The sequence below is a fragment of the Tamandua tetradactyla genome, chromosome 5 (assembly GCF_023851605.1).
Source record: "Tamandua tetradactyla isolate mTamTet1 chromosome 5, mTamTet1.pri, whole genome shotgun sequence".
In the NCBI taxonomy this organism is placed as follows: Eukaryota; Metazoa; Chordata; class Mammalia; order Pilosa; family Myrmecophagidae; genus Tamandua; species Tamandua tetradactyla.
The window spans coordinates 129,738,683-130,027,040 of record NC_135331.1 but is presented as its reverse complement, the minus strand read 5'-3'; the positions used below and the strand labels follow the sequence as shown (position 1 = coordinate 130,027,040).

Genomic DNA, 288,358 nt, shown 5'->3' with positions numbered 1-288,358 from the left:
AAATGATGCAAATATGGACATATTCGAAGGGAGAAGTTGATGGTTCTACATAAATAGTAGGAAACATTAACACAACACTCTCAAAAATGGACAGAACAGCTACTCAGCAGATCAATTAGTAAGTACAAGACTTGGATGATACCTAAACCATCTAGACCTAATAAATAAACATAGAAGACTGCACCCAATAAAAACAAATGCCCATGGATCTTCTCTAGGATCGATCATATCTTGGGTCAAAAAATATGGCTTAATAAATTCAGAAATATTGAAATCATACCATGTATATTCTTCAAGCACACTAAAATGAAGCTAGAAAACAATAACAGAGGGAGAAATGGGAAATTTGCAAATATGTGAAAATTAAACAACATTCTCAACCAATGGGTTAAAGAGGAAATCAGAGCAAAATTAGTAAATATCTTGAGGCAAGTGAAAAACAAAATACAACATAACAAAACTTATGGGATGCAGTGAAGGCAGTTCTGAGAGGAAATTTACAGTTCTGTATGCTTATATTGAAAAAGAAGAAACACTATATATTAGGGTTCTCTAGGAAAACAGAGCCAACAGCAGATAGCTGTAAATACGAGATTTTATAAAGGTGTCTACAAAATTGTGGGGATGCACAAATAAGGCAGCCCTCAAGCTGAGAACTCCAATGAAGGTCTTAATGAACTCCAATGAAGGTCAGAGAGGCTGACTGGCTGAAGCACAGATAGTGATCTTCTGGCTTCTCCATTAAAGCTTTCAGCTGATTAGATTAAACAAAACTAATTGCAGTAGGCACTCCCTCTGGCTGACTGCAGATGTAATCAGCCATGGATGCAATCGACATGCTGATGATTTAATAACCAGCCTTATGGTTTATTAATCAGCCATGAAATGTCCTTCCAATAATGGTTAGGCTAGTGCTCGCTTGACCAGACAACTAGGCACCATCACCTGGTCAAGTTGACATAGGAGTCCAAACCACAACACACTCCAAATCAGAGACATAACTTCAAAATTGGAAGAACTAGTAAAGAAGAGCAAACTTCAAAACTGGAAGAACTAGTAAAGAAGAACCAACTAAACCCAAAGCAAGAGCACAGAAAGAAATAACAAAGATTAGAATGGACACAAATGAAAGAGAGAGAGAGAGAATCAACAAAACCAAAAGTTGATTCTCTGAAAAGATCTACAAAATCAATAAACTGTTAGCTAGACTGACAAAGAAAAAAAGAGAGAAAGAGGATACAAATAATGAAAATCAGAAATGCAAATGGGGACATTACTACCGACATACTGAAATAAAAATAACTATAAGTGGATACTGTGTACAAGTGTATGCCAATAAATTAGACAACCTGGATAAAATGGACAAATTCTTAGAAACATATAACCACCTACATTGACTTGAGAAGAAATAGAGGGTCACAACAAACTAGTAACTAGTAAAGAGATTGAATCAGTAATCAAAAACGTCCCAACAAAGAAAGCCTAGGACCAAGTGGTTTAACAGGGTACTTCTACCAAACATTCCACAAAGACAACTCCAATTCTGCTCAAACTCTTCCAAAAAACTGAAGAGAAGGAAACATTCCCTAACTCATCCTACAAACCCAGCACCACCTTCATACAAAAGCCAGATAAAGATACTATAAGAAAACTATAGACTAATATCTTGTGTGAATACAAATGCTAAAATCCACAACAAAATACTAGCAAACTTACTCCGACAGAATATTAGAAGAATTTTACACCAGGTGGGCTATGGTGGCTCAGCAGGCATAGTTCTAGCCTGCTATGCCAGAGACTCAGGTTCAATTCCCGGTGCCTGTCCATGCAAAAAAAAAAAAAAAAAAATTATACATCATGATCAAGTGGGATTTATCTGAGGTATGTAAGTTTGGTTCAACTTAAGAAAATCAATTGATGAAATACAGCATATTTATAAAAATGAAGGGGAAAAACCACATGATCATCTTAATCAACTCAGAAAAGGCCTTTGAAAAAATGCAGCACCCTGTCATATAAAAACATTTAGAACACTAAAAATAGATGGAAATTTCCTCAACATGTTAAAAGGCATACATGAAAAGCCCACAATCAATATCCTACTTAGTGGTGAAAGACTGAACTCTTCCCCTCTATGGTCAGGAACAAGACAAGGATGTCCATTGTCACCAGCTTTTCAACATTATACTGGAAGTTCTTTCCAGAGCAATTAAACAAAAAATAATAAAAATAAAAGACATCCAAATTGGAAAAGAAGAAGTAAAATTGGCCCTATTTGCCAATGATACGATCCTATATAATGAAAATCCTGAAAAACCCACAATAAAGCTCCTAAAACTAATAAATGAATTCAACAAACTGGTGGGATACCAGATCAACATCCAAAAATAAATCATTTCTATACACAAGCAATGAATGATCAGAAGAAGAAATTAAGAAAAACAATTACATTCACAATAGTAACTAAAAGAATCAAATATCTAGGAATAAATGTAACCAAAGATGTAAAGAACTTGTACGCAGAAAACTAAAATATTGCTAAAAGAAATCAAAGAGGACCTAAATAAATAGAAGGATACTATGTTCATGGATTAGAAGACTAAATCTTGTTAAGGTACCAATCTACCCAAAGCGATTTATAGACTCAATGTAATCCCAATAAGAATCCCAACAACCTTCTTTACAGAAATGCAAAAAACAATCATCAAATTTATGGAAGGGGTCCCTGAATATCTAAAACCATCCTGAAAAAGAAGAAGTAAGTTAGAGGACTCACAGTTCCTGGTCTTAAAACACATTACAAAGCCATGGTAAATCAAAACACCATGATACTGACACCAGGACAGACATATAGACCAATAGAATTAATTAAATTGAAAGCTCAGAAATAACCCCCCCCCCCATATATGGTCAACTTATTTTTGACAAGGTGGCAAAACTACTCAATCAAGAAAGAACAGCTTCTTCAACAAACGATGCTACAAAAATTCTATTTGCAGAAAAAAAAGAAGGAGGGGGACCCCTCCCTCTCACCATATACAAAAATCATTGCAAAATGGATCAAAGACCTAAATACAAGAGCTAGAGTTACCAAATGCCTAGAAGAAAATATAGGAAAGCATCTTCAGGATCTTATCTTGGGCAATGCTTTCTTTGACTTTCTTACACCCAAAGCACAAGGAACAAAAAAAATATTTGATAGACTTCTGGGAAGATGACCGAATAGAGTAGCTCGAGATTAGCCCTGCACCATGGGAAAGTTAGAGAAGGGACAGGAGGGCAACTGAGGTGGGGGTTCGGTAGTGCAGCTGACCTTGGAGAGCCTTCTGTACGACATGGAGCAGCCCTGGTTACAGAGGCCAAGGAACTGAGGGGCAGAAAGCTGGAGCCTGGTGTGGAGATGTAAAGCCCACAGGAATGCGCAGACAGGAGCCAGGGACTGGGAAGAAAGCCAGGCCATGTTCCTTGGGTGTGCTACCCTCACCAGTGCAGCCCCTGACCGATGACTCACCCCACACCCCACACACCTGAACCCCATCACCCACTCCTATTCCCCATACTCCAGGTGCCCCCACCCCACCAGCCCTCAGTGCACGTACCTGCCCCACACCTGCACACCAAGTGCAGCCCAATCCATCTTTCCTGCACCCGTCCTGAGCACTACCTCCCTCTTCCTGAAGGCTGTTGTCAGCATATAAGGTCTGTAGGAACTAACCCCCATACCCAAACTACCCCTGCCCTCTGGCACATAGTGTCACACAGCGACACCCCACCTACCCTGAGCTCTGCACATCAGTTTATGGCACTCCTAGGCCCACACATGTGCATGGGCCCCCAATCACATCTTTAGCTCTGGGAACCACACTTTACAACAGTCCTAGAACCGTGCATGCACATGGCCCTCAACCACACTTCCCAGCTCTGAGAAAGTGCTGACCTGTGCAGCCAGGTCACATCTGCCCCTGCTCCACAAAGGCATAATGCTGACCTGCTGCCATAGCTCTACACATGCACACAAAGAGCCCCTTGTCTTAGAACAGTGCACACCAGGGTTATAACCCCCAGACCAGTGCACCCACACAGCTACATCCTCCCTGGCCACTGGGAGGCCACATTCACAAGCATCAGCATAACATCCTCAACATGTGCCTATACCTGCCTTGAAAAGAATCACTGCACTGAGTGCCCCACCCTGGACACTGCCCCCTGCTGTACAACCATCCCACAAACACAAGGCCTTAGACTACTGAAAGAAATCCACTCCCAAAGCAAATCAATCAAGATATTTACATGCCATGAAGACAGCAGAAGATCACTAAGCATATCACAATGCAGACAGATATAGCCTTGCCTAATGACCAAATTAAACCACCAGAGGAAATACAGACATTGGAAGAACTAATCAAAGATGTTCATACAACTCTACTTAATAAAATAAGTGGGATAGCAGATGACATAAAGGAGATCAAGAAGACAGTAAAAGAGCACAAAGAGGAATTTGAAAGAATAAATAGAAAAATAGTGGATATCACAGATATCGCTCTGTTGACCAAATAAAAAACATACTACAGGCACACAACACCAGATCTGAAGAGACAGAAGAAAGAATAAGTGATATAGATATTGAAATTATTCAAAGCACTTTCTCTGATCACAATGGAATGAAGCTGGATCTCAATAACCACCAAAGAACAAAAACATTCACAAATATATGGAGATTAAAATAACACATTCTTAAACATTTTATCAATGTTTGTTTTATCAGTGGGTCAAAGAAGAAATTACTAGAGAAATCAGTAGCTATCTGGAGATGAATTAAAATGAGAATAAAATTTATCAGAGCTTATGGGTGTGGCAAATAATGTGCTGAGAGGGAAATTTATTGCTCTAAATGCCTATATTAAAAAAAAACATGAAAGAGCAAAAATTAAGGACTTACCAGCACATCTGGAAGAACTTGAGAAAGAACAGCAAACTATCCCCAAAGCTAACAGAAGAAGAGAAATAACCAAGATTAAAGCAGAGTTAAATGAATCGGAGAACAAAAGAACAACAGAAAGAATAAATAAAACCAAAAGTTGGTTCTTTAAGAAAATCAGTAAAATTGATGTGCCACTAGCAAAACTGACAAAGCAATAAAGAGAGAGGATGCAAATAAACAAAATCAGAAATGAGAAAGGGTGCATTATCACAGACCCTGAAGAAATAAAAGAAATCATAAGAGGATACTATGAACAACTATATGCCAACAAACTAGACAACTTACATGAAATGGACAAATTCCTGGAGACACACAAACAAGCTATGCTGACTCAGGAAGAAATAGAAGATCTCAACAAAATAATCACAAGTAAAGAGTTTCAATCAGTCATCGAAAATCTTCCTACAAAGAAAAGCCCAGGGCCAGATGGCTTCACAGGGGAATTTTATCAAACATTCCAAAAAGAATTAGCACCAATCCTGCTCAAATGCTTCCAAAAATTTGAGGAAAAAGGAACTCTGCCTAACTCGCTTTATGAAGCTAATATCATTTTAATACCAAAACTGGGTAAAGATGCTGTAAGAAAGGAAAACTACAGGTCAATCTCTCTATTGAACATTGATGCAAAAATCCTCAATAAAATATTGGCAAATAGAATCCAACAACACTTTGAAAGAATTATACACCATGACCAAGTGGGATTTATACCAGGAATGCAAGAATGGTTCAACACAAGAAAATAAATTAATCTAATACAGCACATTAACAAATCAAAAGGGGAAAATTGTATGATCACCTCTATTGATGATGAAAAAGCATTTGACAAAATTCAGCATTCTTTTCTGATAAAAACACTCCAAAAGATAGGAATCAAAGGTAACTACCTCAATATGATAAATGAGGATATATGAAAAACCAACAGCCAGCATCACATTCAACATAGAGAGACTGCAAGCTTTCCCCCTAAGATAAGGAACAAGATAAGAATGCCCACTGTCACCACTATTATTCAACATTGTGCTAGAAGTTCTAGCTAGAGCAATCAGGCAGGACAAAGAAATAAAAGGCATCCAAATCAGAAAGGAAGAAGTAAAACTCTCATTATTTGCAGATGATATGATACTAATACTTGGAAGATCCGGAAAAATCTACAGCAAAGTTACTTGAGCTAATTAACAAATTCAGCAAGGAGATGGGATATAAAATTAATGTGCAAAAACCAGTAACATTTCTATACACAAGCAATGACCTAATGGAGGAGTCAGTTAAGGAAAAAACTCCATTCAAAATAGCAACTAAAAGAATCAAGTACTTAGGAATGAACTTAACTAGGAATGTAAAGGACTTGTACACAGAAAACTACACAAAATTGCTAAAGGAAATCAAAGAAGATATAAATAGGTGGAAAGACATTCCCTGCTTATGGATAGGAAGGCTAAATATACTTAAGATGTCAATTCTCCTCAAATTGATCTACAGATTCAACACAGTACCAATCAAAATTCCAACAACCTACTTTGAAGATTTGGAAAAGCTAATTACCAAATTCATCGGAAAGGGAAAGAGACTTTGAATAGCTAGAAGCTATCCTAAAAACAAAAAATGAAGTGGGAGGATTAATACTTCCTGAATTTAAAACCTATTATTAAGCCACAGTGGTCAAAACAGCATGGTACTGACACAACGATAGAAGAATTGACCAAAGGAATCGAATTGAGAGTCAGAAATAGACCACCAAATCTATGGTGAACTGATTTTTGACAAGGCCCCTAAATCCTCTGAACTGAGACAAGATAGTCTTTTCAATAATTGGGCATGGAAGAACTGGATGTCAATAGCGAGAAGAATGAAAGAGGACCCTATCTTCCACCCTATGCAAAAATTAACTCGAAGTGGATCAAACAACTAAATATAAGAACTAGCACCAAAAAATTTCTAGAAGAAAATGTAGGGAAACATCTTCAAGACCAAGTAATAGGAGGTAGCTTCCTAAATTTTACACCCAAAGCACAAGCAACAAAAGAAAAAAATAAATAAATGGTAACTCTTTAAAATCAAATGCTTCTTCACCTCAAAAGACTTTGTCAAAAACGTGAAGAGGCAGTCAACCCAACAAGAGAAAATAATTGGAAATCGCATATCAGACAAAGGTTTGATTTTCTTTATATACAAAGAAATCATACAACTCAACAACAAAAGAACAAACAACCCAATATAAAATGGGCTAAAGATATGAATAGGCATTTTTCTAAAGAGGAAATTCAAATGGCTCAAAAGCACATGAAGAGATGCTCATTTTCACTGGCTATAAGGGAAATGCAGGTCAAGACTACAATGAGATACCACCTCACATCTATAAGAATGGCTGCTATTAAACAAACAGGAAACTATAAATGTTGGAGAGGATGTGGAGAAACTGGGACACTTATGCACTGCTGGTGGGAATGTATAATGGTGCAGCCACTATGGAAGACAGTTTGGTGGTTCCTTAGGAAGCTAAATATCGAGTTGCCCTATAACCCAGCAATAGCACTACTTGGTATATACCCAGAAGAGCTGAAAGCAACAACACAAACAGACATTTGCACACTGGTGTTCACAGCAGCATTAATCACAATCACCAAAAGATGGAAACAAACCAAATGCCCACCAACAGATGAGCAGATCAACAAAATGTGGTATATACATACAATGGAATATTATGCAGCAGTATGACAAAATGATGTCCTGAAGCACATGACAAGATGGATGAGCCTTGAGGATATAATGCTGAGTGAAATTAGCCAGACACAAAAAGATGGATACTGTATGATTCCACTTTTATGACCAGCATAAACATATAATCAGAGGCTTATAACATAGAATATAGGGACTTATACATAGAGGCTGGAGATAGGTGAACCACTAGCTAATGAGGGTGAACTCCAATGTAAGGGAATAGATAGGAGTGAGGGTGGTTCTCTAGTGGTTCTATAAATAACATTACCATGTTGAAGATGAACAAGATGGAAAGGGGTTGTATAGACCTACGTGTCCCACTGATTAACAATAAAAATATGAATTAGTTCTCACAAGAATTACTTCAAATATATGATTCTTGTACAAACAGTATTTAAGTCCAGGGTACGGGGGGAGAACTGCTATTACGTTCTATGAGATATGCTCAAAAGGAAACCATCAGCACTACCACAGTAACTGCAGAGTTAAATAATCAGGGGGAGGGACAAGAGTTCAGAGGAGGTTTAGATTTCCTATCTGGCGAGGCTGTGTTTATTGGTTTTCTTTCTCTTGAGAACAATGAAATTATCTAAAATTGAGAATGTTGATGGACTGTGGACTTTGGGCCCTCTACATGATGCCCGATGAATGCAGGTGGCTGAAGGATGCACTGATGGAGAAGTAGATTGGCGAACAATGGTGTATACTTATGAACGAAGGTTGTGCTGCTACAAAAAAGAACAAAGTCACAAGGCAAGCAACGATATGAATGAACATGTGGGACATTTGGTGAGACAAAATAAGCCAGAAACAAAAAAACAACAATGGTATGGTCACCTTTAGAAAATGCTTTTGAGAAAACAGGGGCCTAGATTGTAAACTTTTAGAACAGACCCATTAAGTCCAGAGTGGTGATTAATATTTCTGGATTTTGAGAACCTGTTTTATATATATATATATAACCTGATATTTAGAGATAAGAATGAAGCCAAACAGATTGGGGTTAAAGTAATTCAGAACATAGGGGTAAGGAAGACAGTGTCTATATTTTAGAACCACACATATTCTTTGAGACCAATGGAAGAAAGGTTTCTTTGGTCTGGAACTGAAATTTCTGTAGTGCATACTCTAATTCAATCTATCTGCATAGTACATCTGAAACAGAGGGAGCACAGACTAAGAAAGAGGTCCTTTAATCCTGCATAGATTATTGTAATGCCTGGATGCATCCTAGAGTATATTAAGCAGATAATCAAAAAGTATTGGCAAAGTCCCCTGAGGGATGGGAGAAAGAACATGGAACTATTAAACCTTACTATCAGAGAACTCCCTGATACTGTGAAAACTTTAGGGACACCCAAATCAATAGGTCATGCCCTCAATCATGAAGCTTACTCTTGTGAAGCTTATGTAGGTAGCAGAGAAGCTTAGACTACCTATAGGCATGCCTAAGAGTTACTTCTGGAGGACCTCTTTTGTTGCTCAGATGTGGCCTCAGTCTCTCTAAGCCCAGCCCTGCAAGTGAAATCATTGACATCCCCCCTATGTGGGACATGACATCCAGGGGTGAAAGTCTCCCTGGTAATGTGGGAGAGGACTCCCAGGGATGAATCTAAATCTGGCACCGTTTGATCAATTCCATCTAGACCAAAAGGGGGAAAAGAACTGTAATAAAGTATCAGTGGCAGAGAGAGTTCAAATGGAGTTGAGAGGCTACTCTGGAGGTTGCTCTTAGGCAAGCTTCAAGTAGACCTTGCTACCTATCATAACCTGCCAACCCCCAACCAGGACCATTCCAGCCAATCCTAAAGAACACCTAGGGCAATATATAAGATTCTACAAGGGTTCCATGCACTAGAGTAACTTTCCAGAAACCTACAACCTCCAAATGGGTCCCTGGTCCAGATAAGTCCTGAAACCTAGCCCAGCCTCTCCAGAACATCAGATAGTTTCATCTCCCTATCCCATGTTAGTGACAGATCCTTCTAATATGAAAAATTTAGAATTGCCATAGCCCAAACACCCCTAAAGAGAGGGATGAAAAGATCATAGATGATGGTAGAGTTATAGAGAGAAGAAAGGATTTGACAAATAAATATGACTGCTGAATCATTAAATTGATATTTCTTTTAGTCTCCAGTATTTTAGAGCAGATAGAAGTAAAAACCTAAAATTGTGAAATTGTAACCCATGTCAAACTCTGAAATCTGTTCTACAACTAATTGTTGTGATGTGCTTTGAAATGTATTGCTCTTTGTATATATTTTATTTAAAGAGAAGGAGGAGTATAACAACAGGGAAGATAGGATTTAACAGATGAGTATGACAGCTGAATCATTGTATTGATATTTCTGTTGGTCTTCAAAGTCTTGGAGCCACTAGAAGAAAAAATGAGAAATCATGGAACTGTAACCCATACCAAACTTTAAAATCAGTTTTATAACTACCTGTTAAAATGTCTTGGAAATTTATTGCTTTTTTGTATATATGTTATATTTCACAATAAAATAAAACATTTAAAAAATGTACTGGGGGGCGGGCCGCAGTGGCTCAGTGACAGAGTTCTCACCTGCCATGCCCGAGACCCAGGTTCGATTCCTGGTGCCTGCCCATGCAAAAAAAAAAAAAAAAGTCCTGGATCCCCATTTGGAATGATTTTGGTAATGGAGGTTGGTAGCCCAACATTGTGAACATAACTAGCAGCACTGAAATATGTATCTGAATATGATTAAAAGGGGAAATGCTAGATTTTATGTATGGCAACAGAATAAAATTTTTAAAAACATGGAACTTCATACACATGCAGTGAACCCCAAGTTAAGCCATGAACTTTAATTAATAGTACAATTATAAGAAATGTTCTATCATCGATTGTTGCGAATATTCCACACCAATGCAAGATACTAGCGGTGGGGTGACGTTTGGAAAGCCAGCATCTTATGCATGATTAGACTGTAAACCCACAACTTCTCCAATAAAGGGAAAAAAGAGACTTTAAAGAATAGCAGGATTTATAAATGGGACTTAAAGACATAAGGAAAAACAAAGGTTTTAAATTCTCAACTTTAATAAAATTGAATATTAGTCAACAAGCAAGCTGTGTACCCTCTTTCATGCAAAAAAAAGGTTCTTCCATACATTTGGAATTCAGCTAGTAACATTATTTTTCACTCTTACCCCATTGTGCCTGACATTTATTCATGTATGTGTCTCACTTCCTTTGCTAAATTTTAATTTCCTTGAAGGTACAAATTATGTCTCGCTCATCATTTATCCCAACAGCATCTAACAAAATATTTCACACATGAAGTAATATGTTATATAAAGGCACACATGTACCATAATACACAAATAAATTTTTTTCATATTAAGCACTTCATAAATTTTTAATAATAACATATACTTAATCTTCAACAGTAAAAAGAGGTTCATCTTAATGTATTCACTTTCTCCTATAAGTCACAGCCCATTTTTTCAGAATCATTACTTAAACCACAAATGCTTTATGAAAACATCACTTAACTAGGAATGCATCTGATCAATCTAAAGTGGGCATCATTTCATTTCTATGAAATGCAGGAGTTTTGCAATAATTTTGCCAACTTTAGCACCCTATCAGAATTTACACTTTCTATTTTTGAACTAAGCCTAGTTCTTTGATGTTATAATTTAGAAACCCTTGACTACATTAAGATTTCAGAACCAAGCACAAAAATGGCCAGTTTTAAACAATCAAAGAAAAGCCCATTATTCTTGAATAAAAGATCTTGGAAAAAGTAAACTTTTAAAAGAGTTTAAATATAAATTAGACCTCTGCTAACTCTAAGACTCCATATATAAATGAAAAATATAGGGATTCCATTTCTCCTTTAGGGAGATGAGAATTTCACTTGAATTCTAGATTTTATCTCACCTTAGGCATTTGAATGTTGAACTGATCCTCTAAAATTTGGGCTCAGCATTTGGGCATGTGATATTTAGAAAGAGATGTCTTGTTTTGGAAACAAGACTGAAAGATTCCTTTTTATATTTAATAGAGATGGAAATATTTACTCTAAAAGTAGAAGATATTTTTAAATTTTTATTTATTTTATGATCAAGTTCCTCATAATTGAAATGTGTGTGGTCAACCATTCCTTACTTTTTCCATATTAAAAATAGTGAAACTTTACAAATTCGATGGGAATAAAATTAGAAGTAATGTCCTCCAGGCAAAAGTTTTATTTTCCTTGTATGAAGGACTAATTTTATTTCCAAATTCCCAATTATTTGGAATAATTCACAGTATTTCCCACTCAGATATCATTCATAAGCTCTGAGCACTAAAGAAGACAAATATAAATTTAACAAAGACACTTTCCTGGAACTTGAACAACATATATCAAATACATTAAAAAGAGATACAGCTGGAAAAGAATGAAGTCAATGCAAAAGATCTAGCATATGAGAGATATTTAGATAACTTTAAAAAGAATCTGATGACATTATTTTGTTTAAGCAGCATGTATAAAAATTACTCATAATAAATTTAAATAATTGAACAGAGAGTTTAGAATATACGGACTTGATTATGTTTGCCTTGAAAACAGACCATACATCTCTATTCTTTCCTTAATAGATCGGATCAGGAGGCACATTAATTCTTACTAGAAGTCACATCAAGGAACAATGTACCTTAACATGTCTAAAAGAGAGCATTAAAAAAGTATTCTGGGCAGTGCTCAGTGGCTCAGTGGCTCAGTGGCTCAGGGGCAGAATTCTTGCCTGCCATACCAGATACCTGGGTTCAATTCCCGGAGCCTGCCCATGCAAAAAAAAAAAAAAAAAAAAATTAAGCATTCTAATTCTATTGCTGGCACTTCTATTACCTAATCTTATTACCTCCTATGCTCTGTTGTCCTCGTAAGCAATCTACATGGCTGATGATAGGGTCATCTACTCACCCACCTCCTCAATTGTTGACTGCATCTCACAATTTTACACAAGATAAAATCAATACCTACTGCAGAGTTGACAGGGAAAAGGAAAGAGAAGGACAGAGTCGGGAAGAGAAAGGGGAAGAAGTCCCAACTGTTATTCTGGAGAAAGATTTATGGACTGATTTTGTAAACCCAAAAGAATCCACTGCCCCTGTGAATCTCTATCAAGCCACTCCACTTCTATATTACCCATCAATGCATGCTGTGGGACACTTTGTCCTAAGATAATATCCCTGTAGGTGTCAACTCCAAAGGAAACAAATCCTCATTTAAGCCTCTCAGCCACACCACCTCCTTATGATGCCCCCTTTCACTACTTGGCTAGCCACCACTAGTGTTCTCTGAACATTTCCAATGTCATATAGAATACATAACTCTTCCCATAACTCTTCCTGTTTCATACCTGATTTGAACATATCCTAATTTTTGTTCATATCCTGAGCATAGGTACAATCATAAATTTCTTTTCCCCTCTTCATAATTTCAGATACAGTCAGCTAAGTAGATACTTGTTGATTTGGTGATGGGGAGAGGGGAGAATAGACAATAGAGCCAATGGATTATGCAAGTCCAAATAAAGGACACAAGGAATAATATGAAAATCATTTGAGCCGGAATAGAGACAGACATTGCCAAATGACACTAGATTAAAAAGCAAAATCTTAGAATACACATAAGCCTAAAACAGAAACCTCCAAAGCACCCTAAAGAAGATTGTTTAGGGCAAAGGCAACTAATTTCTATCAGTTCTGCATTCCATGTGTTGTCATTCATGCAGATCATCTATGAGTTCTCCCAGACAGACAGGTGCCTTTACTTAGCTAGAATTTACCATAAAGAAATTGTTTAGCATTCTGATTTATCCATTCTCCTCACATTTCTTGCTTATTAAAGTCAACATTCTACGATTATTATTTCAACTAGCTAAGCCTCTTGCTTCCCAGACTGATTGTTGGGAATTATAAGGCTAGTCTCTTTTTCTTCATGAAATCACCAAAAAACAACTATGAGATTGAGAACCAAGAAGCCAAGTTCCATTTTCAATAATATTCAGAGACTTTCATAATGCCAAAACATAATAGATGAATATGTGCTGTCAGATGCATTGAAGGTCAAGCAGAGATATGGAAAGACAACTAGAGAGAAGCATTTAGCTAAAGATCTCAACCAAAGCTACCAGAACACAGGTCTCTAGGACTGGTAGAACAACCTGAGAGGGTGTGCAGGCTGGACCATATTTTAAGAAGTTGTGAGAAGGTAAGGAAGAATACAGTACGTCATGGAAGTGTTGCAGCTGCCTATCCCAGGTGACTGAGAAGAAATAAAGGCTAAAAGAATTTACACATACAACTTGCACAATAAGGAATTTTACTTGTAGCAGAAACTTTCTACAACTCTAGGAAATTCCCTAAGCCCTCTTTCATATAAATCTGTAAATATACTGTGTAGAAAGAACCCTACTCATTCAAAGATGAGGGAGGAAACAAGAAGGGATCCAAATAAACTTTACCAAAATAATATAAAGAGAGGGACAGAAAGATCAAAAAGAGACATGGAAAACAAATCACAAAAAAAAAATACAGGAAAAATATTTTCATTGAGCAAATAAAGGAAATTTTAAAGCTCAATGATTACTTCTATAAAACAGGAACTCACAGCAAAAATGCAAGAGTTCAAGCAAGACATAGAGAGAACACAGAAAAATATGAACTGTGAGCTGTCAGAACTCAAGGAAAACATGAAAAATTCAAACTAAAATCTTTTCAGAAATGAAATACCAGAACAATAGTGGACACAGAGTCCAGGATTTAGAAAAGTAGGCAAAATTAAATAGAAAACAACAGAACTTTGAAAATGAGATAAAAGATGATAGATACAGAAGAGAGATAAAATAGCATAATTAATGTCCCAGAGACAGAAAAATAAAATAAGAAAAAAAATATTTAAGGAGATAATTTAAGAACACTTACCAGAAATTTTTAAAAGACTTGAATTTAAAAGACATACTTGTGTCAAAAAAAGTGAATCTAGAAATATTCAAACACACATAATTTAGAAAAGTTGCTGTATTTAGAAAAATACATAAAGAATCCTTTGCGCAAACAGACAAAAGGATCAGGTTGCCCAGAAAAGAGGGGAAAAGCCTGTTTTAGACTTCAGTACTTACGTTCAGTATTATTCAATTACAGGAAACAACACAGCCTGCAAAGTTTGAGAAAAACTTAGTTATTTAAGCATAAAGCAACTAACAAACATATTGTAAAGGAAGAAACTCATGTTGGAGTACTAACTTCAGCTGATCAACATGTAATTGCAAAAACTACTACAACAAGTTAAGTACTGTGCATTGCATCAACTGATCTGTAAGAATAACACTACAACAACCGTGGTAATTGTGATTACAGAAGAGCATGTAAATGTTGCTAATTTTGACAACATACAAATTAAGTTGGCATCCAACACCCAGATCTTGATGTTTAAAAACATTCTTCAATAAAAGGAACCAGGACTCCTTGGAGAAAAGGCTGAATTTAGGACTGGAGGCAAGAAATAAACAAGATAAACCTGGAGCATCCTATAGTGCCAGAAAGTAAGGAAGTGCTCAAAAAATTAAAGAATGGAAGTATTTTAAAGGGACACAAGAATTAGCTGAAAGAGTTCCCAATGACCAAAGGTGGAATAATTTAAACAATTAAAAATAAAATAGAATTGGATCATAACCCAAAGTATAAAATAAATAACCATGAGTCTATGCTGATGTAATATACTGAATAAATAAATGGGAGAGAATAAATAAATGGGAGAGAATAAATAAATCTCCCGTACAGAAGAATTCCAAATAATCAGTGTAGATAACTTACCTTCAAGGAGATGCAGCATAACTCCCAATCTGTTAAGTGTGGGTTTCGCGTCTCATGGCTGCCTAGAGTATATTTGGGAATGAAAAGGTCATTTCCCATGAGAGAAACCTGCCAAACTGCCTGAATCAGGTGATCAAGTTTAATATCGTCAGTGATAAGTCATACAGAAAACATGTGTCCTTGATATGGTGTTTTGAGAACAGCACTTCAGCTCTGTCATCTTCCCTTCCAAAATCCATAACTCCACTCTAATCATAAGAAAAATATCAGACAAACCAAACATTGTGCAAAATGCTTAATCAGTATACCTCAAAATTTTCAAAGCCATCAAAAGCAAGAAAGATATGGGAAATTATCACAGCACAGAGAAGTCTAAGGAGACCTCAAAACTAAATGTAATACGATAACCTCGATGCGTTCCTAGAACAGAAAAGGGACATTAGGAAAGAACTGATGAAATCTGAATAGCGTATGGAGATTATTTAATAATAATGTTATCAATAATGGTTCATAAACTGACAAATGTACCACAGTAAGTAAGATGTTAATGATAGAGAAAACCAGGTATGGAATATAAAGGAACTTTCTATACTTTCTCTGAAACATTTTTGTGAAGCTAAAACTAAGAGCTTATTTAAATTGAAAAAAAAACTAATTTATAACAGAGAAGATTTTAGTTGTATAAAATATGGGAAAATAAATTTCTTTGAAACCAAATTTTTAAGTTGAGAAAGAAAAGGGGAGAAAAATAGGATGCAGAGTAAATACACAAATTTCATCATCTTTTTTACCCAAAGATCAAAACATGCAATTTAAAGCTAATAAATCAAGTGCTAGAAGTGTAAGTTTATTTACAGGTATAAAGTCAAACAGTAAATGTAATCAACTAAAATTAGGTAGTGAAAAGAAGTAAGGAGAGGAGAGAAGATATAAAGATGTATGAAATTCATCTTTATTAATAGTAAATATTTAATAGATATAAAGAATATATATTAATCAATGTTTTAAAAAGACTACATGATACCGTGTAGGAAAAAAAAAAAGACATATATATTCAGAAAGAAAGGCATACTTCAGGACAACCAGACTGGTCTTTTGATAAAAGAGAAAAAGTCAGCTGGGCTAGATTAAAAGGGATTTAAGGACATACCAAATCAAATGCAATTCACTGGATCTTGCTTTGAACAACTCAGATCTAAAGACAATTTGGGGACAACTGGAAAGTGCGAATATGATCCGAGTTTTAGATTAAGATGAAAATTTATTGACATGGAAACGTAAAGACTGTTAACTGAAGAAAAGCATGTTACAAAACAACATTGTTTCACCGTGGCAAAAGAAAATTCCCCTATGGGCATATATTGCATAGAAAAACAAAATCTATAAGGTGTTTTTATTTTTCCATTTTAATTTATCTGAACTTTCTAACCTTTTCCAAAGTCTATTTATTACTTTTATAATAATAAAAATTAAACTTAAAAAAAGTTTAACAACCCAACAAAATAATTAGAAAAGGACATTTCATATACAAAACAATATCCATCTGAAAAGATGCCCAATCTCATTCATAAAAAGACAAACACATCTTAAAACTACCTTAAAAACTATCAGACTGGTAAAGATCAAAAAAGTAAAATTTTCATCAGTGGGGTACAAGTTAAATAAACAGTAGAATGTTATGCAGCTAGTATATGTGCGTGTATATTCATGTCTATATATGCACATATGATTGCCATGAAACATGGGTAAGTGAAAATAGTTGCACTATGTTTCTGTTTAGATTTCCAGATGGGCGTCCCTTCCAGAGAGGTGTATAGATACACACCTCTGTAGGAATTGAATACCTCTGGTCATAATATGGCCCCCAAGGACGTGAACTGGGTTATCTGGGAGACAGGATATGAAGGAGACTTCTCATTTTGTGCTCCTTTTTTATCTTTTGAATTATTTACCATGTGCACATATTAACTTTCAAAACATCAATTAATATGTTAAGGTATAATACAACATATGGCCAAAAATGCAGGGGGTAACTATTGTCAAGCAATAGGATGCTAATTAAAGTGATTTATGGATGATGGGACCACTGAGCAGCTCAGGGACCTCAGGCAGGTCGCCATGGTTCTTAGCTTTCCCACTGGACTTTCTACCCTAAACTTTCATTTATTTATACTCTGTTGTATTCGAAATGAATTTTAGATGCCCTATAAGAATGTTAAAAAAAAATTGAAATAGTCAATAATAGATCAGAATAGAAAATTAAGATTAAAAAGTCAGGTAAAGTATATTAGAACCACAAAGTTGGCTTTAAATTTGGGGACAGCCAGAGAAATTGGGTGGCATGATATAATTCTAACTAGATAACAGGTGTGAAAATAAGCCTGGTCTCATATTTAGAAGAGGTTTAATAACTTTATCTCTCTTTAAAGAAAGATGTTATTGTCAGGAGGACATATTCTTTTTTGTAGCATAGAGATGGATTTTTATAGATCTGTTCATACTTAAATATTCTATACTCTGTTGTGGCTAATATTCTCTCCAACTTTTTGAAATCACAGGTGAACAACACACTACCTGAGCAGAAGGTGTAAAGACGGAACCAACCAAGAATAACTGACTGATCAAACCAATGAAACTTAACTCTCAGACATATTTAAAGATCATCAAAATTATTATATTAAAAATGAATAATTATAAAGGATAGGTTCAACAAATTACCCTAGTTTAAGCAAAAAGGGAGATATATTATAAGGCAGAGGAATCTGGCAGCCCGAAAGGCAGAGTTGAAAATGAACCTGGGGTACAGATGAGAAAATGCAGAGATGTGAACACTGTTAGAAAACCAAGAAATCCTATTTCTCATCTCTGCCACTACCTATGCATCAGTCGCATTCTCCTCTCTCGCTGTAGTCCTGGTCTTTATGTCTGAGAGAACAGCCAAACTGCCTAGAATGTCTCAGCCCGAGTGTTAAATTCAAAAAAACGTATTGGCCCACATTTGACCAAAGAGCCATGCAGCCAGGAGCATGTTGTGAGAACACGGCTGCTCCCGCTGTAATCACGAGAGTAGGGGGACAGGGTGAGAGATGGGCTTTACCAGAGAAGGGGAAATCACTGTGAGCTGGCAGGCAACCACAGGGAGGTCCTCATAAACTCACCTTTTAGCTTCTTTTTTATTTTATCATATTCCTCCTTTTATCCCTCCATTCCTGGTTTCAACTGCCACCCCACTTTCTTCAAGGTCGCAGGCCCTCCAAGCTCACTGGACCTCCTGTGCCTGCCTTGACTACAGTGTTACTGGGGATGGCTAACCTGTCCTGGAGCCGCTTCGTTGACAGTTCCTCCCCACCTCTTCAACTCAGAGCAACTCACTTTTGCCCTGCTCAGGTGATCCCATTTGCACTTTTATTAGACTTTCTGGATATCACATTTTATTTCTCTGTGCCTTTAATACCTAAATGTCTCAGGGCAGAAGTTTGTCTGCACCCCTTAAATCATTCCATGTGGGAAGAAGTGACTACAGCAAAAGAGTCTGGACTAGTTGTGGCATTTGTCCTTCGTGAGGAAAAGCACAGGGATGAGAATTCATAAATTTAAAATTATATCTACAATTATATGTAATTTCGGTGAAAATACCAGTCATACTATTATATAAATTTTATTACCTTAGTGAAAGAATAAGACTTCAAAGTAGTAAAGTATGTATTATTAAATTAACTACAAAAAGATGGCTTACATAGGAAAAGAAACTAAAACAATACAAATTGCATAGAGGAAAGAGTTTGAGCAAATCAAAGCCAGATGATAAAAATTGAATACAAAATTAAGAAAGAATGGTGCACAGATGGTTCAAGAAAGAACAGAACCTGCAAAGCAATGTTCAAGAACAGAGCCCATGTCTATACTGCTCCCAATTTTTCAGAAAAGCTATCTGCTTGGAAAGCTATCTGCTCTAGAATTCAGAACATCCAGACAGGGTACTGACATAACTCAGTGGTTAATAATGTGGACTCTGGAGTCATTGGGTTGGGTTTCAATCTCACCTCTACCTGTTAGCAACTATAAAATACTGGAGAAATTACTCAAAAACCCTAATTTCATCTGTATACTAGGGACAGTAATAGTATTTACCCCATGCGGTGGTTTGAAGCTATATGTACCCCCAAAAGACATTTTCTTAAATTTACCCCATTCCTGTGGGTGTGGACCCACTGTATGTAGGGCATTTTGATAGGGCTGTCAGTTAAGGTGTGACCCACCTCATTGAGGATGGGTCTCATTCCTCTTACCGGAGTCCTCTGTGATTGGAATGAATCAAGAGAGAGCAGGAACAAGCTATGGAAGCAAGAAGCTGAACAAAACCCGGAAGAGATGGGAGGGGCCAGCAGATGCTGCCTTGTGCCTTACCATGTGGCCGCAGAGCCAAGCATCCCAAAGCTTGTCTTTGGGAAGAAAGCATCACCTTGATGATGTCTTGATTTAGACACTTTCTCGGCCCCAAAACTGTATGCTAATAAATTTCCTTTGTTCAAAACTGAACCATGTCATGGTATCTGCTTTAAGCAGCCTAGGAAACTGAAGCACCCCATTGGGTCACCGGGTGGATTAAATGGTAATGCATGTGAAGTGCTTCCTTTACATTTAGCTAAGGTCTAAATAGTTTTTCAATAAATAATAGCTTTATAATTTATAAATAAATAGTAATGGGTCAGACAGAGAGAGTAACAACCCAAGTGACATTATTCCTTGGTCAGTACTGACCTGGTTTTAACAGTAAAGTATCTTGGCCTCTAGGAGTTGCTTGGAGGACGGCCATTTTTGAGAAGGACAGCACAGGCATTACGGAAGGTCCTCTGACAACCTACGCAACGATTTCTCCTTCCTCACAAGAGCACATGGGGTTAATATTCTGTGACTATAAGGCAATTGTCATCAACAGCTGGATATTCCTTTCCCAGGAAATAAACTGCACCGAGAGGGAAGAAATGGAATGCTCAGACTCTCCAGCTCAAAGCCCCTTTGTTAGGATGGAAATGGCTTGCTTCCTTCATTTTTAATTAAAAATAGAAGGGACTTTGCCCTTCCCTGTCCAGGATGAAGGAAGAGGGTAATGACGATTCAATGTCACTACAGCCCACTGTTTCCTTCCCAGAGAAGTAATAAAAGAAGTCACACGCACTCACACACTCATGCACATATACACACACACACCCTGCTCTGAAGGACACATCTAATCACGCCCTCAGGGCATAGGTGTAGAGTAGTGAAACCCTTCTATGTTCAAGTGCCCAGAGTGCTTGGAAGAATCCTTCTATCAACAAGGGGCTGGAGGCCTTGCTACTGATATCAGATATTGTTTAGCACTGTCTTGGGTACAGAATAAAGAACTAACAGAAACATTTTGTGACTGGTTCTTGTCTCTAGGTGTCCTGAAATTTTATCTAATTGCAGAGAAAGACCTGGCCAACAAAATGGAAACATTCCTATTTTGGAGAGTGTCAAAACAACTTGTACTCAGGAAATTAGGCCCTTCCTAGACTTTAACTCCGTGACCTTGGGAATGTCACTTAACCTCTCTGTCCTGTTTATGGTTGGGTGAGGCAGTCAACTCTCAGTTGATAATAACTGACCCAATCTTCTCATCCTAGTAACAAATAGAAATGAAAGAATTTGGTCAAGGGAGATGCATAGACAGCTGCTCCCTGCAGCATTTTGTGTGGGAAGAAATGGCCAAACCCTTCCCTCATTCCATGTCCTCTTAGACATTCCATGAGTGTCTAAGAGGACCTGGTCACCCTTCAAGGTGGCAATGAACAAAGGTTCTCACAGGGAGGGAAGGCTGGGCCTTGTGACCCTGACTTTGTGTGACTCTGACATTCAATCTCCTACTTTCAAAGTCTGATCTATTAAAACATCTTACAAGTTTCTTGCACCTTACAATTTTAGCTCTCCCTTCAATTCCCCTCAGTACAGCTGAAATAAGCCAAAACCTTTTGAAATCACTAACATCAAGGAGGTAATTGGAGAGTAAATGTACAACCAAATCATCTGGTTTACAAGGTATAATTCACTCATCTTCAGTCTTCTCCATGCCTCCTACCCTCTCTGTGTGGCAGAGGCCACCCTGCACCCCTCCTATCTGAGGGCATCCTCAAGCCATTTAAATACTCCGAAGTCCAGACCCAAGAGAGAAATTCCCAGAAAAAGGCTAGAGTTCCCTCTACCACTGCTTGAGACCCCAAAACTTCCCTAGTTTAAGACCCTCAGGAATGACTGCCCATTCAGGGGGCGACTATCCACATCCCCTGAGGGCCTTACCTCACCAGGACAATTGTATCACAGACAAAAGTCTCTCCAGGACAGGGAAAAAGAAAGCAAATAGGTGCATTCAGGGAGGTCTCTTTACTACAGTATTAAACACAATGCACATTCTTTTTTTTTTTTTTTTTTTTTTTTTTTTGCCTGGATCCAATTTTTTTTTTTTTATTAATTAAAAAAAGAATTAACAAAACAATTAGAAATCATTTCAATGTACATGTACAATCAGTAATTCTTAATAACATCACATAGTTGCATATTCATCATTTCTTAGTACATTTGCATCGATTTAGAAAAAGAAATAAAAAGACAACAGAATAAGAATTAAAACAATAATAGAAAGAAAAAAAAAACAAAAAAAACAAAAACAAAAAACCTATACCTCACATGCAGCTTCATTCAGTGTTTTAACATAATTGCATTACAATTGGGTAGTATTGTGCTGTCCATTTCTGAGTTTTTATATCCAGTCCCGTTGTACAGTCTGTATCCCTTCATCTCCAATTATCCCTTCTCTTTTTTTTTTTTTTAATTAACAGAAAAAAAGAAATTAACCCAACATTTAGAGATCATACCATTCTACACATGCAATCATTAATTCTTAACCTCATCACATAGCTGCATGATCATCATTTGTTAGTACATTTGCATTGGTTTAGAAGAACTAGCAACATAACCGAAAAAGATATAGAATGTTAATATAGAGAAAAAAATAAACGTAATAATAGTAAAATCAAAACAAAACAACACAAAACAAAACAAAAACCTATAGCTCAGATGCAGCTTCATTCAGTGTTTTAACATGATTACTTTACAATTAGGTATTATTGTGCTGTCCATTTTTGAGTTTTTGTATCTAGTCCTGTTGCACAGTCTGTATCCCTTCAGCTTCAACTACCCATTGTCTTACCCTGTTTCTAACTCCTGCTGAACTCTGTTACCAATGACATATTTCAAGTTTATTCTCGAATGTCCGTTCACATCAGTGGGACCATACAGTATTTGTCCTTTAGTTTTTGGCTGGATTCACTCAGCATAATATTCTCTAGATCCATCCATGTTATTACATGGTTCATAAGTTTATCTTGTCTTAAAGCTGCATAATATTCCATCGTATGTATATACCACAGTTTGTTTAGCCACTCTTCTGTTGATGGAGATTTTGGCTGTTTCCATCTCTTTGCAATTGTAAATAATGCTGCTATAAACATTGGTGTGCAAATGTCCGTTTGTGTCTTTGCCCTTAAGTCCTTTGAGTAGATACCTAGCAATGGTATTGCTGGGTCGTATGGCAATTCTATATTCAGCTTTTTGAGGAACCGCCAAACTGCCTTCCACAGTGGTTGCACCCTTTGACATTCCCACCAACAGTGGATAAGTGTGCCTCTTTCTCCGCATCCTCTCCAGCACTTGTCATTTTCTGTTTTGTTGATAATGGCCATTCTGGTGGGTGTGAGATGATATCTCATTGTGGTTTTGATTTGCATTTCTCTAATGGCCAGGGACATTGAGCATCTCTTCATGTGCCTCTTGGCCATCCGTATTTCCTCTTCTGAGAGGTGTCTGTTCAAGTCTTTTTCCCATTTTGTAATTGGGTTGGCTGTCTTTTTGTTGTTGAGATGAACAATCTCTTTATAAATTCTGGATACTAGACCTTTATCTGATATATCATTTCCAAATATTGTCTCCCATTGTGAAGGCTGTCTTTCTACTTTCTTGATGAAGTTCTTTGATGCACAAAAGTGTTTAATTTTGAGGAGTTCCCATTTATTTATTTCCTTCTTCAGTGCTCTTGCTTTAGGTTTAAGGTCCATAAAACCGCCTCCAGTTGTAAGATCCATAAGATATCTCCCTACATTTTCCTCTAACTGTTTTATGGTCTTAGACCTAATGTTTAGATCTTTGATCCATTTTGAGTTAACTTTTGTATAGGGTGTGAGAGATGGGTCTTCTTTCATTCTTTTGCATATGGATATCCAGTTCTCTAGGCACCATTTATTGAAGAGACTGTTCTGTCCCAGGTGAGTTGGCTTGACTGCCTTATCAAAGATCAAATGTCCATAGATGAGAGGGTCTATATCTGAGCACTCTATTCGATTCCATTGGTCGATATATCTATCTTTATGCCAATACCATGCTGTTTTGACCACTGTGGCTTCATAATATGCCTTAAAGTCAGGCAGCGCGAGACCTCCAGCTTCGTTTTTTTTCCTCAAGATGTTTTTAGCAATTCGGGGCACCCTGCCCTTCCAGATAAATTTGCTTATTGGTTTTTCTATTTCTGAAAAATAAGTTGTTGGGATTTTGATTGGTATTGCATTGAATCTGTAAATCAATTTAGGTAGGATTGACATCTTAACTATATTTAGTCTTCCAATCCATGAACACGGTATGCCCTTCCATCTATTTAGGTCTTCTGTGATTTCTTTTAGCAGTTTTTTGTAGTTTTCTTTATATAGGTTTTTTGTCTCTTTAGTTAAATTTATTCCTAGGTATTTTATTCTTTTAGTTGCAATTGTGAATGGGATTCGTTTCTTGATTTCCCCCTCAGCTTGTTCCTTACTAGTGTATAGAAATGCTACAGATTTTTGAATGTTGATCTTGTAACCTGCTACTTTGCTGTACTCATTTATTAGCTCTAGTAGTTTTGTTGTGGATATTTCCGGGTTTTCGACGTATAGTATCATATCGTCTGCAAACAGTGATAGTTTTACTTCTTCCTTTCCAATTTTGATGCCTTGTATTTCTTTTTCTTGTCTAATTGCTCTGGCTAGAACCTCCAACACAATGTTGAATAATAGTGGTGATAGTGGACATCCTTGTCTTGTTCCTGATCTTAGGGGGAAAGTTTTCAATTTTTCCCCATTGAGGATGATATTAGCTGTGGGTTTTTCATATATTCCCTCTATCATTTTAAGGAAGTTCCCTTGTATTCCTATCTTTTGAAGTGTTTTCAACAGGAAAGGATGTTGAATCTTGTCGAATGCCTTCTCTGCATCAATTGAGATGATCATGTGATTTTTCTGCTTTGATTTGTTGATATGGTGTATTACATTAATTGATTTTCTTATGTTGAACCATCCTTGCATACCTGGGATGAATCCTACTTGGTCATGATGTATAATTCTTTTAATGTGTTGTTGGATACGATTTGCTAGAATTTTATTGAGGATTTTTGCATCTGTATTCATTAGAGAGATTGGTCTGTAGTTTTCTTTTTTTGTAATATCTTTGCCTGGTTTTGGTATGAGGGTGATGTTGGCTTCATAGAATGAATTAGGTAGTTTTCCCTCCACTTCGATTTTTTTGAAGAGTTTGAAGAGAATTGGTACTAATTCTTTCTGGAACGTTTGGTAGAATTCACATGTGAAGCCATCTGGTCCTGGACTTTTCTTTTTAGGAAGCTTTTGAATGACTAATTCAATTTCTTTACTTGTGATTGGTTTGTTGAGGTCATCTATTTCTTCTTGAGTCAAAGTTGGTTGTTCATGTCTTTCCAGGAACCCGTCCATTTCCTCTAAATTGTTGTATTTATTAGCGTAAAGTTGTTCATAGTATCCTGTTATTACCTCCTTTATTTCTGTGAGGTCAGTAGTTATGTCTCCTCTTCCATTTCTGATCTTATTTATTTGCATCCTCTCTCTTCTTCTTTTTGTCAATCTTGCTAAGGGCCCATCAATCTTATTGATTTTCTCATAGAACCAACTTCTGGCCTTATTGATTTTCTCTATTGTTTTCATGTTTTCAATTTCATTTATTTGTGCTCTAATCTTTGTTATTTCTTTCCTTTTGCTTGCTTTGGGGGTAGCTTGCTGTTCTTTCTCCAGTTCTTCCAAATGGATAGTTAATTCCTGAATTTTTGCCTTTTCTTCTTTTCTGATATAGGCATTTAGAGCAATAAATTTCCCTCTTAGCACTGCCTTTGCTGCGTCCCATAAGTTTTGATATGTTGTGTTTTCATTTTCATTCGCCTCGAGGTATTTGCTAATTTCTCTTGCAATTTCTTCTTTGACCCAGTCGTTGTTTAGGAGTGTGTTGTTGAGCCTCCACGTATTTGTGAATTTTCTGGCACTCTGCCTATTATTGATTTCCAACATCATTCCTTTATGGTCCGAGAAAGTGTTGTGTAAGATTTCAATCTTTTTAAATTTGTTAAGACTTGCTTTGTGACCCAGCATATGGTCTATCTTTGAGAATGATCCATGAGCACTTGAGAAAAAGGTGTATCCTGCTGTTGTGGGATGTAATGTCCTATAAATGTCTATTAAGTCTAGTTCATTTATAGTAATATTCAGATTCTCTATTTCTTTGTTGATCCTCTGTCTAGATGTTCTGTCCCTTGATGAGAGTGGTGAGTTGAAGTCTCCAACTATTATGGTATATGAGTCTATTTCCCTTTTCAGTGTTTGCAGTATATTCCTCATGTATTTTGGGGCATTCTGATTCGGTGCGTAAATATTTATGATTGTTATGTCTTCTTGTTTAATTGTTCCTTTTATTAGTATATAGTGTCCTTCTTTGTCTCTTTTAACTGTTTTACATTTGAAGTCTAATTTGTTGGATATTAGTATAGCCACTCCTGCTCTTTTCTGGTTGTTATTTGCATGAAATATCTTTTCCCAGCCTTTCACTTTCAACCTATGTTTATCTTTGGGTCTAAGATGTGTTTCCTGTAGACAGCATATCGAAGGATCCTGTTTTTTAATCCATTCTGCCAATCTATGTCTTTTGATTGGGGAATTCAGTCCATTGACATTTAGTGTTATTACTGTTTGGATAATATTTTCCTCTAACATTTTGCCTTTTGTATTATATATATCATATCTGATTTTCCTTCTTTCTACACTCTTTTCCATATCTCTCTCTTCTGTCTTTTTGTATCTGACTCTAGTGCTCCCTTTAGTATTTCTTGCAGAGCTGGTCTCTTGGTCACAAATTCTTTCAGTGACTTTTTGTCTGAGAATGTTTTAATTTCTCCCTCATTTTTGAAGGATAATTTTGCTGGATATAGGAGTCTTGGTTGGCAGTTTTTCTCTTTTAGTATTTTAAATATATCATCCCACTGTCTTCTAGCTTCCATGGTTTCTGCTGAGAAATCTACACAAAGTCTTATTGGGTTTCCCTTGTATGTAATGGATTGTTTTTCTCTTGCTGCTTTCAAGATCTTCTCTTTCTCTTTGACCTCTGACATTCTAACTAGTAAGTGTCTTGGAGAACGCCTATTTGGGTCTAATCTCTTTGGGGTGCGCTGCACTTCTTGGATCTGTAATTTTAGGTCTTTCATAAGAGTTGGGAAATTTTCAGTGAAAATTTCTTCCATTAGTTTTTCTCCTCCTTTTCCCTTCTCTTCTCCTTCTGGGACACCCACAACACGTATATTTGTGCGGTTCATATTGTCCTTGAGTTCCCTGATACCCTGTTCAAATTTTTCCATTCTTTTCCCGATAGTTTCTGTTTCTTTTTGGGATTCAGATGTTCCATCCTCCAAATCACTAATTCTATCTTCTGTCTCTTTAAATCTATCATTGTAGCTATCCATTATTTTTTCTATGTTTGCTACTTTATCCTTCACTTCCATAAGTTCTGCGATTTGTTTTTTCAGTTTTTCTATTTCTTCTTTATGTTCAGCCCATGTCCTCTTCATGTCCTCCCTCAATTTATCGATTTCATTTTTGAAGAGGTTTTCCATTTCTGTTCGTATATTCAGGATTAGTTGTCTCAGCTCTTGTGTCTCATTTGAGCTATTGGTTTGTTCCTTTGACTGGGCCATATTCTCAATCTTTTGAGCGTGGACAGTTATCTTCTGCTGCTGGCGTCTGGGCATTTATTCAGATTTCTCTTGGTGTTGGACACAGCAAGGTTGTAATATTTTTCTGTGAAATCTCTGGGTTCTGTTTTTCTTATCCTGCCCAGTAGGTGGCGCTCGTGGCACACGTTTGTCTGCTGGTCCCACCAGTAAAAGGTGCTGTGGGACCTTAAACTTTGGAAAACTCTCGCCGTCCGGGGGGTTCGCTAGCCGAAACGGCTTGAGCCGGCCCGGGGTCCGAACGCAGGGAGGGTTGCTGGTCGCCGCAGCCAGGGAAAGAGCCCGTCCGAATTTCCTAGTCGGCCCTGGGCAACAAGCGTGGCGGGAGGGCGCCAGCGGCAGCGGCCCGCCCGAGAGAGTGCACGTTCCCCGGGAGTCACGGGTTTGGAAGGGGCCTCCCCCACCCGTCACCGTTCTCCGCGGCCTGGGGGTTTCCGATCCAATTCTCTCAGTTGGTCCGGGGGCTGCGCGTGGTGTGGGCGCCAGCCGTCTTTGTTTCAGGGGACCGCCTCTCCAATTCTCCCAGCCGGCCCGGGAAGGGGGAAGGGAGTAACTCCGGCCGCTTGCCACCCCGCCCGGTAAGGCCCGCGTGCCTCGGCGATCTCACCCGAGCTGCTTCTCTCAGCCAGCCAGCCGTTCCAGGATGGGGTACGCTGTCTTTTTTATCTCTGTTGTGGCTTTGGGCGCTTTCTGTATTGTTTCTACTCCCCTAGTAGGTGTCCTGGAGAAGAAACTAAGATCCGCGCGTCTTACTAAGCCGCCATCTTCCAGCACAATGCACATTCTTAATAGAAAATTTCTAGACAACGCTCCCGAATGATAGGGGTTTCCTGGATTCCCTTAAAGCACTTTTATACAGGTAAGCTAGTTCACAGTGAAAAAAAAAACTGAGAGTCAGTGCTGTTCAGTGGAGACGGGCTTTGAGAAGCACACTGTGCAACCACACCCCCCCTCGTGAGTACATTTTGCTACCTTTCAGTTTTATTTGTTCTTTTCCAGCTGTGATTAGGAAAGAAGCAGCCTTTTAAAATAAGAAAATACTTTTAAGCACAGAGCCAAAGTATGTGGAAAAAGATAGTAATAAATGCATGCTAGATGAATAATCAAGACTGATTCCTTTAAGAGATTAAAATTCCACAAATTCTAGGTCAAACTTTACCTGCCATAACTCATCCTCTAACCAAAACAGGCCAGAAGAATGACAGTAAAAGTTGACAATTGTGCCTTTTTCTAATCTGCCCAAAAGTTAATGATCTTCTGGGTTTTGAAAATCAGGATTTATTTTTAGAAAATCAGAAAGCAGTTCCCAAAGTGCCCATGCTTTCTATACACACAAATTGCGAGTTAAAGTTAAGAATGCATCATAAAATGAATATATATATTTACAGTAATAGGGGTAGGCAGAATATTTCAATAACTTTGTTATCTGTTTGCCCAGGAAGGAAAAAAAACACCTTTAGAGTGTTCATTTTTATTACTGATTTTTTTAATTGGGCAACAATTTGGGTGAAGTTCTTTCTTTCCCCTAGTCCTTTTCTGCCCCCTAGTGGCAACATAGTCTTATGTACCAAGAGTTACCTTTAAGGATATTCAGTTTTTATATTTCCACCACTGGAGAAACTCTGTCGTAGTTTGTGGCTATTACAAATCGTAAAATCAACTTAATAAGTACATTTTAATATGTGACAAAATTTCATAATCTTTTTTTTACTTACATAGTGTGTATTAAACGAGAGCTATTTTATCCATAATGTTTTTCCTCAAAAACTCCCAGCAAGAGCTATTCTATGGAAAAGGACATTCATATGGCGATCTAAAGGTTTAGAAAGCACTAAATATACCCTTCTCTCAGAATTTAAAATATGTTTTACCGAATTAAAGATACATCCTACAGTAATGACACTAGTCTGTGATTTCCTAAATGTTACCATGAACATTTGCTTTGTTAGGTCTGTTGGCATCCCATAAAATCCACTCTGAGATGTGGGTAGGTATTGCTCACAACTGCATGGCTTTCTCCTGAGAATTGCTAAGAATTTCCTTCTTTGTGATTCTTCTTCCTTTGTCACACCTTTATCCCTCCTACCAGTTTCAATAATTTCATTTGAACATTTCGTATCAGGTTGACAAGGCGATGTGCACTCCATCCCTAAGACTCCAGCACGGTGTCCAAGTCAAATCCTGGGCGGGCAGCGGTGGCTCAGTGGCAAAATTCTCCCCTGCCATCCGGACAGCCGGGCAGGCGGCAACTCGGCTGCATCTTAAGGGCATTATGCTGAGTGGAGGAGCAAAAAACTCAAAAAGCCACACGCTACATGATGCCATTTATATAATATTCTCAAAATGACAAAATTATAGAGACATAGAACAGATAATGGTTGCCAAGAATGAAGGAAGGGGAAGGTTTGTGGGACTATAAATGTGAAGCCCAAGGGAATTTCTTTGCGGTGATCAGATAAATCTGCATCTTGATTGTAATGATAATTATACAAATCTATACATTTGATAAAATGCCATAGAATTACACACAGACTTTTTTTAATACATGCAAAAAGATCGTGAATGCCAAGTGAGTAGTTCTACAGTCTAGCTAATTGTATTGTGCATTCAATAGTGCATCATAGTTACACAAAATGCCATTATCGGGGAAACTGGGTGGTAAAGGACTTCTATGTACAGTGTTTCACGACTTCTTGTTAATCTACAATTATTTTAAAAATCACATCCAAATCTAATACAATGATTTGATGATCTCTATGAGAAAACAGGACAGGCAAAGATCCCTATCCATCAACAAAGATAAGATTCTCCTCATAAAGTAGGTATTGGCTTTCTGCTATTTCATAAAAAAAGGGACAATCAAGATCTTAAAATTCAACAACATAGAACAAGGCTATGGTAATTGTAGCGTGGAGTTTTTTCCAGCAGAACTCAATGATTATCTGAATTCATTCATTTAAAAAACACTCAATATAGCACCGATTATGGGACATTTAACTTTAAGCCAATAATTCCTTGCCATACCTGCAAGAAAATAAACTGGGGAGGAAATGTATATTAAAGAGTTAATTTTTATATGGGGTTGTAAACTCTAAGCCAGTAAAATGTCAAAAGTTATCTACTAATAAGGATCTTGATGTTAGAATAGTTTATCTATAGGGCTAATCTTGGTGCAGCTAATTGATAACAAAGATAACTATCCATTAAGGCCATCTCTAATGTTATCTTTCCATTCACACATCACATAGCCTCCTCAAACTCAGTGTGATGGTTTGCAGCTATGTACCCCAGAAAAAAACATGTTCTTAAACTTAATTCCTGAGGGTGTTGACTGGTTATATTATAAATAGGGCCTACTGATGAGGGTGTAGTACAGCAAACTCAGGATGGGTCTTAATCCTACCACTGAAGGCCTTATAGGGAAGGTCGCAGAGGGAGAGAAAGAAAACCAGAGTGGGGACAAGAGGATACAGCCAAAGGCTGAAAGTCAGTGGAACCCAGAACAGAGGGGAGAAGCCAGGAGAACCTGCCATGTGCACTGCCATGTGACTGAAAAGCCAAAGACCAAGAATAGCTGGCAGACAGCCCCAGAACACAGTCTTCAGGGAGATTTTGGATTTCTCCTAGCCTCAAAACCATGAGCCAATAAATTCCCATTGCCTACACCAACCCATTGCATGGTATTTGCTTTAGCAGCCAGGAAACGAAAACACTCAGCATGCCCAAAAATGAACTCAGTATCTTTCCCACTGACGTTCATCCTCCTTGTTGTCTCTCTCCCAGTATGAATAATATTAGCATCCCTGGGCACTAGAGCGGGACAGAACCTCCCTGGAGGTCCTTTTACTCCTGACATGTCTCTAGAGTCGAATTCCTCCTTCCCATCCCCACAATCGTTTCTTGAGTTCAGGTTTCTAACGATTGGTCCCCTAGATTATCGCAAGGGTGTCCTAGCTGATTCCCAGCTGTTAGTCCATCCCCCACACTCCACGGGTGCAAGCAAAGCTATCTTCTCATTGAGATCTGAGTGTTTTGAGAACAATGGCATCTTTGATTATAGAATGAATGGATGAAACAGACCATGACTTGGGTCCTTTTAGTCTCCAAACACTTCAATAAACTATTGTTGACCAGTTGCTGCATGAGTAATTACTACTGAAAAATGGCAGATTTAGAGGCAAGCCATGACTACCTATCATTTAATGAATATTTTTCAGAACCTACTATGCATAAGTAAAATGCTTTAAGACAGTATTTTTCCAGTTTTGTGGGGAGTGAAACCATATCTTTTTTCAAATAAACATAAGGAACTCCAAACTATTGAACATATTGATAAAAGTAGATCTGAATAGATTTATTTTTGCTTTTTGCTTTTTTTCTTTTCTTTTCTTTTTTTTTTTTTGAGATCTGCTTAGATTTCATCATTCATTCAACAGTTGTGCCAGGCACCATAAACAAGTCACACGTTATTTCACATAAAAAATACTTATTTGTATTATGGAGGAAGGGAAAAGCATATGAAGAAAATATTTTTCTTAATTTTCTTTTTACACTGTATGATGGAAAAGGAGGGACAAACTGCAAGTAGAGGTTCAATATATTTACTCCAGTGGGAGGAGAACCATTAGACATTTTTCTTGCCTTCAAGAAGCTTACAGCATACCCCACTTAGACTCACTAAGTTGATTCTCTTCAACCACAGATGATATTGTTGTTCTGAGTTAAAATATTCTACCACTCTCTCCTTACCACAGTGGAAACTCCTTTACAGTCCAAAAAAGAAAGTGTCTTCAGACAGCATCAAGGTGAAGCCCCTTGGTCATAAAACCTGTAACAATCAAGAAAGGCTTTGGGTCTTACAAATAGGGTAAAAAAATCTCACATTCCACCTTCTCCTGTCTCTTCCCTATAATTTTTTCAAACCATCTCCGCCTATATTACTACCCAACACACACACACGCAAATTCCTTTCAAAATAGACCTTATCAAGCTTCTTTATCAATCACCTAACAAATGCTAAAATGGAGCTAGACTATTAATACTGCCCAGAAGCCTAATTAAAATGCAATAATGCCTTCTCTGTAATTTTAGCTCTATTCTAAAATTTTAGGACTAAAATAAGAAAGTGTGGTATCAAAGAAAAGTGCCCAAACAGTTTCAGAATATAAAAGAGTATCTAACATCCAGGGGTGAAAGTCTCTCTAGTGGCATAGGAGATGACTCCCAGGAATGAGCCTGGCTCTGGCACTATGGGATCAACAATTCCATCCTGACCAAAAGGGGGAAAAGAAGTGTAACTAATAAAGTATCAGTGGCTGAGAGAGTTCAAATAGAGTCAAGAGGCTACTCTGGAGGTCACTCTTACTTACACAAGCTTCAGTTAAACATTGCTACCTATCATAACTTGCCAAACCCCAACCAAAATGATTCCAGCCAATCATAAGGAAAACCTAGGTCGCTATATAAGATTCTACAAAGGTTCCATGCACTGGGGTAAATTTCCAGAAACCTACAAACTCCAGATGGGTCCCTGGGCCAGATAAGTCCTGAACCTAGAGGGCCAGCCTCTCTAGAACATCAGCTAGTTCCATCTACCTACCCTATGTTATTGGCAGCCCCTTCCAACATGAAAAAGTTAGAATGATCATAGCCCAAATACTCCTAAAGTATGGGATAGAAAGATCAAAGATAATGGTGAAGTTATACAGAGAAGGTAGGTTTAACAAATGAATATGATTACTGAATCATTAAATTGATATTTCTTTTAGTCTCCAGTATCTTAGAGCAAGGTAGACATAAAAACCTAAAATTGTGGAATTGTAACCCATACCAAACGCTGAAATCTGTTCTACAAATAATTGTGCTATGCTTTGAAATTTATTGCTTTTTTGTTTATATGTTATTTTTAACACAAAAAAAATTTAAGCCAATTGTGATGATAAAAGAAATATTTATTTCCTCTAGCGTTCTATGGTCTAGAGGAGCTAAAAGGAAAAATGAAAGATTATGATATGGTAGCCCATGACAAACTCTGGGATCTGTCCTGTAACTACTTGTTGAACAGTGTTTTGAAGATTATTGCTTTTTTCTTTCTTTGCTTTGTATATATATTATATTACACAATTTTAAAAAGTTAAAAAAAAAAAGAGTATCTAAGACTTACATATGGATTTTGGTCAAAATGGTCAAATATTAGAAATAGGCATTATTCCTGGACAAGTTGAAGCAGTGATTTTAAAGGATCTTAAATGTCAAAATAAGATTAATAAAATGGCAAAGAACCACCCCAAATATATATTCAATAATAAATCCATTTTTCATATTTTTCACAAAGCAATGCTAAACTGACCAAATTTATGATAACATTACTTTAATAGGTACCATTCCTGTCAAACCACTGAACCCATCCATGTTGTTTTAAGGGTGTGCTGGTTTGAAAGGATTACGTAGCCTAGAAAAGCAATGTTTTGATCCTGATCCAGCTTGTGGAAGCAGCCCTTTCTTTTAATCCCTATTCAGCACTATAGGTTGGAAGCTTGATTAAATTGTCTCCACAAAGATGTGGCACACCCGATTGTCAGTATTAGCCTTTGATTAGAGGGAGATGTGACTCCACCCATTGCAGGTTGGTCTTGATTAGTTTGCTGGAATTCTTTAAAAGAGGAAATATTTTGGAAAAAGCTTCAGAGCCACGAGAGCTCACACAGCCAGAGACCTTTGGAGAGGAAAAAGGAAAATGCCCTCGGAGACGCTTCATGAAAGAAGGGAAAGGAGAGGAAGCTAGAAGATGTCGCCATGTTCACCACATGCTTTTCCAACTGAGAGAGAAACCCTGAACATCATCGGCCTTCTTCAACCAAGGTATCTTTCCTTGGATGCCCTAGATTGGACATTTCTATAGCCTTGTTTTAATTTGGACATTTTCACAGCCTTAGAACATGTAAACTAGCAGTTTAATAAATTCCCCTTTTTAGAAGCCATTCCATTTCTGCTATATCACATTCTGGCAGCTTACAAACTAAAATAAAGGGTTTAAGAAATTTTAGGGAAAAAATCAAGGGATGTTAAGAGATTGGGGTTGTTGGATTGGAAAAACTGAATTATATTTATTGTTTCAGGAATATAGACTTCTAGACAATTCTAAAGAGAAGAGGATAGGAATTTTCTTTCCAATCATTGATCAAAGCCAATAATGTTCTAAATCCTATATTAAAAAATAAACTAAGCATTAGATGTGGCCCACACCAATGAATTCACCAAATGAATTCCTTTGGATAGTTCTAAATTCCTCACTAATTCCAAAATTCCTCTAAAATTACCAAAGATCAAAAACAGGTGTGAAGCATTATTTAGAAATAATTAGGTAATATGTGGTTATTCTCTGCATTAGCAGACCAGCTAAACCTCATAAGTCTCACCGGGAATGGAACAAAATGAAACAAGCTTGACCCAAATGGAATCCTGTCTAAACACACACACATTAAAAAAACCCACACACGTGCACATATTCTCTTCTTCATCTCAATAAATGCCTCTTCCCCCATCACCTATTTGGTGAGACCAGATTGCTTGATTTGTCTCTTCCTCACTTCCCACATCCAGTCTATTACCAAGTCCTACCTACAACACCTCCAAAATATCCCAACTCTGCATTTAAAGAATTTACAAAGGGAAGTAAGAGCTCGGAAAGCTAAGACAGTGCATCCAGACAAATGGGAGAAAACTCAAGAGTGTGTGGGGACATGAAAGAAAGACCAAGGAAGAAGATTCAGGAAGTAGAGTAGTCAAAAGCGTCGAAGTTACCAAGAAGTCAAGAAGAGAAAGAAAGAAACTGTCCATTAGATGCAGAGTAAAAGGAGAAAGTGTATCAATTTTTTAGAGTAGTTCTGTAAAACCAAGGTTTAGTGGTTTGAGGAATGTATGAGAAGTGAGGAAGTGTCCAAAATAAATAAATTGATCAAGAAGTTTGGTTATGAAGGGAGAAAAAAGTGAGCCATGGTTAGAAAGGGACACAGAATTTTTAATGTAGGAAAGCCTTGGAATTAAAAAAAAAAATCCTGCTAGTGGGGAGTCATAATCACTATTCTTTCATGATATTTCTTACTTTATTGTAATACTGCAAAAATATCTTTGGTAATTCACAACTACTGCATTCATTATTGAAGTTAGTAAAAACTAAAAGTCTATAAAATACTAGTGATCAATGAAAGAGAATGGTAAGGGGAATGGCATATATGAGTTTTTCCTTTTTTCTTTCTTTTGCTGAAGAGATGCAAATGTTCAAAAATTGGATCATGGTGATGAATACACAACTGTGATATATTGTGAGCCAATGATTGTAACGATTTAAAGAATGTTTGTATGTCAAGAATGTTGGTATGTCGGTTCGTTGTTCATAATAAAAATGTTTTTTTAAAAAAGAACAAAGGCTTCTGGAGAAGATGGTGGCTTAGTAAGGAGCGCGGGTCTTAGTTCCTCCTCCAGAACAACTACTAAAGAACTAGAAACAGTACAGAACAGCTCCTGGAGCCACGACAGAGACCAAACACACATTCTGGAATGGCTAGACCGGCTAAGAGACTCCGCTGCAGTGACGTCCCCGAGAGGCACGTGCTTCACCGGGCTGCAGCGGCTGGCGGCCGGAGCCCCTCCCTCCCTCCTTCCCGGGCCAGCTGGGAGTTTTGGATCAGGGGTTCCCCAAGCCGCGGTGGCCGGCGACCAGAGCCCCTTCCACACACGCGGCTGCCCGGGCTGGCTGGGAGCCTTGGATTAGCGGTCCCTCAAGCCGCAGCGGCCGGTGCCCCTCCCTGACAGACGACTTCCCGGAGGGAAAGGAAAGAGTCTCCAACAGTAGTAGAGACTGAGCCCAACCTAACACCAATAGTGGCATTAATGAACAACTTCTGACTACTAAAAATAGGCCCTCAGCTCAGGCGAAACTGATCAAGGCAGAAGTCGCCAATTGGGCTAACTGAAAAAGAGGAAAGGGGGCGAAACAGAGCCTTCTGTGGCTGTTTCTACAGAGGCTTCATTGCCTCTGGGCTCAGCGCTGGGATTACACAGGTTGCAACTGCCCTAAATGCAGAAACAGGCTGCTTTCAGGGCTCTCTACCACCTGAAACTTCCGTGTGGGAGGGGTGACACACAACTCAGGTGGAATCCCTCTCTCAAGGAATTCAGATCCCAGGACTTCACAATTTGAAACCATTAAAACCAACCTACAAACCTTCCTCTGTCTCCACCAAACACCCAGCAGCGAGCGTCTTCCAAAGTTAAAGGAGCCACAACATCTTTTGCTGGTGGGACCCGCAGACAGACAAGCACCACATACTGGGCAGGATAAGAAAAACAGAGCCCAGAGACTTCACAGGAAAGTCTTTCAACCTGCTGGGTCCCACACTCAGGGAAATCTGATTAAATGCCCAGATGCCAGCAAACAATAACAAATCACACCAGGAAAATTGAAGATGTGGCCCAGTCAAAGCAATAAACCAATAGCTCAAATGAGATACAGGAGCTGAGACAACTAATTCTGAATATATGAACAGAAATGGAAAACCTCTTCAAAAACCAAATCAATAAATTGAGGGAGGACATGAAGAAGGCATGGGATCAACAAAAAGAAGAAATGGAAAGTCTGAAAAAACAAATCACAGAACTTATGGGATTGAAAGACACAGTAGAAGAGATGAAAAAAACAATGGAAACATACAATGGTAGATTTAAAGAGACAGAGGCTAGAATTAGTGAACTGGAGAATGGAACATCTGAAATCCAAAAAGAAACAGAAACTATAGGGAAAAGAATGGAAAAATTTGAGCAGGGACTCAGGGAATTGAATGATAATATGAAGCGCACAAATATACGTGTTGTGGGTGTCCCAGAAGGAGAAGAGAAGGGAAAAGGAGGAGAAAAACTAATGGAAGAAATTATCACTGAAAATTTCCCAACTCTTATGAAAGACCTAAAATTATAGATCCAAGAAGTGCAGCGCACCCCAAAGAGATTAGACCCAAATAGGCATTCTCCAAGACACTTACTAGTTAGAATGTCAGAGGTCAAAGAGAAAGAGAGGACCTTGAAAGCAGCAAGAGAAAAACAATCCATCACATACAAGGGAAACCCAATAAGACTATGTGTAGATTTCTCAGCAGAAACCATGGAAGCTAGAAGACAGTGGGATGATATACTTAAATTACTAAAAGAGAAAAACTGCCAACCAAGACTTCTATATCCAGCAAAATTGTCCTTCAAAAATGAGGGAGAAATTAAAACATTCTCAGACAAAAAGTCACTGAAAGAATTTGTGCCCAAGAGACCAGCTCTGCAAGAAATACTAAAGGGAGCACTAGAGTCAGATACGAAAAGACAGAAGAGAGAGGTATGCAGAAGAGTGTAGAAAGCAGGAAAATCAGATATGATATATATAATACAAAAGGCAAAATGGTAGAGGAAAGTATTACCCAAACAGTAATGACACTAAATGTTAATGGACTGAATTCCCCAATGAAAAGACATAGACTGGCAGAATGGATTAAAAAATGGGATCCTTCTATATGCTGTCTACAGGAAACACATCTTAGACCCAAAGATAAACATAGGTTGAAAGTGAAAGGTTGGGAAAAGATATTTCATGCAAATAACAACCAGAAAAGAGCAGGAATAGCTATACTAATATTCAAAAAATTAGACTTCAAATGTAAAACAGTTAAAAGAGACAAAGAAGGATACTATCTACTAATAAAAGGAACAACTAAACAAGAAGACATAATGATCATAAATATTTATGCACCGAATCAGAATGCCCCAAAATACATGAGGAATACACTGCAATCACTGAAAAGGGAAATAGACACATCTACCATAATAGTTGGAGACTTCAATTCGCCACTCTCATCAATGGACAGAACATCTAGACAGAGGATCAATAAAGAAACAGAGAATTTGAATATTACAATAAATGAGCTAGACTTAACAGACATTTATAGGACATTACACCCCACAACAGCAGGATACACCTTTTTCTCAAGTGCTCATGGATCATTCTCAAAGATAGACCATATGCTGGGTCTCAAAGCAAGTCTCAACAAATTTAAAAAGATTGAAATCATACATAACACTTTCTCAGATCATAAAGGAATGAAGTTGGAAATCAATAATAGGCAGAGTGCCAGAAAATTCAGTGGAGGGAAAGCTACCTAATTCATTCTATGAAGCCAACATCACCCTCATACCAAAAACAGGCAAAGATATTACAAAAAAAGAAAACTACAGACCAATCTCTCTAATGAATATAGATGCAAAAATCCTCAACAAAATTCTAGCAAATTGAATCCAGCAACACATTAAAAGAATTATACATCATGACCAAGTAGGATTCATCCCAGGTATGCAAGGATGGTTCAACATAAGAAAATCAATTAATGTAACACACCATATCAACAAATCAAAGCAGAAAAATCACATGATCATCTCAATTGATGCAGAGAAGGCATTTGACAAGATTCAACATCCTTTCCTGTTGAAAACACTTCAAAGGATAGGAATACAAGGGAACTTCCTTAAAATGATAGAGGGAATATATGAAAAACCCACAGCTAATATCATCCTCAATGGGGAAAAATTGAAAACTTTCCCCCTAAGATCAGGAACAAGACAAGGATGTCCACTATCCACTATTATTCAACATTGTGTTGGAGGTTCTAGCCAGAGCAATTAGACAAGAAAAAGAAATACAAGGCATCAAAATTGGAAAGGAAGAAGTAAAACTATCACTGTTTGCAGACGATATGATACTATACATCGAAAACCCAGAAATATCCACAACAAAACTACTAGAGCTAATAAATGAGTACAGCAAAGTAGCAGATTACAAGATCAACATTCAAAAATCTGTAGCATTTCTATACACTAGCAATGAACAAGCTGAGGGGGAAATCAAGAAACGAATTCCATTTACAATTGCAACTAAAAGAATAAAGTACTTAGAAATAAATTTAACTAAAGAGACCGAAAAGACCTATACAAAGAAAACTACAAAAAACTGTTAAAAGAAATCACAGAAGACCTAAATAGATGGAAGGGCATACCATGTTCATGGATTGGAAGACTAAATATAGTTAAATGTCAATCCTACCTAAATTGATTTACAGATTCAATGCAATACCAATCAAACTCCCAACAACTTATTTTTCAGAAATACAAAAATCAATAAGCAAATTTATCTGGAAGGGCGGGGTGCCCCGAATTGCTAAAAACATCTTGAGGAAAAAAAACGAAGCTGCAGGTCTCGCGCTTTAAGGCCTGACTTTAAGGCATTTTATGAAGCCACAGTGGTCAAAACAGCATGGTATTGGCATAAAGATAGATATATCGACCAATGGAATCGAATAGAGTGCTCAGATATAGACCCTCTCATCTATGGACATTTGATCTTTGATAAGGCAGTCAAGCCAATTCACCTGGGACAAAACAGTCTCTTCAATAAATGGTGTCTAGAGAACTGGATATCCATATGCAAAAGAATGAAAGAGGACCCATATCTCACACCCTATGCAAAAGTTAACTCAAAATGGATCAAAGATCTAAACATTAGGTCTAAGACCATAAAACAGTTAGAGGAAAATGTAGGGAGATATCTTATGAAACTTACAATTGGAGGTGGTTTTATGGACCTTAAACCTAAAGCAAGAGCACTGAAGAAAGAAATAAATAAATGGGAGCTCCTCAAAATTAAACACTTTTGTGCATCAAAGAACTTCATCAAGAAAGTAGAAAGACAGCCTACATAATGGGAGACAATATTTGGAAACGACATATCAGATAAAGGTCTAGTATCCAGAATTTATAAAGAGATTGTTCAACTCAACAACAAAAAGACAGCCAACCCAATTACAAAATGGGAAAAAGACTTGAACAGACACCTCTCAGAAGAGGAAATACAAATGGCCAAAAGGCACATGAAGAGATGCTCAATGTCCCTGGCCATTAGAGAAATGCAAATCAAAACCACAATGAGATATCATCTCACACCCACCAGAATGGCCATTATCAACAAAACAGAAAATGACAAGTGCTGGAGAGGATGCGGTGAAAGAGGCACACTTATCCACTGTTGGTGGGAATGTCAAATGGTGCAACCAGTGTGGAAGGCAGTTTGGTGGTTCCTCAAAAAGCTGAATATAGAATTGCCATACGACCCAGCAATACCATTGCTGGGTATCTACTCAAAGGACTTAAGGGCAAAGACACAAACGGACATTTGCACACCAATGTTTATAGCAGCATTATTTACAATTGCAAAGAGATGGAAACAGCCAAAATGTCCATCAACAGACGAGTGGCTAAACGAACTGTGGTATATACATATGATGGAATATTATGCAGCTTTAAGGCAGGATAAACTTATGAAGCATGTAATAACATGGATGGACCTAGAGAACATTATGCTGGGTGAGACTAGCCAAAAACTAAAGGACAAATACTGTATGGTCCCACTGATGTGAACGGACATTAGAGAATAAACTTGGAATATGTCATTGGTAACAGAGTCCAGCAGGAGTTAGAAACAGGGTAAGATAATGGGTAATTGGAGCTGAAGGGATACAGACTATGCAACAGGACTAGATACAAAAACTCAAAAATGGACAGCACAATACTACCTAATTGTAATGTAATTATGTTAAAACACTGAATGAAGCTGCATCTGAGGCATAGATTTTTGTTTGTTTGTTTGTTTGTTTTATATATATTTTTTGTATTTTGTATTTTTATTTTTTTCTCTATATTATCATTTTATTTCTTTTTCTGTTGTCTTGCTATTTCTTTTTCTAAATCGATGCAAATGTACTAAGAAATGATGATCATACATCTATGTGATGATATTAAGAATTACTGATTACATATGTAGAATGGAATGATTTCTAAATGTTGTGTTAGTTAATTTTTTTTAATTAATTAAAAGAAAAAGAACAAAGTGCTTATGCGTGTACGAGTTACAAAATACGAATTATGTCATTTCAGTAATTCTGTATATAAGTTAAATGTTCTTGTATTTACATTTAAAGCTGGCATTGCTTACTATAAAGATGAATGATAAATTCATTTTAATAACATATTTTTTGTTCCTTAGTATGACATTAAATAGAAAAATTTTAAAGCACCATGACAATTTAGAGCAAGACTGTGGAAGAAAAGAGAAAATTTTATATTTTAGTACCTTTAATGGGAATTTTTCCTACTTTTTGAACAAGGGATCCCACACTTTCATTTTGTGGTCAGCCCCACAATTATGTAGCCAGCCTTGACTTTGTGGAGTCCCACATCATCCCTGAGCTATCTGCTTTACTGACTTTTGTGCTTAAGTAATTGTTATTTAGTTTTAGCCAAAAAATAATACTGATACACATGGTATATACTGCAGCCACAAAAATACTGTTAAAGAAAGATATTTGATTATTTGGAAAACTTACTTTTCTTAGGAAAAAAAGTGAGTTATGTACAGTATGTGACATTTTTATTTAAAAAATATACATACACATACAGAAAATAGTAATAATTGCACCAAAATGTGCATAGTATCTATCTATAAGTATTATTGTTGGTATTTATTTTGTATGTGTATGTGTGTGGTTTTTTGTATTTTTCAATTTTTCCAAAACGGATATTCATTACTTTTATAATAACATAAAATTTAGAAAATTTAAAAAAAAATCTCAACCATCTTATACCTGCAGATTCAGTCAAAGGCAACAAGAAATTAGACAATGCACCAAGAATACACAGAGCAGGATTTTGCTCTTAATTTTATAAATTAAGGTTAATTTTTTATTTAGCACTTAAAACATAGGTTTAAATATGTATAGTGTTTGGAAACTACTCTAATAATTAAAATTCAATCATCCATCTACTGGTCGGCATACAGCTATCCCACATCTCTCCTACATCTCCTGCATTTCGTTCTCCCCACCTTTTCTTCTCTATTTCTGTCCCTGTACCCTTCATTTATTCATGCGGGGAAATTGCTATTTGCTAGTAGCCCAGATTTTATTACTCACATATTTTGGAGCACCTACAGGATTAAGGTAGTACACAGGTACTGTGAGAGATACAGCGTGTGTGTGATATTATGTTGTTCCTTGTCAGTATCTAAATGGAGTAAGTGAGGTTCTTGAGGGTATTTGGCCTAAAAAAAAAAATAACATTCTATTTTTCATTCAAAAAAACAAAAATTTTAGTATCATATTGAGAATTGACTTAATGCCAAACACTTAATGTAGTTGCTGGAGATTAAAAAATAACTAAGGCATAAACTGCTCTCTAGAGATCTGCTCCTCATTGCTTCTGATATGTGCAGTAGAGAAAAGATAGAGAATGGAGAAGGTGCAAAATATTAGAGGTCAAAGTCAAGAGTCTCAGAAGCTATAAAAAAAAACGATGCAAATCTATTTGAATTTCCCAATAAAAGAGAAAAACCCCTTCCAAGACTACTTTTTTTGAAGTGAAAGAGAAAAATAAAGTTCTTCAAACTACAAGCTTTTATTTGTCAATTTTACCAAACTCTCTAATATTCCTAAATAACGTCCTGTTCTTCAATATCTGTCAGCTAATTTCTAAGAAAACAAAATGTATGGAAGCATGGAGAAAATAGTAGAACGAAAAATTAAAGCCTTTGAGAGAAAAAAAAAGGCATCTGTTTTCATTTATTTGGGATGCCAGGAACTTTAGTACGTAATTTTACTGTTCCCATTAGTATTATTTTTAATCATAAAGTCTACAGTTAAGAGTCTATAGAGTACACCAAGTATGTGTTTCTTTAATAAGCCAGAATACATATTTGTGCTGTAGAGTAGAAGATTTTGAAAATGTGAGGCTTAAATTTAACAAGTGAATCAAGACTAACACCAATGAAGCAATTAGTCTGCAGTGGAAGGCAATATACTTAAATGCTAATTTGTGTAGTAATAGAATCTAATCAGGAATGTCAATTTCCAGCTCAAGTGTCACCAACTTGCCAGGGCCATGCAGACTTCTGCAGTGGATTCCAGCTCTTGCCCCCATTGACTCCAGAAGTGGGCTCAAAATCCTCTGGCAAAGTTCCTCCAAGCAGCCATTTCCAAATTATTTCAGCTGGTATTCAAAGGTAAATCATGTTCTATCACACTGCTATAAGAGATTACAAAAACACAATGTGTCAGCCTAAAATAGATGACAATGCCAGCCCTCCCACCTACGAGTGAAGGCAGGGAGACGGGAATGTAGGCACAATGGGAGCTTAGCCATCAGCTGTGTATCCACGCGACAGGAAGCAGGAACTGGGAAAGTCATCAACATGCTTGAATTAAAACTCAAGGTGATACAGTGGGTTTAGTCACTCCACAAATATCTATTGAGTGCTTGCTATCTACCAAGCAGAAGCCCCAATTGTGCTTTTAAGAATGTTGGAGATGGAGAGAGACAAGCTGTGAAACTTGTACAGGGCACTAAACCTTCCTGGGTCTTAGTAAAATTGGGGAGCTAAACTGAAAAGTCTTTTGAACCCTACCATTTCTAGCACTCAGTGCAAAAAGTATACTGGATAAGATACTGCTTTTAAAATGCCAGCCACTGATGATCATAATCTTCTGCTAAACAGCTAAAGGGATTGTGTAATCAATACCTTCTGAGACCTACATTCTATTCAGTTCCTGCTAATATTAATCCAAAATCTACCCACTTATCATGATTCTGCAACTTGAGCTTGTACATGGCAGCTTTTCAGATATTTTGAAGACAACAATTAGAGTTTACATTGTCTCTCTCACCAGCTGAGCATCCTCCAGTCCTCTGATCTTTCATCTGATGCCGTCACGGCCGCTCTTTCCCATATGGACTCCAGGTGGCCACCCTTCTTAGCTTGTAACATTCGTAACTTAGCATAATACCTTGAAACATGTAGGCTCTATTAGCTCTAACAGTCTCCTTGTTTAGAAACTGGAGACATTTGCTCTTGTGACTGATTCATAATTTAACCAAGTTTTTTTTTCATATATGCTGCCGTTCAATATATATCTCTCATTCTGAATATATGCAGTTGTTTGATTTTTTTCGATATCAAGATAACATAAACAAGAATAAAAGCCTACTGCCATTCAGAGTGTAGAATTATCGGTTTCTTTTATCATTCCCCCACCCTAGAAACATAACCCAGCAGTAGAACAGGCAGAAGTCAGAAGGTTTTGACTCACAGCTCCTGTAAGACAAAGTGAAAACTTAGGAAAAGAGGGGAGACTTGGGACAGCTGATTTCTGACAGGAAGTAGCTGATAGGAAAAGTGGAAAAGGTGGGAACTTCATAAGGGAGAACAGATATAAAAGACAGGGTTGTGGTAGAGGCTGACCTAAAGAAAGCAGAAGCCATATACCCACAAGTTTCTCTGCTAGCAAATGAAATACACTCGTGGAGATGCTGAAAACGACTGTGAGGTGAGGCCTCATGTTCCTAAACATCCAGGGGGTACAACAAAACTAGATCAAGAGGCATAATACTGTCATATCTGAATCTCTATAATTTGGATTTATCACTGGTGGCTTAAATAAATTGTTTCTTGAACCTACTTTGAGGTCCCATTTGTGAATTCACATTGACAAAAAGAATGGTGAGGGAGGAGAGGAGGATCCATCCACCCCCAAAGAAGCAACACCTCTAGTCCATTGTGAGCATAAGAGACCCCATTAGTATGAGTTAGAGGGCATCAAAGGACCCAACCACAGATGGTTCCACTGGAGAATACTAGAATTCCCGCCATTCTCTCTAAAGAATAAACATAAACAGATAAAGCCTAAACCATATCCACTGGCATATGTAGACTCATAGATACAACCATAATTTATTAAGCGCTTAATATGTACAAAATATTGCAAAACTTGCCAAAGTTCACATTTATAGTAAGAGGTGTTGAGCTTTCTGAGAGGGTGCAATAAATAGCATCTCTCATGTCCAACTGACAAGCAAAAGTCAACTGATGAATGAACCAAAGTTCTCACTCTATTCCTGATAAAATCTAAGTTGGAGGACACAGCTTAGTGTGAGACGCAAATAAATGTGCCCACTAAACCCCATTCCTGGCCATGCTTCCTCATCCATCCCAGCCAGCACTGAGCCCAGGTAAGACCTGGGTCAGCATGAGGAAACTGAGGAGTATACCAGTGTGGAACCCAAGATAGAGATGAGCCAACCAATTGCCAGAAAATTCTTCCTAACATGGCCATTCAGGAAAGCACATTGTCTTCTTTCAGATGGAATGAGTTAAGGGAAAACAAACCAAGAGTATATAGGAAAAATTCCACCTCCATTCATCAGAAAAGAAAGCTCCTTCCCTCTAGCAAGACAGAGTCAAGATTTGAACCTAGGTATACCTGGTATTAATGTCCAAACTCTTGACTTCATGATACTTATATTTAAATGTGCCTAGTGAACCACTTGGGCAGAGTGGGGGGGGGGGGCTACCAAAAATCAATTTTTCCTGAAAATTCTGCTGGAGGGGGGAAGAGAGAGAGAGTGTGTGTGTTTGTGTGAAAAAGAAGGCAGATTTGAAGGACAGTATAGTGTCAGTACCCCATGGCATACAGCCCAGTCTCCTGGATTTGTGCCTGAGCCAGAGAGAGAGAGACTGGAAGCAGAAATGGAAAGAACAGTTACCATTAAAGCCTCTGTGAGCACAGATGCACAAGTAGCTCTACTCTGCACCACAGGGACAAAGTACAGCACAGCATCAGAGACAGAACAAGTTCCCACTTTAGTGTGGAACTCCGTGTAGCTTTGAAGTAACGAGGGCTCCAGAGAGCACAGTTCCTCTTAGGCACAGTGATAGAAATGATAGTGACAGTGGAAGGCACCAGAGCTAATGCTTAAAGGCTTCTAGGTCCCTTAACAATAGGAAAAATGACAACAACAGTTATACCTATTAGAAGTAAGTTAGCGGCATATAGTAGAAATATTATTTGAAAACTGCTATATTGCTTTTCTATTGCTGCATAACAACTTACAACAAACAGTGACTTAAAACAATGCATATTTATTACCTCGCAGTTTCAAGAGTCTGGGTACTCAGGTGGATCCTGTTTAAGGTCTCACAGTGCTTTAATTGAGGTTCTAGCTGGGACTGCAGTCCCATCTGAGGCACAACTGCGGAAGGATCTCCTTTTGTTAGCTGTGTCAATTTGAAACTATTATGTACCCCAGAAAAGCCGTGTTTCAATCCTGATCCAATCTTGTGAGGCCAGACCTTGTTTAGGTTGGGAAACTTTGATTGGATTGTTTCCGTGGAGATGTGACCCACCCAGTTGTGGGTGTGACCTTTTGGTTAGATTACTTCCATTGATATGTAACACACCAATTGTGGGTGTGGCCTTTTGATTAGATGGAGAGGCAACTCCACTCATTCAAGGTGGGTCTTGATTAGTTTACTGGAGTCCTTTAAAAGGGAAAAGATTTTGGAATAACCTCAGATGCACGCAATTGGAGAACAGTTGCTACAGAGTTGACAGAGACATAGATGTTTGGAGGTGCTTATAGTGCCAACAGAGAGAGCTGATGCCTGGGTATGGCCAGAGCCCAGCAGATGTTGCCATGTGCCTTCCCATGAGATGCTAGCAAGCCAGAACATGGAGAGAGCCAATGGAAACCAAAAGATGAAAAACAGTCCTGGAGAAACCAAGTGAGGAACCCTCACAGGAAACAGAGGCTGAAAGCAATGCAGCCCAGGAGCAAGGGACCACCAGATGCCAACCACATAGTGGCTGACAGAGATGTTCCAGACAGCATCAGCCTTTCTTTTCTTTTCTTTCTTTTTTTTTTAGGATTTTGGTACAAATGTTTATTTTCATTCATATTTTCTTTTATTTTTATTTTTATTGATATGTATTACACATTCATATACTATGTAATCATCCGAAGTGTACAATCAGTGTTTCACAATGTCATCAAATAGTGGTGCATTTATCATCACAATCAATTTTTTTTCTTTTTGTGAAAAATAGCATATATACAAAGGAGCAAATTTCAAAGCACATCACAACGATTACTTGAAAGACAAATCTCAGAGTTTGGTATGGGTTACATTTCCACAATTTTAGGTTTTTACTTGTAGCTGCTCTAAGATACTGGAAACCAAAAGAAATATCCATATAATGATTCAGCATCATACTCATTTGTTAAACCCTACCTTCTTTGTATAATTCCATCATTCCCTTTGATCTTTCTCCCACTGTTTAGGGGTATTTGGGCTATGCCCATTCTAACTTTTCCATGTTGGAAGGGGCTGTCAATAATATGGGACAGGGTGATAGAAAAAGTTGATGCTCTGGAGAGGCTGGACCCTCTGCATTTCAGGGCTTATCTTGTCCAGGGACCCATCTGGAGTTTGTAGGTTTCTGGAAAGTTACCCTAGTGTGTGGAACATTTGTAGAAACTTATATAATGCCCTAGGTGTTCTTTAGGATTGGCAGGAATGGTTTTGGTTGGGGTTTGGCATGCTGTAATAGGTAGCAATGTCTAACTGAAGCTTGTGTAAAGTGACCTCCAAGTAGCCTCTCAACTCTATTTGAACTCTCTCAGCCACTGAGACCTTATTTGTTACACTTCTTTTCCCCCTTTTGGTCAGGATGGTATTGCTGATCCCATGGTGCCAGGACCAGGCTCATCCTTGGAAGTTATCTCCCATGGAGCCAAGAAGACTTTCACCCCTGGAAGTCATGTCCCACGTAGTGAGGAGGGAAATTATTTCATTTGCAGAGTTGGGCTTAGAGAGAGTGGCCACATCCGAGCAACAAAAGAGGCATCAGCCTTTCTTGAGTGAAGGTAACCTTTTGTTGGTGCCTTAATGTAGACATTTTCACAACTTTAGAACTGTAAACTTTTAACATAATAAATTCCCTTTTTAAATGCTGTTCTACTTCTGGTAGCTTGCATACCAGCAGCTTTAACAAACAGATACATTAGCAGAACTGATTATCTTTCTGGCTGTCAGCTGCCCTCAGCTAGTAGAAGCTGCCCTCAGTTCCTGGCTACATGGGTCTCCTAACAGATAGCCCACAACATGGAGCTTGCTTCTTCAAAGTCAGCAAAGGAGGGAGAGAGCAGCAGAAGGGATGCTACAATATTATGTGCCTCCTGTCACCTTTCCATATTCTATTGGTTAGAAGCATAATATGGGTCATGCCCACAGAGGAGGGGATTATGCAAGGGCATCAATATCAACAGGCAGGGACTATGGGGCCATCTTAAAATCTGTCCAATACAAAGGTTTGAACAAGATAGAAGTCTTCTCTCTTGAAAAAAAAAATCCAAAGGTAGGCATTCCTGGGTATCTCCCTAATAATCAGGGACCTCAACTCCTCCAAGTACTCCAGCTTACAATCCTTAGGTTTTAAGTTCCTGATGGACCAAAAGGCTGATAGAGCTCTGTGATGGTTAGATTCTGGTGTCAACTTAGCCAAGTGATAATGCCCTGTTGTCCGGTCAGGCACTGGTCTGACCATTGCTACAAGGATATTTCATGGCTGGTTGATAAACCAGAAGGTTGGTGTATGAAATCATCAGCTAGTTGATTGCATCTGTGACAGATTACAACTGAGATCAACTAGGGGTGTCTCCCATCATTGAATTAATCCACTTAGCTGAAGACATTTTAAGAGATGAGAAAGATTTCTGGCTGCTTCTTCAGTCAGTAAGCTTCTCCTGTGGAGTTCATCCAGACCCTGCCAGCTTCACAGGCTGCCCTACAGATTTTGGACTGTTCCATTCCCACAATTGCATGAGACACTTTTATAAATCTCATACCTATAGGTATCTCCTGTTGGTTCTGTTTATCTACAGAACTCTAATACAGCTTGGTACTGGGAGTGGTTCTTGAGAAACAGAATCTTAAAAATGAGTTTTTACAATTGGTTTTCTACTTTGTTTCCAATAATCAAGATGGCACTGACAATCCATGGGGTGAGCTGGCAAGAGAGATACTCAAAATATCACCATTAGATCCTGCTAATTGTAGGTTTATATGAGGCAAGGCTCTGGGTGAGAGTGTTTTTGACACCTGTATGGAGTTTTGTGGAATTAAGAAATATAATGATGTTGGCTGGTTGTTGTTAGATATGTTGGATATAGTGATGAGGAAAAGGGATGAGCTGAAGGCTTCAAATTCAAATGTAAGCATTGTATACACGATGTAAAAATTTACTTGTTTGCTCTGAAAGAAAATCTTATTTCCAGTAGCTGCAGACTTGAGAACTCTGAGAACATAGACCCTCATTGTACAAGGAGCAGATTAATAACATAAACTAAAATCTCAACCTTGCAGTGTGTCTACTGTTAAAGTAAGGGCTTTGATTGGAAAAGAATAGTATCCTAAAATTTGGGGTGGGGGATATATGGCTTGATAATGATGGCAATGGGGAGATGGACTTCCTGGAATCTGCTGAACTTTTGCTAGATAGACCTGTAATGGAGTGCCCTGATGAAAGAGCTTCCCAACCTCCATTCTACCTTGAGGAAACAGTTTCCCAGCCTCCAATGTGCCCAGAAGAGTCTGCCATCTAACCTCCACCTAACCAGAGTAACCTTTCAGAGCATGCTAATCCTGTAACCACCTCTCCTGGGGAAACAACCCTCACTCCTCTGTCTGGAGCAAGTAATCCTATTTCACCAGATGAAACTGCAATGGAATGCCCTGAGGTAATTGGCTTGAAAGACACTTCTATTTATTCTCATGATCTGACTCATGGGCTGTTGCTAATGGTTTGGCAGGATGGTCAGGGATTTGGAAGGAGCAAGATTGAAAAATTGGTGACAAAGAGGTCTGGGGAAGAGTTATGTGGATAGACTTTTCTGATTGGGCAAAGAACATGAAGAAATTCATGTCTCATGTGAATGCTCACCAGAGGGTGAATTCAGCAGAGGAAGGTTTTAATAATCAAGTAGATAAGATGACCCATCCTGTGGATAGAAGTAATCCTCTTTCTTCAGCCATTCCTGTCATTGCCCAATTGGCGCATGAACAAAGTGGGCATAGTGGTAGGGATGGAGGGTATGCATGGGCTCAGCAACATGATCTTCCACTCACCAACCACTGTCTACAACCACTGCTGAGTGCCCAATCTGCCAGCAGCAGAGGCCAACACTCAGCCCCCAATATGGCACCATTCCCTGAGGTGATCAGCCTGCTACCTGGTGGCAGATTGATTACATTGGACCACTTCCATCATGGAAAGAGTAGTGATTTGTTCTATCTGAAATAGACACAAACTCCAGATAGGAGTTTGCCTTCCCTGCACACAATGCTTCTGCAAAAACTACCGTCCATGGACTTATGGAATGCCTTATCCACTGTCATGGTATTCCACAAAGCATTTCTTCTGATTAAGGAACCGACTTCACAGCAAATGAAGTGTGGGAACGGGCACACACTCATGGAATTCTCTGGTCTTACTATGTTCCTCATCATCCAGAGGTAGCTGGGTTGATGGTGGAATAGCCTTTTGAAGACCCAAATATGGTGCCAAATAGTGGCAATACCTTGCAGAGCTGGGGTAATGTTCTCCAGGAGACTGTGTATGCTCTGAATCAGTGTTTACTGTATGGTGCTGTTTCTCCCATAGCCAGGATTCAATGGGTGGAAATATAGGAGTGGCACCACTCACTATCACCCTAGTGACCCTTGCTTCCTGTCCCTGAAACTTTAAGCTCTACTGGTCTACAGGTCTTAGTTCCAAAAGGAAGAGTGCTCCTTCCAGGAGACACAATAATGATTCCATTGAACTGGAAAGTTAAGACTGCCACCTGGCCACTTTGGGCTTCTCATGCCACTGAATCAATAGTCATGAAAGGGGATTACTGTTCTGTCTGTGGTGACTGATCCTAACTATCAAGGGGAAATAGAATTACAACTGCACAATGGAGATAAAGGAGCGTTTTCCTGGAACACAGGAGATCCCTAGGGCATTCTCTTAATACTACCATGTCCAGTGATTAAAATCAATGGAAAACTGCAACAAGCTTATCCAGGCAGGACTACCAATGGCCCAGAAATTTCACAAATGAAAGTTGGGTTACTCCACCTGGCGAAGAACCATGGCCAGCTGAAGTGCTTGCTGAGGGTAAAGGAAACATGGTATGGGCATTAGAAGAAGATAGTGATAAACATGAATTATGACCATGTGACCAGGTATAGAAATGAAGCCTGTGATTGTATATTTCCTCCCTGTTTTGTTGAGTATGTTTGTATCTGTACATAAGCAAATATCTTGTTTTCCTCTTATACTATGACATAAGTTACATTGTTTATGTTATAGTATGACTAAGTCATAGGATATGAAGTTTAACAGTGAATGTTACCTAAGGACTTGCATCCTATTCTGGAGAGATGTAGTGCATTTCCGGTTGTACACAAGACAGTTGAGTATTGTTAGAGGAAACGTATGTCTGTTATTGTGTTCTACTTGGAAATTACGTGTGTTTTAAGGTGATGTGTATAGCTGCCAAGTTGACAAGATGTGGACTGTGATGGTTAGGTTCTGGTGTCAGCTTGGCCAAGTGATTATGCCCAATTGTCTGGCCAGGCAAGCACTGGCCTGACCATTGTTGCAAGGATATTTCCTGACTGGCTGATATACCAGAAGGCTGTGTATTAAATCATCAGTCAGTTGACTGCATCTGTGGCTGATTACATCTGTGATCAACTAAGGCATTTCTCCCACTAATGAAATAATCCAATCAATTGAAGCCTTTTTAAGGAAGGAGAGAGAATTTTGGCTGTTTCTTCAGCCAGTGAGCCTCTCCTGTAGAGTTCGTCCAGACCCTTCATCAGAGCTGCTAGCTTCACAGCCTGTCCTGTGTATTTTGGACTCTTCCATTCCTACAGTTGCATGACATACCTTTATAAATCTCATACTTACAGATATCTCCTGTTGGTTCTGTTTCTCTACAGAACTCTAATACAGGTTGATACTGGGAGTAGTTCTTGAGAAACAGAATCTTAAAAATGAGTTTTTATTATTGGTTTTCTACTCTGTTTCCAATAATCAAGATGGCACTGACAATCCATGGGGCGAGTCGGCAAGAGAGATACTCAAAATATCACCATTAGGTTGTGTGAGACACCTTTATAAATCTCATATCTATGGACATCTCCTGTTGGTTTTGTTTCTCTAGAGAACCTTGACTAACACAAGCTCCAACCAGACATCCACATTCAAGGCAGGAGAAAGAAAAAGATGTATTCCCTTTTAGGAATGCTTCATGAAAATATCAGCAATATTTTAGCCTACATCCCACTGGCCAGAATGTCATCCAGGAAATCACCTAGCTGCAAAGGAAGCTGAGAAAAATAGTTGTCACTTCAAATAAATTCAAGAAGGCTCTGGTGCAAAGGAGGAGGGGGAGAATGTGCTGAGCAGGAGGAAGCAAATGGCACTCTGCCACACTAGACATTATAGCCATTTTCAAAAAGCAATTACTACAGCTTTTCCCAGTTTCCAAACAAAGTTTCCTAGAGTTCAGATATAAACTTATTTGTTAATCTAAGTAATTTGTCCAGTGGTTCTAATTATTCTATGGAGTATAAGTATAATGTTAATCCTATTATATTAATTGACACCATTAAGTGATCTAGAAGTGCCTAAGCTTTCTTAGCTATAGAGTTTCTTAACCTCGGCCCTATTGCATTTTGGGCTAGATATTTTCTTATTGTAGGCAGCTGTCTTGAGCATTTTAGAACCTCTGGCAGCATCCCTTGTCTCTAAGCACTAGATGCCAGTAGCACAGTCCTCCTCCATGTTGTGACGACGAAAAATGTCTCCAAACCTTGCCAAATGTTCTGAGAGGTAGAATCACCCCAGTTGAGAACTACTGTTCTATTTTCAGCAGTTCACAGAAGTCCAGAAAATTCATGGCAAGAAAACTGTTACTAACACTGAGTGGGTATCAAGAAAACGTTACCTGAAGAACTATGCTGCAGATTCAGTACTTTGTGCTTCCGTTTCCCATGCATACACAAACCATGTATTCTCTATTTCTATATAATTTCCCCAACATTGAGTGAGTTCTCACCTGATATTATTTTTCTTATTTCTATCTCGCTGACCTCTCCACCAACCCCACCCCAGGACCTACAGCAAAGGATGAGGGAGGACATGAAGGGGACTGGTGGTCAAATTTCTCTCATCTCACTCTAGCAAGCCCATAAGTTTTAGTTTCCTTGGCAGCTCAAGCAAATGCCATGCAATGGGTCAGGTTAAATGAGAATTTATTAGCTCAAAGTTTTGAGGCTAAAAGAAAGTCTAATTCAAGACATTGTCAAGGCGATGCTTTCTTCCCGAAGACTGACATTCTGGGCTGGCTGCCAGCAATCCTTGGTCTTTGGCTCCCGTCAACATGGAAATGACATGTCTTGCCTCTCCTGGCCTCTCCCTTCTTTTCAAGGTTCTATTATATTTAGCTTCTGGCTGCCCCCTCTGTAGCTTTCTCCCTTTCTGTCTGAATTTCATTCTGCTTCTCAAGGACTCCAGTAATAGGTTTAAGATTCACCCTGACTGAGGTGGGCCATACCTTAACTGAAATAACCTCATCAGAAGGTCCTACTTAAATGGGTTCACACCCAGAGGAATGGATTAAGTTTAAGAACAGGGTTTTTTGAGAGTACATTCAGTTCCAAATGATCACACCATGTAACTCAGTAAAGCCCACTGGAACATGCCCTCAGACAGCCCATTGCTCAAAAATAAATAGGTTTAGATAAGGGAGATTGCTATATATATGTTTTAAGGTAAAAAGAACACAAAGATAATAAATAGATGGGAATTAATTTTTATTGATAAACCATGGTTTCCTATTGATACAGAATTTTGTACAATCAACAATGGCATAGCATCTGAACATTTAAATTTAAAACTTTCAGAATCATTTTCATCAACATATAAAGCTTTGGTTTCTGGAAAAGAGTGTTTTAATTCAAAAGTACTTTCTTCATATTCAAAACAGCTCCTCAAAACAGAGGATTTATGAATAAAATTTCATAAAGCTTCCTGTTCATAAAAGAAACTTACTCCACCATATCGAATCTACCCTACTAAAATTCCCAAAGATAAAGCCTGGAGGACCAGAACAGAGCTTCATCCTATTGCAGTTATCAAAAATAAGTCTAAAGCTCTATGAATGCGATGTGGAACTACCCTCTACCACCAATTTAATACACCTGGCTGTAGAATGGCAAATCTTGTCCTCATGAGAGCAAGATAGGAGAGTGATTCTTAAATATGCACCAACACATGTCACTACCATCCCTATCACAGAGACACACACATACCAGTTTACAAGTGTCCTCTGAAGCAAGAAACTCAGGAATCACCTAAGAAGTATCTATTTTCTAGTGTGTTACAATAATTAAAATAAAAATGACAACAAATTTTAGACATGATGTAATGTGTCACTGTTTTTTGATGAGTGCATGAAAAGAATTCATTGGCTAGAAATATATTTAAAGCAAGCCTATGCTCACTGATATACTTAATAGGAATTTTACATTTAACATTTAATTTCCTGAAGAAAGTAGAATAAAGGTCCTCTATTCAAAGTAGTGATTTTAAAAACTGCACTTCAAATGATTTCTAATGTAACTTAAGGTATTTAAGAATATTAATATAAATAGCATCTTGAATAGGTAAGAAAATTTTCAAGTTCTTAAATTGAAAACTCTTAAAAGTGTGCTATGGGGCGGTGCAACAGTGGCTCAATGACAGAATTCTCGCCTGCCATGCCAGAGACCCAGGTTCGATTCCTGGAGCCTGCCATGCCAAAAAAAAAAAATGTGTGCTTCGCTTTACTAAAATTTGAAAACAAAGAAAAATGAGAAATACACTCTTCTGTCTGTCACACAGAAGCTTCTCTGAGAATGCAAAAGATTCTGAAGCTGATTCAAGAGTGAATTCACCTACTGTAAGTGCCTTGAGTTTATAATCTGCAAGAAAATTATATATTGGTACCTTGACCCATGACAGCTTCTTGGTAGGCTCAAAATAAGTACTTTCCTCATTTCAAGAAATCTTGCCAATGAAGTATTTACACATATTTTTATAGAAATCAGTATTAAAGTTCAATAAAGCATATTAGAAAAGGTAGGGCTGTTGCAAAGAACACAGATTATACTACAACAAGCTGATAAAATGGTCCCTTAAAAAATGACGAAGAAAAATCAGAGATCCAAATTTTTCAAATGTCATGAGACACCCAGAAACGTTGAATGAATTAACTGAATTATGTCAAAATACAGATGTCATTATATTGCCAGACTATTTATCAGTATATTTGTCATAAATAGAAATTAGGGCTAAATATAATTTTAAAAATAATAACAACTATACTCAGCTTTGAAAGAATTGAGTGAAGTGTTATACTACCCCAAATGAGAAAATTCCCACATGTAGATTGTGTATCTCATATTTAAGTAACAAACTACTAGACAGATAAATATTTGTATTCATATAAGCACAATGCTCCTCAGTTTATAATCTTACTAAAAGACTACTTTTTGAACATCTGTAAAAACATTAAGAATACTAGAACGTTACAAATAAAAGGAACCATTTCATTGGGCATATTTTACAGGGTTTTCACTTCTTTTTTAGAATTATGACTGCAGGTGGTAAGATGATAAAATCAAATTTACAGTGCTGTTCTGTCCTAGAATTGTTTACCTACGAGTTGTTCCCAAGGTTCAGTTTCTGGAACCAATGGATGGACAAAAATGGAAGTGAGATATACGGATGTCTTAATAAGGTTCCCAAACAGTAGAAAAGAAAGGGAGACTTTAAATTAGTTTATATCAGTAAATGAAATTGGGAGCCTTCTAAATAGAAGAGTTTCAACATAACAAAACTAAAAGGTAAAATGAGCTTTTAAATATTTGTTACTCATGGCATGCAAAGAAAAAAAGTCTATCTATTAATTACTACTGCTGCCTGAATTCCTTTCCTCATGGCTGTGGTTTTACAGTCTCTTTAATCCAAACCCACTGCTTGTTTTAGCAGAGGAAATTCTATAAGAAAGATAAGGAGGAGGAAGTAGCTTAGGCATCTCCGTAGCACCACTGTACCACAATGTGTGCTAAATCTCTCTTTACCTTCTTCTTTTTAATAAATTTATAATAAAAAGTGATGAGGCTATAAGTTTATAATAAAAAGAGATGCCCATACCAAACTCTGAAAACTGTTCTACAATTAATTGTTGCACTGTGCTTTGACATTTTTTGCTTTTTTGGATATATATTATTTTTCACAAAAAAGAAAAAAAAAGCAATGATAAAAAATATATATTCCTTCTAGCTTCCAACATTCTGGAGCAGCTACAAGGAAAATATCTGAGATGATGGTATGGTGGCCCATGACAAACTCTGGGATCTGTTCTGTAACTACTTGTTGAAGAGTGCTTAGAAAATTATTGCTTTTTTTCTTTCTTTGCTTTGTATATATGTTATACCATGCAATAAAAAGGCTAAAAAAAAAAAAAAGAATGGAGAAAGAGATGAGTTTTTACCTGAAATTGAGTACTTCACAAAAAAGTATTTGAGTTCTAGTTTTTAAATGAGGAAACGTATTCTTTAAAAAGACACAACCTGTCTTCCAATGGCCTTTCCATTCTAGTGTTATCTAATTACTACACTGGAAGGTCAGTATTTTTTACTGAAGAATATGAGTACTGAGGTCAGTATGAGGTTCCATGGACAGGGCAGGGAAGGGGGCATCAATTGCCAATACACACCACCCCCCAACTCCAGTATGAAATTTAAAATATAAAGAAGTCCTAGAGAATAGAGGCCAAAAACACTACTGCAGGAATGTGCCCAACATAACAACAGTCCTTTTCAGATCAGACTGTTTCAAAGGTGTAACAGATCTAAAAACATTTCCCCACTTAAAAATAAATATAAGGAAATCATTTATTTGCTACTTAATCACTCTCTCCATAGACCAATCTCTGAAGATCTGTTTTCTGCATATAAGTTTTTTGGGTTGTGGGGGGGAAGGGTGAATGGTCCAGGAATCAAATCTGCATATAAGTTTTAGGCTCCAAAATGCTGAATTTGGGGAATTCTTACCCTTCTATTAGAATATTTACCCTCAGTATCTAAAAATATGCATAAATAATACATGAACATTTACTCCACTGTATATCTTTTAATGCACTAACATAATTCTTTTTAAAACTAACTTTAAAAGCTATACTTACATACTCTCTTTTCAATGAACATTATTTTTTAAATAGCTTCAAAAACTATAATGCAGGCTCTTTGGAGCCAATGGCAATTATTTTTGTTTTAACAAAACCAAGCCATTTCTTAGAATAGTAAAAGATCTTTAATTTTTTGTTATATCTAAAATATTTCAATATTTTTAAAAGGGTAGGGAAAATAGAAGAAAGAGAGAGAAGGAAAAAGAGAAGAAAGAAATAGAAGAAAAAAACAGAAAGGAAAGGTGGGAGGGAAAGAGGGGGAGAAGGAAGAAGGGAGGTAGGGAATGGGGAGGAAAGAGTTTTTTTTTTTTTAAGTTTCACCGAAATAAACAAACATTATCTTTCAGAATATGGCGTAACCAATGATCCATGTCTTCAAAATTCAGGAATCTTCTTAAAGACCCCCAGCCAGTGTCAAATGTCACTGACACTCAGACACCTAAGCAGGAAGGGGTTCTACAGGATCCTGGGCCAATGCCTTAAAATATTTTAGGTCAGCAGTCATGTCCAGACTTTCTGGTCCCCATCAAACCCCAACTTTATTCCCAGACCACGGGGAGGGCACTCTGCTGCTTTTCACACAGCATTCCGTCATGTTGATCATTCACCATCACTAACAAAAAGTATGTTTCCTGCTGAGGACCTTCTAGTCTAAGCCCTGTGAGGCACACACCATCGTGTTCCCCAACTCTCACCCCGAAAGAGAACCCATGTATGTGTGGGGCTGGGGGGGGGGGGTTAAGAGAGAGTACAGCAGACTAGAACCCCTTTAGGAAGTTTTCATTACACTCTTCAATCTATGAACCCACAATAAGCACTGAGCAAATTCCCTCTCATTCTTCTTTCCAAAAGAAAAAGAAAGGAAGGGTAAAGATTGGGGGACAAGATCAGATTTGAAGTGGAAAAATACCATTTCATTAAAAAAAAAAATTCACCACCCATATTCTAGAAAGAATGAAGCAATGTCCATATAAGAATAGATAATGAGGTCACTGGGTGTGGGATGGGGTGGAGGGTAAGGGTTAGGTCAGAGCTGGGAAGGGAATAGAATGAGTACCCCCTTCTGATTGTCTTCTCCCTTTTCCCAGGGAAATCCATCTTTAATACTAAATCAAACACTGATGTACCAGGATGCATAAGACCTAAGCTCGTTTCTTTAGGAAAATGGAAAGAATATTTAATCTAAAATAACAATTTTATTCTGGAGAAAACAAATATCTCAAAAATCCTAAGACATTTCAAGAAGGGAAATAAAGGTACACAACCACAGTAATTCTTATTCTTGTTCCACAAAAGGTCAGAAGAAGAAATTTATGCAGCTATGCATACTAGGACCTACTGTACACCACCTCTTCCTCTTGCCCTTAAGGGGAAAAAAAACGTTTTTCAAAACAGTCAGAAGCAGTATTCCATGATAAAAGCAATCACATGACTTCTAGAAATATTAGTATAACAAGGAGTCCTTAAAAAATAAATCACAGCCAATGTTGCAAAATGAACAGAAGCGTGGAACAGAAACCGAAAATGATTGAAGAGTGACAGAGCGACACTGAAGCTCCAACACAAGGGTGGCAGCCGACGACGTCTCTGCAAAGGTCACAAGAGGCCAGTTTCGCTTGGGAGTTGTAACTTCTCACTGCTTGTCTCCCTGTTTCAAAGAGGTGGACATCGGTTTACACATCTCTCATTTAGAAACATTTACTTTACCAAAACTCCAGAGTATTTCAAAACACTTTTCTGGGTTTTCCATTCTTCACCTAATTTTATTTTGCTTTACAAGAAATGACTGAAATGCTACATCAGTTGGAGGTATCCACCCTGCTAACCAAATCCGAGAGAGAGAGATGAAACTTTCAGTCCAGTCTATCCACCAGCAGCAGTCGGTCAACGTTAAAAGGCAGAAAACAGACTGCAGCTGCAAGCAGCCCTCACACGCACAACTTTCATCTCTAACTGGAACAAGCAAGATTTTAAATCGAAGACTGCTTAGCCTCCTTAAGAGTTTACATTAGGGCAACATTTTCCATACATTCAAATATAATTCTAATAGTTAGAACTAGTTTTACAATGAGCTTTATTAAAAATATACAGGGCGGGCCGCGGTGGCTCAGCGGGCAAAGTGCTTGCCTGCTATGCCGGAGGACCTTGGTTCGATTCCCGGCCCCAGCCCATGTAACAAAAACGGAGAAACAGAATACAATAAAACAAGAAAATGTTTAAAAATGTTTCCCTTTCTTCCTTCCTTCCTTCCTTCTATCCTTCCTTCCTTCTCTCTGTCTTTCCTTTAAAAAAAAAAAAAAAAAAAAAAAAAAAAAAAAATATACAAATCTGAAAAGAAGTCTGCCCATGCAATGCCTTGTGTGTACATGTTAAAACACTGAGCACATAAGATCTAAAAACTATTTATTCAACCTGGGTACAATTTATAACACAGCTTAATTTAAAAATTCTATATGAACCAGCTATAAAACCACAATAAACTCACTATAACATGTTAAATGATTTTTAATGTTAACAATTTCTTTTTTACAACATTCTACGTTCAGTTTTATTCAATATTTTCAGTTTTTTATATTACAAATGTTTTCTAATTTTAAGTATTTTAACAATAGGTTGTTAGGATTTTATTATCCATCTGATCTTTCCCATACTTTCATTTTAAAATGGCTCCCTTATAAATATCCTGTTTGCTACAGAAAATTTACATAGACTGAATCTTTTTTTCCTTAAATGTTTGAAATGTTCTCTGTGAACCTGCAAAACACAATTGGGGGATTTTGCAACTAGGTGTTTACAAAGTTGGATAACTAGACATTCTCACGAGGTCTCACAGTGAATCCTATCACTCTACCAGAAAAGTGTCACATCACTGTTTTCCCAAAATACCTGGAAGAGAACTTGAACATATGCTCTTCCCCAATCAGAATACTTCAAGAAGAGGTAAAAGACATAGGAGGGAAAACTAATGCTACACCTTCGTCTTAAAAGAACACTCTATCAAATACTACCAACAGTGTGAACAAGTTCATTTCATTTAAAGTCTAATTCTCTACAACTATTTAATGTGAAAATGTTCACACTTCCAATGCATTCTGCTGACTCTGAGACACGAACGTTTATTCAGGATTTGACTTATTATGATTAGAAACTTTAGCCCAGAAATCATACATTACAGAAAAATCACTCTGTGACTGAATGAAAATCGTTCTTCAATGCCATTATTTACTTCCACGATCTTCAGACCAGATTTCTACTTTCACATCCTAAATTTCTATCATGTCATAAAGAAATTACCAGTAAAATAAAAAAGCACACGTTATTTTCCAGGCTATTTTTTTCTTAATATACTAATTTAAAATTTTGCTGTTATTGTATGAATTTTAGCAAAGCAACAGACTGTCTCAATTAATGAATATCTAAACCCGGCTGATGTTATTGAACTCGAGATGCTGATCATGTTCTCTCCTGAGGAACCTCCCATTTTAAAACAGGAACCAGATTGAATGGGTGCTCGGAATAAAAGCAAAACCTTGGAAACCAAACATAACTCTATGTCAGTTTTTCTTTATAAATTTTGTAATTGTGTGTGAAAAACCTAAAATATTATGAGCAAAATCATCACTGCATATTGTTCATTAGCTAAATGATATCATACAACTTCCTGCAGACCCACTTCCCCTCCACCTTCCCAACCCATCCAGGAGGTAAAAAGGACATTTGGAAAAAACAAATTAGCAAATTTGCATGCCTGACTTAACTTCTAAGAAACAGTATTAGGGACTCCAAAATATACTTACTTGGTTCATAGTAATCCACTACGGACACGGAAGCATCTTGGGCATTTGAAACTTTAAAGTTTCTCACAGCAGGAATATCAACACAAAACTGAGTTTCATTTACCTTGAAAAACACAAAAGATTCTTGAAGGGTGGCAGACTATGTATTCCTGTGACTTGGATGCCTCACCCTTTGATGCCTCATTCCCTGTCCCAAGTAGTGTATCCAACCCCCTGCTACCAGCATTGGTTACTAATGGCTCACAGCAGCTCCCCTCTTCAGAGAATCATCTGGAAGTGCGGTAACCCCAGGGTAGGGAGTGCACCCCACAACCAGTGCTATAGGGTATAAAAGGCTGGCCCCCTTGGGTGGTGCAACGGTGGCTCAGTGGCACAATTCTCACCTGCCATGCTGGAGACCAGGGTTGGATTCCTGGAGTCTGCCCATGTCAAAAAAAAAGGGGGGGGGGGACTTGCCCCCTTGCCTCCAGGAGAGACAGTTTATGCTGATTTGGAACACAAAACTGGTTAAGGAATCTGAACTTAGTAAATTTCTTCAAAAATTCTATTACTTGCTAAAAGTAATAAACGAAATATCAAATTAATCAGTCAAAAAGTATAATGGATGTGCAAATTGAGAGAACCATTAACACACTCCAAAATCAATTATATTACTATACAAAAATCTTAATTTTTTTTCCAAGTTCCAAACCAGACTCATGGATTTCAAGCAGTTTTTAATATATAAAAACTCCTGAACAGCAAAAGATTTAGAGATTCTGAATTAGTTTTAACAGAATTTAAACCAGAGGGATTTTTGAAGTTCTAAAACAAATTAGAAAATTGAAGAACTAGCACTTTAAAAGCAGAAATATAACAATATATTTTTGATTCATACTTAGCAAAACTGGAATAAAAAACATACACAAATCCCCAACCCCATCCCCATGTAATATGAGATCCTAAGAACTCAACTTTAGTTCAACCTATGAGATTCATGTAGATGTTAGAAAAAAAGAATACACTTATAAGCCAGCGATTTTGTGACATATAACATGTAGAATGTAGAATTCACCATTTACTTTTCCATCATGTTATTTCATGTTCCTTATTCTTGGATCAGCAGTTTTCAGATAGCAATGTCAAGATATATGAAAGTTAAATAATAATTTTACATAAAGACCAAACCTCTAAGAATATTCTTCTGTGATTTAAAGAACCTAACTTTTCAATGCAGGAATATTAACTCCTTTGGCATATGTTAAGAACTTTATGAAGACATTTTAAAACATGTAACTAAAGCTTTCATTTGCAGTGAACAAGTACTTTTAGCAGTTCCCTAAGGTAGGGATTCTCAAAGTGAAGACTGGACTAAAGTTCTGAAATTATAATATGACAGCTTCTACATATTTTTACACCTGGCACAAAACAGGTTTATTTATCAAGACTTTCTTTGGGCTCATTTTTTACCATAAATCCTTTTAACCTAATTTTATTGAGATGTCTTTTTAGTAGAGAAAAATAAACATTGCCATGCTAAATTCATTCACGACACACAAAACTAAAGTAATGATGATTTAAAGAAAACATGTTTAAAGTAAGGTAAACTTTTGGATACAATAAATGGTAGCTTTGTCAATAGCTATCTGTTGAAACTTATGTTTTACTACTTACAGAATCTAAATACAGGTTGATTTTTCCATGATCATGTTCCACTCTCTTTATTATCTCACTCTGAGAAATTGTATCTGGAGGCACAGTAAAACCACTGAGCATGTTAACTTCCATGAGAACCATGCCACTCCTAGCTGGACCCAAAAACCTAAATCAAAGAGAAGATGGAAAGAAATCTTTTAGGAAAAACCTAAAACTAATGCTAACAAATGAGCTTCATACGGAAATTAAAACTGCCAATTGTTATTCCATTGATTTACTGTGTGAGTCCAAATACAAATCACTATAGAAAAAAATTACATCAGTTTGTCCTTTACTTTAACGTGTGACAGTCATATACCTTTCAACCACAGGAGGAATGATGCTATGATGACGTATTTGTATGACAGGTATGTATGAAATCAATGCCTGCATGTACCAACAAGTTGTAACAGATACCAGCTATGCCCTTTCAACGGACTACTATGTTTTCTAGTGCTGATTCCAACATGAATTGCATTTTTCATTTTATCAAAAGTTGACAGCCCTAAACATTTCCAGCTAAAAGCTAAGAACAGAGAGGAGGCATCACTTGATCACTTAGTGGGAGACCCTGGCCAAGTCTTTGGCAATCTTTTCTTCATCTGGTTTTGAAAAAAGAAGACCAGTGGGAAGATGCCTTCCCTTTGTTCTCCCACATATTTGGAGCACATTTTGTGTTTCCTTTGGCCACCCTGAGAGTATTATAAGCCTTGGAGAGTTTTATTGATCTCTCACCCTGTTGTACACAACGTGAGTGTCAAAAGATCTGGGCACCACATATTTCGTCTCTTTGAAAATAAGTATTTTTCTAAAATGAATAGGGGACAAGAGTTTTTTATTTGGAGCAAAAACAGCCCATTGTGGTTATGGAAAGGAATTTGTTTCCAACATGAAAGGATCATAGCATAGTTAAGTAAGTTCCTTTTGTCGTTTCAGCCAGCAAAAGGGGCTGTTGAATCTTGCACTTCAGAGCGAAGATATCATGCCTATCAAACATGACTGACTGAAAAGCTACCCAGTACAACTGCTGACTTCAGCCGGCTCAGCAATCCGAAGCAAGTGAAATCAAGTGCCAGAAACCAACTGCCAGGTGATGCAACCTAGCCAAAACAGATGCTACTGAAACTACTGGATTGAAACTAATGGCGTTTGTGTTTAAGTAGATATTCCAGATGAGATAACAGTCAATCTGTTAAAATACAATGACTTTCCCTATATCATCAAAACAGCCTTAGCGGTCTCTGGCCTTTCTACCAGCAAGGGGAAGAATTTGGTATGTTACCCTGACATACAGGAAACCTAGTCTGAGGTGCGTAATTAGACCACCTGAAATATCAAGCAACCTTTTCATACAGTGCCATTGAAAAAATGCATTTAAACATTATTTGTGTTTCATGCCAGATTTTTTTCAGAAAATTAGTGCCAATACCTGTGGTGGCCTGAAGTTATGTACCCCAGGAAAGCATGTTCTTAATCCTCCTCTGTTCCTGTGCGTGTGAACCCACTGTAAATAGGATCTTTTGATGAGGTTACTTCAGTTAAGGTGTAGCTCAATTGAATCAGTCTGGATCTTAATCTTACTGGAGGCTTTACAAAGAAGCCCACAAAAACAAAGCCACAGGAGGAAGAAGACAGAAAGCAGTGGAACACAGAAGAGAAAGGAGAAGATGCTGCCATGGGCCATGCCAGGGGACAGAAAATCCAAGGACCAAAGATCACTGGCAGCAGCCCTAGAACACCACAGACTCCAGGGAGAAAGCACTGCTTTGCTGACGCCTCAGCTTTGGTTTTCTTCTAGCCTCAAAACCATAACCCAATAAAATTCCCATTGTTTAAGTCAAACCATTGCATCGTATTTGTTTTAGCAGCGAGGAAACTAAAGCATCATCTAAATCCTTTTTATAAAACCTCTTCCTTCACATGAAAATATTTTCCTTCTTTATGTATTCCAAAACCACCTTATATATATCAACTTATAAACCAAAAGTCATTATCACCTGATTCCTGATGCTAGAATTAAGAACAAAGAACTAGAATCCTGCATCCTTATGGGAACAACCCCTATAAATGGTGAGGCCCCCTTCATGGTCTGAATCCTGGTTTCATCTCATTCTCTTCATGTGTTTCCCCGTCTGTTTCTTCACCTGACCTCACTGAAAGGTAAAAACCCTTCTCATTGTGCCATGAGACTATTTTTCTTTAGCTCTTGTCAAAACTTGAGGATTTTTTTACTGATCTCTGCCTCCCCCTTCCAAACAATAATTTCATGAAGGCAGAGCCTGTCTCTTTTGACTCATTATTATATTCCCATATCTGACACTGTGCCTGGAACATAGAAGAGATTCACTAGTAATTACCGAATGAATGAAATAAATGAATGTGTGAAAGAAAAACACAGATGATTATAATACCTGGGATACTGTATGGATTAAATGAGATGAATGTAAAAGTGCTTGATACAGTGTCTGGGATTTAAATTTGTGATAAATAACAATACAATTATTATTATAATACAATAATAAGAATTTTAATGTTGTGATTCTGAAATAAAGTCCAATTTCAACCTTAGTAAAGAATAATGAAGACCCTACTTTCTTCTCATCTGAAAAGGAAGCTACTGTAGAAATTCTGATAGCACTTGGCTACTGGTTCAAAATGTCAAGGCAGGTGAAGCAAGGGGTAAACATGTAGGATATTTTACATCAAAATCAAGAATAAGAAGGCCCAAAGAGAGTGCAGACAGTTAGCAGTAAAGGAAATGTGATGGGACAATGGCTAAGAAGTTTGACCACCTGGAGGAACACCTAGAGATGACCTTGAAAAGCAACTGGCAGCTCCGGACCACATCAGTGACTCCAGGCCCAACAACAAGCTAAGTTCAACCACAGTACAGTGGGATATTTAAATAGGGCAGACAGAATCTCCTCAATATCAGTACATTTTTATAGTAATTCCCAGCTCAATGCCAAATAATGCATAAGTGAGAGGCTGAATTGATACAAGGATGAAATTTTAAAGCCTCTTGATTCAAGAACTTTCAAAAGAATTTGTTCTTAGGCTTATATGTGCATTTGAATGAGCAGAAGAAGCTGAGAAATGCCAACTTCACAGACCCTACCTATGTGAAGTCAGTAAGTTGCATTTGGACCCTTTGTTCCTTACGAACCAACAAGTTCCTCAGATCCTTACACAGACCAAAGCTAAGAATCACCCTAATAAGAACTTCCAGAAGCTTCAGCTCAGTACCCAAATATCCAAGGTGAAAACTTTCTAAACAGGAATATATTAGTCCCTTCACTGAATTTGAATGCACACAATTAACATGTTTCAGTTTTAAAACATAACACTTAAGGTTAAATGTGAATGTGGAAAACTTATTTCAACAGAAAAATAGTTCATAAATTTTCTTAGTCCTGATATTTTATCAATTTAATATGTTTTCTATAATTTGTTATAAATACAGGTAAATTTGTAAATAACTTTTGAACAAGTTTTAAAGTGCTTAAAAATAGTGATAGTTCTAGTTTGAAATGTGAAGTGTAATGAATAATTGAATTCTTGTTGAATGTAACTCCTTACATTGATATAGTTACAGAAATATATATAATTAAATCTTCAAATCTATTTTTCTAAAAAAAGAGGAGGAAAAGAAGGGAAAGGGACTAAAATATATACCTACCTTGTGCACACATTCAAATTCAAGTGATCGACATCATCTGCATTATCTTTTACAGCAACATCTAAATCAAAGGCTTCTTGGTTTTGGAGAGATCTTCGTCTGCTAGAAGACCCTGAACTTTTCACATTATAAACAACATTGAGCTGCAATAAATAAAACAAATTAGCAACAACTTACTATCATTACCTATTTGAAATATTAGGTAATGATTCTCTTTGGGATAATATCAATTAAATTTGGAAATAATATCAAACCAGAAATAATAGTTTTAGCGGCTAACAAAGTTCCATTATTAAAAAACATTATTGTAAAACTTCATAAACAATGATTTTTTTTTGTATGCTATAAGGCAGGGTCACATTTCATTATTTTTCCATGTGAATATCCCGTTATTGCAGCACCATTTGTTGAATTTTTGTTTGGTTGGCTTTTGTTTGTTTGTTTTGATTGCTTGTTTGGGGGGAAGTACATGGACCACGAATTAAACCCGGGCCTCCCACAAGGCAGGTCAGAATTCTACCACTGAACTACCCTTGCACCCCCCAACAGTGATTTTTTTAATTTAGAAAATTGTTAGGTAATGTTGCGAAACAAGTATTAGAAACTACCACGAATGATATTCATGAAATATTGTTTTTTCAAAGAACACAAAATATTCCCTTGAAGGAAAAGTAAAGCTATTTTCAACTCTCTTGAGAGCATCCACTAATTTCTAAGTTCTGCTGGAGCCCAACTAGAGCCATTTTTCACAAACTGGAATTTTAGAAACTTTCAGTACATTAAATCAAAACAAAAATATCTAAGAGCCTTAGATGAACAGAAATGTGTCCTCTAAATCCAGTCCAGGATTCCTTTTGATCATACATGTTTTTCAAAGATGATATAATAAATAATGGATTTCAATTCAACAGTCTTTTTTAAGCATTTACTCTTTATCCACCAATGTGATAGGTACTGTGGGGACTCTGGGGGAGTATAAGGGCAAGTGTCTTTTTCAAGAGGACTGTAAAATTAGAAGCCTAGGAATGTACTCAAATTTCTTAGGTCAACCTCATTCCATCTCTTCTATTTTTTTGGATACCAAGGCATAGAAAGTTTACTATTTCTATGTCAAGCTGTCTTTTCTTTTACTTGTACTTAAAAAAAAATGCTCTTCAGAACTAAAACTCCAGTGTCCTTTGTGGATTTACACACCTTTAAAAATCCTCTAAGTCTTCATCTTTCAAACCTGAGAATTCCAATCTTTATATCTCAGACTCAAATAATCCTTCATGCCTTTAATCATTCCAGTTACCCCACTCTGGACATTCTCCAACTCTTTCTTAAACTACAGCAATTAAAATTATAGAGTATTTCTAGAACAGCTGAACAATGATTTCATATAATTGGAGGACTGATTTCTGTTATTTTCTCTATAACTCTTTCTGTTATTTTCATTATCCCAATGGTATACCATTGTCCTTTAGTAAGAATGTCATCAGATGACAAACTAGGACTACTAGATTTATCCCTTAGGACATAATTAACACCCAACTATAACTAAGTATTAGAGCTTTTATTTGGCCCACAGTAAAGTTCACTCAGAGAAATTCAACAGATCTTATAGATGATTCCCAACAGTTTAGCATTTTATTACTCAAAAGAGATTAAATTTTCTACAAACCTGAGACTTTTCTTTACCCTCCATCTTCCACAGCACTTATAAAAATATCAACTAAAAGAAATCTTAATACGCATTCCTGGGTGACCAATTTTTTTGCAATTTTTTTTCTCCATTGTGAGAAGCACCTATTGGTACCTACCTTTTTCTGCATTTTGATACACACAAAGGACTGGTGAATATTCTGACCATTTACCCTTGTGTCCTTCAAACCTCAAGTAAAAATCACTTGGTTACAGTAATTTATCTACATTTGGTTTATCAAGAATGAATTCCAACCAATCTGGTGATTTAAGTATATAAAACTTTTCAACTGCATCTAAATATCCTGTGCCTTTATTATTGGATTTACTGTTTGCATCAAAAGACAGCTTTGGAATGAGAATTTTCCTGTGGTCTGCGTTAGTACAGACCAACACAAATAATTCATTCTCTTTCTATCCTTTTCATTACCATTCCTTTTAACTGTGAGCATCTTTCCTTGATTTTTTTTTAAACATTTACTGTGTTTTGAGTATCATGCAAAGTAATTTCAGCATTATTTGGAAGTTTGTAAATTATACCTGACCACCTGCGCTACTTAGCAATTGTACCTGTACTGTTGACTAGAACAATCATTCCAATTTTTGAAAAAGTATCTTTTCATTATTCTGGTCATTTCTTTTACTTTCTCAATAACTTTTTCAGGATTAGTCTGGTTTGGTTTTTTTCTACCCAAACACATAACCAGTTTGGTTCTATAAAATAAAAATAAAATGATTTTAAAGGTATTACTTATTATACTAACTATTCCATTCAGCATTTTTCATACTACTTCCATTTTATTGTAGCTCCTACTGTATCATAAAAGGTTGATTTTTTGGGGTTTTCTTCCTGTATCAGATCATTTAACACAACTGCTATATTTACTACTATATAGAGACATATTTCCTATCTTCAAGTCAATAACTTATAATACCAAATTGACCTTTTATAATCTTAGATGAGTCTTCAGAAGTTGAAAGAAAACTGTGTATTTGTTTATCAAGTCATAATAGAAACAATTAAAGCATTAGAATTTCTGAGCTATATTTTCACACAAAAAAAGATGGGAATTCCCAACAATCCACATGAATCATACTGGAGAATTTTAACCCTCACTTCAAAAAGCAATTAATTACCAAGAAAATTTTTTCAAATAGATTATCAGTTTCCATAACTAATATCTACTCACTAGCTGGCTATACTTTTTATTAAAGAGAGTGACTTATTTTGCCTAAGTCATAGAATAAATCATTAAGAATTTTATACAAATTATTTAAGTTAAAGATTTACCAATGTCATAAGCTGAAGAATTATTATAACAATCACATTTAACCAAACAAAAATAAACATTATTACATACCTGACAAATAGCAAATCCAAAACCACTTGCAGAAATATTCACTTCAATCGGTTGTTCCACAGCAAGCTGAATAAAGGGGGGAAAAGTGAATGGAGCTAATTCTCCATATCTAAGTTCTTCCAAATAACACAGGAAGATCAGTGTTCTCCCACATTCAAAGCGTAAGCAATCTGCGGAAAGGGCTAAAAGCTTTACGCAGCCTCACGTCAAAAGCTATGGGTCAACCAGGTGAATGAGGACTGAAGGCAAAGGAAGTGCACACTCTCTGGGCACCCCTCACTTCATCCATTGGGAGGGCACACTCATGCTACTGATAGGTCTGTCTTCCTTTAGGAGTTGAGAAGCATGAAAGGCAAGAAACAGAAGTCATCTCTCTAACTTCCTTAGGACCTTAATCCTTCAGCCTTCCTGGAAACACAATGGCACATCATCACCTTCGCCTTTCTTCCTTCTTTTCCTTTCCCATCACCCCTCTTCTTCAGTTTCCAGCCTTGAAATCATATCATTCATCTATTACCCTCAACTTCCCACAAGGCTAATCAAGGGAATAAAGTTAAAGGACTAGCATATTTCTTTATTCCATTTTAAGGTAAAAATTCTGCTACTGGTTCTACTCAATTGTCCTAAGAGGAAGTGTGGTACGGCTGAAAAGAATATGGCCTTTGAAATCATGGGTTCAAATCCTAGTTCTCCTGTTTCTAGTAACACGATATTGAGCTGTCTAACCTCTCAGGGTCTCAGTTTCATATATGAATGAATGGGAATAAAAGTACCTACTTCATAGTGCTGTTTTATGAAGTAAATGAAGTAATATATGCAAAGCAATTTAATACAGCCTATAAAGAATAGAAACTCAATGAATATTAATAATATTCATTATTAGTTAATCTTATTAATCTATTAATCTTATTAATAATATTATCCCTTTCCAATCTGACAATGCCTATCTTTTATCCTTTTCCACCAATCTTTGCAAAATTCCCATCCCCTCTACCCTTCTCCCACTCAGCAAATTCAACCAAAGGATGGTACCCTTTCCTCTCTGTCTCTCTGAAGGGCTCTGGACACAAGTACTCGTTGAAGTAAATATAATGGGAATAAGGCAGCATTTCACCATAAAGAATCATTTACATAACATTTTAAATAATTACCCCTTGTCCAAAACCTGCATTTTATCTACCTCTACCATCTGAAGGAGAAAGCGGTTCCGCGTGTCAATCAGAAACTTTACAGGACTCAGTGAATTAGGCCCCACCGCTGTCACTTGGATATTTGTCCTTTCTGTGTTCGTTAGGGCTGCAAATTCAGAGAGAGCCTTCAAGGCCACAATCGTGTCCTGTTGAGGAAAGGAAAATGTTGAGGCATATAAGCATATATCAAGGCCTCCAAAAGGTAAATTTAGATATATTTAGGACACCTGTTATACATTCAACCATCTTCTTTGGGAGTGAAATTCTCCCTCACTCATCTTTGAATCTCCCTGGTCTACCAGACAGGAGAGGCTTAGGAAGTGTTTGCTCAATTGAACTGAGGATTCACTTGGATCTCAGTAACCACAACAAGTGAAAAATGACTAATATAGATGGTAAATTAATTAATTCCTTATAAATACTGCATATGAAGTTCATAGCAATAATGAGAAAAAAAATAGAATTAGTTAACTCAAATCTTTGACTTGTGTTACTAAACTTTTAAACTTCCAAGTAATTTTATGACGACATGAGAAGAAGCAACCACATATTTTCCAACCAAAAAAAGCATGTGTGTGTATATATAATCATATATATATATATATATATATATACACACACACACACATATATATGTATACATATATACAAGTTTCAAAAAAGAAAACTATCATCTCTCACCTGGGTAGATGCAAAACCTCCCAAGCTATTTCTTTGCCTGCTTAGCCACTTCATGATAGGGATTCCCTCAGAAACTCGCAATTGCAAGAAGTGTGAGAGGAGTGCATAGGCTGCAATTTCAATATCCAGTGAACTTGGCTGCCAGGATTCAGAAAGTTTGGATACTGATGACACCCAGAATTGCATACCTTCTGCAAGTGAAAAGAAATAACATTCTGAGCAATTGTAGAAAAATAACATATTCCTACACTGGGCTAAGTTCTATTTGACTAGCATTAAAATAGATAGAGAGATAAAGATATAGATACATATGAAGATATTTATTCTATATAAGTACATGTGTTTATATGTACCCATATAAATATATACACATGTCACTTTTCAAACTATTTCAGCTTATAAATTTTCATCCTTGTCTTCTATATTTGAGGATGTTTGGATAGAAATATTTTCCCAAGAGAAATTCCATAAATTTGGCTCAAGACTAAGCAGCTATAAGTAAAAGTAAGAAAAATACCTATTCCTGAAGATAATGTACATAACTTATCGGACCAGGCCATCCTACAGAGATGTGAGTACTGGAAAGCATACGTTGAAAGAACCCTGTTCTGGGGATCTGTCATTAACCAGCTCTAATGTTCTGGAAACCTCTCCTTTTCTCATTATCTGAAATCTGGGGTTAAATGTTCAAAATCCAAGTCCCTAAAGATGAAGTTGGACGAGGGACTCAGCCAACTCAATCACTTTCCTACAGATATTCCTGCTCTAGCCCCTGAAGACCATCCTACTTGGTACCCCTCCCCCTGCCAATATTACTATTCAGATGATGATTACATTAAAGTGGAATGCAAAATAAGTACCACTTATTTAGCCAAGCAGAGAAGAAGAAATGTTACGGACAATGTCAGCCTCTATGCAACAATCTTCTAGCTGCTAGCACTGGAATAGGTGATAAGAATTCCACCTAAGTTACTGCTAATAACGATATAATATTTTATGCAGCCCCTAAGCACTTTCTACAGTTATGTCCTCTTGAATTAAGAGAACTCTGAATCAGTGGACATCGCCTAAAATTATTTCTCCCTGTTCATTTTCATCTCTCTCATACATACATACACACACATACACACCCACAAATGGATATCTGATTTCAAAGAACCCATCTGAGTAGTAATGACAGCTATACTTTTTGTCCTGTGCAGCCCAAAAATCAGTCACCGCTCAAAAAAAGAAAGAAAATCACAAACAAACAAAATCATACACATAGCCCATTTATTAATAAGCACTTTTTCGGTATTTGGAGTTCTTTCCATTTCCTTCTTTAGGGACTTGGATTTTAAACATTTAACCCCAGATTTCAGATAATGAAAAAAGGAGAGGTTTCCAGAACATTAGAGCTGGTTAATGACAGATCCCCAGAACAGGGTTCTTTCAGTATTTTAGTTCATACTTTTTAGCACTTGCTGTGCGGCAGAAACTGTGCATTATTTCATTTAATCCTTGTAGCAACTCTAGAACAATTGCTATTCAAACCTTACAGCAGAGCAAACTGAGGCCCATCAAGGTTAAGTAAACAAAGCCAGAGTTTAAAATCAAAACTCTCCAAAACCTTCTAAGGTCTTGATCACTACTCAAGGCCTCCAAACCAGAAATGCTACCGAGGAACTAAGGAGGTATCTGTTCTGAGTCATAAAAATCTCTAGAAAACACTTGGGAAGAACAGAAGCAGGTGGCTATGCCAGGCCCATCATGATCTCCTTTCACATTTCATTTTTCATCTCATTCAGAGGATGAAACATAATCAACTTCATTCCAGGCTTACAAAATTTTCTCAAATAATTTATATATTTCATAACGCATAACCTCAAATGGGTCCCCACCACGCCACACGTTACCTTCTTGTTCTGATCTCCAAGTCAGCACATTTAAGGCTTCCTTCGCTTTAGAACTCCCCACTGATGACAGCGCATAAGTTATAAGAGCTAGAGTATAATTATCTGAAATTCCTTTATTGAATTCAGACTCCAAAAAGTTGATAGACTCTTGCACATCAACATTAGGCTTGAAAGAAAAATATTTTTATATTTTACTATTCAAAATAACCTATTAGCACATATTTAAACAGAAAGTACTTTGAAACATTTATTCAAAAATGATTTGTATCTATTAAGCACCTGGCCTTTCCTAGGTAATAGGAATCAACAATGACCATTGATTGATACTTACAGAATTGCTATGCATTTTGAAAATAATACTGCTTATCAGGTTTTAACAGTAAATAAGCCCCTTTCCTTGAAGGAAATAAGATGTGGAGCTTTCACCAATGTTTGTCCAACTGGGTATCATGAACTCAGATGATAGCAGAAAATACAGTTTTAGAAAGATATTTCTCATATTTGATATTGAGTGTTGAAGCTATAAATTAGGACAAGTTTATCTTCTGCATGCCTAACTGAACTAGGAAAACGGTAGTAGCTTAATAATGAGAACAACTGTTTTGAATCATGTGAAAAGCAGACAGCAGCAAGCAGTGAAGGTATCAGTCACTAAGACAGCTCTGGTGCAAAATTAATCTTATTAGCATAACTTTATACGCACACACATTCTTATCCAGGAATCCATGCTCATTAAAAGTGCTTTTCAGAGTGTGGGTGCACTTTGCCTTAAATTAATAGACACTGTAATTGTTCCATGCCATTTTAGAAATCATAAAAAATCTAACAAGCTAGACTTGTAAGAAAACATTTCCAAATTCTAAAATACGTCATTTGCCCTTCAAAATTAATCTTTCCAATGATAAAATATATGTTGACTTTTCTTACCAATAGAAAATATGATGACATTTATATTAGAAAACATTTTCAGTATTCTCTTAGTTATTCTGAAAGAGTAGGTTAATATTTCTATTCTCTGACTTTGGCTACAAAGGCAAAGTAAAAGGATGGCCAAATTCAGATTTGAATGTGAGGTGAAACCCTTACTCATAGTCATATATTTGACACATCTTCCTTGCTATTTTTCACCCATTGTTTATTAAATTAAAGATTAAATACCTGATACTTCTTATATCCCAAAAGAGAAGTCACAATATAGGCTGTCAGTGTTACCGGGCTTTTATTGCCACCTTGAAGCTCACTATGGAGCACTCTTCCTGGCTCCCAAAATTCACCATTAGATTTCTGACGTCCTTTGAGCCAAGTATATGTTCTGTGCAATACATTTTCATCAATATCTATGTAAGGATCAGCTTCAAGGAAACATCGCAAAACAAAAGCTGACAACCTGGGTGAAATGGGGAAAAATTTACGTGAATTAAACTTTATAAAGTCCTCCAATAACATTGTGCAGGCAAAATAACAACAACAACATTTTCTCCCTTTTAGAAGATTCACCAAAAAAGAGAATCATTGAAAAGAAACAATGGAAATAAACACAGCAAAGAGACCAGATAAGAGGCCACCTGGACCTAGCAAGCAGTCTGAGTTACATATTAAATGAGGCCATGAAATTCCAGCTGGACTCACAAAATATCAGACTTTCAAAGGAAATTAGAAACTATTTGATAATTAATTAATTAATTAATACTATTTATTATAATAATAATAATAATAATAAATATATCCTTATTTGATATTTCAAAGATTGAGAATTTTGTTTTGAGATAGTTAAATAAATTGTCCAGAGTTACTCATCTTTACTGTACTAGATTTTTTTTTAACTTTTTTTTTTTTTTTTTTTTTTTGCATGGGCAGGCACCAGGAATCAAACCCAGGTCTCCGGCTTGGCAGGCAAGAACTCTGCTGTTCTAGATTTTTATTAAAGAACACTGAATCACACACTTCTCTCTAATCCAGAGCCATGGATGATACACATATAGATCAGAATCAAACTGTAGTGCTTTTAAAGGTGAAGGTGGAGAATAGATATTTTCTGTACTATAGGATAAGAATCAGCAAACTTTGGCCTGCAGTCCAAATATGCCTGATCAAAACTTGGCGTTTGGGACAAATACAGACCAAGGCTTGTTTTTTGTGTAGCCCTGTCTCCATTACCTAAAAATATGTTCAAAGAGAGTAAGGAAGGGAGGGAGGGAGAGAGGGAAGGACAGATGGAGGGAAAAGGGTAGGGAGAAGGGGTGGGGCAGAAAGGGAGAGAAGAAAAGAACATGTAACGGAGATGCTGTCACCAGCCAAGCTTGAAATATTTATAACCTGGCCCTTAATAGAAAAGTATGCAAACCCCTGTACAGAACACTAAATACTGAAATACAAGAACATCAGTACTCTTGAGTCACACGGTGACTCAGTGGTAGCATTTTCGCCTGCCATGACAGAGACCTGGGTTTGATTCCTGGAGCCTGCCCATGCTAAAAACAAAAAACAAAACAAAAAAAAGAACATCACATAGAAAACTGGAGCTTACAGTAGACCTAAAAGGCAGGATACGACATGCCAAGGTGTCGTTCCCCCAAAGAATCTTTGAACAACTAGTAAAAAGCTGGCAGAGCCATCTTCCTCAAAACTATGATATTTTCTTGAAGGTTTCAGTACCTGGGAAAGTACAAATCAAGAAAACGCAGCTCTGTAAAGGGTAGGAGAAGCTACTGGTATCCTTGCTGATCCTTCGCCCACCATCTCCCCAGCATGGTATGAAGCCAGCCAGCATCTGCTTTGTGGGTCCCTGGACCTGTTCCAAAGGGACCAGAGCAACAACAGGCACACTAGGGTGCCTATATGTCAGTGTCAACCTATCAGGCAGCAGTCTGAAAGATTGAACCAGGACACTCATCTCTGGCTCACACTCCCAGAACTTGCCTTGCAGGCAGAAGCAGCTTATGGACAGCTAAAGCAATGTAAGAAGTCATTTAGTCAAACTAGACTAAGGCAAAGGATTTCTACTTGTAAGACACACAACCGAATATCTGAGGTAGGGGTGGGAGAGTCTAATACATAGGGAGTAGAAGGGACATTCATATTCCTAAAAATGGGGGAACTACTAAGGCCACAAGTGAGAACAAGCCCAAGACAAGACAAGCTCAGAGAAGATGAAAAGGACCCTGCACTTCACTTTAGCAACTGGATGAATTTCTTGATAGGACAGAAGGGCTAAACTCTACAGGAGAGCACCAACCAAAGCAGGCCAAATTGCAGACTATGAAAGGTATTTCTTGCATTGGTTTGTTGGTTTTTGTAACTAAATCACCTGCCACTCAAGGAAATCTCTGCCCTATCATTCACTGGATCCTTAAGGAACAGACAGCTCTAGGACCAAAACTCAGAATTAACACATTAAATTATTAAAATGTACAATATGAAACAAAACATTACAAGACAAACAGAGAAACATGATATGATGGCCCTTCCAATGGAGTAAGATAAAACTTCAGAAACTCATCAACTAAGAAACTCATCAAGTCTAAGAACAAGATAAACACTTTTTGCTGAAAAAGAAAAAGAAAAACATGGAGAAAGAACTAAAGGATATCACAACAAAATGAAAGAACAATATGACTATCTCAATAAAGAGCAGAGATTTTAAAAAGGAACCAAACAGAATTACAAGAATTGAAGACAACAACTGAAATGAAAAATTCCCTAGAGGGTTTCAACAGCAGGTTGGAACTCGTAGAAGACAAATCAGTGAACTAGAACACTGGACAACTGAAATTATTCAGGCTGAGGAGCAGAGAGGAAAAAAAAAGAGCCTATGAGACACTATCAAGAGTACTAACATAAGCATTATGGGAGTCCTAGAAGGAGAAGAAAAAGCAAAGGATGCAGAAAGAATATTCAAAGAAATAATGGCACAAATTCTCCCAAATTTAATGAAAGATAAAAATACACACATTCAAGAATATCAATGAAACCCAATAGGATAAACTCAAAGAGAACCACACACCCCCAGATACATAGTAGTCAAACTGTTGAAAGGGAAAAATAAAGAGAGACTTCTGAAGCTGCAAGAGAAAAGCAACATGTTATGTACGTGAGAATCCCAATTAGATCAAGTGCCAAATTCTTATGAGAAACCATGGAGGTAAGAAGGCAGTGGAACAAAACATTCAAAGTGCTAAAAAAAATTGACAACCAAGAAGTTTACCTCTGGCAAAAAAAAAAATAATAAGTAAAAAATGAGGGAGAGAGTAAGATATTACTGGAAAAACAAAAGCTGAGAGAGTTCAGCACCATGAGGCAATCCTATAGGCAATGCTAAATGAAGTACTTCAGAGTGAAAGAACAGTGCACTAAACTGTGGACTGAAGTAGCATAGAGGAATAGACTGATAGTAAAGGTAAGCATCAGGGTAATTATATATAATTTAATTAAAGTACAACAAAAAGGTAGGGGGGACAGAGCAGTATAGGACAATGTATGTGCATGCTACTGAAATTAAGTTGTTATCAACTCAAATGTGATTGTTACAGATTTAGGATGTTAAATTTAAGCCCCATGGTAACCCAAAGAAAATATATGGAAAAGATACACAGAAGGAAATGAGAAAGGACTCAAAATGATACACTACAAAAAAATTAACTAAATACAAAGTAGGTGACAGATAATATGAGGGACAAAAAAGGTATCAGACTTACAAAGACCAATAAAAAACAGCAGAAGAAAGTCCTGCATTATTAATAGTTACTTTAAATGTAAATGGATCAAATGTTCCAGTTAAAGGCAAAGATTGGCAGAATGGATAAAAGAAAACATGATTCAAATAAAATCTGCTTAAAAGAGATGTACCTTAAATTCAAAGATACAAGTAGGTTGAAATGAAAGGATGGAAAAAATGAACCATGAAAACAGTAACCAAAAGAGAACTGGGGTAGCTATATCAACATCAGATAAAATAGTCTTTAAGTCAAAAACTGCTACAAACGACAAAGAAGATCACTATATGATGATAAAGGGGTCAATTCAAAAGAGGACACAGCAATTATAAAAATATACGCCCTAATATATAAAGTAAATATTTTCAGATTAAATAAACAGTTCTACATTAATAGTAGAAGACTTCAATACACCACTTTCAATAATGAACAGGTAGGACATCTAGACAAAGATCAAAAAAAGAAAAACAATACTATAAACAAAACAGACCTAACAGACATATACAGAACACTTCATCCAGCAATAGCAAACTATACATTCTTCTCTATTGCACTTGGATCATTCTCCAGGATAGACCATATGTTAGATCACAAAAAAAGTTGCAATAAATTTTAAAAGACTGAAATCATACAATGTATCATTTCTGACCACAAAAGAATTAAGCCAGAAGTTATTAACAAAATGAGAACTGGAAAATTCTCAAGTATGTGGAAATTAAACAACACACTCTTAAATAACCTATCGGTCAAAGAAGAAATCACAAGGGAAATTTGGAAATACCATGAGGGAAATGAAGAGAAAAACATAACACAACAAAACTTATGGGAGGCTGCAAAGGCAGTACTGAGAGGGAAATTCATAGCTCTGAATTTGTACATTAAAAAAGAAACACTTCAATACAGAGTGTTAACCTCAAAACTGGACGAACTAGTAAAAGAGGAGGAAACGATACCAAAAGTGAGGAGAAGGAAGGAAATAACAAGATTGGAGCAGAAATAAAGAGAATCAGCAAAAGCAAAAGCTTGTTTGAAAAGATCAATAAAATCAACAAACCTTTAGCTAGACTGACAAAAATAAAAAGAAAGTGGACACAAAGAGCTTACAATCAGAAATGAAAGGACAGATATAACTACCAACCACACAGAAATAAAAATAATTATAAAGGATATTATGAACAACTGAATGCCAACAAATTGATGACATATAAGAAATGGACAAATTCCTAGAAACATAAACAAAAAGAAATAGAAGATTTCAACAGACCAATAACAAGTAAACAGTCTGAACTGGTCATTAAAAACCTCCCAAAAAGAACAGCTCAGGAAAATGGATTCACTGGTGAATTTTACCAAACATTCCAAGAAGAATTAACACCAATCCTATTCAAACTCTTTCAAAAAAGCTGAAGAGGAGGGAACACTTCCTAACTCATGCTATGAGGCCAGTCTCACCATAACATCAATGCTAAACAAAGATTCTGCAAGAAAATAAAATTACAGACCAATATTCATTATGAAGATAGATGAAAAAAATCCTAAACAAAATAAAGCAAACTAAATCTAAGAACACATTAAAAGAATTACACAACATGATCAAGTGGAATTTATCCCAGGTATGCAAGGGTGGTTCAACATAATAAAATCAATGTAATATACCGCATGAATAGAATAAATGGGAAAAAACCTACAAGATTGTCTCAATTGACATAGAAAAGGAATTTGGCAAAATACAGCATTCCTTCTTCATAAAAACCTTTAAAAATTAGGAATAGGTGGGAACTTCCTCAACATGACAAGGGGCATATATGAAAAACCCACAGCTAATATCATACTCAATGGTAAAAGACTGACAGCTTTCTATCCAAGATCAGGAATAAGACATGGATGCCCACTGTCACTACTACTAATCAACACTGTACTGGAAGTTCTTGCCGAAGCAATTAGCAAGGAAAAGAAATAAAAGACATACAAATTGGAAAGAAAGAAATTAAATGTTCCCTATTTGCAGAGGGTATGACCCTATATAAAAAAAATCTTGAAAGATTCACAAAAAAGCTACTAGAACTAACAAATAAATTGAGCATGATGTTGGGGGTACAAGATCAATAGCCCAAATCAGTAGTGTTTCTATACACTAATAATGAACAATCTGAAGAGGAAATCAAGGGGAAAAAATTCATTTATAATAGTAACTAAAAGAATCAAGTATCAAGGAATAAATTTAAACAGGCATGCACAGGACTTGGACACATAAAACTACAAAACATTGCTAAAAGAAATCAAAGAAGACCTAAATAAATGAAAGGACATTCTGTGTTTATTTATTGAAAGCCCAAATATTAAGATTCAATTCTACCCAAAGCAGTTTACAGATTCAGCACAATCCCAATCAAAATTCCAACAGCCTTCTTTGCATAAATGGAAAAGCCTAACAGCAAATTTATATGGAAGAGTAAGGAGTCCAAAATTGCCAAAACCATCTTGAAAAAGAAGAATGAAGTTGGAGGACTCCAGCTTCCCATCTTTAAAACTACTAGAAAGCTACAATAATCAACACACCATGGTACTGGCCCAAGGACAGACATGCAGACCAATAGAATCTGAGAGTTCAGAAATACAGCCTCACATCTCTTGCCAATTGGTTTTTGAAAAGAGTGCCAAATCCACTCAGTGATGAAAAAAAGTCTCTTCAACAAATGATGTTGGGAAAACTAGTTATCTGTATGCAAAAGAATGAAGACAACCCCTACATCACATCATATATAAAAATCAACTCAAAATGGATCAAAGACCTAGATATAAGAATCAAAACTATACAACTCATGGAAGAAAACATAGGGGACCATCTTCAGGACCTCGTGCTAGGGGAATGGTTTCTTAGACTTTACAACAAAACATGAGCAACAAAAGAAAAATGATTGAGACTTCATTAAAATTAAAAACTTCTGTGAATCAAAGGACTTCATCACGAAAGTGAAAAGACAGCCTACACAATGGGAGAAAATATTTGGAAATCATATATCCAATAAGGGTTTAATATGCAGAACATATAAAGAAATCTACAACTGAACAATCAAAAGAAAAATAACCCAATAAAAAAATTTGGCTAAAGACAAATTCAATAGACATTCCTCCAAAGAAGATAGATATACAAATAGCCAAAAAGCACAAGAAAAGATGCTCAACATCATTAGCCATTAAGGAAATGAAAATCAAAACCACAATGAGATATCATTCAAACCCAGTAGAATGGGTACTATTTTTTAAAAATGGAAAATTACACATTTTGGAGAGAAAGAAGAGAAATAGCAACACACATTCATTGTTGGTGGAAATTAAAATGATTGTTGCTACTGCACAAGACAGTCTGGCAGTTCCTAAGAAAGTTAAGTATGGAATTACCATATGACCTAGCAATCCCCATACTAGTTATATACCTAAAAAAACTGAAAGTAGGGACTCAAACATATATTTGCACACCAATGTTCATGGTGGCATTAGTCACAAATGCTCAAAGATGGAAGCAATCCAAGTATCCATCAATAGATGAATGGATAAACAAAATGTGATGCAAATATACAGTGTAATATTATCCAGACATAAAAAGGAAGTTCTGATATGTGTTGTAACATGCATAAACCTTGAAGACATCACACTGAATGAAATAAGCCAGACAGAAAAGGACAAGTATTGTATGATCTCACTGATATGAAATAATTAGAATGGGCAAATTTATAGAGTCAGAAACTAGCACACAGTTACAGGGACTGGACTGGAAGTAAGGAATGAGGAGGCAACAATTGATAACACAGTTTCTGTTTGGAGTATGGAACAGTTTTGGTAGTTGGTGGAGATGGTGATGCCATATTGTGAATATAACTGACATCAATGAATTGAGTATCTGACTGTGGCTGGAAGAGAAATTTGAGTTTCTGTATATGTCACTAAAATGGAAATTAAAAAAAAAAAGTCATAGGACTACAGAACACAAATAGGGAATTCTTTTGTAAGCTATGGAGTGCGATTAACAGTATAATTATGATGTTTGTTTTGTCAGTTTTACTGGGGGTGCCACAATGGTGCAAACTATTGGTTATGGGGAAGACTGTGGGGTGGGAGTGGAGAGGTTTATGGGAGCTCTGTATTTTCTGTATGAATTTTCTGTAAATCTGCAACTTACCTAATAAAAAAAATCAGCAATTAATTCAAAACTAAAATCTTTCTATTTACGGATACTTATCCTGATTCATGCCAAAAGAAAATCTGAAGCAGAGCTATTTCATCTTATAAAAGGTTTAGTGTGGAAAACATTACTAATATTCAATAATGTCCAGTTCTCTTTTGGTATGTGGATTGAGAAAGCGAGTAGAAATGTTAGTTCGGTAATGAAGCACCTAATTGTCAGTGCTGGATACTCTTTTCCAACTGTGGTAAGCCCTGGAGCCTCCCGTTATGGTGATGGCAGTGGAAGTAAACTACAGAGCCCCCTGGTAAGCCACAATGGAAATGCAACAAGAGTTAGAAATAAACCTTTGTTGTTACAAGGTCCTGAGATTTGGGGGTGAGGGGGTGGGGGGTGGAGGGGTGGTATTTGTTATCACAAACTAGGTACAACATGCCTAGTTTAAACCTTCTGATACAGTTAAGCACTCTTTTTTTGAGTGAAATATGAAATTGGAGATAGCGTAATGAGAGAAATTTATCATCCAAAATCAGACACACAGAGATTCCATTCTGAAGGGAACTCTGGGTGTTCATTACTTAATTCCATCAATGCTTGTCAATCATAAAAAAATAACCTTAAGGAAACTACATTAACTGCATTAACACAATACTTGCATTAATCATGTTCATATTAAGGAAAGAACTATGTCATAATCACTCAATATTTCTAATCAATTTTTCTTGTCAGCTGCACCACCATCATAAAATATTTTTATTGTTGATTTTCCCACAAAAAGAAAATTTGTGACTTATCTTTTTTAAACAAAAACATTTGGCTTACTTAAATATTTAAAAATAGAATCTCTTAAAGTCAGGCTATGGGTCAAATGAAAAGCAGCTTCCAAGCCTATACATAAAAGCATGTCTGTCAATTTTATGGCCATTTTGATCAAATGAAATACAATTTCCATGACTTGGATTGGTTCAGTTGGCAAAAACTCTTACCAAGTGCTCCCAGAGGGGTCGTCATTCCCAAAAGCACTGAAAGAGCCATCTTCCCTTTGATAGAGAAGTTCTCTCTGGTAACCTGAAGACATGAAAATAGATATTCAATGTAATCAACTTGAAGTGAATGAAAATTTCTAAGCATGACTATATACTGAGGAAACACGGGCAGAGAATAGGAAAGAAGGAGACAGTAAGTCAACAACTAATGCTGAGTATTTTCTACTTTAAGTAGTGTGGGGGATTTACAACACAAATTCAAGCAAGCAAAATTTATAAAATAGGAATGGTAACATCCACAAACTAAATACGAAAGAATACATAGGCTAGACAACACTTTAAGCTATTTCAAAGCAAGCAAATTAAGGGCAGAATTTTATTCCACCCAGTATTCACTACAGTGGTTTCAATGCTTAGGCACACAAAATTGTTTGCTACTTGAGAACATAAGAGGATCATTAAAAAAAAAAAGAAAAAGTTAAAAATACTTTCTGTTCTTAGGCCAGCAATTGAGGGGAATATGCTAAATAATCTAAGACAATGACTCATATTTTTTGGCTATGGCTAACTGAGGTAAACCAAAACCATACGACTTTCAAGTTTTCACCAAAAGAACTTTGAGGTGGTAATGAAGTATAGGTAAGAAAGTAAATTGGAAAAAAGTTAAAATTCATGTCTCTCTCAGAATTAGAGCTCTGAAGCTATAAAATATGAAAGTCAGCACTACTCCAATTAGGAACTATTCAGTATATACCCAGAAGAGTGGAGGGCAGTGACACGAACAGACATTTGCACACTGATGTTCACAATGGCACTAGTCACAATTGCCAAGAGACAGAAACAATTCAGGTGCCCGTCAACAGACGAGTGGATAAACAAAATGTAGTATATCCACACGATGGAATATTATGCAGTATTTAGACAAAATGATGTGCTGAAACATATGACAATGTGGATGAACCTTGAGGACATAATGTTGAGTGAATTAAGTCAGACACAAAAGGGCAGATACTCATGATTTCGTTACTATGACTGAAAAAGCTTCCAGTGTTTTGGAGCAGCTAGAAGGAAACATCTGAGATGAGGGTATGGTAGCACATGACGAACTCTGGGAACTGTTCTGTAGCTGCTTGTCAAAGTGTGCTGTGAAAATGACTGCTTTTTCTTTCTTTTCTTTGTGTGTGTGTGTGTGTATATATATATACACGTATGTTATATTTTACAACAAAAAAAATTGTTAAAAAAAAAACTATAGGCAACTATAGTAATATTAGATAAAATAAACTCCTGAAAACAAAAAGTTGAAAGTAGTAACACAGCTCACTACAACAGCCAAGTTAATATTTGTAATAACTTTTTACTTGATATTTTTGAGACTGCACACAGTTTTGATAGTTAATCAAATAGCATTTAAGATAGTGTTTAATATTTAGAATTTAAGAAACTCTGATATCTGTATCTACAGATTTTTTTCTTTCCTTCCTTTAATTTTAAATTGGTTTATGAAACATATTGTACAAACAGGCTTTACAATGGTTACTTACTTTTTTTTAATATGCCTATGGATAAGTTAACTAAGATATCCATTTCAGATGGTTAAGATTTCCATATGCTAACTGTAAAACTATTATATCTTCATATCTTCCTGAAATTAGGAAAATATTTAGTAACATAGGCCATTACTATGACAATGCAGATATTTTTGAGAACTTTCTACATGATATTTTGAGAACATTCACAGTTTGACAACTGATCAAATGGTATCTAAGTTAGTGTTTAATACTTAGAATTTAAGAAATTTGCTATCTGAATTGTAAATTTTTCCTTGTTGCCTTAATTTTAAATCGGCTTATAAAATTAACTGGGCAAACACAGGTTTTACAATGATTATATGGATACTGTATTTAAATATGCCTATGGCTAAGCTAACTAAGTTATCCATTTTTGGTAGTTCTAAAAAAAAAGACATGAAAATTAGAAAAGGGATCACATTTCGACTAGAGATATGAATGAAGCTGATCTGGACAGGACTGGGGTAGATCAGAGTATAGGGTAAAGGAAGATATTGTCTATATTTTAAAACTTCAACTTCTGTGTGAGACCAAAGGGAGAGATGTTTATTTGGTGAAAATTTATATTTTGGGTAGTGCATTACCTAATTTAATTTCTATGGTCAGTTCAGTTGAATATCATAAGCACATGGAATCTTGAAAAGGTCATAAGATCCTGTTGATTTGTCCAGGTTAGTGTGATGCCCCAATATATCCCAGAGTAATTTAGACAGTCAATAAAGAAGTATTTGCAAAGCCCTCTTGGGGGGCTGGGAAGAAAGGAGGAAATATTCAACTTCCCCATTTGGGGAATTCCTGTTATTCTCACAAGCCTATTGATTTGGACAACCAATAGCCCTCAATCTTGGGGTTCACCACTATGAAACTTATTCCTACAAAGGACAGGCTAAGCCTACTTATAATTATGCCTAAGAGTGAACCTCTTTTGTTGCTCAGATGTGGCCTCTTTTTCTAAGCCAACTTGGCAGATGAACTCATCCCCTCTTCGTGGGACATGATTCCCAGGGGCGTATATCTCCCTGGCAACATGGGAAAAAACTCCCAGAATGAACCAGGACCCAGCATAAAGGGATTGAGAAAGTCTTCTTGATAAAGGGGGAAGAGAGAAATGAGACGAAATAAAGTTTCAGTGGCTGAGAGATTTCAAACAGAGTCGAGAGGTTATTTTTATGCATTATACAGATAACCCTTTTTAGTTTATGTATACTGGAGTGGCAGGAAGGAAGTAACTGAAACTGTTGAGCTGTAGCCTTGAACTCTTGACAATTGTTTAATGATATAACTTTTACAATGTGACTGTGTGATTATGAAAACCTTGTGTCTGATGCTCCTTTTATCCAGGGTATGGACAGATGAGTAAAAAAATATGGATAAAAAATAAATAATAGTGAGCATAAGGAGTAAAATTAATTGAGTAGATTGAAATACTAATGGCCAGGGTGGGCCACGGTGGCTCAGCAGGCAGGAATGCTTGCCTGCTTTGCCAGAGGACCCAGATTCGATTCCTGGTGCCTGCCCATGTAGAAAAAAAACAAAAAAGAAATACTAATGGCCAGCGAGAGGAAGAGTTAAGCAGTACAGGATGTATGAGGTTTTTTTTAAATTTATTTTTCTGGACTGATGCAAATGTTCTAAAAATGATCATGGTGATGAATAAACAACTATGCGATGATACTGTGAACCACTGATTGTACGCCATGTATGGATTGTAAATGTGAGAACATTTGTCAATAAAAAATAAATTTTTAAAATATTCATGTCTCTGCTTTAGAAATAAAGGACATGTGCTTCATATTCGTAACTCAATGCACACAGATATCAAAATCCAGTGCTGAGAAATTATAGGCTAAACACTACAGAAATCACCAAATCACCCAACACAAACTAACTTGCTAAAAATGAAGTTAAAACAGCAACAATTTATCATTAAAAAGCAAGCATAAGCAGGAATCAAAAATGTTCCCAGCTCAAGACATTATCAACGATGCTTTAATAACCAAGAGTCCTCCCTGAAAATTATAGGATTCCTGCCATCAGCAGGTGAACTTTGCCGCATGGCCAAGCAGAATCTGGCAACCACACTCATTTGTAAAAAGTTGACTTTATTCCCCAGTAAACTCTAATAATAACATTTGCTTATGAATAACACATAATCATTCATATTTGACTAATAAAACATGAGCATTAATAGTATAAAATTATAATTAATCTTCTCCTTCCATGCCCCAAACCTTTCTCCTCAGGACTTTCAACAAGAGGCCCCAGATCTGACTATCTAATTTAAGTTAGGATAAATGAAGGCATGTGAAAAACAAGTTACTATACTTCATGGGGATCCTTCGGATCTACAGTAAAAGAAATATGAACAACATTTAAAGCGATAGCAGAATTTTGCTAAATTTGAGAAGAGAGCACTATGCTATAATCTTTATGATCATAACTGAAATACTGTACAGTAATTAAATAGCCAAGCTTTATCTAACACTGACCATGTGTAAGGAACTGTTCAAAGCACTTTGCAGGTATTAATTCAGTTAATCCGCACAAAAACTCCAGGATTTGGATGCTTTTATCATCTCCTTTTCAGAGATGATAAGACTGAGCACACATACAGAGCACAAATACCATGTTCAAGGTCACACAGCTGGTGAAGCTAGGAATTAGCCAAGGTCTATCTGGCTCCAAAGCCACTGTTTCCTGACTTACTGTGCCCTTTCAGTAATTAAACATGGTATTATATGAAAGGTCCTTAGCACAGTACCTTTTACATGACAAACTCTGAATAAACAATAGACATTACTCTACAACAACAGTGTAGGAAAAGGTTTTCTAACCATTCAGAAGCAGTAAAAGAAAAAAATTATAAATTAGACTAAAAAATGTTTTTAACTTTTATATGGCAAACACACTATAAGCAAAGTTAAAAGATACATGACAAATCGGAAGAAAATATTTGCAACATATAAGACAGATAAATAGCTAATATCCCTAAAAGAATTTTTTTTAATTGGGTATAAAAGATTTCTTTTTAATTCTATGAGAAAAATGAACAGAAGAATGGGCATTTCATAAGTAAAAGATATAAAAATGTTTACATTCATAGTAAGAAAAATGCAAATTAAAACTATACTGAGATATCATTTCTAATCAATCAGTTTGCAAAACTCAAAAGCTTGACCAGTCCTTCTATTGGGAAGGCTGTAAGGAAACTGGTATATATTCAATGTTAGAATGAATTCATAATGATACAACTTCTATAGAGGAGAATGTCTTTACCCTTTAACCCAATAATCCCACTTCTAGGAATCTACCCTGAAGATATGCCTCTAACAGTACAAATATATATATACATATACAGAAGATCACTAATGGCAGCATTATTGGTAATTGCAAAATACTGCAAACCACCTAAATGCATAAAAATGGGAGAATGGGTTGAATAAATGATAGTACATATATACAATGGAGTACTGTGCAGTAATGAAAAAAAAAGAAGACGTTCTCTATGAATTACTGTAATTCCAGGACACATAATTTCCAGGATATATTGGTAACTAAAACAGACAAAGTCAAAAAAGCAGCCTATAGGGCGGGCCGCGGTGGCTCAGCGGGCAAAGTGCTTGCCTGCTATGCCGGAGGACCTCGGTTCGATTCCCGGCCCCAGCCCATGTAACAAAAACGGAGAAACAGAATACAATAAAACAAGAAAATGTTTAAAAATGTTTCCCTTTCTTCCTTCCTTCCTTCCTTCTATCCTTCCTTCCTTCTCTCTGTCTTTCCTTTAAAAAAAAAAAAAAAAAAAAAAAAAAAAAAAAAAAAAAAAAAAAAAAAAAAGCAGCCTATATAGTATGCTACCTTGTGTGTGAAAAAAGGAAAAGAAAATATACACATATATACTTATTTTTGCCCCCCAAAAGAAAAACCCAGAAAATGATAAACTAGGAATTAATGAAGTTGACTACTAATAAGGGGTAGGGAGAAGGAATAGGAGAGGAAGAAAAACACTTCTGAATATAGAAGTTTTATTTTAGAATAAAGAATTTTTCTAAAATATTTTAGAATTTGACTTTTGGAAGCACGTTAATGTTCTACATATTCAAAATACAAAATAAAATCCACAAAAATGGAAAAATTAAATGATAGGCATTATTATTAACACTGCCCTAGTTCACTTTAACATGTTTTAATTTCATATAACCTAGAGAAAAATGCAACATGTGATCTCTTCCATTTTTGGAGGGGGTCAGGGAATCACAAAGAAGCAGAATAATTTTCTAATGTTCACAAAAGAAACTAGCAAAAGAGTCCAGGACATCCTCCCTCGATTTATAGGCTAGGACTAAATTCACCAGGTAGACAGAGTTTTACTATGAACTCAATCTGACAAAAAAGAAAGTAAAAAGGAAAGAAAAGAAAAGGTTCGGGGCCCTCATCCTTATAGAAGGTACTTGTATGAGAAGGCCCAAGCTCAAGGAGGAGACCACGTGCCTCCAAACCCCCAAGCATCACATCAACAACCGCAGTTCTAAGTATGAGATATTGTAAAACTGTTCAGAGAGATGAGATCATGGAGATGAGCTCAGTGCTTATGGAAACTACTCTCAGGTGGCTGACCTCCAACATTCCTCATTAATATCAACAACCAGCACTATTCTTCCACTAGGGTCAGCCAGCCCACAGGAGGGGGCTGCCCACATGCAATTTCCAGTTGTGGAGTGAATTTTTTGAGCAGTTTAGATAGAACAGAGAATCCAAACCTTCAGCTCTACCCCACTGCAAAATGAAGAAAATCAGAAACTGGAGAGACCTTATTGACCGTCCCCTGTGGGAGTCCCCCGCAGGAAGGTTTCTTGCTCCTTTTAACCAGCCATGCACTACAGGAGTACCCTTGACTAATTGTCCTCCATATCATTCCAGTGCATCAGGCCTGATTTCCACTCCATAAACAGAAAAAGACATTGTTTACTCCACTATTGTGCTCATTGTTAATACAATTCAACATTCCAGTGTAGTCACTGAAGTTGGAGATTTTTCATAGGAGTGAGAAAGGCAAAAACATAGTTTTCTCTAAAAATTTATGAGGAAATAGGAGTATCATCTTTAAGTTGATAGTTTTATGAATAACTCTTGAGTTAGAAAGCAATCAGAATCAGAAGATCCTTCCTGAAAAGAAATTGAGAGATGCTTAGAATAATGACTCCTGAACTGCTACAAATAAGGACCAGAAAAGATACATATTATACCGGATCATGCATTTTCCTTGAGATACCCACGAGTGAGCAAATTTACAGTTTATAATAGGAAAGGACAGTTCATGGAAATGCACAGAAAAGTAAAGTTCTGAACATAATCTTACCTGGTTTACTTCAAGTATCAAATTTACATGTAAATAAAATAAGTCAAAAATCAAAACTCATTTTAACTATGCAATTCACCGTCTCTGATTAAAAACTGATAAAAATAATCTCTGTCCTAACAGAAAAGTAATCGTTACCAACTTCCTCTCTTTTTCTGTGACACAAAATGGAAAGTAAGGACTTTACCAAGTTGTTTTTAAGATTCATCGTATTGCCTCTAATCATTCTTGTGATGACCGAATGCAACATGAAAACACTGAAACTCAGGGTTTTATACGGTTTTATTTCAATAGAGAAAATACAATGTGTTTTCAACTAGACTTGGTCTGCATCTCACTTGAAAAACTGAGTCACAGGCACTATGATTTAAGTATTTGAGGATAACAAGTGGTTTAAATCTTCAATTAACAGGGTCAAATTTGCTGTGCTTATCAAAAACAGTTTTCACTTTATGATTCTATTTTCCTTTTTGACAGTGAAAGACACTTCATTCAATGATGTAGCTGTTGTTTTGACCAAAAAAACAACGGGTTAGGTAACAGGGCTCCTGTGCCAAGCATGATTTAAGTAAAACAATGTGCTGTTCATAAATGCCACTTAAATAATATAAACATGACTCATGCCAAAAATCACCTAATTTCTTCAAAAAATTTTACCTACAGTATATTTAAAGGACTTTGGTGAATGTGATGGCAAAAGACAAATTCTCTGAAATGAGACACTGATTTCACAACAAAAATCATTACACCAAGAAGGTTCTGTCCACTACTTCTGAAATGTAATTTAGTTCAGCATGTGAGACAATGTATTTGGGGGAGCTATATTGGGCTGATTTTCATCACCAGTTCACCAGTTCAAAGGATGATATATACACTGAATGCACTGGTGACAATGCCTAGTTGATGAGAACATGCCAACACAGGGAAAGACTTTTAGTTTCTATAGATAGTACTAAGTGTTGATAGAAGCATATCAGAGAATTAGGTCAATCTCAACACTGAGATGATGAATTTAAGGGTCCAATGTGGTGGTATTTGATAATAAATTCATTCACCCATTCTGTATTTATTGAGGAGTCTAGTACGAGTAAGGCAAAGTAGAGGCAAGGGGTACAATGAGGAAGAAAACAAACATGACCTCTGCTATCATGGAGCTCACCTTCTAACGCAAGAGACATCAGATAATAGACAAGATTGTTTTAAATAATGTTACATGTGGTGAAGAAAATAAAATGAAGCAATGTGAGAGTTGCTGAGTGGTCAGGAAAGTCCACTCTGAGGAAAAGACATATCAGCAAAGACCCGAATGATAAGAAAGAGCTAGCCACAGAAAGATCTGGCAGAAGAGCATTCCAGCAAAAGGAAAAGCAAGCTTAAAGGCCATGAAGCACCATGGAAGTGGGACTGCTTCAGAGGCAGCCAGAAGAGGAAACAGAGAGAGTGGCATCTGATGAGATTAAAGATATAAACTGAGGCCATCAGGAAGGTCTTATAGGCCAAGGTCAGGAACCTACTGGAGGACTTTAAGCAAGGAAAGGGACATATCTTATTGTTTTGAAAGATCCCTTTTGTGAAATATAGAAATGGAATGAGCACAGAGGCAGAGAGAATACTCATTAGAAAGCTATTGAAATAGTCTAGATGAGCAATGATGGTGGTTTCAATGAAACAACCAAGGGCTGGAAAAAAGTAGAAGAATTTAGGATATGTTTTTGGAAGCAGACTGACAGGAGTTACTTGCTGACTTTATACCCTAACTCCCTAGTTAAATGTCTAACTCCTAGTTAAATGTCTAACGTTTACTATTCATTGAACATAGTACTAAAACATCTCCTTTAATCCTCAAAGCAACCCTGTGGAGTGGATCCTTTCATTAATCCCATTTTACAGTCAGGAAAACCAAGGCTTGAGGAGACTAAGGAAACTAGCCCAAAGAAAGAGCTGAGATTTAGAGATCAAGTCTGACTGCCTCCCAAGCCGGTGCTGTAACCACTGGACTCCAGTCTATCCCAAAGTGGGACTTGCCTACTTTACGACAGTAGTGCTCATCATGCCAGCAATTTGAAATAATATTTCGTATGCAGAGAACAATGCTTTTATGGATAGACACTAAGGATCGGGACTATTCATTTTTAGGACCTCTGCTGACCCAGAGCACGGCACCTAGGACACACACTCAAGTTACTTTTAAGGGATGAGTTATCATTCCTCAAATGGTTCAACTATAAAAATTATCCTGTCTTTTTAAAGAATTAATATTTGAATAGCCAAAGCTACAGTTCAGAAAGCACATACGAATATGGAATTCCTGGCATTTTCTGAAATATTTTACTTAATCCTTTTATTAAAAGATCCAAACTGATTCATACCAAAATGTAAGTACCAGTCTAATTCATATGTGCTTTCTACTTGAAACTGGCCAGACTGAATCTTTTCATTTTTTCTTCATTAGAGAAGTTGTAGTAAGTTTACAGAATAATCATGAATACAGGATTCCCATAAATCAGTTTATTACTAACACTCTACATTATGTGGAACATCTGTTATAATTGGTGATAGCAAATTGTTATACTTGCATTATTAACTACAGTCCATGATTTAACTTAGAATTCACTATTTGTATAGTGTAGATTCATGGATTTTTTTTTTAATTTTATTCTGTTACCATATATACTATCTAACATTTTCCCTCTTAATCACATTCACATATATATTTCAATGTTGTTAATTACATTCATGAAATTGTACTATCACCAACATCCACTACTAAAACACTGCCATCATCCCAAATGGGAACCCTGTACATTTTAAGTCTTAACTTCCCATTTCCTATACTCACCCTGTCCCCTGGAGACCTATATTCTAGATTCTGACTCTATGAATAATTTATTCAAATTATTTCAAATCAGTGAAATCACACAACATTTCTCCTTCAGCATTTGGCTTAATTCACTCAACATGATGTCTTCGAGGTTCATCCACGTTGTTGCATGTATCAGAACCTCATTTCTTTTTAAGGCTGAATAATGTTCTATTGTATGTATAAACAACATCTTATATATCCATTCATCAGTTGATGGACACTTGGTTACTTCTATCTTTTGGCAATTGTGTATGATGCTGCCATGAACACTGGTGTGCAAAAAATCTGTTCAAGTCCTGGCTTTCAATCCTTCTGGGTATATACCTAGTAGAAAGACTGCCAGGTTATATGGTAGTTCTATACTTAGCTTTCTCTAAGTTATACTTAGCTTTCTGAGGAACCACCAAACTGTCCTCCACAGTGGGTACATTGTTTTACATTGCCACCAGCAATGATTAAGTGTTCCTACTTCTCCTCATCCTCCCAACACTTATTATTTTTTGGGTTTTTTTTTTAACTGTAGCCATTCTAATGGGTGTGAAAAGGTAACTCATTGTGGTTTTGATTTGGATTTCCCTGATCACTAATGAAGTTAAGCATCTTATCATGTGCTTTCTGGCCACTGGTATATCTTCTTTACAGTAATGATAGTTCAAGTCTTTTCCCCATTTTTTAATTGGATTATCTTTTTGTTAAATTGAAGGATTTTAAAATATATATTCTGGACATTAAATCTTTATTGGATATATGGTTTTCAAATATTTTCTCCCACTGTGTAGGTTGTTGTTTTATTTTCATTTAAAAGTCCTTTAAGGTGCAAAAGTTTTTTATTTTGATTAGGTCTCATTTACCTATTTTTACTTTTGTTGCTTGTGCTTTGGATGTAAAGTCTAAGAAACCATTGCTTAGCCCAAATTCTTGAAGATTCTTATCTATATTTTCTACCACAAGTATATTAGTTCATGTTCTTATATTTAGGTCTTTGATCCATTTCGAGTTGATTTTTGTATAAGGTGTGAGGTAGGGGTCCTCCTAATTTCTTTTGCAAATGGAGATCCAGTTTTCCCAGCACCATCTGTTGAAGTAATTGTTCTTTCCCAGTGAGTGGTCTTTGCCATTGCCAAAATTCAGTTGGCCATAACTGGGAGGGCTGATTTCTGAGCAATCAATTCTACTCCATTGGTCTATATGTCTATACTTATGCCAGTACCATGCTCTTTTGCTATCTGTGGCTTTGTAATGAGTTTGAAGATCAGAAAGTGTGAGTCCTCCAACTTCATTCTTCTTTTTCAAGATGGCTTTTCAAGATTAGCTACTTGGGGCCCCTTACCCTTCCATATAAATGTGATGATTGACTTTTGCATTTCTTCAAAGAAGGCTTCTGCAAAGAATTTTGATTGGGATTGTGCTGAATCTGTAAATTGCTTTGGGTAGGACTGACTTTTTTTTTAACGATGACAAATTGCTTTTATTTTTAATTACTAATAGCAGGGCAACTTACTGATATTTATAAACAATGGCAAATGAATTGTACTAAATTAAAGCTTACATTTCATTTATGCAGCACCTCATATGCTCTATGCTTTAGTGGTTACATTTCCCACAATAAACATTACACACCAGAGCAAATCTTCCCAGCAGAATTCTCCCCACGAAATTCAAAGGAACAAAACAAACTTTCCTGTAACCACCATTTTTAAAATTACAAAAATTACACTTGTTTCTGGATTCCAAACCCAAGGGACTGCTACATACTAAACTGTAGTGTGTCAAAAAATACCTGGGTTTTGACACTGCTAGATTACAATTGCTGGCATTTTAAAATCCCATCCAAGTTTTTTATGATGCTGTCATTTCCAAGAGAAAAAAGAAAAAAAAATCAACAGGAAGCACAGATTCCTATGTTTAAAAGGAGGAGAAAAACTCACTGAAAAGGGGCATGCAAGTAACAAGTTAAGGAAATACAATTTCTATTCAGTGCTCAATTAAAAAAAAAAGTTAAGCAATATATCATGGAAATGAAATAATTACAGGAAGCTGGGGAATTTTGCTTGAATAAAATGATTTTTTGAAAGGAGCCAATATTTGCAAACCAAAATATTTAGTTAAATCTAATTGCTCTATATTTAATGTGTAGGTATGTATGTGTGTATGTCTATATGTATGTTTAGATGTGTGTGTGTATGTCTCATGTATTTTTTCCCCAGCATGACTTTAAATATGAGAGCCAGAGATGGTATTGCAGGGCAAACGGGTCTTCGAAGAAGTCAAATGAAAATGAGTCCCTTCCACCAAAAAATTCCCTGAAGACATGATCTGGATTATGGAACTTAAAGTCAAACCCAAATGGACTGTTAAAATGACTTCTACCTCCATCATGAGACACTTTTATAAATCTCATATTTACAGATATTTCCTCTTGGTTCTGTTTCTCTAGAGAACCCTGAATAATACAGCTTGGTATGGGGAGTGGTTCTTGAAGAACAAAATCCTAAAAATAGATTGGTTTTCTACTGTGATTAGACTTCAAAGCTCTAATGATTCTGCTTCCAAAAATCAAGATGATTTTGACATCCCTTGGGGGTGAACTGGCAAGAAAGATATGCAAAATATGACCATTTAATTATACTACTTGTACGCTTATATGAGGCAATGCTCTTGGTGACAGCGTTTTTGACACTGTAACAGAGTTCTGTGGAGTTAAAAGGTATAATGATGTTGGCTGGTTGTTCTTAGATATGCTGGATACAGTTATAAAATAAAGGAATGAGCTGAAGTCTTCAAATTTGCAGCCTAAACACCATATGAAAGATGCAAAAGTTTCTATGAGTGCCCTGAAGGAAAATCTTATTTCCTGTTGCTCCAGACTTGAGATTTCTGAAAATCAGACCCAGAGTGTCACTTGTTAGAGTAGGAAATTTACAATGTAAACTGAAATCTCACCTTGTAAAGTATCTGCTGTTAAAGTGAAGGCATTGATTGGAAAGGAGTGTAATCCTGAAAATTGGAATTGGGACATAGAGATTGATAATGACAGCTGTGGAGACATTGAATCCCTAGATTCTGGCTGAGTCTTTTCTACAGAAATCTGTAATAGTCTGCCCTGAGGACATAGCCACTCTACCTCCTACCTACCCTAAGGACAGAGCTACCCAGAGGTCCAGTCTGCCTTGAGGAAACGGCTTCCTGACCTCCAGTTCACCTTGAGGAGTCAGTCATCCAAGCTCCACCTGAAGAGATTAACCCTTAGGTGACTGTGAGACATGTAACTACCTCCCCTGGGGAAAAAGCCCTTGCTGCTCTGTCTGGAGAGATTAATCCTGTTTCACCAGATGAAACTGCAAAGGAATGCCCTGAGGTAACTGGCTTGAAAGATACTTCTGATTCTTTTCATGACCCACCCCCAAAACCCCTCTTTTCTTTCAGACTTATAACTCAAGTCCCAACAGGCCCCAAATGGTGAGTTGCAAATTGTCACCCATGAGGAAGTATGCTATATTCCAAAAGAACTGCATGAGTTTTCCAATTTATATAGATAGAAATCAGGGGAATATGTGTGGGATAATGGTTGAAGGAATCTAAAGCTGGGTCAGGCTGAATTTATTGATATGGGTCCACTCAGCAGAGAGTCTGCAGTTAGTGTTGTAGCTCGAGGGGTGAGGAAAGGCATTAACAGTTTGTTTGGGTGGTTGGCTGAAATATTTACAGATGGTGGCCAACAATGCCTGAGGTTGAAATGCCAAAACTGCCCTGGTATAATGTAGATGAGGGGATCCAAAGGCTTAGAGAGATTGGAATGCTAGAGTGGATTTATCATGGCAGGGCTGCACATACACACCCCAAAGAATGTTGAGAGGACACTCCTTTTACCAGAGCTCAAAGAATGTTGAGCGAACACACCTTTTACCAGAGCTCTGAGAAATAAAATTTGTGAGACCAGCTCCATAATCCCTGAAGAACTCTACAGTCACCCTTCTCTGTAGCTCAGATATTACTGTGGGCACTGCTGTCACTGAGCTGGAATCCTTAAACACAGTGGCGATGATGGGATCCCAAGTTGGCAGAAGCCAGGTGGCAGCACTTAATCGCCCAAGGCAAGGTATGTGTGACTATCATAACAGACAGCAGACTCAAAGCAGGAGTCAAAATACTCGCAGACACCTATGGTGTTAGCTGGTAGGTCCCATGGTACCCAGAAGTACAATAGATGAGTCTACAGAATTCTTGTATGAGCTTTAAAAGCAGAAGAGTTCTGGGTCAAGTGAACAGAAGTATAACTAGAACTACAAGAACAGAGAGTCATGGCTCCTTAATCAATTTCCAGACTTAAGACAGTTTACAGACCCAGAGAAGGGAAGGCCAGGTCCCTTTGGGGAAGAGCCCTGTTATACCGTCAAAAATTTATACTGTTAATCTTCTTCCCATCCTTTCTCAAGGAGACCTACGGTTCCTTGAGGTAACTATGCATTGCAGTAAAGGAAGTCATTTTGGAGATCGTTAGACACTGGTGCAGAAGTGACATTAATTCGAGGGGACCCAAAACATCACTCTGGTCTACCAGTCAGAGTGGGGACTTGTAGAGGTCAGGTGATGGATGGAATTTTAGCTCAGGTCCGTTTCACAGTGGGTCCAGTTTGGCTATTTCTCCAGTTCCCGAATGAGTAATTGGAATAGACATACTGAGTAACTGGCAGAATCCCCAAACTGGCTCTCTGACTCGTGGAGTGAGGGCTACTATGGTAGAAAAGGCCAAGTAGAAGCCACTAGAACTGCCACTACCTACCAAAATAGTAAATAAGAAGTAATACCATATTCCTAGAGGGATTAGAGAGCTTAGCACCACTTTCAAGAACTTGAAGGACGTAGAGGTGGTAATTCCCACCACATCCCTATTCAACTCTCCTATTTGCCTGTTCAGAAAACAGATAGCACTTGGAAGATGACAGTGAATTATTGTAACCCCTATCAGATGTGGACTCCAATTGAAGCTGCTGTTCCAGATGTGGTAACATTGCTTAAGAAAATCAACACATAGTGCCTGGTATGCAGCTATTAATCTAGCATATCTTTTTTCTCAATAGCTGTCAGTAAGGATTACCAGTTTACTTTCACTGGCAAAGCTAGCAATATATTTTCACTGTCCTTCCTCAGTGGTATACCAACTCTACACCCCTATGTCATAATCTTGTCTGCAGTGACCTTGATCATTTCTCCTTCTCACAAGACATCACATTAGTCTATTATATTGATATAACGTTGATTAGACAAAGTGAGCAAGAAGTAGCAACTACTCTAAACTTATTGGCAAGGCATTTGTGTATCAGAGGATGGGAGATAAATCCAACAAAAATACAGGGGACTTTCACCTCAGTGAAATTTCTAGGTACGCAGTGGTGTGGGGCATGTCGAGATATTCTTCTTAGGTGAAGGATAAGCGTTGCATTGGGACCCTTCTATGATCAAAAAGGGGCCAACGTCTAGTTGGTCTCTGGATTTGGGATACAGCATATTCCCCATTTGGGTGTGCCACAGCCCATTTACCAACTGACCAGAAAAGCAGCTAGTTTTGAGTGGGGACCAGAACAAGAGGAGTCTCTGCAACAGGTTCAGGCTACTATACAGGTGCTCTGTCACTTTGGCAATATGATCCAGAAGATCCCATAGTGCTGGAAATATCAGCGGCAAATAGAGATGCTGTCTGGAGACTCTGACAGGTCCATGTATGAGAGCCACAACGCAGGCCCTCAGGATTTTGGAGTAAGGCCTTACCATCCTTTACAAATAACTACTTTCTTTTGATAAACGGCTTTTAGCCTGCTATTGTGCTTTAGTAGATATTGAACCCTTAACCATGGGCCACCAATTTACTGTGAGATTCAAGTTGCCTATCATGAGCCAGGTGTTGTCCGACCCACCAAGTCATAAAGTTGGGCATGCACAGAAGCACTCCATCGCAAAATGGAAATGGTATATACAAGACAGGGCCAGAGCATGTCCTGAGGACACAAGTAGGTTACATGAGGACATGGCCCAAATGCCCATAGACCCCAGTCCTGCCATATTACCTTCTCTTTCCCAGACCAGAGCTATGGCCTCCTGTGAAGTTCCTTACAGTCAGTTGACTGAGGAAGAGAATACTCAGGCCTGGTTTACAGATGGTTCTGCACAATATGCAGGGACCACCTGGAAGTGGGCAGCTGTAGAACTATAACCCCTTTCTGGGTTGTCCTTAAAGGACAGTGGTGACGAGAAATCCTCCCAGTAGGCGGAACTTTGAGCAGTGCACCTGGTTGTTCATTTTGCTTGGAAGGAGAACTGGCAGGAGGTGCATTTGCATACTGACTTGTCAGCTATTGTTAACAGTTTGGCTGATTGGTCAGGGACTTGGAAGGGGCGTGTTTGGACAACTGGTGACAAAGAGGTCTGGGGAAGAGATATGTGGAGAGACCTTTCTGAGCGGGCAAAAAACATGAAGATATTTATGTCCCATGTGAATGCTCACCAGAGAGTGACTTCAGCAGAGGAAGGTTTTAATAACCAAGTTGGATAAAATGACCCGTTCTGTGGATACCAGTCAGCCTCTTTCCCCAGCAACTCCTGTCATTGCTCAATGGACTTATGAACAAAGTGATCATGGTGGTAGGGATGGAGGTTATGCATGGGCTCAGCAACATGGACTTCCACTCACTAAGACCGAGCTGGCTACCACCATTGCTGAGTGCTCAATCTGCCAGCACCAGAGAGCCATATCAGCCCCCAATATGGCACTATTCCATTGGACCATTTCTACCACGGATGGGGCAGTGACTTGTCTAACTGGCACAGATACATACTCTGGATATGGGTTTTCCTTCTCTGTATGCAATACTTCTGCCAAAAGTACCATCTGTGGATAAACTTATCCACCATCATGGTATCCCACACATCATTGCTTTTGATCAAGGAACCTACTTCACAGCAAATTAAGTACAAGAATGGGCACATGCTCATGAACTTCTCTAGTCTTACCATGTTCCCCATCATCCTGAAACAGCTGGATTGATAGAATGGGGTAATGGCCTTTTGAAGACCCAATTACAGTGCCAACTAGGTGGCAACACCTTGCAGGACTGGGGCAATGTTCTCCAGGAGGCTGCGCATGCTCTGAGTTAGTTCCAACCTATGGTGCTGTTTTTCCCACAACCAGGACTCATGGGTCCAGGAATCAAGGGGTAGAAATGGGAGCGGTACCTCTCACTATTACCCCTAGTGTTCCACTAGGAAAATTATTTCTTCCTGTCCCTTTAACCTTGAGCTCTGCTGGTCTACAGCTTTTGGTTGCAGAAAGAGGAGGGCTGCCACCAGGAGACACAACAATGATTCCACTAAACTGGAAACTAGGACTGCGACCTGTTGCCTGCATCAACAGGCAAAGAAGAGTATTACTGTACTGGCTGGGTTGATTAACCCTATCAAGAGAAAATAGGACTGCAGCTACACAGTAGAGGTAAAGACAAGTATTCCTGGAATATAGGAGTTCCCCTAGGGCATCTCTTAGTAATACCATGCCCTGTGATTAAAGTCAATGGAAAACTGCAACATCCAATCCAGGAAGGACTATCAATGGCTCAGAAATTAAGGTTTGGGTCATCCCACCAGGCAAAGAACCATGGCCAGCTCAGGTGCTTGCTGAAGGTAATAAGGGAAAATGGAATAAGTAGTGGAAGCAGGTAGCGATAAATATGAACTCTGACCACATGACCAGTTACAGAAATAAGGACTGTAATGGTACAAATATTACTTCCTTGCTTTATAATGAGTATCCATGTATTTATACTTACAGCAGATATTTTGTTTCCCTCCCTATTTTATCCCCTCTATCATAGGACATAAATTGAATTGTTCATGTTATAGTATTTAAGTTGTAGGATATCAAGTTTAAGAGTGAATATTACACACGGATTTGTACCCTATTCTGGAGAGATTCAGTGTGCTTCTGGTTGTACACAGAAAGTTGAGTATTGTTAGGTGAGAAAAAAGGTCTATCTGTTATAGTTTCCTATTCAGAGATTAAGTATGCGTATAGCTGCCAAGTTGACAAGGGGTCGACTATGATGGTCAGGTTCATTTGTCAACTTGGCCAGCTGATGGTGCCCAGCTAGCTGTCTGGTTAAGCAAGCACTGGCCTATCTGTTGCTGTGAGGACATTTCATGGACTTAAAGTATGAGTACACTGGTTGCATCCACTGCTGATTACATCTACAGTTGGCTAAGGGAAGTGTCTCCTACAATGAGTGACATTTAATTTAATCATCCAAAGGCAAGGAGAATTCAAAAGAGAGAATCTCTCTTTCCATTTTAGCCAGCTATCCTTTTTTGAGGAGTTTGCTGAAGAACTTTATTGGAGCTGCCAGCTTGTGGTCTGCCCTACAGATTAGATTTTGGACCAGTATGCCCCCATGGTTGCATGAGACACTTTTATAAATCTCATATTTACAGATATCTCCTGTTGGTCCTGTTCTCTAGAGAACCCTAACACAAATTTATTGCTCAATATTTGGTGCTTTTAGTTGCTATTATGAATGGAATTTTTTTCTTGATTTCTTCTTCTGATTATTCACTGGTTGTGTATAGAAACAGTGTTGATTTGAGGGTGTTCATCTTATATGTCAGTACTTTGCTAAATTCATTTAATAGCTCTAAGAGCTTTGTTGTGAACTTTTCAGGATTTTCTATATATAGGATTATGTCATCTATAAATAGGGAAAGTCTTTAAATTTCCGTCCCTTTATGAAGAGCCTCATATTGCTCATTCATTATTTTTCTGATATACTTCAGTTCTTTCTCTGTATTTTCCTTCATACCCTTTTGACATTGTTAAGATCATGATTTTAATGTCTCTGTTCAGTACATCCACTTTCTGGTCTTCTTTGTTGGTGTTTTCTGGATTTTTATCTTCTTCCTATAAATGGGCTATCATTCCCTGCTTCTCTGTCTTGTACTATTTTCTTGCACACTGTACTTTTTAATAGTTTAAAATGTTAACTCGGGACTTCCGGAGAAGATGGCGGCTTAGTAAGACGCACGGGTCTTAGTTCCTCCTCCAGAAAAGCAACTAAAGAAACAGAAACAATACGAAACAGCTCCCGGAGTCACGACAGAGACCAAAAAGACAGCGTACCCCATTCTGGAACAGCTGAACGGGCAGGGAGAATCTGCTGCGGTGAGATACCCGAGGGGCGCGCGTTTTCCCGGCCGGGGCGGCTGGCGACTGGGGTCCCCTCCACGCACGTGGCTCCCCGGTCTGACTGGGAACGTTGGATAGCGGGGCCCTCCCGTCACGCTTGGGGTTTCGGGCCAGCTGGGCAATTAGGACCAGCACTCTCCCAAGCCGCGGCGGCCAGCGACCCCCGCCTCCACGCGCGGTTTCCCGGGCCGACTGCCGTGCAGACAGACGAGCGCCACGAGCGCCACCTACTGAGCAGGAAAAGAAAAACAGAGCCCAGAGATTTCACAGAAAAACCTTTCAACCAGCTGGGTCCCACACCCAGGGAAATCTGATCAAATGCCCAGACACCAGCAGAAAATAATGGATGACGCTCGGAAAATTGAAGATATGGCCCAGTCAAAGGAACAAACCAATAGTTCAAATGAGATACAGGAGCTGAGACAACTAATGCTGAATATACGAACAGAAATGGAAAAACTCTTCAAAAACCAAATCAATAAATTGAGGGAGGACATGAAGAAGACATGGGCTGAACAAAAGAAGAAATAGAAAATCTGAAAAAACAAATCACAGAACTTACGGGAGTGAAGGACAAAGAAGAAAAAATGGAAAAAACAATGGATACCTACAATGGTAGATCTAAAGAGACAGAAGCTACAATTAGTGAACTGGAGGATGGAACATCTGAATTCCAAAAAGAAACAGAAACTATAGGGAAAAGAATGGAAAAACTTGAGCAGGGGATCAGGGAACTGAATGACAATATGAAGCGCACAAACATACGTGTTGTGGGTGTCCCAGAAGGAGAAGAGAAGGGAAAAGGAGGAGAAAAACTAATGGAAGAAATTATCACTGAAAATTTCCCAACTCTTATGAAAGACCTAAATTTGCAGATCCAAGAAGTGCAGCGCACCCCAAAGAGAATAGACCCAAATAGGCATTCTCCAAGACACTTACTAGTTAGAATGTCAGAGGTCAAAGAGAAAGAGAGGATCTTGAAAGCAGCAAGAGAAAAACAATCTGTCACATACAAGGGAAACCCAATAAGACTATGTGTAGATTTCTCAGCAGAAACCATGGAAGCTAGAAGACAGTGGACGATATACTTAAATTACTAAAAGAGAAAAACTGCCAACCAAGACTCCTATATCCAGCAAAATTGTCCTTCAAAAATGAAGGAGAAATTAAAACATTTATAGACAAAAAGTCACTGAGAGAATTTGTGACCAAGAGACCAGCTCTGCAAGAAATACTAAAGGGAGCACTAGAGTCAGATACGAAAAGACAGAAGAGAGAGGTATGGACTAAAGTGTAGAAAGAAGGAAAATCAGATATGATATATATAATACAAAAGCCAAAATGGTAGAGGAAAATATTATCCAAACAGTAATAATACTAAAAGTTAATGGACTGAATTTCCCAATCAAAAGACATAGAATGGCAGAATGGATTACGACCCAGCAATACCACTGCTAGGTATCTACTCAAGGGACTTAAGGGCAAAGACACGGACGGACTTTTGCACACCAGTGTTTATAGCAGCATTATCTACAATTGCAAAGAGATGGAAACAGCCAAAATGTCCATCAACAGACGAGTGGCTAAACAAACTGTGGCGTATACCTACGATGGAATATTATGCAGCTTTAAGACAGACTAAACTTATGAAGCATGTAATAACATGGATGGACCTAGAGAACATTATGCTGAGTGAGTCTAGCCCAAAACTAAAGGACAAATACTGTAAGGTCCCACTGATGTGAACCGACATTCGAGAATCAGCTTGGAATATATCATTGGTAACAGAGACCAGCAGGAGTTAGAAACAGGGTAAGATAATGGGTAATTGGAGCTGAAGGGATACAGACTGTGCAACAGGACTAGATACAAAAACTCAAAAATGGACAGCACAATAATACCTAAGTGTAATGTAACTAGGTTGGAACACTGAATGAAGCTGCACCTGAAATATGGTTTTTTGTTTGTTTGTGTGTGTGTTTGTATCTTTTGTTTTTGTTTTTTTTCTTTTTCCTTTATATATATATATATTATTAGTATTATTATTTTAATTCTCTTCTCTATATTAACATTCTATATCTTTTTCTGCTGTTTTGCTAGTTCTTTTCCTAAATCGATGCAAATGTACTAAGAAATGATGATCATACATCTATGTGATGATACTAAGAATTACTGAGTGCATTTGTAGAATGGAATGATTTCTAAATGTTGTGTTAATTTCTTTTCTTTTTTGATTAATAAAAAAATTTAAAAAAAAAAAAAAAAAAAAAGGATGCTGCAAAAAAACAGTTGTAACCAGCTGTGGGAAATTGAGAAGAAGCATACAAAATACCATGACAGAACTTAAGAAAAAATTCCTCCTTTGGAGGACCAGATTATGAGAAAAGCCCAAGTGGTCTGATTGATGTCAATGAGTTGATGCTGTGGAAGCTGCTCTGGACAGACAAGTTGAAAGGAAGCAGCAGTCACAGGGTGGAAAGGTCCAGGTGCCTGGCCTGCACCCTTGCCATCTGGAGAAGCTTTACCTCTCTACAGCCTCTTAGAGTTGTCTGAAGCTTTCTCCACATCTTCCAGGTAGTACCTCTGACAGTGCTCCCAAGAGGAAGAGGTGGTGCAGAACCACATGGCCTGCTCATTACAGGATGTAAGTGGAGATGCCAATCAAGAGTTGGTTGTGGAAGGAGAAATGAAGATCTACAGAAGAGATGTAAAAGAGAATGGGATTGTTCTGGACCCTTTGAGAGCTCCCCATGCAGTGAAAGGCTTTACAAGACATGAGGACTGCAGCCACTTCTGGAATGTTGATGTCCGCAAAGATGGGGAAACTATAGAAAACTTTCGTGTGGTGGGAACATTAGCTGACAATGCAATTGCCATTTCTCAAACACACAAGAGAATATAGCCTCTGTGTTAGTTAGATTCAGTTGTTAACTTGGCCAGGTGAGCATACCTAGTCTTGTTGCTGCGGACATAAGCCAACCGTATGTGAAGCTCATCTGTTGCCAATTACATCTGCAGTCAGCTAGGAGGCATGTCTGCTGCAATGAGTGATGTTTGACTTAATTGGCTGGTGCTTAAATGAGAGATTGCAACGTAGCACTGCTAGCAGCTCAGCATTCCTCATCTCGGCACTTGCAGCTCAGCCCAGGCCTTTGGAGATGCAGAAAGTCACCCCGGGGAAAGTTGTTGGAACCCAGGGGCCTGGAGTGAAGACCAGCAGAGACCATCCTGTGCTTTCCACGTAAGAAAGAACCTCAGTGGAAAGTTAGCTGCCTTTCCTCTGAAGAACCAACAAAATAAATCCCATTTTATTAAAAGCCAAAAAAAAAAAAAATGTTAACTCGGGATTTATTTCCTGAGATGTCTCTTTCTTGATTTTGTCACCAGTTGATGACAAAACTTTTTGAGTTTCAGCCCTCCTATCAGGAAGGTCTGCTCAAGGCGAATGCAGTATGCAAGGATTTCATTATTCTTCTGGGCTTCTGTCTTATCCTGGGCTTTTGCTTGTTGTTTCAGATTCCCCCTATTTACAGGAGTTTAGTTGTCCCCTCTGTTTCCCAGAAAACAGACCTCCCTCTCCGAGGTGTTTGCAGCCAGCTACCCTTTGCCCCATACTGTCCTGCCGCTGTAGTTTTTACACTCCTTTCCTTGTCTCATGCTGCTTTTGCCTGGAGGGAAAATTCTAGAAGGATTTGCGCACCAGAGAGCAGTTTCCCTAGCCAGAACAGGCACAGGGCCAGGGACCCTCTAAGGGGACAGAGACCTACTCCAAAGTGCCCTGGAGAGGGATCAGGAACTGCACCAAGAGCTCCCTCCTCAGTTTCCCCAAGCTGAGCTTTCTTAGCCTGCAAGAAAATGCAGCCCTTCAGCTAGCTATTCTCCACAGCCCTGAGGAAGCAAAGTATTAAGTCTTCTCTACCATATCCTTTGCGCAGTGAGGGTTGAAACAATGGCTGCCCTCATAGCCAGAACCCCAGAGATTCAAAGTCACTAACCAAAAGCTATGATCAGTGATCAGCGATACCCATTCCTCATCTTGAGGAAGAGGATTTTTACATCCCATTCTGCCACTTGTGAGCTAGCCAGGGTCTGGACCCATGACACCATGCTGGGAGAGTGGGAACAAGCATTAGTAGTGGCCGTACAGAAAGAGCCAAGTAAACTGTTCTTTACTTTAATTTATCAGTCTCTTCCTTCCATTCTTCCCTGGATGCTGTATAATATATTCTGACTTCCAGAGTTTCAAAATAGTTGCCTCAGATGGTTTCTGCCTATTTAATAACTGTTCTGGTGGAAGGATTGAGTCCTGGAACTCCCTACTCTACCATTTTCCCACAATCCCTCCCACACTGAATCTTGGCTACAAATTTGAATCTTGTTTTCAAAAGGCACCAGTTAAATTATGAGACTCCAAATGTTTTTTACTCATGTGATTAAATATAATTGTTATGCTAATATGAAAAATCTCATTTATTTTTAGCATGCCATGCACTATACCACCGAGCATTTCATTATAATTTGAAAAGGCAGCTACTGTAGTTATACACTATACATTTAAAATATGACTAGCTCACAAACATTAAATGAATAACTCTATAGGGAAAGTATCAGTTACTAGATTTTTGAACCTTAAGAATTGTATGTTGAATGAAACATCAGAAACAAAAAGACAAATATTATCATGACTAATTACAATATAAAACTTGGTGAACTGAAGTTGAGAGCATGGGTTATCAGGTTGGTCCCAGATTGTAAGCTTTTACAGCAGTCACATATATTCAGGAGCTGTAACTTATTTCTAAATTCTGAGATACTGAGCTGTTTGTACATAACCTGATCGTTACCAGAAATTTCAAGTATTTATGTGACACCTGAGACTCAGAGTTAGAGCTCTGAAGCTATGAAAGTCAGCATATAGGAATTGTTTAAAAAGTTGAAAACAGGATCAGACTTCGACTAGAGATATGAATGAAACTGATTTTGACAGGACTAAGGTATATCAGAATACAGGATAGAGGATGATATTGTCCATTTTTTTAAAACTTCAATTTCTGTGTGAGACCATAGGGAGAGATATTAATTGCTGCAAAATGTAAATTTTGGGTAGTAAATTTCTTAATTTAACTTCTATGGTCAGTTTAGTTGAACAACATAAGTAAATGGAATCTTGAAAAGGGTGTGAGATCTTGCTGGTTTGTCCAGGTTAGTGTGATGCCCTAATATAATCCAGAGTACTGGGCAATGAATAAAGAAGTATTTGCAAAGTCCCCTTGGGGGACTGGGGAGAAAGGAGGAAACATTAAACTTCCCCATTTGGAGAATTTCTGATATTCTCACAAGTAATGGGGGCAATCAAATCAATAGGCTGAGCCCTCAATCTTGGGGTTTGCCCCTATGAAATTTATTCCTGCAAAGGATAGGCTATACCTTCTTAAAATTATGTCTAAGCATCATCTCAGAGACCCTCTTTTGTTGCACAGATGTGGCCTCTCTCTCTAAGCCTCCTCGGCAGGTGAACTCAATGCCCTCCCCGCTACAGAGGACTAACTACCAGGGGTGTAAATCTCCCTAGCAACATGGAAAAAACTCCCTGGATGAGCCAAGACCTGGCATCATGGTATTGAGAAAGACTACTTGAACAAAAGGGGGAAGAAAGAAATGAGACAAATGAAAATAAAGTTTCAGTGGCTGGGAGATTTCAAACAGAGTCAAGAAGTTATCCTGGAGGTTATAATGATGCATTGCATAGATAGCCCCTTTTTTTAGCTTATGGTGTATTGGAGTGGCTAGAGGGAACTACCTGAAACTGTTGAGCTGTGTTCCAGTAGCCTTGATTCTTGAAGACGACTGTATAACGATATAACTTTTATAATGTGACTGTGTGATTGTGAAAATCTTGTGTCTGATGCTCCTTTTATCCAGGGTATGGACAGATGAGTAAAAAAAAAATGGATAATAAATAAATAAATAATAGGGGGGATAAGAGGTAAGATAAACTGGGTAGACTGAAATATAGTGGTCGATGAGAGGGAGGGATAAGGAGTGTGGGATGTATGAGTTTTTTCTTTTTTCTTTTTATTTCTTTTTCTGGAGTGAAACAAATGTTCTAAAAATGCTCATGGTGATGAATACACAGCTATGTGATGATATCACAAGCCACTGATTGTACACCACGTATGGACTGTATAAGTGTAAAGATTTGTCAGTAAAAATATTTGTTTTTAAAAAGTACTTCAGGACTTCCGGGTCAAGATGGCAGCTTAACAACGTGCGCATTTTAGTTTGGCCTTCAGAACAACTACTAAATAACCAGAAACAGTACAGAACAGCTCCTGGGGCCACGTCAGTGACCAGACACACAGCGTACCCCAGCCTGGACCAGCTGGACCGGCTGCGAGCACCCCCATGAACTGTGAGTTCCCAAAGCTGCGGTGGCCAGCGCCCCTCCCCCATAGGCCGCTTCCCAGAGGGGAAAGGAAAGGACTTTACCAGCAGCAGGGACTTGGCACAATCAAACGCCAATTGTGGAACTAATTAACAAATTCTGACTACTAAAAATAGGCCCCCAGCTTAGGTGAAACTGATCAAAGCGGAGGTTGCTCATTTTTGCCCCAGCGCCAAGGGGACAGGACTGACAGAAAAAGGGGGGAAAAAAAGAAGGAAACAGAGGTTTTTGTGGCTGTGTTTCTACAAAGGCTTGACTGCCTCTGGATACAGCAGCAGGACTTTTCAGGCTGCAATTGCCCCAGGCATAAGCAGAAGTGAGCACTTTTGGGGGCTTATCTGGAGCTTGTGCCTTCCCCAGGGGAGGGATGAAGCCCCACCCAGGTGGAATCCCTCCATCAAGGAATTCAGACACCAGGGCTTGGTAATTTGAAGCCATTAAAACCAGCCTACAACCTCTCCTCTGTCTCCACCACGCCCCCAGCAGGGAGAGTCTGCCAAAGTTAAAGGTACCACATCACCTTATGCTGGTGGGACCTGCAGTCAGACAAGAGCCACATACTGGGCAGGATAAGAAAAACAGAGTCCAGACACTTCACAGGAAAGTCTTTCAACCTGCTGGGTCTCACCCACAGAGAAAACCAATGCAGGTGACTCTTTCCTCCTGATAGGAGGCCAGTTTGGTCTGGGAAAATCTGGCTGGGGTCTAAAATACCTAAGTAGACCATCCTAAGTGTGGGGGGAAAGGCACCACACAAGCAGGGCAAGAAACAAGAAAACAAGAGCTGAAAAATTCTCCTCTGTTAAACAAAACTTAAGCTAAAGGTCCAGATAAAGATGAACGGAATGTCAAAGAACAGATGGACAACAAATTCATCCAGCAAGAAAACCCTAGATAAAAGAAGTGTAAGCAATCTACAGAATAAACTAAGGTAATTAAATGCCTAGACACCAGCAAAAAATAACAAATCACACTAGGAAAATTGAAGATATGGCCCAGTCAAAGGAACAAACCAACAATTCAAATGACATACAGGAGGTGAAACAATTAATTCAGAATGTACAAACAGACATGGAAAACCTCCTCAAAAACCAAATCAGTGAATTGAGGGAGGATATAAAGAAGGCAAGGAAAGAACAAAAAGAAGAAACTGAGAGTCTGAAAAAACAAATCACAGAACTTATGGGAATGAAAGACACAGTAGAAGAGATGAAAAAAACAATGGAAACCTACAATGGTAGATTTCAAGAGACAGAACATAGGATTTCTGAACTGGAGGATGGAACATCTGAAATCCGACAAGAAACAGAAACTATAGGAAAAAAAATGGAAAAATATGAGCAGGGACTCAGGGAATTGAAAGACAATATGAAGCGCATGAATATACGTGTTGTGGGTGTCCCAGAAGGAGAAGAGAAGGGAAAAGGAGAAGAAAAACTAATGGAGGAAATTATCACTGAAAATTTCCCAACTCTTATGAAAGACCTAAAATTACAGATCCAAGAAGTGCAGCATACCCCAAAGAGAATAGATCCAAATAGACATACTCCAAGATATTTACTAATCAGAATGCCAGAGGCCAAAGAGAAAGAGAGGATCTTGAAAGCAGCAAGAGAAAAGCAATCCATCACATACAAGGGAAGCCCAATAAGACTATGTGCAGATCTCTCAGCAGAAACCATGGAGGCGAGAAGACAGTGGGATAATATATTTAAATTATTAAAAGAGAAAAACTGCCAACCAAGAATTCTATATCCAGCAAAATTGTCCTTCAAAAATGAGGGAGAAATTAAAACATTTTTAGACAAAAAATCACTGAGAGAATTTGTGACCAAGAGACTGGCTCTGCAAGAAATACTAAAGGAAACACTAGAGACAGATACGAAGACAGAAGAGAGAGGTGTGGAGAAGAGTGTAGAAAGGAAGTCTATGAGTAAAGGTAAAAAGGAGGAAAATTAGATATGACATATAAAATCCAGGAGGCAAAATAGTAGAAGAAAGTACTACCCATGCAGTAATAACACTGAATGTTAATGGACTAAACTCTCCAGTCAAAAGACATAGTCTGGCAGAATGGATTAAAAAACAGGACCCCGGGCGGGCCGCGGTGGCTCAGCGGGCAAGAGTGCTTGCCTGCCGTGCCGGAGGACCCCGGTTCGATTCCCGGCCCCAGCCCATGTAAAAAACAAACAAACAAACAAAATATAATAAAAAACAAGAAAATGTTTAAAAATGTTTCCCTTCCATCCTTCCTTCCTTCTCTGTCTTTCCTTCCTTTCCTCCCTCTCAAAAAAAAAAAAAACAGGACCCATCTATATGCTGTCTCTACTCAAAGGACACAAGGCCAAGGACAAAAATGGACATTTACACACCAATGTTTATAGCAGCACTATTAACGATTACCAAGAGATGGAAACAGCCAAAATGTCCATCAACAGACAGTTGGCTAAACAAACTGTGACATTTACATAAGATGGAATATTATGCAGCTGTAAGACAGAATAAAGGTATGAAGTATGTAACAACATGAATGGACCTTAAGGACATTATGCTGAGTGTGATTAGCCAGAAACAAAAGGACAAATACTGTATGGTCTCACTGATATGAGCTGACGTTAGCGAATAAACTTGGAATATTTCCTTGGTAACAGAGGCCATCAGGAGATAGAAATAGGGTAAGATACTGGGTAATTGGAGCTGAAGGGATACAGATTATGCAACAGGACTGAATATAAAAACTCAGAAATGGACAGCACAATATTACCTAACCATAATACAATTATGTTAAAACACTGAATGAAGCTGCATATGAGAATGATAGAGGGAGGAGGGCTGGGGCATAAATGAAATCACAAAGAAAGATAGACGATAAAGACTGAGATGGTGTAATCTAGGAATGCCTAGAGTGTATAATGATAGTGACTAAATGTACAAATTTAAAAAATGTTTTTGCATGAGGAAGAACAAAAGAATGTCATTACTGCAGTGTGCTGAAAATAGATGGTACTTAATATTTTAAAATTTCAACTAATGTGTGAGACTAAAGCAAAAAATGTTTATTTGGTACAAATCTACACTTTGAGTAGTGCATCTCCTAATATATCTTATGTAGATAGTTGATTGAACACCTTAAGTACATGGAACTTTGTATAGGACATGAGATTTTGTTAGTTTGTCCAGGTGATGCCCTGATGAATCCCAGAGTGATTTGATCAGTGAGTGGAAAGTATTTGCAAAGTCCCCTTCAGGGAATGGTGAGAACGGGGGAAAACTCAACTTCCCCAAGTTGAATTCTTGATATTCTCACAAGCAGTGTGGACAACCAAAGCTATAGGCTCAGCCCCCAGTCTTGGGGTTTGTTCATATGAAACTTAACCCCACAGGGGATAGGTCAAGCCTACTTAAAATTAAGCCTAAGAGTCACCTCAAGAGAACCTCTTTTGTTGCTCAGATGTGGCCTCTCTCTCCAGCCAACACAGCAAGCAGACTCACCACCCTCCCCCTGTCTAAGTGGGACATGACTACCAGGGGTGTGTATCTTCCTGGCAGCGTGGGACAGAAATCTAGAATGAGCTGAGATTCAGCATCAAGGGATTGAGAAAAACTCTAGAATGAGCTGAGACCCAGCATCAAGGGATTGACAAAACCTTCTCAACCAAAAGGGGGAAGAGTGAAATGAGACAAAGTGGCAATGGCTGAGAGATTTCAAACAGAGTCGAGAGGTTATCCTGGAGGTAATTCTTATGCATTAAGTAGATATCACCTTGTTATCCAAGATGTAATGGAGAGGCTGGAGGGAACCGCCTGAAAATGTAGTGCTGTGTTCCAGTAGCCATGTTTCTTGATGATGATTGTATAATGATATAGCTTTCACAATGTGACTGTGTGATTGTGAAAACCTTGTGTCTGATGCTCCTTTTATCTACCTTGTCAACAGATGAGAGGAACATATGGAATAAAAATAAATAATAGGGGGAACAAATGTTAAAATAGATTTAGTTTGAAATGCTAGTGATCAATGAAAGGGATCAGTAAGGGGTATGGCCTGTAAAACTTTTTTTTTTCTGTTTGTTATATTTTTCTGTTGTCTTTTTATTTCTTTTTCTGAATTGATGCTAATGTTCTGGGAAATGATCATGATGATGAATATGCAACTATGTGATGATATTAAGAATTACTGATTGTATATGTAGAATGGAATGTTATCTTAATGTTTTGTTTGTTAATTTTTTTTAATTAATAAAAAAGTTTAAAAAAAAGTACTTCAGGAAATCAAATTTGCTTTGTTATCATTAAAAAATTCTCACAGCTTTTAATTTTCACATAAGTGTGGATGCTAAGTGCATGGACTCTGGAGTGAAATAACAAGGCCAAATTTTAATTCTACCAACATACTTGCTACGTGACCCTGGGAAAATCAGTTAAATTTCTGCCTCAGTGTCCTCATCTATAAAAACAGGAACAATAAAAATACTGATTGCAGGTGGTGCGACGGTGGCTCAGTGGCAGAATTTCTGCCTGCCATGCCAGAGACCCGGGTTCAATTCCAGGTGCCTGCCCATGCAAAAAATATATATATATATATTGCTTGTGAATATTAAACGAGTTATTAGATGTAACAGCCTGCTACATAGTAAGTGCTCATTTTATGCTACCTGCTGTTATTAGCAAGCTGCAGACACCAAGTATATGAGCATCTGTGAACGGTATCCATCCTTCTAGGAGTCAGGGTAGAGTCATCATCAGTATGGCATTTTCTGAGAGGCCCACAGGCCCACCATAACAAAACTTTCTCTCCTAACATCTATTTGACATTTTAAATGTATCAAAATGACTCCCACTACACAAATCACACAACACTGTATGTGCTTGTGCACAGCACTGTCTTCCCTATTGAACGATGAATCCCTTGAAAGGAAAGGCTCTGACTTCTGTTTCCTCAGCCCTAGAACTGATCCTGGCACAAAAGAGATACTCTATAAACACATAATGAATACATTTTGATGTTTAAAGAGTTTTAGGTATCAGGAGCTTTATTACAATATAATCCATTCCAGAAACTAACTCCTTAAGTCATTATTAGCATCTTAGCTGGAAGTGAGAATGGTTACAGCTATCCATTACTTATATTTCTAGTACATTTCAATACCAACTACCCCAACCATCTCATACCAAGAACAAAAAAACTGTCTATTTTGAAGTATGGTCTAGAGTGAATTCCACCTGGAAAAAAATTTTTTTAACTTTAACAAATAAAAATATGTTTCTAAAATGCTTACCTTGCCTCATAAATGAAAGGGCCTTTTCTTTTAAATTATCTGTCAGTTGTTTCTTTTTAGTCAGATAATCCAAAATATAAATATTTGGAGCAAAATTTATCATGTTCTGTTCACCACAGCCGTAAGGCATCTGAATTAATGAGGCTAAGCCATTGATAGAAGGACCAAGAATATCTCCTGAAAGCAAAAACATCCAATTTATTCAGTAAATACTCAATAACTGATGGCTGCAAAGACAGAGTACAGAAGGCATCTGTCACTGAAGAAATATGATTATTCCACTGCTTGGAACGGAATAGAAACATTTGATAATTTTAGGCAGACTGATCAAATAAATGACAAGGCACTGGCACTAAGCTTGGAGATTATCTGATAAACTAGGAGACTTTTAGTTCAGCTAAAGAAATGCATGCCCTAGACAAAATTAAGTCCTTAAAAAGCTCTTGCACAAACGTGTTTAAAATGGCACTAAAAGAATATCATCTTGTTGTTTTATTATTATAGAATAATTGTTTTATTATTAGTACTTTCCACAATAAACAGAACTTTATTCCAATTTCTTACTAATCCACTATAAATACTTGAGAAATGATTTTTTAATGTGCTATATTTAGCAACAACAAAGTAGAACTAACATGTATAAGTATTTCAAAGAGTCTCAAGATCAAAAAGAATAAGGAATGTTCCCCAAAGTTGGTAATCTAAAATTAAACAAAACACATGCTTTAAAGACTCCCCTATCCATATTCTAACCTCATAACTCAGAGAAATAAGTAAAAATACAAAAATATAGAGATTAAGTTCTAATTCTGGGCCCACTGTGGTTGAGCTGTGCAGAGGAGAAATGTTTCTATATAGTTTATTTTGGAAGCTTACACCATCCCAATGTCCAAATACCTAATGAAAATATGACCCTAAAAAAAAAAATGAATCCTAAAGTAGAGAGATGATTTCTCACAGAAATAGGCTGCAGTCATGCTAGTGTATGATGTCTTAGACTTTAGATATCTTATTTTTTAGATTTTAACATAGAGAATGAACAGAAGTTATATTACCAATGCAGTTTATATTTCTAGCATTCAAAGTGAACATAAATTTAGACTCTCAAAAATTTCTAAGAAGCAAAGTAATAGCCAGATATTTTAGGCTACAAAATAAGACTTTTAAAAACTAGATGTCAAGCAAAAACAAAACCTGAAAAATAATTCCTATTTATATAGCTTAAAAATTATACCTCAGAGTATTTTGGTGACCACAGACTGACTCATTCCAATGTTTTAGAGTGGTGGTATACATTTAAAAGTCTAACCTTCTTCTCTTCGGGTGTATGCATGTACACACGTGCATATGCATGTGTGTGTGTGTATTGCATCCCCAAGTGTACTGCATCTTCCAACATCCTTAGGCAGAATTTATTCCCTTTAATTGAGAACCTATTTAATTATTTTTAAGAATTATGTCCAAGGGTCCAAATGAAGTTCTCTGTGTAGGATTTGTTTGGCATTTTAATAAAAGAATCCCTTAAAGAGTATCTTAGATCTTGATACTTTGAAAGCCTAGAAGTTATTCAGATGTTTAAACATTTCCTTTAGTTATTTGTAAAGCACAACTAGATAAATAGTTTGTATGGAAGCTATGTTTAATAGCTAATTCAAAAGTTCTTTTAGGTTACTGGAAGGTGATAGGAAAGGGTAACCAATTCACCCTTTCTACTGTAAAGTTTATTTGGTTTCTGCACAGAGAACTGCTTTTGGCAGTAGTTTTTTAACCTTCGGAGGTTGTTAAGAATCACACATAGAACTTGTTCAAAATAGACATACCCTAGTCATACCCCAAGAGATTCTGATTTAGTAGGTTTATAGTAGAGCCAGATATTTCTTTTTACCAAGCTCCACAGAAGATTCTGATATTTACCAGTGGTCTAGAGTCTCAGAATCTGAAATCTCTGTTTTTAGAAATAACCCCTCCATCCAAACACATTATCATAAAGATCTACTCAAAATGTGATCTGCAGTGGTAATATAACCTCTGTATATTTGCTACTCAAAATGTGGTCCCCAAACCAGAAGCATCAGCATCATCTGGGCGCTAGTCAAATATGTGGAATCCCAGGCCCTTCTCCACACCTAATGAGCCAGAATCTGCTTTTTAATAAGATCCCCAAGTCTTTCACATGGACATTAAAGATTGAAAAGAACTCATCTAGGAAGCATATTTTGATAGTTCCCTATTACAATCAGGAGGTGGCATAAACTAAAATCTTTTTAAACCTCTTCTCATCGGGACTAAATAAGAAAACATTTCTATGAACAGATGAAAATATATACTGCCATATACAACTAAACCAATAGATGGCTATATATTCTATTCTTACCAATTGCAGTGATGTGAACTCTTTCACTACCATTCACTGTATCAGGAGGAAATGAAAAGCTCAAAGTTTTCAGGGTAGTTTGTTTCTTGTTGTCAGTCAAGTCTAAGAAGATGGATTGTGAATATGATTTTTCTATTCCTTCAGGCTGTCAAAAGAAAAAAAGGACAACATTAATGTGATCTCAACTAACCAATTTGCAGCGAACCGTATAAGTATGATTTAATAGGATCCCAACTTACAGTTTACAAATGTAATTGACCATAAACATTTATTTAATAGTCACAGTCCCTGATTAAATTTACAGGAAAAACTGACAATTACTTCTAAAATACATATATGTAAGATATTTTTACATAGAGGTGAGCAAACTATTATGCATTATAGAAGGCTGGAGGAGATGACTTATTAGGTCTTGCCACAAATTTAACCAAGAGAAAAACCACCTTTTATTTCTTTTCAATTATGTATTTTCCTTTACTTAAGACTTTAAACATTTACCTTTACTAAAATCTTCTGTGTGACAGCATCAGAAGCAGCGGGTGAAATAGCTGTGACTGTGATAGAAATTTCTCCCAGACGTGTTGGCTTTATAGGAAAAAGAACTGTTGCCCCATCCTCACTGGGAACCAGTATGGTCTGCTGATACCCTGTGGCATTTATTTCATTCGAAGACATCAGAATATCAAATTCATTACTTTTCCCAATGCTTATGTTAACCTGGAAAGAAAAAAATTATCACTTGGTTCGTATAATAAATGTTCTTTGTTAAATGTTGTTTTATCACCACTTGAAGTGCTGTGAAATTTTTGAGGCCCAAGACTAGAGAAAATGAGACAAAATTTCAGTCAAGGAGAACATCAAAGGGTATCAGGAAAAAGTTCATTTCTTTTATATGCTTTCTCCTTCTACCTCAATAAATCTTGGGAATGGTACTCTTCAGATTCATTTCTAGACGTCCCACTAATATTAAATCCCCTCATTATCCTAAGCCATTGACTGGTAAGAATGAGTACAGAAAGGCTATTTCATATATTTATATTGCTACCAGCCTGATTTAACTGTATCATACTGGGACACTGGTCTCAATAGAAAATTCTGAGATAACAGAACAAAATGTTATCACATTCTTTGAGAGTCTCTGCTAAAATTATTCCAAATGTGACTCAGACATTAGTCCTGAAGTGATTTTGGTTGTGAGCTTTTATAAATTATGCCAAATGCTAGCTCATCAAGAACAGCATTTCTCTAGGCCTTACATCGTATTGTGTTAATTGTTTTCCCACTTACTTTTTCATTTGCTTCTCAAAATATTTTTGTAGATATAATAATTAAGATGCCCATCTCACAGATTAGAAAATTATTTGCTAGTAAGTAGTAGAGCGTGACACTGAGCCTAGAGCTTTTGACTCTACTCCTTATATTATATCATGTTGACTAGATTAAAAAGCAAAATAAAAAAATAAAAAACAAATTAATTTATGTGGGGAATGGGGCATTAATGCTTAATTTGTACAAATTTTTTTGTTTAGAGTGATAGAAAAGTTTTGGTAATGGATGATGGTGATGGTAGCACAACATTGTGAATGTAATTAACACCACTGAATTGTTTATTTGAATATAATTAAAATGGAAAATTTTAGGTTGTATGTATGATCCCAGAATAAAAATGTTTAAACCTTAAGACATGTACAACAAACAGTAAGCCCTAATGTAAACTACCAATTACAGTTCATGGTACAATTATAATAATATTGTTTCATCAATTTTAACAAAATCACCACATTAATGCAAAGTATAGTAATAGGGAAAACTATCAGGGGCAGTATATGGGAACTCTGTACTTTCTGCATGATTTCTCTGTAAATATACAACTGTTCTAATAAAAAAAATCGCAAAAAAGAAAACCATCTACTTTATAGATAAAGTGCTTAAAAAGATTATAGCATTTCATGTAATAAAGTTAATTAAATATCCTTACTCTTTAATTAAGTAAGTAAGTTAATTACTTATTCTTGAGGGGGAAAAGTAATCATTTGGTTAACACTACTATGTTAGGAATACAACATAAAAACTAGCTAAGAAGACAAAAGGCTTGTGACCCAAACAACAAATCCTTGAAAATATAACACACTGTATAAACCTAGGGGCTACAAACATAACAGAAGGGGATAAGATTCCTCAGGAAAAGCATCTTAGTTTTGAGCCAGGTCTTGAAGGGAATAATTATTGCCAACTGCAGTGGGAATGGAACGACAACGTGAAACTGACAATATCGGAAGGAGAAGGAAAAACTGCAAGGAGACAAGAAAGATAAAGCTGGGCCCCAGAGACACAAGGCAGTAGCATGCCTAAAGTAGAGAACCTGTGCTGAAAAGCAAGTAGAGAATGCTTAGAAATGTTAATACCACCTTTAAGTATAATAAACAGAAGAAATTGCTGTCAAAGTGTTATTTTCAATCACTCAGAAATGTATAAAATGCCTCAATGTCCAGAAGGCCAGTCATTGCATACACCAATCCCTACACAGTAACGTTTCCTCCAGAAATGTAAATGATTAACAAAAGCTTGAATATATTACCTTAGTAGCAAGTTTCAAATAATTGAGTATGGTTACTTCCAAAGCAAATTCTTCACCTCTGATAACAAAGTAGGGAAGATTCAAAAAAATGAAAAATGGTTGGAAGGCTCGAAGCTGAAAAAAACACAATGAATATGTATCATTTTTATTCGGGTTAAAATGTTTCACATCTTACCCAATTAGAAGCAATCCTTCCAAAACCCATGAAGCTTATAACTTCACCCAGAAATGTCCACTTGTCTATCAAGAGAAAGCAAATAACATTGCATCCCCATGACGAAGCTGTTACGTTTCTAATTTATAGAAAAGAAAATTCAAGCTCAGAGATCTCTGTAACTAGTACAAGATCACTTTGTTGCTAAATGGAAGAACTAGAACGGGATCCCAGCACATGTGATGACAAAGCCAGTGTCCCTTCTACTATGCTATATCAACTCTGCCATTTCGCTTTTAGAAGCCACTAAATAAATGAAACAGCTCCTGATTCAGATTCAAGTGTAGGAAATTCAAAAGTGGCCAGCCCAAAAACTTCCTCCTTTGTGAATCAACTCCAATATTGTTGGTCAAGTCTTGCAAGGGAGGCTGAGCCCTTCCTTCTCCTCAAAGGTCAAACCTTGATTAGGTTAGGTGAATGATTCTCACCACCAGCAGTAAGTAATTTCCTCTACAGGCCCATTTGGACATTCGTGGAGGTGTTTTAGATTGTCACAATGATTGGAGGCTGCTGGTGGCACTGGGTAAAGGTCTGCAATGCTTGGGACAGTCCCAAACAATGAAGAATTGTCTCATGTTTCTCATGACTCTTAAATGCCCCTTCAGACATTCATGTGGATATAGCACCCGTTTATAATTACTTGAGCCTAAAACTTAATTTCAACTCATATATAAACCCACAGTATTTTTTGCACAACTTTAATACACACTGTTTTTTCATGAATTCAAGTTATTAAGTGAGAGAAGGTCATGCTAGTTTTGTTTGTAACTTCACCAAAAGTTGTTCTCCATTTCAGAACTAAGCATCACCACAGGCCACACCATTCACCACAAGGTTTCTTAATTGCTGAAACAATAAATGTATATCAAACTGCATTTGTAGCTATTAGATGCAGGTTGATTCTACACCTGGAGTTAAAAAAAAATCTTAAGTGTGTTACTAAGCCTTCTAGTGGAGCTGCTGTACCTGGTCACTTATACAATGAAATACATAATATTTTATTATATACCACTTTCTTTTTATTTCTTCTTAGTATCTTATTTAGGGCATCATATTTATTTTTTTAATTATGTAAGAAGGTAAGTTATATTACTCAGGAATTTTATTTTAGGATGGCAAAGGGTCAAACCAAAATATGTTACAAAAGGAGAGTTTTCAGCCATGGTAACTACAAAGAAAATACCGGAGAATAAGCAAGCTCACAGAGACAGAACTTGGTGTACAGTTTGTTTTAGGCACAGAAGGCAGTGGTAATGGGGAGTTAATGCATAGAGGATGTAGGATTTCTGTTTGAGGAGCTGGGAAAGTTTTAGTAATGGAACATGGTGAGGGCTCTGCAATACTATTAATGTGATTAATCCCACTGAATAGTATATTTGGTGTTTGCTGAGATGAGATAGCTTATATTACGCATATGTTGCCACAATTTGGAAAAGAAAGAGCAACTAAAGAGACAATGATGATTAAATGCAATAAATAATTCTGAATGCTTATTCAGGGTTTAACGACATTTAAATGCAATAAACAAATATTGAATAGACTTTTGCAAGGGAGGAGAAAAGGCTCAAAGGGAAATCGTTGGGGCATATGAAAATTGTGGACCGTACACAGACTTTAAGCTTTATGTTAATGGTAAATTGCTTGAATTAACTGCACTTAAAGTGGTTATAGGACCAGAATATCTTTGTTCTTCAGAAATGTGCATGGTGTTAAGTGTTCGAGGAGTATGACACATACAACCTATACTCAAGTGTTCAGAATGTAGGTAGGTAGAAAGGAAGAAAGGAAGGGCAGAAAGATGGACAAGCAGGAAAAAAGGGCAGGCAGAAAGACACAGCAAATGTGGCAAAAAGTTAAAATTGGTGGATCTGGCTCTCCGGGGTTGTATGGGTATGCTGGAGTTCTCAGTATGGGGTTTGCATTATTTTTGTAACTGTCCTATACGTTTGAATGTATTTCAAAATAAGAAGTTTAAAAAAGGCGGGGGAGAGGGGCATTCAAGTTCATCTGACAGGGGTGAGAACCACTGGTCTAAGGCCAATTACAGTTATTAAATCCCTGTTGCCAATGACTGGTTTAGGAAACAACATGTGATACAATTTGAACAAAGAAATGGGGAGGAATGCCTGCTAGGGGACATTTCAAGAAGTTCTGCTCATCCTTGAAGAAGGTCACGCAGAAAGCACTCTCTCTCTCTATTCTGGACTTTGGAAGTAATTGGATCAATAGTTTTTCTATTCAACTATTAATAATAATCTTTTATTTTTATACGGTAATAATAATCTTTTCTATTCAGATATTAATATGGACCTAGTTTAATACAGCTCACATTCTAAACTATAAAACAGATGAAAAACAGAAGAGCAAAGCCAATAAATAATAATTTATTAAAACTCCATTGAAGAACTGAAACTTCCTTAGATTTATGGTGCAACAACATTTATAAGCAGCCCTTTAAAATGCTACCTCTACTGGAGTAGTTGTTAGTCCAAGACCTAAGTCCTCGGAGATCACAAAAGCTGTAGCCACCCAAGAAGTGATAGAATCAGGTACAGTAACTTCAAAATCTTGGTAAATCCTGGAACTGAAGTTAAGATAAACATAAAAATCACAAAACTTAGAACTGGCTCTGACACATTTCAAAATAAGCTGACATAACCTAGACCATTTTTGAGAAGAATTTTTATTTCCCAAACCTCTCACATATGTAAATTTAAAACCATGAAAAATATATAAGCATAAAACAGTAAATCCCATATTCTCAACAACTAGGTCACAATAAGACACAATGATCCGTATCCCAACATAATCTTTCTACAATGTTTATTTCTTTAGAATGAACAATATTTGCATAAGTTTTTGAAAAAGAGTAAATACCTATTTCAAACAACTCCAATTTTTTTATCTCAATTTGCAGCAGTTTTTTTTCTCTATACTCCTATCAATGCTTTTTATTTCTTGAGGCTTGATTGTGTCTTACTTCAAGTTTTCCTAAATGGCTGACTATAAAGTACTGTGTAAACTTCACAATTCACCTATTCAATCACAAGGCCAAGAAGTGCAGTGTGTCACCTAAGTTGAATCCCTCCCACAGCCCACACCACCAGCCAGCCTTGTAGCTCATGGGGATGTTTTATGAGGAGTGAAGTCAGTTAGCAGCACTGAGACAAGGGAGTAGGAAGTAATCATAAGTGCTGCCCATTCCAAGGCAACAAATGTACTACCAGAGATTCTTCTCCATCCAGGACCATAAAAATTCAAGGTAAGTAAAAACCACCCTTCATTATGAAAAGGCCAGAGTCTATCTTCTCCTTGATAATTCTCTCACTCCACAATTTGCATGTGCCTTTATTAAATACTATATTAAAATCTGATCAACATTCTAAAACAAAAATCTCTTGGTCTACTTAGTTCTTAATCACACAATGTTTGTACTTTAAATATTAGAGAAAGGTCAAAGCTTATTTAAAACAAACTAAACAAAATATAAATGGGTAAAGAACTTCATAAATTTTTACCCCATGTTGGTGTCTAGCCAAATCCAAGTCTCTGGAAAATGTTTTCTGACACGTGGATTGCTAACCGAAGACAAGTCATGGAAATCTACCATGTATCCTTCATTTTCCTCTACAAACCTCTCAGCAAACTCTGCACTGTCATCTAAAAATAAGCATTGAGAAATGTTAGGGAAAAAATTAACTGGAGGGAATGAATTACAAATTTTTACTACAAAAGTTACATGTAATTCACAGAGTCATAGCCCTTCTCAACTGACCAGGACTTTAGAGTTTGTCTTGGGCAACCCTCTAATTTTACAAATGAAAAATCTGGAACCCAGAGAAGTCATGGGCAGGTGACAAGTTAGTAGCAGAGCCAAAACTAGACAAAATGGTCCTTATCTAATGCCGACATTTGAAAAACTATTTACAGTTCAGCTGCTTAAAAAAGCAAAATAATAATAACAATAAAGTTAAAAATTAAAATCACACTTTTAAAGCAAGCCACACTCCTCAATCTTTCCTCTTTCTCTCCCTAATGCCAATTACTATTGGCTATACCAGCCATAAGATGCTATAATCTCCCAGTCCACTGGCGTTTTTTGTATTAAAATAGGTATGTAGCCACACAAACTTCTGCTCATTCAACACTATTTTTTCAACATTTCTACAACCCTAAACAATTTCAAAATAAAGTGTTAAAAAAAAATACTGTAGTAGGTTCAAGGATACAAAGATGAATAAGACAAGCTCACAGTCCATGTGGAGGAAGAATATACACAGAAAACTGTAATGCACATGATAAGAGTTAAAACAGACATATGTAAATTGTACATTGCAGAGAATGACTGATTTTACACAGAATTAGAATGATGACTAAAAGTCTGGCTAGGAGAAAACAAGTGAAATAGACATTCCATATTGCACAGTCCTTCAAGTCTCCAGATAAAGAGCATCCCATACAGAAACAAAACAATAATCCAAGTAAAAAGGCATGTCCAGGACATGGCAATGAGTATTAAGTAAGAGTGAATGAAATGGGAAGAGAAAGAATGGTTGGGTCCAGATTTTAAGATGGCAAATATGCTGAAGGACTTAGACTTATACTCCTTAACTAATGGTGATCCACTGAAGGTTTTTAAATAAATTAAAAACATGACCTGATCCATGTTTTATGACGATAACTCTGGCATCAGTGTGAACAATGATTTAGAGCTGCGGGGAAATTGGAGTAGGAAAAACAGTTAGTTCAAGGCTATTGCAATAATCAAGGATACACTGATAAGGGCCTGAAGCTGGGCAGAGGAGAAGAGGGAACAAGACAAAGTGGGAAAGGGAGATAGAGAGAGAATGCCTGAATGAGGGCTTCCCCCAACACCAACCTGAGCACTTTTTTAACTGCATGCTGTCTGCCTCTCTAGACCAGGCTGGAATCCCCACCGCCTAGTGCACAACAGGCCTGTAATTAATATAATTGTTAACTGGTAAGTAATAAATCAATAAACTGGATATGAGGGATAAAATAAGAAATAATTGCAGGCTAAGTGCCAAACATGTGCTAAGCACTTCATGCGCTTATAACAATCATGTGAGACAGGTATTATTATTAGCAGGATTCTGCAGGGAAAAACTTGAGGTTTAGAGATGCTGATTAACTTGCCCAGGGTCATAAAAGCAGAATTTAAAGCCAGGAGTATCGATTCTTAACCATTTTGCCATTTCATCTCTGAGAGGCAAGAGAAAAATTAAGGATGTGTTCTGGGTTTCTGATTTGGATATGTGGGTAAAACAGATAATGGCTTCATTAACAGAGATACGGAACAGCAAGGTTGTGGAGGGAGAGAAGACCATGAACTTGGTTTGTGATATATCCAATTTGACATATATACAGAGCATTAAGATGGAGGAACAGAAGAGTAAGAATTGAAAGTTGAATTGTTCCAGAGCTAGGTTTAATATGGAAGATATGGCAGATGGACAAGAAACTTAGAAGAAATTCTACCAAATTGAGTAACCGACCATGTGGTTCAGGCCAGGTATGACAGGGAAGTGAGCCAGAAGGAACCAATAAAACAGATGAATCCCTGGAGAAGTCAGAAAATATCAATCAAACCAAAGAAGACATTTAATAAATGTATGGGAGTGAAGAAGTACATAAAATAGAAGCATAGGCGTTTGAAATGTTAGAAGTGGCATAGTATTCCAGCGATAATATGGCCTTGGGTGCCATAATAGTAACCATAGGATAGTGATGGTTCAACTACATGGACATTCAAATGCCTCAGGATGACAACAGAAGTAAGACCCAGAATCTTTTGCAAGAGGCATCAATGAATAGAGAGGGAAAGCAAGTGAAGTAAATGTTGATAGAAGGAGCCATAATTGAAAATTTTTAGCTTCAAATGATAAGGGGCTTTTGACTGAAGGTTGTTGAACAATGGTTTGGAAGCAGTTAAGAAAATACTGTACCTTACATATCTACTGCTTCTGCACCAGAAAAGTGACATAAAAATGAATGTTGACAATTTCAGGGGGGTTCTAGGGACACATGTGCTCCTGAGAGGAACAGATTTTTTCTGTTAACTATAACAGAGGTAAAAAAAAAATTCTTAGAAAAAGTAAAGGATATAATATCTATTATATATTAATAATAGTTTATGTTATTATATATAAACTATATAATAGGTAGAAAAACATTCTTGGAAAAAGTAAAGGATATAATAACTATTGATGCAATGGAATGAGATTAAAGTAGGCATGAGACAGGATCTGATAAGTAAAGATGAATAAAGATGTGTAAAAACTGAGACTGACAAAAGGATTAAACAATTGAAATGCTTGGGGGTGGGCCACGGTGGCTCAGTGGCAGAGTTCTTGCCTGCCATGCCGGAAACTCAGACTCGATTCCCAGTGCCTGCCCAAGCAAAAATAAATAAATGCTTAGAAGGTTGTCTAGGATAAAGAACTAGATGAAGAAAACAAAGGACCATATGTCTTTAATATAGAGAGATAATAATGAATTCATAAAATATTCAAGGTTATAAGATTATCTTTTAGAATATTTATTGTTAACACTGTGAACTTTGTCTAAAAAAAGAATCAAGAAGCCCTTTAAGCCATGTTAAAAAAAAAAGAAAAAGCTAAAGACTACTCTTGTACTCAGTAAATAAATGAATTGAGTAAATTCCCAACATCTCTAAAGACAGAGAAAAAAAGGAAAGAAAGAATCTTAAATCTTTGTAAAAAGAAAAGTAAAACTCAGGCTGAAATGACTGATGGCAAAACACAGAAATCAAAGGGAATTGCTCCTTCTACTTCTCTGTACAGCTAAATAGAGGAGACAGCAATCATCACCTCTTGTCACTCCATGTTACCAGAAGAAGAAGGCGTTTAAGTAAAGAACTCAGATGAGAAAAGCTATAATAAAATTGTTAAGGTATCACAGAAACAGCAGGACAGAAATTTCCATCAAGCCAAATACAGTTTATAGCATAAGAGCTAGGTCAGAAGAGAATCAGGCATCAACAGGCCAGAAGCCATAAAACCAAACTGGACATAAAAACTGGGGAAAGAGTAAGGGATGGAGGTCAAAATTCAAATACCCAAAACCAAACATCTTCAGAAGCTAAAATAGTAGAATGAAGAAGGGAAACAGGAATCTTCTGGTAAATGGAAGATTTCCAAACCGGAACAAATTCTAGCTTCAGGACAGAGGCTCAAATGTTCCATGGCAGTAAGAACAAGCCCCCAAAGTCAGAAAGCCCAGGGCTGAGCATGGAGCATCTTAGAACACCTGTCAAAAATAGGAAATTCAGGAAAAGAAACTCGGACAGTTATGGAAAATTTTCAGTATGGTATCAGTATAATTTCACCTGAAAGAAAAGTAAATGAGTTCTAGAATTAATAGCCTCATCTCTACATTTCTTTTAGTCAGAATATTTTATGACTGCTTCCTAAAATCACGTCTTGCTATTACAGGGTAACCAATTCTATTCAGCAGCTCAGGGACCCTAGTGTGTGCAAGCGTCACCCTGCCCAGGAAGAACTTAAATTTCTCTGGATTGACAAGATTTGTATATGTGTACATTAATAAATACACACACAAACGCCAGCATACTTTATATCATCTGGGCCATTTTCTAGATAAACATCAAAAAGCTAGCAAAAAATATATGTTCCTTTTATTTACCTGCAAAATAACAGCAGAGTGCAATACAAGTTGAAAGCATGGGAGCTTTCGACATGTTCAAAAAACACAACCACCTCAAAAAATTACAGCGAGCAAATGGAAAGCATTCATTTCAAAGATTTAGACAGGAGGCCAGTTGAACATTCCAGTTTCATGGCCCAGATGTACTACTAAGCATATTAAACTCTAAACATTTCAGGACAAGTGAACTGAAAATCTAAATATCCTTCAATCAGAAAATATCCATTGAGTAATGTTAAATATCTGAGATGAAAGACTTAAATACATTTATAATCCAATTGCCAGGGTCTACTTACAAACACCATCAATATAATCCTTTACAAGGTTTGCATCTGTCAATACCCAGAGGCCACATTCCTAGAAAGAATATTTTTAATTTTATTTTAAAATAAAATTTAAATGTTCTCTAAATTGTCTAGCAGTTTCCCACATTCCTGACTCACTCTTACTCATTTTTCCATACACATACATTCAATCTCTCTCTCTCACACACACACACATACATACATACAGAGCCACTTCAGAAAGCATAAGAAAGGAAAGAAAACATTTGTTTATAAAATTCCATTAATTTCTCTAATGGTGTAATTTTCTATTTCTCTCAAAACTGAGAGAATGACTCTCTTTCCATTTCAAATTATACTAATAAAACATTCTGAACTTCAGCGATACATTTAATAAAGGTAAACATTTCATAATGATTATTACAAAAATTTTTGCAATAGTAAAAGACAATAGCATCTTTTCAAATTACACAGAAAAGTAAACATACCTGAAATACTGCAAAAGAATTCATGAACATGCCTAAATAATATCCTGTGTTATAAAGCTCCAATTCATGGACCACCTAGAAATAAGGTAAAATATTCATAATGAATGGATTTGTATCAATCTGGTTCTACTAGCCACATTTTTATATGTAACTTAGATAAAATATAGCACATATGCTTATCAAATTTGAAAATGACATAAATTTAAGAATAATAAATATATGAAACCCCTTACTCACAATTTAATCGGTCAAATTATATTTCTTATTTAAGTTTATCATTACTCTGTTAGCAATCCAGAGTTCCAAAGAAGTGTAGGCTTGTGTTTTGCCCAGGAGGAACTTAAATGTCTCTGGGTCAATGAAACTAACATGTAGAAGTCAACATTAAAAATGACCCACATTTTTGGCACAGGTTAAATTTGATAGAGATTAATGTTAAGTACTGCAAAATGTCAAAAAAAACTAAAAAAAAAAAAAAAGGAAAAAGAAAACATGAACTAAACTAAAACTAAACTAAAAAAAAAGGAAAAAGAAAACATGAACAGGCAATTCACAAAAGAAGAAATGCAAATACTAATAAGTAGAAAAAATATTCAACCTCAGTGGTAATCAAAGCAACGCAAACTACATCAAAGAGATACAGTTTTCTCAACAATGATATATCTGCACATATCACATTAGCAATGCTATTTCTTTAAAAACATTAGTCATTGCTAGCAAAAGTGAGTAAAATGGGTATTTTCATACAATCCTTATGACAGTTTGAAACTATCTGTACTCCAGAAAAGTATGTCCTTATAGTTAATCCATTCTTGTAGGCATGGACTCATTGTAAATAGGATCTTTTCATGAGGAGGATCTTAAGATGTGAACCACCTCATTCATGTGTGTCTTAATCCTCTTACTGGAGTTCTTTATAAGAGAATTAAATTCAGACAGAGAGAGAAAATTATGGACGCAAAAAGCTGAAAGCAAAGAAACCTAGAAGAAAAGGGACCAGTAGACACTGCCATGTGATCTGCCATGTAGCAGAAGAGTCCAGGATCACTGGCAGCCAGTCATCAGGAAGAAGGTATCACCTTGTTGATGCCTTGATTTGAACATTTTCAGGGCCTCAGAACTGTAAGCTTTTAAGCTAATAAATTCCCATTACCAAATGCCAACCCAATTTTATGGTATCTGCTTTCAGCAGCTTAGCAAACTAGAACACTACTGCAAAAGTATAATGTAGTTATCACCTTTCTAGAAAATAATTTGGTATTAAAAATACAGAGCCTTAAAATGATTGTAACCTTTAACTCAGTAATTCAATTCCTAAAATAAGAAAATATGGATAGGTAAGGGAAGAGGAAACAACTGAAATGTCATAATTTAGGAGAATCATTCATGAATTACAGCACACCCATATGCTGTAGATTATGCAAACCTATGTTTGCTCACCTGTAAAATGTGTATAACATGTATAGCTAACTCAGAAAATTATAGAGATTAAATGAGATGAAACATAGAAAGTGCTTATCAACAGACATTTCTCCAAGAAGATAAATAAATTAGCCAATAAGCATGAGAAGATGTTCAACATCAGAATCCATCAGGAAAACGCAAATCAAAGTCACATGAGATGTACTTCACAGACACCCAAATAGCTACAAACAAAAAGACAGGTAATAATAAAGTGTTGGGAAAAATGTGGAGAGATTGGAGCCCTTATACATTGCTGGTGGGAATGTAAAATGGTGCATTTTGGAAAACAATTTAGCAGTTCCTCAAAAGGCTAAACATAAATATAGTTATTATATGACCCAATAATTGATACACACTCAAGAGAACTAAAAATATATGTCCACACAAAAACTTGTACACAAATGTTCAAAACAGCATTATTAAGAATAGTCAAAAAGGGGAAACGATTCAAATGCTCATCAGCTGATGCTGAAATGGAATATTATTCAGCCATAAAAAAGAATAAATTACTAATATGTGCAACAAAATAGATGAACCTTGAAAATATTAAGTGAAGAAAGTCAGTCACTAAGGACCACTGACTGTATGATCCATTTATGTGAAATGCCCAGAATAGGGAAACCTATAGAGATAAAAATAGACTGGTGATATCCAGGAGCTGGGGAGAAATGGGAAATGAGATGGTGATAGCTAAAGGGTGCAAGGTTTCTTTTGAAAATGGGTGAACATTTATTGTAGTGATAGATACACAAGTTTGTGAATATATTAAAACCACTTAATTGTACACTTTGAAGAGGTAAACTGCATGTTATGTGAATTGTCTCAATAAAGCTGTCAAAAAAGTGTACTTAGCATAGTACTATAAATGCTCTACCCTTCTTAGACAATGTTATATTTTTATTTTTAATGATGTTTACAAAATCATTAAAATAGAGGAAATGCCTGTGATGGGTTGAATAAAAAGTGTGTGTGTTGCCATATATAGATTTCAACTATATAAAGGAAAAAAGTATGGAAAACTACCATTAGCTTTTCTGATTTAGGGCTTGATAATCAGAAAAGAAAAATTTAAAAATAAACTATTCAAACAGAAGTAACGATGCCTGAAAAGGATCTCAGATTTTTGAGAAAATGGAAATCAGGATTAAAAGGTTCCTTGGAGATAAAAGTATCCAAATACTTCAAGCAACATTTTGTCAACAATGACCAAGGAAAGAAATATTCTCTGTGGGTTGACAGACCTACAAAATATAACACAATCTTTGCTAACATTGACAGTCAATGTGCACAGAACAAAGTTTTATATAAATAGTTTAGGTAAAACTGCCCAGAATAGAACACATCTACAGCCTAATGTTTAATTTTTAGCATTTTTTAAAAATTTGCTAAACTGAACACATTCAGAAAAATGGGAATCAAGATGGAGAAGTCTAGATGGGTGGCTGAAGGACTGGAGATGCTTAAAATAGAGAAAAGAGAGAAGCGCCGCTGGGTGGACGAGCAGCCAGAAGCAAACCACACAGTTCTAGAGAACAGTCCTAGGATATGGGTTTCCACACAGCAAAAGGAAGGACACTCGAACACTCAAAGCTATCTATCAACTGAATGAAATACATCATAAAATGGGGGACTCTAACTCTGAAAATGTTCAATCACAGACTAGAAGCCCTAAAACAAGAAGGAATTTCTTTGTCCTTCCAGCTCACCAAAGATCCTGGCACACAAAGAACCTCAGTAAATATGTGAATGTTAGAAAGAAGCAGGTACTGGATCATCACCTGTTAACAGGGAGAATTCATCTTTGGGTACAGGGTTGAACCATCTAATAGGAAGGTTCCTTCCAAATCTATGATTGTGTAAAATCTTGAATGGTTATCAATTTTATATTTGGAGACAAATATCTCTACGGAAATATTCATATTGTGATACAGAATAAAAGGGAAAGAAGCAATCTGATTCCCACAAAAAAATTTAAAGCTCTGAGGGAGGACAAAATATTGTGATGAAAAAAATAAAAGTAAATAGCATCCATTAACTATATCTGGCTACTACTAAGTATTTGTTTACTGAAAGATATTTTAATACATTAAGGTATTACAGCCTTTTTTAAGTTAACTATTTTGATACTTCTCCCTTATTTACATTAGCATGAACAAGATAAGTTAAAATGAAGTCAGGATTAAATACCATGTAAGATTTTAAGTCAAGTTGAAAACACATTTTACTATACAATTAAGCACCTACAACCTCTGTTACAGCTATGCTAGCAACAACTACTGCTACATCCATGTTAAAAAAAAAAAAAAGAAGCTAGAATAGGCACAAATTTCATAATATTTTCAATAAGCTGGCAAATATAGTTAGCCCAACTATAGACAATGCAGCCAGAGCTGGACAAAACAGAGAGAAAAGATTTTAGTTCCATGACTCAAACGCTCATAAAACACAAATACATACAAGATCTACTTCTGTTCTTACTCAAGCACAAATGGAAGGAAATATTCAGGAAGAAGTATCTATTTCATAAAGAAATCCTCCTTTCCTTACTGAATCAATAAAAAGGCACTGCCAAAGCTGTCAAACACAGGCTAATGAGGGGAAGGCTAGTGTCTGAAAATTGTTCCTGGAAGATGAAGCACACCTAAATTATTCCAAGGAGTTCAAGAGTCTCTTGGCAGCACATATAAATTTAATAAGAAAGCTCCTGACTCCCTCTAGAACTAACTGGAGAAACAACAAAAGCAAGCGGGATATATAGAATGAGAAAATCCTGGGAGAATTAAGACTATGTTGGAAGGAAGTGGGTGGCTTCAGCCTGGGGCAAAAAGCATTATAGGCAGCAATCAGATGACAAGTTGGAGGGAAAGGTTTATCAGTTCTGCTTTTGCTTCTCTCTAGTGGGTAGCCTTGGGACAATCATTCCTTACAATTTCGCTGCCAAAATCAGCAGCCACAGCAGCCCAGAATGCCTGTGCAGCTGTCTCAAGGTAACACCAGGTCAGCACCTATGCCCTTCTGATGTGAGAAAGTAAGGAAAACACGTGGACAGATGCATGGCCCTCAAGCACTTTCTCTTCCTCCTCTATTCCTCTAAACCCCCAGGACTGGCGGATCATATCTATCCGCAACTATCTCTTCCTCATGCTGCTTTCCTTAAGAGTTTGGAAGTGAAACGCTGAACAAGGGCAACAGATAGGGAGGATCAAGAGTATTTCTCTGATTCCTGAGGCTCAATGCCTCTACTCTCTTTAAACTCACAGGTCTGACAGAATAGAGCCTGGTGTCCAGCTTTCCCCAAGAGATATCATCAAAGCAGCTGCCAAATCAAGTAGATGTAAAAATATATATATATAACTACTATAAAGAAAGACATCATATAGTTTAGAAGTATCAAATTAGATAATATATATATACCATGTGAAGCAGAATTATTCAGCTTAAGAATTTAAAACAAGCATAATAAATATACACAAGGAGATAAGGGAAAAAGCCATTAAAAACAAGAACAAAAAATAAGAACCAAAGAAAATAACAGATATTAAAATATAATAGTTGGCATAAAGAATCCAATCTAAGGGATCAAAGCAGAATAGAATCAGCTGACAGATGACCAGTGATTCAGAAAAGCCACTTAAGGAGTGCTCTCAGAGATATATACAGAAAAGAAAAAGATAGAAAACATAAGGACGAAAAAGTAAGAGAGATGGAGAATGGAAGTAGAAGTGCTATTGTCTGAATATTAGGAACTATATTAGAAAGGAAGGAGAAACTGTACTAAAAATCATCAGAAAGCATAATACTTAATGGTAACATTTTTGACTGAGAACAAAACAAGTGTTCACAATCACGGCTACTGTTTAATAAAATTCTGAGGGTCCCGGCAAGTGCTATAAAGAGAAAAGAATCAAGGTATAAGGACTGAAATGGAAGAGAAGAGATACTATCATCTACAGGTTACGTGAATACAGATAGAAATCAATCAACTACTAGAACTAATAGAATTCAACAAGGTTGCTCACTATATCAATCTAAAAAAAACTAGTATTTCTCTACACAAGCAATTACTAGAAAATATAAGTTTAAAAAAGACAAATCTCATATAAAGAACTCCTTCGACATAACAAAAAGACAAACAACCCGATTTAAAAATGGGCAAAAAGCTGCAGCAGGAGCTGCCGTTCCCTGGCAGCGTCCAGGGAGCCGCGCAGTGAGCGCAGGGACAGGACGACGCCCGGAGTCCCACCTCCCAGCTCCTCGGCAGCAGCGCCCCCGCATCTAGAAAGTGCTGAGCCAGACAGGTGGTACCACCCCAGAGGCCGTCCAGTAGGCGTAGGCCCTTCCTGTAGAAGCGGGGTCTATCTGGAGGAAAGGTGCCTGCCTGGAGGAGCCGGGCCTCCTTTGAAGCCTTCCTGGAGGAGCGGGTCGGATCCGGCGGGTCAAATCCACGCGGTAGCAGTGAACGCCGGCACCTGAGAAGCAGGAGACAAGTTTCCGGGGCTGCCAAAGTCAACTCGAGGCGTGGGACTTAGCCGTGGCAGGAGTGAACCAACTTCTTAGTTTTGTTCGCTATGTATTTTTTGGGAAGGGTCGGAATGGGAGGTGAGAGGAGCGCGCGGAGGGCGGCGCAGGTTACTCCTGGAGGGCGTGATCTGCGGCCCGCGTGTACCGGGGCCGGCGTGTCCCGGGGTGGTAAGGCTTTAAGCCTGAGAAACTGGGAAATTGCAGTCACATTAAAAAGAGATTTCAGAAGGACCTCTGGAGGCGGGTCTCTGGGAGAAGGCCCCTGGCCTTGCTCTGACACAAGGACTGAAACCGGGTAGAGCAGGAAAAGCCCTGGCCAGAGGGAACTGCTGTTAGTGCAGAAGCATACCAGCCAATTACAATGAAGGACAGAACTGTCACCCAGACTGGAAGTATTCTTGTCACCACGACCAATGCATTCTCTCCCTGTACTGGAGCAAGATAGGAAACCAGACTCAGAAACCACTTATTTATTTACCCTGAGAGATTACTTTCAGGCTGCAGCTGTGAGCAAAGGTTTGGGGAAATCAGAAGGCCAGTGTTGTTTCTAGAAAGATGGAAAACAGTGCAATTTTTGCTGGAATCCAAATCCTCACCATTGAACCTTTTGAATGAAATGCATCAGCTCTGCCTTCTTGGTCACCTGTGTGATGTGTCTGTCAGCATGAAATATCAGAGTGTCCGGGAAGAATTTATGGCCCATAAAGCTGTGCTGGCAGCCACCAGCAAATTCTTCAAGGAAATATTCCTTAATGAGAAAACTGTGGACGGTACCCAGAGTAACTTCTACTTAAATGAAGTGCAAGTTGTTGACTTTGCTTCAGTTCTTGAGTTTGTCTACACAGCAAAGGTACAGAAGATCACTCAAGTGCAATAAATGTTAAAAACGGCCAAAGACTAAAATGTTTGGACTTATCAGAGACTTTGTTTTCCATTAAAGAAAGAGATGTTAGAATTGGTCCTTCTAGAGCTGCTGAATTTCTCAGTCTCAGGCAGCAGAAGCAAGCAGTGGCTCCCAGGCCATCGCTGTCCCTACTGTAGGACCAGAACAGCCATGGACAGGTCCCATCCCAATGGCCTTTGGAGGCCTTCGGATTACCCAATAGAGAGCATCAGCAATGGCATGCTGTCAGCTATGCTACCAAGAAAAGACTCAACAGGAAAACGGATATAGTTAAGCCTCTTTACCCTAAAATCAGGCAAGCCAGTGGAAGGCTGGCTCGAAGAAAGGTGTTTGTGGAAATCCCCAAAAAGAAATACTCAAGCCGACTCCGAGAGGAACAGAAGAGTGCCAAGGATGACGTGGAGCAACAGAAGCATCCCCAAGACCAAAGCCCAGATAATGAGGGAACAGAGGTGGAGCCAGTTATGAAAAATGTGACTCCTAAAAATGAGGAGGGTAATGCCAGTGTTGAGTTAGACGAAACACTGCAAAAGGCAAGGGAGGAGAAGGAGGAGGATGAGGGGTGGATAAGAAGAACTTTCAGTGCCCAACCTACAAGAATGTAATTTCTGTATGAGAAAAGCTTCCTGAGGCACATCCAGCACTGGCCACAGTATCACCACCAAGGTGACAACTGTGACTAGACCTTCGCCAACTGCTGCAACCTCAAAGGCCCCCAGCACCACGTACACAGCAGTGACCGCCACTTCCCATGTGAGCTGTTCAGGAAGAAGTTCAAGAGGAAGAAGGATGTAAAGCAGTATGTGCTACAGGTGCACGAGGCAGGCAGGCAGCAGCAAGGGCCTGAGCTCCAAGATGGCGCTGCAGCTGCACAAGCCCATGCATACTGGGGACAAGCCCTATGGCTGTACCAGGTGGGAGACCGGGTTCCCCAGCCCTCCACCCTCAAGACCCACATGAGAATTCATACAGGGAAAAAACCTTTTGTCTCTGATGAATGTAGTGCAAGATTCACTCAGAATCACATGCTGATTTCTCATAAAAGGTCTCACACAGTGAAAGACCATTTATGTATGAAACATGTGGCAAGGATTTTGCGTCTAAAGAATATTTAAAACATCACAATAGAAACTATATCGGATCCAAACCCTTTAAAATAAGAAGTGTGTTTCAGGACTTTTACCCAGCAAAATTCACCTTACCAGCATATTAAACTCCATACAAGGGAGTGTCCCTACTGTTGTGACGAAGCAGTTCACCCTATTCAGTGCATAGGGTGAATAGGCTTACTGAATTTGTAAGCCTCTTTCAAAATAACCACTGAAAATCAGATCTTTTTTTATTTGGAAACTTTACTGATTATTGACTTATACTTGAAGAGGGATTCATGAAATTTCCTTTAGATATTTATAGCAATGTGATAAAGTTACTTTTTTCTCTCTTAAGATGCATCTTTATAATTAAATGAAAAAGCTAAACTCACATTTTCCATTGTAATATCGTTTGAGGCATTCATCAGATTCACACTTTTGTCAATAACTACAATGCCAACTCTCGATTCAGGCTGTGTCACAGAGATCCTAAGGGAGACCTTCTCTGAGGGCTCAGCATTAGCTTTACTCCAATATAGCTTTATCTAAGAAAGGGAAAAATCGGGATTTTATTTATTTTACTTTTTCAAAGCATTATTTACATATCTTAGGCAGATCATTTAATGACAGAGTCTAGCAGAGTCCATATTTGTCTTGACTTAGGAATAGTTCTAAAATCAAACATAAACCTTCTCTAAAGAAAGATATTAAAAAAAAAAAACTTTACTCCCAAAGTATCTGCAAGTCACGGAACTTCTCACAGTGGCATAAATCTGAAGTATCCTTCCTTTCTCTATTTCTTTGTCTTTAAAAAGACAAAGAAATATTTATTTCTTCTTCCCTTTATCCATTCCTCACCCCCACCCCCATCCCCAGCCAATGCTAAGCAGAAGACGGCCGTGTCTGGCAGACCCAGGGAAGGCCAATGTCCAAGAGGAGGAAGGGGAAAGGAAAGAACTGCAGATGCCTACATGCTGGTGACCTGAACTTAGAAGTGAGTACAAGTGAGACTTCAGAACTACCTGAGCTGACAGTCTTTCCGAGGAAGGGGAAATCATGCTGAACACTGATCGAGCCCCAGGCTCTGTGTCTCTCGTGGCCTGAACTGCCTCTATCTTTATATTCATTGCAGCATGATCTTACTGGTACTTCTTAAAGAGCATCAATCATCTTGTCCATCTAAACCCTACATGGGGCTGGGCAAGGCCTGGGGAGAGGTGTGGGGGGGTGATGTGCATATTCAAGACTATCTCAGACCTTGAACTTCTCACTCTACATTCGGTACCTCCGAGACTCTGTGGTTTCACAGCTAGCATTTCTCTGTGGATGACTTCTAAACCTACATCTTTTGTCCCTTCTCTATGTCATTCATTTAGTCCACAACCATTGTAGAACATCCACAAAGATTCACTAATTCTCTCTTGTTTAAATATATTCTATTTCCAGATATTAGTTTCTTTGTGAGTACATGTGATCATTGTTATCATATAAAAATTAGAGAAAGATATATCTTTGCAAATATAACCAAACTAATTTCCTATCTCCTATAGCTAAGAAATTTCTTGGAAGTATACTGTTTGCATACCATGCTGCTTCAAAACCAATGATCTTTTACACTGTATCTGTAATTAGTTTTAGAACTTGCTCTCACTTTCAGAGGTGTGTGCCTCCAAGTTTAAGCCTGACTCCTACTTTAAAATTCACCTTTGTCAGGCAATTAATTGAATCATTGGAAGTCAAAACTTGTGCTCGACACAAACAAAATATAGTGTATCTTTAAAGAAAATTTATTTTCATAACACAAAAGATAAAATTTGTATTATATTTTGACAAGTAGAATTAACAGTTGTCAACCATGCATGATGACTACTACTAATTCTCAAAATTTTAATATATTAAGGAAAAAGAAATCTGAAGTCAAAAGCAATCAGGCTTCTTTTCAGAGTTGGGACCCCTGGGGGTCTCCTATACAAGTCAGGCATGTTAGACTAAAAAATTACTGGTACATCTGGAGACCAGATCTTCACATACAAGGTAAGCAAGCTTGGTGAAAATATGTCCTTGGTTAATTTCCAAGCTCATAGAATAGATGCAATCGCAGATGGCCTCCCTCCCCACACCCCTGAAATTTCATTTCATTTTCACCCCAAATTAGTACCATGTAAATTCTATATTGCCACTGGAGCTCCATATCAAAGCAATATTGACTCAACCATTTGAGAAATCCTCAAATGGCTTCATGGATTTGGGTTCAAGTCTTAAAATCAATTAAGACCCACAGTACCAAATAAATCCATATATGAAAAATAACATATGGAATAAATATGTAGTGACTAGACAGAGAGGTTGAACCACAATTCTAAAAATGAATAATATAAATTTCTACCCAATCTGATTTAATGATACTTTTCTAAATGTCACAAAGTCACTAACGTGAAGTCTTCTAAACATCATTACCTTAAATCTTACCTCATTGTTAAAAACAAGCTGGACTGGAATTTTTAGAACATCATTGATAATTTCCCCATCATCTTCAACATAATACACAATTATACAGGCTTTTGGGGCCCATGAATTTTCCGGTGTTAAAGAAAAGGTTGCTGAATTTTGTTTGCCTACAGCCACCAACTGTCCTTTGGATACTACCTGAAAAAAATAGTAGATAGTTTAATTTTATGCTAAAGCCAGTAAGAACCTCAGCTGCAGCTATATTCATCATTAACTTAAGCCACACAAAAATCTTTGACTTAAGCCAGTTTCAAAAGTCTTTTTAATACAAGAAAACTTCCTGACAAACACAAATTATAAAAACTGGGAAACAGAAAAGGATAAGATTAAGTTCATATTAATTGGGGCAACAGTAGCTTCACAGCCAGCAATTTGTTTTTGATTGGCAGGCATACCAGGCACCAGGGGAAGAGATGGATTAGCAAAATAACAAGGCTATATACAGCAACTTTTCATTTTCTTTTTTGTTTCTCTTATATTTTATAATTTTTCTACAATGAATGTATGTTGCTTATCTAGTAAAAAATTTAAATTTTTAAGCAATGTAAGATATAATTATCCATTTAAAATTGGAAACACAAATACAGGTGAAGAAAGAAAAGAGAAAAAACATTTTGTTGCAATATAAAAATGACAGACTAAAAAGGAGTGACACTGAATTTTAAAAGTTAGTAAATTTAGTCTTGACATAATGTAAATACCATTTGAGATGATTCTATACTAGATCATAAATTTAGATTCTGTAAGAGATTACCATATAGCTTAACTCCTTCAACTGCTTGTTGCCAGTAACCACCAACTCAAAAGGTGATCCCACCTAGGAAAATCATCTTAATTAATATACACATATAAATGACAAGAGTCCAATTAGATTGTAATTATCAAATGAGTTGTAAACATTACCTTTATATTTTCATTTTTTGTCTTTAGCTTGATGTATGTCTTACTAGGAGACACAAACATACCATGAACTGCCATGTTACTTACACTGTCAAGAAAATAGGCCTTTAATAGAAGAAAAGGGAAGTATTAATTTGCATCTTTAAAATGCACCTTGAGAAAAGATGCTAGCTACTGCACAATTGTTGAAAACCAAATTTAGTTTTTTTCATTCAGAAAAAACACATTCACCAGACAAGGGATCTTCATCAAATTATACCTTATACTAGCCATAAAGAAACTGAAAATTTTAAAACACAAGAGGGTCTTTACCACCATAACCTAAACAAAAAATGCATAGGCCTAACTTATTTCAGAAACACTGTGAGAAGAAAGAATGAAGGAGGACTCCTTTCCCTCACTTCATAACACACAGCTCATTTACAAATAAGATATCACACCACCCCATGATCCACCGACAGAGTGAAAACAGAAGTCACACCTCTGAAGCACCCTGCTCTGGCAGGACCCTGACCTGTGCAGGACCGAATAACCAAAAGGAAGGCAGCCAGAATGGCTGGAAATTCTCAGATAAGACACTCTTGCAAAGAGAACTCAGCAAAGGTATGTAAGTGTAAGAAAATGTATCCCTCTTTCAGTTCAGCTCCCACCAGTATAAAACTTCAAATGATTGAAAATCAACCTAGGTAGGTGGTTGGGGAGCGTCTCCATTACTTCTTCACATTGCTGTACTTTATTGTGCTCTTCAAAATGTACTTACAAGGAACTGTCTAACCCTCAGCCACCATCATTAAATTAAAGAGAAAAATGTTCATTTCCTTTACACTCTGACCTCCATGAGGTTGAATGCCTACCACGGATTACTACTGTAATGTTGTTGGGCAGTAATATAATGATGAGAAACAGATGGTACCTTCAGTTGGAGCTCAGTGGAATCATTCAGGATTGGGAATTCAATGTTAAAGATTCCATTCTGCGGGACAGTATAATTTATGATCTGGATATGTTCCATTTCCTGATTTTGACTGTTTCCTGTTCTCCAGTAGTTGGTATAGTTTTTCTGTATCACTGTTACAACTACATTATTTCTTCTTTCTTCAAGAGTCAGTTGATTGCCATCAGAGCGGCCTATCTTTACCTAGTTGTCAAAACACAGCATTCGAAAAAGTTAACAAGAAAAGCACAGAATTTAAGTTTAACTGAATTCAGTTTCTATCTGTACATTCCCATGAAACTGAACTCTCAGAAATTGTTAGTAACACTCTGTCTTCCAGATTCAACAGTCTCTTTGGCATTCTCTTGGCCTCCAGGAGGCACCTACACAACCAACTACTCCCTTCTTGATATTCTGGCTTCCCTTGCTTTCTATGGCTCCAGAACAACCTCCTTCACTTTCTACCCTCTTTCTGCATCTTCTCAGTGTCCTCTCTGGTTCCTCTTCCTTCTCCCTAATGTGGACATTTGGCAAGGCCAGATTATCAGTCTTCTGTTCTTCTTCTTCCTCAAAGGGCTCAGCACTCCTGTGTCTTGCTATCTCTGTGACTGCATCCCAAATCCAAAATTCCCACCCTCAACTTGCTCTGGAACTCAGGAGCAACACCTGCAGTTCTCTGCAGGAATTTCTGCTTAGCACTTGTAAAACCAAATGCCTCATTTCTGCCTTTCCTATTTTTGTTAACCCCACTATTCTGCCAGACTTAACATCTCCATTTTTCCCTCCCTCGTCCCACCTTCCAAATCTAACGACCAAGTCACAGACTTCTGTCTCTACTCCCACAGCCTCCACCTCAAGGTTGCTGAACGCCTCACACCTGGACTGCTGCCACTCGCCTTCACACAGCCCTGATCAATCTTCCTCCAACACTGCATTTATCATACCCCTCCCTGGTTCATAAGTTCATTTAAGATCCTCAACACCTCCCTTAGTTTCACCTCCTGTTTTATCTCTGATCACTCACAGATACACTTCAGTTCAGTGTATCTGGTTCAGTCACAGCCCCTGAGTATACCCTGAACCTGAATTTGCCAACCATAGATAACTCTTGCCTTTTGTCTCAACTCATCTTGCTCCCCACCTTCCATCGTCACACATTTAAAATGCTACTGAATTTTTAACAGATAGCTTAAATCTTTCTCTTCCATAAAGCATCCCTTAAAAAGCCCCATCCTTACCCCAAAGCCAACCCTCCCCCTCTGAACACCCATTCTTTCACTCTACTCATTTGGAAATTCCCATTTGCAGCCTTGTGGGTTTTTTACTTAACTTTTCAAACTGTCTGAATTATAAAATCATTGAAATCAGGAACTATCTAAAATTTTTCTTGCTCCATTCAACAAAAAGTGACCTACCTTTCTTTAAATCAGAGGTCAGCAAATTATGGCAGGCAAGCAGCCAAATCTAACCCTTTTGCAAATAAAGTTCTATTGGAATACAGTCACTCTCATTTGTTTACGTAGTGTTGGTGTCTGCTTTTGTACTACAGTAGCAGACTTGAGTAGTTGCAGCAGAGAACATGCGGTCGCAAAGCTAAAAGTATTTACTATCTAATCCTTTATGGAAAGTTTGTCCACCCTTTAAATCTTCACAGAAATTTATTTGTGACATTAATCTTATTCTACCTTGAATAATAGTTATGTGTATATTTTCCTGTCACCATCACAAAAACTGTAAAATCTTAATGGTAAGGACTGGATCCTTCTTGGTTCTGTAGCCTCACCCAACACCATGCCTTTCGCATCATCAAAACTCACTCAATAAAAAGGTAGCAATCCAACATCCTCTTCAAAAAATGGATAGATTTGTCAGTAATTTTTTTAATGCTACAGCATTAAAATTTAAATGTTTTGCTAGAGATAAAATTATTCATCTTTGAGTAATCTGCTAGAGCTAAACTTATTCATAATAAAAATCAAACTGGGCATGTTCCTCCCTTGGGCATGCCCACGCTAACCTTTCTAACATGTACTCTCTTAATAAACGTTAAAAAGAAATCAAATTGAAATTTTTTAATTGACAAACATCTAATTCTTTCAACTAATTAATAAAAACTTCAGTGTAGTACTCCAAATCTAACTTAAATTGCTTATTGAGTAAATTTTCAGGAAAATATTTTTGTTGCTGTTGGAGATTACATTTTCAGAAAATTAGACAAGGTCATCTGAAAATAGTTCTACATGCTTTCCATATCTAAAGGGGGTGAGTAATCTTACTCTTTGGCTTAAACTTTTAGAAAAAAACTTTGAAATACTACTTCCCATTCTATTTCATTAAGCTAGACTTACAGCAATATACCAGCAATAAATATACCAACTTACAGTGGCTGTGAAGTTGAGAGATGGTTTCAAGACAGTAGCATAATCAAAAAATTCAATGATGTAATCATGTTGCTTGAAAAATACATTGGAACTTGCATTTCTTGATATACCTGTTTTGGAAATTGTACCATTTAGCAACCAAAAGTAATACTTCACCAACAGCTTTTATCCACCAAATCTCGCCATCTGAGCTACTGTCCAAAAAGATTAACATGTTGGGGCACATAAACCTTATTCCCGTATACATTTTGGCAATTCCTTTATATTCTTTTAAATACTGATCCCTCTATTGATCCCTCCTAAGCACCATTACTGCCATACTCCCCTCAGTGACATATGCACCAGAAGATTAAAGCCACTGACAGAACAGTCTTTTGCTCTTTATATAGGGGAAAGAAAAATCAGAAGGGTCAAGTGATAAAAGAAAAGATGTTTGGCCAGCTGAAAATGTTGGCCTTTTCATGTAGTTTTCAGGCAAAAGAAAGATTAGAAATGGTAAAAAAAAATGTCAAATAGCTATCATATGTGGTTGAAGTACAGCCTTTTTATAGATGATGTCTCCCCTCATTATGGAAACATACTGCAAGGTAAGCTAATTAATAGTCATGACAATTTCAGCATTTAAGAACATCATTACATTCCCTAATAAAGATGCTGGTTGTAATAAGGTGACAGAGCAGCCCCATGCGGAGTGAAGCTTTACCCTCACTTCAAAGACTACAAACCTGTAAGTGATTCTGTCACTGTGGCTACAATTTCGACTGGCCCAGGGGAAGACAGATGGATGTGTTCAGAAAGGTCAGCTGAAAAATCCATTACTTTTTTCATCTCTTCATCATTAAAGGAGAAGTGTGCAGATCCATTTATCTGTTTTGTTAAAAAGTTCAATTTTATTTTTCATTTTAGCAATTCAAATTTTCCAGATAAATAAAACTCTAAGTCACAACAATACGTGGCTTCTGGTTCCATTTTAATCATTATAAATGGGTAAATCCCCACTTGTTCATACTGGAAAATTCTTGATTTTCTTATATTTGTCAATTTTTTGCTCATTCAGTACCAAAATCTTATTTCTAGAAAAAATATACTTGTAGTTTTCCCCATGATAAAATATAAAAATCTGCATAAGTTACCTTAAAAGTTTTTGTAATATTTTTCTTCACTCCCCAAAAGGATAAAGGTAAAAATGTAAGTGTTACATCTCCTTTCACTGGCTTCCCATATGTATACCTGAAAAAATAATAAACAGGGTTTTTTACATTTTAAACTTGATACTGTCAAAATAACAGTGAAAATTACTTATAGCAGCATACACTGTCAATTCAACAAGAACAACAAAAAGAATTATATTAAAAACACACTTCTACTAAAAATTTTAATAAACACAGCTAAAAATAAATGCCCTTAATAAAGAGTGATCTCTGAAATTAATTCTTCAAAATGGGAAGACTTTTAACTACAATACCATTCACAGCACACACTTTATCCAGCCTCTGGCCATCTGTGAGACCACAGAGAAAATCTGATCATATTTAGGAGTAACAGCTTCCTGTCCAAGGCTTTTTAAAAGCTTGTGAAAATCTTTTTACTCCTAGAAATATGGACTGGCCCATGACCAGTAGGCCCAAGAGGTTTCACAGCTTCTAAAGGATTTTAAATGTTAGCTGAAATTCCAGGCTCGACGGCCTACTGCAGCCTATTCCTACATTAGATGGGTGATTTAGCACCTGGATGTGCTCATGCTGTCAAAAACTGGTTTAATATATTAAAGTGCTCACATAGGAAGATTTTAAATGGGTAATTTCTTTTAATCCATAGTACTAAAATTATATTCTTGAGCCAAACTCATTCTCTGCTGCTTTGCATTCTATATATTAATTTTATCCCCTACTGATGGGAAAGTCTCTTCAGGTGGGGTAGAGGTAATCTTTATTAAACCAATTTACTGCCAGAAAGTCTTTTTAAAATACATTTCCTGAGTTCTTTCGATCTCTACTGTGAAATGCTGAGCCAAACATGGAAGTCAATTTTGCCTTGCACACTATAAATCGTAACAGTAAATCCTATTTCCTGAATCCATTAATTGAAGACAGAAACAACCCCTCATTTGTATCAACTCAATTCAAAAGCAGTGGTAAAATATAGCACATTGCAAATTAAGAAAAGAAAAACAAATACACTTCAAATCTCCAGCCTTCCAAAAGAAACTTTTAAGGGAAACCCTGGTTAGCAATGTTTCAGCATCAAACTCACTCACTCCTAAGAGTCCTCGAAACCTAACATTGCTTGCATCTCGTTAAAGATTAAGTAAAAACATAACTAAAATACCAAAATTTAGTATTTTAAAACAGAATTATATCACATGACAGTACAGGGAGTTTTAAAATCCAGACATAATTTCAAATATTCTCAGACACAAATACTTTTGTGATTCAAATGTGAAGCAGATTTAGCTTTCCAAGCACCAAGCTGATTATAATAATTGTGAAACATGAATGCTAAAGGCTATTGTCCTAAAGAGAGTCTGGAAGCATTTGGGATTACTCAAAACAATAACAGCTTGACAACATTTTTAAAAGCAAACCAAAGATATCTTGGGATAGTATCATTAACAAAACACGGAATAATTTTTTTCCAAAAACAGCCATAGCACAAAAACTTTATAAAGGAAGGCGGCTAAGCAAGAGAAGACCCGCGGCGGAGTTGAGGAAGGAGCGTGGCTTAAGACCGTTCTGGGGAACGTCTCGGTCTGTCAACACCCGACAAGGCACTAGTTGCCGAATCCTCGCGCCCCAAGTCTCAGGCATTGGAGAGACCGAGGTGAACACAACAAAGCTCCTACTCTCACAAGGCTCAAAATCTGAGGCCATCTTAGGCCGGATCCAAGATGGCGTCTTAGTAAGGTACATGCGTCTTAGTTCCTCCGACTCCAAATCAACTAATAGGTGAACAGAAACAGTACAGAACAGCTCCCGGGGCTACAGCAGGGAATGGACACACAGCGTAACCCAGTCTGGGCTGGTTAGTCTGACTGCGAAACTCGGCTGCGGTGAGTGAGATCCCTGAGTGGCGGGCGATTTCCCGAGCAGCCGCAGCTGCGGCAGTCCGAGCTAATCCCTCCCTCCTTCCCAGGCTGGCTGAGAGACGCGGAGAGACAAGCTTCCCAGCCAAGGCGGCCGGCGCCACACTTTTGCGGGCGGCTTCGAGTCTCGGCTTCGAGTCCGCGACTATTAGTCTCGGATCAGAGGGCTATCCAAAGTCTGGGCTGGCAAGTCTGACTGCGAGACTTGGCTGCGGCGAGACCCCCGAGCGGCCGCAGCTGCGGCGGTCCGAGCTAATCTCTCCCTCCTTCCCGGGCTGGCTGAGAGACTCGGAGAGACAAGCTTCCCAGCCAAGGCGGCCGGCGCCACACTTTTGCGGGCGGCTTCGAGTCTCGGCTTCGAGTCCGCAGCTACGAGTCTCGGATCAGAGGGCTATCCAAAGTCTGGGCTGGCAAGCCTGACTGCGACTCTTGGCTGCGGCGAGACCCCCGAGCAGCGCGCGATATGCCGAGCAGCCGCAGCTGCGGCGGTCCGAGCTAATCCCTCCCTCCTTCCCGGGCCAGCTGAGAGTATCGGAGAAGCAAGTTTCCCAAGCCGAGGCAGGCGGCGCCCTTCTTTTGCGGGCGGCTTCGAGTCTCGGCTTCGAGTCCGCAGCTACGAATCTCAGATCAGAGGGCTATCCAAAGTCTGGGCTGGCTAGACTGACTGCGAGACTCGGCTGCGGTGAGACCCCCGAGCGGCGCGCGATTTCCCGATCAGCGGCAGCTGCGGTAGTCCGAGCTACTCCCTCCCTCCTTTCCGGGCCTGCTGAGAGTATTGGAGAAGCAAGTTTCCGAAGCCGAGGCAGGCGGCACCCCTCTTTTGCGGGCGGCTTCGAGTCTCTGCTTCGAGTCCGCGGATACGAGTCTCGGATAGGAGGGCTATCCAAGCCACGGTAGCCCCCCCCCACAGGAGGCTTCCTGGTCCGGTGGGGAATCCCCCAGGCCCGCTGCAGCCCGCAACCAGCCACAGGGTCCCCTCAAGCCGCGGCAGCTAACGCCACCACCACGCGCGGCCCCTGAACCAACGGAGAGAATTGGATCTGAAATCCCCAGGCCACGGAGATCGGTGACTGGGGGAGACCCATTCCAAACACTTGAGACAAACGTGTGCCACGTGCACCACGTACTGGGCAAGATAAGAAAAACAGATCCCAGAGATTTCACAGAAAAATCTTACAACCTTGCTGGGTCCAACACCCAGAGAAATCTGAATAAATGCCCAGACGCCAGCAGCAGAAGATAACTGTCCATGCTCAAAAGATTGAGAACATGGTTCAGTCAAAGGAACAAACCAATAGCTCAAATGAGACACAAGAGCTGAGACAACTAATGCTGAATATATGAACAGAAATGGAAAACCTCTTCAAAAATGAAATCGATAAATTGAGGGAGGACATGAAGAGGACATGGGCTGAACATAAAGAAGAAATAAAAAAACTGAAAAAACAAATCGCAGAACTTATGGAAGTGAAGGATAAAGTAGCAAACATAGAAAAAATAATGGATAGCTACAATGATAGATTTAAAGAGACAGAAGATAGAATTAGTGATTTGGAGGATGGAACGTCTGAATTCCAAAAACAAACAGAAACTATAGGGAAAAGAATGGAAAAATTTGAACAGGGTATCAGGGAACTCAAGGACAATATGAACCGCACAAATATACGTGTTGTGGGTGTCCCAGAAGGAGAAGAGAAGGGAAAAGGAGGAGAAAAACTAATGGAAGAAATTATCACTGAAAATTTCCCAACTCTTATGAAAGACCTAAAATTACAGATCCAAGAAGTGCAGCGCACCCCAAAGAGATTAGACCCAAATAGGCGTTCTCCAAGACACTTACTAGTTAGAATGTCAGAGGTCAAAGAGAAAGAGAGGATCTTGAAAGCAGCAAGAGAAAAACAATCCATTACATACAAGGGAAACCCAATAAGACTATGTGTAGATTTCTCAGCAGAAACCATGGAAGCTAGAAGACAGTGGGATGATATATTTAAATTACTAAAAGAGAAAAACTGCCAACCAAGACTCCTATATCCAGCAAAATTATCCTTCAAAAATGAGGGAGAAATTAAAACATTCTCAGACAAAAAGTCACTGAAAGAATTTGTGACCAAGAGACCAGCTCTGCAAGAAATACTAAAGGGAGCACTAGAGTCAGATACAAAAATACAGAAGAGAGAGATATGGAAAAGAGTGTAGACAGAAGGAAAATCAGATATGATATATATAATACAAAAGGCAAAATGTTAGAGGAAAATATTATCCAAACAGTAATAACACTAAATGTCAATGGACTGAATTCCCCAATCAAAAGACATAGATTGGCAGAATGGATTAAAAAACAGGATCCTTCTATATGCTGTCTACAGGAAACACATCTTAGACCCAAAGATAAACATAGGTTGAAAGTGAAAGGTTGGGAAAAGATATTTCATGCAAATAAAAACCAGAAAAGAGCAGGAGTGGCTATACTAATATCCAACAAATTAGACTTCAAATGTAAAACAGTTAAAAGAGACAAAGAAGAACACTATATACTAATAAAAGGAACAATTAAACAAGAAGACATAACAATCATAAATATTTACGCACCGAACCAGAATGCCCCAAAATACCTGAGGAATACACTGCAAACACTGAAAAGGGAAATAGACTCATATACCATAATAGTTGGAGACTTCAACTCACCACTCTCATCAATGGACAGAACATCTAGACAGAGGATCAACAAAGAAATAGAGAATCTGAATATTACTATAAATGAACTAGACTTAATAGACATTTATAGGACATTACATCCCACAACAGCAGGATACACCTTTTTCTCAAGTGCTCATGGATCATTCTCAAAGATAGACCATATGCTGGGTCACAAAGCAAGTCTTAACAAATTTAAAAAGATTGAAATCTTACACAACACTTTCTCGGACCATAAAGGAATGATGTTGGAAATCAATAATAGGCAGAGTGCCAGAAAATTCACAAATACGTGGAGGCTCAACAACACACTCCTAAACAACGAGTGGGTCAAAGAAGAAATTGCTAGAGAAATTAGCAAATACCTCGAGGTGAATGAAAATGAAAACACAACATATCAAAACTTATGGGACGCAGCAAAGGCAGTGCTAAGAGGGAAATTTATTGCTCTAAATGCCTATATCAGAAAAGAAGAAAAGGCAAAAATTCAGGAATTAACTATCCATTTGGAAGAACTGGAGAAAGAACAGCAAGCTAACCCCAAAGCAAGCAAAAGGAAAGAAATAACAAAGATTAGAGCACAAATAAATGAAATTGAAAACATGAAAACAATAGAGAAAATCAATAAGGCCAGAAGTTGGTTCTATGAGAAAATCAATAAGATTGATGGGCCCTTAGCAAGATTGACAAAAAGAAGAAGAGAGAGGATGCAAATAAATAAGATCAGAAATGGAAGAGGAGACATAACTACTGACCTCACAGAAATAAAGGAGGTAATAACAGGATACTATGAACAACTTTACACTAATAAATACAACAATTTAGATGAAATGGACGGGTTCCTGGAAAGACATGAACAACCAACTTTGACTCAAGAAGACATAGATGACCTCAACAAACCAATCACAAGTAAAGAAATTGAATCAGTCATTCAAAAGCTTCCTAAAAAGAAAAGTCCAGGGCCAGACGGCTTCACATGTGAATTCTATCAAACATTCCAGAAAGAATTAGTACCACCTCTCCTCAAACTCTTCAAAAAAATCGAAGTGGAGGGAAAACTACCTAATTCATTCTATGACGCCAACATTACCCTCATACCAAAACCAGGCAAAGATATTACAAGAAAAGAAAACTACAGGCCGATCTCTCTAATGAATATAGATGCAAAAATCCTCAATAAAATTCTAGCAAATCGTATCCAACAACACATTAAAAGAATTATTCATCATGACCAAGTAGGATTCATCCCAGGTATGCAAGGATGGTTCAACATAAGAAAATCAATTAATGTAATACACCATATCAACAAATCAAAGCAGAAAAATCACATGATCATCTCAATTGATGCAGAGAAGGCATTTGACAAGATTCAACATCCTTTCCTGTTGAAAACACTTCAAAGGATAGGAATACAAGGGAACTTCCTTAAAATGATAGAGGGAATATATGAAAAACCCACAGCTAATATCATCCTTAATGGGGAAAAATTGAAAACGTTCCCCCTAAGATCAGGAACAAGACAAGGATGTCCACTATCACCACTATTATTCAACATTGTGTTGGAGGTTCTAGCCAGAGCAATTAGACAAGAAAAAGAAATACAAGGCATCAAAATTGGAAAGGAAGAAGTAAAACTATCACTGTTTGCAGACGATATGATACTATATGTCGAAAACCCGGAAAAATCCACAACAAAACTACTAGAGCTAATAAATGAGTACAGCAAAGTAGCAGGTTACAAGATCAACATTCAAAAATCTGTAGCATTTCTATACACTAGCAATGAACAAGCGGAGGGGGAAATCAAGAAACGAATCCCATTTACAATTGCAACTAAAAGAATAAAATACCTAGGAATAAATTTAACTAAAGAGACAAAAAACCTATATAAAGAAAACTACAAAAAACTGCTAAAAGAAATCACAGAAGACCTAAACAGATGGAAGGGCATACCGTGTTCATGGATTGGAAGACTAAATATAGTTAAGATGTCAATCCTACCTAAATTGATTTACAGATTCAATGCAATACCAATCAAAATCCCAACAACGTATTTTTCAGAAATAGAAAAACCAATAAGCAAATTTATCTGGAAGGGCAGGGTGCCCCGAATTGCTAAAAACATCTTGAGGAAAAAAAAAAGAAGCTGGAGGTCTTGCACTGCCTGACTTTAAGGCATATTATGAAGCCACAGTGGTCAAAACAGCATGGTATTGGCATAAAGATAGATATATCGACCAATGGAATCGAATAGAGTGCTCAGATATAGACCCTCTCATCTATGGACATTTGATCTTTGATAAGGCAGTCAAGCCAACTCACCTGGGACAGAGCAGTCTCTTCAATAAATGGTGCCTAGAGAACTGGATATCCATATGCAAAAGAATGAAAGAAGACCCATCTCTCACACCCTACACAAAAGTTAACTCAAAATGGATCAAAGATCTAAACATTACGTCTAAGACCATAGAACAGTTAGAGGAAAATGTAGGGAGATATCTTATGAATCTTACAATTGGAGGCGGTTTTATGGACCTTACACCTAAAGCAAGAGCACTGAAGAAGGAAATAAATAAATGGGAACTCCTCAAAATTAAACACTTCTGTGCATCAAAGCACTTCATCAAGAAAGTAGAAAGACAGCCTACACAATGGGAATCAATATTTGGAAACGACATATCAGATAAAGGTCTAGTATCCAGAATTTATAATGAGATTATTCAACTCAACAACAAAAAGATAGCCAACCCAATTACAAAATGGGAAAAAGACTTGAATAGACACCTCTCAGAGGAGGAAATACAAATGGCCAAAAGACACATGAAGAGATGCTCAATGTCCCTGGCCATTAGAGAAATGCAAATCAAAACCACAATGAGATATCATCTCACACCCACCAGAATGGCCATTATCAACAAAACAGAAAATGACAAGTGCTGGGGAGGATGCGGTGAAAGAGGCACACTTATCCACTGTTGGTGGGAATGTCAAATGGTGCAACCACTGTGGAAAGCAGTTTGGCGGTTCCTCAAAAAGCTGAATATAGAATTGCCATACGACCCAGCAATACCATTGCTGGGAATCTACTCAAAGGAATTAAAGGCAAAAACTCAAACAGACATTTGCACACCAATGTTTATAGCAGCGTTATTTACAATTGCAAAGAGATGGAAACAGCCAAAATGTCCATCAACAGACGAGTGGCTAAACAAACTGTGGTATATACATACGATGGAATATTATGCAGCTTTAAGGCAGGATAAACTTATGAAGCATGTAATAACATGGATGGACCTAGAGAACATTATGCTGAGTGAGTCTAGCCAAAAACTAAAAGACAAATACTGTATGGTCCCAATGATGTGAATCGACACTCGAGAATAAACTTGGAATATGTCATTGGTAACAGAGTTCAGCAGGAGTTAGAAACAGGGTAAGATAATGGGTAATTGGAGATGATGGAATACAGACTGTGCAATAGGACTAGATACAAAAACTCAAAAATGGACAGCACAATAATACCTAATTGTAAAGTAATCATGTTAAAATACTGAACGAAGCTGCATCCGAGCTATAGGTTCTTGTTTTGTTTTGTTTTGTTTGTTTTGTTCTTATTATTATTACTTTTATTTATTTTTTTCTCTATATTAACATTCTATATTTTTTTCTGTTATACTGCTAGTTCTTCTAAACCGATGCAAATGTACTAAGAAACGATGATCATGCATCTATGTGATGATGTTAAGAATTACTGATTGCATATGTAGAATGGTATGATGTCTAAAAAAAAATGGTCAGCACAATACTGCCTAATTGTAATGTAATTATGTTGGAATGCTGAATGAAGCTGCATCTGATCTATAGTTTTTTTTTGTTTTTTTTCTTTCTCTTATATATTTTTGTACTTTTTATTTTTATTTGTGTTTTCTCTGTGTTATCACTTTATTTCTTTTTCTGTTGTCGTGCTATTTCTTTCTCTAAATCGATGCATATGTACTGAGAAATGATGACCATACACCTATGTGATGATATTAAGAATTACTGATTGCATATGTAGAATGGATTGATTTCTAATGTTGTGTTAGTTAATTTTTTTAATTAATAAAAAAAATCTGAGAAAAAAAAAAAAAACTTTATAAAATAGTACCTAAAAAATTGAACCTAACAGTATAATTCATGCTTCTATCCACCTTTTTCTTTTTCCATATCAATTCGAGAATACAAATGTCTTAATTTATCAAATGATAAATACATTTCAATAAACCTTACATTAAATAATATATGAAGCACTGTACTTTCCCAAGAATAATGAAAGCAACTTAGAGACATGCTATGTTACTTTCTTTAAAATCCTCTAGAATCCACTGTGGTTTAGTGGGAGTCTATTATTTATTTTAATGAGGGTGTCAACAGTGAGCAGATGTTCACATCAAAGCTAATAAACAAATGTAGATTTTTATTCACCTCAGTTAAAGATTTCAAAACCAAACAGAGTCTGTTCTTCTCTGGAAAATTTCTAGCAACACTCTGCAAGTTAATTATAACCTTGACAGGTAGGACAGATGGCTTCTAGGAAAAAAGTAACCTAATTGTGTATCATCTACTCATGAAATGACTATAAGAGCTATTATGAAATAACTATAAAAATTATCTCTATAATTTAATAAACCCATCCAAGTAGTGATATAACAGAAACCATCTTTCAAAATACGGCCAGAACATGATTTCACACCCTGCTCTGTACTCACTAATTCATTGATGAGACCAGACCTATTGCCCATAGGAGTCATTGATTCACTCCAAACAAGAGGCTGTGATTAGATCTAAAGACCTTTGCTGTGGGAAGGTGACAGAATAGGATAGGCTGAGTTCACCCTTACACCATGGAACAACTAGCAAAGTGACAGAAAAATAACCGGGACAACAGTTCCAGGATACAAATGACCAGAGAGGGACTTCTACATTATATAGGGAGGACCTGAATGAAAAAATGGAAAAATTACAATTGAGAGGATGGGGTGAGTTGACTCAGTCATGACTGCACTTGGGGCAGGCTGCAACATGCAGGCTGTAGCAGGTGCCGAAGGACAGGTGTGCTCCCGCATTCCTGCCTACTTCCGCAGCCAGCTTGGGAGAGCTTTCCTTTTCGCTCCACAGCCAGAAGCTTCCATGGGGAACTCAGAAGCTGGAGTACCTGATTTACCTACACACAGAGACCTTGCTGCCAGTGCATAGTGCTTACCCCTAACCCTGAGGCAGGCCACTGTGGGTACCTAGTTTCAGTAGAGACCAGGACGCCCTCCACTCGGGAGAAGGGGGAGACAAAGAGCAAAGCTGAGCTGACAACTGTACAGCTGAAGAGACTCTCTGGGTCCTACTACCTTATCCTTTCTCCACAGAACACCAAAACACTAATGGTAGGAGAGGTGGGGATGACGGAACAAGCCATGCCAGACCACCAAGCACTCCCATACTGGCTGTGAGCAGGGGGAGTTGAAATCCTCAGTCCCAGAGCCATGGTCATTCCACACAGGAGCTTGGGGACAACCAGACCTATCATGCCCACAGGTAGTTTTCTCTGCTGAGATGTGCAGTGCCCACCTGCCAACCCCTGGGTTGGTGGCCTTTGGCACACACCAAGACCTGCAGCCTTAACTGGATTTTCACCTTGTCTGGATCCTGCCCAGCCAGTTGCCACAGTTGAGGAGAGGAAGACTAGAGGGGAAGAGGTAGCCCAGGAGCACCATCTGCTGGGGAGACAGGGAAAGAACACTCTGGGAAACTGCCTTTCTGCCGAGCTTTCAACAGATCTACAAGTAGAGTTGCATCTCCTGCATGAGGTCCAGGCCTTGATTGGATAGGGAATTACTGACCAACCAAGCACAAAAGGAGACATTCAACACAAACCCAGGCAACTACAAAATCTTAGCAAGAGAGGGAAATCAACTTTCAAAATAACCTTATCAAGACAAGCAAATGCCTCTAAGTCAGCAAAAAAATCAAAAAGCATATGAAGATGCGAGAAGACTTGGCTCAGTCAAAACACCAGAGAAGACACAGAATTTGGAACTAATCAAAGATGTTCATACAAATCATCCTAAATAAGTTCAATGGGTTGGCTAAAGACATCAAGGATACAAAGAATACACTAGAATAGCATAAAGAAGAATTTGAAAGAATAAATTAAAAAATAGCAGATCTTATGGAAATGAAAGAAACTGTAGATCAAATTTAAAATATACTAGAGACACACAACAGCATATTTGAAGAGGCAGAAGAAAAAATAAACGAACTAGAGGACAGGACAACTGAATTTGAATGCACAAAAGAACAAATGGTGAAATAGATGGAAAATTGTCCAATGGAAATGATGGACAACATGAGGCGCACAAATATAAGAATCACTGGTGTCTAAGAAGGAGAGGAGAGGGTTAGAAAAATTATTTGAGGAAATAATGGGGGATAATTTCCCAACCCTTATAAAAGACATAAATATGCAGATCAAAGAAGCCCAATGAACTCCAAATAGAATAAATCCAAATAGACCCACTCCAAGACACATACTAATCAGAGTGTCAAGTGCTGAAGAGAAGCAGAAAGTCCTGAAAGCAGCTAAAGAAAAGCAAGTCACCACATACAAGGGAAGCCACTTAACACTAAGTTTGGACTGCTCAACAGGCACCATAAAGACTAGAAGTAGAGGTATGAAATATTTAAGATCCTGAAACAGTACAAGAATTCTGTACCCAGCCAAATTGTCCTTCAAAACTGAGGAATATATTTAAGATTCTGAAAGAGAAAAACTTCCAGCCAAAAAATTCATTTATCCAGCAAAGCTATCCTTCAAAAGTAAAGGAGAAGGTTTGATTCCCAGACCATGTACCCCCAAAAAATAAATAAAAAATAAAGGAGAAGGTGCACAAGTGGTTCAGAAGCTTGCCTTACATGTGGGAGACCCAGGTTCAGCTCCCAGGCCATGCACCCCAAAAAAAAAACATAAGGGAGAGATTAAAATTGTCACCAACAAGCAAATGCTGAGAGAATTTGTTAACAAGAGATATGCCCTGCAAGAAATATTAAACGGAGTTCTGTCAACTGGAAGAAAGAAAAAAAAAAAGAGGAGAGAGAGGTAAGGAGGAAGGCACAGAATTGAAGAGTATTAGTAAGATTAACTTATAAGATAAAAGGAGAAAGGGGAAAAATATATATAGATCTGACAAATGAAAACCAAAGGATAATATGGTAGATTCAAGAACTGCCTTTACAGTAATAACTTTGAATGTTACCAGACTAAACTCCCCAATTAAAATAATTTTGCTGTGTTACATACATCTTGGAACTAAAATGTTAGGGATCATCATTTATCCATTTGTTCTTTCATTAAATATTTATCAGATTCCTAGTCTACAGAGGCACTATACTAAGCAATAAGATGCAGTAGTAAATAAGACTCAGACCTGTTTTCAAAGAGGTCAACCAGCAAACAACAGCACTGTGTGACTAATGCTATGAGGAGTATAATGACAGAGGGTTTGGGGCAAGTAGACAAATCCCTTAAAATTGCCTATTAAAGGCCTATTGATCAGAAAAAATGTTTTTCATTCTTGCAAGTACAAGTAAAATTTGGGGGTGGAGATTGGGAGAGTAAAGAAGGAGCTGAGTATGAAGTTTAAAAAGATATGAAAACAAAAAAGAAGAGAACCCTGTAAGATACACTAAAAAATTTGAAGTTCACTCTCAGGAAATTGGGAGTCTGAAAATTTCTATGCAAAAAATTGATAAAATTATGTTTTCCTTTGAGGGCAAATAAAACACTCTATGCAATGTAGAGAAAAGATTGGAAGGGGTAAAAATGGTGTCAGGAAAACCATTTAAGAAATTACTACAATATTCAAAGGGAGAGATGATGGTGGTCTGAATCAGGAAAGCAGCACTGGAGAAAAGTGGACAGATTTGAGAGATATGAACGAGAGAGAATCAATAGCTTTGGATGTGATAGGATGCAGGGATTGAGGGAGAGGAAAGAGTGCAGCTGATTTAGAACACTGAACAGATTGGTGGTGCAGTCCACCACAACAAGATGCAAGAGAATAATCAAGTTTGAGGGATGGTAATATGTTGAGTTTAAAATATTTATGGGACAACTCAAGTGGGAGAAGTCTAGTGGGCAGCTAGATATGAGGATCTGAATCTCAGGATAGAAATGTGGGCTAGAGATAAGGATTTAGATATCACCAGATTATAAATAATAGCAGAAGCTCCAGCCATGGACAAAAAAAAAAAAAACTCTTAAGTACACAAAGAAGATAAGAGAGTCAGAGACAGCGCTCTGAAGATTAAGAACTTTTAAAGATGGATAGAAGAGTTGCAGGTAGAGTCTCAAAGGAGCAGCCAAAGAGAAAAGAGGAAATTCAGAAAGGAACAACAGTGTCAAATGCTGCAAAGCCTAAATACCCACAAGAATGAGCAAGAAGAAAGTCTTCATGACCTTGAAGAAAGCTATTGCAGTGAGAGGGTGAAAGACAGATGGTAGGTGGCTGAAGAATGAATGGAATGCAAAGTACGAATTGCAACTCTAGCTCAGCTGTAAGGAAGAGGCAATACACAGTAGCTAGAAGAAACAAAGAAGGTCAAAAGAGGGTTTGTTTCTTTTAATGACAGCAATGTGGGCATGTTTAAACAAAGAGTGAAGATGCCCCTAAAGAACAAAATGTTAAGAAGAGCAAATTGGTAGAAGTTAATATATAGGCAAGAGGGGAAGTCTCCTGGCAGTAGACAGTGTCTATAGTAGTCAGGGTTCCCTAAGGAACAGAACCAACGGGAGATATCTGTAAATAGTATGAGATTTTATAAAAGTGTCTCATGCAACTGCAGAGATGCACAAGTCCATATTCCATAGGGCAGACTGCAAACTAGCAACTCCAATGAGGGTTTTCGATGAATTCCTCAGGAGAGGAAAGTTCTCTCTTCCGACTGCTGAAGTCATCACCTCCCCCTTTAAAGTCTTCAGCTGATTGGATTAAACTTCTCTCCAGAGAAGACACTCACTCCCCTTAGTTAACAGTACATACAATCAGTCATAGACGCAATCAACTGACTGATGATGTAAGTTCATAAAATATCCTCATGGTAAGAGATGAGCTGGGGACTTCCGGAGAAGATGGCGGCTTAGTAAGACGCGCGGGTCTTAGTTCCTCCTCCAGAAAAGCAACTAAAGAAACAGAAACAATACGAAACAGCTCCCGGAGTCACGACAGAGACCAAAAAGACAGCGTACCCCATTCTGGAACGGCTGAACGGGCAGGGAGAATCTGCTGCGGTGAGATACCCAAGGGGCGCACGTTTTCCTGGCCGGGGCGGCTGGCAACTGGGGTCCCCTCCACGCACGTGGCTCCCCGGTCTGACTGGGAACATTGGATAGCGGGGCCCTCCCATCACGCTTGGTGTCTCGGGCCAGCTGGGCAATTTGGACCAGCACTCCCCCAAACTGCGGCCAGCGACCCCCGCCTCCATGCACGGTTTCCGGGGTCGACTGCCCCGCAGACAAACGACCGCCACGAGCGCCACCTACTGGGCAGGAAAAGAAAAACAGAGCCCAGAGATTCCACAGAAAAACCTTTCAACCAGCCGGGTCCCACACCCAGGGAAATCTGATCAAATGCCCAGACACCAGCAGAAAATAATGGATGACGCTCGGAAAATTGAAGATATGGCCCAGTCAAAGGAACAAACCAATAGTTCAAATGAGATACAGGAGCTGAGACAACTAATGCTGAATATACGAACAGAAATGGAAAAACTCTTCAAAAACCAAATCAATAAATTGAGGGAGGACATGAAGAAGACATGGGCTGAACAAAAAGAAGAAATAGAAAATCTGAAAAAACAAATCACAGAACTTGTGGGAGTGAAGGACAAAGAAGAAAAAATGGAAAAAACAATGGATACCTACAATGGTAGATCTAAAGAGACAGAAGCTACAAGTAGTGAACTAGAGGATGGAACATCTGAATTCCAAAAAGAAACAGAAACTATAGGGAAAAGAATGGAAAAACTTGAGCAGGGGATCAGGGAACTGAAGGACAATATGAAGTGCACAAATAAAAGTGTTGTGGGTGTCCCAGAAGGAGAAGAGAAGGGAAAAGGAGGAGAAAAACTAATGGAAGAAATTATCACTGAAAATTTCCCAACTCTTATGAAAGACCTAAAATTACAGATCCAAGAAGTGCAGCGCACCCCAAAGAGATTAGACCCAAATAGGCATTCTCCAAGACACTTACTAGTTAGAATGTCAGAGGTCAAAGAGAAAGAGAGGATCTTGAAAGCAGCAAGAGAAAAACAATCTGTCACATACAAGGGAAACCCAATAAGACTATGTGTAGATTTCTCAGCAGAAACCATGGAAGCTAGAAGACAGTGGGATGATATATTTAAATTACTAAAAGAGAAAAACTGCCAACCAAGACTCCTATATCCAGCAAAATTGTCCTTCAAAAATGAAGGAGAAATTAAAACATTTATAGACAAAAAGTCACTGAGAGAATTTGTGACCAAGAGACCAGCTCTGCAAGAAATACTAAAGGGAGCACTAGAGTCAGATACGAAAAGACAGAAGAGAGAGGTATGGACTAAAGTGTAGAAAGAAGGAAAATCAGATATGATATATATAATACAAAAGCCAAAATGGTAGAGGAAAATATTATCCAAACAGTAATAACACTAAAAGTTAATGGACTGAATTTCCCAATCAAAAGACATAGAATGGCAGAATGGATTACGACCCAGCAATACCACTGCTAGGTATCTACTCAAAGGACTTAAGGGCAAAAACACAGACGGACATTTGCACACCAGTGTTTATAGCAGCATTATCTACAATTGCAAAGAGATGGAAACAGCCAAAATGTTCATCAACAGACGAGTGGCTAAACAAACTGTGGCGTATACCTACGATGGAATATTATGCAGCTTTAAGACAGACTAAACTTATGAAGCATGTAATAACATGGATGGACCTAGAGAACATTATGCTGAATGAGTCTAGCCAAAAACTAAAGGACAAATACTGTATGGTCCCACTGATGTGAACCGACATTCGAGAATCAGCTTGGAATATATCATTGGTAACAGAGACCAGCAGGAGTTAGAAACAGGGTAAGATAATGGGTAATTGGAGCTGAAGGGATACAGACTGTGCAACAGGACTAGATACAAAAACTCAAAAATGGACAGCACAATAATACCTAAGTGTAATGTAACTAGGTTGGAACACTGAATGAAGCTGCACCTGAAATATGGTTTTTTGTTTGTTTGTTTGTGTGTTTGCATCTTTTGTTTTTGTTTTTTTCTTTTTCCTTTTTATATATATATATATATATTTTATTAGTATTATTATTTTAATTCTCTTCTCTATATTAACATTCTATATCTTTTTCTGCTGTTTTGCTAGTTCTTTTCCTAAATCGATGCAAATGTACTAAGAAATGATGATCATACATCTATGCGATGATACTAAGAATTACTGAGTGCGTGTGTAGAATGGAATAATTTCTAAAAAAAAGAAAAAAAAAAAAAGAGATGAGCTGGTGCTTCCTTGACCAGAAAACTGGGCACCATTGCTGGACAAGTTGACACATGACCATCACAGCATCTAGGTGAAGGAATTAGCCTCTGAAAAGAGAGACATTGCTTCCATTTTGACAGATTTTTATAGAATAGGTCTATGCACATTTTATAGACTGAAAAAAAGGTTGTCAGTTAAAAGAATTCCTTAATCTAGTGCAAAGCTGTAAATAATATTTTCAGCTTGATTCTCCACTCTAGAGGCAAATGCAAACTCTCCTAAAACTACATTATAGTCCCAGAACTCATATCAGGAGTAGCAGAGGAGAAATGTTCACCCTTAATTCATAGGCCTCTGGGAAAAGGGGCCTCGGCCATGTTGGTGGCAACTCCTCTGAATTCATACAACTGTCATGGGATAGCACTACCTTCCTTTGCCATAACCATCGAATCATCCCTAGGCAACTGAAGTCTAAAGGAAGGAAGCACGCAGAATGCACTATTATCAGAACTAGCCTGATCGCAAACTTTAAATGACAATAAGGAGGCTCACTAACCACAACAGACAAACCAAACACACTGAGATGGTCTTCTTGATATGTCAGCTTGGCTAGGCTAAATTCCCCAGCTATTCAATCAAGCTTAGGTGTTGTTCTGAAGGTATTTCATAGATGTAATTAAAGTCCATAATCAGCTGACTTTAAGTAAGGGAGACTATCCTAGAAAATCTAGGTGGGCCTAATTTAATCAGATGAAAGGCCATAAAAGCAGAGTTGAAACTTCTCTGAACAGCTTCAGCCCATGCTGGACAGTTCAGCCCGCCTCCCAGTCGCCTGACACGGATTTTGGACTTGCCTACCCAACCCCCACAATGATATAAGCCAATTCCTTGTTTAAAAAAACTGAATATATTTCTCCAACTGGTTCTACCTTTCTGGTTGATGCTTGGCTAATACACAAAACACAAAAAACATGTTGGGTGGGCATCACAATTGTCATGACATTTTGACCTCTGAATATTTTGAGGCTCAGCAAATGAGAATCAGGATGAAAACTACATCTGGGGAAGGGGGTCAAGAGCACAACTTCACATGTAATAACATGGATGGACCTAGAGAACATTATGCTGAGAGAGTCCAGCCAAAAACTAAAGGACAAATACTGTATGGTCCCACTGATGTGAACGGACATTCGAGAATAAACTTGGAATATGTCATTGGTAACAGAGTCCAGCAGGAGTTAGAAACAGGGTAAGAAAATGGGTAATTGGAGCTGAAGGGATACAGACTGTGCAACAGGACTAGATACAAAAACTCAAAAATGGACAGCACAATAATACCTAATTATAAAGTAATCATGTTAAAACACTGAATGAAGCTGCATCTGAGCTATAGGCTTTTTTGTTTGTTTGTTTGTTTGTTTTTTACTATTATTATTACTTTTATTTCTTTTCTCTATATTAACATTCTATATCTTTTTCTGTTGTGTTGCTAGTTCTTCTAAACCGATGCAAATGTACTAAGAAACGATGATCATGCATCTATGTGATGATGTTAAGAATTACTGATTGCATATGTAGAACGGTATGATTTCTAAATGTTGGGTTAATTTCTTTTTTTCCATTAATTAATTAAAAAAAAAAAAGAGCACAACTTCAAGGGATCCACAAACCCCTAAAATTCTATGCAAAATTTTCTGAAGAGAGGGTTTATGGCCTTTGCCAGACTCCCAAATACACAGGTCACCAGAGTTTAAGTATCACTGTTTTCATTGATTACCTTGGCACAACTCTGAAAACCAAAAACAGAACCAAAGAAGATATCCAGATTCAACAAAATCCATGCAGACATCAATAGTTTGTGTGGCTCTGCATCCACTGAGTTTTATGCACAATAATCAAACAATTCAAAATAAAATCTAGACAGAATGCTTAACCTTTAGCTAGGGTTAGCTGCAGCATAATAACTATGTAATATGAACTTTATAAGTTTTCTAAACCATAAATCCATCCACAGTACCAAAATTCATGTTGGAAGCTGCCTCTTAATTGACATGGGCAGAAAATTTATCTGGTACACATTTTTGCCTTTTTTGTCGTGCTAAGTTTCACATGATTTTATTCCAAACAGAGTCTAAAGCAGGAGTCCTCAAAATATTTTGGTCTGGGGACTACTGCTAAGAGCCTCAATACTGCCCATCACTTGCTATTATCACAAAACCTCACCAAGTAGGAATAACAGTAATGAAACCAAAGAAAGATTTCAGTTTTCACACATATTGTCACAGCAAAAATAAAAACTAAAATGATTAATCCCACTAAATGGTATGCCTGGGAGTGATTAAGATAGAAAAATTCATATTGTATATATGTTTCCACAATTTAAAGAAAAAAAAGAGTAATCAAAAAGACAACAACAGTATGCAGAAATGTATTTGGGGCATTTCAACTTAGTCCTGCATTTCTAAGTTGAGTGCCAGTCATTTAAAGTTAGAAATACCTTGGGACTCAAGTATACATGGAACTACAGTTTAGACACAGCACTTTGTGCTCCAAAGTACCTCAAAGTTTAGTAAAGATGCTCTTTTCTCTAGCACACAATATTTGCCACCACTGTGGCTGCTTAGGTAAAGCTGTATCTGTGGAATAAGTGGCAGCTGCCTGCATCCTGAAACCAACAGGGCTAAAAGAACATGCTTTTGCTGAAGCTTTCCTTGCTGTAGACCAGTGGTTCTTAGACATCAGTGTGCATCACCTGGGGGGTTTATTAAAACACAAATTACTGACTGTACTCCCAGGGACTCTAATAAAATAGATCTAGAATTGGGCCTAAGAATTTGCAGTTTCAGCAAGTTCTCAGGCCATTCTGCTGCTGCTGGTCCAGGAACAGCATGCAGAGAACCCTGCTGTGGACCTCGCCCCTGCTGAGAACACAAAGCCAGTGTCTGTCACATTGCCTGCACAGTGGAAGTTTGCTGAGCCTACCCAGCCATCATCGTTTATGAGGTCTGTGTGGCCCTTAGGCCTCTGGTTATGGCCCAATATAAGTGGTAATGCTTCTATAGAAACAGCTACTTTACTACAAATAAGGCTGCCATATGCTGAATTCACTGATCAACATAAAATATCACGTGCTCTAATGCTTAAAGCCTCTTGCCCATGTCTTAGCAGATAGAAGCTGGCGTAATATAAACTTCTACCAACTGTCAGGTCAAAATGCTATGCACATGCAGTAAAGTTCAGTGCCCAATATCACAAATTCTGGTCCCAACAAAAACCACTAGGGAAAGGTATGTCTCTTAAATTCAGCCTAACAATCTGTCTTTATTGTGAACGGCTAGTCGATTTTTGCTTATAGCAATTACTAAATTTTTATCAACTTTTCTATGTACCTTCTCCCAGATTTTGTAGCTTTATTTTGGATCAATTATGTTTTCATCCTCATTTCACTTTTTCTTCCTAATTGGGAAATTCTATACTCTGTTTCTATTCTTTTAGTGGTTGCCCCAGAAATTTTAACACGCTTATTTACAACAAAGTCAAAAGTTAATCAATATCACTATTCTCCTTTGGAACAATACATTTTAATCTTGCACTCCTCTCCTGATGTTTATTTGATTATTAGCTAAGATTTTAGTCCTACCTTATTTTTGATTTGAGAAATTTGACATCATTTTGTTTAACACAACTCGTGTTGTTTGGTGGTTTGTACAGACATTGTGAGATATTTTTCTTTTGCCTGAAATTTATCCTTTAAATTCATCATTTAAAAACCTTAATAAAATTTTGTTTAAATGAAAAAAAAAAAGACAACAACAATTAAATATAATACTCGATCCTGAACTGGCACTAATAAGGAGAAAAGCCCCAAAAGTCATTACTGAGATATAAGAAAAATTAGTATATAGATTGTTTGTTTTGTTTATTTTAAAGGCTTAAAATGTATTTTAATAATTTGATGCTGTATTTCTGCTCCATTTCTCGGGGAAAAATTCCAAATTTAAGGTATCAGAGAGAAATCAAACATGGTATACCAATAAAAAATGCACAGCATAACCACTTAAGATAGGCAAGGCTAAGTGCATACAGCAGCCCTGATCACAAAATTGGACAAGCCTGTCAAGAAAAGCTGTGAACAGCATCACAGACACAAAAAGGGCCATTCTTGGGCAGTCCTCACCCAAGAAAAAGATGGATGCAAGTCAACACAAGATATTTTTAAAGATATACTAAAATGAAAGCCTAACTTTTATATCAATGTGAAATTTCTTAAACTTGATAACTGTACTTAAGGTGGTTATATAAGTGAATATCTTTGTTCTTAGGAAATGTACATGGAAGTATTATGTATTCAAGGAACATGGTATATACAGCCTACTCTCAAATGTTTAGAAAAACAAATAGGTATTTGTTGATAGACAGATAATAGGTATAGATAGATAGACAGACAGGCAGACAGAGACATAAAATGATACAGCAAATTGGCAAAATTTAAAATTGGTGGATCTGGGTATCTGGGGAAGGTTCGTATGTTAGAATTCTCTGTATGGTTTTTATATTATTTTTTGTTGTCCTGCAAGTTTGAAATTATTTCAAAATAAAAAGTTAGAAAGAAAGGGAGAGGGAAGGAGATAACAAGAGACCAGCCCTTGAATTACTTGAGGGCAAACCTAGACCATATTTTTTATGAACCACTAGTCTGAACTCTGAGTTTTGCCTCAGCATAACAAAATCCTGTACTTTTTAAACCACTGAGTGAAAATAACTAGAGCAACTACACATCTAATATGCAGAGTTGGAACTCTGTGTGCATAGGCTGAAATGGATGAATATAAATCCCTCCCCCAAGATCTCAACCTCTATTGTGGGTAGGAGGCAAAAAATAGGATTTAAGGAGAGTTTTCAACTCCGTGCCAGCTGTGGAATAGATACAACTATTTTTTCTTTTAATCTGGTATAATTCCTTGATTCATTTTGAAAGACACTGGTGTCTAAAACGAGAAATATTTTAGGACTGGACTAGTTTGGAGACAGAGGGGTAGATGTAATGACCCGTGAAGATCTAACACATACTTAATGATTTATTATAGACATTTATGCCTACAAGGGTATTTTGATAATAAAAACATTGTGATAGGGCAGGCCACGGTGGCTCAGCAGGCAGGAATGCTTGCCTGCGATGCTAGAGGACCTGGGTTAGATTCCCGGTGCCTGCCCATGTAAAAAAAAAAAAAATTGTGATAATATTCTGAAGAATATAATGAGCTCTTTGTCATACAGTTTTATAATCATATAAAAAGAAAAATAATACTTACTTTGCCATGACAGTACCATTTAAACTCTTAGAATTCAAAGAACAATATAATGGTGTCTGCAAAGTAACTTCAAATTTGGGCAATACTGGAAAAGAAAAGCAAGGATAAATCTTTTAAAGAATCTATTTTACTATCATTTCAACTTCACAAGACTAGAATTGTTCTGAAAGAGATGATAAATTAGTACTATTTCAACTTAAACTCATAATGATCCAAATACTTGTTAGCACACAGATGAAAAGCCCTTTGTTTCACACCCAAATTAGAAATTTCTACTTTAGTCAGCTTTATGTAATTATCATATGAAATATTATAAATATTAATAGTATTTATGTAATCCACTCCACCATAGTAAAAACTTTTGTTTCCTTCCAGTCTATAGAAATAATTTTTTTCTCTAACGTCACTGACCAAAGGTATCTATCACCAAACTTTTGTAACAAAGCATCTCAGCCTTTGATCAATACAAGATGGGTATCAAGAAGGTCCATGGGCCGCAACAGAGGGCAGACCTCCAGCTCCAAATGATGCTGAAGGCCTTTCAAGTGCCAAGACCCTCCTGGCCTTTAGACCAGTTTAGGAGGGCCATAAAAGCCACATGTGTCAGCTAAGACTCTCCTACAAGGTCTTCCACCAGCAAAGGCATTGGGGCCACAAAGAGATGGACAGTCAACACAGGGAAATTCAAAGACCCCCTCAGCTCCATTGATACCCCACTGAAAGACATGACACCACCCAGCACCATTATTACGTGAAATGAAAATGTCATTGAAATGTTGGCCCCTTCTGACCTATCCTAGATCGGCACTGTCCAAAAGAAATGTAATGTGAAAAAAAAGAAATATAATGTAGGCCACATAAATAAATTTAGATTATCTCTATTTGGACTAGCCACATTTCAAGTGACCAGCCACATCTGAAATGCGGCAAATGGCCCCCTACTGGACACTGCAGTCCCAGATAAGGGGTCAGCAAACTATGGCCTGCATAAGCCAAGAATGGTTTTAATGGCTAAAAAAGCAAACAAAAAAAAAGAATATTTCATGACCCTTGAAAATTATAAAAAATTGACATTTCAATGTCCATAAGGAAAAGGTTATTTATTGGATCACAGCCACACTCACTCATTTACAAATGTCTATGGCTGCTTTCATGCTACAATGACAGAGCTTAGTAGTTAAAACAACAAAGTATGAGCCACAAAGCTTAAAATATTTACTTTCTAGCCCTTTATAGAAAAAACTTTTCTGATCCCTGTTCTAGACAATCATGAAAACTTAAACCTGACAACGCTGCATGAGATATGTGGAGTCTAACTCACAAAGGTGTAAGCAAACTACTTTCCAGAATTTCTATTGCCTGAATGAGATGCAATCTCAAAAAGTGGAACAAATCAAATGAGAAAGCTCATGTATAACGTCAAAAAATGTTCTATAGTTTAAATAAACTATAAACTAATATTGAGGTTCTATGATCTCTCTATCATACACCCTTCCTCTCCAGCCACCAACAAAATAGTTGAGTCACTCTATTTTATCTGTGCATTTCCAGTTGTGTTATTCGAAATGTGGCAGATGCAAGGGCGGGCCACGGTGGCTCAGCAGGCAAGAATGCTTGCCTTCCATGCCAGAGGACCCGGGTTCAATTCCCGGTGCCTGCCCATGTTAAATGTGGCAGATGCAAAAAAGCTGACTTATACAGACTACCTTTACCTGTGCTGACCAAATGAAAACATGGAAAATTAACTAAGGTTAAGTTAAAAAAAAAACAAAACAGCGTACAAAATCTTAAATGTGTTATGATTATGTAATATCACAAAATAGAAAAATTGCACATAAAACAAAGACCTGCAAAATGGCACCATTAGTATTTTTTTTATTTTTTTTTCTTTATTATGAAATTTATGACCTATAGTTTTACAAGGAAAAGTATCTTTTGGCCTATAAGGAACAATATAATTTGTTCACTGGGATTTTTATTCTAAATACACATTTCTTCATAATTTTGCTCATCTCTGTGGAAGGTAATAAAAATTTTCTCTTTCAAAATCAATTGAAGAAACTTGAAGAGTATCACAGACCATCTACCTGAATCCAGATCTCTTTACAATAAAAATAAATTAATAAATAAGAAATTGAAGAACTCTTACCATATTCTGAAACCTGAAAAGACTGATAATAGGTCTGGCCCTAAACGGAAGAAGAGAAAAATAAGAAAATATATGAATTCTTATTTAATTATTTTGCTTGCTTACTTTTTACTTACATAAAAAGATTAAGAAAATTAGTTTCAAATTATATTTATATACCTCTAAAGATTAGGAGAAGGATCAAAGGAAAAGGAGAAATTATAACAGAGAAGATAGAATTTAACAAATGAGTATTACTGCTGAATCATTATACTGATATTTCTTTTAGTCTCCTTTGTCTTGGAACAGCTAGAAGGAAAAACCTAAACTTATGGAACAGTAAACCATACCAAACTCTGAAATCTGTTCTACAACTACTTGTTAAAATGTACTTTGAAAATTTGTTGCTTTATATATATATATTTCATAATAAAAATGTTTTTAAAAATTACATTTATAATGATTTAATGAACAAAACAGCTTATTTTAATTTGTGGAAGTTTATGTGTAATCAATTGCAACATGAAGACTAAGAGATTTCATGAGTTTTTCTTGCCAACTCATTCACATAAAAAGGCAACCTGTCACTGCAATTGACTGCTTAATCCCATTTCCATCATTTGCAAAATGAGGACTACATTAAATTAGATAATTTTATCTCCCATCCAGCTCTAGGAATTTCTGAAACAAGGATAACATGTCCAAAAAAAATAACTTCAAATTTGTTTTTCGTAAATATCAAAAAACAAGTGAAGGGGAAAAAACATAGGGCTATCAACACAGTGAATTCTAAAGTAAATTATGGACTGTAGTTCACAGTACAATTATAATAATATTCTTTCATCAATTTTAACCACCCTAATGTGAGGTGCTAATTATGGAGTGGAAGGGAGTAATAAAGGAACTCTGCATTTTCTTCATGAATCTTCTGTAAACCTACAACTTCTCTAATAAAAAATTCATATTAAGAAAATGGAAAAAAAATGAAGAAAATCAGTTTATAGTTAATTAAATATTTTAAAGAATCAGGGATTCAAAATCTTCACGGGCCAATATTCTCTACTTTTCTAAGTCCTTGAATGATTTTCTGGTATAAACCTAAATCAATACATCCTACCCCATATTAACAGATATTGTTAAGTATTTTCTTCTCCAAACATCAACAAGAAAACATGTGGCCTATTATTAAATCATTTTTCTAGAGCCTCATATTTCTGTCTGTTCTTTCTAAATTATAACACATTTTTTAAAATACTCCTCAAAATAACTAAATAATTCTACTAATGAAATTTTTTCTAAGTCTAGCTGAATCCCTAAATTTATCAAAGCCAAAGCAGAGGTATAGCTACTAAATACTAGTTTCTCTTAAAAATCACCCTTGATTAATCTAAAGCAAATGTATACCAAAAAGTTATTTTTTTAATCCTAAAAGAATTATAGAGTCCATTGTAACACAAATGTAACTACCTATATGCTAGCAAAATAATGGTCTAAGGTTTGGCTTCAATGTTGTCATTTAAAGTCAATCCCAAAGAAACTGTGTTGTTTTAATCAAATTCTTAAGACTCTCTACTTTTATGACTTCTATCTTAATTTGTTTTCATGTCAATATAAAGGAACATTTTAGTTACAGATATCTGATTTGCTTATATGTTTTAATTTGTCATCCTCAAAATTCAGATCAAGAGCGTAATCTACCTATATTGCCTGTATTCATGGTAAACTTTAGACCTTTAGAGTTTAAATTAATTTTTGCTTTATCATTGAGGCTAGCACAGGCAAGCTGTAGAAAAATTAATTTGACAATCATTACTGCTGAATCAATACACTGGTATTTCTTTTGGTCTCCAGTGTCTTGGAGCAGCTAGAAGAAAAAATGAAAAATCATGGAACTGCAACCCCTACCAAACTTTAAAATCTGTTGTACAACTAGTTGTTAAAATGTACTTGGAAATTTATTGCTTTTCTGTATATATCTTACTTTTCACAATTAAAAAAAAATGTAAAAAAAAGAGCTAGCCACTTTGAAAGATTCAAACTAATCCACAAATAATTAACAGCATCCCAGAACAAAACATAGTACTCCTTAAAGGAATACAACAAAGCAGCACCCAACAATGCCAGCATCCAATCAAAACTCAGCAGGAAAGTAAGAAGAGCAGGAAAATATGACCCATAATCAGGAGAACAGAACCAGAAATGATGGCGACAACAGACAAGTACATTGAAACAGCTATTATAAATATGCTCTATTTGTTCAAGAAGAAAACCTGAACATAATGAGGAAAGAAATGGAAGATATATTTTTTAAAAAAGACCCAAACTGGATTTCTAGAGATGAAAAACACACTGGATAGAATTAAAAATAGATTAGTTACTGCAGGAAAAAAAAATCAGGGAGCATGAAAAAAACTCTTCAAAGTGAAGCAAAGAGAGAAGAAGACTGAAAAAATAATGGGAAAAGCCTCAGTTTGCTGTGGGATAATAACAAACCATCGACCATATGCTTAATTGGGGCCCCAAGGAGGAAAAGCATAAAAACATTTGAAGAAAACACATAATTTTCCAAAGCTGATGAAAACTATAACCCACAGATCAAAAAAATTCAATGAATCCCAAGAAAAATGAACCAAAATAAAACCATGACAAAATACATAAAAATCAAATTGCCAAAAGCAGTAAAAAAAAAAAAAGATAAATTAATAATTAATAAAAGCAGCCAAAGAGGAAAAAGCCACTTCACACACAGAAGAACAAAGATAGAAATAAAGGAAAAATTTTTGTCAGAAACTGTAAAAAGCTATGCAAAATTTTTAGGTACTAAAAGAGAAAACTGTCAACAAAGAAATTTTTATCCAGTATAAATCTTTCAAAACCTAAAGGAGAAATAAATAGCTTTTCGACAAAAGATGAGAGAATTCATTGTCCACAGACCTAGACTGAAAGAAGGAAAATCTTCTTTTCAGTGTCATTTTAAATTGTTCCTATAAATCAAGAAATCATCTTGTAACTGAGTGCTGACAGTGTACTTTGCTGAGACAATGCTTTCCCAGAATGAAATGCAAATCAAAAAATAAATCATTTTGCTTCCAAGGAGTTTAAAAAGCAGAAATGAGTGCTGCAATTTTCAACTTATCCATTAGACAATAGGTCCGTTTCAATTTTCACGAGTTTATTTTTATAAAATATTTTTATAAAATAGATCATCAGAAATGGCAGAAGATACTGAAATACTTAAAATCAATAATAATTCAGAGAATTGGTAGCAATTTATACCATAAGTAATCACCAAAACACTGTTGCTAAACAAGGATCTGCAAACGTTTTCTGGAAAGGTCCAGACAGTATTTCAGGCTCTACAGACCTTGTGGTCTCAATTACTCCACTGCAGCACAAAAGTAGCCATAGATAATACGTAAACAAATGAGCATGACTATGTTCCAATAAAACTTTTCTTATAAAAAACAGGTGTTGAGCCAGATCTGGCATTAAGGTCAAGGTTTGCCAACACCAGGTCTAAAAATGAAGAAAACTTATTTTTGAATGTTTCTATGCTAGTTTTATCTTAAACTAAACTTAGCTAAACTTGTCTAAAACATGCAGGAAGGGGGATCTAGATCTGAATTTTTGCCACCAGGGCTTTTTGTAGGAAATACAAATTTCTTTTATATATATATACATCTTTTTATTGACAAAACAAAACAACATACAAGCACGACAATTCTTAACATATGAACATTCCATACATAGTGTACAATCACTGGCTCACAATATCATCACAAAGTTGTATATCCATCGCCATGATCATTTCTTAGAATATTACAAATTTCATTTACTAAACAATTTTCCTTCAGAGCCATAGAAACTAAATCTCCTTCAAAATAAGCTTTTATATTTATTCTAGTTCATCAAATATGGCTTGTGTTCATTCATCCTGCCAGCAATTGGAGAGACAGGCTGACCTGAAGGCTTAAATTCTTGGACAGTGTATCTTCTAAGCAAATATCTTTCCAGGCAAGAAAACACATAACTCAACAACGTCTGCTGGGCTCTTTTTCCTGGTATGGTCAACATTCCATGGGAAAAGCTCTCCCCTAGTAAACTTGCTCTGAAGCACATATATAGTCTCTCTACTTGTACTAGATGTAAGCTGCCTCAATCAGATTTTCTACACAACAGAAACAGAAAAGAAGAACCAGTAGGTGATTACCTAGAGGGATAAATACTTTATTCCCTTGTCTCCTAAATCAACCATTCAACGTAAAAAGTGCATGCTGTGGAAATCAGTCAATAAAGGGGAGGGAAGAGAGAAAACATGCTATTTTTACTAACCTTCTAAGAAGCTATAACTAGAGTATAAATTGAAAGTACAGGAATTACTAAAACCATCTATTCCAGTTACAGAATTCTCCCTCTCTAACCACAAAGCCATGGTACTCTGAAAGTTTCTATTTTTAGCAAACTTGAAGGGATATAGCATACTACATGACCATAAAATTATATATTTTTAAATGCATGTCAGTTTATTTCAACTATTGCTTCTGGGGTGTGAAAAAAATAAAAAGAGCCAGAAACAGAACTAAGGAACTGGATGGATTATTTTGTTTGCAACTTATGATCACTTCAATTTCTCAAAAGTTTGCTTTAGCACTGACCTCCAGTGTGTGGATTTAGTTTTCATTTAAAGACTAAAAAACAGCACTGAAATTTTTAATTCTTTCTGACTCAGACTTATTACCACCTTTAAAATATTTGAACACACATAACAGGATGTTAAAAATGGAACTACTTCAGGCTCAGTTTTTACTCTGATACTCAAAACAATAGACGCCAATTACGTCCACATTCCAGAGCAAGGTGCAAGACTACCATACAGGACTTGCACAGGAGACTTCCAAAAACTTGACTTTACAACTCAATCTCTCACCCATGTTGAGGGGACAAAAGAGTAAAGACGAAAATAAACTAGAAGGAAATTTTAGGGAAAAGCTTTCAATATGCTAGGAGTTGCCACATACCCTGCCCCCAGAGAGCAGGTGTGGAGTTCCTTACCCTTCATCTCAAGCCTAAGAAAAGAGGTTTCATTAGAACCACCCAGACAGCTGGAAGATATATGGCCCCAAGAGTATCTTCAAGCTGTCAATGGTTGAGCACCTGACATATCTGAAAAATCCAAAGAACAAAAATATCGGTACTGACCAGTCACTCTGCTGGCAGACAGAAAGAGTGTAGTGTTGGGAATGTCTGAGACCCCTGAGTTTCTCAAAGCAAAGAACACATGAGCATTTTCCCTCAACTAGAAATAAAGACAGAGAGAGAGCACCTATGCCAGCATGGGACTATCTTCCATCCCCAACAATGTGGCCTCAGGAGAGGCAAAGCAACCTCAGAAGGAAGCTAAAGTGTGCTATAGATGCCTAGGAGCTGTAAAACAGAGTTATAAGTTGCCAAGTGGAGGAGACAGATTGAGAAGCATCAAAGGAATTATATATAAGACCTCCCAGTATTGGTAGGGGGTGCTCCAACAAATCCACCAAGAGTTCTAAGAAAAAAGTTGTTTTAAATGGCTGTCCAGCCCAGAGAGCACTCATGCCAGATCACAACAGTATTATGTTTAACCATAATCAACTGACAATTTTGTGGGTCAAATATTGGCAATTTCATATGATTCATCCTCATACATCAAGTAAGAATTTTTTGCCTCTCACCTCTCTTCCTTCCACCCACTTCAATTTTAGAGGAGTCAAAGGCAGCCTAGTGAGTGGGGGACAGGCAGCCAGTCCAAAGAAGACACAAGCTGGTTAAACAGAGTACTTTATTTTATTGGATTAGACATACTGAATGCAACCTGTTTTGTGTGTGTGAATGTAACCAAAAATGACAGGATGTTTTATTACCTAAGGATAACTGGAAATGATAGGATTTAATGTATATTTCATCCAGGGAGAAGGGAAGAATTGGCTCCAAAGAACAGGACTACGTGGCAAAACAATAATGTACTCCTTTATTGCACCTGTCAAGTAATATATGTTCAACCTCACATCTATACACCAATAACTGGGCACACAAAACCAAGAAGTGGGCAACTGTTCTGGTCAACAAAGGCTAGGGAGCAGAAGGTATCCAAATTTCTGACTCATAAGACACTTTCTCACAGAACAGTTATGGTAAGAAATCTAGAATGACCCACAGAATTTCACTTAATCCACAACATTAATGAAATAATTTAGTATTTTGCTGCTATCCTCACCAGATACCATATGAATTCTCCCTTCGAAGGGATAAAAGGGTCAAATGAGCTACCTAAACTCTTCATAGCCTCTGTAATCTAGATTCTGCCCCTACTACTTCACTGGCACCGAGAGGCTGCTCAGTAAGTCAAGGCTGCTTGCCTTTGTTAATTGCCCATTGCCTTTCTTGAACCTTCTACAGGACCTGAAACTGCAGCCAGCCTGTCTGAAAATCTCTGCTCTTGTTCCTATACTCTAATGAGTCTCTTCCCAAGCTTGGCTGTTCTTTCTCTTTTGCTTTAGGTGACTCCTCTTAGCTTTTAACGGTGGTAGTAATTTTTGACAGCTCAGACCAAAGACCTCCTGCTCATCTCCCTCCCCAAAGACAGCTTCCAGTCCTGACTTCTCTAGAGCTTGTAATGGGTCATTCTCTCAAAGACCCACATTTTAAATCCCAGAGGCCCCTTTTACTCTCTTTTCTCCTTTGCCTCCACCGCTAACCAATCAGTCAGTAACTCGAATGATTCTTCTGTTAAGATGTCTCGAGTTCAATCACTACTCTTTAATATTTGCTACTCCCTTAAAGCAAACCCCTATTTACCTCAAGTCCGGACTATTATAACCTAACATAAAAAAGTATCCAAATATTTGTTAAATAACTGATATTAACCCCTGGTAGCTCTCAAATTAGATTCTCTCCCTCTAATCACTCCCCACAATGCCACCAAAATCATCTTCCTAAAATACTATCTATAAGTAGCATACTTTCTATTGTGTGATATTTGGAAGTTTTTACCATGAGCATGTATTACTTTTATAATCAAAAGAGAATAATAAATGTATAATTATTACATCTTTTGTGATTTCAGAGATGCACACATAAACATTTTTGCTATCTTTGTCCTCAGAAGTCTTACACTAAATTTATAAGTAATTGACACTGAGTGAAGCAAATAAAAGTTTTATAGCTCACAACTGTCTGCACTTGAAATGTAAAACTATATTTAACCTGAAACTGAAGACCCGCCACAGCTCAGCCCATGAACTCTTCCAATGTTCTCTTCCATACTACCTACTCTTCACGCCCAGCACTCTAGGCAAGTACACGCTCCCAACTCCACTCACCCAGCAAAGAGCCTCATTCCACCTCAACTCTATCCATCCTCAATCAAGACCTAGAGTTCTCTTGGGCCCCCTCTATTTGAAGCATGAAATTTTAAAGCTGTGAAGAACCTTAAAAATTCTACAATGCAGGGTGGTGCAATGGTAGCTCAGTGGCACAATTCTCGCCTGCCATGCCGGAGACCCGGGTTTGATTTCCCGGAGCCTGCCCATGCCAAAAAAAAAAAAAAAATCTATGATGCAAGCCCCTTATTTTACAGCAGTGTAGACTGATATCCAGAGTTTAAATTACTTTCCCACAGTCCCTTCACTACAGCCCTGGGACCCACGTCTTGTAACTCCCAATCTAGTGCTCTTTACATTTGTTACGTGAAGCCTTACCAGACTGTAGGCTCCTTGAAAGTAGGGTCTGTGTCTTTAGATGTCTTTTCCCAGCTAACTGATGTTTTTTCCCAGCTAACATGTAACCGAAGTTCCATATTTTTAGCTTTATTCAGATCCCTACTAATGTTCCTATGTTTAAACCTAAAGCCTACAGAATGGTAATCATGTAAGACACTATTTTTCCCTCTTATATTTTTCCCATAAAGTTGGCAAAGTTCTTAAAAATGAATAGGAAATCACAATAGCAATATCACCTTGCCAAAGTGTCAGTAGCTGTATATTGGCCTCTTACTTAGAGGAATGACAGTCTGTGATTTGCAAAAGAAATTAAAAGTGTTTTTAATCTTTACATTGTCCTTTGACTTCCTGTTTAGAATTTAAACATCTGTGGCCTAAACTATGGATATAACATATATCTCTAAGACAGTGTTTTTCAATCCGGACTAAACATCACAATCATGTGCAGTAGGTTTAAAAAATACAGATGCCCAGTTCTCAACCTCATGACTAATGAATCAGATTTACTAGGGGTGAGGCCCAAACATAACAAATGCATGCATTCATCCATTCATTCAACAGAGATTCATTGTGCCTAAGGGCATTGTGACAGGTGATGGGCATACAACTTTTCTGCACAGAGCTCTTGGCCTACTGGAAAGGTAAATATTTATCAAATAATCACATGCACAAACATGTAATCACAAACTATGATAAAGGCCATGGATTAAACTTAACAGGGAATTTTAATTCACTGTAGACTCAGCTCAGATAGGCTTTGTGTAGACCATGGTAAAACAAGTGAATTTAATTTCAATGGAAAGCCTTTGAGGAGTTTTAATCTGAGATAAAAGATGGTCCAATTTAATAATTAGATTATATTTGCCACTGCAAAGAAACGGATTACAAGGAAAAGGAGTACGTTTAGAGAAGATCAGTTAAGAGATGCTAAAAATATCTAGGAAAAAGATAATGGTGGCTTAGACAAGCTAGTTAGAGGTGGAAATAAAGAGAAGTGGATGGATTTGAAAGACTTTGAAGGGTAAAAAAAGATATTTAAGTCTTGGATATGGTGCTGAGAGAACATGAGATGTGTAGAATTCCTAAGTCAACTGTTAAAACACTGAAAAAGTGATCAGACTTCGATTAGAGATATGAATGAAGCTGATCTAGATAGGACTAATGTAGATCAGACTAAAGGGTAAAGGATGATACTAACTGTATTTTTTAAACTTCAGCTTCTGTGTGAGACCAAAGGAAGAGATGTTTATTTGGTGCAAAATTTATATTTTTGGTAGCACACTAATTTAATTTGTATTGTTAACTTACTCAAACACCATAAGTACATGGAATAGGGAGTGAGATCCTGTTGGTTTATACAAGTTGGTGTTAAGCCCCAGTACATCCAGGAGTAATTTGAGCAGAAGATTTTCAAAAAATTTTGCAAAGTTCTCTTGAAGGACAGGAGGAAAAAGGTGGAAATATTAAATTTCCCCACCTGGGAAAGACCTGATATTCTTGCAAGCATCAAGAACTGATCATTTGATGGGGCAGGCCTTCAAACTTTGAGCTTGCCTTTATGACTTATTTCTGCACTGGAGATGCTAAGCCTACTTAGAATTATACCTAAGAGTCACCTCCAGAGAACCTCTTTTGTTGCTCAGATGCGGACTCACTCTCTGAGCCAACTGTGCAGGTAAATCCACCACCTTCCCTCCTACATGGGATATGACCCTCAGAGGTGTAAATCTCCCTGACAATGTAGGACATAACTCCTGGGGATGAGCTTGGCCCTGGCATAGTGGGAGTGAGAAAGCCTTCTTGACCAAGGGAGGGAAGAGGAATGAAACAAAATAAAGTTTCAGCCGCTGAGAGATTTCAAATAGAGTGGAAAGGTCATTCTGGAGGTTATTTATGCAGTATATAGACATCCCTTTTCAGTTTTGGTGTATTGGAGTAGCTAGAGGATGATACCTGAAACTGCTGAACTGTAATCTAATAGTCTTGATTCTTAAAGATGATTTTATAACTATGGCTTTTAAGGTGTGACCACATGATTGTGAAAATCTTGTGACTGACACTCCTTTATCCAGTGTATAGACAGATGAGTAAGAAAAGAAAAGATAGAAGTAAATAAACAAGAGAGGGGATAGGGGATATGAGACGTTTAGGGTATTCTTTTTTACTTTTTTTTTTTGAGTAATGAAAATGTTCAAAAATAGATTGTAATGATAAATGCACAGCTAAATGATGATACTGTGAACCAGTGATTGTACACTTTGGATGATTATATGGTATGTGAATATATAATATATCTCAATAAAATTGCATAAATAAAAAAAAGAATTCCTAGGTTACCAGCATCACAACCTGATGGATGGTGGAGAATTCACTAAGACAGGGAATGCTCGAGAAGAGCCAGTGTAGTAGAATAAGACCATGAGGATATTTAGGGACATGAGGAGTTTAGGGTACCTTTAAATATCCAAATGTGAGATGTTACGTGGGCAGATAGTTATATGGTTCTGGAACTCAGAGATCTGAGCTGGAGAAAAAAATGTGAGAGTCACTGGTATATAGACAGAAAATAAAACCATGTCTGTGAATGAACTTGCCTAAAGAGAAAAAATGAAGGAATCCTGACCAAACTTTGTGCAGTTTCAACATGTAGGAGAGGATAAATGGCAAAAAAGACTAAGGAATTCAGACAAGGAGAAAGCAACCTAGAAGCCAAATTGGAGTGGATTGGGAAAATGCAAGCAAGAGAGAGTAGACACTATTTTTGTAGAAGATTGGCTGGAAAGGGAAAGACAAAGAACGTGAAGTCAATGAAGGGGCAAGTAGAGTCAAGGGCAGTGTCTCTTTTTTCAAGTGTTAAAAACTTGAACATGTCAAATATAATGGAAAGATCCAAGAGAAAGGGAGTTCCAGGTTGAATATTCAGGAAAAAAAGAAGAGATGATAAATACTGTGAGGCTTATGAGAAAGTACAAGAAGGGAGGAATCGGGGAAGAGGGGGCAGAAGGGAAGGATTAGTCTTAAATATGGAGAATGACATCTTTTCTGTAAAGGAGGTGAACAGCATGAGATGGGTACAAAGGCAAGTAGACACATAGTTCTGATAGAGGAGGTTAAAGAAATTCCCATCTTATGTTTTCTGTTTTTTCTTTGAAGAGTGAGGGAGAGCATCTACTGAAAGAGAGGAGGGAGGAAACAGAACCTTCCCATGAGCTAATATTTTCTGAATCCTCCCTGTTTTTGAAAAGAATTACAAATATTCTAAGACAGGAATATTCTGGTACAAGAACTAAAACTAAACAGTTGAAAAACTGAAGTTGTTCTACACCTCATGATTATTTATAGCAAGTGGACTTGAGAAAAACAGATCCAACCAATAACCAAACCATAGACCATACAAAGTCCCACTTAGAGAATGCTGACCATTCATGCGTCCAAAGTCACAAGCACATTCATTTGCCTAAAACGTTTTACCATTTGCAGGGTCTTATGCTGTTCAAGACACAAACAAGTTTCCTTAGTAAAAAAAGTACTAAAGGAGCCTCAAAGGACTTTGTCAAAAGGTGAAAGGCAGCCAACTCAATGGGAGAAAATATTTGGAAACCACATATCAGATAAGGCTTAATATTCTGTATGCATAAAGAAGTTACACAGCTCAACAACAAAAGAATAAGCAACCCAACTAGAAAATGAGCAGAGGATATGAACAGACATTTTTCTGAAGTACAAATACAGATGGCTAAAAAGCACATGAAGAGATGCTCATTTTCATTAACTATGAGGGAAATGAAAATTAAGACAACAATGAGATATCACCTCACACCTAGAAGAATGGCTGCTATTAAACAAACAAAAAACTACAAACATTGGAGAGGATGTGGAGAAACCAGAACACTTATTCACTGTTGGTGGAAATGTATAATGGTACAGTCATTGTAGAAGACAGTTTGGCGACTCCTCAGAAACCTAAATATTGAGTTACTCTATGATCTGGCAATACTAATACTCAGTATATACCCAGAAGAGCTGAAGGCAGTGACACGAACAGAATTTGCACACCAATGTTCATAGTGGCACTATTCATGATTGCCAAAGATGGAAACAATCCAAGTGCCCAACAACAGAGGAGTGGATAAACAAGATCTGATATATATATATATGATGGAATATAATGCAGCAGTAAGATAAAATGATGTCCTGAAGCACAGGATGTGGATGAACCTTAAGAACATAATGCTGAGTGAAATAAGCCAGACACAAAAGGACAGATGTATGATTTCCCTATTATGACTCTGCCAAAGGTGATCTCAGAAGTTACACTGTAGAATATAGCAGATATAGAGTTAGAGATAGAAGAAAGATCACCCAAAGAGGTTGAATCTAAATGCAAGGGAATGTATAAAAGTGATGGTAACTAATTAACTGGTTTATAAGTAACAATGCCATATTGAAGGTGAATATGATTGAAAAGGGATGTATAGTGCCATGCATCCCACTGACTAAATCTACAATTATAAATAAGTTCTTGCATGAACTATTTCAATGGTTCAATAGTGGACAAAGAGCTAATAGTAGAGGGATATAGGAGGGAAACTAAAAATGGATGCTGTGCCCAACAGTTAACAGGAAGACATCAACAGTACCACAACACTACCAGGGGCAACTAATTGGGGTGGGTGGGAAGGAGAAGCAATAAGGGGTAGTTTTCACTTGATAGTTGATGACATTTTGTTTGCCAGTTTTTTCTCATTATGGACCAATGAAAACTGTAAAATTGAGAATGCTGCTGATTGACAACCAAGCGAGGATACTGTAAGACATGGTTTGTTTATTTTGGACATTATCATCATGTCTAATAGAGGAGGGAGCCAAGGACACAATGACAGAAAAGTACAATGGCAAATGGTGATATATTTATATGATGGAATATGGTATGGCTACAAAAAGGAAGAATATCAAGAGGCACACAACAAATTAAATAATCCTTGGGGACAATGTGTTGTACAAAATAAGCCAGAAACAAAAGAACAAATATTATAAGGTCTGTCTTAGAAAACACTTATAAGAAAATGGTAGCCTACTGCTGTTTCCAGCACTGGCAGTTTTGGATCATGGCCCATGCACTACAGCAGATGTTCTTGAGTAACAACCTGGCTTTTTCAGAAAATGTGGGGTTGTTAGTACCTCTGAGTGATGAAGTTTTTTTACTAAATCCATTTAAAAAGAAAAGAAAATGGTAGCCTAAATTGTAAGCCCTTATAGCAGCCACATTTAGTCTGAAGTTGTAAATGTATTTCTAAATTCTAAGACATTGAACTATAGGTGTATCAGCTGGTATTTCCCTGGAACTTTGAGTAATTCTGTGACACCTAAGACCCAGAATTAGAGTGCTGCAGCCCTGAAAGTTAGCAAAACTATATAAAATAACAGTTAAAGTAACTGAAAAAGAAATCAGGCCTCAATTAGAGTTTTTTTAAAAAAAGCCAATATGGCTTGGTTTAAGGTAAATTAGAATGTGGGGTAAAAGATGATAATATGTACTCTAGATAATTCACCTACTATATGAGATCAAAGGCACAGAGGTTTATATGTCTAGAACCTAAATTTTCTATAACACACAATCTAAATCAACCTGTCTGGACAGCTCATTTTTAAACAACTCAAGCTCCTGGAGTCTAGAACAGGAACAAGGCCTTGTAATTCTGTACAGATACATCTCAGACTATGATGGGCTGATAATTAAACAGAATTGGTAGAGTCCCTTGAGGGTCCAAAGGGGATAGTTTAACTATTAAACTTTCCAATTTGGAAAACCTCACATACCCTCTCCACCATATGGTATTCCAAAAAAAAATAGGCCATGCCCTTGATTTTGAGGCTTGCCCTTATGAAACTTGGACTACCCATAATGACCTAAGAGTTGCTCCCAGGAAAACTCTTTTACTGCTCCAATGTGGCCTCTTTCTCTCTAAGCCCAACTCTACAAACAAAATCATTACCCTCCCTCCTACATGGATAAGTCTGGCCCTGGCACCATGGGATTAACAATGCCTTCTGGACCAAAAGGGAGAAAAGATTATAATAAAATAAAGCATCAGTGGCTAAGAAAGATTAAATAGAGTCAAGAGACTATTCTGGAGGCTACTCTTATGCAAGCTTTAGTTAGATAGTGCTAACTGCCATGATTTGCTAAACCCCAACCATCATCATTCCTGTTGGCCCTACAGTTCAAACTGAGACTCTATAAGGGTTTCATGTACTAGGTTTGCCTTTCTGGAACATATAATTCCCAGAGATTCCTAGATCAGATAAATCCTGAAACTCAGAGGGGTCGGCCTCTCCAAGATTATCAATTAATTTCATCCCCCTATCCTTTGCTGTGGACACCCCTTCTCAGCATGAAAAAGTCAGAATGGGCATTGCCCAGAGACCCAATAGATTGGGAGAAGGATCAGAGGAGAAGGAGGAAGTATAATAGAGAAAATGGTATTTAACAAATGAGTATGGCTGCTGAATTACTATATTAATATTTCTTCTAGCCTCCAGTGTTTTGGAGCAGCTAAAAGGAAAAAATCTGAGATGGAAGAATGGTAGCCCGTAACAAACTCTGGGATCTGTTCTGTAACTACTTGTTTAAGTGTGCTCTGAAAATTATTGCTTTTTTCTATTTTTGCTATGTATATATGCTCTTTTATAATTTAAAAAGTTTTTTTTAAGTACTAAAGGAAAGCACAGACTCTAAAAAAATAAAATAAAATAACACCCACCCATTAAACCCTCTCTGTTCTTACTACAAAGGAGGGAATTAAGGTGTCCAAGAAATGTACCCTAATCACCTTTCTTGGGCACCTATCTCAAGCAAGAGGGGAAAAGCAGCAGTATGGCTACTGTATTAAATGGAAAAATTACTGTTCAAGCAGTTTGACAACTCTTTCTTTAAGGCAAAATATGAAATAGTGAACTTATATTTATACCTCTCAGCTTTTCATTGCTCATTCTTTTCTCCTTTCCTCACTCCACCCAGTGGACTAAGTACTGATTTCAATGCACTGCCCCAGTATCCAGTGCTGCCACTACTGGTCAGAGGCCAGTGATTTATAATTTTCCAATACTCCTTCTAGGCCATTTGTGCTGGTTTGAAATGATATATGTACCCTAGAAAAGCCATGTTTTAATCAAAATCCCATTTTGTAAAGGCAGAATAACCCCTATTATGTTTGAATCTGTAATTAGATCATCTCCCTGGAGATGTAACCCAATCAAGAGTGGTTGTTAGGTGGGCCACGGTGGCTCAGCAGGTAAGAGTGCTTGCCTGCCATGCCCGAGGACCCGGGTTCGATTCCCGGTGCCTGCCCATGTCAAAAAAAAAAGTGGTTGTTAAACTGGATTAGTCTCCATCCTTTTGGGTGGGCCTTTATTAGTTTACTGGAATCCTATAAAAGAGGAAACATTTTGGAGAATGTGAGAGATTCGGAGAGAGCAGAACGACATAGCCATGAGAAGCAGAGAGTCCGTCAGCCAACGACCTTTGGAAATGAAGAAGGAAAACGCCTCCCGGGGAGATTCATGAAGGGAAGCCAGGAGAGAAAGCTAGCAGATGATGCTGTGGTTGCCATGTGCCTTTCCAGCTGAGAGAGAAACCCTGACCTTGTCCACCATGTGCCTTCTCACTTGAGAGAGAAACCCTGAGCTTCATCAGCCTCCTTGAACCCAGGTACCTTCCCTGGATGCCTTAGACTGCACATTCCTACAAACTTTTAATTGAGACATTTTCTCAGCCTTAGAACTGTAAACTTGCAACTTATTAAATTCTGCTTTTTAAAAATCACTCGTTTCTGGTATATAGCATTCAGGCAGCAAGCAAACTAGAACACCATTAAAAATTAAGCACTGTAGTAGTTAGGCTCAGGTTTCAACTTAGCCAGGTGATGCTACCCAGTTGTTCTGTTGCTGTGAACTTAAATCATCAGCATGTGAAATTCCTCTATGGCTGATTACACCTACAGTAGGCTAAGGGGAGTGCCTTCCTCAATGAGTGACATTTAATTAGCTGGAGGTTTAAAAGAGAGAGGTCGGAAGAGAGCTCAGCAGCCTAGAACACTTCAGCTCAGCACTCAGAACCAGCTCAGACCCAGGTGTTCGGAGAAGCAAAAAGGAAATGCCCCTGGGAAAGTTGTTTGAACCCAGATGTCAGGAGAGAGGGACCAGCAGATGTCGCCACATGCCTTCCCAAATTAAATAAATCCCCTTTATAAAAGCCCGTAGTCCATCTCTCGTGTATTGCATTCTGACCACCTTAACAAACTAAAACAAGCACTAATGGCAAATTCCTGCCTATGATTTTTACCTATAATTATGTAAGATGTAACCACTGGAGCAAATAGGTGAAGGGTACACATCTTCTCTATACTATCTTTGAACTTCCCGAGAATCTATGTTTATCTCAAAATAAAAAGGTTTCTTAAAAATTAAGTTTTTGGGTGGGCCATGGTGGCTCAGTGGCAGAGTTCTCGCCTGCCATGCCAGAGACCTGGGTTCGATTCCCAGTGCCTGCCCATGCAAAATTAAAAAAAAAAAAAAAAAATCAAGTTTTTTATGTCTCATGTAAGGTTGTACAGTCTGCTAGGAGAAAGCAACCTAGCCCATAATAATGAGTTAATGGATTTTAACATGTTTCCCCTACCAGATAACATATGCTGCCATACAAATCTCTTGGACTCAGTTTCTCAAGCTGAAGGGATGGCTGTTGTGGTCAGAATTCAAGATACCTTGTAGTAATTAGATTTCAGGTGTCAATTTGGCCAGGTGACGGTGCCCAGTTGTTCTGTTGCTGTTAACTTAAGTCATCAGCATGTGAATTTCATCTATGACTGCAATCAGCTTAGAGGAGTGCCTTCCACAATGAGTGAGGCTTAGAAGAGAGAGGTTAGAAGAGAGCTCAGCAGCTCAGACCCAGACGTTTGGAGATGCGGAAAGGACAGGCCCCAGGGAACACCATTTAAATCCAGAAGCCATGAAGGACAGGCCCCAGGGAACACCATTTAAATCCAGAAGCCATGAAGGATGGCCAGCAGGCATCGCTGTGTGCCTTCCCATATGAGAGAGAAAGCCAGAGGAGAGCCAGCTGCTTCTCCTCAGAAGAACTGTAAATATATAACTAAATAAATCCCCATTATAAAAGCCAGTCCATTTCTGATGTATTGTATTCCAGCAGCTTTGCAAACTAAAACAGAAACAGTCCAATATGTGAGGGGGTAATCCATGTGGTGTCCTCAAATCACATCATAGACATGGCCATTTGCTCCACCAGTGAATTCAGCAAGCCCTGTTGACATCTAAATTCAACCCAATAGGGTAACTATTTTAAAACAGAATTGTTGCACATATAGAATACTTTAATTTTATAGTGCTGAAAAACTGGGAAATCTGGCTCCCAGTCCTGGCTGAACTATATATCACATGGCAAAACCTTAACCAGATCACATCACTTCTGTCAATTTCTTCCTCCATAAAATGAGTAAGTGAAAGTGAATCTAAGAGACCTCTAAGATCCTCTCCAGCATGAAACCCTGCGATATGTGCTGGCAGTTTCCTCGTATCCTCCATTACAGTGACGAGCAGGACATACCAAAGTCTGATCCCAAGGTTTTCTGACTGATGCCAAAAAGACATACCTTGCAGACAGGGAGAGGGGACACTTGAAAGGAGAGGTACTCCTAGACTAGCTTCTGGATGGAGAGAACACCTCAGGAAACTTTGCCTGAGGTACAGAAATTAAAATGCATGCACCAAAGGACTGACTATGCAGATCAAATGGCTCAGTAAAATCACAGGAATAGTATGGCACAAAAATTGTGACTGCATTTTAAATTTCTTTAACAAGCTAGGGTACTTAGTCCTCAACTGGAATTCACCTTTATTTTTATTTTTCAAAATCAGAAAGTCCAGAAGCTTTAATCCAAAGGTCCTATTTTTCACTGGCTCATAAATTCATCAAATACAGCAGTCATATATACTTTCAAAATGAAAATATATGAACCTATTCCTATTAAGTTATAGTTTCAAACATAAGAGTAAGACTATAAGATAGAGAACACCACAAAGCATAATAATCAATAGCAATAGTCTAGGAGAAACTGTTCATTCAATCCATTCACTGATTCTTTCATCCCACAATTATCAATGAGTTCCTACAACAGATCAGATACTATAGTAGGCACGATAAATACAAAAATTAATAAAATACAACTCCTATCTTCAAGAACCTCACAACCTAATAAGGGAACCATACATTTAAAAAAAAAAAAACTACACTGATCATTAAGTGCTGTAGTAGAGAAAAGTATAAAATCCCATGGAAGAATGGAGAATGAAGTGCTGAACTCTACCAGTTGACCTCTGAGAAACCAAAAATCTAAAAACTACTTCCTCCGTCCTATTCTCACTGCATATAGAAGTAAGAACTTGAGGTCTTGCTCCAAAAACAGGAGTCTTCTTTTTTTTTTTTTTTTAGGAGTCTTCTTTTAAGCAGAGCCTAACAAAAAGTATCTTGGAAGCCAAACCCACATTCTAGGGAGAATGCCACCGTTTTCTGACCTGTCACAGTTTGCTTCATGCTTTCTTTTAAATTGTCATCACAAGCCACACGGATTACCAGATGCTACTTGTAGAGCATGTCAGGGAAAAGAACTGTCTAAACAAATATGTGCTCTTTCGCAAAGGACAAATGGCTCCAGACAAACCTGACAGCAGAAGCAAGGTGACCCAGGAAACAGCTGGGTAGCAAGGCAGGCAAAGATAAGGAGGATACTGAAAGGCTATAAAAAGCAGTGAGGTGTTAGCAACCCTTACCTAACCTTTCTACAACAACTAACAAGAGAAAGTAGATGTAATTGTAATAAACAGAATAATTCAATGCAGGTTGCTTCTAAATTACATAACAACAGGCTCCAAAAGAGTGATTTTAAGCCTTGAGCCTACTGAATTTTCTACATTCCATTCATGTCCCCCATCCCTCAAACACTGGTTTAAGTTTGACAAGGACTGAGAAACTGCAGTCTGTTACAGTTAGAAGAGACTATAAGATTATCTAGTTCAGAGTTTCCCAATCCAGCTGCGCATCTGAGTTACCAGAGAAGCTGTTGTAAAAATACAAACTATCCTCAAAATTCTGATGTAGGAAGTCTAGAGGCGGACCAGGGAGCTCTATTGAATTAGTCACCCAAAGAAGTAAAGTGAGTCTCACTGATAGAGAGTTCAAAGAATAAGTCAGGTGGCATGTCCCAGTTCTATGCCTTTTCTACTGTCCAATTCTGCCTCTCAGTTCCTCATCTTTAATTTCTGTAAGATAGAAGTTAAAGATGCCTATCAGTGGGTATCCAACAGAACTTATCAAAATACCATCTAAAACAAATAGAATCTCCTAGACTGCTTAATTAAATTGTGAATTCCTAGGTCCCCTGCCAGAATTATTGAATCAAAATTTCCCAGGGTAGGACCTGGTATATGCATCTTTAACAAGACCCCCAAATCAGTTGATTCCTATGCACACTGATGTTAGAGAACCACTGGTATGTTGTAGAAAGCTGTATCTCTGGTGGCCCTTGTGAACAACTCAGCTGCCCACAAAATCATTTGGGAAGGGAATACAGGCTTCCATCTGATGCTTAGGAAAAAGGGCACAGAGCTGAGATTATCAAGAGAACAGGATTCTTTCTTTTAATACTGCACAGTATTAAAGAACCATATATTGTTTGTTTTTAAACGATTTTTCTTTTAGCAGTGAATAATCTCTATGAAAAATATATGAGACCTAGGCAGGGTTCAGGGTTGCCTCCTGTAACATTTCTTTGATTATACTGACCTCTAGCGGCCCTTGAAGGACTCATTTTTATGTACAGATGTATATTATTTCTCACATTCTATCACCAATAATGAAGAACTGCTCAATACGCTTGTTTTTTTAAAGATAAAGATGTTTTATATAATGGAGAAAAGGGATAACATAAATTTAGTTGAATCACAACTGATGATTATATTGTTTTCATGCATTCATTTAATAAATATTGGCTTCTACCTGTGCAAAGCACTGTGCTAGGACCCAGGGGGTGAACAAAAGACTGCCCTTATAAAGATCACAATTTTGGGAAACTATTAATTGAAAGTGACATGATGAGAGGTGACATCACCAACATGGTAACATAAGACATCCCCTGAAAAAGTCTCCCTAGATATTCAACAAATAAAAGGACAAATCCCATTTGCTTAGAATTTTCAAGGATGGCAGAGACTGGAGCAAGACTCTACAAATACTGAATCAAAGAAAAATGAAAATATCGAGGGGAAATTTCTGCCCTAGATCCATCAGTCCATTCCCCTCCCCATCTTACAGCCCTGCGACGTTTGTGAGTCATACAGAGGCAGAGACCAGATCCTTCTCACCATGGGCACAGACTACAGAGGCACTGGCAGCAGTGAGCGGGAACCCCATGTGTATTCAGGCATGGGGACCTAAGTCTCTAGAGACCCAGGGCAGAACACAAGGCACTGAGGTGTGCTGCATACAGAACGGCCCCCAAGAGGAAATAAAAGAGACCACAGTAGAACTGTTGGCAAGAAGTGCACTTACGCACTTACTCAATCCAGTTTCTATTGGCTGGACTACCTGAACACAAAACAGAATTTCCTGAAGTGACCCACTTTTCTGAATTGAGCCCATCTGTCTCCCCAAGGAAAGACACCCCAAAGGGGAAGAGGCTAATTGATTGGAAGTCTATTGTACTGATCAATACTAAAAGGACAAGGTCATCATCAATAGACAGATACCTAAAGGAGGAGAGGCAGAAAAAGCTCACCGAAAAAAAAAAAGTGGGGGGATTGGTAAACTGAACTGTTATAAGACCGTACAGTTTCCAGGACTGAAACTATAAGGAAAATGGATAACTGAGTAAAGAAGAAAATTAAATCATAGGAGCTGGGGAGAAAATTCTGCACAAAAAACAAACAGTAGATCAAGATTCCTGGAGAAGGAACAAATGAAAGGAAACTTTCTGCTAGAGGAGAAACAATTGCACAGAAAGTACAACCTTAAAAATTATACCGCATATATCAGGGAAGAATCAGATGAAGTAGAGCAGAGAAAATCTGAATAGTTAAAATAGGCTATTCTGAAGATCTAGAATAAGTTGAACCAACCATCAAAGAAAAGGCTTAACATAAAGACAATCAGCAGTAAAATCCTAGACAAGAAGGAGAAACTTACTTTCAGAGTGAGTGCATCAAAATAATCAGATGCCCAGACATCAGCAAAAAATTACAAGCCATACTAAGACACTGAAAGATATACCTCAGTCAAGAAAAAAAAAAAAAACTTAAAATTTCAGAGGAGACACAAAATTAGGAATAATTAATCAAAGAAGTTCAAACAAATCTCCTACATCAATTCAAGAAGATGAAGGAAAATATGGCTAAAGAGATATAGGAAAGGAAGAAGACAATGTGTGAGCATAAAGAAAGATTTGAAAGTATAAAAAGAAACATAATAAAAAATATGGGTATGGAGGAGGCGGTTTCCTAGACCTTACATCCAAAGCAAGAGCACTGAAGAAAGAAAGAAATGGGAACTCCTCAAAATTAAACACTTCTGTGAATCAAAGAACTTCATCATGAAAGTAAAAAGACAGCCCACACAATGGGAGACAATATTTGGAAGAGATATATCAGATAAAGGTCTAGTATCCAGAATGTATAAAGAGATTGTTCAACTTGACAACAAAAAGACAGACAACCCAATTACAAAATGGGCAAAAAACTTGAACAGACACTTCTCAGAAGAAGAAATACAAATGGCCAAAAGGCACATGAAGAGATGCTCAACGTCCCTGGCCATTAGAGAAATGCAAATCAAAACCACAATGAGATATTATCTCACACCCACCAGAATGGCCATTATCAATAAAACAGAAAATGACAAGTGCTGGAGAGGATGTGGAGAAAGAGGCACACTTATCCACTGTTAGTGGGAATGTCAAATGGTACAACCACTGTGGAAGGCAGTTTGGCAGTTCCTCAAAAAGTTAAATATAGAATTGCCATATGACCTGGCAATACCATTGCTAGGTATCTGTTCAGAGGACAAGGGCAAGGGCACAAATGGACATTTGTACACCAATGTTTATAGCAGCATTATTTACAATTGCAAAGAGATGGAAATAGCCAAAATGTCCATCAACAGAAGAATGGCTAAACAAACTGTGGTATATACATATGATGGAATATTATGCAGCTGTAAGACAGAATAAAATTATGAAGTATGTAACAACGTGGATGGACCTTAAGGACATTACGCTGAGGAAGATTAGCTAGAAACAAAAGAACAAATACTGTATGGTCTCACTGATGTGAACTGACATTAGTGAATAAACTTGAAGAAATTCATTGGTAACAGAGACCATCAGGAGATAGAAATAGGGTAAGATATTGGGTAACTGGAGCTGAAGGGATACAGACTGTGCAACAGGACTGAACATAAAAACTCAGAAATGGACAATACAGTACTACCTAGCTGTAATACAATTATGTTAAAACACTGAATGAAGCTGAATGTGAGAATGATAGAGGGAGGAGGGCTGGGGGCACAAATGAAATCAGAAAGAAAGGTAGACGATAAAGACTGAGATGGAATAATCTAGGAATGCCTAAAGTGTATAATGATAGTGACTAAATGTATAAATTTTAAAAATGTTTTTGTATGAGGAAGAACAAAGGAATGTCATTACTGCAGGGTGCTGAAAATAGATGGCAATTAATATTTTAAAATTTTAACTTATGTGTGAGACTAAAGCAAAAAATGTTTATTTGGTACAAAATTTATATTTTGACTAGTGCATTTCCTAATATAACTTACACAGACAGCTTAATTGAACACCATAAATACATGGAACCTTCAGTAAGACATGGGATTTTGTTAGTTTGTCCAGAGTGATGCCCCAATAAATCCCAGAGTGATTTGAACAGTGAATAAAAAAGTATTTGAAAAGTCCCCTTTGGGGAATGGTGAGAAAGGGGGAAAATTCAACTTCCCAAGCTGAATTCTTGATATTCTCACAAGTAGTGCGAACAACTAAAGCTATAGGCAGAGCCCCCAATCTTGGGGTTTGTTCATATGAAACTTAACCCCACAAAGGATAGGTCAAGCCTACTTAAAATTAGGCCGAAGAGTCACCCCCAAGAGAACCTCTTTTGTTGCTCAGATGTGGTCTCTCTCGCCAGCCAGCATAACAAGCAAACTCATCACCCTCCCCCTGTCTACATGGGACATGACTCCTAGGGGCATGGACCTGACTGGCAACGTGAGGCAGAAATCCTAGAATGAGCTGAGATTCAGAATCAAGGGATTGAGAAAAACCCTAGAGTTAGCTGAGACTCAGCATCAAAGGATTGTGAAAAACCTCTCAACCAAAAGGGGGAAGAGTGAAATGAGACAAAATAAAGTGACAATGGCTGAGAGATTCCAAACAGAGTCAAGAGGTTATCCTGGAGGTTATTCTTACGCATTAAATAGCTATCACCTTGTTAGTCAAGATGAATGGAGAGACCGGAGGAAACTGCCTGAAAATGTAGAGCTGTGTTCCAGTAGCCATGTTTCTTGAAGATGATTGTGTAAAGATATAGCTTTCACAATGTGACTGTGTGATTGTGAAAACCTTGTGTCTGATGCTCCTTTTATCTACCTTGTCAACAGATGAGTAGGACATATGGAATAAAAATAAATAATAGGGGGAACAAATGTTAAAATAAATTTAGTTTGAAACGCTAGTGATCAATGAAACGAAGGGGTAAGGGGTATGGTATGTATGAATTTTTTCTGTTTTCTTTTTATTTCTTCTTCTGAATAGATGCAAATGTTCCAAGAAATGATCACGATGATGAATATGCAACTATGTAATGATATTGTGAATTACTGATTATACATGTAGAACGGAATGGTCAAAAGTTAAAAATACACATATACATGGGTATGAAAGGAACAATAGTAGAGATTAAAATACATTAGAGGCAAACAATAGCAGATTTGAACAGGCAGAAGAAAGAAGCAAACAAGAAGACAAGGCAATCAAAATTATACAGACAGAAAAACATATACAAAAAAAGCTAGAAAAATTGAGCAGTGTCTCGAGAATTTCAGTGACAGCATGAAGCATATAAACATATGCCTCATAGATGTCTCAGAAGGAGAAGAAAGGGGAAATGGGCAGAAAAAATATTTGAGGAAATAATGGCCAAAAAGTTTCTAACTCCTATGAAAGACAAAAATACGTATGTCCAAGAAGCACAACATACTCCAAATGGAATAAATAGACTTACTCAAGACACATACTAATCAGAATGTAAAGTGCCAAAAAGAAAGAGATTTTGTCATATACAATTTCTCATATACAAGGGATCCTCAATAAGATTAGGTGCCAATTTCACATTGGAAACCATGGAGATGAGAAGACAGTGGTATGATATATTTAAGTTACTGAAAGAAAAAGACTGTCAGCCAAGACTACTTTGTTCTTCAAACATGAGGGAGCGTTGAAAAGATTCAAAGATAAACAAAAACTGAGAGATCACCAACAAAAAAAACCCCTGCTCTACAAGAATCACTAAATGGGAGCTCTACAGATTGAAATGAAAAGACAGGAGACTGGAGTAGAATGAAGAAATGAAGAGCATAAATAAGGGTAACTAAAAGGGTAAATGCGAAACCAAGTAGTACTATATCCTCAATACACAATTAAATTTACTTTTTAATTCCTGTAAGAGTCAGGAAATATTGAACAAGAAAAAGGCATATTTCCTGATAATGGACATACAAAACGTAAAGTGGTATAAAAACATAAAGAGGGGAAATAGAGGGATATGGGAGCAGAGAATGTGTATTCTATTAAAGCTAAGTTAGCATTTTTTCAAATTAGTAAGTTATAGATGTTGGTTGTGTATTATAAACTCCAGAGTAATTACAAAGAAAATATTTTTAAAGTTAACAGAAACAGAAATGAGAAAGGGATCAGTAGCTACATCACAAAAGATCAACTTATCAGAAAAGGTTACAATAAAGGAAAAGACAGGCGAAAAAAAAAAAGATATGACATAGAAAAACCAAAGGACAATGGCAGAAGCAAATACTGCCTGTATACATATGCCAATAACACTGAATGTTAATGGATTAAACCCCTGATCAAAAGACAAGGATTGCCAGAATGGATTTAAAAAGTATAATCCATCTGTCATGGTCAGGTTCATGTGTCAACTTGGCCAAGTGATGGTACCTGTTTGTCTGGTTGGGCAAGTGCTGGCTTGTCTGTTGCGATGAGGACATTTCATAGAATTAAATCATGATCATATCAGCTGCATCCACAGCTGATTCCATTTGTAATCAGCCAAAGGGGAGTGTCTTCTGTAATGAGTGATACTTAATCTAATCACTGAGCGCCTTATAAGGAGGAGTCAGAAGAGACAGGCTATTCCTGCTTCGGCTAGCAAGCCTGCCTCTCCTGTGGAGTTAGTCCAGACCTTCCATAGGAGTCATCGGCTTCATAGCCTGCCCTGAGGATTTTGGACTTTCCATTCCCGCGTCACGTGAGCCACTTTTATAAATTGTATATTTGTGTGTGTTCTCTGTTGATTCTGTTTCTCTAGAGAACCCTAACTAATACACCATCCAAATGCTATCTACAAGAGATTCTCCTTAGACTCAAAGACACAAATAGGTTGAAAGTGAAGGATTGGAAAAAGATGTTTCACACAAACAGTAACCAAAAAAAGAACTGAGGTAGCTAGACTAATATTGGACAAAAGAGATTTTAAATGCAAAACTGTTTTAAGAGACAAAAAAGGACATTAAATATTAATTAAAGGAGCAATCCGCCAAGAAGAAATAACAATCATAAATATTTGTGCACCTAATCACGGTGCCCCAAAATACATGAGGCAAACACTGGCAAAACTGAAGGGAGAAACAGACATCTTTACAACAATAGTTGGAGACTTTAACACAACACCTTCATCAATGTATAGGACATCTAGACAGAAGATCAATAAGGAAACAAAGATTTTGAAGAATAGAATAAATGAACTCGACTTAATAGACATTTATAAGACAAGCACCTCACAACAGGATATACATTCTTCTCAAGAGCACATGGGTCATTCTCCAGGGCAGACCACCTGTGGGTCACAAAACAAGTCTCAGTAAATTTTGAAAGAATGAAATTATACAAAGCATCTTCTCTGACCAGAATGGAATGAAATCAATAACAGGTGGAGAACTGGAAAATCCAAAAAATATATGTAAGTTAAATAACTCTCTTATACACTCAGTGGTTCAAAGATGAATCTGCAAGGGAAATCAGTAAATACTGTGTGACAAATGAAAACAAGATTACAACATATTGAAACTTACGGGATGCTGCAAAGGCAATGCTCAGGGGGATACATTTAGCCCTAACTGCTTATATTAAAAAGGAAGAAAAAGATAGACTCAAAGGTCTAACTGCACACAAGGAAGAACTAAGAAAGATCAACTAATTGATCCCAAAGCAAAGAAAAAGAAAGAAAGAACAAAGATTAGAGAAGAAATAAATGAAATTAAGAATAAAAAACAATAGAGAGAATTAACGAAACCAAAAGTTGGTTCTTTGAGAAGATCAAGAAAACCGACAAACTCTTAGGTAGAATGACAAAGAAAAAAAGAAGATGCAAATAAATAAAATCATAAATGAATGGGGTGACATTATTACTGACCCCACAGAAATAAAAAGGATCATAAGAAGATTCTATGAACAACTGCATGCCAATAAATTAGGCAACCTAGATGAAATGGACAAATTTCCTAGAAATACACTAACTCTAGAAGAAATAGAAGACTTCAACAGATCAATTACAAGTAAAAAGATTGAATCAGTCATCAAAAATCTCCCAACAAAGAAAAGCCCAGAACCAAATGTTTCCACAGGTGAATTCTACCAATCATTCCAGAAATAATTTTGCTTTTCCAAGTTCGTGAAGAGGAAGGAACACTGCCTAACTCATTCTATGAGGCCAACACCACCCTAATACCAAAAAGAAAAATGTAATATACCACATTAACAAAAGAAAGGGAAAAAAATCACATGATCAACTCAATTGACATAGAAAAGGCATTTGACAAAATCCAGCAACTTTTCTTGATAAGAACACTTAGAAAAATAGTAAAGGAAGGAAACTTCCTCAACATGATAAATGGTATATATGAAAAGCCCAACAGTTAACATCATACACAGTGGTGAAACATGGAAAGCTTTCCATCTAAGATCTGTAAAAGACAAGACAATGCCCACCCACCACTGTTATTCATTATTGTGCTAGAATTTCTAGCTAGCACAGTTAGGTAAGAAAAAGAAAGAAAAGGTATCCAAATGGAAAAGGAAGAAGTAAAACTTTACCTGTCTGCAGATTACATAATCCCGTATTTAGAAAGTACCAAAAATCTACCACAAAGCTACTAGAACTAATAAACAAGTTCAGCGAAGTGGTGGGATAAAAGATCAACACTCAAAAATCAGTACTGTTTCTAAACACTAGTAATTAGCACTGAGGAGAAAATTAAGAAAAAAAATTCCACTCACACTAGCACCACAAAGAATCAAATATCTAGGAATAAATTTAACAAAGGACATAAAGGACTTATACAAAGAAAACTACAAAACATTACTAAGAGAAATCAAAGAAGACAAATAAATGGAAGGACATTTGTGTTCATGAATTGGAAGACTAACTATAGTTAAGACGTCAATTCTAACGTAAGTGACTTACAAACTCAACACAATCCCAATCAAAATTCCAACAGCCTACTTTTCAGAAGTGGAAGTGCCAATTATCAAATTTACTTGGACGGGTAAGGGGCCCTGAATTAGCCAAAAACATCTTAAAGCATATTACAAGCTACAGTGCTCAAAACAGCATGGTACTGGCACAAGGAAAGATACACTGACCAATGGAATCAAATTGAGAATTCAGGAATAGACCCTCATATTTGTGGCCAACTGACTTGGCAAAGGTGCTAAGACCACTCAATTGGGAAAGTATAGTATCTCAGCAAATGGTGCTGGGAGAACTGGATATTCATATACAAAACAATGAAAGAGGACCATAGCTCACACCATATACAAAAATTAACCCAAAATGGATCAAAGACCTAAATACAAGAAACAGGACTATAAAACTTCTAGAAGAAAATGTAGAGAAGCATCTTCAGGATCTCGTGTTACGCCATGGTTTCTTAGACTTTACTCCCAAAGCACAAACAATGAAGGAGAAAATAGATAATTGAAGCCTCTTTAAAATCGAAAACTTCGGAGAACACTTTGTCTTCTTTTCTGCTTTGAACATTACTCTCCAAAATGAACTCAACTCACCATTTTATTTCCATCCAATCTTTGGAAACCTGAAGTCTTGGAGACAAGATATTCAATCATTTGCCTGTCTCCTTTTTTACTACACGTGTAGTAATAATACACTCGGTCTTTCTTTCAAGCCACAATGTCCCAGGAATTGTTTATCGAGTGAAAAGGCTGAAGAATCCACAGCCTTTGCTGTTCAACAGTGTGAAGACGAGCCTGGTAGCAGAGGGGCTTGGACGTAGTGCAGGATGAACCGAGTGAGGCAGCAACTTTGCCTCAATAATATACACAAAGTGTGACTTCCGGAGAAGATGGCGGCTTAGTAAGACGCGCGGATCTTAGTTTCCCCTCCAGGATAGCTACTAGGGGAGTAGAAACGATACAGAACAGCTCCCAAAGCCACGACAGAGATAAAAAAGACAGCGTACTCCATCCTGGAACGGCTGGCTGGCTGAGAGAACTCGCTCTGGTGAGATCGCCGAGCGGCGCGGGCTTCACCGGGTGGGGCGGCAAGCGGCCGGAGACACTCCCTTCCCCCTTCCCGGGCCGGCTGGGAGAATTGGACAGGCGGTCCCCTCAAACCGCGGCAGCTAGCGCCCACACCACGCATGCCCCCCCGGACCAACTGAGAGAATTGGATCGGAAATCCCCAGGCCGCGGAGAACGGTGGCGGGGGGGAGGGGCCCCTTCCAAACCCGTGACTCCCCGGGAACGTGCACTCTCCCAGGCGGGCCGCTGCCGCTGGTGCCCTTCCGCCATGCTTGTCGCACCGGGCCGACTAGGAAATTCGGATGGGCGCTTTCCCGGGCTGCGGCGGCCAGCGACCATCCCCGCGTTCGGACCCCGGGCCAACTCGCACTCTCCCAAGCCGCTTCGGCTAGCGAACCGGCGAGAGTTTTCCAAAGTTAAAGGACCCACAGCACCTTTTACTGGTGGGACCCGTAGACAAACATGTGCCACGAGCGCCACCTACTGGGCAAGATAAGAAAAAACAGAACCTAGAGATTTCACAGAAAAATCTTACAACCTTATTGGGTCCGACACCCAGGGACATCTGACTAAATGCCCAGACGCCAGCAGCAGAAGATAACGGTTCACGCTCAGAAGACTGAGAATATGGCCCAGTCAAAGGAACAAACCAATAGTTCAAATGAGATACAGGAGCTGAGACAACTAATGCTGAATATACAAACAGAAATGGAAAACCTCTTCAAAAACGAAATCGATAAATTGAGGGAGGACATGAAGAAGACATGGGCTGAACATAAAGAAGAAATAGAAAAACTGAAAAAACAAATCACAGAACTTATGAAAGTGAAGGACAAAGTAGAAAAGATAGAAAAAACAATGGATACCTACAATGATAGATTCAAAGAGTCAGAAGATAGAATTAGTGATTTGGAGGATGGAACATCTGAATTCCAAAAACGAACAGAAACTATCGGGAAAAGAATGGAAAAATTGGAACAGGGTATCAGGGAACTCAAGGACAATATGAACCACACAAATATACGTGTAGTGGGTGTCCCAGAAGGAGAAGAGAAGGGAAAAGGAGGAGAAAAACTAATGGAAGAAATTATCACTGAAAATTTCCCAACTCTTATCAAAGACCTAAAATTACAGATCCAAGAAGTACAGCGCACCCCAAAGAGATTAGACCCAAATAGGCGTTCTCCAAGACACTTACTAGTTAGAATGTCAGAGGTCAAAGAGAAAGAGAGGATCTTGAAAGCAGCAAGAGAAAAACAATCCATCACATACAAAGGAAACCCAATAAGACTATGTGTAGATTTCTCAGCAGAAACCATGGAGGCTAGAAGACAGTGGGATGATATATTTAAATTACTAAAAGAGAAAAACTGCCAACCAACAATCCTATATCCAGCAAAATTGTCCTTCAAAAATGAGGGAGAAATTAAAACATTCTCAGACAAAAAGTCACTGAGAGAATTTGTGACCAAGAGACCAGCTCTGCAAGAAATACTACAGGGAGCACTAGAGTCAGAAACGAAATGACAGAAGAGAGAGGTATGGAGAAGAGTGTAGAAAGAAGGAAAGTCAGATATGATATATAAAATACAAAAGGCAAAATGTTAGAGGAAAATATTATCCAAACAGTAATAACGCTAAATGTTAATGGACTGAATTCCCCAATCAAAAGACATAGACTGGCAGAATGGATTAAAAAACAGGATCCTTCTATATGCTGTCTACAGGAAACACATCTTAGACCCAAAGATAAACATAGGTTGAAAGTGAAAGGTTGGGAAAAGATATTTCATGCAAATAACAACCAGAAAATAGCAGGAGTGGCTATACTAATATCCAACAAGTTAGACTTCAAATGTAAAACAGTTAAAAGAGACAAAGAAGGACACTATATACTAATAAAAGGAACAATTAAACAAGAAGACATAACAATCATAAATATTTATGCACCGAACCAGAATGCCCCAAAATACATGAGGAATACACTGCAAACACTGAAAAGGGAAATAGACACAAATACCATAATAGTTGGAGACTTCAATTCGCCACTCTCATCAATGGACAGAACATCTAGACAGAGGATCAATAAAGAAACAGAGAATCTGAATATTACTATAAATGAGCTAGACTTAACAGACATTTACAGGACATTACATCCCACAATAGCAGGATACACCTTTTTCTCAAGTGCTCATGGATCATTCTCAAAGATAGACCATATGCTGGGTCACAAAGCAAGTCTTAACAAATTTAAAAAGATTGAAATCATACACAACACTTTCTCGGATCATAAAGGAATGAAGTTGGAAATCAACAATAGGCGGAGTGCCAGAAAATTCACAAATACGTGGAGGCTCAACAACACACTCTTAAACAACGAGTGGGTCAAAGAAGAAATTGCAAGAGAAATTAGTAAATACCTCGAGGCAAATGAAAATGAAAACACAACATATCAAAACTTATGGGATGCAGCAAAGGCAGTGCTAAGAGGGAAATTTATTGCCCTAAATGCCTATCTCAGAAAAGAAGAAAAGGCAAAAATGCAAGAATTAACTGTTCACTTGGAAGAACTGGAGAAAGAATAGCAAACTAATCCCAAAGCAAGCAAAAGGAAAGACATAACAAAGATCAGAGCAGAAATAAATGAAATTGAAAACATGAAAACAATAGAGAAAATCAATAAGACCAGAAGTTGGTTCTATGAGAAAATCAATAAGATTGATGGGCCCTTAGCAAGATTGATAAAAAGAAGTAGAGAGAGGATGCAAATAAATAAGATCAGAAATGGAAGAGGAGACATAACTACTGACATCACAGAAATAAAGGAGGTAATAACAGGATACTATGAACAACTTTACGCTAATAAATACAAGAATTTAGAGGAAATGGACGGGTTCCTGGAAAGACATCAACAACCAGCTTTGACTCAAGAAGAAATAGATGACCTCAACAAACCAATCACAAGTAAAGAAATTGAATTACTCATTCAAAAGCTTCCTAAAAAGAAAAGTCCAGGACCAGATGGCTTCACATGTGAATTCTACCAAACGTTCCAGAAAGAATTAGTACCAACTCTCCTCAAACTCTTCAAAAAAATCAAAGTGGAGGGAAAGCTACCTAATTCATTCTATGAAGCCAACATCACCCTCATACCAAAACCAGGCAAAGATATCACAAAAAAAGAAAACTACAGACCAATCTCTCTAATGAATACAGATGCAAAAATCCTCAATAAAATTCTAGCAAATCGTATCCAACAACACATTAAAAGAATTATACATCATGACCAAGTAGGATTCATCCCAGGCATGCAAGGATGGTTCAACATAAGAAAATCAATTAATGTAATACACCATATCAACAAATCAAAGCAGAAAAATCACATGATCATCTCAATTGATGCAGAGAAGGCCTTTGACAAGATTCAACATCCTTTCCTGTTGAAAACACTTCAAAAGATAGGAATACAAGGGAACTTCCTTAAAATGATAGAGGGAATATATGAAAAACCCACAGCTAATATCATCCTCAATGGGGAAAAATTGAAAACTTTCCCCCTAAGATCAGGAACAAGACAAGGATGTCCACTATCACCACTATTATTCAACATTGTGTTGGAGGTTCTAGCCAGAGCATTTAGACAAGAAAAAGAAATACAAGGCATCAAAATTGGAAAGGAAGAAGTAAAACTATCACTGTTTGCAGACGATATGATACTATACATCAAAAACCCGGAAAAATCCACAACAAAACTACTAGAGCTAATAAATGAGTACAGCAAAGTAGCAGGTTACAAGATCAACATTCAAAAATCTGTAGCATTTCTATACACTAGTAATGAACAAGGTGAGGGGGAAATCAAGAAACGAATCCCATTTACAATTGCAACTAAAAGAATAAAATACCTAGGAATAAATTTAACTAAAGAGACAAAAGACCTATACAAAGAAAGCTACAAAAAACTGCTAAAAGAAATCACAGAAGACCTAAATAGATGGAAGGGCATACCGTGTTCATGGATTGGAAGACTAAATATAGTTAAGATGTCAATCCTACCTAAATTGATTTACAGATTCAATGCAATACCAATCAAAATCCCAACAACTTATTTTTCAGAAATAGAAAAACCAATAAGCAAATTTATCTGGAAGGGCAGGGTGCCCCGAATTGCTAAAAACATCTTGAGGGAAAAAAACGAAGCTAGAGGTCTCGCGCTGCCTGACTTTAAGGCATATTATGAAGCCACAGTGGTCAAAACAGCATGGTATTGGCATAAAGATAGATATATCGACCAATGGAACCGAATAGAGTGCTCAGATATAGACCCTCTCATCTATGGACATTTGATCTTTGATAAGGTAGTCAAGCCAACTCACCTGGAACAGAACAGTCTCTTCGATAAATGGTGCCTAGAGAACTGGATATCCATTTGCAAAAGAATGAAAGAAGACCCATATCTCACACCCTACACAAAAGTTAACTCAAAATGGATCAAAGATCTAAACATTAGGTCTAAGACCATAAAACAGTTAGAGGAAAATGTAGGGAGATATCTTATGAATCTTACAATTGGAGGCAGTTTTATGGACCTTAAACCTAAAGCAAGAGCACTGAAGAAGGAAATAAATAAATGGGAACTCCTCAAAATTAAACACTTTTGTGCATCAAAGAACTTCATCAAGAAAGTAGAAAGACAGCCTACACAATGGGAGACAATATTTGGAAATGATATATCAGATAAAGGTCTAGTATCCAGAATTTATAAAGAGATTGTTCAACTCAACAACAGAAAGACAGCCAACCCAATTACAAAATGGGAAAAAGACTTGAACGGACACCTATCAGAAGAGGAAATACAAATGGCCAAAAGGCACAGGAAGAGATGCTCAATGTCCCTGACCATTAGAGAAATGCAAATCAAAACCACAATGAGATATCATCTCACACCCACCAGAATGGCCATTATCAATAAAACAGAAAATGACAAGTGCTGGAGAGGATGCGGAGAAAGAGGCACATTTATCCACTGTTGGTGGGAATGTCAAATGGTCAACCACTGTGGAAGGCAGTATGGCGGTTCCTCAAAAAGCTGAATATAGAACTGCCATACGACCCAGCAATACCATTGCTGGGAATCTACTCAAAGGACTTAAGGGCAAAGACACAAATGGACATTTGCACACCAATGTTTATAGCAGCGTTATTTACAATTGCAAAGAGATGGAAACAGCCAAAATCTCCATCAACAGAAGAGTGGCTAAACAAACTGTGGTATATACATACGATGGAATATTACACAGCTTTAAGACAGGATAAACTTATGAAGCATGTAATAACATGGATGGACCTAGAGAACATTATGCCGAGTGAGTCTAGCCCAAAACTAAAGGACAAATACTGTATGGTCCCACTGATGTGAACGGACATTTGAGAATAAATTTGGAATATGTCATTGGTAACAGAGTCCAGCAGGAGGTAGAAACAGGGTAAGACAATGGGCAATTGGAGCTGAAGGGATACAGACTGTGCAACAGGACTAGATACAAAAACTCAAAAATGGACAGCACAGTAATAACTAATTGTAAAGTAATCATGTTAAAACACTGAATGAAGCTGCATCTGAGCTATAGGTTTTTATTTTGTTTTGTTTTGTTTTGTTTTTACTATTATTACTTTTATTTTTTTCTCTATATTAACATTCTATATCTTTTTCTGTTGTGTTGCTAGTTCTTCTAAACCGATGCAAATGTACTAAGAAACGATGATCATGCATCTATGTGGTGATGTTAAGAATTACTGATTGCATATGTAGAATGGTATGATTTCTAAAGGTTGGGTTAATTTCTTTTTTTTCCGTTAATTAAAAAAAGAAAAAATAAATAAAAATAAAAATTAAAAAAATCGAAAACTTCCAAGCATCAGAGGATTGTCATGAAAGTGAAAAGACAACCTACTCAACAGGAGAAAATATTTGGATACCACATAGCTGATAAGGGTCTAATATCTGGAATATATAAAGAAATCCTACAACTCAACAATAAAAAGACAAACAACCCAGTTTAAAAAATGGGCAAAACACTTCCTCTCCAAGGAGGAAATACAAATGGCTAAAAAGCACATGAAAAGATGCTCAACACTACTAGCTATTAGGGAAATGCAAATCAAAACCACAATGACATATCATTTCACACCTACCAGCACAGATATTCTTTTAAAAACTGAGCATTACAAGTGTTGGAGAAGATATTCAGAAGTAGGAACATATACTTATTGCTTGTGGAAATGTAAAATGGTGCCACTGCTATGGAAGACAGTTTGGCAATTCCTCAGGAAGCTAAGTGTAGAACTACTGTAAGACCCAGCAATCCTGCAACTAGGTATATACCTAGAAGTATGAAAGCAAGAACTTGAACAGATATTTGCACACCAATGTTCATAATAGCATAACTCACAATTGCCAAAAAATGGAAGCAATCCAAGTGTCCATCAACTGATGAATGGATAAACAAAATGTGGCATATATACATATTTTATATAACAAAATATTATTCAGTCATTAAAAAAGAATGGAATTTCCCATAACATTCAGAGGTGAAAATCTCCCTGACAACATAGGGTATGGTTCCCAGGGATAAATTTGGCCCTGGCACCCTGAGTTTGACAACACCCTCCGGTTCAAAAGGGGAAAAAGAAGTGTAATAAAATAAAGCATCAGTGGCCAAGAGAGATCAAATGGAGTCAAAAGGCTATTCTAGAAGCTACTCTTATGCAAGTTTCAGTTAGTTCTAATTGCCATGGTTTGCTAAATCCCAACTATCATCACTCCTGTTGACTCTTAAGAACACATAGGACTCAAACTGAGACTATATAAAGGTTACATATACTAGGTTTGCCCTCCTGGAACATATAACTCCCAGAGGGTTCCTAGGTCAGATAAATCCTGAAACTCAGAAGGACCAGCCTATCCAAGATTATCAGTTAATTACATCCCCCCATCCTTTGGTGTGGACACCCCTTCTCAACATGAAAATGTCAAAAGGGACATTGCCCAAAGATCCCTATAGATTGGGAGAAGGATCAAAAGAGAAGGAAGAGGTATAACAGAGAAAATAGGATGTAACAAACGAGTATGACTGCTGAATCACTATATTAATATTCCTCCTAGCCTCTAGTGTTTTGGAGCAGCTAGAAAGAAAAATCTAAGATGGTGGAATGGTAGCCCATAACAAACTGTGGGATCTGTTCTGTAACTACTTGTTGAAGTGTGCTTTAAACTCTGAGATCTGTTCTGTAACTACTTGTTGAAGTGCGCTTTGAAAATTATTGCTTTTTTCTTTCTTTGCTTTGTATATATGTTATGTTTAACATTTTTTTAAAGTTTTTTTTAAAGAAAAGGAATGGTGTCCCAATGCATGCGACAATATGGATAAATCTTGAGGACATTATGCTAAGTGAAATAAGCCAGACACAAAAGGACATATCATTGATATGCACTAGTTATAATAAACAAACTCACAGACTTAGAATTTAGAATATAGGTTACCAGAGGATAGACTGGTGGTAGAGAATCGGGATTTGCTGCTTAATTAGTATAGAATTTCTATTTAGGTTGGTTGTAAAGGTTTCAAAGTGGATACTGGTAATGGCAGCATATAATAGTGAGTGTAATAAACAGCATCAAATTATATAGGTGAATATCATTAAAATGGGAAACTCTAGGTCATATATGTTACTAGAATAAAAATTAAAAGATAACACATAGGACTATATAACACAGTGAACCCTACTATAAACAATGAACTATAGTTAATAATACAAGTATAAGATGTTCCTTCATGAATTATAGCAAATGTACAATACTAATACAAAGTATTAATAAACAGAGTGGATTATGGGGGAAAGTATACCTAACGTTAAACATGGACTATAGTTAGTAAACTATTTTAATATTCTTTCATCAATTGCATATAACTAAGTTACCAAACTAACGTAGTATCAACCATAGAGGGTATATGGGATCACTGTATTTTTTAACATAATTTTTTTTTAAACCTACAGCATCTCTAATTTAAAAAATTAAAGTAATAATAATAATAGAACATATTGCACAGGCCTGAGTACTGGGTGTTTTAAATGAGGTAATCCATGTAAATTGCTGCACACGGTGCCTAGAATATAGAATCTCTCAATAATTGCTACTGACTACTGTTAAAAAGTTACACAATTATTTTTTTAAAGTGCTTTCATCAACTGTAACAAAGGTTTCACACCACTGCAAGGTATTGGGGTGGAGTGGTATATGGGAATCCTGTATTTTATGCATGATTGTTCTGTAAACCCACAACTTCCCTAATAAAAAAATTTTTTAAGTGACATGAATGGACCATAGAAGCACAGTGCTATGTCTGGCAGGTTTAGGCCATTTTAGAGAAGCATAAAGGATAAAAAGCAACTAGCTAGAATAACAGTAGAAACAACAGCATTCTAGGCAAAGGAAACAGTATATGGAAGGCCCTGGGCCAAGAAAGACTAGCAAATTTAAGAAACTGTAAAGTTAATGCATAGAGTTCAAGTCAAGAAAGGCACTTGACAAAGCTAAAGAGGTGGGCAGGGGGAATATCTTGTGTGACCGTTAGATTCAGGTATCAACTTGGCCAGGTGAAGGTATCTAGTTCTGTTGCTGTGGACATGAGTCAATAGTACGTGAACCTCATCTGTTGCTCATTACATCTGCAGTCAGCTAAGAGACGTGCCTGCTGTAATGAATGATGTTTGATTTAATTGGCTGGTGCTTAAATGAGAGAGTTCAATGTAGCACAGCCCAAGCAGCTCAGCATTCCTCATCTCAGCACTCGCAGCTCAGCCCAGGCCTTTGGAGATGCAGAAAGAAATCACCCCGGGGAAAGTTGTTAGAACCCAGAGGCCTGAAGAGAAGGCCAGCAGAGATCACCCTGTGCCTTCCCATGTAAGAAAGAATCTCAGTTGAAAGTTAGCTGTCTTTCCTCTAAAGAACTAACAAAATAAATCCCCTTTTATTAAAAGCCGATCTGTCTCTGGTGTGTTGCATTCCGGCAGCTAACAAACTAGAACATCTTGTAAACACTTACATTTCCTTAAGAGCATTATCTTATTTTTTCCACCCAATGCAAGTCAACAAATCAATACATGAGAAATGCCATAAATCTTCAAAGTCTAATCTCACATCTTCCACAAGTCTCTCTCTACTATCCTATCCCCTTCTCTCTTCTGGCACTTATTCTTTTCACCATTCATTAAACTATTAAACTCCCAGAGCTTGCCACCCAGCTAAAACGACCCCCTGATCTTGTGCTGTGGCAGCCTCTGAATGGACCAGAAATGGACACCTGACACAAGGGTTGCCCATCCACAGGCTGCCAGGAACCCATGAAGAGGTTTATTATAGGGCTCTGAGAATGGTGGTTATTTAACTGAGCCAATATGACTAGCCCCATCCAGATTTGGACTAAAAAACACCTAAAAAGTTGGTCAGAGGAGAGGAGAATGGAACAGACCACAGAAGACAGAGGGAACAGCTGGCCCCAAAAGCATCAGTGCCCATCCTTACAGTAAATCCTCTTTATCCCAAGTTGGCCCAAGTGAGACTCCGTCCTTGGCACACAAAGGACTTCACTGTCTTCCTTACATCATCTTATAGGTAGGGACCACAGATGCTCCTAAGCATCCTACAATGCACAGACATCCCTCCTCAACAAAAAATTATCCAGTTCAAATTGTCAACAATGAAAACTGCTGTTCTAATAGAGCTATGTTTTAAAGCTCCTAGTCTTAAGTTTATACACACTTTCATAAACCCCAAAGAAAAATGGGAAAATGGTTCATGAGTCCTCTAGCATCACACAATGATGCATGGAAGAAAACCTGAAGCACAAAGAGATGGCAGGCATTTCAATATTCCTGCCCTTTTAGACCTCAGAGCTACATGAGTTGACAGCAAATAAAGGAAGGAGGTGGAGAAGCTGAGGAAAACAAAGGAATTGGGGAATAGAAATTTGATGTGGCTGTTTAAAGTCATGATTTATTAAAGCAAAGTTAATTAAAGTATATTAATCCAATCACTCATCACAAGTCATTATTCTGAAACATTATATTTGCCAATAATAGCTATATACTCATTACTTAGTTTTAAAATATTCACTCTACACAATAAGTAAAATCAACATTTATTTCATCAGTTTTATACTAAAATGCCAAATGCTTTAACCTTCAAATTTTACATTATAGAAAAGACAATGATTAAAACTCTAATATACTATAAGGAAAATTAACCTGCTGAAAAATGTAGTAAATTAAAAATAAACCACGTAACTTGTCTAAATGTTCTTATTTTATTACTTTTTTTGTTAATTGAATAAATGACTTTGGAGATGTTTCCCCACTTGACCTAAAGTCAAAGTTATCATTTTAACTTTCCCAAAAATATATACATTTATACTCACAGTCACTTGAACTTGAATAGACCAGTCACCAAGTATTGGATGGGAAGATAACTGAAAAGTTTTGGAAACAACTCCGAGATCATTTTGTTCTGACAACCACTGTTGGATCAGATTTGATTTGGGGTCCTAAAATGAAAACCCAGACATGTTAATTATGTAATGGCTGCCATATACAAAAAAGTCCTGCCTAATGACTGATACCTTGCAGCACTCCCAGGCACATCCAGAACATTCCCCCAAATATGACACAAGGACAGTTTTTCAGAAAATATCAGCTCCATACTGCTAAATAATCAGATTAAGATTGTCTCATATTTCTCTTGTTTAGATCTTTATTCTACTCCTTTTATGCTTGAAACCATATTTCCTTCTACATGAAACACAGAGAGTACATCATAAACCCTGTGTTATCACTGTTGTTCTTGTTGTTTTAAGAAAATTCCACTGTAATGAATATAATTTCATTTATTAAAGGCCCACTATGTGTCAGGTTCTCTGCATTATATCAGATCATTGCAATTCACCTTTGGGGTAGGAGAACCCTTATTTTATAGTTGAGAAAACTGAGGTCTGGGGAGGTTAGGGAAGCACTCAATAGCTATAAGTGACTGGCATCAGCCAGTATTAAAGCATTAAGATGAGATGAAACTCAGGAATCAAGACCCATGTTAGGCTTTTAATTCAACAAGGTTCATCACTGAGGGGACTTCCAGGGAAGATGGTAGAATAGGGAGCTATAGGACTCACTCCTCCTCCAAAAACAGCTAGCAGACAAGCAGGAACTATCTGAAACAACTGTTCTGGGGCTCCAGAGGCCAGGTGAGCACTGTATACCATCCAGGGAAGAGCAAGTCAAAAATGCTGAGAAACTGCGTAAAGAACTGTATGTTACTCACTCCATGGCAGCTGCCAGAGCCCATTCCCCACTCCCAAGGAGGGATACTTCAGAGACAGGTTCCTGGTTGATGGCTGTGGTCAGAGAGGGATGCGGAAGCCCTCTTCCCCAACAGGCGTGGGCACAGCTGAGCACTGATCATGATTTTTGACCAGCAAATTTGGGTCACTGGATCTCAGCTCTTAAATGCTCTTCTAGTGCTCCAACAAGGATGGTAGGGGTAGGGGGGATGGCATTGTTTCAACTCCACCCCTAATGGGATGGAGCCAGTGGAGGTTTAAAAAAACAGTGCCTCCTTAGGGCTGCGGGGAACACTTTGCTGAAGATCACCATCTGCTGGGCAGGCCAGAAAAGTGCAGCTCCAGGGAGCTATCAAAGAGGCTTTTGGGCATCTTTCCTGACCCTCTCCCCAGGGCTCTTTGGAGCTGGTCTGTGCCCACTTCGTGGGTTCCTGGCCCTTCGCTTATGCTTAATTTGTGCAGAATTTCAATTTAGGTTGATTGTAAATTTTTGGAAATAGATAGTGGTGATGGTAGCACATTATTGAGAGTATAATTAACAGCACCGAATTATGTTTGAGAATGAGGTTGAAAGGGAAAGTCTTGGGTCGTGTATGTTACTAGAAGGAAAGTTAGAAGATAAAACATGGGATTGTATAACACGGTGAACCGGTTGTGGATGATAACTGTGGTTAACAGTTCAAATATAAGAATGTTCTTTCATGAATTATAACAAATGTACGCCACTATTACAAGGTGTTAATAGGGTGGTATTTGAGGAAAAAATACACCTACTATAAATTATGGACTACCGTTAACAGTAGTATTTTTATTTTCTTTCATCAATGGTAACAAAACTACCACACCAATGCACAGTGTCATCAATGGGGATACATGGGAACACTGTATTTTTTACATAACTTTTATTTAAACCTACAACTTCTCTAATGAAAAAAATAATAATTTTTTAAAAACTATAAGTGAAAACCAGATACAAAATACTACATATCGTCTAATTCCATTTGCATGAAATGTAAATATAAATAAATCTATAGAGATATAAAAAAATGGATTTTTCTCTGAAATTACTAAACGAGTTTCAGACAGGTCATTTATCGTCAGATTACTCCTAGAAGCTATCCAAGAAAACTAGAAGAACAGAATTTAAAGTATCAGATCTGATCTGTCTTGAAGAGCAATTTGTGGACAACCAGGACCGTGACCAAAGACGGAAAAACAAACAAAATTAGCCTGATCCACTCAGGAGCTTCTGAGTGGCCAGACTCCGTGTCAGGAAAAAATTATTTATTTTATTAAATCTTTTAATCAAGGATCTCAACAAAGATTTATGGGTAATAAGCAGTTGTTTTGTTTTTGGTTTTGTTTTTTTTTTTGACAAAATTATCAACTTTCCCTCGAATCACAGCAGTTCCTTTAAGAACTTTCTCATCCTTTTATAATGGAAATGTGCTTTATGCTTCTGGAGCATCTTTTTTTTTTTTTCATCTTTTCTTTTTTAAAAGCAGCTTTTAATGCTGGCTGAGCTGGATAGCTGATTTTTCTTTTTGTCATCTGCTTCTTTTTAAAAGCATCTGCAGGAAGCGGCAAAAGTAAAGAGAAACAGCCTCTTGTTTCCTGGCCTTGTGGTACAAGTGGATCTCCCAGGCCAACATGTAAATACCCTTTATATGGGGTGTCAGCAAGGGAGGTGTACAAACAGTAGAAAGGCCCACCCTTTCAGCAGTTTACATGCCAAAATCATATGCCCTGAAAGAATTTCTTCTGGAAGAGCTTCTCCTCCTGCAAATAAAATTCCACCATGATATACAAAGGAGTATAATAATGGACCTGAATAAAATTCATTAAGCAGGGGAAAAAAAGGTATTGTATGACTCTACTCATATGAAATAACTAAAATATTCAAATTCATAGTCAGAAAGTAGGGCATAGGTTACCAGAGGTGGGGGATGGGGAAGAGAAGTTAGCACATACAAGGTGCAGGATCTATATTTGGGATATTAGAGCAAGTATTGGTAATGGATGGTGATGATGGTAGCACATTTTGAATGTGATTAATGCCACTGAATTGTATATTTGGGAGTAGTTAAAATCACAAATTTTAGGTTGTACATAAGTTACCACAATTTAAAAAATAAAAAGAGTCTAAAGAGACAATGACCATAAAATGTTACCAATAATCCTGGACTGGATCTGATTTTGAGAGAGAAAATGCCCAAAAGGATATTATTGGGACAACTGAAAAAATTGGAATAAAGATTGTATGCTTGATATCAATGTTAAATTTCTTGACCTTCACAAAATCGCACTTATATAAGTGCATATGCTTGTTTTTAGGAAATATACAATGAAGTTTAAGTGGTACAGGAATATGATGTATGCAACCTACTCCTAAATGTTCAGAAAAGATAGATAGATATAGATAGATAGGTTAGACAGGATAGACAGACTGATATAAAAAAGTGGCAAAATGTCAAAAGTTGGTAAATCTGAGTGTCATGGTATGCAGTATATTGGAACACTCTCCATTATTCCTATATTATCTTTGCAACTTTCCTCTAAATTTAAAATTATTTTCAAATAAAAAAATTTTTAAAGTATATCGAGATATTTAACTAAGGGGGTACGTGAAAAATATTTATCTTCCCATAGTCCCACAGACAATGATGCATTCATACAACAGCCATCCAAGCCAATCCAGCAGTTATCCCAGATTCCTCTCTCACACTCTCAACCTGTCAATTCTGTCTCTTGAATATCTCTCTAATTTGTTTCCTTGTTTCTGTCTTCACATCCAGCTACCATCTCCTCTTTTAACTACGGCAGCTAATCCCTCTGCCTCCAGTCTTGCCCTCTCTGAGATATCTTCCCCACTACCAACAGTGTTAGGCATCTGAAACAAGGTTCCTTGTTTGGCGTAGTTCCAGGCACACAATTAACAGTGACTAAACATTGACTAACATCGTTATACCAGACCACTAGGGAGCACTGGATTTTGTTTAACTACAGAATAAATTTATGCTCCTGTGCATGGCTTACAAAGCCCTTAGTAATCTGACTCCACCTATATTTCTGGGCTTATCTTCCTCCAAACATACAGATTTGTTCATAGTCCAGCCAAAAAAAAAAACAAGTATCTAGGCCTCTGCAATTGCTGCACGGAATACCCTTCCTTCCTTGAGCAATTAATAAAATGTGCTTCAGCTTCTAGGCTTTTCTACATGCATCCAACAAGCTGAAATGACTACTCCCTGGAAAGCCCCTAGTACATATGGACCTTTTTCCCTCTTGAATACACCTATCACTGTTTATGGCACTCATTGGTTATATGGATTTTTTGCGTTTGTTCTCAACTACACTGTGAACTCCTGAGAGCAAAGACCAAAAACTTTCCCTTGTTCTTATTTGCTATCCTTTGGCTGGAAGCAGTGGGTTAGCACACTTGTTAGAAGTCAGAATAAACCTCTCTCCTGGAGTGGGAGACAATGTGAAAGAAACAGGTGGGCACAATGCTGAGAATTAAGTAGGGAGTGGTCTAGCAAGCCAGAAACTAATTGTTAAAAACAAAGACCAAAATCAAATCAAGGAAAAAGCAGGTCACTGTCTTTGACAAACTCCTGGGTGAGGTAATCAGCAGTTAGCTCTACTGTGCCTTCCACAGCATGAGGCATGGAAGGGCGGTGAGGTTTAAAGGCTTGGCAACAAAGAAAGAAAGCAATACAAGTCCCTAATAACTGTGTGAAAATGTTCAACCCGTCTGGGAATTAAGGAAATGTAAGTTAAAACAATAAAATACCATTTCTCTTATGACAGTCTGACAAAAGATAAAAAAATAATAACAATAACAATAATTCCCAGTGTTACCTAAAGTATAGGGAAAGGGAATGTTCATATTCTGTTAAGGTATAATTTTGGTGAGAGTGGACATTTATCCCAAATGGTATCATGGCCTACAAATAAAGGAAACCCGAAATGAAGCCTCTGATGACTTTGCACCTGAGGGATCTGGAGGGTTGGAAGTGGATGAGATAATCCCTCTGGTTTCCTAAGCCTGTGTAGGACCTGGGCCTAACTGTCACCAGTAAGGAAGACACAGAGTGTGTAGAAACACCAGAGAACACCTGGGCTTTGAATGGGCCATCGAGGCATCATGGCAGAGCCCAGCATTTATCTGCACGTACACAGGACTATACACAGGTCAGCCACATATACCATGAATGGCCAGAAAAGCCACGGGAAGAACCCACTGAGAGCGGCCCCTCTGGATAGCTGAGATGCCTCGGCACAGCACAGTGCCTGCTGACCATGCCAGACTGTACCACACAGTAAATTCCCTGGCTGGAGGATCTGTCTGCAAGGAGTATTTCTCTCACTCCCTGAAATTCTGGATTATATGCCCTGCAGATTTAGAGAGTCACTTACACAAATCCTCCCCTGGCAATCTGCCGCTGCGACTCCAAGTGGTCAGGGAACAGTCAGTGGATATACTCCCGAACCAACAACTCCTGTTCCCACACAGGCTGCTCACCTCTACCAGGCATGGTTTCTTAACGAAGACAGGTCAGGGTAGAAGCCAGCCATGCCAGCTGCCATCAAAGCATTGGGGCATGTATTTCCACAGTGTTGGGAAGGCATGTCTGCTGCTATTGGACGGCCTCTGAATCCCTTTCCTTTTTTGAGGAAAGAAAATGAATAACACCCAATGAGCCCGAGCCCCACCAAAACATCCCTAAATATGCTGTGGCAGTCAATATCTTAGCTATAACATACAGTCATTCTCTCCTGGGCAGAATGGGTCCCAAAAACTGGCTTGAAAGTTCTCAGATGTATTTCTCCAAGTTAGCCTGGAGGTGGAGCCACAACTTTATGTACAATTTTGTCCCAGTCAGGGACTTTTGTTAGGCCAAGTTCCACTTTTTCCTGGGAAGTTTTACAAAAAGCCAATTATTCTACACTGAAAGATGCTGAATACCTCAGAGTCTGGTGACCTCTGGACTAAATGACTGCTTTCAGATGAAGAAGTATGGGGCATTCCGTTAAGTGCTCCAAATTGGCCTCAAGTTACATGGAGCGAGGCATCTCAAGGACCTGAGTTCATAGCCCAGCCTCTTTGCCCAGAACAAACAGTAGGGTATGGCCACCCCTCATTCATTGTCCCCAAACACTTTGGGTTTCAGGTGGAATGTCTAACTCCCCTGCCTTGGCCTATAGAGCCATACATTGGCCAGGCCAGAGGACCCCTCAGGACCAGAATTAGCAAAAGGAGAGTCTCTGTGAGTGCTCCTCAGAACACCCAATGTGGCAGGCTAAGTCCAAAGTTGGAGAGAAAAGCCCAAAGAATCAACAAATCAGATGTTTCAAGGGAGATTCTAGAGCATAGTAAAAAAGGCAAAACCATAAGGGGAAAAAAAGAAACTGCACAGACCAGCTGTCAGAATCAGCAGAATAAGTTCAGGGTTAATGCCTAGAATAGGCACTTTTTCCATTGTTGACTTTTATTTGCCTGCAGTAGAAGGAGCAAATTGAATGTAAAAGGCCAGAGACAGGCAAACATTTATTTCTAAATCCTCCATTTTATGCAGAGCTTCTGGCATGTAGTAAGTACTCGATATATGTGGATAAATGATGATGGATGGAATTGAACTGCATCAGTTCAACCCCGCTCAGAGAGCAACATGAATTTAGAAATGCTATTCACTATGTCAATCTATTTTATAAACATTCCAATATATAACTAAAGCAGAAATTCACAGAGCTGCAAACTCCAATATAATACAATTCAATTCAAGAAACATGCATTGAACACATGCCAACCAATGTGATATTTGCTACAAACACATCCTGACTTTAAGTTACATATGTACATGTGTGTTTGCATGGGCTGTTTTGTCTTGTTTTGCTTGTTTTAATCTATAACAAGAAACTTCTTATAAATAGAAAGAATAGGAAGATACCTAACTAAAAAGCCTGAATTTACCTTCCCTACCATATTATTCTTCAGGACATTTAGAGTGACTGAATGTCCCAAAATTGTGGGGTTCCAGGACTCCAGATTTTCAGTTTTAAAACCAAGAGAGTGTCAGACAAATTGGGATGAGTTGGCTAATCTATTTCCATATAATGAGCAAAGGTCTAGTGCTCTCCTCAGCCTAAATGCAGAAAGCTAGATCCAGCTGGATCTCACTTGTCTTCAGTTTGATTCTCAGAGGAAAGCTCTCAGTCTGCAAACCAAAGTGTTCAAGAAGTAGAGACCAAATGACCACCTGTCAAAGGGGACTCCTATAATAAAAATTGCAGCAAATATTCAGTGAACATGTACTGTGTGCCAGGCATAGTTCTAAGTACTTTACTTGAATTATCTCACTTAATCCTCACAACAACTTTTTGAAATATTATCATCACTAAGCACATTTTTACAGGTAAGGAAATAGGGTTCAAAAAGTTTAATCCCCCCCACACACACACAGCTACCATCTATTCTTAAAGAACACAGAGTGATCCTTTTAAAATGCCAAGATCACATCATGCCCTTCCTTAGACTTAAGTGACTTCTTATCTTGCTCAGAGTAAAATTCAAAGCCCTTATCATGGTCTACAAGTATGTGTGAGCATTCCCAAGGCATCTCCTTTATCTGTCTTCATCTCAATGCTTACCCCCTCATTCCTAGGTGTCATTGCACTAGTCAGCTCACTGCTCCTCCAATGAGCCAAACAAGCTTCCAACTCAGACCTTCGCATATGCTGTTCCCTCTATCTGTATGGGCTCATTCTTTTACTTTATTTAGAAAACAAAGGATTTCAAATAGGTCTACCCTGACAACCATATTGAAAACAGAAAACACAAACTCACACACTCAGAGATACAAATATATACACATCTGTCCCTTCATCTTGCTTTATTTTCTTCTTAGTATTTATAATATATAACATATGTATTGATTTGTGTGCTTATTTATTGTCTGTCTCTCCCTTACTCACTGACATATAAGTTCACTGTGAGGAGAAACTGGAGCAAAGAAGTTCAATGAATACATGACAATTAAATAAATCAACGAAAACAACAGGACTGGAACCCAAGCAGGACCCACACTCTTAACTATGATGCTTTACCACCTTCTTTCCTAGAAAGAGGATTTCTAAGCTGGAAGGGAAACATGAATTCTAAAACATTCCAATGTCAATAACAGGAGCAGAGCTGCCATGAGAACTTCAGTAAGATGGTTTGAACTCCCTACGACATTTCTATCTGGCACTTACCTTAATTAGAATATTTAAAGAAGTTTTGTAAGGCTTGAAATCTGAGAAAAGCGTAACAACACGAAACTTTACATCTTGCTTTGGCTTGTATAGGGGCTTGTCTGTTTGAATAAAGACAGACACTCTCTTGGTTTCAAATGATAAGCGCGTACTATTGGAGAATAAAATCTCATCCTGGGCACGTCCAGTTACACGTAGCTCATAAATCTCATCTTCACTGTTCAGAGGTAGCTGGAAAAGAAGAGATCAGACATATCAAGGTCTCATTACTAAACCACAAAAATGTTTTAATTATAAGTTCAAATAGGAAATTTAAATACATAGTATTATCAAATGTAATTACAATGTTGGAAAATTTGCTCCTCCTAGGCAATTCCAAAGTTTAACAATTCGCCTTCCCTCTTTAGCACCCTGTAGTTTACTCTCCAAATAAATCACAGGGTTCCTAGAAGGCAAGACACACCCCCTACAGTTCTCAGCAGCAGTTACCTTACCTTTTTTTTATTCTGAGGGTCAATTCTTCCTCTCTAACAGCTACTGTGGGTCAGAACATACAACATCCTTCGATATTTTTGCATGCTCCAACTAATTTGAGGCAGCCAATTGGTGAGAGATGCATTTAGAAGATTTGCTTTCTTGCTATAATCTCTTAAAACTCTTTCCTCTCTAAGATGCTCTCTCTTTCTGCATCTCACACATCATGTTACTGTTTTGGTAAAGATCATGGTACTGCTATTATTATCACCACTATTACTAATAGAATTCCTGCCTTCTAGCATTAATAAGACCAGAAGTCACGATGCTAAGCAGTTCACCTATGCTATATCATTTTACCACACAATAGTCCTTCAGGGGAGTGCTCTCATTAATGCCATATTACAAATAAAGAAACTGGGGCTTGGAGGAGTTAAGATGTTGCCAGTCATTAGGCAAGATTCAAACCCAAGATGAGCCAATCTGCTCTACTGAGAGCCCAGAGGTGACAGTTTTGAAATGTCCACAAATTCTCTGACTCTTCTCCTTTCAAAGAGTGGAGTTTAATTCCTCAGACTTAGTGACTTAATGCTTTGCTTCTAAAGAAGAGAATGAGGCCAGGTCATAAAAAGCATAAATTCTTTTGCCTGATTCTCTTTCTCTCCTGGATTACTATTCTGGGGGAAGCCAGACACCATGTGATGAAGACACTCAAGAAGGTGATGAAGGGGCTCACCTGGAGAAGAACTGACACCACCTGCTGACAACCACAACTTGCCAGCCATGTGAATGAGCTACCCTCCAGAAGATCCCCAAGCCCTAGTTAAGTCTTCAGATAATTGCAGCACTGGCTGACATCTTGATTACAGACTCATGAGAGACCCCAAATCAGAAATGCACAACCAGGTTGCTTCCAAATTCCTATGCGAAGTTACAAATGTTCTTTGTTATTTTAAGCCACTAGGTTTCAGGATCAATAGTTATGCAACAATAGAAAACTAACATATCTCACAGCTGTTTTTTCTATTAATAAAACTGAGACCTGAACCTGCATTCTGACTCATTCTGCAACTACAGAAGGTTCAGGGGGGATTTTCCAGTAATAGCAGTCACCATAAAGCTAGCAATACGGATAAGAATTTGAAGGAAATGTAACAAACCATCATCATCAATAAAATGGTCAGTAGGAAATACTTAGAGAAAAGAGTACTGATAGCTGCAATTTATTTGGAAATGCATTTTAAAATAAGATGAATTAATGAATGGATAGCAAGATGGGTAGATGGACAAATATGTAATAGAGTAAAAATAATAAAATGTTGATGGCAGAATCTAGGCAGGGGGTAAGAAATTCATTCAAGTCTGTATATTTGAGAATTTCATAACAAAATGCTAAGAAAAATAATCAGAAAACATCAGTTATGTCACCTTCAAATGACCTCTAATATCAATTCATACTTTTGCTTTTATTTAATCTATTGAGCTCCTTCTATGTGCCAGGTTGTGCTGGTTTGAAACTGTTGTGTACCCCAGAGAAGACCATGTTTTTTAATTTTCATTCAATATTGCTGCGTGGGATCTTGTTTTTTTTTGTTTCCATGGAGATGTGACCCATCCAATTCTGGGTGGTATTTTTGATTAGGTTGTTTCCATGGAGATGTGTCTCTACCCGTTCGAGGTGGCATTGTTTATTAGAGTCCTTTAAGAGGAAACCATATTGGAAAAAGCTCTAGAGCCCATACAGCCAGAAACCTTCACAGACGAAGAAAGAAAATGGCACAGGAAAGCCTCATGAAACAAGAAGCTGGGAAAGAAAGCTAGCAGATGTCACCATGTGCCTTCCCAGCTGGCAGAGGTGTCCACAAGCCAAAGACCCCAGGAGATGCCAGCCAGGTGCCTTCCCAGCTGACAGAGGTGCTCCAGACGGCAACGGCCTTTCTTAAGTGAAGGTTATCTTTTGCTGGTGCTTTAATTTGGACATTTTTATGGCCGTAGAACTGTAAACTTGTAACTTAATAAATTCTCTTTTTTTCAGGGCTGTTTCATTTCTGATATATTATATTCTGGCAGCTTTAGTAATCCAAAATACAGGTTGTTCTAGGTGTTTGGACTATAAAATGAACCAAAGATCCATGCCTTAGCAGAGCTGAGAATCTAGCCTGGAACTTACAACTTACATTCTATTTTCTCAAGTGATACTTTAGTCCTCCTTAATACTATAAGCAGGAGGGTACATATACCAAGATATCATATGCTTATCTATAGTGTAGATTTATACTACTTCATGATTAGTAATACAATATTTGATGAGATTGCTCTTTATGATTTGGACACAGTTTGAACATTTTTCAGTGGCACAAAGGTCCCAGGTCAGAGAGCAGATTGATGCCTCTTCTCAAATTAATGATGCAAAAGCCTAAAATTAAAGAAAGCCTATTAACCACAAGGAGGCCAAAGAGTCAGAAAATTAGAATTAACAAAAACTTGCCTCAAAACATTTTACTCTGTACCCTACCCCATCCTCCTTCTGGGAGCTGACATTGCCTCAAGGAGAAATATAGTTGACTATCTTTTTGCTCCTCTCAGTTGCCTTGTTTAACCTGCTCTTTTAACTTTTCCCTGTTAGAAATCTAGCCCCCTCCCCCGATAAGGAAAATTTAGGTAAGCAAAGACTCAATGCTAATTCCACTGCCAGGACAGTCAGAGATGATGATTCAGACCTTGGCACATCAGTATCTGGGGCATCCCTGTGAACTATAAGCAATCATTACCTGCCTTGGGGTGTCACTAAATCCTGAGACAGCAATACAGACCTTGGCACTCCACTAATAACATTGAGGAACATAACTAGGTGGAAACTAGAGAAAATACTATTAATTTTAAACAATCTTTATGAAAAGTTTCTCTCTGTGTCAAACCTGGAGTGGGTTATATATAACCTACTTCCCACTGTTCAGTGGACACCAGGAGGTAATCAATAGTCTCCTAAAACTCTTGCTGGTCAACTAGTTTCTGTCTCCTTGAGGCTACAATTACTGAAACGGGTCCCAAGAATTGTCATAAAGCAGTTCATTGATAAAAGACTTCTACATCTCTCATGCAAGAATAAGTTATTTATCCACAAGGAGATTCTGGACTCCTACTCTTTGACCTGGGGCTCAGGACTGGAGGAAGCTGTAGTTCCCATAGGGAGAGACTGGCAGCAGGATAAGAGTCCAAGAATTGAAAATATCCAGGGGCTTTGATAAGTTAAATATCCGCCTCTAAGCTGGGCACTGTTGTCTATTTTGTGCTACAAATAAAAGTAAATTATTTGACTGGATGATAGTTCTCTACCCAGGATCCATGAGAAAGCCATGATCACAAAGGCCCTTGTTAGAAAATAAATGGATCACCTATTCTCTTCTGGGCTGTCTAAAAACATTTCACCATCTCTGAAAGATTATTTGCCTTAAGGAAATTGAGACAACAAGATGGTATTCATACTAATTTACTTCATTAATAATGACAGTTACTAAAAGTAAGAGACAAATTTCAAAATAAAACAGAAATAAATAATAGTTCCTATTATAAATATTAGTAATTGTATTTTAAATATGCATTTGTAAGAATAAAATTAAGTTTAGCTTTCACATAAGTTGGTGCAAGAAAGGGCTGCAGGACAGCTCAAATCAGTCTTGCAGGCAGGGAAGGAGAGAGCCTCTGACATAAGCCTAGAATTGGGGCCAAATAGGTAGAAACAAGTTAAATAAGGATCACTGAAATGTAAAGTGTAATCAAAAGTGGAAATCTTCAGCAGGAAATCTGTATTAGTTAGACTACCGGATAGGCTGCAACCTCTGGAGTATCCTATCAGTGGAGAAACAGGGAAGGGGCCTGCATGCTAGGTGTGGTACTTAGATTCAGGTGTCAACTTGGCTAGGTGAAGGTGCCAAGTTCTATTGCTGTGGACATGAGCCAATGGCATGTGAACTTCATGTTACTGATTACATCTGCAGTCAGCTAGGAGGCGTGCCTGCTGCAATGAATGATGTTTGATTTAATTGGCTGGTGCTTAAATGAGAGAGCTCAATGTAGCACAGCCAAAGCAGCTCAGCATGCCTCATCTCTGTACTCACAGCTCAGCCCAGACCCTTGGAGATACAAAAAGAAATCACCCTGGGGGAAGCTGTTGGAACCCAGAGGCCTAGAGAGAAGGCCAGCAGAGATCGCCCTGTGCCTTCCCGCGTAAGAACCTCAGTTGAAATTTAGCTGCCCTTCCTCTGAAGAACTACACATTTTTAATGAAATAAATCCCCTTTTATTAAAAGCCAACCCATCTCTGGTGTGTTTCATTCTAGCAGCTAGCAAACTAGAACACTAGGCTTAGGTATAGGATCTGTGACATTCTATTGTTTGGCATGACAGCCACGACTTTTCAGCTGGGTGCCCATTCTTGCAAGATCTTTTCTTCTCCACAATCGTGTAAGCATTTCTTTCTAACAACTTGGGGGCACATCTGGGGTCCGAGGCTTCAGATGAGGAACCTCAGGGAGGATGAAGGGAAGATGCACTCCGCTGACTGAGAAGTCTCAGACTCCACCATTGGGGGCCCACTTCTGACAGCCAGAAGGACCCGAGACTGGACGCTTATCTCTGCCGATTGTGAACAAGTAAAGGGTAACAGAAAATCTGCCTCACAGTGACCAGGTAACTCTGTGTATGGACTAAGGTAAGAAAAAGACTATTAAGTATTGCCTTGGTGGTCAGGAAGAATTCTAATGAGACTGGAGGTGAGCAAGCAAGTGTGGAGTCCCCGTCCATGGTTCCCTTCTCCTGTGAGGGAAAGGGACGGAGTCAGATGAAGCAAAATGGTGCAGACACAAAGGAACCCAGGCAAGACGCAGAATGGGTAGAGGCAGTCAGCCAGCCAGGGAAAAAGGGAGGGGATTCCTATAGAGTTCCCTGGGAACATTACCCTGAATAGTCCATAGGGAGAATGTCGGAACATTGGACCAATAGTGATCAGACCAAGGGAGAGGAAAATGTACATTTGGACAAAAGAAAGCATTATGCCGCCTGATGTATTCTGGCCAAAATACAGGGCAGATGAGGACTGGCTTTGTGCCAACCTCATGCCTTATGTTAATGAAAGGAAGCCCTTCTCCAAAAAGGAGTCTGATTATGCTATGTGCTGGATGAAGGGAAGGGAGACCCCTCTTTATCCAGTAAAGGTCAAAAATCCAGATCCAGGGGCTAAATCTTTAGAAGCTAAAGCCTGGGATCCTTTATTGAGCCTTTCCCAGCCCTATGCTTCTTTCCCAGAGCAGGGACTTTTGGACCCTGAAAGCCCAATGGAACTAACCCATGTTCCCCCCTGGGGAACTGGAGGGGCAATCAGGGCTAACTGCTTCACCCCTGACAACCCACCAACAACTGAGGAAGGATTTGGAACACTGTAAAAAAGATACATGGAATTTTTCATTTCCGGTGGCCCCTGAGGAAAAAAGAGTGAAAGAACATAGACCTGTTGAGTCCCTAATGCCTCTGAAAGAAGTACCTATCAGACCAGAGGAAATCAGTTATATACCTGGCCTGAACATACATCTATCCTGAATATCCTCTTTATGGGGGAAAAGGGAATGGTAAGGAGGGGAGCCATGGAAGAATGAGAGAGGCAGCACCCACCCAGACAAGGGGAAATGGCAGCAGAGAAGAAATTCCCCAATGTAGGTCACAATAGAATAATAATGATCAGGAAGACCGGGCACAAATGAGGGATCTTAGAGACCTCACTATGCAGGGGATATAATTGGCTGTACCCAAATCTCAAATAAAACCTTTGAGGTGGCTCAAGAAAAAGAATTTTTAGTACTTAAAAGGGAGTTGAAGAAGCTACCCAGAGTTACTGATATTCTGGTAATTTTTTAGGTTTGTCCCTTTAGTTCATTAGAATTATTTCAAAGTGGTATGTGACCACTTGACGCAGAGTCTGGGTTTCTCTATATATTTGCCAAATGCAGGAGTTGCAGACTTGCTACTGGTAAGAGTGAAGCACATAGGTAAATAAAACTATCCTGATGTAGGAGCTTTTTCCTGTAGGAGTTCAGCTTGATGAAAGGGTTAGTGCAGGAACTGGACTCCTAGGACAGTTATGGTGTTTCCTGAAAGGACCTGCAAACTACTTCTAGATAATAATGTTGGCTTTATTTGAGGTGGCAGGAAAGATGCCTGCTTTCTGATCTATTTGGGCAAGTAGCTGAGCTAAGCAGAGGTTGGATGATTAAAAGAGACATAAGGGATTCTTGGTTAAATTGAAGACTTCATTTGGGAATCAAAAACCTTAAATAATCTCTTGACCATTGAGCCACATATTTTATGCAACTTTTCCAATAAAATCTTGTTGGGCATTATGGTTTTGAGGAATGGACTTAGACAAAACTCCCTCTGCTTACCTGCAAAGGTTGAGGGACCAGGTGAGGAAATATTCATGGATGGGCCCTGATAGTACTGTGGTCCAAGGATGTAAAGGGGTCTTGGCCTGACATTCAGAAAAAGATCCCAAAAATAGATGGGTGGAGGGATAAACCATTATGAGAGTTGTTGAGAGAGTCTCAAAGAGTTTGTGAGAAGGAAAGAGGAAAGCAGAAGCAACAAGCCAAAGTCATGTTGAGCACAGTCGACCACATGGTCAAGAAGGGATTAGAGATAAAGCAGGGAGGAGACAGGCAGAGGTGAGATAGAGAAACAGTCTGGGCCAAAGGGGATAAACAAAGAAACAGGAAATGATAGATCTTCCTAAAGAACAAGACAAAAATCCAGAAACTACCAACAAAAAGACCAGATACTGGATAAACTGGAGACATTTTTAAAAATGATTAACAGTATGCTTAAGGAGATAAAGGAGATACTGAGAAAAAACTAAAGGATATCAGGAAAACAATGAAAAAAAGACAATATTAGAATCTCAATAAAGATAAACATTTTTTAAAAACACAGAAACAGTGGAGTTGAAGACCACTATAATTGATACAATAAATTTTTAGAGGGTTTCAACAGTAGCTTAGAGCTGGGAGAAAGAAGAATCAGCAAACTAGAATACAAGACAATTGGAATTATTCAAGTTGAGAAGCAAGATAAACTCAAAGAAAACCATACTCAGACACACAGTAGTTGAACTGTTAAATGACAAGGACAAAGAGAGTTCTGAAAGCTGCAAGAGAAAAGCAATGTGCTAAGCGCAAGGGATTCCCAATAAGATTAAGTAGCAGTTTTTCATCAGAAACCATATTTGATTACATGCCAAATTCTTTCATCTGAAGCCAGTGAGAAAAACCATTTGAGTGCCAATAAAACAAAACAATTGCCAACCAAGAATTTTATATCTGTAAGGCTGTCTTTCAAAAATGAAGGAGAGATTAAGGCATTCCAGATAAACCAAAAACTGAGTTTGCCACCACTAGACCTGCCCCCTAAGCAATGCTAAAGGGAGTTCTTCAGAATGAAAGGGAAAGACACCAGACTATGAATTGAAGTTGCATAAAGAAATAAAGACCTCCACTAAAGATAACTATATAGGTAATTATAAATGCCAGTATTCATGGATTGAATTTTTCCATATATAACTCCATTTTTTTTAATTTTTTATAACTCCACTTTTTTACAATATAAAGGTTCTGAAATTTAAGTGTATAAAAAGTAATGATAAAATCTATGGCTTTGCACACACAATATATAAAGATCATTGTAATAAGTACAACAAAAAAGTGGGAAGACAGAGGGGAATAGGTACTGTGTATGTATATGCTATTGAAGTTAGGTTGAGATCAAATCAAACATGATTTTTTATAGATTTACAATGTTAAATTTTTCCCCATGGTAACCACAAATAAAATATATGAAAATTATATGCAAAAAGAAATAAGAAGAGACTCAAAATGGTAAAATTTTCAAAAATCAAATAAATATGAGATAGGAATTAATGAATGAATTGAGGGACAAAAAAAGGTATAAAACTTACAGAAAACAAAGAGTAAAATGGCAGAAGAAAGTTCTGAGTTATCAGTACATTTATAAATGTAAATAAATCAAATGTTCCAGTCAAAAGGCAGAGAATGTCAGAATGGACAAAAAAAGCATGACTAAACTATAAGCTATTTACAATAGACCCACCTTACATTCAAAGAACCAAGCAGGATGAAAGTAAAATGATGGGAAAAGATATACTTTGCAAATAGTAAACAAAACACTGTAGCTACACTAATATCCAATAAAATAGACTTTAAGTCAAAAACAGGAGGGACAAAGAAGGTCACTATATACTGATAAAGGAGTCAATTCATCTAGAAGACATAAAAATTATAAAAATGGGGTGGGCAAGTAGCTGAGCTAAGGAGAGGTTGGATGATTAAAACAGACACAAGAGATTCTTGGTTAAATTGAAGACTTCATTTGGAAACCAAAAACCTTAAATAATCTCTTGAACATTGAGCCACATATTTTATGCAACTTTTCCAATAAAATCTTGTTGGAAACAGAGTTCTTGCCTGCCATGCTGGAGACCCAGATTTGTTTCCTGGTGCTTCCCCATGCAAAAAAAAAAAAATTATAAATATGCACCCAACTGCAGAGCCTCACAATAGATGAAGAAAATACTGGCAGATTTGAAGGTAGAACTCGATGGTTCAACATTGTGCCAGTTTAAAGCTATTATGTACCCCCAAAAAGCCATATATTAATCCTGATCCAATCTTGTGGGGGGAGACATTTCTTTTCACTGAAGGGCAGAAACTTTTGATTAGATTATCTCCATGGAGATATGACATGCCCAATTATGGATGTGACCTTTTGATTAGATGGAGATGTGACTTCACCCATTCTAGCTGGGTCTTGATTAGTTTACTGGAGTCTTCCAAAGGGGGAAACATTTTGAAGAAACCTCAGAGCTAACAGAGATGCTTGGAGATACAAACACTTGGAGAACAGTTACTTCAGAACTAACAGAGACACAGACGTTTGGAGACACAGAGTACCAACAGAGAGCAGATATACCTAGGAATGGGTAAAGCCCAGCAGACATCGCCATGTGCCTTCCTGAGATGTTAAGCAAACCAGAACTCAGAGTTGTGTCCCAGAGGAGCTAAGTGAATGTTCACAAACCCTTAGAGAGGAAAATACTGACATTAGAAGCTGGAAGAATGGAACCAGGAGCAAGGGATCAGCAGATGTCGGCCACATGCATTCTCAGCTGACAGAGGTGTTTCTGGACAACATCAGCCTTTCCTCAGTAAAGGTAACCTCTTGTTGGCGCCTTAGTTTGGACATTTTCTTGGCACTAGGACTCTAAACTTGTAAGTTATTAAATTCCCTTCCTAAAAGTCATTCCATTTCTGATGTATTGCATTCCAGCAGCTTAACAAACTAATAAAAACATTAATAGTAAAGATCTGCAATGTGCCATGTTCTACAGTGGATAAACCATCTTCACAGAAGATCAATAAGGATACAGAAGACTTGAACAATACTATAAACCAAATAGACTGAACAGACGTATATACATTTCACCCAACAGCTGCAGTATACACATTCTTCTGTAATGCACAAGGATGATTCTCCAAACTAGGCCATATGTTATTACAAAACAAGTCTCAATAAATTCAAAAATACTGAAATCATACAATGTATATACTGCAACCAAAATGGAATGGAGCTAGAATTTAATAACAGAGGGAGAACCGGAAAATTCTCAAATATGTAGAAAATAAACAACGAACTCTTAAACAACCAATGGGACAAAGAAGAAATCAACAAGAGAAATCAGAATGTATCTTGAGGGTAATGAAAGTGAAAATACAACATAAGAAAAGCTATATGATGCAGCAAAGGCAGTGCTGAGAGGAAAACGTATAGCTCTAAATACTTAAATTAAAAAAAAGCAGAAAGCTCCTCAATCAGAGACCTAACCTCACAACTGGAAGAACCAGAAACAGAAGTACAACTAAACCCAAAGCAAGCGGAAGGAAGGAAATGACAAAAATTAGAGAGAAGATAAATGAAATTTTTAAAATGTTAAAAAAAAAAAAAACAGAGAGAACCAACACAACCAAAAGTGGTTCTTTGAAAATATCAATAAAATCAACAAAGCTTTAGCTAGAGTCATAACGAAAAAAGAGAAAGGATACAAATAAAATCAGAAATGAAAGAAATGACATCATTACCAAACACACAGAAATAAAAAGGATGATAAGAGGATACTACAAACAACTGTATACTAATAAATCATATAACCTAGACGAAATGGGCAAACTCCTAGAAATACTTACTAAAAAAGAAATAAAAGATATCAACAGACAAGGGAGTGAATCAGTCATTTAAAACTCCCAACTGGTTCGAGCCCACCCAGGGATGCCAAAATAAATAAATAAATAAATAAACTACCAACAAAGATGGAGTTTACTTTTGTTTAAGTAAACAAAATTACAGGTCAATATATCTTATGAATATAGATGCAAAAATCCTCCAGAAAATATTAGCAAACTGAACTAATAGCACATTATAAAAACTATACACCATGATTAAGTGGGATTTATCCCTAATAGGAACAGATGGTTTAACATTAAAAAAAAAAAATCAATTAAGGTAACACCACATGAACAGAATAAAGGGAAAAAAACACATGATCAACTCAACCTATGCAGAAAAGGCATTTGGCAAAATCCAGCACCACTTATTGAGAAAAACATTATGAAAACTAGGAATAGAAGAAAACTTCCTCATCGTGACAGAGCATATATATGAAAACCCACAACTAACATCATACTCAATGATGAAGGAACGAAAATTTGGCCTCTAAGATTAGGAATAAGACAAGGATGCCCACTGTCACCACTGCTATTCAACAACGTACCAGAAATTCTGGACAGAGAAAAGAGGCAATTAAAAGAAATAAAAAGCATTCAATTGGAAAGGAAGAAGTAAAACTGTCCTTGTTTGCAAAAGGTCATGATCCTATACAGAGAAAATCCTATAAAATCCACAGCAAATTACTAGAGCTAATAAACAAATTCAGCAAAGTGCTGGAATTCAAGATCAACACACAAAAGTCTGTGGCAGTGCTTCTATACACTATTATTAAACAATCTGAAGAAGAAATCAAGAAAAATCCATTTACAATTGAAACTAAAAGACTCACAAACCAAGGAATAAATTTAGCCAAGAATATAAAAGACATATAAAACTACAAAACATTGCTAATAGAAAGCAAAGAAAACAATTTTACATTCCCACCAACAATGAATAGCGTTTGTATTTCTTCACACTCTCTCTGTGCCGATTTGAATCTATTATGTACACCAGAAAAGCCATGTTTTAATCCTGATCCTATCTTCTGGGGGCAACTGTTTCTTTTAATCCTGACTCAACATTGTAGGGCAGAAATTGCTGATTACACTAACTTCACAGAGATGTGGCATGACCAATTGTGAGTGACCTTTTAATTGGATGGAGATGTGACTCCACCCATTCATTCCAGGTGGATTTTGATTAGTTTACTGGAGTCGTTTAAAATTTTGGAAAGGGTTCAGAGCTGATAAGCAGAGCTGATGTAGATGACTGGAGAGCAGTTGCTTCACAGCTGACAGAGACACAGATGTTTGGAATGCATGGAGCACTGCAGACATCGCTATGTGCCTCCCCATGAGATGTTAAGCAAGCCAGAACCTGGAAAGGGCCAAAGGAAGCCAAGAAATGAAAGCCAGGCCTGGAGAAGCAAAGTAAGGAACCCCCACAGGAACAGAGGCTAAAAGCAACAGAGCCCAGGAGCAAGGGACAAGCAGATGCTAGCCATGTGCCTTCCCAGCTGACAGAGGTATTCCGGATAGCATCAGCCTTTCTTGAGTGAAGGTTACCTCTTGCTGGCACCTTAGTTTGGACAAATTTTAAAGCACAAGAACTAAAAACTTATAAGTTACTAGATTTCCTTTTTAAAAGTCATTCCTGGGTGGGCCATGATGGCAGAGTTTTCACCTGCCATGCCATAGACCTGGGTTCAATTCCCAGTGCCTGCCCATGCAGAAAAAAAAAAAAAAAAAAAAATCCATTCCTGTTTCTGGTATATTGCATTCCAGGAACTTAGCAAACTAATATACTCTCCAACACTGATTATTTTACATATTTTTAATAGTAGCCATTCTAATGGAGTGTGAGACATTATCTCATTACAGTTTTGTATTTGTATTACCCTAATGGCCAATGATGTTGAGCATCCTTTCATGTGCTTTTTTGACCATTTATATATCTTTTTGGAGAGATATCTATTCAAATCGTTTACCTACTTTTAATTGGAATGTTTGTCTTTTAGTTGATGAGTTGCAGGATTTCTTGTACATTCTGGATATAAGCCCTAATTAGATATGCGGTTTCCAAATAATTCTCCCTTTCTTTTCTTTTTACTTTCATAATGATGTCCTTTGATACACAGAAGTTTTTAACTTTAATGAGGTCCCATTTATTTATTTTTTTCTTTGCTAGCTGTGCTTTCAGTGTAAAGTCTAAGAAACCACTGCCTAACACAATGTCTTGAAGATGGTTTCCCACATTTTCTCCTAGGAATTTCATGTTTTGGTTTCTATATTTAGATCTCTGGTTCAATTTGAGTTGATTTTTGTATATGGTGTGAGATATGGGTCCACCTTCATTCTTTTGCATATAAGCATCTAGTCTGGTGGCTCCTCAGAAAGTTAAGTATTGAATTACCATATAACCTGGCAATCCCACTTCTAGGTTCATACCAAAAAGAACTGATAGCAAGGATTCAAACTGCTATTTATAGACCAAAGTTCATAACAGCATTATTCACAGTTGCCGAAAGATGGAAGCAACCCAACTGTCCATCAACAAATGAACAGTTAAACAAAATGTGGCACAGACATACAATGGAATATTACTCAATCATAAAAAGGACTGATACATACAACAACATATTGATTAAAGATATCATGTTGAGTGAAATAAGCCAGACACAGAAGAACAAATACTATATGATCTCACTAATATAAATAGTTAAAATAAGTACATTCATAGAGTCAGAAACTAAATATAGTTTATTAGGGGTAAGGGTTGGGGTAGGGAATGAGAAGTTAAGGCCTACCTGGTACAGAATTTCTGTTTGCAGTGATGGAAAAGTTTTGGTAATGGATAGTAATATTAGCATGACACTATAACTATAATTAACTCCATTGAATCATATTTTTGAATGTGAGTTAGAAGGTTGAAATGACTGTATCTACATTACTAGAATAAATTCTTTTATAAAACCATAGGACTGAGGGACTTCCGGAAGATGGCCAACTAGAGGAGCTCAAGATTAGCCCTGCTCCATGGAAAAGTTAGAGAAGGGACAGGAGGGCGACTGAGGCGGCAATTCAGGAGTGTGCCTGACCTGGGAGAGCCTTCTGCACCACATGCGGTGGCCCTGGTTGCAGAGACCAAGGAACTGAGAGGCAGAAAGCTAGAGCCTGGCACAGAGGTGGGGAGCCACAGAGACCGTGGGAGTGCATGAACGGGAACACAGGTCTAGGAAGTAAGCCAGGCCATATTTCTTGGGCGCGCTACCCTTACCAGCACAGCCCTGTGACCGGCGACTCACCCCACACCCCACGCACCTGAACCCCGTCACCAGCTCCCAATCCCCGAACTCCAGATGCCCCCACCACATCAGCCCCCAATGCACGTACCTGCCCCACACCCCTACCCCAAGTGTAGCCCAACCTACCTCTCCTACACCCCTCCTGAGCATTACCTCCCCCTCCCTGTTCCCTACAGGCTGCTGCCAGCACATAAAGGTTGCGGGCACTAACCTCCATACCTAGGCTACACCTGCCCCACGCCCATAGTGTCGCACAGCCTCACCAGCCCTCACTGAGCTCAGCACATTGGTTTACGGCACTCCCAGGCCTACGCATGTGTACTGGGCTCCAATCACATCATTTGGCTCTAGGAACTGCACTTTACAGCAGTCCTAGAACCATGCATGCTCACAGCCCTCAGCCTTACTTCCCAGCTCTGAGAAAGTGCCGAACTTGTGCAGCTGAGTTACATCTACCCCCAACCCATGAAGGCGTAATGCCAAGCTGCTACCACAGCTCTATGCATGCACACAAAGGGCCCCGTGCCTTAGACCAGTGCACACCAGGGTTACGCCCCCTAGACTGGTGCACCTGCACAGCTACATCCTTTCTGGCCACTGGGCGCCCATGTTCATAAGCATCAGCATAACATCCCCAACCTGCACCCATACCTACCCTGAAACAGATCACTGCACTGAGTGCTCCATTCTGTGCCCTGATCCCTGCTGTACAACCATCCCACAAACACAAGGCCTTAGACTATGAAAAAAATTAACTCCAAAGTAAATCAATCAAGATATTTACATGTGACAAAGACAACAGAAGATCACTAAACATATTACAATGCAGAAAGGTATAAGCCCTGCCTAATTACAAAATTAAAACACCAGAGGAGACACAGACTTTGGAACAACTAATCAAAAATGTTCATACAACTCTACTTAATAAAATAAGTGGGACAGCAAATGACATAAGGAGATCAAGAAGACAGCAGAAGAGCACAAAGAGGAATTCGAAAGAATAAATAGAAAAATATTGGAAACCACAGAGATTAAAGACTTTGCTAACCAAATAAAAAACATACTAGAGGCACCCAACACCAGATTTGAGTAGACAATAGAAAGAATTATGATATAGAGGACAGGATAATTGATGTCAAAGACTCAAAACAGCAAATGGCAAAAAAGATGGAAAAAATTCAGTGGAAACTAAGGGAAATGATAGACAATCAAAGCATGTAAATATAAGAATCACTGTTGTTCCAGAAGGAGTAAAGGGCTAGGAAGAGTAGTTGAGGATATAATGAGGGAAAACGTCCCAACCCTCATAAAGGACATAAATATACAAGTCAAAAAACTCAAAGAACTCCAAACAGAATAAATCCAAATAGGCCTTCCCCAAGGCACATACTAATCAGTCTGTCAAATGTTGAAGAGAAGGAGAAAATCCTGAGAGAAGCAAGGGAAAAACAATCTACTACATACAAGGGAAATCAAATAAGACTGAGTTCAGACTACTCAACTAGCACCCTGGAGGCAAGAAGGCAATAGTATGATATATTCAAGATCCTGAAAGAGAAAAATTTCCAGCCAAATTGTCATTCAAAATTGAGGGCAAGCATTTGGGAAATTCCTGATATTCTTGCAACCAGTGGATATAACCAAATCAATAGGCCAAGCCCTTGATCTGGGGGCCCACCTCTATGAAACTTATTCCTGCAAAGAAAATGCTAAATTCCTTACAAAGAAAATTGTAATTATGCCTAAGAGTCACCCCAGAGAACCTCTTTTATTGCTCAGATGTGGCCTCTCTCTCTAAGCCAACTTGGCAGGTGAAGTCACTGCCATCCCCCACGACATGGCATATGACTTCCAGGAGTGTAAATCTCCCTGGCAGTGTGGGACAGGATTCCTGGAATGAGCCAGGACCTGCCATCATGGAACTGAGAAAGCATTCCTGACCAAAAAGGGGAGGAGAGAAATCAGACAAAGCAGTGGCTGAGAGATTTCAGAGTTGAGAGGTTATCCTTCAGGTTATATTTATATTTACATGTTATATCTATATAATTCTTATGCATTATATAGATATCCCTTTTTAGTTTATGGTGTATTGGAGTGACTAGAGGGAAGTACCTGAAACTGTTGAGCTGTGTTCCAGTAGCCTTGATTCTTGAAAACAGTTGCTTAACAATATAGTTTTTACAGTGTGACTATGCGATTGTGAAAACCTTTTATCTCATGCTCCTTTTATCCAGGTTATGGACAGATGAGTAAAAAAATAAGGATAAAAAATAAATAAATAATGTGGAGGATAAAGGGTAAAAAATTGGGTAGATTGAAATACTAGTGGTAAATGAGAGGGAGGGGTAAAGAGTATGGGATGTATGAGTTTTCTCTTCATTCTTTTTATTTCTTCTTCTGGCATGACACAGATGTTATGAAAATGATCATGGTGATTAATACACAACTATGTGATGATATTGTGAGCCAATGATTGTACACCATGTATGGACTGTATGTGTGTGAAAATTTCTCAATAAAAATATTTTTTTTAAAAGAAAAAAAAAATTGAGGGCAAGATTAAAGTTTTCACAGACAAAGAAGTCCTGAAAGAATCTGTCAACAAGAGACTGACCCTACAAGAAATACTAAAAGAGCTCTGCCAGCTGAAAAAAAAAGACAGGAGAGGGAGGTCTGGAGGAGGGCACAGAACTGAAAAGTACCACTAAGGGTAATTTAAAGAACACAAAAATAGGGAAAAGAATATATAGATCTAACAAATAAAATATAAAAGATAAAATGGTAGAATCAAGAAATGCCTTTTCAGTAATAATTTTGAATGTTAACAGACTAAACTAACAATTAAAAGATACAGATTGGCAGAATGGATTAAGAAACATAATCCAGCTATATGCCACTTACAAGAGACTCATCGTAGACACAAGGATACAAATAGTTTGAAAGTGAAAGGATGGAAAAAGATTTTCCATGCAAACTGTAACCAAAAGAAAGCAGGAGTAGCTATACTAATATTGGACAAAATAGACTCTTAATGGAAAGACATCACAAGAGACAAAGAAGGACACTATATATTAATTAAAGGGTCATTTCACCAAGAAGATATAACAATCATAAATGTTTATGCTCCCAATCAAGGAGTTCTAAGTACATGAGACAGACACTGGCAAAACTGAAGGGAGCAACAGATGCTTCAACAATAATGGGAGGAGACTTCACTACACCACTCCCCTCTAAAGATAGAACAACCAGACAAAGATCAACAAGGAAATAGAGAAGTTAAAAAACTTGATAAATGAATTAGACCTAACAGACATATATTGGTCATTGCACCCCAAAGCAAAAGGTTATACATACATCTCTAGTGCTCATGGAACATTTTCCAGGATAGATCATATGTGAGGGCACAAAACAGGTCCTTATAAATTTTAAAACATTGAAATTATTCAAAGCACTTTCTCTGATCACAATGGGATAAAGCTGGATCTCAATAACCACCAAAGAACAAGAATATTCACAAATATATAGAGATTAAATAACACACTCTCAAACAACAAGTGGGTCAAAGAAGAAATTGCTAGAGAAATCAGAGGCTATCAGAGATGAAAGAAAATGAGAATACAACTTATCAGAACTTATGGGATGTGGCAAAGGCTGTGCTGAAAGGGAAATGTATTGCCTTAAAGGACTATATTAAAAAATGAGAAAGAGCAAAAACCGAGGACTTAACAGCAAACCTGGAGGAACTTGAAAAAGAACAGCAAACTAACCCCAAAGGAAATAAGAAAAGAGAAATAAAAAAGATTAAAGCAGAGATAAATGAATGGAGAACAAAAGAACAATACAAAGAATCAATAAAACCAAAAGTTGGTTCTTTCAGAAAATCAACAACATTGATAGGCCACTAGCAAGACTGACAAAGAAAAAAAGAGAGAGGATGCAAACAAACAAAATCAGAAAAGAGAAGGGGTGCATTACCACAGACCCTGAAGAAATAAAAGAAATCATAAGAGGATACAATGAACAACTATACGCCAACAAACTAGACAACTTAGATGAAATGGGCAGATTCCTGGAGTCCCACGAAAAGCTACACTGACTCAGGAAGAACTAGAAAATCTCAACAAACCAATCACAAGTAAAGAAATTCAATCACTCATCAAAAATCTTTCTAAAAGAGAAAGCCCAGGACCAGATGACTTCACAGTGGAATTTTATCAAACATTCCAAAAAGAACTAATACCAATCTTGCTCAAATTTTTCCAAAAAATTGAGGGAAAGGAATTCTACCTAACTAATTTTATGAAGCTAATATCATTTTAATACCAAAACTGGGTAAAGATGCTATAAGAAATGAAAACTACGGGCCAATCTCCCTAATGAACATAGGTGTACAAATTCTCTATAAAATATTAGCAAATTGAATCCAACAGCACATTAAAAGAATTAAACACCATACCCAGGAATACCCATTCCTGGGATTTATACCAGGAATGCAAGGATGGTTCAACACAAGAAAATCAATTAATGTAATACAGTACATTAACAAATCAAAAGGGAAAAATCACATGATCATTTCGATTGATGCTGAAAAAGCATTTGACAAAATTTAGCATCCTTTTCTGATAAAAAGACTCCAACCAAAAGATATGAATCAAAGGTTATTATCTCAATATGATAAAGGGAATATATGAAAAACCAACTGCCAGCATCATACTCAATGGAGAGAAACTGAAAGCCTTCCCCTTAAGATCAGGTGCAAGACAAGGATGCCCACTGTCACCACTATTATTTAACATTGTGCTAGAAGTTCTAGCTAGAGCAATCAGGCAGGACAAAGAAATAAAAGGCATCCAAATCAGAAAGGAAGAAGTAAAACTCTCATTATTTGCAGATGATATGATACTATACTTGGAAGATCCTGAGAACTCTACAGCAAAGTTACTTGAGCTAATAAACAAATTCAGCAAGGCGGCAGGATATAAAATTAATGTGCAAAAATCAGTAACATTTCTATACACAAGAAATGAGCTGGCTGAGGAGTCAGTTAAGGAAAAAAATACATTCAAAATAGCAACTAAAAGAATCAAATACTTAGGAATGAACTTAACTAGGGACGTAAAGGGCTTGTACACAGAAAACTAAATAACACTGCTAAAAGAAATCAAAGGAGATCTAAATAGATGGAAAGACATTCCCTGCTCACGGAGAGGAAGGCTAAATGTAGTTAAGACATCAATTCTTCCCAAATTGATCTATACATTCAACACAATACCAATCAAAATTCCAACATCTATTTTGAAGATATGGAACAGCTAACTACCAAATTCATCTGAAAGGGAAAGAGACTCCGAATACTAAAAGCATCCTAAAAAAAAAAGAAGAACGAAGTGGGAGAATTAACACTCCCTAAATTTAAAACCTATTATAAAGCCACAGTGGTCAAAACAGCATGGTACAGGCCCAAAGACAGAAGCACTGACCAATGGAATCGAATTGAGAGTGCAGAAATAGACCACCAAATCTACGGTCAACTGATTTTTGACAAGGCCCCCAAATCCTCTGAACCAGGACAAAATAGTCTTTTCAATAATTGGGCATGGAAGAACTGGATATCAATAGTCAAAAGAATGAAAGAGGACCCCTATCTTACACCCTCCACAAAAATTAACTCAAAGTGGATCAACACCTAAATATAAGAACTAGTACCGTAAAGCTTCTAGAAGAAAATGTAAGGAAACATCTTGAAGACCTAAACTTTACACCCAAAGCACAAGTAACAAAAGAAAAAATAGATAAATGGGAACTCCTCAAGATCAAATACTTCTGCACATCAAAAGACTTTGTCAAAAACATGAAGAGGCAGCCAACTCAATGGGAGAAAATATTTGGAAATCACATATCAGACAAAGGTTTGATTTTCTTTATATACAAAGAAATCATACAACTCAACAACAAAAGAACAAACAACCCAATATAAAATGGGCTAAAGATATGAATAGGCATTTTTCTGAAGAGCAAATACAGATGGCTCAAAACTACATAAGAGATGCTCATTTTCACTGGCTATAAGGGAAATGCAGATCAAGACTACAATGAGGCGGGCCGCGGTGGCTCAGCGGGCAAGAGTGCTTGCCTGCCATGCCGGAGGACCCCGGTTCGATTCCCGGCCCCAGCCCATGTAAAAAACAAACAAACAAACAAAATATAATAAAACAAGAAAATGTTTAAAGATGTTTCCCTTTCTTCCTTCCTTCCATCCTTCCTTCCTTCTCTGTCTTTCTTTCCTTCCCTTCCTCCCTCTCTCTTTAAAAAAAAAAAAAAAAAAAAAAAAAAGACTACAATGAGGTATCACCTCACACCTATTAGAATGGCTGCTATTAAACAAACAGGAAACTATAAATGTTGGAGAGGATGTGGAGAAACTGGGACACTTATGCACTGCTGGTGGGAATGTATAATGGTGCAGCCACTATGGAAGACTGTTTGGTGGTTCCTTAGGAAACTAAATACTGAGTTGCCCTATGACCCAGCAATAGCACTACTTGGTATATACCCAGAAGAGTTGAAAGCAACGGCACAAACAGACATTTGCATACCAACGTTCATAGAAGCATTCATCACAATCGCCAAAAGATGGAAACAAACCAAATGCCCATCAACAGACAAGTAGATCAACAAAATGTGATATATACATATGATGGAATATTATGCGGCACTAAGACAAAATGATGTCCTGAAGCACATGACAAGATGGATGATCCTTGAGGACATAATGCTGAGTGAAATTAGCCAGACAGACACAAAAGGACAGACACTATATGATTCCACTTTTACAACCACCATAAAGGTATATTCAAAGGCTTATAACACAGAAGATAGGGGACTTAGAGATACATAGAAGCTAGAGATGGGTGCACCATTAGCTAATGAGGTTGAACTCTAATGTATGGGAATAGATAGGAGTGAAGGTGATTCTCTATGGGTCTAGAAGTAATATTACCATACTGAAGATGAACAAGATTGAAAGGGGTTGTATAGACCTACGTGTCCCACTGACTCACTCTAGAAATATGAATGAGCTCAAAGTAAGAATTACTTTAAAGATATGATTCTTGTTTAAAGAGTGTTTAAGTCCAGGATACCGGGGGGAGACTGCTATTCATGCTATGAGCTATGTTCACTACCAAAAAGCAGAGATAAAAATGGGGTGAGGGACAAAAGTTAAGAGGAGGTTTAGATTTTCTCTTTGGTGAAGGTGTGTTTACTGGTTTTCTGTCTTTTGGGAACAATGAAATTATCTAAAATTGAGAATGTTGATGGACTGTGAACTTTTGGCCCTCATCTTCACCCTGATGAATGTAGGTGGCTGAAGATGCACTGATGGAGAAGTAGATTGGAGAACGATAGTGTATACTTATGAACGAAGGTTGTGCTGCTACTAAAAGGAACAATGTCATAAGGCATGCAACAATATGAATGAGCATGTGGGACACTTGGTGAGACAAAATAAACCAGAAACAAAAAAACGACAATGGCATCATCACCTTTAGAAAATGCTTATAAGAAAACGGGGCCTAGATTGTAAAACAGAGCAGACACATTAAATCTGAAGTGGTGATTATAATTTCTGGATTTTGAGAGACTGTTTTATATATATAATCTGATATTTAGAGATAATAACAAAGCTGTGCTGGTTTGAAATTATATATGTACCCTAGAAAAGCCATGTTTTAATCCTAATCCCATTTTGTAAAGGCAGCTGTTTCTTCTAATCCTTATTCAGTATTGTATGTTTGAAATTGTAATTAGATTATTGTAATGCCTGGAGACATCCTAAAGTATATTAAGCAGATAATCAAAAAGTATTGGCAAAGTCCCCTGAGGGAAGGGAGAAAAAATACAGAACTATTAAACCTTGCCATCAGGGAATCCCGTGATACTGTGTCAAACTTTAGGGATACCCAAATCAATAGGCCATGCCCTAGATCATGAGGCTTACTCTTGTGAAGCTTATGTAGGTAGTGGAGAAGCTTAGACTACCTATAGGCATGCCTAAGAGTTACTTTTGGAGGACCTTTGCTGTTGCTCAGATGTGGCCTCATTCTCTCTAAGCCCAACTCTACAAGTGAAATCATTGCCCTCTCCCCTACGTGGGACATGACATCCAGGGTGAAAGTCTCCCTGGCAACATGTGAGAGGACTCTCAGGGATGAATCCAGACCTGGCACCATGGAATCAACAAATCCATCCTGACCAAAAGGGGGAAAAGAAGTATAATTAATAAAGTATCAGTGGCAGAAAGAGTTCAAATAGAGTCGAGAGGCTATTCTGGAGGTTACTCTTACGCAAGCTTCAGGTAGATCTTGCTATGGATCATAACCTGCCAAACCCCAACCAGGACCATTCCAGTCAATCCTAAAGCACACCTAAAGCAATATATAAGATTCCACAAGGGTTCCAGGCACCAGAGTAACTTTCCAGAAACCTACATCTCCAGATGGGTCCCTGATCCAGATAAGTCCTGAAACCTAGTCCAGCCTCTCCAGAACATCAGATAGTTCTATCTCCCCACCCCATATTAGTGACAGACCCTCCCATATCAAAAATTTAGAATTGCCATAGCCCAAACAACCCCAAAGACAGGTATGGAAAGATCAAAGATGATGGTGGAATTAAACATAGCAGATAGGACTTAAAACAAATGAATAAGAATGCTGAATTATTAAATTGATATCTTTTAGTCTCCAGTATTTTAGAGCAGCTAGAAGTAAAAACCTATAATTGTTGAATTGTAACCCACACCAAAGTCTGAAATACAACTAATTGTGGCGCTGTGCTTGGAAATTTATAGCTTTTTTGTATGGATGTTATTGTTCACAAAAAAAAAAAAAAAGAAGGGAAAAAAAGTGGATTGTGATGATAATTAAAGTTTGAGCCCTCTAGCTAGAAGGAAAAATATGAGAGGATCGTATGGCAGCCCATGTCAAACTCTGGGATCTCTCCTGTAACCACTTTTTGAAGAGTGCTTTGAAAACTATTGCTTTTGATTTCTTTGCTTTGTATATATGTTATACTATAAAATTAAAAAGTTTTTAAAAAACCATAGCACTGAACAACACAAACAATGAGCCCTAAGTTAAACAACAGACTATAGTTAGTAGTACAGTTTATAAAAACATTCCTTCACGAATTTTAACAAATATACCACACTAATGAAGATGTTAATAATAAGATGTGTGCCAATTTGAAAGTATTACGTACTCCAGAAAACCCATGTTTTAAACCTGATCCAATCTTGTGGGAGCAAGCATTTCTTTTAAGCACTATTCAGTACTTAGGGTGGAATCTTTTGATTAGATTTTCTCCATGGAGATGTGGTACACCCAAGTGTGGGTATTAACTTTTAATTAGATGGCGATGTGACTCCACCCATTCCAGGTGGGTCTTCATTAGTTTACTGGAATCCTTTTAAAGAGGAAACATTTTGGAGAAACCTCAGGGCAGAAAGAGCCTGAAGAAACGACAGAAGCCCAGAGCCAACAGAGAGAGCAGATGAAGATGCTTGGAGAACAGTTGCTTCAGAAAACTGAGACAACAGAAGTCACCATGAGATGTTAAGCAAGCCAGAACCTGGAGAGAGCCAAGGGAAACCAAGAGATGAAAACCAGCCCCAGAGAATCAAAATGAGGAACGGAACAGAATCTGAAAGCAAGGAAGCCCAGGAGCAAGGGACCAGCAGATGTCAGCCACATGAATGCGCAGCTGACAGAGGTGTTCCTGATCCGTTGGCTTTTCTTGAGTAAAGGCAACCTCTTGTTGGTGCCTTAATTTGGACACTTTCACTTCCTTAGAACAGTAAACTTGTAATTTATTAAATTCCTCTTTTTAAAAATCATTTCAGTCCTGGTATATCGCATTCCAGCACCTTGCAAACTAACACAGGGTGGTATACGGAAACTCTGAATTTTCCATATGATTTTTATATAAACCTACAATTTCTCTAATTAAATATATATATAATAAAGTTATTAGCACCTTAAAATAATTTAAAATGCTAATTTTACAAAATCAGAATATAAGTGCACTTTGAAAGTTGTCTATTTTAACTGAAAATTCATTAAATTATTTATTTTTGCCAAGCATTATCAAATTTGCCCAGACAACTTTGACTAAGTCTTTAAAATGTTTTAATAAAAAGGGGTATACTCCTTGTGTCTGATGCTCCTTTTATCTACCTAGTCAACAGATGAGAGGAACATATGGAATAAAAATAAATAATAGGGGGAACAAATGTTAAAATAGATTTAGTTTGAAATGCTAGTGATCAATGAAAGGGATTAGTAAGGGGTATGGCCTGTAAAATTTCTTTTTCTGTTTGTTATATTTTTCTGTTGTCTTTTTATTTCTTTTTCTGAATTGATGCTAATGTTCTGGGAAATGATCATGATGATGAATATGCAACTATGTGATGATATTGTGAATTGCTGAGTGTATGTATTGGGAATGTTTGTGTTTCTTGTAATTTTTTTAATTAATAAAAAAATTTTTTAAAAGGGGGTATACTCCTAAATACAATCTCTAATAAAGCTTTCAATAAATAATTATATCTACATACAACAGAAAAGACAAATATAAGATACTAGAGTTCGTATTTCTTATACTTAAGACTTAAAATAATTACTAATAGCCAAACTTCTAGCTAATGATAGTAAGGACACATAATGTTTTTACTAGCATTATTGTAGGAACCCCTTATGTTTGTTTCCCCCCCACCTTCCAGCCTGTGAGATTGTGGATTCCCTTGAGGAAACCAGTCATAATGCTTTAAGCTGTGATTCATGAGCTTAAATTTTAATCCCCTCCTCCTATAGGACAAGTTATTACAAAGGATTTATTTTAACATTACTATTAGAACATTCTTTTGACAGAGTTCTACACACAGGCACTGGTGGCCAGCATCTAATGTTCTATTGCCACTAAGTTTGGGGGTTTCTCCTAACTTCTCCCTGCTTACACCTTTTTTTCTTTCCCACTTGCTACTGTTAGCTGCAGTATATTTCTTAATAAGGAAGGTACAAGCATAATAAGTTAAAAAAAAACCCTTAATGGCTATGAAATATAAGCAATTTTAGGGGGATAAATAACATTTTTTATTGTAAAATACAACATATAAACAAAGCAAAGAAATAGAAAATCAATAGTTTTCACAGCACTCCTCAACAAGAAGTTACAGGACAGATCCCAGAGTTTGTCATGGGCCACCACACAATCCTCTCAGGTATTTCTTCTAGCTACTCCAAAACATAGGAGGCTAGAAGGCTTAAATATTTCTTTATCACCACAATCAAATTTTTTTCTTTCTTTTTTGTGAAAAATAACATATATAAAAAAAGCAATACATTTGAAAGCACAGCACCACAATTAGTTGTTGAACATATTACAGAGTTTAATATGGGTTATGATCCCACAATTTTAGGATTTTACTTCTAGTTGCTCTAAGATATTGGTGACTAAAAGAGATGTCAATTAAATGATTCAGCATTCATATTCATTTGTTAAATCCTACCTTCTCTGTATAACTCCATCATCACCTCTGAACTTTCTATCCCTCACTTTAAGGGGGAACATAAGCAATTTTCAAGCTACTATTTGGAAGTATTACATTCTCTAGGTACCCCAAATTTTGAATATGGTTTCAGAATGTACTTGAAAAATAATCTTCAAGAGGTAATGAGGTAACCTGGTTCTTCAGGTAATGTGTCAGAGTCAAAGTCATTTCTTATCTAGTCTCAGAAAACTATATCAAACTGGCCCTCTTGTTGGCTGGTCTACTCTATTTAGCATTAAATTTCTGAAGCACAAAAACAGACCTAGGGAGTGCACAGGTGGTTCAGTAGTAGAATCCTCACCTTTCATTACAGAGAACCAGGTTCGATTCCCGGACCATGCACCCCACCCCCCCCCAAAAAAAAAACCTAAGAAGAAAGGTACAAACTTCCAAATCAAAGCTATAGGAAGTAAGATTAGTTCACAAGCTAACCAAATAAGATTAGTTAATAAGCAGGTTTTAGGACTGTCTCAACAAAATAACTCTTTTCTATTTCTATAGTATATTTCACAGCATTTTCATATCATATCTCACCCCCAAAATAGCTCTAAGAAATAGAGACAGTTTCTGTTCACTTTTCCAGGGCTGGGTCTAGGATGAGATGTGACTTTTTTAGATCAAAATCCAAGGCAGTGTCAAAAACTCAATAATCAAGATACATGACATTTTAATCCAATTATTTTAAAATATCAAAATTAATACAAATTAATATAAACATTTTTAATTCAAAAAGGATCAGGATTATTGATTTCTACTGTTGTCTCGGACTCTGATATGGTTCAGCATGGCACTGCCCTTCTCAAGAACAAGGAAACCAATGTGTTAATTACTCACTCAAGATTATAAGGCTCATTAAGGCAGAAGCAGGACCAAAGCAACCCAGGTTTCTGTGCTAATAGTGAAGGCCAGTTTCCCTCAGTAAAGCTCTCCATTTCCTAAGGGGGAAATTTCTGCTATAACTTTGAAGAATCTAATAGGCAATCTCCTTGAAATAATATTATTCATAAATAGTCTGAAGGCTGAACTAAACTCAAGCCAAACTCACAAGAAACACAAATTAATATAAAAGCAAAAAAATAATTTATTTAGTTCACTTATGCAATTTACATTTATGAAACAAAATTTTTTAATGAATACTTACTGATGGAAGAATAAGCATCTTGAAAGACCCTACAAGGAAAACAAAGAACAAGAGAATCATCATAATTGAATACGATAACACAGTACAAAACTCAAAAAGGTTTGTCAATACTCTTTAAGATGTAGATGGAACTGTAAACTTATTTGGCCAAACCAAAATAATTGTATTAAGAACCAGAACACCCAGATTATTCCACACCCTTGTACCAAAGAATTAAGGAAGTCTGGGCCACATTTAGAGGGGGATCAGCTGATGCACTCTCCCAAAATTAGTAAATTCTGCTTCTCTTTTCCAATGAAATTTTTGTTGCTGCAGCTGCTGCTGCTGTTGTTACTGTTTTTAAGTTATATGTGTTTAAGGGGCACTACATACAGTGCACAGAGGGACTGAAGTTCATTTCTTATATTCTCATACCCTCTTGATAAAAGAAGACTAGGATGGGATTAGTCATGTCAGGAGCGGGCTGAGACTCAGAACTGACAGATGAGTGCCAGCATGAAGCAGACTCTTATTCTTGTAAAGTTTCTGAACACAGGACTACTACTTTAACTTAGGCAATTTCTCATCAGATCCATTTATTTCAAGGAAAAAAAATGGCTTTGAGTTAAAAATAAAAGAATGCTATCCAAAGTCCTCACCTAGGTGGCAGGAATTCAGAGATGGTGATAGACCCTCGATTTTTTCGTTCATTTAAGAAACAGTTATTAAGGGTTGCACAAAGACCAAGACAGAGACCCCTCCTCCTCCTATGCACATGGGTCTATCATGTGGGAACAGTGAACCACTAGAGCATGGCATGGGATAGAGACAGAGTTAAGGGAGTGGCCCTGGAACTACACTACTTGGGTTCTATCCTGACTCAGCCACACAGTAGTTCTGTTCTTGAACAAGTTACCTGATTCTCAAGCTCAATTTTTTTCAGGATGCTAATTGTGCTGATTTGAATCTGTCATGTACCCCAGAAAAGACCATGTTCTTTTAATCCATTCTTGCGGAGGATGACCTATTGTGGGTGGGGCCTCTTGATCAGGTTAGTTTAACTGAGATGTGAACCAGCCCATTCAAGGTGGGTCTTAATCCTTCACCAGAGTCCTTTAGGAGAGCAAGAGAGAAAATGCCGAGAGACATTTGGAAACAGCCATTGAAACCAGAACCCAGGAGTGAAGGACCAGCAGACATCACCATGCGCTTTCCCATATGACAGAGGAATCCTGGATTCCAGCAGGCTTTACTCAGAGAAGGATCTTCCTCTTGATGCCTTATTTTGGACATGTTCATGGTCAGAGCCAACCCACTGCTGCTATACTGCATGTAGCAGCTTTAGCAAACAAAAACACTAATAACTGTAACAATCTCATAAAATAGCTATAAGGAGTAAGTGTCCTAATACCTGAAAAGTTTACAGAACAGTACCTGACACATCGTGTTAGTCATTTTAGTCCTAAAAACCCTGAAAAGTTATCCTTTGAGATTGTCAGTGAACCTCTATGGCAGCAGTCTTCCAATTTTTATGATGCGTCCCCCCCATTAACTATTCTTAGAACACATTTCCAACATCAAATTAGGATTTATAAAGCTATATACATGCATTTCTCTCAATCAATATTTAAGATACTAAATATTAGGAAAGTTTAATTTCTTAGTTTTTCTAATAAAAATAAAAAAGAGATGAAAGTACATTTTCTACATACATCCAGATTCTCACCTCCAGATGTATGCACGCCGACCCTGAAGACCCTGGATGTGTGGGCGTTGGTGCATGGCAAAAATTCATCATCATCACTTATCAGCTAGTACAGCTCAGTTTATCTGATAACTGTCACCACAGGAAGCAAAGAGCAGGACTCCTACACAATAGGAAACTGGACTAGTAGTATTTTCAAAGGGAGAAGGAGCAATGGAACAGAGAGTTATGATTCAATGGGTAAGAGCTACAACAGAGGTAGGATAAGGAGCACATCGGAGGGACACCCAACCCAGACTGAGGTGCAAGCTAGACTGGGAAAGGCACCCACAGAAAATGATGTCAGGATCTAGGTTTATGGGATAAGGAGATAACAGCGAAATGAGAAAAGAAGGGAAGGCTGTTTCAGAAGAGGAACAGCCAGTGCAAAGAAGTGGAGGTCAACAAGGGTCTATTAAATTGGAAAATGCAAAGGACTCAGTGACCAGATCAGAGGCACAGAGAAGGGATAGGCTGTAAAGCTGAGGCTGGGCCAGATCACGAAAGGCCTTATAGACAGGTGAGCACTCACCAGGCATCCTGATTTAGCATTAAAATTTTTTTTATTTTTTTTAGCATTTTTATTACAGAAAGGGTTTTATTTTCACAAGATTTAACTTAGAGAGTCTTTGTGCTTTGGGAATATCTCAATTGGTAGAGGAACCTTATTTCCATTAGCTTATTTTTAATGGGATAAATTTATATTCTATACTGAATTTAAGTGAAATTGGGAAGCCCTATTATATTGCAGCAACTAAATTTGGTGAAACATTAAAACAAATCGTAGAGAAAATATTTTTTTAAGAGAGGCATGGTACTAGAAAGGCAGAAAGACAGGCCTTGTGAAATATTTGAATTGAACATTTAAATATTTCAACACAGAAAAAAAACAGAAATTGAAAATATCTTCCATATATCAGAATTTGCTCAGTTCCTACCAGGTACCTCAGCAAATGGAGAAAAAGTTTTTTCTCTATTTAAAAAAGTATAATCATGGCGATCCCACTTCTAGGTATATATCCAAAATAACTGGAAAAAGAGACCTAAAAAGATATTTGTACACGAAAGTTCACAGCAGCATAATTCACAACAGCCAAAGGGAGAAGCAATTAAAATGTTCTTCAATGGATTAATGAATAAACCAAAATTTGTATTATATATACAATGGAATATTATCCAGCAGTAAAAAGGAATGAAGCTCTGATACATTCAACAACATAGATGAATCTTGAAGCATCACATTGAGTGTAATAAGCCAGACACAAAAGGTCAGACATTATGTGATTCTACTTATATGAAATAATTAGAATATCCAAAAAATGTACAGAAATAGAAAGTAGAGTACAGGTTACCAGGGACAGGAGAGAGGGGGAGTGGGGAGTTAAAAGTTTAATGGGTACAGTGTTTTTGTTTTGGGTGATAGAAAAGTTTGGCAATGAATGACAGTGATGATAGCACAACACCATGCATATAATCAATATACATCTTGCATGTAATTTATACCACAGAATTGTATATATTTTACTGCAATTAAAATTCAAGGGATATATAAATATATGGCCAGACAATTTGAACATTAAAATAAATAATGGTAGTAAAGGTTTATAAACTACTGAATAAAACAAGATTCTATGAATTCACGCTGCTATAATCATTAAAGAAATGCATAAATGGGGGGGGGGATTTCTTTCCCATAGAATACTAACTAATAAATGTGGAAAGAATGATAGGAATTAGAAAAATCTTTGCAACCATCACAGCAATAATTAATTCAGACAATAATCATCAATGCATTATAAAATTAGTGTGCAAAAGTGATAACTGTGAGAAATAATAAACTATTGCTGTTTTAAGCTAAAAAGTTTTGTGGTAGCTTATTCGACAGCAATAGACAACTGAAACACTTTTGCAGTGAAAAAGATTAACAAATCTCTAAGCAGCCACACATGACTATGGAGCACTTGAAATATAGCCAGTCCAAACTGAGATGTGCTGCCAGAATAAAATATGTCACAGGATTAAGGTTTTTAATACTGAGAAAAAAAAAAAAACGTAAAATATCTTATTAATAATTTTATAGTGATTCATGTTGCATTGATAATATCTGGGATACACTGAGCTAAATAAAATATATTATAAAATTAATTTCACCACTTCATTTTTACTTTTTTTTAAAATGGCTACTAGAATATTTAAATTTACACATGTGACTCACATTATATTTCTACTGGACAGCACTGCTCTAGAAAATGGGAGACCTGGATTTTTGCTTTGAAGCAATAAAATCACCAACAGACCTGAGGCATAAGATTTTTTTATTCTGAGACTAAAGTAATAATAGATAATACTTACTGAGCATTCTAATAGCTTTATACATATTAGTTCATTCAATCCTCATAATAATCCTCTGAAGTATCATGATCCTGATTTTACAAATGAGAAGTCTGAGTCACAGGGTTAAGTCACAGAGTAAAGTAGAGGAGCCAAGATTCTAACCCAGGCAGCCTGGCTCTCAGGCCTGAGCTCTAAACGACCCCTCACTACTGCCTCTCAGCTCAAGAGCAACAGTTGTAGTTTTGCTCTTTTACTATGCATACATGTGATTATTGCAGAAGTTCCACAGCCTGAATAGCCTGTTCATGCATGCTGGTCACCAGCTCCACAATCACAGAGGTTCTAAAGTCTCAATCACCTTGGACTCCTTTCTCTCTTCAACTCTACGTTATTCAGTCACCAAAACTTATATATTCTTCCTCCATAATGGTTCTTCCAAATTTTATAGTTACACTATAAACACTGGAGGAGCAGTGTTCATTTTTAAATAATTTATTTTATATAAGAACTTCTGAAAAGGATATAAAAACCAGAAAGCTTCCCAACTCTTTTGTCAGTTCTTTGCACTACACAGTTTTAATATGTTGCAAGTTAATTCCAAGATCTGAAAAATCTATCTTCAAAGGAAAGTTAAATAGTAGCCACATCTGTCACAGGTTGGGTTCCCTGGAAAGCAGGTTCTGAGATAGTGACTGAAGTGCAGGAGGTTCATTAGGAGTGCTCTTGGAATCAGCACCTCCAGGAGGGATAGGAAGGGAGGATCACAGAGGGAGAAGTGGAGCTGCAGTGCAGTGGGCTCAACAGAGGCCTCAGCAGAACCCATCCGGAGCTAGGAAGCTGAGATGACCCTTGAGAGTTGTACTAAATTGGGACAAAAGTCTGGCCCTTTACACCCAACTTCAATCTGGCATAGGATATAGGCCACTCCCTGCAGCCTTGGGTAGAGCAACTCTCAACCTCATGCAATCATCCAAGGGGCTCCAAAGTCTGCAGTTGCACTTCCAGCAGCTGGGGGAAGAAGTCCTTCATCTCTGAAGAGGGATTTGGATAGTACAGCCTAGCATCAGCCACAACGTCCCACATTCAAATAAAGTAGAAAAAAATAAACTGTAGTAAGTTGGACACCAACAACCCAGAACCCTGGATTATTGTGAGTTACTTGTTTTTCATTATGTTAGGATAAACCATGAAGAGGTGACTATTTTGTCAGCTCAGAAACTGGAGGAAACAATGTGCTTCCTTTTCATCATGAATTGACACACAAGTTACCTCCCAACCTGCAAATTTACAAAGACTGTGGCGGGTGGTGGGGGCGGGGGTGGGGAGGGAAGATATTTTTATTTAAGTGACATCAAGCCAGGAGAAAGCAAAAAACAGCCAGAGTCTACATCCAAAAAAATCTCAGAAGTTGATTAATTGGAGGGCAAGCTTTTGACAATTCCAAACAAACTAACCAGATCTGAAGTGCAGGAAATCTCATTTCATAGAAATTTTTTAAATGTAATTCTTTAATCATGTCAAACCTTTAAGGGATTTCCTCATTAGAGAGAAATCAAAAGTGGGGGTTGCATACCTGTGTCCCTGCTCAGACATGTGACAAACCCAGGAAAGATACAGAGCCAGAAATAGAAGCCCCATCCAAAAACTGCAGTGTAGGGACTGAGATGCCCCCAACCACCCCCTAATTCTTGCTGCATCCAAGAAGTGACTCGGAGGGTATGCAGAGAGAGCCAATTTAAGGCCTATTCACTGGTCTCATGTGTCCTTATTAAAAGGTCAAATTTAAGTATTCAACATTTTCTCAATTTGCTATCTCCCCTTAATTTTACAAATATAACGTGGATTTCCTAGTAACTTACTAAGTCTTATTTGAAAGTCAACATTTTAGCAATAATGTACACTAACAAAACATAAAATTGGGGAAGTGGGAGAAGGGAATATAGAAGAACAGTAATCTCTTTTTCTGCTATTGCTAGATTCAAGATTAAATAGTATTTGTAAATTACTGTGAACATTTTTTCCCTTTTGGCGAGGCTTTACTCACCACTTTGTGAAACTCCACATGTCATTTTTTAAGTCACTAACCAAAGGGACACTCTGTTATGTAAAATTTTTCTTAATATTGTAGATAACTTTGTAAAGCACAGATCAATTTTGTGTATAAACAGAGAAAGTCCATCTTAAAAAAATTTCAGATGCTTTCTCCTTCCCAACATAACCTCAGCAACTCAAAAGAAACCTTGTTTTAATGCTTCACACTTGGCACAAGCCTGAGAACTGGCCATCTGATTTACAAATAGAGTCAAAACTATTTTTAAACTGTGTTATAAGCATATACAAAAACTAGCCTTTCCTTAACTTTTTAAACACACTCTGTATAATACCATATGTAGCCCCTTCCGACATCTGTGCTAACAAAGAGCCCTGTGGAGAATCACTGATGGAACAGAATAGTGTGTAATTTCTAGGCCAAGAAATATTCTCTATTTTTAAAAATGGATTTTCCACTATATTAAGCACAATTTAGAATTTGCTGCCTAATTATTTTTGCCAGTTCTCTGCTATTCAGTAATATGCAGTCATAAACTTAAGTATACCGCTTTGCAGCTGAGAATTTTGATCTCTTTACTAATTTATTAAATATTCTGTCATTACTGCGAGAAATATTTTCTTTGATCTACAGATGGACAGAGTAAGAAATGGGATTTTCCACCACAAATCCGTGGAAGATGACACCTTAAAATATGTTTCTGCTGGGCGGGCCACGGTGGCTCAGCAGGCAGAGTTCTCACCTGCCATGCCAGAGACCCGGGTTCGATTCCCAGCGCTGCCCATGCAAAAAAAATATATATGTTTCTGCTTCATATTTTATTGTCATTTTAAGGCTAAGCAATATTCAGGTAATTCAATCTGTACAGAAAGCATAGGTATTTCAAGCAAAACAAAACAAAATCTCTTTGAGTCCCTTATATGTTCCTTTTATTTTTTTCTCTCCTATCTCCTTTTGCTTCTGAATTTCTCAATAAATATTTCATAAATAACATTCTGTTCCATTTAGACCACCGAGCCTAAAATAGGTCAAAAAAACCCCACTAAAAGTAAAATAAATAAAATGACAAATGGAAATGATATGTCATTCGAAATACAAATTAAAAAAAAACAAAGGATCAAGCAAGCCTTCTGACTGCTAAAGTACAAGGCATTTATTACGACAAGGGTCAGCAATCACGGTCCACGAGCCAAATCCAATCTGTACTTGTTTTAGACAGTCCACAAAGAATGGCTTTACATTTTTTAATGGGTGGGGAAAACTCCAAAGAATAATATCTCATGCTCTGAAAATTCTAGGAATTCCAAATTTCAACACCCGTAAGTCAAGTTCTTAGGTACACAGCCTTGCTCATTTCATTTATGCACTGTGTACTGCTGCTTCGACACTAAAAAGGCAAAGTTGACCATCAAGCTGACAAACTCCTAAAATATTTACTATCTGACCCTTTACTGAAAAAGTTAAACCGACCTTTTGCTATGTGTTCTCGCTAGGGAGACTTCCTCAAGGCATATGTGGCTGGAAGGCCCACTGGATTTACAATCAAGCAATCATCACCAGAAACCTGGATTCATGCCACAGGCCTGTGCTCTGGCAGAGGCATCACCAATGTTGATATTTTGACACTGGAAAATCACAAGTACAATAATAGCTTATATTTATTGAGTGTTTGCTATGTGCTGGGAACTGTGATAAGTGCTCTAAAGCAGCACTTCAGAAAAGTAAAAAGAAAAAGGCAAAGTGAACTTTAATATTTATTTTATTTAACCCAATATATCAAAATCAAGCATCTAACTGACTGAGAAGTAGACTGGCAAATAATGATGTATACATATGATCAAATATTGTGCTGCTACAAAAAGTTGTGAGGTATGCAATATGGTGAATGAACCTGTGGGACATTTGGTGAGGGAAAATAAGCCAGAAACAAAAGAGCAATTATTGTATGGTCTCATCTAGAAAATGCTTATAAGAAAACAAGGGCCTAGATTTTAAACTCTTATAGCAGCCATTTAGTCTGGAGTGGTAATTATTATTTCTGGATTTTGAGAGGCTGTTTTATATATGTATAACCTGGTATTTAGAAATAAGAATGAAGCCAATCAGGCTGAGATTAAGGTAATTCAGAATACTGGGGTAGAAAAGGAAGACACTGTCTTTATTTTGGAAACCTCATCTACTCTCTGAGACCAAAGGAAAAAAGATTTATTTTACCCAGAACCTAAATTTTCTGTAGCACATAATTCAACTCAACCTGTCTGGATAGATCATTTAAATAACTGAAACACAGGGATCCCAGAATAAGAATAAAGGCCTTTAATCCTCTATAGCTTAATGTAATGCCTGGATACATCCCAGAGTATATTAAGCAAATAATCAAAAAGTATTGGCTAAGTTCCTTGAGGGATGAGAGAAAATATATAGAACTATTAAACTTTACTACCAGGGAAACCCCAGACACTGTGTCAAACATTAGGGACACCCAAATCAATAGGCCAAGCCCTTGATCTTGAGGCTTGCTCTGGTGAAGCTTATGTATGTAGCAGAGAAGCTTTACCTACCTATAGGTATGCCTATGAGTTACTTCCAGAGGACCTCTTTTGTTGCAGATGTGGCCTCACTCTCTCTAAGCCCAACTCTGCAAGTGAAACCATTGCCCTGCCACCTACATGGTACATGACCTCAAGGGGTGAAAGTCTCCCTGTGGCATGGGAGATGACTCCTAGGGATGAGTCTGGCCCCAGCACCATGGATCAATAATGCCATCCTAACCAAAAGGGGGAAAAGTGGAACAAATAAAGTATCAGTGGCTAAGACAGTTCAAACAGAGTCGAGAGGCTATTCTGGAGGTCACTCTTATGAAGGCTTCAGTTAGACACTGCTACCTACCATAACCTTCCAAACCCCAAACAAAACCATTCCAGCCAATCCTAAAGAACACCTTGGGTGATACATAAGATTCTACAAAGGTTCCATGCACTAGGATAACTTTCTAAAAACCTATACCTCCAGATGGGTCCCTGGACCAGATAAGTCCTGAAATGCAGAGTGGCCAGCCTCTGCAGAGCATCAACTAGTTCCATCCCCCTAACCCATATTATCGACAGTCCCTTTCAAGATGAAAAGGTTAGAAAGAGTATCGCCCAAATACCCCTAAAGAGTAGAAAATCAAAGGTGATAGTGGAGTCATACAGAGAAGGTAGAGTTTAACAAATGAGTATGATTGCTGAATTATTATATTGATATTTCTCTTAGTCTCCAGTATCTTAGAGCAGCTAAAAGTTAAAACCTAAAATTGTGGAATTGTAACCCATACCAAACTCTGAAATCTGTTCTATAACTAATTATTGCACTGTGCTTTGAAATTGATTACTTTTTTTGTATATATGTTATTTTTCACAAAAAAAGAAAAAAAGTGATGATAAAAATACATATATATTCCTTCTAGCCTCCAGGGTTCTGGAGTAGCTAGAAGGAAAAAGTCTGAGATGAAGGAATGGTAGCCCATGACAAACTCTGGGATCCATTCTGTAACTACTTGTTGAAGAGTACTTTGAAATTATTGCTTTTTTCTTTCTTTGCTTTGTATATATATTATACAATTTTTAAAGTTTTAAAAAAATCCAGCATCTATTTGCTGGATTTGAGTCACATTTCAAGTGCTCAGAAACCATCTGATGGATGAATCATTTCTTCAAACTAAAGACCCACAGACTTGCCCACTACCTACCTACTCCTATTCCCTCAACCAAATTTCTTTGACCCATTTCACCTTGACCTCTGAAAGGGAAGGAAGTCAAGTCATGGAACCTTCCTAAGTAAATTAAAGGGTAGAGAGAAAGAGCAAAACCAGGATCCACTATAATCTTCTCAAGTTTTGTCACTGCACTGAGATGGTGAAGTACAATTCTATTTCATATTCAAATTAACAACCACAGTAGTAATAAAATAACTCTACCCCATCCATTCAAGTTTCAAGTGAATCATATTACCACCATAAACAGCCCCTCCTCTTCTCTTTTCTCCCTCAAGCAGTATCCCCCAGATACCAATAAAAATACCAGCCCTTGCATTCTAATATCCCATTATTTAGCAGTGACATAATTTAAGGCATCGCCAGGGAATGTCTCAAATCCTGTGTTTCTCTTCCAAAGTGCCACTACCTTTAACGTTTATTCCCATTTCCTCTTAAGAGACAGTCAGATCCATGAAATTTAGAGATAGGTAGATTACTTATGGCAAAGTTTTCCTAAAACAATATTTCAACTTTATTCTTGATCTCAATTTTATAACTCAAAATATTTCTTTCCTCACCCATTCTCTATTTCGCTTCTGCAGCAAAGGAAAATGTACAGGTGTTTTAAGGATAATCCACTCACCTGCACTCCCTGTTCCACCACTTCTCGCCTTTGAATAACCCACTCCGACCTTCTGCACCCATCACTGCACCAACCATTTCTCCTGGACCCTTTAAGAGACCATCCCATCTCTCTCCTTTCAACATCCAAACTTCCAGAAAGAGTGTTCTGATGTTTCTTCACAATCAATTTATTCCTTAACACTTGGCTTTTGCTTCCAACATTCAACTTAAAACCATAAGCCTGATGGTCACCATTGGTCCTTATCTTCTCTGACTTTCTGGGATACCTGGCACTATTAAAACCTTCCTTCTTGGACTCTTTCTTCCCTTGGCTTCTGAGACATTTCACCATCTTCAGTCTATTCCTGCTTCTGACTGCTCATGTCTACCCCTTTTATTGATTTAATTTCCTCCTCCCAAGCTTCTGTCATCAGTCTCGTGCTTTCCATAAGCACTGTCTCCCTTGTGGATCTCATGCATTCCCATGACCTCAAATATTGTCTGCCACTAAGAAAATTAGGACTTAAACTCTGTCCCTGGCTACAATTTCAAAGCCACCTGCTGGGCATCTCCACCTACATGTCTCTTCAAACTCACATCCAGAGCAGAACATAATTATCTTTTCGGAAAACACACAAATCTCTCTGTCATTCCCATGACTGCCACTCCCAGTCATCAACTCTTCCCTCCGGCATACCCTTGCCTTCTCTGCTACCCTGGTATGTGAAATAACTGCTACCACTAAATGCCAAATAAGTCAGCAGAGGTGGGACATTCATGAATGGACATTTGTATGACTCTGGAAATAAAAGGTAATAGTACCAGGTACAGGGTCACACACAGGAAGCACTGTTTACAAACCTCACTGAACTTTTTAATTAAACAAAAAATAACTTCTCCAGCCTTCTGCACTTTTAATATTATATCGTACAATAGAGAGAGAGAACTTTAAACCTCCCCTATTGTCTTCCTTTCTCTTAGTCATCACCCATCTTCCGTCCATATTTCACATATACAGTAAATTTTCAAGAAATAAGAAATACATGGGGAAGTACCATTGGAGAAACAACTAGTTTAAAGCCCTCTTAACAGAACATAAAGGATCAAACAGTAACCCAGTCCACGTTCTTACAGGATCTGATTTCTATTTCCACCACAGCCCTTATAGTGAGTCACTAGGACAGTGACTCATTCAGTGTTAGAAAAGCAGCAGCACATGTTTACCCTGGAGTTTAGAGAATCTGCATATTCACTTTCAACTTCACCCAATCACTAATTTGTAATCAAATACCAAGACATCTTTTTCCGCTGTTTAAAAATTACCACCAATGCTCAGGGTTGGGGGCTGATGAAATGCAAATATGGAAGGCAGAGAGACGGGCCCCTCAGCTGCCCGGAATCATCATTAGGCTTGCAAGGGCGTGCCATTCCTGCGCAGGCTTTGCAGTACTCGGACAAGTACAATTTGTGAGATACTAAGGGCAGTTCTCAAAATTTAATGTGAGTAAGAATCACCTGTGGTGACTGCTTACTATAAAGTTTAGATTCCTGGCCCTTTCCCATGTCTTGGGCGGGGAGGGGGCATGAAACTGCATTTTAATAAGTACAATTCACACTTTGAGAAACACTGAAATAGATTTTAGTTCTAGAAAGATCTATGAGGCTTCCAGCCTCGTCCCACCCCTTTCTCAGAACCATTAATCCATAAAGAGCAACTCTGCCTTGAGCTGAAATAAGAAACGTGCACAAATATGCAAGTAAGCATTTTAAACTCCTTAGTTAGCCTTATTCTGTCCCCTATCAGACGAATCAATTCTTGCAAATATACCCCAGATTTTACAAACAGTTCTCCATATTTTAGGAAAGTTTCCTAGAGCATAATGGAAACAGCAGTGGACTGCGAATTGGGGACCTACAATCTGTTTCCTGCACTGCCACCAACAAGCCATTTAACCTTGTGCAAGTCACTAAATACCAAGGGTCAGGTCTCCTCAGTCATAAAATGAGGTGACTGAATTAGCTTATGTCTGAGAACCCACCAGCTCTAAATCCTATGATACTCAAAGTAAATGAAGAGGAGTGGGGGATTTCATCTTGTGGTGTTTTTGACTCAGATGAGAGTTCATTAGATCGAGGACTAAACCACAGCAAGCAAATGCGAAAATAATTCTAGAGGACGATAATTGATACAACATCATACTGATATCCCAACCTGAAGCAGACAAAAAATATCTCATTTTCTTACAGAAAGTGGAAAACCTTATAGCCTCTGGACTAGGAACAAACTGCAAATGCCAGCCTCACTATTTACTAAGTGGGTTAACTCAGGAAAATTAATTATTCTCGTGACCTCAATTTCCTCATTTACATAATGAAGATAATAGTGATAACACATAAAATAATCTCATGGGATTGTTGGTTTTAAATAATACCCACAAAGTACCTGACACAATGGGGAAACTCAATATTTAATACATTAAATCCCTTCCTCCTCTACCTACTGATGTGACTTTTATGTAGTTACCAGTTTAAGCTCATCCCAATTGTTGTCTAATGTGCTGATTTGAAATTGTTACATACCCCAGAAAAGCATGTTTTCTATCGTGATCCAATCTTGTAGGGGCAGTCATGTTCTATAATCCTAATTCAATGTTGGAAGGTGGAACCTTTGATTAGATTGCTTCCACAGAGAATGACCCACTCAATAGTGGGTGTGGCATTTTGGTTAGAGGGAGATGCCACTCCACCCATTCGAGATAAGTCTTGATTAGTTCACTGGAAACCTTTAAAAGGGGAAACATTTTGGAGTTGCTTCAGAGCTGACAGACACAGACATTTTCAGATGTTTCAAGTACCAACAAAGACAGCAGATGCCTAGACAGGGATGTTTGGAGATGTAGAGCCCAGCAGACATTACTTCCCATGAGAAGCCAAGCAAGCCAGAACCCAGAATCATGTCCCAGAGGAGCTAAGTGAAGGCCCACAGATGCTTAGAGAGGAACCCACTGGCACCAGAAGCTGAAAGCCATGGAGCAGGGAACAAGGACCAGCAGACACCAATCACGTGTCTTTCCATGTGACAGACACTGGATTTTCTTGAGTCAAGGTATCTTTCTATGGATGCCTTACTTCAGACATTTTTATGGTCTTAGAACTGTAAACTTATAACTTAATAAATTCCCTTCTTAAATGCCATTCCAATTTTGATATACTGCATTCCAGCAGCCTTTAGCAAACCAGAACAGTTAATAATTATCTTCAGACATAAATTGTTGCCACTCTCTTGTAATGACAAACGCTACCATTTTCTTGAAGAAGTCCTCTGTGTTAAGTGCTTTCAATATGTTAACTCACTCCTCACAGCAACATGTATAATGTGCATAATTATTAAAAGGCAGGAACCACTATTTTCCAGATAACAAAACTAAAGTCTGGCAAGATAATGACTGCTCCCAGCCACACAGCCATAAATGGAAGGGCCAATACCTGCACCCAGGTAGCCTGACATCGAAGCCCAAGCACATCATACACTATGGTCTTTTAACCTATATCAGATACCTGTTTATATATATATAATACACAAGAGCAAAGGTGTAGGAATGGAGAACCCACACCCTTTAAAAATAATTCTCAAGTACAGGTTTAGGATGAGTTCTACTGGCAAAGCTGCCTGTAAAAACCTGTCTGGGAGATCTTCCCACGCACTACACTAATTAATCTACTTTCACAAACACCATGGAACCATTGTGATCTATGAGTCATGCAACTTATATTCAGGAACTTTGTTTCTACCAGAAAGCCAACCTAACTGAGTTGGTTGATTTTTTATTTTAATTTTTTCAGCTAACATCTACAGTTTCAGAAATATTAATTTCCCACCCTTTGTGGATCAGGTTGAAAATAAAATACTCCGTAGTATCTGAGAAAGAATGAAAGACAATAAAGGACAAACATACCATTAATCTCCAAGATTTGGGGGCAAAAATAAAAAGCAAGTTATTAAAAGATACAGGAACTCTCATGGAGTATGTCTCATCACAATAACTCAATGGAAAGGAGGAAGTGGTCCTAGTACCTCCAGACCAGCAGACACTCACCAGGAGATGCTCATGCAGAGTACCCAAATTTTTCAGTTTGGCATTTTCCATTCAAGTTTCTATCTTAAATCAGGTTTACATGGAACCAGTGGCAGTGAATTCATTGTAGTCAATGTGAAAAGTTGTATTCTTTATCATTTGAAGCAAATCTTGCTAGGAAAAATACTGAAAGCCTACTAATGGAAAATTGCAAATTATAAAAGTAGAAGGAAAAAAAAGCAGAAATTATAGTTTCAAGGACCTCAAAAATAATGTAATTATTCCATATACCCTAACAAATGAAAATCTAGTTCTCACTTATGACCTGCGAGTTCAAATATTCTTAGCTCTTCTTTCTTGATTCAGCATGGAATTCCAGGGTAATACCACAATGAATAAGGGAAGAGATAACAACCAATAAGGGAAAAGATAAAGGGACACCACTCACCCAATAATATAATCTGACTTGATTTCAAATATCAATAGCTGCGCCATCCTCTCTCTTCTGGTAATTATTACTATAAACTTTTACTGTTTTGTCAATTATCTTTACTTAGCTAAATCTTTTATGCAAAGGAAGGCAAGTTTTAAGAATCTAGTTCTATTCACTAGAGTTGATGATGGGGATGCTGATTACGATGATGGTAATGGTGGCGGCGATGATGACAAGTACAATTCAGTATCCAGGAATCTCAGCACTAAAGAAGTCTCAGGTCACCTTTACAGAACTTCATAAAGTTTTGTAGAAACGCTTTTTTTTGAAGGGCTATTGTTCATTGAAAACAATCATAATCAATCCTCAATAAATAGAGAATGCAGAATTAGTGTATAAAAAGAAGAAATAAGCTATAATACAATCAGTGGTGCTGGCCTCAAGGATAGGGAAATGTAAATAAAACTTCTCCTGTATCTGTCAAATGAATAAATAAACTCATCCCTGAGGAAGATATACACGTTTCTGGATTTATTAAAGTATACTCTGCAATTCAAATGATTTTGCTATTATTATTTCTGACTCAAATGAAGCCTGAAATCAATTCTGGTTACAGGGAAGCAGTTCTGCTCCCGTGATTTCTAAGGCCAGGATTGCTGGAAACAAGCCACCAGGAAACAGCCCCTTCCTTAATCAGCTCTGCTAGAAGAAAAATCTTCATTAAAACCAATCTTTCCTGGAGGACCTCACGAGAAAGTGATCAAATCATCAGATGTCAGATGTATTTATTTGTTTATGTTTATGTGATAGGTGGAAGAAAAAAAAACTTAAATCTTATAAAGATTCCGACCTCACTGATTTAGAAGTCCTCATTTATCTACATATTGTTACAACTGGAGAAGTCAGATAAAGAAAAGGATATGAGTCCAAGGAGGGAGAAATGTCTTGATCCTTAAGTCTTAACATTACAGGAAGCATCTGCTCTGAGAACAATAACTCATAGCCTCTGATAACACAGCAACATTCTCCTTTGAAAAATGGAGAGTACTCCTAGCAGTAGCATTTTCGATGAAATCCGCTGTCAACAGAATCCAAAACAGCCTCTGAAAGAAGCGGCTTTTCCCTTCTTTTTCAAAGACCCGTTCTGCATCCAAGACAACGTTGTCCGACCCAGTCTTGGGCACCTGAGCCTTCCAAGGGGCATATGATGAACTCTCCTCTCCAAAGAAAACTCTAAGAATGAAGTTAATCCTAAGAATAGAGTTAAATAAAACTCTAAGTACTCTAAGAATAAAAACCCAAGCCACAATAATATGCACCCCTGTGCTGGTACTATTTTTTTGCCAACAAGGAAAAGAAGAGAGACTGATAAGAAAGATTGCAGAAAAGATGATGACAGAAGAAATTCTACAATAAAAGTAGGTAAATGTCCATGTAAAGCCCGTAATATTGATTAACATTATTCATGTTATTCTTGATCTCTGCATTGCTGCAAAACTGACACACGCAACCGGAGTCAAAATTATAAATTCTTCATGAATAATGAAAGTAGAGTCACCTTAAGTATTGTCTGCTATGATTCAGTATTTCAATGTTTTCTTTAGCCACTCTCATAAGCAAGGATTCATTCATTTTCAGAAATGACTGTTCAGTAAATGAAAGTTAAGGTCTGCCCCCACAAAACGGAAATGAAGCCTCCTGCATTTGCTTCTTCAATATTATTACAAGTAATAATATTAATAGCTGCTGTTTACTGAATGCCTTATAGATATGAGATACTGATTTTAACTTTATAGCTGCCCTGGGCGGTAATTTTCATTATCCCCATTTTACAGAGAGGAAACTAAGGCTCAGAACAGTTAAGTAAACTGCCCAAGATTGCCCAAAGTATACAGCAGTGCTAAGACTCAAACTCCTATCTTAAGCACTAACCTACACTTCTTTCTCTGCTGGAAAATAAACCCTCCTGCTTCCCTGGCATTGCTCCTAAAGTGCACAAAGTGGCCTGATCCCTGCACACATCATTTGTTCCTGCCCAACCATTCAGCAAGTCAACTTCCAGTATCTACCCTCATGTAGATAAGCTATGATTTTATCTCATTCACGATGGTGTTAATTTCTCTATGCTGGTATAAACATTTATATAACGAACTGTTGTGGAGTCCTATCCACCCTTTAAAATGTGCCCTTATATGATTTTTGTAAAACTAACTTAACATTATCAGAATTTATGCCTCAATTCTGGCCTTTGACTAAACATCTAAACATGCTTCTAGTTAACAGTGTTGAGATTTAGGATTACAGGTCATCTAGTTCATTTCCATTACTTCCAGTATTTATCAGATTGTAAACTCTAAACTGTATTACTATTGCAATTAGGAAAAAAAACATGACAAATGTTCATTTTAAATTTTAAAAAAGTTGAAGTAATTACCCACAAATATGATTTTTCCTTCAATATTAAAAAAGACATTCAGTGACCCAGTTTAATTCTGGATCACATTAGAATTCAAACTTAAACCAAGAGACAGTAGTTCTTTTACAAATGGCTCCCATTTTCACACTATCTTTCTCTTTCCCTGACATTTTAAAAATTAGGAAACATTCCATAGAACTGGATTTTAACTATAGTGTAGCTCTTTTCCTTCTCACTGACCTATTTAACAGAGATTTCCGCATGCAATAGTATGGCTTTGTGCCAGAGACTAGGTGTTAACTACAAGTGTTTCCTCTTCTAGGTCATATGCTGGCCTACATTTCCCAGTCTCCTTTGCAGGTAAGTGTGGCCAACAGAACATGAGCAGAAGTAATATAAACCATTTCTAAGCCTGGCCTATGAAAACCTTCCTCATGAGAAACTCGACGCTTTCCCCCTGCAGACCCGGCAACCACATGTGATGATGATGCAGCCACAAAATGGAAAGAAACTGGTCTCTGACTCTCCATTTGGAAGAGAACACATAAACATCATTTTAGACTTTATATAGATGAGAATTTAAAGTGTCTAGTGTAATCCCCTGCAGATTAGGGTTTTCTCTGTTACCCTACCTACACATTTTTTTAATATGCATTCTAATTATCACTGCAGAAAAGTAGGACTCGGTGCTATATACTTACCTTTTTCAAAGACGTCTTCCACCTCCAGTATGGTGGTGGTGATGTTTGACACAGTCTTGCACACCTCTGCTTTCACAGTCACCTCCGAGGGGCTGTGTTCCAGGAGCTCCACCCCTACTGTCACGTTTCCTCCGGGCCTGATGATTCCAGGGGCTGTCACTAGAAACCGGGGCCTAAAGAGTCCCCAAAAAGGGAAAATCAAAGTTTCTTATGCAAACAACTCCATTCTTTTGTGACCCTCAAATTTCACCAGACAGTAAGATAGACTCCCTATACTGTGCCAATTGCAGTTGGTCCAGTTAACATTGCCCCACTGCTCCATTTAGCAACTGCATTAAAATCTACGGAAACAACAATAATCACCACAAATCAACGTGAATTCAGTAATCATGCACCATTACTACAAGAAGGCCTATGATATTATTTCCATTTTATCAACCACAAACAGCACAGGATAAGGTCTAGCATAAATGGCTTGCATTGGAGTATGTAAAAGTTACTGGCAAAGTGCAAGACTCTATGCCTCTTCTTTACAAAGGACCTCACCCCAGTGTGACTTTTTTCTTACTTAAAAAAAAAAAAAAAAAAAAAAAAAAACTAGGATATTGCCTGTTTCTTATTCAAACTTTATACTTGGGCATCCGTACACTATCTGAAGAAAAATATCAATGGTGAAATTTCCAGGTGTGGGAAAGCACAAAAGAAGTCACACACACACACACACAAAAACAGCACTCTGCTCTAGGTAGGGTTCAACTGCAAAAACCTTTAGGAGTGAGGCACTTTCCATTATTTGGGAGCTCCCATTAGTCATCTTCCTACAATGCCTGCACCTGATATTTCGGTCACCTCAGCCATACTTTGGTAGTGTCAAAGTTGAGACGCCCTGTTTAGAAAAGATGTTCTAAGTCTTTGAGAGGCGAACGCACGTTACTGGAGACCAAAAATATGAGAAGCCAAAAAGCCGAGGTAACGTGAGTTAAAAATAAAATGACTCTCTAGAAAGCAGTACGGCCAAAGAGGCGATTAAACAACTTCATGGGTGGAGTATGCAACTGTCCCATGGAGATCCACCCTGAAGCAACATCTACTCAGGGCTCCAGGCCGGTGCCTGGCAAGGGACCACGCCGCGCCGTCGCTTCCCCAGGCTGCCGCACAGCCGCGGCACCCGGCGCAGCCCCGGGCCCAGGCGAGAGACGCGTTCCCCGCCGCCGCGCCCCGCGCGCTCCCCGGGCGCCCGCCCCGCGCGCTCCCGCTCCTACCCCGGGGCCGCGGCCAGCGCTGCGGTCCACACGCAGAGAAGGTGGGCGGCGGGAAGGAAGCGTGAGGCCGGCATCTCGGCGGCGTCTGCCGGGGCGGCGTCCGGCTGCAGAGAAAATTCGCGGGCCGCGCGGGGTGTGGCTTCCCACCTCCTCTCTGAGTTTTTCCACCCCCCGACTGGAGTTCAGTGATCTGAAATGGGCGCGCCTGAGAGCGGAGTGAGAGATCTAAATTGAGACAGGACTTCGTGGCTCCACCTCTCCCACCCGCATCACAATGGCGCTTCTCCCTGCTCTGGCAAATATCGCAAACCCAGGGGAGCCGGCGGACGCTCTCGGGATGCGGTCAGCCCAACCTGGCCCCAGCATCCCTCGTGCCCGCGAAGGACAGAGGGCGCCCGCTTGCCGGCCCACCGGGTTCCTGGGGTTGTTTACACTAGCGCGCTACGGGCATGCCCAGGGTGAATAAACAGGCCATCCTTGTGAGGAGAAATTCATAGCAGCTATGTGAAGTGGAAAAAAATCAATCATTGTCCTCCAGACTATGAGTCAGAATTTTAGAGAAATGACAAACGATACACACACACACACACACACACACACACCACCCTAAATGGGGGTTTATTTTCTGGGCAGTTAAATGTATAGGAAACAGGAGAGAATCTTTTTTCCCTAAAAGAAATCTAAGGTATATTACTTTCTTCTCCAAGAAGAAAACTGAGGTATATTGTTTTCTTTTCGGCTTTAAAAAAATAAGAAAGAAAGAAAAGTTCTGACACATTCAAAAGTTTAGGTGTTGCTATTTCTTAAAAATAATAGTCTGGAGAGGTGCTTGCATACATTAGGCTGTCACCACAGCCGTTTGCTGCAAGGAAAAAAAAAGGTGTTTATTAGAACTGTAAAGCTTGAAGCAATCTGTATAAACACGGTTAGGGCCGGCGGAAGCGCTCCTGCCTGAAGGCCCAGTGGTTCTGGGGCCCGGCAGTTGTTGATCCCCAGGTCTTCTCCGTCCTGACTTGTCTGCAGCAACTTTCCCAGGCTCTTTGGCACTGCCCCATCTTCAGATGACTCAAGTTTCACCATGACTACACCATAAAAGCAGGGGAGCAACCAGAGGCTGTTGGAAAACAGGCGCATTCGGTCCCTGGCAACCTAAAACTTTCTAATTCATAGAGAGACGTTTCAGAAGGTAACATTTTAATACGGGACAAAATGTAAAAGGAAAAGAGGTCAGCAAAGGGATGTCTCATGGCAGAGTTATGTGCTAAATAAGGGAGAAAATAGCACCTAGACAAACTGTGGTTTTTGGAGTCCAGGAACTTGCTTTCCTCCCTTTCCTGTTCCACCCTTTTTCACCCTACTGAACAGCTTGCAGAGGTCCCTTATGGTCCGCTCCTAAGGGCAGCCTATCTTTAGTGACAGACTTCCTGTCCAGGCAGGACTGGGGTTTGGGGAAAGTGTCTGAGCAGATCCCTGGGTGTAGATCCTATCCTGTCCCTTACACTGCTGTTACTGCTGGTCTGTTCTTCCCCCACCCTCTTGTTCAGAAGAGAAGACCAGGAGCAAGTGTACGCTAAGTGTCGAGGTCTCAATCAGTGCTTCTGAAACGAATGTCTATGACAATCACATTAAAATGCAGACGCTGATACCTAAGTCTGGGGTGGGACCTGAGATTCTGCTTCTCTTCAGCAAACAGTGAGCCACAGGGAGTCTACCAGTAGAGGCAAATTTGAGGTGATTTGATGAGAAAAGGAAGAGGGCAACATTGAGAAAGTTCTTTTCAAGCCTTCCCTTCGTGTAGGTGGATCAATGAATTTAGGTTTGTTCTAGAGGCAGGCAAATGTAAGATGGAATCCAAAAGATGAGTTGATAATGTTGCATACTAAGAAGACTTACAGAAAGGTTTAAAAGCACCTAGTTATTTTATAAAGTTAAATTCATCCAAATATTTAAATTGACTCAATTTTCCAGTTTATGACTACTTTCTCCCAATACACATTTGTTGAAAGGCTTAACCACGCAGAAATCTAGGCACATGGATATGCACAGAATGTGACTGGCACAAATGTGGATACATGACACAGAATAGTTATTAAATAAAAATTTGTTGAAAGGACTAATTATCTCAGAGATGCTATTTTAATTAGTTTAAAAAAACGAAGACAACCTGAACACCTAAAAATAAGAGAATTGAGTTAAGCAAATGATGGAATATCCATGCAAAAAAACACTGTGAAGTTATTAAAAATTAGGTGGTACGTTGGAGACATTAACTAGAGACAGATATTTACAGAATACTGTTGAGGGAAAAAAGCTTGTTTTATAAACAGAATTTAAATGTGGCTCCACTTTTGTAAAAAAAAAAAAAGCAAAGTGTGTTTATGTGTACATACACATTAGCAATACACTGAAGAAAGACTTGAAGTGTATTCACCAAAATGTTATTGGTATCCTGTAGATCACCTGCTGTTAGATCGGGGGAACTGGGAATGGCACTGCAACTGGAGCTGCGGAAGCTGTGTCGCCCCTCCCAACATGGCTTCTGGAACCGCCCCTTCCGGACACCTGACTTCCGGAGAACCGCCCCTTCCGGACGTCATCTGACCCCCTTGCTTAAAAATTGCCCACGCCATCACCCAGGCTCAGAAAATGAGAACTACTATAAATGAGACAAAACTTATGCAACTCTGGGAGCTGGTGGAATACTCCAAGCAGGCCACTGCCTCTGCAGATAATGTGAACCTAAAACTGCTATAAATCAGCCAGCCTGGAAGTAGTGGAGAAAAGTTAAATGTGGCCAAGAACAAGGAAAAACTTGGAAAACAACAACAAGGAAAATTTCCAAGGGAGAACTGGAAGCGTTAGCACAACTGGAACCCGTGAGGTCGAAATGGAACGCATATCTCCCTCACCAGCTCCAACTTTGATGTTGTGGGTAACTTACAGGAGAAGCTGGTATCCTTCGCCCAGAACTGCCTATGCACTTGGCCCAAAATTCAGGAAAGCTGAAGGAGATCTTCCAGAATTGACTGAGCTGCCGACTGATTACCTCCCCATGCCCACGGAGTGAGTTAATGGATCAGTGACAACACACCCAACCTGCCACACACTAGCACCCCGCACTGACCTCCAGAGAGTAAAAAATATGGTTTCTGCTTCACTGCTGGCTTCCGAATTTCATACAAAATGTCTCTTCTGGAAAATACCAACTAAGAACCTTACAGGGAAGGGAATTCTGAGAAATTTAGCTACAATTTAACTAAAGTGATATAATACAATGCCACTAAAGTCCACTTCTCATCAACATGGTATCTGTATGCACCTCTTTTATGGTTAAATAAATATTTAATATTTATTTTAAGTATTTAAAATAAATAAAAAATGGTTAAATATTTAACTGCCAAATAAAGACAATAGCAAAATCATGATTTTGCCTATCATGATGCACCTATCCCTCATACAACCAAAAGCATCTAAACTTGTCTCCAAAAGAAGATACAAAAGTCCCTTTATGTACCTTTGGATGTTGTTCATGCCTCTTCTAACTGAATCACATTCTCCCTTTGATAACGTAAATATTGAAGTGTAGGATTAACTACTATTACCACATCTTATGTTAAATTACAGAGGAATGGGGGAGAAAAGGGGAAAATGCAAATATATTCATGCCAAAATAAGGAGGAAAAGCAAATAACTCTTATAGTCCTTGTTTCTGCTACTGGTTGTAGTAGCTCATGCTCATAGCTGGTATTTATAACTATCTTTTTCCACTGTCCATTCTCTATTCCCTTTGCCCACAGCAAGCTCGTAGGTTGGTCATAGTTCCTTGTCTGTTGGGGTAACCCAAACTTTCATTCCTGAAAGGTCTGGGTCATTAGCAGTCATCCTATATTCTATTACTATTTTCTTTTGGCTCTAATCACAGAACTTGGGAGCGCCAAGAGTCTCTCCAAGATACTCCTTACTCCCAATGTGTAGTGGCAACCCCTTAACAATCAGGGCCTTTCAGTCACCCCAACCAGTAGAGGAACTCCTTTGGCTTCTGATTCACTGGCACAAAGAGCCCCAACTGGCCAGGTGGCAGTCTCAACTGTGTCCCCAAATAGAAGCATTCCTTTCTGGGGAACTGCAACCTCTAGACCAGCAAAGCTCACTATTGGGATAATGGGATACAATAATTTCCCTATCAGATCACTAGGGGTATCAGAGGAACTACTTCCATTTCCACCCCTTTATTCCCAAACAAGTAAAGGTGGCTTTGAAAGAAGCACATATACCACATCCTAGAGTCTACTGTTTGATTTTTACACATTCAAATTTTGTGAATGTATAAAATTATGAATAAAAATATTATTCATAAAATTAATGTCTACTTATACTCAACTACCTATTTCAGAACTATTTAGATAGAATCATGCACAAAACACCAGGTTATTCCCTTAGAATCTTTTTTACCCACAGACAGAAGGAAGAAATTCCTTTACACTGAAGGACAAGGAATAATAATGAAATTCACATGGAATGAAAATGATGAAGCTTTTCCTCAATTTTCTATGTGAAAGTCTGGAATTTAAAATTAGAATTCTATGTCCAGCCACAATGTCAAACAAGACATCCTAGAGTGAGGCTAGGATAAAAACATTTTCAGAAATGAAATGATTCAGAAACTTTGCCTTCCACAAATTCTTTTTAGGAAGTTACTTGACAAAGACATATTTACCAAAACAATGAAGTAAGCCAAGAAACAGGAAGACATAGATTCAGAAAAAAATATATTTAACCCCAGAAAGCAATAAAGAGAGAAGTTCCAACAGGCAGAATAATTCCACCAGTAAGTTCTCAAGGAGAGAAAAGGAGTCATAAAAGAATCATAACATGATGGAGGCTGGGGAAGAAAATTGAGAATCAGATAAAAGCAAATTGTGCAGTAAACAGAAAGGGAACTTTGAAATTAAAGGGAAAAGAAAAGCTGAATAAGAAAGAGAGTATAATCATAATGCATTAGCTAGCACTGAAGTGAGAAACGATTATATAATCAGGTTGCTGTAAACCTGGTTAATTGATTTATGACTTTTAGAGTCAGGCTGTTTACAAAGATTTAATTACCACATTTCACCATTTTTAAACATTAATTTTTCACATTTTTACATTTCTGATGCATCTTACACTTAGTGGTGTCTTATAATCATTATCAACAATACATCTTCTTTCTTGGTGATACATAAACAGTTTGTCTTACTATTGATGACATCTTAGATTTGATGAAATATGTGACATTGTATTTTTACATAAAAGAATTTAAATGGTATTAATATTTTCAAATATAAAGAATACAAATGATAAAACCAATAATCCTGTAACCAAGATAACTAAGAAAAAAGAGAAGACACAACTTACCAACAACAGAAATGGAAGAGGTGCCATCACAACTGATCCATGGACATTATAAGGACAATAGAAGAATATTATGAACAACTTTTTGCCCAAAAATTTTATAACATAGATGTAATGGACCAATTCTCTGAAAGGCACAATCTACCAAAACTCACATAAGGAGAAACAGATAATTTGTATAGGCTATATCTAGTAAAGAAATTGAATCAACAGTCAATAACCTTCTAGATGGTTTCCCTATTGAATGCCAGGAAATATTTAAAGAAGAAATGATACCAATTCTCTACCAAATCTCTAGAAAATAGAAGCAGAAGGAATACTTCCTAATGCATCCTACGAGGCTATTATTATCCCAATACAAAAACCAATGACATTTCCAGGAAGGAATTTATAGACCAATTTCTCTCATAAACATAGATAGCAATATCCACCCGTCCCCAAAAAAAATTTGGCAAATTCAACCCAACAGTGAATAAAAAGAATTATACACCATGGCCAAATGGGATTCATTTAGGTTATACAAGACTGGTTCAACATTTGAAAATCAATTAATGTAATTCATCACATCGCCAAGCTAAGAAAAATCACATGTTTATATCAATAAATGCAGAAAAAGCATAGGACAAAATCTAACACCTATTCATGATAAAAGCTCTCAGCAAATTAGGAATGCAAGGAAACTTTCTCAACTTGATAAAGAACAACTACAAAAACCTATAGCTAGCATCATACTTAACGATCAGAAACTAGTTGCTTTCCCCACTAAAATTGGGAGCAAGACAAAAATGTCTCCTTTCACCCCTTCTATTGATATCATATAGGAAGTCCTGGCTATGTCAATAAAACTAGAAAAGGAAATAGCAAGTATATATATTGAGCTGACATCATCAAGATGGCTACATAGGGCATCCAAAAGAAAAATCTTCCCTCAAAAACAACTGGGTTTTTTTTTTCAGTTACTGAAAGGATAAATCCTACTTGCTTGGAACTCTGGAGGATAAGGACAATAGAGACTGGAAAAGTCCTCCACAAATTCTGCTTCAAAGAGAAAAAAACACCAAAAACAGAAAGTAGAAGATATGCAACTCAAACCTTCCACTCCAGATCCCTTCCCTCTCACTTGCTCCCACTTAGCTTAACAGTCACACAGTGGCAGCACAGGGCACCTCCTGTCATGGACACAGAGCCATTCACAGCACTGAGTTAGAACCCCACATTTATCCAAACATAGGATCCCAAGGCTGCAGAGATCAGGGTGGGCCCCAAGTGGCTACTGAGCAAGTACATAGAAAATGGTTCCCAAGAAACAAAGGAGACCTGCAATGGAACTGTTGGCAAGAGTTACACACACCCAACCCAGTTCCTAATTGCTGGAACACCTAAATGAAAAATAGGCGTTTTTGAACATTGACCTCATCTGGCTCCCTGGGGTAGAACACCCTAACGTGGAAACAAAAGAGACCTGTGGCAGAACTATTGGCGAGCAGTACACACATCCAACCTGGTCTCTGATTGCTGGGACGAAAAAAATAGAAGTTTTTGAATGCTGACCTTGTCTTCCTCCCTGGGGTGGGATATCCTAATATGGGAGTTACTGGAGGCAAAAAACATTCATGGAAAAAAAGGGAAAACTGAACTGCTGTAAGGCAGGGTAGACTCCAGGACTGAAAAGTTTAATAAAAAGAGTGTACTGAATGAGGGAGAGCAGTTGAGTAAATTATAGGAGATGGGGAGAAAATTCTGCACAAAAACAAAAAGAACAGGTCAGGACTCTCAGAAAAAGGATAGAGAAAAGAAAGCTGTCTCCTGGAATTGAAGCAACTGCACATAAAAGGACAATAGTAAAAGTTTTATCACATTTCCCAGGCAAGAAATAGGTGCAGCAAACATGAGAAAATCTGAACAGTTAAATAAAGATTTCACTAAAGTCAGTATAAACTGCATCAAGCATGAAAGAAGAACTTTAAAACACAGCCAATCTGTATGTAGTAAAACCCCAGGCAAGAGGAAGAAACTGACTTTCAAAGTTAGTCTAGACATCAGCAAAAATTACAATCATTTTAAGAATCAGGAAGACATGGCTCAGTCTAGAACAAATTAAAATTTCAGGTGAGGCACAGACTTTGGAACAACCAATCGAAGAAGTTCAAATAAATCTAAATCAGTTCAAGGAGTTAAAGGAAAATAGAAATAAACAAGATATGGATATACAGCTAAATGATATTAAGAAGACAATGTGTGAAAAAAAAGAAATAGAAAATTGTAAAAGAAACAGAAATTATGAAGATGAAAAGCACAATGATGGAGATTAAAAATATACTAGAGACATACAACAGCCAATTTTGAACAGGCAGAAGAAAGAATCAGCAAACTGGAAGACAGGAAAATCAAAATCATACACTCAGAAAAACACATGGAGAAAATAATAGAAAAAATTTAGTGGTATCTAAAGGGCTTGTGTGACAATGTGAAGCATACCAACATATGCATCTTAGGGGTCTCAGAAGGAGAAAAAATGAGAGAAAGGGCAGACAGAATTTTTAAATAAATAATGGCCAAAAATTTCCCAATTTTTGTGAAAGACATAACTATTCATGTCCAGAAAGCACAATGTACTCCAAACAGGATAAATCCTAATAGACCTCTTTCAAGACACAGACTAATCAGAATGTCAGAATGTCAAATTCCAAAGATAAAGAAAGAATTCTGAAAGTAATGAGAATAAAGCAATTCATTGTTTACAAGGGATCCACAATAAGACTAAGGGCTCATTTCTCATTAGAAACCATGGAGGCAAAAAAGCAATGTCATGATATACTTAAGGTACTGAATGAGGAAAACTGCCAGTGAAAAATTCTTTATCTGGTTGAACAGTCCTTCAAAAATGGGAGAGAATTTAAGACATCTACAGATAAACAATGCCAAGAGACTTCACCACCAGAAGACCTGCCATGCAAGAATTACGAAAGGAAGTTCTTCAGGTTGAGAGAAGAGACAGGAAAGAGTGGCCTGGAACGGTATGAAGAACTGAAGATCTTCAGTAGAGCTAACTAGATGGGCAAATGAAAAACTCACTGTATCCTCAATATATACCCTGCTCTTTAAGTTCTGTGAGTTAGAATAAGATTGAATAAGAAATAATCATATTTCTTGATATCAAACATGCATAATATAAAGAGGAAATGTAGGATAAAACAACATAAGCAAGGGAAATAGTAGATTATAAACTTAGGTTTTATAATACAAATGCCAGGATAACCAAAAGAAAGTATTTTAAAATATAAATAAACAAATGAGAAAGGAGTCAATCAGATATATTATACAAAGATCAACTATACACAAAAGGAAGCTGCAATAAAGGAAAAGAGGCACAAAAAATATGCAACATATAAAAAACAAAGGACAGGGCGGGCCGCGGTGGCTCAGCGGGCAAAGTGCTTGCCTGCTATGCCGGAGGACCTCGGTTCGATTCCCGGCCCCAGCCCATGTAACAAAAACGGAGAAACAGAATACAATAAAACAAGAAAATGTTTAAAAATGTTTCCCTTTCTTCCTTCCTTCTATCCTTCCTTCCTTCTCTCTGTCTTTCCTTTAAAAAAAAAAAAAAAAAAAAACAAAGGACATAATGGCTGAAGTAAGTCCTGACTTTTCAGTAATAACACAGAAAGTTAATGGATTAAACTCCCCAATCCTAAAACAGAGGTTGGCAGAACAGATTAAAAAAAAATAAAAACATGACCCAAATATATGTTCTTTATAAGAGACTCATCTTAGTCCCCAAAATACAAACATATTGAACATGAAAGGATAGAAAAAAGATAATCCATGAAAATAGTAACCAAAAGAAAACTAGAGTAGCTATACTAATATTGGACAAAACAGAATTTAAAAGCCTTTACAAGAGACAAAGAAGGACATTGTTTTAGTTTGTAAGCTGCCCGAATACAATATACCAGAAACAGAAAGGCTTTTCAAAAGGGAATTTATTAAGTTGCAAGTTTACAGTTCTAAAGATGTGAAAATATCCAAATTAAGGCACCTACAGGAGGTAACCTTCACTCAAGAAAGGCTGATGCCATCTGGAACAGCTCTGTCAGCTGGGAATTCACATGGCTGGTGTCTGCCAGGATCTCTGGATTCTGGACATCCCTCTCAGCTGGAAAGGTACACAGCAACATCTGCTAGCTTTCTCCCCTCATTTCTTAAGGCTTCCCTGGGGGTCTTCTGTATCTCCAAAGATTTCTGGCTGTGTGAGCACTCTCAACTTTGTGGGATTTTTTCAAAATGGTTCCTTCTTAAAGAGTTCCAGTAGGCAACTCCACCTTGAATGGGTAGAGACACAGCTCCATGGAGACTATCTAATCAAAAGTCACCACCCACAATTGAGTGGGTCACATCTCCATAGAAATAGTCAAAAATATCCCACCCAGCAGTACTGAGTGAGGAGTAAAGAATTTAGCTTTCCAAGGTACACAACAGATTCAAACTGACACAGGACTATATATTAATAAAAGGGCCAATCCACCAAGAAGAAATAACTTTCATAAATATTTACATGCACATCAGTTGTTAAATGCTGCCAAAATGCAATATAAGAAAACGGAACAGCTTTTAAAAAGGGAATTTATTATTACAAGTTCACAGTTCTAAGGCCATAAAAATGTCCAAACTAAGGCATCCAGGGAAAGATACTGTTCTAGTTTGCTAGCTGCCGGAATGCAATATACCAGAAATGGAATGGCTTTTAAAAACAGGAATTTAATAAGTTGCTGGTTTACAGTTCTAAGGCTGAGAAAATGTCCCAATTAAAACAAGTCTATAGAAATGTCCAATCAAAGGCATCCAGGGTAAGATACCTTGGTTCAAGAAGGTCGATGAGGGGTGGGCCGCGGTGGCTCAGCGGGCAAAGTGCTTGCCGGCTATGCCGGAGGACCTCGGTTCGATTCCCGGCCCCAGCCCATGTAACAAAAACGGAAAAACAAAATACAATAAAGCAAGAAAATGTTTCCCTTTCTTCCTTCCTTCCTTCCTTCTATCCTTCCTTCCTTCTCTCTGTCTTTCCTTTAAAAAAAAAAAAAAAAAAAGAAGGTCGATGAAGTTCAGGGTTTCTCTCTCATTCTGGAAAGGCACATGATGGACACAGTTACAGTTTCTCTCTTGGCTGGAAGGGTACCTGGCAAGCAAGGCATCATCTGCTAGGTTTCTCTCCTGGCTTCCTGTTTCATGAAGCTCCCTGGGAGTCATTTTCCTGCTTCATCTCCAAAGCACTGGCTGGTGGACTCTCTGCTTTGTGGTGCTGCAGCATTCTCTGCTCCCTCTGAATCTCTTTTTTTCTCCAAAATTTTTCCTCTTTTATAGGACTTTTATAATCAAGACCTACCCAAATGAGTGGAGACATGCCTCCAGCTAATCCAGTTTAACAACCACTCTTGATTAAATCACATCTCCAGGGAGATGATCTAATTATAGATTCAAACATACAATACTGAATAGGGATTAGAAGAAATACTTTCTTTACAAAATGGGATTAGGATTAAAACATGGCTTTTCTAGGGTACATACATCATTTCAAACCAGCACAGATACCTTGACTCAAGAATGACCGATGGGTTCAGAATACCTCTTCCAGCTAGAAAGGCTTATGGCTAGAATCTGCTGGTCCTTTGGTTCTGGTTTCACATGGCTTCCCCAGGGGCATTTTCCTTCTGCGTTTCCAAATGTCTGTCTGTGTCAGCTCCAAACCAACTATCTGGCTTCTGTTGGCTCTCTCAGCTCCTGGTGTCTCTTGCGGCTTCTGCATTTCCAAACAGCTGTGTCTGCATCCACATCTGAGGTTTCTCCAAAATGTTTCCCCTTTTAAAGGACTCTACTAAACTAATCAAGACCCACTTTGAATGGGTGGAGGCACATCTCTATCTAATCAAAAGGTCACACCCACAATTGGGTATGTCACATATCCATGGGAGTAATTTAGCCAAAAGGTTACACCCACAATTGAGTGGGTTAATCTCCATGGAAAAAACTAATCAGGGACTTCCGGAGAAGATGGCGACTTAGTAAGACGCGCGGGTCTTAGTTCCTCCTCCAGAAAAGCAACTAAAGAAACAGAAACAATACGAAACAGCTCCCGGAGTCACGACAGAGACCAAAAAGACAGCGTACCCCATTCTGGAACGGCTGAATGGGCAGGGAGAATCCGCTGAGGTGAGATACCCGAGGGGCGCCCGTTTTCCCGGCCGGGGCGGCTGGCGACTGGGGTCCCCTCCACGCACGTGGCTCCCCGGTCTGACTGGGAACATTGGATAGCGGGGCCCTCCCATCACGCTTGGCGTCTCGGGCCAGTTGGGCAATTTGGACTGGCACTCCCCCAAGCCACGGCCAGTGACCCCCGCCTCCACGCACGGTTTCCCGGGCCGACTGCCCCGCAGACAGACGACCGCCACGAGCGCCACCTACTGGGCAGGAAAAGAAAAACAGAGCCCAGAGATTCCACAGAAAAACCTTTCAACCAGCTGGGTCCCATACCCAGGGAAATCTGATCAAATGCCCAGACACCAGCAGAAAATAATGGATGACGCTTGGAAAATTGAAGATATGGCCCAGTCAAAGGAACAAACCAATAGTTCAAATGAGATACAGGAGCTGAGACAACTAATGCTGAATATACGAACAGAAATGGAAAAACTCTTCAAAAACCAAATCAATAAATTGAGGGAGGACATGAAGAAGACATGGGCTGAACAAAAAGAAGAAATAGAAAATCTGAAAAAACAAATCACAGAACTTATGGGAGTGAAGGACAAAGAAGAAAAAATGGAAAAAACAATGGATACCTACAATGGTAGATCTAAAGAGACAGAAGCTACAATTAGTGAACTGGAGGATGGAACATCTGAATTCCAAAAAGAAACAGAAACTATAGGGAAAAGAATGGAAAAACTTGAGCAGGGAATCAGGGAACTGAATGACAATATGAAGCGCACAAATATACGTGTTGTGGGTGTCCCAGAAGGAGAAGAGAAGGGAAAAGGAGGAGAAAAACTAATGGAAGAAATTATCACTGAAAATTTCCCAACTCTTATGAAAGACCTAAATATACAAATCCAAGAAGTGCAGCGCACCCCAAAGAGAATAGACCCAAATAGGCATTCTCCAAGACATTTACTAGTTAGAATGTCAGAGGTCAAAGAGAAAGAGAGGATCTTGAAAGCAGCAAGAGAAAAACAATCTGTCACATACAAGGGAAACCCAATAAGACTATGTGTAGATTTCTCAGCAGAAACCATGGAAGCTAGAAGACAGTGGGATGATGTATTTAAATTACTAAAAGAGAAAAACTGCCAACCAAGACTCCTATATCCAGCAAAATTGTCCTTCAAAAATGAAGGAGAAATTAAAACATTTATAGACAAAAAGTCACTGAGAGAATTTGTGACCAAGAGACCAGCTCTGCAAGAAATACTAAAGGGAGCACTAGAGTCAGATACGAAAAGACAGAAGAGAGAGGTATGGAGTAAAGTGTAGAAAGAAGGAAAATCAGATATGATATATATAATACAAAAGCCAAAATGGTAGAGGAAAATATTATCCAAACAGTAATAACACTAAAAGTTAATGGACTGAATTTCCCAATCAAAAGACATAGAATGGCAGAATGGATTACGACCCAGCAATACCACTGCTAGGTATCTACTCAAAGGACTTAAGGGCAAAGACACAGACGGACATTTGCACACCAGTGTTTATAGCAGCATTATCTACAATTGCAAACAGATGGAAACAGCCAAAATGTCCATCAACAGACGAGTGGCTAAACAAACTGTGGCGTATACCTACAATGGAATATTATGCAGCTTTAAGACAGACTAAACTTATGAAGCATGTAATAACATGGATGGACCTAGAGAACATTATGCTGAGTGAGTCTAGCCCAAAACTAAAGGACAAATACTGTATGGTCCCACTGATGTGAACCGACATTCGAGAATCAGCTTGGAATATATCATTGGTAACAGAGACCAGCAGGAGTTAGAAACAGGGTAAGATAATGGGTAATTGGAGCTGAAGGGATACAGACTGTGCAACAGGACTAGATACAAAAACTCAAAAATGGACAGCACAATAATACCTAAGTGTAATGTAACTAGGTTGGAACACTGAATGAAGCTGCACCTGAAATATGTTTTTTTGTTTGTTTGTGTGTTTGTATCTTTTGTTTTTGTTTTTTTTCTTTTTCCTTTTTATATATATATATTTTTTATTAGTATTATTATTTTAATTCTCTTCTCTATATTAACATTCTATATCTTTTTCTGCTGTTTTGCTAGTTCTTTTCCTAAATCGATGCAAATGTACTAAGAAATGATGATCATACATCTATGTGATGATACTAAGAATTACTGAGTGCATGTGTAGAATGGAATGATTTCTAAATGTTGTGTTAATTTCTTTTCTTTTTATTTGATTAATAAAAAAATTTAAAAAAAAAAAAAAAAAAAAAAAAAAACTAATCAGAGGTTCCCACCCTAAACAATAGATCTGGCTCCACAAGATTGAATTAGGAAAGAAAACATGGCTTTTCTGGAGAACATAACAATTTCAAACCAACACAATGTACCAAACCACAGTGCTCCAAAATGAGGCAAACACTGGCAAAACTGAAAGCAGACCCCTTACTCCTCCCATTCATTGTTCAGTGTGGTATGTATGAAGTTTTTTTCTGTTTTCTTTTTCTGAATTGATGCAAATGTTCTAAGAAATGATCATGATGATGAATATACAACTATGTGATAAAAAATGTCCATATTGTATGTTGATTGGTTTTATTAATAAAAAATTTTTAAAAATTGAAAGCAGAAATAGATACCTCTACAATCATAATTGGAAATTTCAATACACCACTTTCATCAATAGACAGATCATCTAGACAGAAGATCAATAAGAAAATAGAGAACTTGAAGAATATGATAAATGAACTATACTTAACAGACATATACAGAACACTGTACCCCAAAACAGCAGGACGAACATTATTCTCAAGCATGTAAGGATCATCTCCAGGATAGACCACTTGTTGAGTCACAAAACCAAGCCTCAATAAATTTTTAAAGATTGAAAGTATACAAATCATCTTCTCTGATCACAATGGAATAAAGCTGGAAATCAATAACAAGTGGAGAACTAGAAAATACACAAATATGTGGAAGTTAAATAACACACTATTAAACAATCAATGGGTCAAAGAAGTCACAAGAGAAACCACTACAAATCTTGGGATGAATGAAAATGAGAACATAATATATCAAACTTATGGGATGCAGGAAGGCAGTGCTCAGAGGGAAATTTATAGTCCTAAACACTTAAATTTTAAAAGAAGAAAGAGCCTAAATCAAAGACCTAACTGCAAACCTGGAGAAAATAGAAAAGAAGAGCAACTAAACCCAAAGTGAGCAGAAGGAAAGAAATAACAAAGATTAGAGCAGAAATAAATGAAATAAAGAATAAAAAAAAAAACAGTAAAGAGAATTAAGAAACCCAAAAATTGGTTATTGAAAAGAACAATAAAATTGACAAACTTTAGCTAGTCTGATAAAGACAAAAGAGAAAGGATGAAAATAACTAAAATCAAAAATAAAAGGGGGACATAACTACTGACCCCACAGATATAAAAAGGATCAAAGATAATACTATAAACAACTGTATGCCAAAAAATTAGACAACCTAGATGAAATGGACAAACTCCTAGAAACACAAAAACAATCTACACTGACTCTAGAAGAAACTGAATTTCTCAACAGACCAATTACAAGTAAAAACATCGACTCAGTCAACTAAAACCTCCAAAAAAGGAAAAGCCCAGGACCAAATGGTTTCCCAGGGAAATTCTACCAAACATTTAAAGAAGAATTAAAATGAATCTTGCTCAAACTCTTCCAAGATATTGAAGAGGACAGAGTACCACCTCATTTGTTCTATGAGGCTAATATCACCCTATACCAAAGACAGATAAAAATACCACAAGAAAAGACAATTTCAGACCAATTTGCCTTGTGAATATAGATCTTTAAATCCTTAACAAAAATACTAGCAAAGCAAATCCAATAGACACATATCAAAAGAATTATGTGAAATGATCAAGTGGAATTTTTCTGAGGCATACAAAGGTGGTTTAACTAAAGAAAATCAATTAAGTAATACATCACATTAAGAGAATGAAGGGGGAAAAACACATGAACATCTCATATAACTCAGAAAAGATATTTGACAAAATCCAGCACTCTTGCCCAACATATGAAAATGTACTTTTAAACTCCTTGCTTTTGTTGTTGAATTTAAATATTTTCCCTAATCCTAAACTCTGAATATTTTCCTTGTTCTTTTTTAAAAGTGTTACATTTGAATATTTCGTTTAAGACTTTTGGTACATTTTGAATAAATTTTTGTAAAAGAAAAAAAAATCCAGCACTCTTCTTGATAAAAACACTTAAAAAGCTAATAATAGAAGGTCATTTCCTCAACATGATAAATAGCACATGTGAAAAACCTATACTAATATCATAGTTAATGGTGAAAGACTGTTTTTCCTCTAAGCTCAAGACAAGGATACCCACTGTCATCACTGTTATTCAACACTGCATACAGGCATACCCCATTTTATTGCATTTCACTTTTATTGTGCTTCTCAGATATTACTTTTGCACAAATTGAAGGTTTGTGGCAATCCTGTAAAGCAAGTCTATCAGCACCATTTTTCCAACAGCATGTACTACTTCATGTCTGTGTCAAATTTTAATTATGTACATTGGGTTTTTTTAGACAGAATACTATTGCACACTTAATAGACTACAGCATAGTGAAAATATAACTTTCCTATGCTATAAAAACAAAAAATTCATGTGACCCACTTTATTGTGATATTTGTTTTTTACGGTGGTCTGGAATCAAGTCCAAAGTATCTCCAAAGTATGCTTGTGCTGGAAGTTCTAGACAGAGGACTTAGGCAAGGAAAAGAAATAAAAGGTATGCAAACCAGAAGGAAAGAAGCAAAACTCAAAATGTGCAGAAACATGATCCTATACAGAGAAAGTCCAAAAAAATCTACAACAAACCTACTAGACCTCATTAAACAAATTCAGAAAAGTGGCAGGGTACGAGATCAACATACAAAAATCAGTGGTGCTTCCATACACTAGCAATGAACAATTCTGCAGAGGAAATTGAGGGGAAAAAATCCATTTACAATTGTTACTGAAAGAATCAAATATCTAGGAATAAACTAAGCAAGGATGTGAAGGACATATACACAGAAACTACAAAGTGTTGCTAAGGGAAATCAAAGAAGACCTCAATAAATGAGAGGACATTCCATGTTCATGAGGTATAGTAAATATTGTCAAGATGTCAATTCTACACAAAACAATTAACATATCCAGTGCAATCCCAATCAAAATTCCAACAGCCTTCTTTGCAGAAATGGAAAAGTCAAGGATTAAATTATTGGAAAATTGTGGCAAGGGGCCTTGAATAGCCAAAACCATCTTGCAAAAGAACAAAGTAGGAGGACTCACACTTACCGAGTTTAAAACTTATAACAAAGCTATCATAATAGTATAGTACTGGCACAAGAATAGATATATAGACAAATGAAATCAAATTTAGAGTTGATTTCACACTTATGGCCAATTGACTTTTTACAAAGGTACCATGTCCACTCAATCAAAAAAGAGTAGTCCCTTCAACAAATGGTGCTGAGAGAAATGAATATTCCTATGTTAAAGAATGAAGACAGACCCCTACATCACACTTTTAACAAAAGATTAATTCAAAATGGACCAAAGGTTTCTTAGATCTTACACCAAAAGCACAAGTAATGAAAGAAAAAAAATGGCCAAATAGCACATGAAAAGAAGTTCAATATCATTAGCCATTAGGAAATGCAAATGAAAACCACAATAAGACACCACTTTACACCCACTAGTATGGCTAGATTAAAAAAATGGAAAAAAAAAAAAAACAATGTTGGAAAGGATGTGGAGAAACAGGAACACTCATTAATTTTTGGTGGGAATATAAAATTGTGCAGCCACTAGGGAAAATATTTCAGTGGTTCCTCAGAAAGTTAAGTATAGAATAAGCATATGACCCAGCAATGCCACTTCTGGGTATACATACACTCAAAAGATATGAAATCAGGGAAGCAGGGACTTGAACAGATATTCGTACTCTGATGTTCATAGAGGTATTATTCAGATTTACCAAAAGATAGATGCAATTCTAGTGTACATCAACAGATGAATGGTTAAACAAAATGTGATGTATAGATGCGATGGAAAATTACGCAGCCATGAAAACAAATGAGGTTCTGATGCAAGTAATATGAATGAACCTTGAACACCTCATGTTGAGTGGAATAAGCCAGACAGGAAAGAACAAATAATGTATGATTTCACTGATATGAAATAATTAGGAAAAGAAAATGCATAGGGTCAGAAACTAGAATACAGGTTACCAAGGGGCTCGGGAGAGCTAAAAGAAGAGGGACTTAAAAATTAATTGGTACAAAGTAAAATCATTGCCCTCCCCCCTATATGGGACATGACATCCAGGAGTGAAAGTTTCCCTGGCGGTGTGGGAGATGACTTCTAAGAATGAGTCCAGTCCTGGCACCATGGGATCAACACTTCCTTCCTGACCAAAAGGGGGAAAAAGTGTAACTAATAATGTTTCAGTGGCAGAGAGAGTTCAAATAGAGTCGAGAGGCTACTCTGGAGCTTGCTCTTCACAAGCTTTAGCTAGACATTGCTACCTATCATAACCTGACAAACCCCATCCAGGGCCGTTCCAGCCAGTTCTAAAGAACACCTAGGACAATATGGAAGATTCCACAAGGGTTCCAGGCACTAGTGTAACTTTCCAGAAATCTACAACCTCCAGATGGTCTCTGGACCAGATAAGTCCTTAAACCTAGAGGGTCCAGCTTGTTCCATCTTCCCACCCCATATTATTGACAGACCCTTCCAATATGAAAAAATTAGAATGGCCATAGTCGAAGCACCCCTAAAAAGAGGGATAGAAAGATCAGAGGTGATGGTGGAATTATGCAGAGAAGATAGATTTAACAAATGAATATGATATCTCTTTTAGTCTCCAGTATCTTAGAGCAGCTAGCAGTAAAAACCTAAAATTGTGGAATTGTAACCCATGTCAAACTCTAAAATCTGTTCTACAACTAATTGTGGTGCTGTGCTTTGAAATTTATTGCTTTTTTGTATATATGTTATTTTTCACAAAAAAGAAAAAAGTCAATTTAAAAAAATTGTACCTTCTAGCCTCCTATATTCTGGAGCAGCTAAAAGGAAAAATATGAGAGGATCATATGGCAGCCCATGACAAACTCTGGGATCTGTCCTATAGCTACTTGTTGAAGAGTACTCTAAAAACTTGCTTTTTTATTTTTTTTCTTTGTATGTATGTTATATCATACAATAAAAAAGTTTAAAAATAAAAGGTCAATTGGTACAAAATTTCTGTTGCAGTGATGCAACCCAAGTTGTGGTAATGGATGATGGTGATAGTTACACAACATTGTGAATGTAATTCATGCCACTGAATCATATATCTGAATGTGATTTATACTGGGAAATTTTAGGTAATTTATTTTAAAAAATGATTTATTTTTAGAAATAGACACTCTATCAAAAGATTCTTCCCACACTCATAATATTTCAATATAGAATTTGAATATCAAAAATATTTTCACAATTAAAACTTGTACACAATTAAATCTTTAGGATTTTATCAGTAACTATAATTACTAAAATCTTCAGAAGCTGAAAAATTTTGTCATTTCATTTATGTAACATTTGAACAAAGATTCCCAAATGTTTTTGAATAAAATTCCAGCAAAATTTAGAAGATTTGTTTCCAAAAATATTCACTAATGTGGGACTTAAAGGTTGATTTACAAAGTTATTTTTCAAAAACTCAGTTTTCTGAAATCTGATTAATGAAAGACAACAAAGAGAAAAAGATTGCAATTGACATGGAGCATTCTTTCATACTGAATATCAGTTTCATCTCAAAAATATTATAGCTCAGTTACACTGTGTGTATATAAGATTATTTGCGTATTTTGGTAACTATAGCTTCCATATGATTGCTAAAATGCAATCATGAAATATGTGTATATACATCCAATTCCAAATATATTTTCATTGTATAGGTTTCACTTCATAATTTAGTAAGAACTTGTTTTACCCATGATGCCCTTGTGCTTTATCAAATTTTTATTCATATCATTACAGAAATAATTTATGTAATAGAATTTATAATCATACTCCAATAATATTAAATGTTTCACCTTTCACAGAATGAAGTCATAAAAACTTTATCTGATCTCATGAATTACACGAAAAAAATTGGAATTAATTGAATTTCTCTTTGCCATATCAGATGATGGCACTGAAGTCAAACTGGCATCATATAACTGTTTATGAAGTTCTATTAATAAAGGCTACATATTTACAACTTTAAAAGAGTCTTACCCAAACAACCCCAAAGACAGATATGGAAAGATCAAAGGTTATGGTGGAATTATGCAGAGAAGATAGGACTTAACAAATGAATATGAATGCTGAATCATTAAATTAATATCCCTTTTAGTCTCCTGTATTTTAGAGTAACCCACATCAAAGTCTGAAATATGTTCTACAACTAATTGTGGTGCTGTGCTTTGAACTTTATAGCTTTTTTGTATATATGTATTGTTCACAAAAAAAGAAGGAAAAAAGTCAATTGTGATGATAAAAAAGTATTTATGCCCTCTAGCCTCCTATATTCTGGAGCAGCTAAAAGGAAAAATTTGAGAGGATCGTATGGTAGCCTGTGACAAACTCTGGGATCTGTCTTGTAACCACCTGTTGAAGAGTGCCTTGAAAACCATTGCTTTTTTATTTCTTTGCTTTGTATATATGTTATAGTATGTAATAAAAAAAAGTTTTAAAAAAAGGCTTACATATTGGGAAGGGAAAAATAAAACTGTCTTTGTTTACAGATGATATGATTGTCTATATAGAAAATCCCAAAATTTATACACACGTACACAAAAATAAACTCCTGGAACTAAATAGTGATTATAGCAAGATTCCAAGAAACAAGGTTAATGTACAAGTGAATTGTTTTTCTATATACCAGCAATGAACAATTGGAATTCGATATTTAAAAACACAACATCATTCAAGATAGCACCAAATAAAAATATAAATAATTAGGTATAAGTCTAACCGAATATATATTTGTATGAGCTATATATTTATAGCTAACACAATAATGAACATGAACAAAGTCAGGGGACTGACACTACCTGGCTTAAAAACTTATTATCAAGCTTCAATGATGAAGATAGTGTAGTATTGGTGAAAGAACTGATAAATAGATCAATGGAACAGAATAGCGAGCCCAGATATAGACAAGCACAAATACAGTCAAAAGATCTTTGAAAACTGAAAAGGAATTCCATGGAAAAAGGAACTGGAAACTGACAACCGCTTTCAAAAAAAATGAATCTAGACACGGAGCTTAAACCTTTCACAAAAATTAACTCAAAACGGACCACAAACCTAAATGTAAAATGCAAAACTATAAAACTTCTAGAAGGTAACACAGGAGTAAAACTAGGTGACCATGGGTTTGGTGATCACTCTTTACATACAACACCAAAGGTACAATCCATGGAAGAGAAGTTTAATAAGTTGGACTTCTTAAAATTAAAAACTTTTGCTCATGTAAAGGCACTTTTGAAAGAATGAAAAGACAAGCCATACACTAGGAGAAAATATTTGCAGAACATATCTAATAAAAGACTTACATCCAAAATACACAAAGAACTCTTAAAACTCAGCAATAAAAAAAGAAAGAACCCAATTGCAAAAAGGACAAAAGATCTGAAAATCACCTCAAAAAAGAAGATATACAGGTGCAAATAAGCATATAAAAATATGTTCAACATTATGTTTTTAGGGAATTGGAAATTTAAACAATGAGATACCACCATGCAAGTGTGAGAATGACTAAAATCCGAAACACTAACAACAAATGCTAATGAGGATGTAGAGCAAAAGGCACTCTCATGCATGGCTGATGGAAAGTAATATGGTACAGACATTCTGAATGTCAGTCTGACAGTTTCTTACAAAATAAGCATAGGTTTACCATATGATCCAGTAATTGCTCCCCTAGGTATTTACCCAAATGAGTTGAAAACTTATGTCCACACAAGAACCTCACATGAATACTTAAAGCAGCTTTGTTTGCAATTTGCCCAAAATTGGAAGCAACCAACATGTCCTGCAATAGATGAATCAATAAATAAACTGTGGACATCCATACAATGAAATATTATTCGTGATTAAAAGAAAATGAGACATTCCATGGGCAGCTGCTGCTACTACTACTACTGCTGGGTTGGACTGAACTGGGCTGGGCAGGCTGCACGCAAGCTCACCTACACAGATCAGCTCCAAAGAGAGGAGAAAAGTCAGACTTCTCTGACCATGCTTCAGGAGCTAAGCCAGAGCTTCCAACGAGTTCCAGCCTTTAGGAACAGAAGCATGTGTTTGAAAAGCACAGCCAGTACTCCACAAAGACTAGCAACAAGGTGGCCAACGCAGCACAGGCCAGGACGCTGGTAAAGCAGCTGGAGATGGAAACCAACCTCCATAGGATAAAGGTATACAAGGCAGCTGCAGACCTGATGGCCTATTGTGAAATATATGTTAAGGAAGATCCCCTTCTGAATCCAGTCCTGGTTTCAGAAACACCATTTAGTGAGAAGTTATTCTGTGCCATTCTTTAAGTGCTTCAGAGGCCCCTGAAGAGCATCAGGGCTCTTGGAACACTGATGCAGAGTCACTAACAAAGTAGACGCCTAAGCCACGCATGTTTAAAGAACTGGCCCTTTACTTGATTCAAAGTTGTTCCACATCCTGAGGTAAGAAATTTGATTATTTGCAGAACCTCCTGGAGGAAAGGAATATGTAAAGATAAAATTGGGGTCAGTGTTGTTCAAGATGTAGTGGAGAGGCTGGAGGGAACTGCCTGAAAATGTAGTGCTGTGTTCCAGTAGCCATGTTTCTTGATGATGATTGAACAATGATATAGCTTTCACAATGAGACTCTGTGAATGTGAAAACCTTATGTCTGATGCTCCTTTTAGCTACTGTATCAACAGAAGAGTAGAACGTATAGAATAAAAATAAATAATAGGGGAAACAAATGTTAAAATAAATTCAGTTTGAAATAGTGGTAAATGAAAGCGAGGGGTAAGGAGTATGGTATGTATAGTCTTTTTTTTCTCTATTATCATTTTATTTCTTTTTCTGTTGTCTTTTTATTTCTTGTTCTAAATTGATGCAAATTTACTAAGAAATGATGAATATGCAACTATGTGATGATATTAAGAATTACTGATTGTATATGTAGAATGGAATGATATCTAAATGTTTTGTTTGTTAATTTTTTTTAAATAATAAAAAAAGTTTTTAAAAAATTGGGGTCAGTTCTTTTCTATTATCCCTTCAAAACTCTACATTTCTGCTTCATATTTTCAAAATTACAAATAAAACAGACAGCTGTACTGAGCTAAGATATGTATGACCTTCTTGAAATGAATATTGTCTTTAGAATGCCCTGTGTAAATTGATTTATCTAACCACAGTTAGATGGAAATGAAGGAAGGAAAGAAAGGAGGGAGGGAGCTAAAAAAAGGAGGAAGGAAGAAATGAACTATAAAGCTATGTGACGACATGAAGGAGCCTTAATTTCATATTGCTAACTGAAAAAGTCAGTCTGAAAAGGCTATATATTGAAGACTCCAGTTATATGACATCCTGTAAAAGGAAAAATTATAGAGACAGTAAAAAGATCAGTTGTTATCAGGGGGAGTAGAAAGGAAAGAGGGATGAATAGGTAGCACACAGAATTTTTAAGGCAGTGAATCACTTTGTATGATACTATAATAGTGGATACAAACATTTCAAAGCCCAAAGAACTGTACAACTCAAAGAGTGAACCCTAATGTTAACTATGGACCTTAGTTAATGATGTATCAAAATTGGTTCATCAATTGTAACAAATGTACCCCACTGATTCGGGATGTTAATAAAAGCAGAAATGGGTGGTGGTGAGATAGTATATGGGAACTCCCTGTACTTCCTGAGCAATTATTCTGTACACCTAAAATTACTCTAAAAAGTATATGAATATAAAGGTAACAAAAATATGCAGATGATAAAAATCGGTTTACTAAAGCTGATGAAATGCAATATACCAGAAATAGATTGGCATCTGCAATGGGGTTTTATTAACTTACAAATTTACAGTTCTGTGGCCACAAAAATATCCAAATCAAGGCATCAACAGACTATGCTTTCTCTCCAAAGACCAGCTACCAGTAATGTGGGATTCCTCTGTCACATGGCAAGACACATGACCAACATCTGCTGATCTTTCTCTCCTGGTTTCATTGCTTTCAGCTTCTGGCAGCTTCTCTCTCAGCTTCTTTGGCTTTTCTCTCTCAGCTTCTCTGACTTTTTCTCTCTCATATAGGACTCCAGTAAGAGGATTAAGACCTACTTGGGGCTCACCTCAACTGAAATAACCTAATCAAAAGGTCCCACCCAACAATAGGTCTACACCCATAAAAATGGATTCGCTTTAAGAACATGATCTTCTGGGGTTTATACAGCATCAAACCATTCATTACAGATAGATAATTAAAGGGATGACTGAAATGGCTAAAACCTTATCCTATAGTGTAAAAAAAAAAAAAAAGTCACTTAACCCCGCAAAAGATAGGCTAAGTCTACTTAAAATTAGGCCCAAGAGTCACCCCCAAGAGAACCTCTTTTGTTGCTCAGATGTGGCCTCTCTCTCTAGGCCAGCATGACAAGCAAACTCACTGCCCTCCCCTTTTCTACATGGGACATGACTCCCAGGGGTATGGACCTTCCTGGCAATGTGGGACAGAAATCCTAGTATGAGCTGGGACTCAGCGCCAAAGGATTGAGAAAATAAAGGGGGAAGAGAGAAATGAGACAAAATAAAGTGTCAGTGGCTGAGATACTTCAAACAGAGTCAAGAGGTTATATATTATATAGATATCCCCTTTTTAGTTTATGATATATTGGAGTGGCTAGAAGGAAGTACCTGAAATTGTAGAGTTATGTTCCAGTAGCCTTGTTTCTTGAAGATGCTTGTATAAAGATATAGCTTTTACAATGTGACTGTGATTGTGAAAACCTTGTGTCTGATGCTCCTTTTATCTAGGCTGTGGACAGATGAGTAAAAAATATGGATAAAAAACAAACAAGGGTGGGCCACGGTGGCTCAGCAGACAGACTTCTCACCTGCCACTCTGGAGACCTAGGTTTGATTCCCAGTGTCTGCCCATTCAAAAAATAAAATAAAATAAAATAAAAAACAAATAATAGAGGGAAAAAAGGTTAAAATAAATTGAGTAGATTGAAAAACTAGTGGTCAATGAGAGGGAGAGGTAAGGAGTATGGTATGTATAAGTTTTTTATTTTTCCTTTTTATATCTTCTGCTGGAGTGATACAAAACTGATCATGGTGAGGAATACACAACTATGTGATGATACTGTGAGCCACTGATTATACACCATGTATGGAATGTTTGTATTTCAAGAATGTATGTTTGTATGATGTTTTTACAATATAAATATTAAAATCAGAAAAAAAAAGAAATTCTAATACATTCATTTATCATATATCAATTTACCATATACGCTTCAATCTATTTCTGAGTTCACATTTCTCTTCCATTGATCTATTTATCTATTACTAGGCCAGACACCATGTGCTTTAATATAACTTTGTATGGAATTTTGATATCTAATAGGCATATTTATACTTCTAGTTCTTTTTTCAAAAAAAATTTTTGGCTATTCTGCTTAGATACCCCACTATGCCTAGCCGTAAACACAAATATTTTGGCTTTGACTATTACTGCTCCATATGAACTTGAAAATCTTAGTTCTTGAAGAAAAGAGCCTGATGGTATTTTTAGTCAAATTTCATTTAACTTACAGATTACCTTAGGGAGAAACAGCATTTTTATGAAACCGAATGTTCCCTTCCCTGGATATGGTACAGTCTGTATTTGTTATTATGTTCTACAACAACATTTTGTATTTTCCTCTATAAAGTTCTGCATCATTTATCAGATTTGTTCTGAAGTATTTTATAATCCTTGATGTTACTGTAATGGTATATTTTTCCATTAAATTTCCTAATGGGTTATTGATGGTATGCAAGATAACATTAATTTTTGTATGTTTATTTAGCCACCATGTTGAACTCTTATTATGTCTAAGGGTTTGTCTGTAGAGCCTCTAGAATTTTCCACTCATTAGTTTCCATCAAATGAAAATGTGTTTCATTTCCATCAATCACAGGGAAATGAAAAAAGCAGAGTTGAATTGCCTTGATGGTGACATCAAGAGCCTTGAAACATAAGAGGAGAAAAGGAAAGATAGCTGCTCGTAGAAGAGCCTGCCCAGTAATGCTGCAACAGGATTACCAAAGCAGAGCTGGAATTCTGAACAAGAATACCACAGGGGATATCAAAAAATATAGGGAGAAGATGGTGGTTTAGTAAGACGCACGGGTCTTAGTTCCTCCTCCAGAACATCTACTAGGGAAGTAGAAACGATAGAGAACAGCTCCCAGAGCCACGACAGAGATCAAGAAGACAGCGTACCCCATTCTGGAACAGCTGACTGGCTGGGAGAACCCGCTCTGGTGAGATCGCTGAGGGGCGCGGGCTTCCCCAGGCCGGGGCAGCAAGTGGCCGGAGTCCCTCCCTTCCTCCTTCCCGGGCCAGCTGGGAGAATTGGACAGGAGGTCCCCTCAAGTCGCAGCGGCTGGCGCCACCCCCCACGCGCGGCCCCCCGGACCAACTGGGAGAATTGGATCGGAGATCCCCAGGCTGCAGAGAACGGTGACCGGGGTCCCTTCCAAACACGTGGCTTCCCGGTCTGGCTGGGAACGGTGCATTCTCCCGGGCGGCGGCAGCTGGTGCCCTTCCGCCACGCTTGGCGCCCCGGGCCGGCTAGGAGATTCAGACAGGCGCTCTCCCGGGCTGCGGCAGCCAGCGACCCTTCCTGCGTTCGGATTCCCGGGCCAGCTGGCACTCTTCCAGGCCGCTTCGGCTGGCGAACCTCCCCCACGGCGAGAGTTTTCCAAAGTTAAAGGACCCACAGCACCTTTTACTGGTGGGACCCGCAGACAAATGAGTGCCATGAGCACCACCTACTGGGCAGGATAAGAAAAACAGAACCCAGAGATTTCACAGAAAAATCTTTCAACCTGTTGGGTCCAACACCCAGGGAAATCTGACTAAATGCCCAGACGCCAACAGAGGATAACGGATCACGCTCAGAAAATTGAAAATATGGCCCAGTCAAAGGAACAAACCAATAGTTCAAATGAGATACAGGAGCTGAGAAAACGAATGCTGAATATACGAACAGAAATGGAAAACCTCTTCAAAAATGAAATTGATAAACTGAGGGAGGACATGAAGAAGACATGGGCTGAACAAAAAGAAGAAATAGAAAAACTGAAAAAACAAATCACAGAACTCATGGAAGTGAAGGATAAAGTAGAAAAGATGGAAAAAACAATGGATACCTACAATGATAGATTTAAAGAGACAGAAGATAGAATTAGTGATTTGGAGGATGGAACATCTGAATTCCAAAAAGAAACAGAAACTATAGGGAAAAGAACGGAAAGTTTTGAA

At 37.6% G+C, this 288,358-nt stretch overlaps 1 protein-coding gene and 1 pseudogene across 1 annotated transcript; one reads left to right on the top strand and one right to left on the bottom strand.

The window, feature by feature from the left end:
• Positions 1–59,097: 59,097 nt before the first annotated feature.
• CD109 (CD109 molecule) lies at positions 59,098–261,539 on the bottom strand. Its single transcript, XM_077162244.1, has 33 exons — positions 261,148–261,539; positions 259,886–260,058; positions 241,793–241,821; positions 214,946–215,176; positions 206,777–206,902; positions 167,654–167,693; positions 165,505–165,589; positions 143,984–144,080; positions 143,576–143,717; positions 142,851–142,960; positions 140,449–140,673; positions 139,539–139,640; positions 139,390–139,452; positions 138,597–138,773; positions 136,520–136,672; positions 128,148–128,222; positions 127,672–127,732; positions 123,187–123,328; positions 122,135–122,252; positions 119,455–119,568; positions 117,375–117,593; positions 116,877–117,021; positions 114,503–114,679; positions 83,763–83,844; positions 75,040–75,268; positions 73,882–74,047; positions 71,987–72,177; positions 71,296–71,451; positions 70,116–70,181; positions 67,072–67,214; positions 63,372–63,519; positions 61,719–61,821; positions 59,098–59,569 (listed from the first exon to the last, which is right to left on the bottom strand). Exons 1-33 carry the CDS (start codon positions 261,219–261,221, stop codon positions 59,397–59,399), a joined length of 4,335 nt encoding a protein of 1,444 aa, XP_077018359.1. The 5' UTR covers positions 261,222–261,539; the 3' UTR covers positions 59,098–59,396.
• On the top strand, positions 134,204–136,316 carry LOC143682336 (GDNF-inducible zinc finger protein 1 pseudogene; annotated as a pseudogene).
• Positions 261,540–288,358: the final 26,819 nt, after the last annotated feature.

Bases quoted from the DNA above. Each gene is read 5' to 3' on its own strand.
- CD109 (XM_077162244.1), bottom strand. From the start codon at position 261,221: ATGCCGGCCTCACGCTTCCTTCCCGCCGCCCACCTTCTCTGCGTGTGG. The intron at 140,674-142,850 runs GTAAGTTGGTAT...TTTGACAACTAG, and splicing joins CTCTCAACTTCACAGCCACT to GTAAAGATAGGCCGCTCTGA. The intron at 119,569-122,134 runs GTAGCATTTTAA...TGTTTTTTTCAG, and splicing joins TAACAACTACTCCAGTAGAG to CTTCGAGCCTTCCAACCATT.